Raw genomic sequence first — 288,358 nt, 5'->3', positions numbered from 1 at the left:
CCATGTATGTACCAGATTTATGCACAGTAAGAATGCACACTATTTCAGCCACACCCGTTGCTAACAGGTGTATAAAATTGAGCACACAGCCATGAAATCTCCATAGACACACATTGCCAGAAGAATGGCCTTATTGAAGAGATCAGTGACTTTCAACGTGGCACGGTCATAGGATGCCACCTTTCAAACAAGTCACTTTGTAAAATGTCAGCCCTGCTAGAGCTTTCCCGGTTAACTGTAAGTGCTGTTATTGTGAAGTGGAAACTTTTAGGAGCAACAACGGCTCAGCTGGGAAGTGGTATGTCACACAAGCTTACAGAACGGGACCGCCGAGGGCTGAATCGAGTAGTGAGTAAAAATCGTCTGTCCTCGGTTGCAACACTCACTACCTAGTTCCAAACAGCCTCTGGAAGCAACATCAACACAAAAACTGTTCGTCGGGAGCTTCATGAAATGGGTTTCCATGGCCGAGCAGCCACATACAAGCCTAAGATCACCATGTGCAATGCCAAGCATCGGCTGGAGCGGTGTAAAACTCGCTGCAATTGGACTCGGGAGCAGTGGAAATCCGTTCTCTGGAGTGATGAATCACGCTTCACCATCTGGCAGTCTGACGGACAAATCTGGGTTTGGCGGATGCCAGGAGAATGCTACCTGCCCGAATGCATAGTGCCACCAACTGTAAAGTTTGGTGGAGGAGGAATAATTGTCTGGGGATGTTTTTCATGGTTCGGGCTATGCCCCTTAGTTCCAGTGAAGGGAAATCTTATTGCTACATTCTAGTTGATTCTGTGCTTCCAACTTTGTGGCAACAGTTTGGGGAAGGCACTTTCCTGTTTCAGCATGACAATGCCCCCATACACAAAGCAAGGTCCATACAGAAATGGTTTGTCGAGATCGGTGTGGAAGAACTTGACTGGCCTGCAAAGAGCCCTAACCTCAACCCCATCGAACACCTTTAGTATAAATTTGAACGCAGACTGCGAGCCAGGCCTAATCACCCAACATCAGTGCCCGACCTCACTAATACTCTTTTGGCTGAATGGAAGCAAGTCCCCGCAGGAATGTTCCAGCATCTAGTCGAACGCCTTCCAAGGAGGGTGGAGGCTGTTATAGCAGCAAAGGGGGGACCAACTCCATATTAATGCCCATGATTTTCACATGAAATGTTCGATGAGCAGGTGTCCACACACTTTGGTCATGTAGTGTGTATATCGTGCATTTAGAAAGTATTCAGACCTTCACTTTTTCCAAAATGTTTACATTTCAGGGGGAAAAAACTATTTTATCAATTCTAGGATAAGGCTGTAACGTAACAAAATGTGGAAAAAGTCAAGGTGTCTGAATACTTTACAAATGCACCGTGTATACATTCAGTACCAGTGAAAGTTTGGACACACCTACTCATTCAAGGGTTTTTCTATATTTTTACTATTTTCTACATTGTAGAATAACTATGAAATAACACACATGGAATCATGTAGTAACCAAAAAAGTGTTAAACAAATCAAAATATATTTGAGATTTTTCCAAGTAGCCACCCTTTGCCTTGATGACAGCATTGCACACTCTTGGCATTCTCTCAGCCAGCTTCATGAGGTATTCCTCTGGAATGCATTTCAATTAACAGGTGTGCCTTGTTAAAAGTTTATTTGTGGAATTCCCGCAAAACACCAGTCTCAATGTCAACAGTGAAGAGGCAACTCTGGGATGCTGGCCTTCTAGGCAGAGTTGAAAAGAAAAAGCCATATCTCAGACTGCCCAATAAAAAGAAAAGATTAAGATGGGCAAAAGAACACAGACACTGGACAGAGGAACTCTGCCTGGAAGGCCAGGATCCCTGAGTCGACTCTTCACTGCTGACGTTGAGACTGGTGTTTTGCGGGTACTATTTAAGGAAGCTGCCAGTTGAGGACTTGTGAGGCGTCTGTTTCTCAAACTAGACACTCTAATGTACTTGTCCTCTTGGTCAGTTGTGCACCAGGAACTCCCACTCCTCTTTCAATTCTGGTTAGGGCCAGTTTGCACTGTTCTGTGAAGGGAGTAGTACACAGCGTTGTACAAGATCTTCAGTTTCTTGGCAATCACAAAACCCTTGAATAAATAGTTGTGTCCAAACTTATGACTGGTACTATATATACACACAGTGCATTCGGAAAGTATTCAGACCCCTTGGCTTTTTCCACATTTTGTTACATTACAGCCTGATTCTAAAATGTATTAAATAAAACAATTTCCTAAGCAATCTACACACAATACCCCATAATAACAAAGTGATAACAGGTTTTTAGAAATGTTTGCAAATTTAAAAAATAAAAAACAGATACCTTACATAAATATTCAGACTCTTTGCTATGAGAATAGACATTGAGCTCAGGTGCATCCTGTTTCCATTGATCATCCTTGAGATGTTTCTACATCTTGATTGGAGTCCACCTGTGGTAAATTCAATTGATTGGACATGATTTGAAAAGGCGCACATCTGTCTATATAAGGTCCCACAGTAGACAGTGCAAGTCAGAGCAAAAACATAGCCATGAGGTCAGAGTCCCTCTGTGGAGATGGGAGAACCTTCCAGAAGGACAACCATCTCTGCAGCACTCCACCAATTAGGCCTTTGTTGTAGAGTGGCCAGACGGAAGCCACTTCTCAGTAAAAGGCACAGGACAGCCCACTTGGATTTTGCCAAAAGGCACCTAAAGACTCTCAGATGCTGAGAAACAAGATTCTCTGGTCTGATGAAACCTAGATTGAACTCTTTGGCCTGAATACCAAGCGTCACGTCTGGAGGAAACCTGGTGAAGCATGGTGGTGGCAGCAACATGCTGTGGGGATGTTTTTCAGTGGCAGGGACTGAGACTAGTCAGGATCGAGGCAAATATGAACGGAGCAAAGTGCAGAGAGATCCTTGATGAAAACCTGCTCCAGACCGCAGACTAGGGCGAATGTTCATCTTCCAACAGGACAACGACCCTAAGCACACAGCCATGGCAACGCAGGAGTCTCTAAATGTTCTTGAGTGGCCCATCTAGAGCCCGGACTTGAACCCGATCAAGAGAGATCTGAAAATAGCTGTACAGCAACACTCCCCATCCAACCTGACAGAGCTTGAGAGGATCTGCAGAGAAGAATGAGAGAAACTCCCCAAATACAGGTGTGCCAAGCTTGTAGCATCATACCCAAGAACACTTGAGGCTGTAATCGCGGTCAAAGATGATTCAACAAAGTACAGAGTAAAGCGTCTGAATACTTATGTAAATGTGATATTTTTTTATTTTTAATAAACTAGCAAACTTTTTTTTTTTAAACAGTTTTGCTTTGTCATTATGGGATATTGTGTGTAGATTGATTATATATATTTTTAAAATACATTTTAGAACTGTAACGTTCGTCTTGTGGTGATTGAACGGACCAAGGCGCAGCGGGTGATGAATACATACTGAATTTATTTAACAGACGAAACACTGACAAAACACTAGAACAAACTACAAAACAATAAACGAAGGCAACATACCTGAAACAAACGAACTTACATACAGTCGTATGAAAAAGTTTGGGCACCCCTCTGAGGCTGCATAATAATTTACTCTGTCGTCACAGAAAATGATCACAGTGGCATACCATTCATTTTCTAATAAAAGCTGAGTACTGGGGTATTGTCCAGACAAAGATGTTTAGTGTAGAAATATTGAGTTGTATGAAAATAAATCAGATGTGAAAAATAGGATATGCAAAAATGTGGGCACCCTTGTCATTCTGTTGATTTGAATACCTGTAACTACTTAGCACTGATTAATTTTGAACACACAATTGGTTTGGTGAGCTCATTAAGCCTTGAACTTCATAGACAAGTGCATCCAATCATGAGAAAAGGTATTAAAAGGTGGCCAATTGCAAGTTGTTGTTCTCTTTGACTCTCCTCTGAAGAGTGGCAACATCGGGGCCTCAAAACTCTCAAATGACCTGAAAACAAAGATTGTTCAACATTATGGTTTAGAGGAAGGCTACAAAAAGCTATCGCAGAGATTTAAGCTGTCAGTGTCCACTGTGAGGAACATAGTGAGGAAATGGAAGACCACAGGCACAGTTCTTGTTAAGGCCAGAAGTGGCAGGCCAAGTAAAATATCGGAGAGGCAAAGGCGAAGGATGGTGAGAACGGTCAAAAACAGCCCACAGACCACCTCCAAAGACCTACAACATCATCTTGCTGCAGATGGTGTCACTGTGCATCGTTCAACAATTCAGCGCACTTTGCACAAGGAGAAGCTGTATGGGAGAGTAATGCAGAAGAAGCCTTTTCTGCACACACGCCACAAACGGAGTTGCTTGAGGTATGCAAACGCACATTTGGACAAGCCAGCTTCGTTTTGGAATAAGGTGCTGTGGACTGATGAAACAAAGATTGAGTTATTTGGTCATAACAAGGGACGTTATGCATGGCGGCAAAAGAACACAGCGTTCCAAGAAAAACACTTGCTACCCACAGTAACATTTGGTGGGGGTTCCATCATGCTGTGGGGCTGTGTGGCCAGTGCCGGTACTGGGAATCTTGTTAAAGTTGAGGGTCGCATGGATTCCACTCAATATCAGCAGATTCTTGGGAATAGTGTTTAAGAATCAGTCACAAAGTTGAAGTTACACTGGCGCTGGATGTTTCAACAAGACAACGACCCAAAACACTGCTCAAAATCTACCCGGGCATTTATGCAGAGGAACAAGTACAACGTTCTGGAATGGCCATCCCAGTCCCCAGACCTGAATATCATTGAGAATCTGTGGGATGATTTGAAGCGGGCTGTCCATGCTCGGCAACCATCAAACCTAACTGAACTGGAGATGTTTTGTAAGGAGGAATGTTCCGAAATACCTTCATCCAGAATCCAGACACTCATTAGAGGCTATGGGAAGCATCTAGAGGCTGTTATTTTAGCAAAAGGAGGCTCTAACAAATATTGATGTGATTTTTTCTATTGGGGTGCCCAAATTTATGCACCTGTCTAATTTTGTTTTGATGCATATTGCACATTTTCTGTTAATCCAATAAACCTAATTTCACTACTAAAAATATTACTGTGTCCATCAGTTATTTGATAGATCAAAATGAAATTGCTGATCCAAACACCCAATTATTTATAAATGGAAATCATGGAAATTGTCAGGGTTGCCCAAACTTTTTCATACAACTGTATAGACGAAGAACGCACGAACAGGAACAGACTACCTAAAACGAACGAACAAACGAAACAGTCCCATGTGGTGTTCACAGACACAGGAACAATCACCCACAAACAAACAGTGAGAACAACCTACCTTAATATGGCTCTCAATCAGAGGAAACGACACACACCTGCCTCTAATTGAGAACCATACCAGGCAAACCATTAACCCAACATAGAAAACACATAACATAGACTACCCACCCCAACTCACGCCCTGACCAATTAAACACATACCAGACAACAGAAAACAGGTCAGGAACGTGACAGAACCCCCCCCCCCCTCAAGGTGCGAACTCCGGGCGCACCCCTAAAACTCAAGGGGAGGGTCTGGGTGGGCATCTGTCCGCGGTGGCGGCTCCGGCGGTGGACGAGGACACCACTCCACCACTGTCTTTGTCCCCCTCCTTTGCGTCCCTTGAGTGGCGACCCTCGCCCCCGACCATGGTCCAGGAACCTTCACCAACGGACCTCCTAAATAGAGGAGACAACTCAGGACAGAGAGGTAGCTCAGGACAAAGAGGTAGCTCAGGACCAAGAGGTAGCTCAGGACCAAGAGGTAGCTCAGGACAAAGAGGTAGCTCAGGACAAAGAGGTAGCTCAGGACAAAGAGGTAGCTCAGGACAAAGAGGTAGCTCAGGACAGAGGGACAACTCTGGACTAGTGGCAGCTCCGGACTGAGTGGCAGCTCCGGACTGAGTGGCAGCTCCGGACTGAGTGGCAGCTCCGGACTGAGTGGCAGCTCCGGACTGAGTGGCAGCTCCGGACTGTAGGACAGCTCCGGACTGTAGGGCAGCTCATGACTGTAGGGCAGCTCATGACTGTAGGGCAGCTCATGACTGTAGGGCAGCTCATGACTGTAGGGCAGCTCATGACTGTAGGGCAGCTCATGACTGTAGGGCAGCTCATGACTGTAGGGCAGCTCATGACTGGAAGGCAGCTCATGACTGGAAGGCAGCTCCTGACTGGCTGGCGTCTCTGACAGCTCCTGACTGGCTGGCGGCTCCGGCAGCTCCTGACTGGCTGGCGGCTCCGGCAGCTCCTGACTGGCTGGCGGCTCCGGCAGCTCCTGACTGGCTTGCGGCTCTGGCAGCTCCTGACTGACGGACGGCTCTAGCGGCTCGGGACAGACGGGCGGCTCTAATGGCTCGGGACAGACGGGCGGCTCTAATGGCTTGTGGCAGACGGATGGCTCAGAAGGCGCTGGGCAGACGGATGGCTCAGACGGCGCTGGACAGACGGATGGCTCAGACGGCGCTGGACAGACAGATGGCTCAGACGGTGCTGGGCAGACGAGCAGTGCAGGCGGCGTTGGGCAGACGGCCGACTCTGACCTGCTGAGGCGCACAGTAGGCCTGGTGCGTGGTGCCGGAACTGGTGGTACCGGACTGGAGACACGCACCTCAAGGCTAGTGCGTGGAGCAGGAACAGGGCTCTGGAGACGCACAGGAAGCTTGGTGCGTGGTGCCGGAACTGGATGTACTGGGCTGGAGCCACGCACCATAAGGCGAGTGCGGGGTGCTGGAACTGGAGGTACTGGGCTGGGGCGGGAAGGTGGCGCCGGATATACCGGACCGTGCAGGCGTACTGGCTCCCTGGAGCACTGAGCCTGCCCAACCTTACCTGGTTGAATGCTCCCCGTAGCCCGTCCAGTGCGGGGAAGTGGAATAACCCGCACTGGGCTGTGTTGGCGAACCGGGGACACCATGCGTAAGGCTGGTGCCATGTACACCGGCCCGAGGAGACGTACTGGAGGCCAGATATGTAGAGCCGGCTTCATGGCACTTGGCTCAATGCTCACTCTAGCCCGGCTAGTGCGGGGAGGTGGAATAACCCGCACCGGGCTATGAACACGTACAGGAGACACCATGCGCTCTACTGCGTAACACGGTGTCTGCCCGTACTCTCGCTCTCCACGGTAAGCCCGGGAAGTTGGCGCAGGTCTCCTACCTGACTTCGCCACACTCCCCTTTAGCCCGCCCCCACCCCAAATTTTTTGGGGTGAGCCTCTCGGGCTTCCAGCCGCTCTGCCTTGCTAGCGCCTCATAATGCCGCCTCTCCGCTTTAGATGCCTCCAGCTCCGCTTTGGGGCGGCGACACTCCTCTGGCTCTGCCCAGGGTCATTCTCCGTCCAGAATCTCCTCCCATGTCCATTCCTCCTTGACCCACTGCTGTTGTCGCTGCTGCCCGTTAACCCGCTGCTTGATCCGGGTTTGGTGGGTGATTCTGTAACGCTCTGGGTGTCGGGGGGTGTGAAGTCAGACGCAGGAACAACAGAGCTTCAATACGGTGCTTCCTTTTTAATGCACAACCGGCATACCAATGTCCAATACGGACTTACTGGGTGTCAAAAACAAACGTGCAAACACGGAAGACAAAACCCAGTCCACAATACATACATCCACTCCCGAATCCAAAAGTACAAATGAACACATAAGGAGGGGGGAAGAAAAAGAGTCAGTGGCAGCTAGTAGGCCGGTGACGACGACCGCCGAGCGCCACCCGAACGGGAAGGAGAGCCTGCCTCGGTTGAAGTCATGACAAGAACAAGGCTGTAACCTAGCAAAAAGGCTAGGGGTCTGAATACTTTCCCAAGGCACTGTGTGTATGTATGTATGTATGTAGGGAGGGGAACGGCACCTCAGTACCTTCAGGCTCTGATCAGGCCCTACACCCAAACAAGGGCACTGCGTTCATCCACCTCTGGCCTGCTCGCCTCCCTACCACTGAGGAAGTACAGTTCCCGCTCAGCCCAGTCAAAACTGTTCGCTGCTCTGGCACCCCAATGGTGGAACAAACTCCCTCACGACGCCAGGACAGCGGAGTCAATCACCACCTTCCGGAGACACCTGAAACCCCACCTCTTCAAGGAATACCTAGGATAGGATAAAGCAATCCTTCTGCCCCCCCCCCCCCCTTAAAAGATTTAGATGCACTATTGTAAAGTGGTTGTTCCACTGGATGTCATTAGGTGAATGCACCAATTTGTAAGTCGCTCTGGATAAGAGCGTCTGCTAAATGACTTAAATGTAATGTAAATGTAATGTATGTATGTATGTATACAGTATATATATATATATATATATATATATATATATATATATATCCACTATAGGCACATAGTAAAACAACAACCTACTACATCTGTCACGTTCCTGACCTGTTTTCCTTTGTTATGTATTTGTTTTAGTTGGTCAGGGCGTGAGTTGGGTGGGTTGGTCTAGGTTTGATTTTCTATGTTGGGATTTTGTGTTCGGCCTGGTATGATTCTCAATCAGAGACAGCTGTGAATCGTTGTCCCTGATTGAGAGTCATACTAAGGCAGCCAGGGTTTCACTTGTGGTGGGTGGATTACTCCTGTTCCTGTGTCAGTGTTTGGGCCACACAGGACTGTTTCAGGTTAGTCACGGTTGTTGGTTGTTATATTTTGTAGTGTTTGTTGTTTTCCCATTAAAACATGAATGCTTACCAATCCGCACCTTGGTCCGATCCATGCTCCTCCTCGTCTGAGGAGGAGAACGACTACGACAGCTGTTACAACATCTATTGATAGGTCAGTAACTGACTGTCTTCCACCCCCTTACTAAGCCATCTTCCTCTCCAGAAAGAAGACAAAACGAGAGAACAACATAAGGTCAGTTTTCCAGACACAGATTAAGCCTAGTTCTGTACTAAAAAGCACATATCCTTCTTTGGAATAGTTTTTTTTTTAGCCCATCACTAGGCTCAATCTGACTACAGGAAACCAGCTTCAACAGTATATCTTTTATAGTCTGTCCCTTGCATCAGACGTGTGTTAAACAGTATACAAGCATGGCAGGCATTGCCCAGTGTGACCACACTGAGCAAAGCCTGGGAGAGACATTAGCACCAACTGGCATGAAGGCTGAAGGTCACTGGCCGCCCCTGACATTTTGTCTGGGCACTCATTTCCTAAGTACATATCCAGATGAACGTTTCCCCTTTTACCCACGTAACTGTTAAGGAAGAGGGGGCTTATGTACAGTATTAAGCTGCCGATAAAGAGGCTGTACAGAATTGCAGTTGCTAAATGTTTACTTCATATTTCCGCTTGAGTATTACCTGTATGGTTCAAATACACAAATATAAAACCAAACAAACCTTAAGGCTAATAATATAATATTTTGCTCATGGGCGTGGGTAGGTGTGCCCCTTTCTGTCCAATATGCTTATATCTGGGCAATATTTCAGCCAATTTAGGGAACCCCTTTTGGCTCAAGAGCACTATCAAGAGGCAAAAGTTCATTATGGCCTCTTTAAAGATGTTGGATATTCAGTCCCCTGTTGTGACTACAAATATAAGTGATTGCGTTTCGGTTTTATGAGGAGATAACAGTACGCAAAACCTATTCAACTATTTCAATTGAAGTTGGTCAGATATTTTCAATGTAGAGTGAGATGTTTTCAAAGTAGAGTAATGTCAAGATGAAGCCATGTCTCACGACATCGGTTGAGCAGATCCAGCTATTTGCATCAATCACAAATGAATACAAAATATAAGCAATGTCTGATTTCCTGGTTCTATGTGGCACTTATCTTTAGCATTCAAGTGCATTGGAGGCATATAGCTGGATCTACACAACCAATGTCATGGGATGTGGTTTCATCTTGACATTAGACTACTATAGAGGTTTAAAAATATCTGACAGACTTTGATTTGAATGTGTTATTTCCCTTAAAGGCTACTCACCAACAGTATTTAGTTACATGGGTATAAATGCTATATGACAAAAGTTCTCTGGAATTTCAGCAACCTCAGCATGGTACATTGTATGTAAGTACAAGACATTCAATACGTGTCTAATCCCAACAGAAAGGTGAAACTAGCCTGACAGTCTAATGTGACAATTGGTCTTCCGGTATTCACAGTTTTCCATTTCCAATCTCAACCGCTGTCTTTAAATTTACTCACTCTCCCCTAAATAAGCACTTGGAAGTTGCTGAATTAATTGATTATTTACTTGTTTGACATTGGTGAAAAGAAATTGAAATGTAAATATGTATTATGAAAATCATTGTCATTTGGGGGAATTGTTTTGGCACAAACTACATTTCAGTAACAGCTTTTCAATTTTGAAGATCTTCTTGCTTTTTACCTGTGGCCAATACATCTTGTAACCTGGGCTTAAAATAGCTGGTGTGAAACAACAAATAATTGCATATTGCATGTCATACGTGCTATCTAAGGACAACCAATAGAGGGCGTGCATTTATTACTGTGGGAAAGCCCGCATTGCAACATACAGTATTATTCACAAAGTCAATTATGTAACTCTTATCCCTAAACATGACATTCCATTCCAAATACTTCAGAACAGTTTGAAACATATAAAAGCAGCTGGGTTTACTTTTCCCCATTTTAAAACATTTTATTCAAGTAACATGGTTAAATTGTACATTTAATAAAATGGCTTTAAATAGATAATACAAAGGAAAAAAGTCACAAGAAAAAGAGAACCTCCAATACTGAGCCAAAAGTATATACAGGCAACACTGATTGTAAGCTTACTATTAACGTTTTGCATATGACTCTCCCTACATTAAAAATGTAAACAATGGTATATAGTATGTATATCATTTCGATTTTGCCATTTAAGGAGCAAGCTGTCAAACAATTTAAGTATTGCAGCGATGACATATCATCTCAGATACCACCACTGCAGGTCTCTAGTATTTGTAATAGGAATTACTGCCATAACTGCAGTTTATTCATAAGAAAAAGAGACCCCTAACAAGAAGTATTTAAGAAATATGTTAAGGTCTGGCAGCTGTTACATTCATTTCAGGGACGACGTTTAAAGCAGTTGAACACACACTAAGGTGCTCTACTTCCTTCCAAGTAGTTTAGAACGGGAGACAGTCTACAACATCCTACGCTCTAGCACAGAAAACCTTAACACTTCAAAAGTGCTTATTTCATTCATTTATACATTTTCCAAGTAAGATATTTGTTTCATTAAATTCCGACTTACACAACAGTAAGTGTAGCTATCATTACAACATGAGTACAGACTTAAGGGACAGTTCACTCCAAAATCAGAGTTTGTGTTCAGACTTCCAGACTAATGTTGACTTAAATCCACGTCCCATGCCATCAGTTCCAGTGCCTTCAGAAATGATTCATACCCCCTGACTTATTCCACATTTTGTTGTGCTACAGCCTCAAAATGGATTAAATAGATTTTTTTCTACACAAAGTACCCCTTAATGACAAAGTGAAAACATGTTTTTAGAAATTTTAGCAAATTTATTGAGAATGAAATACAGAAATATCTCATTTAGATATGTATTCACACCCCTGAGTAAATACATGTTAGACTTGCCTTTGGCAGTGATTACAGCTGTGTGTATTTCTGGGTATGTCTGTAAGAGTTTTACACACATGGATGGTACAATATTTGCCCATGATTCCTTTTTAAATTCTTCAAGCTCTGTCAAGGTGGTTGTTGATCATTGCTAGACAGCCATTTTCCAGTCTTGGCAGAGATTTTCAAGCCAATTTAAGTGAACATTCAACGTTGTCTTGGTAAGCAACTCCAGTGTATATTTGGCCTTGTGTTTTAGGTTATTGTCCTGCTGACTTTTTCCACATTTTGTTGTGTTACACCCTGAATTTAGATTTGATTAAATGTAGATTTTTTGTCACTGGCCTACAAACAATATACCATAATGTCAAAATGGAATAGTTTTTTTTTGTATTATATTTTTATATATTTTTTATAAATTATGAAGAAAATTGAAAGCTGAAATGTATTCAGTCAATAAATATTCATCCCATATGTTATGGCAAGCCTAAATAAGTTCAGAGGTAAAAATGTGCTTAATAACAAGCCACTCGGTGTGTTATAATACTGTAGTGTTTAACATCATTTTTTTATTGACTACCTCATCTCTGTACACAACACATACAGATAATTTTAAGGTCCCTCAGTCGAGCAGTGAATTTCAAACGCAGATTCAACCACAAAGACCAAGGAGTTTTTCCAATGTGTCGCAAATTATTGCACCTATTGGTAGACGGGTAATACAAATTAAAAATCAGACATTGAATATCCTTTTGAGCATGGTGAAGTTATTAATTAACCCTTTGGATAGTGTATCAAAAGACCCAGTCACTACAAAGATACAGGCATCATTAGGGTTGCCAACTGTCCCGTATTAGCCGGGATGTCCCTTATATTGGGCTAAATTGGTTTGTTCCATACGGGACATTTAACATACATTTACATTTAAGTCATTTAGCAGACGCTCTTATCCAGAGCGACTTACAAAGTTCATACATTTTCATCATACATATTCATCCTGGTCCCCCCGTGGGGAATGAACCCACAACCCTGGCGTTGCAAGCGCCATGCTCTACCAACTGAGCCACACGGGACCTCCCTTGTCCCGTACATTCATCCAATCACAGTTTAGTGTAAACGCGGCAATTCCTGCAAAGTAATTTCTGTTATTGTTCGGTCGGTTTGGCATATCAAGGAAATATGGATAAACATGCTAAAAAGAAAAGACTGCAGCTACAACAAACATTGTGAAGCCGAAAAAGACGTGGGTTAATGCTGTCAGTGGTGACTCGACGAAAGCTTTCTGTACTTTATGCCGTCGGGAATTGTCAATTGGCCATGAAGGGGAGAATGACCTAACTCAGCATGCACCCACAGAAATGCACAAGGCCACGCTAGCTAAAGGTGCTAGCAATATCGGTGCATTCTTCGTGACGTCTACTGAGGAAACGGACAATTGGAAAACACCTCTCCGTTTACCAGTTATTGAGCAGTGCCAACAATCGCATTCTGAAAGCTAATTTCCCAGCTCACATTGCTCATAATGCCTGCAAGCACGCCTGCGATCAGCTGTCAATGGATAATTGAGACAATTGTTTTACAGATCTACAGCCACTTTTCAGTATCTGCTTCCCGAAGAGAGGAACTGAGCGCATTTTTTTGTTGTTGCCTTTGTTGACGTTGAGTGGCGTGAAATTCTGCGACATGTTTGCACACGATGGCTCTCTTCATCCAGCTGTCGATCGTCTCCAGCAAAGCTGGCCAGCTCTTACATCATACTTCAGGTCCCTTAGGGAGACCTGTCCTGTGGCACTGAATAGTATTTTTGAGTATGAAGAAAAAACAGAAGCTGCTGAGATTTCTGTGCCTTTTACACAACGTGGGTGTGTTTTTGACCAACTCGTAAAAAAGCTGGAGGAAACAACGCTCTCCATCACAGATGTTCACGAGGAAGTCCAAAAGTTCAACATTTAACGATGCTTCAGCTGAACCAGGACAGTTTTTTTCTGATACCAGACCAAGCAGCTGATGGACAAACAATTGTCAGCACAAAGGTCCAAGCAGCAACAGGACTTTGAAGTTCTATGACACCATCATTACATACATTGACAAGTGGTTTGATTTCTCACCAGAAAATGTAATGGTGAAACTGATTGGCCTCTATGAGGAGCTCTCCTTCACTGACCTGGAGCAGGTGGTGGTTGCCCTCAAAATGACAGACAGTCAGTATGGACCAACTCTATGAAGAGTTTTGTGCTAGCCGGGAGGAAATGCAGAAAGCCAGACAGGATACGACAAAATCCACCAGTGAGAAGTAGGTGGCAGTTTTCCAAAACCTAGGGAAAGCCAACTTGATGAACATGTTCAGGATTGTCTCATTTGTCCTCAGTGTGCCAGACTCAAATGCCTTTGTAGATGTCTTCCTTTTCTTCCTCTGAAGAGGTGTAACAAGGATCGGACCAATACGCAGCGTGGTAGGTATCCATATTTTAATATAGAAAAATGAACTATGAACACCAATACAAAACAAAACAATAAACGTGACCAAACCGTAACAGTCCCGTGTGGTACAAACACTGAGGAAACAGTGTTTGTGCCACAGGAAACAATCACCCACAAAATACCCAAAGAACATGGCTGCCTAAATATGGTTCCGAATCAGAGACAACGTTGAACACCTGCCTCTAATTGAGAACCAATCTAGGCAACCATAGACTTACATAAACACCTACAATGAACACAACCCCATGAACTCTACAAAAAAAACCTAGACAATACAAACACCCTAAACGAGACAAAAACACACAAACATCCCCCATGTCACACCCTGACCTAACTAAAATAATAAAGATAACTGAGGCCAGGGCGTGACAGTAGAGAGGATTTTCTGTCTGATGACCATTAAATGGTCAGACTCAAGAAACCGATGTAGCACAGAGCTGATCAAAAATGAACTTCAAATATCTGGGAACTGTGACTTGTCATGTAATGACTTCTCTCTGCCTATGCAAGAGGAGAAAGGACTGCTTGAATCAGTCAAGAGCAGCAAAAAATATGTAGACTTGGTGAGTGACCCATACAGACCGATACAGTTTTAGTAAAGCTATAGGCTAAATGGAGTATACAAATGTTTTGCCTTTCCAATTGATTAAGAATATGAATATACCGTGTATATTCATTCACACAACACCATACCCCCGTGGCATCGTGCACTGGCACACAATCTTTTGTCCCTTATTTGGTAGTGAGAAAGTTGGCAACCCTAGGCATCGTTCCTAACTCAGATAACGGTGAGGAAGGACAACACTCAGGGATTTCACCATAAGGTCAATGGTGACTTTAAAATAGTTAGAGTTTAATGGCTGTGATAGGAGAAAACTGAGGGTGGATCAACAACATTGTAGTTACTCCAAATTACTAACCTAATTGACATAGTGAAGAGAAGGAAGCAGGTACAGAATACAAATATTGCAAAACATGAATCCTGTTTGCAACAAGGCACTGAAGTAATACTGCAAAACATGTAGCAAAGTAATTCACTTTTTGTCCTGAATACAAAGTGTTATGTTCTGGACAAATCCAATACAACACATTACTGTGTACTACTCTCCATATTTTCAAGCATAGTGGTGGCTGCATCATGTTATGGGTATCCTTGTAATCGTTAGGGACCGGGCAGTGTTTCAGGATATAAAAGAAATGGGATGGAGCTAAGCATAGGCAAAATCCTAGAGGAAAACTTGGTTCAATCTGCTTTCCACCAGACACTGGAAGATGAATTCACCTTTCAACAGGACAATAACCTAAAACACAAGGCCAAATCCACTGTGGAGTTGCTTACCAAGAAGACAGTGAATGTTCCTGAGTGGCCGAGTTACAGTTTTGACTTAAATCTACTGGAAATTCTATGGCAATACCTGAAAATGGTTGTTTAGCAATAATCAACAACCAATTTGACAGAGCTTGAAGAATTTTGAAAATTCTTCAAGCCCAGGTGTGGGAAGCACTTAGAGGCTTACCCAGAAAGACACAGCTGTAATCACTGCCAAAGGTGCTTCTACAAATACTGACTCAGGGGTGTGAATACTTATGTAAATGATATATTTCTGTATTTAATATGTATCTAATATTCTAAAAACACGAGTCAGCTTTGATATAAGTTGTGCAAAATGGAATTGGAAGTACAAAATGACACATCACCAGGGTGTTGGTATTCAGACAAATTCTGCAGGTAGGTAGGTGTTTGATACGCAGTCTTGCTCGTGAGAAAATGTGTGATAAGTCTTGTGGCATCTAGCAGTATGTGGAGAGGAGCCGGTAACAGTTTATTTGGATAATCCCATATTGACGGTAAATGGACGTTCAACTAAGCCAGTGGACAGAATTTGTCGAAATTACGTCATTTCAACCAACTTTGCCTGCTGTGAACTATCAACAAATTGTTCAAACAATATCCACTAGCCCTAACCCTTAACCTAAACTTAACCCTATACCTAAACATGACCCTAACTTCAATCCTAAACCTAGCCCTAAACCTAACCCAAACCTCAGCGAATTGTTACATGTCAACAGACTTGAAGTTTAAACTTTTGCTGATAGCTGGAACATATAGACCATCTATAGAGGACTAACTAAATAAAGTGGGACCGAAGAGCAAAGCAATTATACCATTCAATAGTCCCTTGGCCGTAGTAATAAAACAAAGAATGCACAGTCATCAGGCAGGCATAGTAATAGACGAAGGACTTACGCAGGTGCTCAATTGAGCCAACTTTGAATCAGGCGCTAAGTGAATAGTTCTACGACTCGATCGTGCCGGTAAGATTACAAGGCTGGTCCTAGTGTCACGTTCCTGACCTATTTATGTTAGTTTGTTGTGTGTTAGTTGGTCAGGACGTGAGGTTGGGTGGGCATTCTATGTTTTCTGTTTCTGTGTTGGTTTTGGGTTGCCTGGTATGGCTCTTAATTAGAGGCAGGTGTTTGGCGTTCCTCTAATTAAGAGTCATATTTAGGTAGGCGTTGTCACAGTGTTCGTTGTGGGTGATTGTCTTCCGTGTCTGTGTAATTGTTTGCACCATACGGGACTGTTTACGGTTTGTTCGGTTTGTGTAGTCTAATTGTCCTATTCATGCGTTCTTCTTGTTTTATGTAAGTTCGTCGTATAGGTCTGTCTACACCATTTGTTGTTTTTGTTAGTTTAGTCACCTTCGTGTTTTGTTAAATAAATTATGTCGTTAAACTCCACTGCGCCTTGGTTCGATCACTACTCCTCCTTTTCGGTAGAAGAGGAGGAGGACCACCGTTACACCTAGTCAATGGTCTAGTCAATAAAATGTACATTTTGATTAACTCAATAAAACAAACTGCACATGATCTCACTCATATTATGAACTATATCCATACCACTGTAACATAGAATTATATTGGCTCACTAATCAGAGACATTTCAGACAGACATCCAGTAACAGTAAACTGTTGTATCACATAAGGCTCATGTAAACATTACAGATTCAGTTCACAATTATTCCCTTGTAAACCAACCGATACCCACCCCAGTACGTAAAAATATTTTGGAGGTGACACTAACAGCTGAAGAGACAAAATGAACAAACATAATATTTTGTATAATTTGTGTTACATCCCGGTTGAAACTGGTACTTACCATTTCAATTAATTTATACTTACTTTAATTAAGACATTTCTAAGTAACTAAATGGTCAATAACGGACTTTAAAATAAATGATTACCAGTAGACCTGTTAGACACAAAGTGATGGAGCCAGCTCTGAGGGGCCTTGAGACGGGGGTGCCTCTGGCAGTTCCCCTGGAAACTGCTTGAACATGAACTGGAGGATATACAGTGCCTTCAGAAAGTATTCACACCCCTTGACTTTTTCCATATTTTGTTATGTTACAAAGGGGGATTAAAATTGATTTAATTGTCATTTTTTGTCAATGATCTACACAAAATACTCTAATGTCAAAGTGAAAGAAAAATGCTAACATTTGTAAAAAAAAAATATATATATATAAGAAATAAAACTTCTTGGTAAGATAAGTATTCAACCCCCTGAGTCAATGCATGTTAGAATCACCTTTGGCAGTGATTACAGCTGTGAGTCTTTCTGGGTAAGGCTCTAAGAGCTTTGCACACATGAATTGTGCAACATTTTCCCATTATTCTTTTCAAAATTCTTCAGGTTCTGTCAAATTGGTTGTTGATGACTGCTGGAAAACAATTTTCAGATCTTGCCATAGACTTTGAAGCAGATTTAAGTCAAAACTGTAATCCGGCCACATTCAGTGTCTTCTTGGTAAGCAACTCCAGTGTAGATTTGGACTTGTGTTTTAGGTTATTGTCCTGCTGAAACGTGAATTAATCCCCCAGTGCCTGGTGGAAAGCAGACTGAACCAGGTTTTCCTCTAGGATTTGGCTGGTGCTTAGCTCCATTCCGTTCCTTTTTCATCCTGAAAAACTCTCCAGTCCTTAATGATTACAAGGATACCCATAACATGATGAAGCTACCACTATGCTTGAAAATATGGAGTGCTACTCAGTAATGTGTTGTATTGGATTTGCCCTAAACATAACGCTTTGACACAATTTTTTTCAGTATTACTTTTGTGCCTTGTTGCAAAAAGGATGCATATCTTGGAATATTTGTATTCTGTAAAGGCTTTCTTCTCTTCACTCTATCAATTAAGTTAGTATTGTGGAGTAACTACAATGTTGTTGATACATCCTCAGTTTTCTCCTATCACAGCCATTAAACTCTAACTGTTTTAATGTCACCATTGGCCTTATGGTGAAATCCCGGAGTGGTTAGAAAGGACACCTGTATCTTTGTAGTGACTGGGGCTATTGATACACCATCCAAAGTGGAATTAAAATCTTCATCATGCACAAAAGGATATTCAATGTCTGCTTTAAAAAAAAAAAAAAATATTACCCATCTACCAATAGGTGCCCTTCTTTGCAAGGTATTGGGAAAAACTCCCTGGTCTTTGTGGTTGAATCTGTGTTTGAAATTCACTGCTCGACTGAGGGACCTTACAGATAATTGTATGTGTGGGGTACAGAGTCATGGGGTACAGTCATCCAAAAAATCCTGTTAAAAACTATTATTGCACACAGTCCATGCAACATATTTTATGACTTTTGACACATTTTTACTCTTGAACATATTTAAGCTTGCCATAGTGAAAAAGTTGAATACTTATTGACTGAAGACATTTCAGCTTTTCATTTTTAATTCATTTGTAAAAAATAAAAGAATTGAAAAACATAATTCCACTTTGACATACTGGAGTAGGCACAGGTGAATCTGGGTGATTTCCCCCCCAAAATAAGGTGATTTCAAAATGTAAAAATAAGGCATGATCTGAGTATGAAATGTTGCTCACTGCTTTTATGGCAATAAAGGCATTTAGGCATTCCTTCAAAACAATTAATGTGGGTAATGTTCACTGTCAAAAACATGCCCAATTCCTATGGGAAATGTATGGACAGTGATTATCAAACATTTTATATTTTGTGAGATTGTGAATTGTTTGTAGGTATAAAATAGAATACAGAGTTATCTAACTGTCCAGTGGTCAAATATAGATCAATTCTAGAAATGGCCTTACAAAAATAGAAAACGAGACCCCCTATTACGATCAATAAACTTGACTTTAATTATTATACCTAAACCATCAGCTACTTGTAATCACTTCCTAGTAGTGCTATGTGGAAGCGTCAACTATATTGGCGACACTCCCAACACATAAAATTACTCGCCAAATCGGTGAAAAATACAATAGGAAGACCATGGTGAATTCCCTCAAGTGCTTTTTGTTATACAATCGACTCTCGCAGGTTGTCTATTGACTCATGGCTACACGAATAGGGGGTGACCTCTACGGGGAACACCAAGAGGTTTGGCCCAGCAGGCTCCGGCCAGGTAGGTTCCAGCCCTGTGGGCTTCGACCCTGATGGTTGTGTTTGCTCTGGGAGGTCCAATGGCGGATCAGACGTCACAGGGGCTGAGTGTAACACCACCTCACTGGTGACCTCAACGGGGACCACCAAGAGGAGTGGTCTGCCAGGCTCCGGCCTGGTGGTCTGTGTTGGCTTGGGAAGGTCCGATGGCCGATTGGACACCAGAGGGACCGATATGGGTTGTGCTCGCAACCCAGCCAATTCCATCTCTGCGGCAAGGTCCAGGTCGCTCCCATAGAGCACGTTCATCTTTCGCACCAGAAGTCCCTCCGTCTCCGGGGGCTCCTCGTTCACCTCCCGCCTTATCTGCCTCTTGGAGCGGCGCATGAAGGAGGCATGCAGGATTGAGCGCTTGAGCAGGTGCTTGCGGTAAGCCCGCTGGATGATCACGGCTGCTGCCTCCTCCTCCTTGCGCCGCAGCGTGGTGGTGATGGGCTCGTAGGAGTCTGTCGTGGGGTTGTTCATGTTGAACTTGGCCTCGATGCTCACCTTCATGGCCGTCATCTCCACCCCTTCGCCCAGCACCTCCTGGGTGACGGCCAATAGGATGTCCAGGCAGTGAATCTTATCGCCCGTGACCAGGGGCAGGTCCATCGAGATCAGCTTGATCCGGTTGGGCTTGGCGATACGCAGGGGTTCCTGCAGGGTGTCACAAAACTCTGACAGCTTGGCGTATTCGATGAACTGCGTGCCCTCAAGGTCGAACTTCTCCCAGGTCTCGTCGAACATCACAAAGTCATCCTCGCACAGCAGGTCCCCGCTCTCCTCTTGGGCCGTGTTGAAGTTCTCCAGGATGATGGCGATGTACATGTTGACCACCACCAGGAAGGACATGATGATGTAACTGCAGAAGAACATGATACCCATGCCTGGGTTGCCGCAGTTGCCCCGAACGTCCGAGCCCGGGTTCTCAATGTCTGGGTCGCAGTCTGGAGGACCGCTGTTTAGAATTGGCAGCAGAAGACCATCCCAACCCGCAGAGGTGGTGATCTCAAACAGGCAGATAATACTGCTGCCGAACGTCTGGAAATTGAAGATGTCGTCGATGCCCGCCTGTTTTTTGACATAGGCAAAGTTGGACATGCCGAATATGGAGAAGATGAACATGATGAGGAAGAGCAGGAGGCCGATGTTGAACAGGGCAGGGAGTGACATCATCAACGCAAATAACAGCGTCCGAATGCCCTTGGCACCTTTGATGAGACGCAGGACCCTGCCTATCCTAGCCAGCCTGATGACCCTGAACAAGGTGGGTGACACAAAGTACTTCTCTATGATGTCCGACAGCATTATACCTGAGGGGAAATTAGATAAACAATGGTTAATGACCAATCACACCTCTCCATCTACTGTCGAAATAACTAATCTTTAATGCTTTTCAGTGTGTCATTTTTCAATTGGAATTTGGTTTACTTTCTGAATTAACTTGATTTTAAATGGAATTGACCCCAACCCTGTTATAACTTGTCTATGACTTATCCTATGTACAGTATACAATAAGGTATACAGTGTAAAGAATCTTGAGGTACATACCTGCGACGGACAGGATGACCACGACAAAATCAAAAATATTCCATCCGATGGTGAAGAAGTAATGGCGAAGGGCAAACATCTTGAGCAGACACTCGCAGGTGAAAACTACGATGAAGGCCAGGTTGATCTTGTAAAGGACCTTTTCCTTCTCCTCGCTTTGGTCGTCCGTCTCCACCATCATGGTGACCATGTTGAGGCAGATGAGGACCATGATGAAGATGTCAAAGAACTGCTGAGTGATGAAGTCAAACACAGCGCCTTGAATCATGTTCTGTAACGGGCCCGAGGGTCACATGAAAGAGAGAGCGAGGGAGAACACAAACACAAATTTCATTAGGTGTGTTAAAGCCAATGTTGTGTAGAACAGGTTAAGATGGGTCAACGATGATGTCATGGCAAAGTCACTCATTTGAATGTCACTGTGTATGTGGTATACTCAGAGCAGGACTTGCAGACTCTAGCCCCATAGCATAATTGAATTATTACTTGTACATGAAATGTATCACACAATCACTGGTCAAAAGATTGACGTTGAAATTCTATACATAAAAAATGCACTTTCAACACAAAAGATCATTGATCAAATTATGTAATCCCTATAATCAGCCATTTTATTTATTGAAGGTTCTTATGTAGAGTACATTTAATCTTGGATTAGAAAGATGTAATGAATCTTAATACTAGAGAGTAGCATAAGAGTGTGGCTATAACCGAATGCCATTTATGTGTTGCATACCGTAGGCCTTGGGATAGGCTTCACTGGCTTCTTCGAGCCAAGTTTCTTCATGGCTTCATGATATTTCTTCTGCTCCTCTGTCATAAAGATGTCATCACCAAAGTGCAGGATCAAAATCAAATCAACAATTATTCTGGGCATTTACATGTATACATCAAAATGAATTAAAACTGTACATATTCAATCTCGATTTCTGATTTGTAGTCAATCTGCGATTGGTACATACATTTTTGGACTTTTAAAATAGTTATAAATACAGTTTGATTCTTGAAGAGTATCTGTACAGTATACAGTGCATTCAGAAAGTATTCAGACCCCTTGACTTTCTCCAAATTTTGTTACGTTACAGCCTTATTCTAAAATCCTCATCAAATAATACCCCATAATGACAAAGCGAAAACAGTTAGACATTTTAGCACATTTATTAAAAATAAAAAACAGAAATACCTTATTTACATAAGTATTCAGACCCTTTGCAATGATACTTGAAATTGAGCTCAGGTGCATCCTGTTGCCATTGATCATCCTTGATGTTTCTACAACTTGATTGGAGTCCACCTGTGGTAAATACAATTGATTGGACATGATTTGGAAAGGCACACATCTGTCTATATAAGGTCCCACAGTTGACAGTGCAGATCAGAGCAAAAACCAAGCCATGAGGTCGAAGGAATTTTCCGTAGAGCTCCGAGACAGGATTGTGTCGAGGCACAGATCTGGGTAAGGGTACCAAAACATTTCTGCAGCATTTGAAGGTCGCCAAGAACACAGAGGCCCCCATCATTTTTAAATGGAAGAAGTTTGGAACCACCAAGACTCTTCCTAGAGCTGGCTGCCTGGCCAAACTGAGCAATCGGAGGAGAAGGGCGTTGGTCAGGGAGGTGACCAAGAACCCGACTAGTCAGGATAGAGGGAAAGATGAATGGAACAAAGAGATCCTTGATGAAAACCTACTCCAGAGCGCTCAGGACCTCCGACTGGGGAAGGTTCACCTTCCAACCGGACAACGACCCTAAGCACACAGCCAAGACAACGCAGGAGTGGCTTCGGGACAAGTGTCTGAATGTCCATGAGTAGCCCAGCAAGAGCCCGAACCCGATCAAACATCTCTGGAGAGAAAATAGCTGTGCAGCGACGCTCCCCATCCAACCTGACAGAGCTTGAGAAGATCTGCAGAGGAGAATGGGAAAAACTCCCCAAATACAGATGTGTCAAGCTTGTAGCGTCATACCCAAGAAAACTTGAGGCTGCAATCACTGCCAAAGGTGCTTCAATAAAGTAGTGAGTAAAGGGTCTGAATATTTATGTATTTATGTATAACAGTAAATGTTTATTTTTAATACATTTGCAAAAATGTCAAACTTTTTTGCTTTGTCATTGTGGGTTATTGTGTGTAGATTGATGAAGAGAAAAACGATTTAATACATTTTAGAATACGGCTCTAAAGTAACAATGTGGAAAAAGTCAAGGGGAATGCACTGTATCATTTTATGAATGTACACTAATTGAGTGTTAATTCTTTCGTGACTAATAAATTATATTAGTTGAATTGAGTAAATGCATTCCTCGTTTTACGAGTAATTATTTGATTAACTACACGCATACAATTTAGTAGGTCTATTGGTAGTTGTTATTTACACTATACACATAGCATATGCTTGGGTACCACATTGACATCTCTGATGTGCTTGCCTCAATAAATGAATGCTAGAACAAGCTATTTGTATCTAGTCACTTAATAATTGCATAACGGTGCAAGTTAGACATGTTCATTATTGTCCTACTGAGAGGTGATGTAAGGCTCGCTACTTTGACTAGATTCCTCCAGAGACGTACACGGCCTGTTGCATTTATTCACATATAATGAACGTAGTTTACTATTATATTCAACAAAATTTGGATCAAAATTTGGATCAATACACAATGGTTGGATCATTTCCGAACCTTTACAAAATGGCGACTCATCCAGTTGTTGGGGATTTCTATATCCAACTACATATCCATCTATTAATCACTTTATTTACTAGCTTAAAAAAAATAAAAAAGGATGGCGCTTATCTTTTTCTTTTGCTGGTTGAAATTGTCAATAATAACACCAATGAAAAGATTGAGGGTGAAGAAGGAGCCGAAGATGATGAAGATGACAAAGTAGATGTACATGTAGAGGTTGATCTCATACGAGGGCTGCTCCTCCACCTAGGGGACCATAAATAGTTTCGCTCGTCAAACAAAAACCCTCATTACATACAACAATTCGACTACCACCAATGTGTCCGGTAATACTTTAAAATGACCTTCCTGAATAAGCATGAATAATATCTGACTAACTGTGTATAACTATAAACTTTTTAATAAAAGCATTTTGAAACGTTACAATTCACAAGCATCAATCACATTTATGATAATTTATAAAGAATGTATACACATTTTTCAATGGCTTACTCATTAAAGCTATGACTTTGTATTCTGTGGTAATAACTGCTCCCCAAACCAAATGTTTATATTACAGTATCTTATATTTCTATAAGTACCTACTTCTCGAGAGTCCACTGCAGCATACATGATGTCCATCCAGCCTTTAAATGTGGCCTGTAGGGAGACAGGGCACTTTTTTTCAGATACTTTTGAGTACACCAACACCCTCAGAGAAGGAAACAATATTAAATACTTTCGTAGACCAGGGGGTGACCAAGTCTCTTCCTTCAGAGCTACTGGGTATGCAGGCATTTGCTCCAAACCTGTTGTTACACACTTGATTCAGTTAATCGAGTTCCTGGTGAGCAGTTAATTAGTCGAATCAGGTGTGCTAGAGTAGGGTTGGAGCAAAAGCCTGAAGGAGGAAGGGTAGCTCTCCAGGAGGAGGATTGGGCCACAGCTTGAGAGCCAGCGTACGCCACCCATGCATCTCAGAAACCCCGGCCCTCACCACTTGCAGCAGAGAGAGGTAGCCCAAGCCCACGTTGTCGTAGTTGACTTTGACGTTGACCCAGCGGGCTTCCTGGGTGGCGTGCTGCAGGGCAAGGCAGTCGCTCCTGTTGTTGACCTCGGTGATGGGGAACAGCTCCTCCGTGGTGGTGTTGATGCAGCGGTAGAACTTTCCGGCAAACAGGTTGACCCCCATGATGCTGAAGATGAGCCAGAAGATGAGGCACACCAGCAGCACGTTGAAGATGGAGGGGATGGCGCCGATAAGAGCGTTTACCACCACCTTCCTCCCATAGACAGGACACAGTGCAGTCAAAACCATTAAAGACACCTCCGTTACAATAGTCAGCCGTGACCACTGCAGTCACCACCGCCCAATAGTAAGTCATGCTCCCCGCAGTCAAAATAGTCAGTCATGACTGCTAACACCACCTTCGTCACAATAGTCAGTCATGACCACTTACATCACCTCCATCGCAATAGTCATAGCTAACCACAGTCAACTCTGTCACAAGACGTCACTGTCAGAGATGGATGCGTTTAGGATTGTCTGCATTAGCATTTCTGTCGGCGTGTCTGTCGATGTGTGTCTTTCTGTGTCTGCGTGGATATTTAAGTGTGTATGTACTGGTAGGTTTGAAACAGTTACTCACCCTCATTCCCTCAAATCTTGACAGGGCTCGAAGTGGCCTTAGAGCCCTGAGTGTTCGAAGAGACTTGATTGGTCCAAGTTCAGAGTAGCCCATCCAGTTAGCTCCTAAAGTGACTAAGGAAACCTGAGGCAGGATTGTAACGTCATTGTAGTCACCCAACATCTCGTTATATGCTTGTACGAATGAAGAAAACTTTACAAATTGAATGTCTTGTATTTTCTGCCAAGCAGGATAACCCATGTCAATTACTTGCGGAGGTTACAAGGTAACACAAATGTCAACGTCTTCCTTGATTTTCACGTTCATGTATTATTGAGCTCGCCCACAACAGTGATACTAGTTGTAACATTGCTTAACCCACGTTTCATTCTGTGTAAATATCACTCCAAAAACAATTCAACGGAAACTTACATCCACAATTAGGAAGTCCAGCCAACACCAAGCGTTGGTGAAGTAGGTCTTGAAGCCGTACGCCACCCATTTTAAGAGCATCTCAATGATAAAGACATAGGTGAAGACTTTGTCTGCATACTCCAGGATGATTTTGATAGTTCTTCGCCTCTCAATGTAAATATCCTCAAAAGCCTATCAGAAGTGAGCCAAAGAAAATTGATCTCAATATAACTAGTGGCCTTCCCAGAGAACGTTAAAAGCAGAAGAAAAAATGTATATATATGAAGTAACACTTTCTGAATACATTTATTTATCAGGTGAGCTAAGGTCAAAAGTCGAATAGCTCGGTAATGGAGAATCAACTGTAAATGGGTCAACGACCAGGGACTCGCTCACCAGAGCTCCACTGCTTAGGAGGATCATGAAGACTATGAAGGTCTCAAAGTAGTCGTGTTCCACGATGGTGAAACAGGTCCTGCGGAGGTTCCACCACTTCTTGCCTCTGCCCTGAGAGACGTCAAATGTCAGACACGGCCATCGCGCGATACAGCCTGAAGAGAGAGAGAGAGAGAAATGCCAACATGGTGTTTTTGTATGCTTCATTTGGACTGTTTCACTCGCCCCTGAGGTGCTGTCTGTGTAGCATAGCCTACAGTCTAGCCAAGTCCTGACGGAGTTGGACAATCCCGCAAATAAAAGATGTGACGAATCATGGCAATCACTTTACTGACATTATTAAGACGTGACTCCAAACTCTTTGGTCCCACCTTACATGAAATAGAATATAGTAACTCTCTCTGTGAATTCTGATGTGCCAATGTGTGTGATATGGGACAAAGTTTACAGATATTTCCACAAGTAAATTAGACATCAAACACTTGATATTAGCGTTGCATTTTTGTAATTTAGTAACAATACATTGTAAAGACCATGACAATCAGAAAACCCAACCCAGATCTATTTAAGCAGGGGACAGTATTTCCTGTGTACCATCAGTGAAGCAAGCTTCTGGTTCCTCTGGCTCTGGCTCCTCCTCTTCCTCCTCTTCCACAGGCTCTGGTTCAGGTACATAGTCCAGCGTGCTGCAGACCGAGGACTCGTCACCCACTGCACCCAACAACTATGGATGGAGAGGAGAGGAGAGAGACTGAGTGAAAATCTCAGCCACAACTTCAGGATAGGAGAGAGAGGAGAAATCTAACTCATGTGAACTCGGTTGTGAACTCAGATTGAAGAGAACCACCAAGTGAGATTTGTCCTCATTCTTGTACTTGTTTGCTTAAATGTCCAGGTAACACTTTACATGGTAATCTTTCTAAGATTTATGAAGGGTTTATAAGTAGTTTATTAACTGATAATTATTAGTTCATAGATAAAGCAGAGTACAATTATCGTCTTCAGTTTGCCATCATACTGTACCTTTACGTGATCACCATGTCCATTTTCTTCATCTGATGTAAAAGATCCACTGTCATCATCATCGTTCTCAAAGTCCGGCTCCCCCTGGGCAATGGGCACATTGAGGCTCATCTCGCCGTCTGCCTGAAGCCCGTCCACACAGTTGGTCATCCCGTCGGCCATCTTGGAATCCTGGCACGTGTCTAAGTGGTTTAGTGCAAAGGTCTCCTTTTCGGGGTTTCCTTCGATCCCCTCACCCCCTTCCTTGTCCCCGGTGGCTTTTTTGCCCAGTAGCTGCAGGACCATGTGGCGGACAAAGGCTTTCACCCAGTCGATGCCCCAGTTGATCCTGCCGATGGCGATCTGGAGGTTGTTCATCTCACCGTCGTCATCACTGGACAGGTTGTCTCCACTGAATGAGCTGAGCAGCAAGGCCAGGAAGAGGTTCAGCACCTACAGGGAGATAGAGGTGGCAGTTATCTTTGAAGGTTAGAGAGAAGGTGTCTGACAGGGCAGTGTGGGGAATCTGATCTTACTTTACTCCCAGCCTTATGCGTTTGTATGAGGGAGGTGTCCTGGGAGAATTAAAAGACAGCCAAAAGACACATATATTATATTCTGCTCCTTGGCTTAGTGACTTAGTGAAAAATTGAGGAAAACTCAACTTCCGGAGGACCTATCATCCTTCCACTCTCTCCTCTCTACCTTCTCTTCCTCTGTATGCACTGCTAAAGGCACTTTCTATCACTCTAAATTTCAGGCTTCTGCCTCTAACCATAGGAAACTATTTTCTACCTTCTCCTCCCTCAATCTTCCACCCCTCCCTGCTCCCTCTCTGCGGACGACTTTGTCAACCACTTTGAAAAGAAGGTTGACAACATCCACTCATTAAATCCGCCTACTGAGTCCACTGGTCCCACTCACATAGAACTACCCTACGCCTTGACCTCTTTCTCCCCTCTCTCTCCAGATAAAATCCTGCGTCTAGTGAGGTCTGGCCCCCCAACAACCTGCCCGCTCAAGCTCATTCCCTCCTCCCTTCTCAAGACCATCTATGGATACATTCTCCCATTCCTCACATCCCTCATCAACTTATCCCTGACCATTGACTGCTTCCCCTCGGACTTCAAAATTGCCCGAGTCGATCCTCTCCTCAAGAAATCCCTCGACTCCTCTGAGATCAAAAACTACAGACCAGTATCCCTTCTACCTTTTCTTTCCAAAACACTTGAGCGTGCTGTCTCTGACTAACTCTCTCGCTATTTCTCTCAGAACAATCTTGACCATAACCTGTCAGGTTTCAAGACGGGTCACTCAACCGAGACTGCTCTTCTCTGTGTCATGGAGGCTCTCCGCCAGTGTTGTGTTCGAGACCACCTAAAGCGGGACCGAGTCAAGACCAAGACCGGAGGGGGTGAGGACGAGTCAAGACCGAGACCAGGAGGGAGACAAAGGGCCTGAGACCAAGCCAAGGCTGAGACCAGAAAAATGTGAGTCCAATTCAAGACCAAGATTGTAATTTTGTCAAATCATCACCATAATAAGAGTTTGAAATGTCCAGTATTTCTGTGTTCATATTTCCGAACAACATATGGATTCTTTAGACATTAAGAATGGTGAAATGCTGAATGCTGGGGGAAAATAGAGCCACTCTACAAATTATTACTAACCCAAACACAGTGGGGAACATTGAGTGCCTCCTATAATAATACCTCCAATTACATCATACTTTTCAATGATGTTCTGATTTAATCTATTCAGTTTTTGTTGAAAAGGGTTAACACCGAAGAGAAAAAGAGATCCAATCAGGATTTTTCTTTAGTGGTCTCTGGGGAGATAAATGTAGCTAGCTAAGTCAGCCATTGGCTACCAAAAAATGTATGGAAACTTTTGCCTTCTCAAAGGCCAACAGGTCAACAGAGCAGTAGTTTTACAGTTTATCCACGGTCTAGTAGGCTAGGTTTGCAGTGGCTGCAGCAGGTGTTATTGAAGAGGAAGTTGTTGCTAATTTGTTTGCTTCTCCCTTTTCAAGAATAACTTTCAACAACAAGCTGAGTTTCAAATGATCATCATCTGGTGAGTGGAACTGTGTTTTTTATTGCAGGGCGCTTGCTGTTATCCATCTCTTTGAAAATAACTTGTTGCATTTAAACTTTAGGTCAGCGGTTACTTTGTGTGCTAAATGTGAAATGTTTCTGCAATGGGAAGTAGTAGTTGTACATTTCCATTAGGAAATGCTTAGCCTCATGGTTGTGTTTTTGTATTCTTTTGAATAGGCAACTACCATGGTCTTGTAGTGGATGCAAGCTTCAACTGGAAGCCAGTGGAGTGTGAGATGTAGCTGGGTGATATGGTAGAACTTCAGAAGGTTGAAGACCAGGTGGGCTGCATCGTTCTGGATAAGTTGCAGGGGTTTGCTGCCCGCTCAGTCCAGTCCAAGCTCTTCTCTGTCCTGGCACCCCAATGGTGGAACCAGCTTCCCCTTGAAGCTAGAACAACAGAGTCCCTGCCCATCGTATGAAAACATCTGAAACCCTTCCTCTTCAAAGAGCATCTTAAAAGATTGCCTTTCATGTACTAACACTCGCACTTAATAGCTACTTTATTAAGGAAAATGTGCTTACAATGACTGTGATATATGGTTGTCCCACCTAGCTATCTTAAAATGAATGCATTAACTGTAAGTCTCTCTGGATAATAGCATCTGCTAAATGATTAAAATGTTTATGAGAGAGAGAGAGAAAATTAAGAGAAGCAAACCTACGCTATTTTCACGTGCCTCCTAAACAGGAACGTTTGGGACGCACGTGTGTCACCAAGCCTCGTGCTGTAAAATAAAGTGAATCCGTTAAATCAAAAACCTGGGCGTCTCGTATACATAACACATATAAAGTTGATGTCGTTCTGTGGTGACAATATAATGTTGTCTGCGATTCTTTTGGAGGTGGCTATCTTTAGTGTCTAAACCCCGTTAGACCATATCTGGGTTCTTATTTCTCAGATTAAGATGTAGATCATGGTTACATGGTGGACTGGGCAAGGCTGATCTCTCTCATTCCTCTGTAAGGAGCTGTGAATCAGCCAGAGGCCCTGGGAAAGGGCTGAGAGGGGCAGAAACACAAGGCCTAGGGGGTTAGCAGCACAGGGGCCTCAAAGGGCTAGAAATTAAGTGCTATGGTAGGGGTGGATAGGGCTGTGGAGGGAATCACAAAGTGTGTTGAGACATAGGGCTGACAAAGGGCTAACTTGTCGCTAACATAATAACACAACAAAGAAAAAAGGGACTTGGGGGGGGCAAACTGGACTGAGAATGGTAGAAGTAGTCTCTTGGAGCAAATACAGGGCTTGTAGGAGAGACATCGGGGGAGAAACAGGCGGAAGGGGAGCAGACGATAAAGAGCTCAAATCGAGATGATGACCAACCAAAAAAAAGACATTGAAGGCTGCCACTCAGAGCAGCCTATTGTTACTGTGCTCGTAAGTCGCAACTGTCCTCAAAGGAACATCCCCCATATTCCATACAGCGCGTGTTCATGTGATGGGGACATTTGATTACCTTCCCTGTCAATTAGTGATGCATTCTGCAGACGTCTCTCTCTTGGATCTGATCCCCGAGCCCCTCTCGCCGGGCGCCGCTCAGCTGTCCGTGTTTGTTCCGTCCGTGCCAGGGGGCTCACTTAAGCTGGGTCTTAGCAGATACCCAAGGTCAGAACCACTGTTTGCTGCCTCAAGTCATTTGACTTAAATAGATAGAAGCCCCCCCCCCCCCTCCCTCCCTCCCCCAATGAATAAATAGACTGTTAAAATAGAATGACAAAACACCATCATTGTGTAGTAAAACCACAAAATGTAATGCAACTAAACTGAGATCTGGTGTTTGATGGTTGTTTGAATGTAAACTCGATGTGTATTATGATACACTGAATGAAATTCAAAACAGAATGAAATTACTCTGAAACATCCAAAGTGGTTCTCCAATCTAAATAATTGTGTTTTTAAGAGAGGGTTGTGAAAAAAAATTGGGGGGGGTTTTAGTGCATGTACAATGCAGCATCAAAACACAAACAATATGTTTTGGCTGACTGTGTCTCTCATACAAGGCTTATGTAAGTTATAGTAGAGGTAATGTGTAAAGTGGGCCTTCATTACTGGTTTTCATGTGAGAGAAGTGTTCAGAATTATCCCATTCTGAGGTATGGAGGTGGAGAGAGGGCATTAGTGGAAGGTGTGCCCTCTAGCAAACTCTATAAAACAGGCAAGTTTTTGGGCACCTCTGTATTCGGACACATATTTAACCCCTTGTTTTTCTTGGCACCAAACTACCTTCATACTTCCATTCATTTGAATGGGTAACAAATGAACAAAAGCGGAGAACACCATTGTGTTCATGAGTCTCCCCTTTCCATAGTGGTCATAATAGTTTCTCTAGGCCAAACCGTTCGGACGCTACAGATGTTTTTGTGAGAAGACCGTGGTCTCATGGTCTGACGAACACCGCTGTTGCTCGGCAACCTTCCACCGCAGATGCGGAAGGCCGACACGGTGGATTGAGACGCAGCGCAGGCAAAAAAAACTGATATCTCTACCTTAAACTGACGGAGTTTGATGGGGATTTTTTTTTATTATGTTAACTTAGATTCTTAAGGATTTTAACTAAACTTTTTGTAATTTAAGTGCACAAATATTTTTTTTATCATGATTAATCGCATTGTCTGAAAGCGTTACAAATACATTGAAAACATCCAAAATACATCATCTCTACAGATAAAATCTACAATGCAATGTAAAAACAAGTTGACATCGAGTAGGGTGTCTACCAACTCTACCCAGAGGTGTTGAAAACGAACTTGTGATTTACATCTCATTTTCTTATGTTATAAAATACATTTTAACAAGGCAAATGTGATTATTCATGTTCTCAATCGTTCAGTGGGGTCTTTCTCTAACATTATATCCAAAAAGTCCGAATTATATAGAGGCAACCTAATCTACACAAGTATGCTCCCTCTAATTCTCTCTCCTTCTCTCTCTCTGAGGACCTAAGGACTACCTAGCCATATGACTCCTTGCTGTCCACAGTCCACCTGGTTGTCCTGCTGTTCCAGTTTCAACTGTTCTGCCTGCGGCTATGGAACCGTGACCTGTTCACCGGACGTGCAACCTTGTCCCGGACCTGCTGTTTTCGACTCCCTCTCTACCGCACCTGCTGTCTCTAACTCTGAATGATCGGCTATGAAAAGCCAACTGACATTTACTCCTGAGGTGCTGACCTGTTGCACCCTCTACAACCACTGTGATTATTATTATCTGACCCTGCTGGTCATCTTTGAACGTTTGAACATCTTGGCCATGTACTGTTATAATCCCCAACCGGCACAGCCAGAAGAGGACTGGCCACCCCTCAGAGCCTGGTTCCACTCTAGGTTTCTTCCTAGGTTCTGGCCTTTCTCAGGAGTTTTTCCTAGTCACCGTGCTTCTACATTGCATTGCTGTTTGGGGTTTTAGGCTGGGTTTCTGTAGAGCACTTTGTGACATCGGCTGATGTAAAAGGGCTTTATAAATCAATTTGATTGATTATGATCGAGACATGAGTTTTGGACCATTGGTTTTCTTAGAGGATTACATACACAATTAACATATTATTTGACCAATTGGTCAAAAGATTAGCTTTTAATTGGACACCCTACATTGAGGTAAAAAATGTGTTCTTTATGAATTGATCTACTTACTTTAGAAAAAAATCAAGAAGGCAATATTCTTGTAAATTCGTTTTTTGTTTGTTTTGCTTTTTATGCACTGAGATTTTTTAAATATATTTTTTGACCCCTTTTTCGTGGTATTCAATTGGTAGTCTTGTTCCATCGCTGCAACTCCCGTATGGACTCGGGACGCCCGCTTAACCCGGAAGCCAGCCGCACCAATGTGTCGGAGGAAACACCGTACACCTGACGACTGTTTCAGTGTGCATTGCGCCCGGCCCACCACAGGAGTCGCTAGTGCGCGATGGGACAAGAACATCCCTGCCGGCCAAACCCTCCCCTAACCCGGATGACGCTGTGCCAATTGTGCACCACCCCTTGGGTCTCCCGGTCGTGGCCCGGCTGCGACAGAGCCTGGACTTGAACCAAGATCTCTAGTGGCACAGCTAGCACTGTGATGCAGTGCCTTAGACCAGTGCGCAACTCGGGAGGCCTGCGCTTTGAGCATTTTTTGTAATGAAAAATGAAGTTAAATAAATCATTATTAATCTACAGCTCACTTTGAGCAAATTCAGATTTTTTTGACAGCCCTAATAAAAATGATCTGGTATATTGTGATGTTGTGTAATATGATTACGGGATTCGTAGAGGGACACTACTGATAGTGGTTGGCTTAGATGCCTTGGTATTGCATTGAACCACAAGTGGTGGCTAAGACAATCCACTCCACCTATGATGGCGTGCAGGATGGGAGGCACTGTCCCTGTCATTACTCATCTTCCAGAACAAGGACATGCAGATGAGCTGTTAGCAGCTGATCACACAAGCACAATATTTGCGGCGTGAGGCCAAATGCATTTCCTCTCTCTGGTGGTTATTAATAGACTCAAGCGGAAATGGCTATTCTCATCCCGACGAGCTAACAAAAGCACTGGGGACTCGCGCCAACACTAACATGTTTTTTTGTGTGTCTCACACCCCCTCAACCCCCATCCAAGTCCCCTGCTGCTACTGTGTCTTCCAGGCAAACAGCACATAAACCGAGACACTACACTGTTAAAATGAAGTGCATTTTAACACTAAATCTAGTGGCAACTGAGCTGCCACCACCTTAAAGGAGATGAGACCTTAACTTTACTGAAGTATTGAAACACTTGGTTGTGAAGGTATTGGGACAGATTTAAGGTGTACTGAAACATTCATCCTGAGGTGTTCTGAAACATGACAAGGTATGTTGTAACATCACATAATCAAGAGTTGTGCAACACCTTGCCAAAGACTGGAGAACTAACCCAGAAAAGGTTGAAAACACCATTATGGCGTTTCAACTCCTGTCTAGCGCAGAATTAGATCCCTCCTTCTGGAGTTTCCAAATACTGTAAATGGGAGTGCCTCTTATTGTACAGTGGTTCTTTCTTTAAAAGTTGCAGCGTACTGCAGCACAGCATGCTGGGCGCCGCAGAATTCTCTGGCACGTTATTTAAGTGTCAGCCATTGTTGCCAGAATGACGCAATTTACCACAATCTGCCACCATCTACCACAAACGGTCGCGGCATAAGCTCAAAACTTTTAAAGGAAGAACCACTGTATATTCCCTACTCTGATATGGTTTGTTGATTAACTCCTCATTGGTAATTCCAAAAGGTCAAATGTATTTTTACTCGTTACGCGCTTCAGCACTCGGCGGTCCCGTTCTGTGAGCTTGTGTGGCCTACCACTTCACGGCTGAGTCGTTGTTGCTCCTAGACATTTCCACTTCACAATAACAGCAATAACAGTTGACCAGAGCAGCTCTAGGCAGGGCAGAAATTTGACAAACTGACTTGTTGGAAAGGTGGCATCCTATGACGGTGCCACGTTGAAAGTCACAGCTCTTCAGTAAGTCCATTCGACTGGTTGTCTATGGAGATTGCATGGCTGTGTGCTCTATTTCATACACATGTCAGCAACGGGTGTGGCTGAATATAGCCGAATCCACTCATTTGAAGGGGTGTCCACATACTTTTGGCCATGTAGTGTGTCTGTTCTTGGTGTCTCTAGGGTGCCAAAAATAGACTCAACATCAGCTGTGTGCACAATATCTCCTGGATTGACTGAGCATTACAATACTATAATCGTTAGGTCTGCAGAGATTTCGAACAACTGTTACTGAGATTTACAAGTTGACAGTAGTGACAGATGTTCACAGTTGGGGACTGCGTGTGTTGTTGAGAGGCATTATCTAGGATCTCTAGAATGTTCACTATACTTAAAAGATTTATTGTGCCCTCGCATTGAATATCTATTTATACTTCCATACAACCCCTAATTAAAGGGATAGTCTTTACGTAACCAGATAAGACAGTGTCTGTCCTATATTTGAGAGATATAAGTAAGCTCAGAAAAAAAATATATATTACCCGTATACATGTGTAAATTCCCTATTCACTTCCATACATTTTTTCAGCCTGGTACTAGGTTACCTTCAGACGAGTCCTCTGAGGCTTAAGCGTCGTAGAGCAAAACAACTGATATGTACGTATTTGAGAGCATCTCAGCTTTCCATAGTGGGTCATAGTATAGTTTCTTGCCCAAACCGTTTGGACTCTGGACGTTTTCGTGAAAACCAATTTTCGGGACGTTTCCTGGTCTGACAAACACAACTGTAGCTCGGCCACCTTCCACCGCAGATGCGGAAGGCCGACATCGGCGGATACGGTGGGTTGAGACGCTGATATCTCTAGCATAAACAGACTGATTGTGAAGGTGATTTCATTTATTGTGCGAATTAGATCCACACGGGAGTGGGCATCGACTCTATGGTGAAACAGCTACGGCCGTTTGCGATATTACAACAACAAAGAAGTTAATGAAAACAACAAACACTGTTTCTTTTCCCCCTCTGACATTTCACATGCAATAGAAGAGCACAATATGCACCGCTATTTTTTTTTAACCATGTTCCGCGACCCTCCTGAGCTCGGTAACAAAAACAATAAGAATGTTGGAGGGGCGTCCGTGGTGCTATTTCCCACTACCGCGGATCTCAGCTTTAAGGATGATGGGTTAGGTTTAGGGATTAGGGTTACAGTTGGGTGTCTGCTGCACTCACCACCAGGTTTCCGATGACCATGACCATCATGAAGACCACCAGGCACATCCCGGCTCCGGCCACCTCCATACAGTCCCACATGGTCTCGATCCACTCCCCGCACAGGATGCGAAACACGATGAGGAATGAGTGGAAGAAGTCGTGCATGTGCCAACGCGGCAACTCACAGTCGGTGGCAATCTTACACACGCATTCCTTGTAGCTCTTGCCGAAGAGCTGCATGCCCACCACGGCGAAGATGAAGACGATGATGGCCAGCACCAAGGTCAGGTTGCCCAGAGCGCCCACAGAGTTGCCAATAATCTTGATCAGCATGTTGAGCGTGGGCCACGACTTGGCTAGTTTGAAGACACGCAGCTGCCTCCAACACATAGTACATTAACAGACAGACAACACACAAATTGCATTTTTCATGGCTTGATGTGCTCTTGATGCAAGTTCCTTGTTGTACATTGTCCCTGTAAACTAAATGAGTACAATAAAGTTAATCTATGAATACTATTTCACAGACATGAATTGACTGGAAATCAGTGTGTCTTACCAAACGGAAAGACCTGAGAACGGACAGGCCTTGGACATTGGCTAGACCTAACTCCACCAGACTGAACGTGACAATGATACTGTCGAAAATGTTCCAGCCGACCTGGAAGTAGTAGTAGGGATCCATGGCGCAAAGCTTGAAGACCATCTCTGCTGTGAAGATCCCGGTGAAAACCTAGAGGGGGATTCATATATCAGAAATATAAACAAGTTGTCATTTGGATACATCATGTCAAAAACCATAACTCGGATGTTAAGAAATTGTTCTCATCAACATAAGAAAAGACTAAGTAATATCCGATTCAAGCGAACGACATGACACCCATGAAGCTACAGTAGCAATGCAAGTTTGAGCTAGCAATACAGCTAGCTTTACACACCTAACATCTACCTCTAAACTACCCCTTTAAAAGTTGTTACCAGGTTCCCCACGGAGAGCATGTGGTCAAACTCTGGGCTCATGGGGTAGTGCTCCATGGCCATGAAGAGGGTGTTGAGCACGATGCAGATGGTTATGCCTAGGTCCACGAAGGGGTCCATCACAATAAAGAGCAACCACTTCTTCAACCATACCCAGGGCACGCAACAGTCCCACTTCAGGAACGTGTCGGCAAACTTGTACCAGCCGGGCGGACAAGGCTTCTGGGCGTCTTCCAGCTCTATTAGAAAGAGAAGGGAGGTTTAGATGACCAGTTCAATAATAATGTTTTAATAGAAACATAATAACTAACAATTTTTTTTATGGTATTATGGTATTATGGCTGTTATGAAGTAAGAAAAGACAACGAAACAAAGTTATCCAAGACTACTAAGACACCCCTAGAATATTGATCTGGCATTCCAGCAAAATGTCCTGCGCTAAAAAGTGACAGGAGGGTGTGAGTGGATGATTGACAGAATTAGGGATATTTGCCATTAGTTCAAGTTCAACCCTAGTTCAACGTTCTTTGATTTTAAGAACATGCATTGGTGACATTCATGTGTGGTTAAATGTGTACAAATACGGGCAATCTTTCTGTTCTATACTAAAAAACAAAAACAACAAGTAAAGGAAATGCAACGGTGGGTAACACCAGAATTCATGCCCGTGGTGCCAGCACGCCCTGGAAGTTTGAAATAGCTCAAGCTTAGCACCAAGAGGGCATGCAACTGTACATTAACAGGGCTCTCTCCCCCCTCACTCACACACACACACACACAATGTGATTGGCTGCTCTGTGTGTGACAGACTTCAGACAATGCTACTGTAATGAGCGGTGGGTGGGAGGGGTGGGTCAGAAGGCCATGTCTACAACCACATGATAAGCTAGGCAATTACACTTCACATTAGAGCGAAGACTGCATCCACTCCCAACTAAGCCTAGTGTATTTCTAAACTTGCCTGAGGGACTTGACATATCTCCTACTGTGGACGGTTATGTTTGTCTCACAGGCAAGAAACAGACCAATGACATACAGTACATTTCATGGCATATGTATGATAGTAGCTGAAGTAGACATAGACACAAATATTTGTATGCATTATGAATGGATCTACAAGGGACATTTTTTCAGAAAATACACTGAACAAAAATATAAACGCAACACGTAAAGTGTTGATCCCATGTTCCATGAGCTGAAAGAAGATCCCAGAAATTCTCCATACACACAAAACGATTATTTCTCTCAAATTTTGTGCACAAATTTGTTCACATTCCTGTTAGTGAGCATTCGATCCTTTGTCAAGATCATCCATCCACCTGACAGGTGTGGCATATCAAGAAGCTGATTAAACAGCCCCTTGTGCCGGGGACAATAAAAGGCGCAGTTTTGGTGCAGTTTTGTCACAACACAGTGCCACAGATCTCTCAAGTTGAGGGAATGTGCAATTGTCATGATGACTGCAGAATGTTCACCAGAGCTGTTGCTAGAGAATTCCATTTTAATGTGTCAACCATAAGCCACCTCCATCATGGTTTTAGAGAATTTGGCAGGACATCCAACCGGCCTCACAACCGCAGACCACGTGTAACCATGCCAGCACAGGACCTCCACATCTTCACCTGCGGGATCCCCTGTAATGGGGAAAAACTAATTCTGATTGGCTTCCCTCCCAGGCCCATCCATGGCGGCGCCCCTGCCTAGTCATGTGAAATCCATAGATTAGGGCCTAATGAATTTATTTCAATTGACTAATTTCCTTTTATGAACTGTAACTCAGCAAAATCTTTTAAATTGGTACATGTTGCGTTTATATTTTTGTTCAGAATACAGTTATCAATGCAGGGCTGCATTTCACTCTTCCCGAAAAAAAATCCTGAATTAAAATGATATCATTGTCATTGTTGATGATATCACAATGGTAATACTATCATTCAAGAATCATCGTCATCATTATCAGCATTTTCACCATTGTTGTCGTCATAATCATGACCATCACTATGTGTCGCTCTCTTACCCTCCATGACGGTGGTGAGAACACTAACAGCACTCGCCGATCTGTTCTTCAGGCCTGGCTGCTCCAGATGGAACATGCTGTCCTCTTTGAGCTCGTCCTCTGGAACCGACTGGGGGGGTGGGGTTAAGTCTCATCATCACTGGCCACTAAACATCTTACATGCTGTCTACACCGCATGCGGGAGCTTTACAAAATAAATGTACACATACATGTTATTTAATCACTGCACCCGCACTACTAGCGCGCGCTAGCGAGCATCTGCGTAGCTGGGCGCTAAAATAGAACTTGGTTCTATTTGTGACGCTCAACGTGCTGCAAGTCCTGCCTCCCAAATCTCCTCATTGGTTTTTAGGAGCATATACCCATGTGGGTGATTGAAAGATGAACTGAGGTCCACACTCCAGTCGGTTGTAGTAATGCAGGAAGGAGGAGAGATGACGAGAAAGGAATTCGGTTGACCGTTTTATCTGTGGATTAATTGTCGAAGTAGAGGACCTTGTGCATTTCAGGTAAAATAACAACCCAATGTTTATATCCCAGGACAAATTAGCTAGCAACAGCAAGCTAGCTAGCTAACTTCGCCATAATTGTTTAATGCTTTTCGACCTGGCCCCAAATTAATATAATTGGATCAGAGTTTGTTTTGATATTTCAAAATATAATTTGTTTGACCAGACCGCATGGCCACACGTGTACATACGGTCTGGTAAGCATGTTAGGTGTCATTGAACTCTTACGATAGAAGGGTTGTGTATACAAGACAACAAAGACCAATAGCCAAAACAACCTGTGTTTACAAATTCACATCAAAAGAATGAGACAAAACAAAACTGCATTCCCACCACTGTGGACCCATTCTGACCTATGAACGTTGACCTGATAAGATAAACATTAGCAAGGAGAGGTCACACTGACCTCCGACTCAGAGGACACTGGTACGATGGCCAGACGGGGCACGATTCTCCCATTACAGTCCTTGATAACATCATCTCCGAGGCTCTGCTCGTCATCCGCAGAGCCCCCGTATGACCCAGAGTGATGACTAAGCTCTTTCCGACTGGTCAGGGTCGCCTGACTTCCAGCAGCAGCATCAGCTTGCTCCTGTGAATCACCAATGATAAATCGTCAGAGTTAATGGTGTAAAGTAGGCCTGCCACTGGCCTACCGGACAGGCCGTGGTGAAAACATTTGGACACAAAAATGCAGTCAAAAGTTGAATTGAATATGATTTAATTTACCTTGGATAATGCAGCCCATTTGTGTAGGCAAAACAATACATAGTGGCTGTATTTATCCTCAAGCAAAAAACATTTCCTAATTGTTAGGCTATTTGAAGTGTAATTGTTATAAAAACTTTGTAGTAGCTAAATGGTATATAGTTAAAGATAGGAGGCTAGACTGCATGATGAAACAATCCCTAGTAAGCTAGTGTTTTGAGGGTGGACTGTATTTCTATCCAAGCTGGTAGAGTGAGGTGGGCTCATGTCATGCAGGTTAAGGTAGGCTATACAGGACAGTTGTATATTCACAAAAATCTATTGGTAGTTGATTAGGGGTGAACTCCGACCTTGCGGGGTCCATAGAAACCTTGTTACGCCTGTGAGGGCTGCATGATATGGACAGAAATTTGAATTGCTATTCTTTTTATCAAATTGCTACCAAATATTGTGATTTGACTTGTATAAGTAAACTATACATAGAGTGTACAAAACATTCGAAACACCTTCCAAATATTGAGTTGCACCCCCTTTTGCCCTCAGAACAGCCTCAATTTGTTGGGGCATGGCCTCTACAAGGTGTCAAGTGTTCTGCAGGGATGCTGGCCCATGTTGACTCCAATGCTTCCCACAGTTGTCAAGTTGGCTGGATGTCCTTTGGGTGGTGAACCATTCTTGATACACACAGGAAACTGTTGACCATGAAAAACCCAACAGTGTTGCAGTTCGTGACACACTCAAACCGATGCACCTGGCACCTACTACCATACCCTGTTTAAAGGGACATAAATCTGTTGTCTTGCCCATTCACCTTCTGAATGGCACACATACACAATCCATGTCTCAATTGTCTCGAGGCTTAAAAATCCTTATTTAACCTGTCTTCTCCCCTTCATCTACACTGGTTGAAGTGGATTCAATAAGTGACATCAATAAGGGATCCTAGCTTTCAACTGGATTTACCTGCTCAGTCTTTGTCATGGAAAGAGCAGGTGTTCTAAATGCTTTGTATACTCAGTGTAGCTCAGAACATAGAAATATAATGATTTATATTAAAAAGCAAAGTGGAAAGCAGTATTGTTCTTGTTTGGAACAATCTCTTGACTGCATTTGACCTAACAGAAAAGCATGCAAACGTATAGTGAATATAAGTGAATCTAACAGCGAGGAGGAGGAACTGTGCTTCTTAAGTGACGGGGGCGTGACTTGGTGTGTGTGGGAACCAGCCGCAAGAGGAGAGAGGAAGAGAGAGACGTTACACGCTGCTGAGTGGTGTTTCAAAACATTCCGATATGCATATCTCTTGCGATATGAATATTGGGTAAACCGATTTGAATTCAGTCACTTTGACAGCATCCCTTTGATTGGAACGAAAACTTCCATACATACTGTATTTGCCTATTGTAGAAGTGCTCAAGAGACAAAAGTGCTCAAAGTTGACCTATTTTGCATGCCTCACCATACCACGAGACATCCATGTCTTCATCACTGGAAAATGTAAACGGTTGAGATTGATACCATTTAAAAGTTTACAAACAGGTTTGTCAAAATATTGAATTTCTTGAAAAAAAAAAAATTGGGGTACAAATTGTCATTTTACCTTAAACATCATTAAACTCATTTTTTTCATATTCACATATGTTGTAGCTTAGACCCTATTTTACCTAATCTGAAGTTTTTGTGTTGTGCCCGCCATCGTTAGATGCATAACATGCTCTTCAATACAGGGTGGGTGTCATGTTTTGGCTGACTAAAATGGGAATAAAATTTACATTTCAACTTTCAAATTTTACCACAAAGATGGTTGGAGGTCCACGCAGAGAACGTTGACTTCAATGGGAATATCTGTTTAAAATTATACTGTCAATCCTCCATTGGAAACCTATTGAAATTAATGATATAGAAATAATAGAATAGACGTGACTATTTAAGCTGATATTCAACGGCGGGTGGACCGGCGGCCGTCTTTGTGGTAGTAATTAAAGTTCAAATTTAAATTAAATGGTGTACCAGCTAAATTGCAGTGGTCTGATGGGATAGGTCCATTTCTATGAATTCTAGTTCTATGACTAAAACGACACAGTGTTGTGTTTCAACCAATGGTGGGCACAGCACAACACAAAAACCCCAGCGTGAGTTTACAGGTTTTTTGATAATTGACGTTAAAAGGTTCAAATCTGTAATATTTTTTATTAAAACACTTTTATTTTTTTATACAATAGTCTGACAACTCTGTAAGCTTTTAAATGATATCAAACTACTAAAGTAAAAATACTGTAAAGTACTACTTAAGTAGTTTTTGTGGGTATCTGTACTTTACTATTTATATTTTTGACTAGTTTTACTTCACTACATTCCTTAAGAAAATATTGTACTTATTACTCCATACCCCAAAAGTACTCGTTACAGTTTGAATGCTTTGCAGGACAGGAAATTAGTCCAATTCACGCACGTATCAACCGAACATCCCTGGTCATCCCTACTGCCTCTGATCTGGCAGGCTCACTAAACACACATGCTTCATTTGTAAATTATGTCTGAATGTTGGGGTGTCCCCGTGGCTTTCTGTAAATAAATAAAAACAAGAAAATGGTTCCATCTGGTTTGCTTAATATAAGGAATTTGAAATGAAATATACTTTAACTTTTGATACTTAAGTATATTTTAAACCAAATACTTTTAGACTTTTACTCAAGTACTATTGTACTGGGTGACTTTAACTTGAGTCATTTTCTATTAAGGTATCTTTACTTTTACTCAAATATGACAGTTGTGTACTTTTTCCACCACTGGTCTTTTCCCATGCTGAATACATGCATGTCTCATGGTATGGTGGTGTATGCAAAATGGGTCAACTTTGAGCACATCTATCCCCGAAATGTTTTGGCATTCAGGTACAAAAATCCCTTTCTGTCTACTTCTTCCCTTGGTAAACACGTATGGAATGTTTTGTTTAAATCAAAAGGGATTCTGTCAAAAAGTTAATGAATTCAAATTGATTTACCCTATTGCACATGTCAATATTGCGATTTTGATGTGAATTTGATTAAATGTGCAACCCAAGTGTTGTAAAGGATAATACTTTGGGTTTAGTGGGCCCGCATCCCTGACGCAAAGAGAAAGTAAGCCCAAGCTGTCCTATTTGGTTGCAATTCAGTACACCATTAGTCAATTGCCCCGACCTAATGATATGTACATTATTCCATATATACTGAGAGGCTTCAAAAATTGTATTTACATAGTGTTCAGTTTGATGTAATAATTTCTCATGTCTGTTAAAATTAATATTCAACTTTTACTTTGACAGGGAAGTCATACTGAGACGAGGGTCTCTTTTTCAGATGAGCCCTGCATAAATACATAAAACATATATACAATGCACAAAATTACAAAAAATTAAAAAAGACACATTTATCAACATAGAGGTCTCTGATCATTTCTCTGAACTGACCAAGGGGGACCAGAACATCTAATTTCAGAGATCTCTGTGAGTTGTTCCCCATAAAGGGCGCAAAAAAACCTAAAAGGGGACTGAAGGGACCTCCAGTGTTATCTAAGCCTGTGATCGGGTTTGTTAATTTGTAAGTCCACATTTAATTAATAATGATAGACACATAGGACGTTTCTGCATGAGTGCTTTGTAAATAAACAGAAGAGAATTCTGCTCTCTCCTTACATAGAAAGAGGCCCAACACACCTTTTGATACAAAACACAATGGTGAGATCTATAACCATCACCAGTAATAAACCTAAGGGCACAATGAAAAACAACATCTAGTGGTTTAAGTGTAGATGCTGCTGCATGCAAATATATAATATCCCTATAATCTAAAATAGACAAAAGTGACCTGGATGATTTCCTTCCTATTAAAAAAAGTCAGGCATGCTTTCTTTCTGTAAAAGAAACGAGCCTTGAGCTTTAAATTAGTTTTTCATCAAGCCAGATACCAAGATATTTGTAGGAATGAATTCGCTCAATTTGTGTACCGTTCAAACTAGTCATTACAAATTCAATCAATCAAGTTTATTTTATATAGCCCTTCGTACATCAGCTAATATCTCGATGTGCTGTACAGAAACCCAGCCTAAAACCCCAAACAGCTAGTAATGCAGGTGTAGAAGCACGGTGGCTAGGAAAAACTCCCTAGAAAGGCCAAAACCTAGGAAGAAACCTAGAGAGGAACCAGGCTATGAGGGGTGGCCAGTCCTCTTCTGGCTGTGCCGGGTGGAGATTATAACAGAACTATGCCAAGATGATTCATATAAATCTGGGTTATGGGGGATAGAAAAAAGCATGCATTTGTTTTTGCTTGCATTTAGCACTAACTTTAGATCCAATAGTGACCTCTGCAGTTCTAGAAAATCTGATTTCAAATTTGAAAAGGCTTGGCCAACCGATGGAACAATTACAACACTATCATCTGCAAACAAATTTTTAAAAAACTACTTTTTTTACAGCATTACCAATGTTATTTATTTAGATTGTAAATAGTAGTGAGCCGAGTATCAAACCCTGAGGAACCCCTTTATGCAACTCAAGGAACTCAGATTTGACCCAATCTACCTTGATGACCTGAGTTCTGTCATTGAAATAATTAAGAAACCATTTGCTAGGATTATTATCCAACCCTTTCGAGGGCAACTTATTCAACAGAATAGCATTGTCTACGGTATCAAAAGCTTTTGACAAGTCTACAAAACATTGCAGCACAATTCTTTCTATCATCTTTGGCATTTGCAATATAATTTACAACAAGCATGGTAGATGTAGTGGTAGTATGTTTAGGTCTGAATCCGGATTCATTAACCTTAAGAATACCATTTACAAACAGAAAATACGATAGATTTTTCTTGACCAATGATTCTATGATTTTAGCAAGACAAGGGAGCCTGGAAATAGGTTGATAATTATCAAGATCACTACTATCACCACCCTTATGGAGTGGCACCACAAAAGCTGCTTTCCACACTTTTGGAATATTTCCTGATACGAAATGTCAATAAAAAATGCGTGTTACTGAGCCAGCAATGAGGGGCGCTGTATACTAAGCAAAAACGGGTCCAAATTATCAGCCTCTAATGACTTCTTAGTGTCCATAGCTAACAAGGCAGCAATAACTTTTGTGTCTGTGAATTGCCAAAAAGAAAAACCCTGACTACCATTTCCCAAGTCATGTGAGGTTGACTGATCATCCATTGAGGCAACTGGAGGCTGTATGTAGGAAGACAGCCATTTCTTTCAAATAAGAAACAAGCTGAGATAAAATGCTGATTAAAAGCATCACAAATCTGAACTTTTTCAGTAAAGATGCAGGAATCTAAAACTACTTTCTTTCCCAGAATTTAGAAGGATCACTAACAGAGTCTGCCACAGCGCTAAGGAAGTAGTTTGATTTGGCCTGTTTTGCCATGAGGATATGCAGTAGCTGTCACCTGACCTGGGCTTGGATCCTGTATTGCTCCAGAAGCCTCTGAAACTCCTCCTCCATATCCTGCGCCTCTTTCAGAGTGGCCTCGTTCTGCTCATCGTAGGCCATGGCAACCACGGCCAGGATGAGGTTGATGAGGTAGAAGGAACCCAGGAAGATGACCAGCACAAAGAAGATCATGTACGTCTTCCCCGCTGCTCGAAGTGTCTGCATACAAAGAGGCATGCAAAGACAAGTTTCGGAGGATGACACAAAATGGTAAGCCAACATGCAGTTTGTAGTAAGCCTCATGAAATTCCTTTTAGGCACACTCCCTGCAGTCACTTCCGAGGAATGGATGAGCACTCACATTTTTACAGGGAAAAGTCCAACTTAAGTCTTAAATTTGTACCTATAAAACAATTTAGCATTATTTTTTATTTTTTTTTATCTTTATTTTAACAGGGAAAACAGACTGAGACCTGGATCTCTTTTACGGCTGTGCCCTGTGTAAACATGTTGACATGTACAGTTTTAGACATACAGACAAGAACATTTCAAAACATACACAATTCAACAGAAACAATCACAGACAACATCATATTGATCCTCCATAAACATTTTAAAATGGGCAAGGGACACCAGAGTGTCTAACTTAAGTTGGATCTGCAGTTTGTTCCATAAATAAGGTGCAAAGGAACTGAAGGCAGTCCTACCCAACTCTGTGGAGACCGCAGGAGTCTCTAATGTAATCCACATCTGTGATCTGGTTTTAAAATTAGTACATCTTGTGGAAATTAATGATGATATATATGGAGGTAGTTTTAAAAGAAGTGCTTCATAAATAAACAAGAGAGCATGTTGCTCTCGCCTCACAGATAGAGAGACCCAACCCACATGTTGATATAGGATACAGTGATGAGTTCTGTAACTATCACCCGTGATAAACCTGAGTGCACAATGGTAAATAGCATCCAGTGGTTTTAATGTGTTTGCCGATGCATGCATATAGATAATATCACCATAATCTAAAACGGACATAAAAGTAGCCTGCACAATTTTTTTCCTATTTACAGAGGACAGACAAGCCCTGTTTCTGTAAAGGAATCCTATCTTGAATTTGAGCTTTTTTCCCAATTCAGTAACATGTTTTTTAAAAGAAAGCCTATCATCTAACCATACCCCTAAGTATTTATATGCAGAGACCTTATTGATTTGAGTACCATCCAAGCTAGTGATTACAAACGTGTTTCTAACTGAGAGTTTAGACCTAGAAAAAAACATGACATTTGTTTTCTTAGCGTTTAAAACAAGTTTAAGCTGTAAAAGAGACCCCTGTAGTATCCTAAAATCAGACTCCAACTGCATTAAAGCTTGGTCCGCTGTTGGAGCAATAGAGTACATCACTGTGTCATCTGCATATAAATGGAATTTACAATATCTGACATCATCACCAATGTTGTTTATATAAAGTGAGAACAATAGTGGGCCAATTATTGAACCCTGAGGGACCCCTTTAAGTAACTGTAAGGGGTCAGACTTGACCCCATCGACCATGACGGCTTGAGTTCTATCTTTAAGATAGTCATAAAACCATCGGCAGGCATCAGTGCCCAGTCCTATAGATGACAGCTTACTCAAAAGGATAGCATGGTCTACAGTGTCAAAAGCTTTTGACAAATCTACAAACAACGCAGCACAGTGCTTTCTATCGTCTAAGGCATTTGCAATATCATTTACAACAAGCATAGTGGCTATACTATATTATATAATATAAGTACCAACCAGTTGGAACAGGTTCTCCCAGTAGTCCTGCGTCATGAGTCTGAAGAGGGACAAGAAGGCCCAGCCGAAGGAGTCGTAGCTGGTGTAGCCGTAGTTGGGGTTTCTCCCAGCCTTTATGCACGTGAATCCTTCTGGGCACCTCCTGTCAACAGTGGTGGGTAGCGGTGAAGAATCAGCTTGCACACAGCCGGCCACTCTCCCTGACCCCACAAGCCTCAACTTCTAGAATGCTGTCAGAGACAGCGGCATAACTAACACACATGCACACAACTTATGCACACAATAGTTGTATTGTGTGCATAGCTTACATAACATTTGACTACTTTTCCAATAGTGTTCTGTATGCTACAGTGGTGTGCATCCTTCCATCAAAACCCTGATATTGCTTTACTAAATGTAAGAAATACATTCATGACTTATCTTTGTATCATTGTGCCATGTGTGTTATCACAAAGTAACATACCCAGCATCAGAGCTGTTTCCGCAGAGAAGAGCATCCAGACTACCTTCCAAATAGTAGTGATTCTCTATAGCCGAAAGACGGAGCAAATCAAACACAAACTAAAAGTACTGTTCATAACGTCACATCAGCCTGAAGTAGAGGAACAGATGACTTGTCTCAGTGGTTCAAACGCACCTATATTGCTGATGTACTCCTTGAAATCGAAAGGGACAGTGAAATTTGATGTTTCGCCGAAACCCATGGTGCCGTCAAGCGACGAGGTGGAGTTGTAATCGTCGAACACCGTTGAGTTGAGGATGGGCCATCGGACACACTTGTTGCGCAAATTTCCCATGAAGAGTTGCAGGCCGATGAGTGCAAACACGGCCAGGGCGAACACAGTGAGGATCATCACGTCTACCATTTTCTTTACAGACTGGACCAGGGCGCCCACGATGGTTTTTAATCCTGGTCAAATGGATGCATGTCAGTGATACATCTGCAGGCCGAGATAAACCATATAGTGCCCATAGTGCATAGTGGCTCTGATGGCTTACTGGTTTCAGCATGATGCTGTCAACACCAAGGTTATGGGTTTGTTTCCTGAATTGGCCACACATACTATATATTTGACTGTGTAAACTGTAAGTTACTTTGGATACTATTACTATTATTATCTGACATCATAGTGTCAATAGTTCAATAAGTCTGAACGTGTGCATACAAACCAGGTCAATTAATTGAAGACATATCAAGAAAACATTTTGATATTGACATCAGTTTGGCGAGTCTCAACAAGAGCTGCAGATGAAACAACCTGGACTTGGGAAGAGGTAACATAGTAAATACAAATCTGGGACACTAATTAGTATGATATGTTACGTTTCGTATGGTATGTATGAATTTGTGGATATCCATCATCAATTTCGTATTAATATGTTCCGAATTACAATTTGCGTGACATGTTACGAATTGCAATTTGTACAATATGTTACAAATTTGCTAAACGTATGATATATTACGAATTCCAATTTGCTGTGGCTCATGTTAGCTAGGTGGGAAACGGTTAGGAGTTAGGTTAAAGGGTAAGGTCAGGATTAGCTAACGCGCTAAGTAGTTGCAAAGTAGCAAAACATTTGTGTAGTTCAAAGTTACTACTTAGCTAAAATGCTACATTTGGAACGTGATGAGATTCGAACACGCAACCTTTGGGGTTGCTAGACGTTCGTGTTATATGCCTACCCATCCACCTCGACCAACCACCCTACTTTAGTTTTTTCCGTAAGTAACCATCTGTTTTATGTAACCATTCCGAAAGTAACATATCATACTAATTAAGATAGTACATGTAAATCTGGGAAAATGAGACCAGGCTGGATGAAAACATACCAGGAATCACAGTGATTGTTTTAAGGGCTCGGAGTACACGGAACGTCCTAAGGGCTGACACGTTGCCTAGATCAACAAACTCTGTGACGTACCTGTGGAGAGACACACAGTACAAGCAATATATTAACATGATTTAATTGAGGACTGACTGACAGTGGACCTGTCACTGAAGAACGTCTTGTGTGTTAAAAAAACATGACAAAATAGTACACAAAACATCAGACATGGTGTTCGCTGTGGTATATGATATCTTTTATATATAGAGTCTATTTTTATATTGGTCCACATCTTGGGCCAAATGGACGCACTGCTTGAGAGGGTGGCCAAAACCATTTATCCATCTCGCAACCAGACGTGTTGTATATCACAAACTATCTGAGAATTATTTTGTTAGCATTATTATTGGGTATGTTTTAAAATGTTTTACATTTGTTTTTCTAAGATTAAATCATTCATTTATTTAAATGTTTTGGGCAAAAATGCACAGAATGTATTTCTTAAATATAATGTGGCCAGGGGGTCATTGCAAAAATAAGAATTTCTTAAATTTACTTACTTGGATAAATAAAGGCTGGATGTTTATTTATTTATTTATTTATTTTACCGTTATTTTACCAGGTAAGTTGACTGAGAACACGTTCTCATTTGCAGCAACGACCTGGGGAATAGTTACAGGGGAGAGGAGAGGGATGAATGAGCCAATTGTAAACTGGGGATTATTAGGTGACCATGATGGTTTGAGGGCCAGATTGGGAATTTAGCCAGGACACCGGGGTTAACACCCCTACTCTTACGATAAGTGCCATGGGATCTTTTAATGACCTCAGAGAGTCAGGACACCCGTTTAACATCCCACCCGAAAGACGGCACCCTACACAGGGCAGTGTCCCCAATCACTGCCCTGGGGCATTGGGATATTTTTATTAGACCAGAGGAAAGAGTGCCTCCTACTGGCCCTCCAACACCACTTCCAGCAGCATCTGGTCTCCCATCCAGGGACTGACCAGGACCAACCCTGCTTAGCTTCAGAATCAAGCCAGCAGTGGTATGCTGCTGGATGTATAAAATGTGTTATAATACATTACTAACCATTCCAGTTTGCTAACAATTATATCATTTGTGAAAGAGGGTTGTGAGCCAGTCAGGTGTTTAGGTACTCACGCCATGCTGATCACCATGAAATCCAGCCAATTCCATGGATCTCGAAGGAATGTAAAAGGTCCGACAACAAAGCCTCTTGACAACACTTTGCATGAGGCCTCAAAGGTATAAATACCAGTAAAAACATACCTGCAAGGAGAAAACAGTATATTTCCAATGCACTACTCCCTGCACTCTTCTGCAATTCGCTCTCTGTGAGCTCCCATTGTAATTCAGAGATAATTCATTGTTTACATGACTTTAAGACACTGAACCATTAGAAATCGTGGTAAAACAGTGACACGTACAATAGCCCTTTCAGGAATCAATCCTGAAATTCAGCACAGGTTGGTATACTTACTCCACAGTTTTACTCCATGACGGTGGGTCGCTCATCGTCATAAAAAAGCAGTTCGACAGAATGGTAATCATGATGAACATGCTAAATAACTTAATATAGAGTCAAGGCAAACTGGCGGGCACACTGATTGTACTGCAAAAGACAATAGTAACATCAAAGGTCGCTAAACCCTGATGGCGTACAGCTTTATATACAGTACACAACAATATAAGACCATCCTTCTTACAATCACCCCTTCCCTACACAGGGCAGCTAAAGTCCTTACATTAAAAAGGATATGAATGTATGAGAATTTTAATGGCTCCTCTTCTAAGAAGATTGAAGGGGCTTAGAATGTAGCAAGCTGATTCGGCATTGAACCTGAAGATTGTGTTTCCTTTGGTGATGACGATAAAGGTCTGGAAAAACACAACATGAAAAGACATTACCGCACTGCTAAGTGAGAGGACTAAAATAACAACTTGTAAAATAATAAAGATTCAACTCTGAACACAAAGCTTACATGGTGGTAATGCAGTCTTATGCATGACATAAAGGATATTACATGCACTCCGGACAACTTATGGAATCATATTTGTCAAGTCATCCACCCTGTCATATTGCAGTGACATTCCAGCAAGCTAATCCAGGCTAGCAGCCTAGTTCGCTAACCCGTCTTAGCCCCCAATTCATTCTGTTACAGATCAAGGAAAACCACACTGTAGGTTCACTCAGAATGTTAAAGGACAGGCTTGGTTCAGTGGCAATATCCAATGGCAATGTCTCTGAAAGGAAAAGTGTGTGTGGGGTGTGTCTCTTTGAATGCATGCAGTTAACACCTCTGAAACAACATTAACGATTGAGAACCTTGTGAATCTCGTGAACCCGTAGTGTGGTTTTCCTTTTATTGGCAAGTGATAAAAATTGGGGCCTTAGCGTGCAACACATGTATGTTAAGTCAGCTGTCATGACATGTCTAAATATAGTTTCTTCGGGATAAGTCTACTTTGCTTGAGTCATGACTATGTAAAAAAAAAAGGTACTAAAACAAAAAGCAAAGATGTTTATGTATTACAGTCCAGTGAAATTGCTAGGTGAGCTTTAGGTGTCCTGGACTGACCTTCTTTGCTTTGTAGAAGGGGTCTATGTCCTCCAGAGGTGTGTTGAGCATCTCCGTTGGGGCGTCTCCAAAGATCATGGGCAGACCCTTGCCGGCTTCCAGGTCTTTGCTGGGCTCCGACGGCCCATCATCTACGTACCCTTCTACTTCCGCGGCTATTCGCTTTTCCTCCATGAGCCTCTCGATCTCTGCCAGGGATTCCGGGGTGAAGCGGCGGAACGCATCAGCGCCTGTGGGAGGGAGCAGGGGTGCCATCTTCGCATTGCGAAGAGATACCACCACACCAGAATCGCTCTAGTCTAGAGTGAGCTATAGAAAGAGAAAGAGCGAGGGAGAGAGTCATCCACAGAATTAAATAGAACACATCTCTATGGAGTCATAGCCATAGCTGGTTCTCTCTAGAGCGTGTTCTTCAATCATGGTCCTGAGGACCCACAAGGTATGTAGGCTTTTGTTCCTGCCCAGTACTAACAAACCTGATTTTAGCTAATTAAGGGTCTTAAATTAGGTGATTAGTTGAATCAGGTGTGTAATTACTGGGCTGGAACAAAACACTGTGGGTCGCCAGGAGTTGAACACTGCCCTGGAGTGAGCAGAGGAACGGAGGGAGGACTTTTACAAGAAGAAACCATGCAATAAGGGTATTTTTAGAGGAGAGACAGTGAAAAGAGATACTTTCACACAAGGGTCTCTATATAGTGAGCCAGGATAAGAGAGGGAGAGACAAGATTGCAACACTCTGGTGTTTCTAGTCAAACCTGGGTTCATACACTATTTGAAATCATTTAAATAATTTGAGCGTTTGCTTCAGCCAGCCAGGAGTGCCAGGTGGGCGGGGAAGGGGTTGGAACTTTTGGAACTTTTCCACAGGCTCTATTAGTTCCATTCCAACAGGCAAGCTCAATCGAGCACAGTGAAAGTATTTGAAATGATTTCAAGGTGTATTCTGAACCCAGTTCAGTTTCTGGTGCACACTAGATAGATACCCAGTCATTCACACTAGCAAACAGTGGTGTATCGAACATTGGTTGTCTGCATGCCATAAAACGACAAAGGCTACTGAGCTAAATCCTAGGTATTAGCTCAAAAATGTAACACAAATTGTAGTCTCAGGCACAATTCCTCATCACACGATCGTGGTTCACCAACCCTGCTACACTTCACCACCTTTGACCTCCTCCTCTATGGAACAACCCCAGCAGCTGACAGGCATTAAGTGACAAAATCCAGGTCACCCCAACAATGCCACTGACCAGTTATTGAACCTGTGTCTGCATGCCACACCACTGCATTAGCCCACTGAGCTAAAGCCTAGGAATTAGCTCGGGGAGTAAACGGTAGACTTCAGGCAAGGACAGACCATCTCATTAGATTATGCTAGGGTAGACAAACAATGTGAGTATCAGCATGCCAGTCTTCTGTGAGAAAAAAACACTTCCGGCTCCATTACACTTCACCCCCCCTTTGACCTCCTCCTTTTCTCCGTAACAACCAATGCCACTGTTCAGATATTGAACCTGGGTTGTCTATGTGACACATGACTGCATTAGCCTGCAGGGCTTAAACCTATAGGCATAAGCTCAGGGAGTTAATGCAAGACTTTAGATCTTAGGCAAGTTTACTCATAACATGAGCTTGCTTCACTGAACCACTTCCGTTACACTAGTATCGAACACATTACCTTCTCTTTGCTACCTTAAAACATGACATTGATGCCATTGCTATATTTGTGTAGATGTCACACAGTCTGGACATATAGCTTATGCATACTCTCACCGTAGCAATTATTTTCAGTATACCTTTGATTAACAGCACACAACCAGAACATTAGATCTGAAATGTTGCCTAATAGGTAGGCCCATCCACATTTGGGATGAAATCGTTGCTTGGGATACATGGCGCCAAGTCTTTAACCATTGGCGTCGATACTTTTTGCAGTTGAGAAACAAAATACAAAGATTAATTACACACTTACTTGTAAGTATCATGCTTATGTGTGTATATGTGCACGGACATATGTGTGTGAAAGAGTGTATGCAGTGTTTGACTTGGACTGAAATAGGTTCTGGTACTCATTTTGTGTGCTGATACTGTTTATATTTAGGTGCAGGAACCCCACAATACTTTTGAGCTAATATTCTATAAGAGGTGCAGGAACTCAAGCAGTAAAAAAATGTGAGGTGCCGGTACTCAGCTCCGGTGAGCTCCTGCCCACATCAAGCACTGAGCGTATGTGGTATGTTTGTCTGCGACTTGGTAACGATCCCAGGCTTGAATGCCTTGATCTAGATCCAGTCCCCATAAAAATGGTTTACTCATCACATGAGCATGTTTCACTGAACCACCTCTGTTAAACTAGTACCTGTTTAATTCAACACTTTAACTTCTCGTTGGTACCTTAAAACATGACACTGAGGCTATTGCTGTACTTATGTAGATGTCCCACAGTCTGGACATATATTTTATGTATACTCTTACAGTAGCAATTTTTTTCAGTATACCTTTTATTAACAGCACACAATCAGAACATCAGATCTGAAATGTTGCCTAATGGGTAGGCCCATCCACATTTGGGATGAAATCATTGCTTGGGATACATGATGCCATGTCCTTACCATTGGCGTCGATACTTTTTGCAGTTGAGAAACAAAATACAAAGATTAGTTACATACTTACACACTTGTAAGTGTCATGATTGTGTGTATATGTGCAGGGAGGTATGTTTGTATAAGTGTGAGCCCGTGTGGGAAAGAGTATTCTATTTAGGTGCAGGAACTCCACAATACTTTAGAGCTAATATTCTATAAGAGGTGAAGGAACTTAAGCAGTAAAAAAAATGTGAGGTGCTGGTACTCGGCTCCTGCCCAAGTCAAGCACTGATTGTATGTACAGTATGTGGTACACTCTTAGAAACATGGGTTCCAAAAGGGTTCTTTGGCTGTCCCCATAGGATAACCTTTTTTGGTTCCAGGTAGAAGTCTTTTGGGTTCCATGTAGACCCCTCTGTGGTAAGGATTTTACATGGAAACCAGAACAATTCTACCTGGAATCAAAAAGGGTTCTTCAAAGGGTTCTCCTGTGCAGCCAGCCCAAGAACCCTTTTAGGTTCTATATAGCACCTTTTTTTCTAAGAGTGTATGCGTGTCTACGAGTTGGTAATGATCCCAGGCTTCATTGCCTTGATCTAGATCCAGTCTCAATGTAACCCCACCCAATCATATTACTTATTAGCTTAGCAGACGGCCAGTATCCAGGCCAATTGGCATTGCTTACATGCTAGCACAACATTGTGTTCAGCGACCAGTCGAGACGGTTTGCTTTTCTCTGGAGAAGCTAAGAACTAAAGAGCTACTGCACTTCCTGATTTGGCCTTGTTTTCCATCAATGGTTATTAAGAAATGCAAGCGGCCATGGCTGAGAGCAAATGAGAGTTGTCTAGGGGTGTGGTTTGACGTGCTTGTTTCTTTGACATTCAATCACAAAAAAACATGGGCAGTAGTGAGTACAGAAAGGTAAGCTAAGATAGCTTTGCTATGGAGAACGTTTTGAAGTCGAGGACTTCTCCCCTCCTGATTGACTCGCCATCTCAAGAGTCAGCGCTGACCCTGTGATTAGCCAAGCTGACAGCAGCTAGCTAGCATAGATTTGGTGATAGCTGCAGCTGGCCATCCTATCTAGCAGATATTTCTCTGTCAAATCAGTTATGGCAAGACAGCAAGAAGCCAGTGTCTGGCATGTGTTTCATGAGACAATCCTTCTACAACTTCTTATGGCTGCATCCCGCTAACGGGATCGATATGACAACAGCCAGTGAAAGTGCAGGGCGCCAAATTCAAATAACAGAAATCTCATAATTAAAATTCCCCAAACATACATGTGTCTTATATAATTTTAAAGGTAATCTTGTTATTAATCCCACCAAAGTGTCCGATTTCAAAAATGCTTTTCAGCGAAAGCACTACAAACGATTATGTTAGGTCACCACCAAACGACAATAAGCACAGCCATTTTTCCAGCGAAATATAGCAGTCACAAAAAGCAGAAAGAGATAAAATGAATCACTAACCTTTGATGATCTTCATCAGATGACACTCATAGGACTTCATGTTACACAATACATGCATGTTTTGTTTGATAAAGTTCATATTTCTATAAAAAAATCTGAGTTTACATTGGCGCGTTACATTCACTAGTTCCAAAAACATCAAGTGATTTTGCATAGCCACATCGTTTCAACAGAAATTCTCATCATAAATGTAGATGATAATACAAGTTATACACATGGAATTATAGATATACCTCTCCTTAATGCAACAGCTGTGTCAGATTTCAAAAAAGAATTACGAAAAAAGCAAACCATGCAATAATCTGAGACGGCGCTCAGAACAATAGCCAAATTAGCCGCCATGTTGGAGTCAACAGAAACCAGAAAATACATGATAAATGTTTCCTTACCTTTGATGAACTTCATCAGAATGCAGTCCTAGAAATCCCAGGTCCACAATAAATGCTTGATTTGTTCGATAATGTCCGTTATTTATGTCCAATTAGCTACTTTGGTTAGCGCGTTTGGTAAACAATTCCAAAGTCTCAAAGCGCGTCCACTATAACGTGACGAAATGTCCAAAAGTTCCGTAACAGTCGGTAGAAACATGTCAAACAATGTATTGAATCAATCTTAAGAATGTTGTTAACATACATCTTGAATAACGTCCCAACCGGAGAATTACATTGACTTCAGTTGAGAGATGGAATGGAGCTGCCTATCACGTGAACGCGCGTGTTCAATGCGTGGTCACCTCATGGCAGTGATTACTCATTCTAGTCTCCTTCGGCCCCCCTTCACATTAGAGTCATCAGACAAAGTTCTATTGGCTGTTGACATCTAGTGGAAGCCGTATGAAAACTCATCCATATCTCGCTGTAATTTCATTGGGAGCTTGGTTGAAAATCTAGCAGCCTCAGAAAAAATCCAAACAGGAAGTGGAACTTCTCAGGATTTTGCGTGCCATATGAGTTCTGTTATACTCACAGACATAATTCAAACAGTTTTAGAAACTTCAGAGTGTTTTCTATCCAATACTACTAACAATATGCATATATTAGCAACTATGACTGAGGAGCAGGCCGTTTACTCTGGGCACCTCTGTGCACCTTTCATCCAAGCTACTCAATACTGCCCCTGCAGCCATAAGAAGATAACTCCTTGCTACGAAAGTAGCTTGCAACGCAGTTTCAATGTTTCATCACGTCATGTAAATACATGTTACCATGGAAACTATATTAACAGCGTGTTGAAGACCCGGTCTTGAGTCAGCTCAGCTGTCCTACAACACAATATTCTAACTGCCTAGTTTTGTCTTGTCTCTCCTTATGTCCGCTGTTAGATCTTTCCCAGGGGACAAATCCCAGAACTACTAATATCCCTACAACAGGTGTAGGCTACATGTGGATATTGCACAAACATTGCCCAGCTTGAGTGTACTGTACATGCATTTATCAACAAAAATCGATGTGTGTTCATGTTACAAAGACAAAACATGTTATGCTGTAAATATCATATTGATGTGCATATAAAGATAGTATGCCTACACTTACCTAGCAAATAAAAAAAGTTGTGTGTAGAGACTGACATGCACAGCTCTCTGGGTGATGAAGTCCCTTCCATCTATGTAATGTATTACAGGTTATGGATAGGTAAAGTCAGGTGGCAGGAGGGGTGGAGTGCATGATACTCCATCCTGGATATGACAGATTTTGCCTCAACCAATGGGCCTAGCAGTTCAATAACTACAGTACAGGCAGATGTGAGATGCAGGAGGATGGCACTCTCATACTACTTAGTAGGTAACTGACAATTGATCAGGCAGCAGCCTACAGAGTAATATGAGAAGAGTTCAATTGATTAATTTTTGTAGATATTCTAAACAAAGTATTTTGATAATATTCAAGTAACAGTTCCATGTAGAATAAACCTTACTTTACATAATACTGTATAAGCAGTGTTCTGCTAGTACCAATAGATTTGATAATAACAAAAGACAATAAAAAGTAATAGATGTGTCTTGTAAAATTTTAATGCTGAGTTGCAAGGTCTCTCCCAATTCAGACATCAGTATTAACCTTTCAGTCAGAGGACTCCATCTGAAAAGCAACTCTTCTTCCCATCTGTAGAAATCCAAGGAAGAGTTGATGAGTGACAGGGTGAAAGGGTGATATTACTAAACACTTATGATGTACTGTCTTATTAGTAATCACTGTTTGTTTGTCCCTTCTGAAGTGTTTGCCAATGCCTGATTGGCATGGCAGCGTAGATCAGCTCCAGGTCCCTCTCATCACAGATACTGGTCATGCAGAAGCCCGACTTCGGCTCCTATATCCGACCCAGCTCCAATATCACAGAGGGAGGGAGAGAAAGACTGTCACCATACAGTCATGGAAGCCAACAGTAAATACACAGTTGAAATAGCCAATCAGAGATCCTGATTCACAAGAGACATGTGGGCACAGTAGTTCATTGGTACAGTGGAAGGGGGTACCTTTCTTACAACATACAGTACAAGACACACATATACGCAGAGCATTGATTACATTATCAATGGTGGTTAGGTGAATTCCAGGACAGATAGTATTTTGACCATTGACCAGATCAAATGTGACCAACCTGATTCAAGTGTCCTCCATTACTCTCAAGCAGGACTGGTGTATGGCCACTGCCTCAGCCTTCTGTAACAGCTCCTGATGTGGCAGGGGGGTTCCAACAACGTTGCTGAACTACAAATCAACCAGGTTTTGTACATAGCCTGTGGATGAAATCAAATATCATCACTCAATAAACATATAGTGAGAGAATAAAAAGTTCTCGTTTGGAAGTAATTTATTTGCTAATAGAAGGACTGCAACTACAGAACAGATTCAGGCAGGTGAATCTGAGGTGTTACTATGCAACCAGCTGTGTACGATGCTGAATGCTTGCTGAAACGTTTTGTATTCGCTGCCAGAGCCATATTTGTAGTAGACAAGTAACATAATTCATTTATTTCTGCCAAAGAAAATACACACACTTTTACGAGAACAGGCCTGTTGTTTTTGGTTAAGCAGACGAAGCCACCGAATGCTAGATAGTTAGCTACCTAACTTGCAAATCCGGGTTAGTTATCATATCTTAGCTAGATTTTTAGCTAGATTTGAAACATTATTGAAAGTAAGCTGGCTACATCCCATGATTAGCTAGCAAGCTAGTATCCAAGTGCCTGCCCTGTATTGACCCTAAATGTCAATGGGCTACAGTTAGCTGTTGTTAGCAAGGTAGCTAGCTAATGTGAGCTATGCACAATTTTCCTCTGACATGCTAACGTTACATCACATTAGCTTTATGTATTTAGCTAGCTACAGTACCATTCCCCTTTCAGCTGTGGCATCTTAGCTAGCCTGGTTCGCTAGCATTATCAAATAATGTTGAATAACCAAAAGTAGCTCCTAGCTAACTAGTACCAATTATTTAACTTAGCTAACGTACTCACCAACACCAGTGCAGTGGTTTGACGGTTGACAGGCAGCAGAAGTGACCGTGTCGAATGTAATCCACTCCTGGCAATATTGTTGAAATGTATTGGAAGTTTGCACCAACTTTATGGAAGCCCATTTTCACTCATAATTGCCGAGCGAAATGTGCGTTCCAACTATATGCAGCTTTGACAACAAATGTCCACATGGCAGCTGGATTTGACACTATAATATTGTAACGCGGATAAACGCGGATATCGACTCTACACGATAGCGCGCTGGACTTGGGGCTAGAAGGTCGAGGGTTTGAGGCCTGCTCCCTGCCTGTTTCATTACAATGTTGTCAGAAGTGTGATTGGACCTTGCATCCACGACAGTGCTTGCCAGTGAGCGCGTTCCTATAAGACGTGGAGAGGACGCGCTCTTTGAAAGGAGGGAGTAGTGTAACGACCCTGGGTTTATAAGCGCGGATGTCAACTCAGCCACTAGAGCATGCTTTTGGGGCACAGTCGATAGCGCGCTGGACTTCGGGCCTGAAGGTCGAGGGTTCGAGGCTTGCTCCCTGCCTGTTTCATTACAATATGTTATGTTTCTGCAGCATATCGATGCCAGTTGACCTTTAAGCTCCTGATAGGACCAGTTCATTTGTTTCTCATCCCCCTCTTCAAAGGGGGAGACACTCTAGACTCTGAACTCCAAAAACTTATATGATATGTACTTAAACTAATTCAACCAACCGAAAACTATTCAGTCAGGTGTTACTTTTCCCCCATCAATATACAGTATATACACTGAGTATACCAATCATTAGGAACACCTTTCCAATATTGAGTTGCACTTGAATTATTTGGTCTGTTGTGCATGGGTATGAAGGCTCAGTGTTTGTTGTTTCCATTTCATACCTAAATTTGCTAATCTTGTCTGCAAAAAAAGTGTATTAGGACATGTTTGCGATTATCCCACTATGCTGTTTTGGGATACCATATGAACCAATATACACAGGAAGTTTGAAAAAGCTAGCCTTTGCTTTCCTAACAGAAACTTGTAGCACAAACTCCAAAAAGTTCTGGAACACTGTAAAGTCCATGGATAATAAGAGCACCTCCTCCCAGCTGCCCACTGCACTGAGGCTAGGAAACACTGTCACCACCGATAAATCCACGATAATTGAGAATTTCAATAAGCATTTTTCTACGGCTGGCCATGCTTTCCACCTGGCTACCCCTACACAGGTCAACAGCTCTGCACCCCCCCACAGCAACTTTCCCAAGCCTTCCCCATTTCTCCTTCACCCAAATCCAGATAGCTGATGTTCTGAAAGAGCTGCAAAATCTGGACCCTACAAATCAGCTGGGCTAGACAATCTGGAACTTCTCTTTCTAAAAATATCTGCCACAATTCTTGAAACCCCTATTACCGTAATTGCTGGACTATTAAGCGCACCTGAATATAAGCCGCACCCACTGAATTTAAAAAAAAAATGTATTTTGTACATAAATAAGCCGCACGTGTCTATAAGCCGCAGGTGCCTACCGGTACATTGAAACAAATTAACTTTACACAGCCTTTAAACGAAACACGGCTTGTAACAAAAATAAATAGGCTTTAACGAAACACGTCTTGTAACAAAAATAAATAGGCTTTAACGAAACAGGCTTGTAACATTTTTTTTTTTAAATAGCAGTAAACAGTAGCCTACCAAGAAAGTCCTTGGTCACTATCTTCCTCCTGTGCACTGAAACCACTGAAGTCATCTCCTTTGGTGTCGGAGTTGAATAGCCTCAGAATTGCTTCATCCGATGTTGGATGTTTTCATTGTGCTCTCCTCACTTTCATCCGGAGGCAAATTCCCCGCTGAGCTTATGCTGCCCTCTTCAATAGCAGCAGCTCCACGCTGTCAGGACCCACTGGCAGACTTGACCATAAGTCGCTCTTTGCATGCGGCCTTTTTTAGAAAAGGATTTCTCCCCACTTGTCATCCAATCCATTTTCTAGTTCGGGCCATCTGCTTTTCTTTCCTCTGAAAGCTTTTGTTGTCTTTTTGCACTAAGTCAGTTTCTCACGCTGCTGTTTCCAACGTCTTATCATCGACTCATTAAGGCCAAGCTCCCGTGCAGAAGCTCTATTTCTTTTTCAAACAGCCAGATCGATCGCCTTCAAATTGAAAGCTGCATCATATGCATTTCTCCGTGTCTTTGCCATGATGAGGGTGACAAAATGACTACCGTAATCAGAATGATGGAAAGTTTGAGCGCGCTCGATTTACTTCACATTATGTGACGGTGCTCAGTTTTTTGGCGGCATGAATTTGTGAAAGCGGGAAAAATCCATAAATTAGCCGAGTCATTGTATAAAGCGCAAGGTTCATAGCGTGGGAAAAAAGTAGCGGCTTATAGTCCGGAAATTACGGTACTAACCTGTTCAACCTCTTTTTCGTAAAATCTGAGATCCACAAAGATTGGAAAGCTGCAGCGGTCATCCTCCTCTTCAAAGGGGGAGACACTCTAGACCAAGCTGTTACAGACCTATATCTATCCTACCCTGCCTTTCTAAGGTCTTCGAAAGCCAAGTTAACAAACAGATCACTGATCATTTCAAATCCCAACATACCTTCTCCGCTATGCAATCTGGTTTCCGAGCTGGTCATGGGTGCACCTCAGCCACGCTCAAGGTCCTAAACGATATCATATCCGGCATCGATAAAATAAAATATTGTGTAGCCTTCTTCATCGACCTGGCCAAGGCTTTCGACTCTGTCAATCACCAAATTCTTATCGGCAGCCTCAACTGCCTTGGTTTCTCAAATGACTGCATCGCCTGGTTCACCAACTACTTCTCAGATAGAGTTCAGTGTGTCAAATCGGAGGGCATGTTGTCCGGACCTCTGGCAGTCTCTATGGGGGTGCCACAGGGTTCAATTCTCGGGCCAACTCTTTTCTCTGTATACATCAATGATGTCGCTCTTGCTGCTGGTGATTCTCTGATCCACCTCTACGCAGACGACACCATTCTGTATACTTCTGGCCCTTCTTTGGACACTGTGTTAACTAACCTCCAGACGAGCTTCAATGCCATACAACTCTCCTTCTGTTACCTCCAACTTCTCTTAAATGCAAGTAAAACTAAATGCATGCTCTTCAACCAATCGCTGTCTGCACCTGCCCACCCGTCTAGCATCACTACTCTGGACGGTTCTGACTTAGAATATGTGGACAACTACAAATACCTAGGTATCTGGTTAGACTGTAAACTCTCCTTCCAGACTCACATTAAGCATCTCTAATTCAAAATTAAATCTAGAATTGGCTTCCTATTTTACAACAAAGCATCCTTCACTCATGCTGCCAAACATACCCTCGTATAACTGAATATCCTACCGATCCTTGACTTCGGCGATGTCATTTACAAAATAGCCCCCAACACTCTACTCAGCAAATTGGATGCAATCTATCACAGTGCCATCCGTTTTGTCACCAAATCACTATATACTACCCACCACTGTGATCTGTATGCTCTCGTTGGCTGACCCTCGCTTCATATTCGTCGCCTAACCCCTCACTAACTTTAAGCATCAGCTGTCAGAGCAGCTTACAGATCATTGCACCTGTACATTGCCCATCAGTAAATAGCCCACCTAACTACCTCATCCCCATATATTTTTATATTTTTTTGCACCCCAGTATCTCTACTTGCACATTCGTCTTCTGCACATCTATCACTCCAATGTTTAATTGCTAAATTGTAATTATTTCGCCACTATGGCCTATTTATTGCCTTACCTCCCTAATCTTACCTCATTTGCACACACTGTATATAGACTTTTCTATTGTGTTATTGACTGTCTGTTTGTTTATTCCATGTGTAACTCTGTATTGTTGTTTGTGTCGCACTGCTTTGCCTTATCTTGGCCAGGTCACAGTTATAAATGTGAACTTGTTCTCAACTGGCCTACCTGGTTAAATAAAGATTAAATATATATATATATATATTTATGTATATATGCATATATATACAACATACAGTGCATTCGGAAAGTATTCAGACTCCTTGACTTTTTCCACATTTTGTTACGTTATAGCCTTAAAATAAAATTGATTAAATTATTTTTTCAAGTCATCAATCTACACATAATACCCCATAATGACAAAGCAAAAACTGTTTTTTAGAATTTTATGCAAATGTATTAAAAATAAAAAACATACCTTATGTACATAAGTATTCAGACCCTTTGCTATGAGACTCGAAATTGAGCTCAGCTACATCCTGTTTCCACTGATCATCCTTGAGATGTTTCTACAACTTCATTGGAGTCCACCTGTGATAAATTCCATTGATTGGACATGATTTGTAAAAATACACGCCTGTCTATATAAGGTCCCACAGTTGACAGTGCATGTCAGAGCAAACACCAAGCCATAAGGTTGAAGAAATTGCCCATAGAGCTCTGAGACAGGATCTTGTCGAGGCACAGATCTGGGGAACGGTACCAACAAATGTCTGCAGCATTGAAGGTACCCAAGAACACAGTGGCCTACATCATTATTAAAATGGAAGAAGTTTGGAACCACTAAGACTCTTCCTAGAGCTGGCCGCCCTGCCAAACTGAGCAATCGGGGGAATAGGGCCGTGGTCAGGGAGGTGACCAAGAACACGATGATCACTGACAAAGCTCTAAGGTTTCCTCTGTGGAGAAGGGAGAACCTTCCAGAAGGACAACCATCTCTGCAGCATTCCACCAATCAGGCCTTTATGGTAGAGTGGCCAGACAGAAGCCACTCTTCAGTAAAAGGCACATGACAGCCCACTTAGAGTTTGCCAAAAGGCACCCAAAGGACTCTGACCTTGAGAAACAAGATTCTCTGTTCTGATGAAATCGAGATCGAACTCTTTGGCCTGAATGCCATGGGTCACGTCTGGAGGAAACCTGGCACCATCCCTACGGTGATGCATGGTGGTGGCAGCATCATGTTGTGGGGATGTTTTTCAGTGGCAGGGACTGAGAGACTAGTCACGATCGAGAGAAAGATGAACGGAGCAAAGTACAGAGAGATCCTTGATGAAAATCTGTTCCAGAGCGCTCAGGACCACAGACTGTGGCGAAGGTTCACCTTCCAACAGGACAACAACCCAAAGAACACAGCCAAGACAACGCAGCAGTGGCTTCGGGACAAGTCTCTGAATGTCCTTCAGTGGCCAAGCCAGAGCCCGGACTTGAACTCGATCGAACATATCTAGAGAAACCTGAAAATAGTTGTACAGCGACGTTCCCCATCCAACCTGACTGAGCTTGAGTGGATCTGCAGAGAAGAATGGGAGAAACTCCCCAAATACAGGTGTGCCAAGCTTGTAGTGTCATAGCCAAGAAGACTCACGGCTGTAATCGCTGCCAAAGGTGCTTTAACAAAGTACTAAGTAAAGGGTCTGAATACTTATGTAAATGTGATATTTCATTTTTTACATTTTTTTTCTACAATTATATATACACTGCTCAAAAAAATAAAGGGAACACTTAAACAACACAATGTAACTCCAAGTCAATCACACTTCTGTGAAATCAAACTGTCCACTTAGGAAGCAACACTGATTGACAATAAATTTCACATGCTGTTGTGCAAATGGAGTAGACAAAAGGTGGAAATTATAGGCAATTAGCAAGACACCCCCAATAAAGGAGTGGTTCTGCAGGTGGTGACCACAGACCACTTCTCAGTTCCTATGCTTCCTGGCTGATGTTTTGATCACTTTTGAATGCTGGCGGTGCTTTCACTCTAGTGGTAGCATGAGACGGAGTCTACAACCCACACAAGTGGCTCAGGTAGTGCAGCTCATCCAGGATGGCACATCAATGCGAGCTGTGGCAAGAAGGTTTGCTGTGTCTGTCAGCGTAGTGTCCAGAGCATGGAGGCGCTACCATGAGACAGGCCAGTACATCAGGAGACATGGAGGAGGCCGTAGGAGGGCAACAACCCAGCAGCAGGACCGCTACCTCCGCTTATGTGCAAGGAGGATTGGGAGGAGCACTGCCAGAGCCCTGCAAAATGACCTCCAGCAGGCCACAAATGTGCATGTGTCTGCTCAAACGGTCAGAAACAGACTCCAAGAGGGTGGTATGAGGGCCCGCGTCCACAGGTGGGGGTTGTGCTTACAGCCCAACACCGTGCAGGACGTTTGGCATTTGCCAGAGAACACCAAGATTGGCAAATTCGCCACTGGCGCCCTGTGCTCTTCACAGATGAAAGCAGGTTCACACGCACATGTGACAGACGTGACAGAGTCTGGAGACGCCGTGGAGAACGTTCTGCTGCCTGCAACATCCTCCAGCATGACCGGTTTGGCGGTGGGTCAGTCATGGTGTGGGGTGGCATTTCTTTGGGGGGCCGCACAGCCCTCCATGTGCTCGACAGAGGTAGCCTGACTGCCATTAGGTACCGAGATGAGATCCTCAGACCCCTTGTGAGACCATATGCTGGTGGGGTTGGCCCTGGGTTCTTTCTAATGCAAGACAATGCTAGACCTCATGTGGCTGGAGTGTGTCAGCAGTTCCTGCAAGAGGAAGGCATTGATGCTGTGGACCGGCCCGCCCGTTTCCCAGACCTGAATCCAATTGAGCACATCTGGGACAACATGTCTCTCTCCATCCACCAACGCCACGTTGCACCACACTGTCCAGGAGTTGGCGGATGCTTTAGTCCAGGTCTGGGAGGAGATCCCTCAGGAGACCATCCGCCACCTCATCAGGAGCATGCCCAGGCATTGTAGGGAGGTCATACAGGCACGTGGAGGCCACACACACTACTGAGCCTCATTTTGACTTGTTTTAAGGACATTACATCAAAGTTGGATCAGCCTGTAGTGTGGTTTTCCACTTTAATTTTGAGTGTGACTTCAAATCCAGACCTCCATGGGTTGATAAATTTGATTTCCATTGATAATTTTTGTGTGATTTTGTAGTCAGCACATTCAACTATGTAAAGAAAAAAAGTATTTGATAAGAATGTTTCATTCATTCAGATCTAGGATGTGTTATTTTAGTGTTCCCTTTATTTTTTTGAGCAGTGTATATACAGTACCAGTCAAAAGTTTGGACACACCTGCTCATTCAAGGGTTTTTCTTTATTTTTACTATTTTCTACATTGTAGAATAGTGAAGACAAACTATGAAATAACACATAAGAATCATGTAGTAACCCAATAAGTGTCAAACAAATATATTTTTAAATATATTTTATATTTGAGATTCTTCAAAGTTGGCACCCTTTGCCTTAATGACAGCTTTGCACACTCTTGGCATTCTCTCAACCAACTTCAGGAGGTAGTCACCTGGAATGCATTTCAATTCACAGGTGTGCCTTAAGTTAATTTGTGGAATTTCCTTAATGTGTTTGAGCCAATCAGTTATGTTGTGACAAGGCAGGGTTGGTATACAGAAGATAGCCCTATTTGGTAAAAGACCAAGTCCATATGCGACCGACCAGCTAAAACATTTTAATTGTGTTTTTACATTGGATAAATGTAGAGATTCAGAGCTACAAAGTGGTATATCATACACTACAGTTGAGTTGATAGACTTGCAAACTCACTTTTGAGCCCATCTTTTTCTACACTCATTCAGCATCCTTCACACCCTCTTAAGCTTTAAAACTCAGACGAGAGTGCTCTAAAATCAGAGTAGATGATCAAACTGAATTTATGAACGCAATGGTTACTTGCCCCGAAATGGTTACTTGCATAGTGGAGTCTTTTGTTAAGACATGTAGCTAGCTAGCTAGCTAGGTAAACAATTAACCACAATCACAACTCATGACGTTACTACCCTGCCTGAATCTGCAGGTAGCTAACAACCAGGTTCAAAGTTAGCTAGCTAACATTAGGCTATAGCTAGCCAAGCAAATAGCTTTGAGATACAAATAATAAGATCATACATTTAATGTTAGCTAGCGAGCCAGCCAGCCAGCTAGCTAACATTAGCTAGCTAGCTAGGTAAACAATGAACCATAATCACAACTCATGACGTTACTACCCTTCATGAATCTGCAGGTAGCTAACCAACCAGGTTCAAAGTTAGCTTGCTAACATTAGGCTATAGCTAGCCAAGCAAATGGCTCTTTCTGTCAAAATTAGAAACATGTAATATCTGAAAATGTAGCTAGCTAGACTATCTTACCCATATACGGCAGCGTAGCCTAGTGGTTAGAGCGTTGGACTAGTAACCGAAAGGTTGCAAGTTCAAATCCCCGAGCTGACAAGGTACAAATCTGTCGTTCTGCCCCTGAACCCACTGTTCCTAGGCCGTCATTGAAAATAAGAATTTGTTCTTAACTGACTTGCCTAGTTAAATAAAGGTAAAAAAAATATATATATATATATATATATACACCATTCATGATTGGACGCGTCTCCTGTCGGATGCCATTGTTTCCCTTAGCTTGAAGAGGTAATCCGGAGACAGGTGTTTTCTCCATCTCCTTAGCTATCATACTCTAGTTCCACTGATTTCAAATCTCAGTCCTCCAGAAAGTGGAGAACAACACTTATGCAGTTTTAATACACAATACATATTTTTTTTAAAGCCGCGTTAGACAGGATTACCTAGACATAATGACCAGCTCAAATAGACAGAAGCGTGCTATATGGCAGACCAATCCAAACTAATCTCTCGGCATGTCCAGCCCACTCATTGACTCAGCCAATCATGGCTAGCGGGAAGGTTGCCCCCTTTTTCTTTGGCTAAACCAACTAGGCTCGTAATTTAACATTTTTATTCGTATTTACAGATGGCATACAAGTTTGTTATTAAGGCACATGAAAGTTCACTTGTTCATGAAAGCACAAAAAAAGATTACGTTCAAACGGCTCTCCTGTGAAGTAGTGACCCACGACATACGCCTAGTTTCCTGAAACGGGTCACATATTATGGCAAGAACAGCTCAAATAAGCAATAAGAAACGACAGTCCTTCATTACTTTAAGACATAAAGGTCACAGAATACAGAACATTTCAAGAACTTTGAAAGTTTCTTCAAGTGCTGTCGCAAAATTCATCAATCGCTATAATGAAACTGGCTCTCATGAGGACCGCCATAGGAAAGGAAGACCCAGAGATACCTTTGCTGCAGAGGATAAGTTCATTAGAGTTAACTGCACCTCAGATTGCAGCCCAAATAAATGCTTCAGATTTCAAGTAACAGACACATCTCAACATCAACTGTTCAGAGGAGACTACGTTAAATCAGGCCTTCATGGTCGAATTGCTGCAAATAAAGCACTACTAAAGGACATCAATTAGAAGAAGAGACTTGCTTGGGCCAAGAAACACGAGCATTGGACATTAGACCGGTGGAAATCTGTTTTTTTGGTCTGATGAGTCAAGATTTTTGGTTCCAACCGCCGTGTCTTTGTGAGACGCAGAGTAGGTGAACAGATGATCTCCGTATGTGTGATGGTGCTTTGCTGGTGACACTGATTTATTTAGAATTCAAGGCACACTTAACCAGCATGGCTACCACAGCATTCTGCAGCGATGCAGCATCCCATCTGGTTTGCGCTCAGTGGGAATATCATTTTTCCCCCAACAGGTCAATGACCCAAAACACACCTCCAGGCTGTGTATAGGCTATTTGACCAAGGAGAGTGATGGAGTGCTGCATTAGATGACCTTGCCTCCACAATCACCCGACCTCAACCCAATTGAGATAGTTTGGGATGAGTTGGACCGCAAAGTGAAGGAAAAGCAGCCAAAAAGTGCTTAGTATATGTGGGAACACCTGCAAGACTGTTGGAAAAGCATTCCTCATTAAGCTGGTTGAGAGAATGCCAAGAGTGTGCAAAGCTGTCATCAAGGCAAAGGGTGGCAACTTTGAAGAATCTAAACTATAAAATATATTTAGATTTGTTAAAAAAAAATAGGTTACTACATGATTCCATGTGTCATTTCATAGTTTTGATATCTTCACTTTTATTCTACAATGTAGAAAATAGTACAAATAAAGAAAAACCCTTGAATGTGTAGGTGTATCCAAACTTTTGATGTACTGTATATATACAGTATATACATGTATGTATGGATCAGCCTGTTACCGGTGCTTAACAAACTTTTGGGAAATATCATGTTCGACCAAATACAGTTATTTTACAGAAAACAAATTAACAACAGACTCAGCATGCTTATAGGGAAGGGCACTCATTATGACTGAAGCAAATGACTGATGATTAGCTGAAAGAAAATTATAACTAGAAGATTGTGGAAGCTGTTTTGGCTTTATTTACATCCTCTGCCTTATCATGGATTGATAGTTACTTATCTATTAGAACACAGAGGGTTTTCTTTATTGGAAGCCTTTCTAATGCAAATTCAGTTGAGTGTGGAGTACCGCAGGGCAGCCAGCTTGGGCCATTATTGTTTTCTGTTTTTACTAATGACCTTCTACTGATCTTGAATAAAGCCTGTGTGTCTATGTACGCTGGCGATTCAACAGTATACACGTCGGCTACAACAATAAATAACTGACACCCTTAAAATAGAGCTCCAATCAGTTATAGAAGTGGTAACTAGCAATAAGCTGGTGCTAAATATTAAAAAACTAATATCATTGTTTTTGGGACAAATCACTCGCTCAACCCTAAACCTCATCTAGATCTATTATTGAATAATGTGGCGATTGAGCAAGTTGAGGAGACTACATTGTTGGGTGTAACCCTAGATAGGAAGCTGTCATGGCCAAAACATATAGACTCAATGGTTGCTAAAATGGGAAGAGATCTGTCCATGATAAGGCATTGCTCTGCTTCCTTAACATCTAAATCAACCACACAGGTCCTACATGCCCTAGTTTTGTCGCACCTGGTCTACTGCCCAGTTGTGTGGTCAGCTGCGGCAAAGAAGAACATAGGCAAATTGCAGTTTGTCCAGAACAGCACGTATTGCACTTAGATGTACACGGAGGGCGAATGTCAATAACATGCATGTCAATCTCTCCTGGCTCAAAGTTGAGGAGAGATTGACCGCATCGCTATTGGTCATTCTGCGAGGTGTTGAAGGTACCGAACTTTGTTCAAGCAGTTGGCACATAGTTCGGACACTCATCGGTACCACACAGACATGCAACCAAAGGTCTCTTCACAGTCCCCAGGTCCAGAACAGAGGTTGGGAAACTAACAGTATTAAATAGAGCCATGACTACATGGAACATTCTGCCACCCCAGGTAACTCAAGCTAGCAAAAAAAACAGATAAAAGAAAACAGATAAAAGTACATATTGCGGCATGACAGGGACTGTGAAAAGACACACAGAAATGTTTATGTATTTTATATTGTATTATGTAGTGATATGCGGTTGTCTCGCCTGGCTATCTTGTGATGAATGCACTAGTTGTGGGTCGCTATGGATGGGAGCATCTGTTAAATGACTAAATTGTAATATAAATGTAGTGCTATACAAATGCAACATGCAACAATTTCAAACATTTTACTGAGTTACAGTTCCTACAAGGAAATCAATCAATTGAAATTAATTAATTAGGCCCTAATCTATGGAGTTCACATGACTGGGAATACAGATATTTGTCTGTTGGTCACAGATCCCTACAAAAATAGGTAGAGGCGTTGATTTAAAAAAAACTGTTAGTATCTGGTGTGACCACCATTAGCCTCATGCAGCGCGACATATCTCCTTCGCATAGAGTTGATCAGGCTGTTGAATGTGGCCTGTGAAATGTTTTCCCACTCCTCCTCAATGGCTGTGCGAAGATGCTGGGTATTGGCGGGAACTGGAACACGCTACGCTGTCTAACACGTTGATCCAGAGCATCCCAAATACTCTCAATGGGTGAGTATGGTGAGTAAGCAGGCCATGGAAAAACTGGGACATTTTCAACTTCCAGGAATTACAAGTCTGGAGCTTACATACACCTTAGCCAAATACATTTAAACATTTAAACTTTAAACATTTAAACTGTTTTTCACAATTCTTGACATTTAATCCCAGTAAAAATTCCCTGTCTTAGGTCAGTTACAATCACCACTTTATTTTAAGAATGTGAAATGTCAGAATAATAGTAGAGAGAACTATTTATTTCAGCGTTTATTGTGGGTCAGAAGTTTACATGCACTCAATTAGTATTAGGTAGCATTGCCTTTAAATTGTTTAACTTGGGTCAAATGTTTTGGGTAGCCTTCCGCAAGCTTCCCACAATAAGTTGGGTGAATTTTGGCCCATTCCTACAGACAGAGCTGGTGTAACGGAGTCAGGTTTGTAGGCCTCCTTGCACGCACATGCTTTTTCAGTTCTGCCCACAAATTTTCTCTAGGATTGAGGTCAGGGCTTTGTGATGGCCACTCCAATACCTTGACTTTGTTGTCCTTAAGCCATTTTGCTACAACTTTGGAAGTATGCTTGGGGTCATTGTCCATTTGGAAGACTCATTTGCGACCAAGATTTAACTTCCTGACTGATGTCTTGAGATGTTGCTTCAATATATCGACATAAATTTCCTACCTCATTATGCTATCTATTTTGTGAAGTGCACCAGTCCCTCCTGCAGCAAAGCACTCCCACAACATGAGGCTGCCACCCCCGTGCTTCACGGTTGGGATGGTGTTCTTCAGCTTGCAAGCCTCCCCCTTTTCCTCCAAAGATAACGATGGTCATTATGGCCAAACAATTTTATTTTTGTTTCTTCAGACCAGAGGACATTTCAGATGAACATGGTACCTTCAGGCATTTGGAAATTGCTCCCAAGGATGAACCAGACTTGTGGGGGTCTACATTTTTTTCTGAGGTCTTGGCTGATTTCTTTTGATTTTCCTATGATGTCAAGCAAAGAAGCACGGAATTTGAAGGTAGGCCTTGAAATACATCCACAGGTAAACCTCCAATTGACTCAAATTATGTCAATTAGCTTATCAGAAGCTTCTAAAGCCATGATATCATTTTCTGGATTTTTTAAAAGCTGTTTAAAGGCACAGTCAAATTAGTGTAGGTAAACTTCTGACCCACTGGAATTGTGATAAAGTGAATTATAAGTGAAATAATCAGACTGTAAACAATTGTTGTAAAAATGACTTGTGTCAGGCACAAAGTAGATGTCCTAACTGACTTGCCAAAATTATAGTTTGTTTTAAAAAGAAATTTGTGGAGTGGTTGAAAAACTAGTTTTAATGACTCCAACCTATGTGTATGTAAACTTCCGACTTCAACTGAATGTACAAATCCTTGCGACATGGGGCTGTGCATTATCATGCTGAAACATGAGGCAATGGCGGCGGATCAATGGCACGACAATGGGCCTCGGGATCTCATCACAGTATCTCTGTGCATTCAAATTGCCATCGATAAAATGCAATTGTCTTCATTGTCATGTAGCTTATGCCTGCCCATACCATAACCCCAACGCCACCATGGTACACAATGTTCACAATGTTGACATCAGTATAACGCTCGCCCACACATCTGCCATCTGCCCGGTATAGTTGAAACCGGGATTCATCCGTGAATAGCACTCTTCTCCAGCATGCCATTCGAAGGTGAGCATTTGCCCACAGAAGTTGGTTACGACGCTGAACTGCAGTCAGGTCAAGACCTTGGTGAGGACGACAAGCACCCAGGTGAGCTTCCCTGAGACGGTTTCTGTCAGTTTGCATTACATTCTTTGGTTGTGCAAACCCACAGTTTCATCAGCCGTCCAGGTGGCTGGTCACAGACGATCCCGCTGGTAAAGAAGCCGGATGTGGAGGTCCTGGGCTGGCATGGTTACACGTGGTCTACGGTTGTGAGGCCGGTTGGACATACTGCCAAATTCTATACAATTAGGTGGCTTATGGTATAGAAATTAACATTTAATTATTTGTCAACAGCTCTGGTGCACATTCCTGTTCTTGAGACATCTGTAGCGTTGTGTGCGTGACAAAACTGCACATTTTAGAGTTGTAACGATATGCGCTGAGAGTCGGGAAGCAAGTTCAGGGAGTGAGTGTTTTAATAAATAAATGGAACATAATACAAAACAGGAACAACGCACAGACATGAAACTGAAACAATGACGCATGGGGAAGGAACCAAAAGGAGTGACATATTATAGGGCAGGTAATCAAGGAGGTGATGGACTCCAGGTGAGTGTCATAATGCGCGTAACGATGGTGACAGGTGTGCGCCATAACGAGCAGCCTGGTGACCTAGAGGCCGGAGAGGGAGCACATGTGACAAGAGTGGCCTTTTATTGTCTCCAGCACAAGGTGCACCTGCGTAATTATCATGCTGTTTAATCAGCTTATTGATATGCCACACGTGTCAGGTGGATGGACAAATGCTCACTAACAGGAATGTAAACAAATTTCAGAACATTTTTGAGAAATTAGCTTTTTGAGCTTTTGGAACATTTCTGGGATCTTTTATTTCATCTCATGAAACATGGGACCAACACTTTACATGTTGCGTTTATATTTTTGCTCAGTATATATTATGTATTTTATTTGTTGTTTTGATTCTGCCTCAGCAGCAGCTAATTGGGGATCCTAATAAATACTACTTTACAAATGTAAAATGTACAGCATAGTCATTAGTGGAGCCACCTGGAGTAGCTGTTAAGTTTGCTAACAAAGAGTGGTGTGATAGCTAACTGTAAAGTGAATTGTTTTGCCCTTCAGTTAGCCAAGTTAGTTAGCTAGGTAGCTAAAGTTACAGTTCATAGTTAAGGTCAGATGCTATCAATGCTCTTTAAGTGGGATCTTATGATGACCTTAGTCCTATGAAAGCTTTGGGGAACTCACCCATGATCAATTTATTCAATAGCGTGTGTGGTAGTGTTTATTACCTTGTGACATTATCACCTGTGGTGATCCACCCTGGAGTTGGAGTTCCTTTTAATCTCTGTAGACATCTGGGCCTTCTGAGTCTTTTCATCTAACAGCAGGATAAGTTACAGATTTGCTGTAGACAAGTGCACTGTGTGTCACAAGCCAAGCCAGGCAGATACAACAGCAAGCATCTGAGCAGTGAACTGGGGGACCAGAGGCTGCTACGATATCCTGTATACTGACACAGAATATGTGACTGAGTCAATTCAGTGTGTTTTCAGAGGTGAGGCACAGAGCCAGGTTGGTCAGGGGAATTGGTGCCAAGATGCTCACACAGTTACACAAACAGGCATACAGCACACACGCGCACACACACACACTGAGTGTACAAACATTCGGAACAGCTTCAAAATATTGAGTTGCACCCCCTTTCGCCCTCAGAACAGCCTCAATTCTACAGGTGTCGAGAAGGATGCTGGCTCATGTTGACTCCAATGCTTCCCACAGTTGTGTCAAGTTGGCTGGATGTCCTTTGGGTGATGGACCATTCTTGATATACATAGGAAACTGTTGAGTGTGAAAAACACAGTAGCGTTGCAGTTCTTGACACACTCAAACCGGAGCGCCTGCCACCTACTACCATACCCTGTTCAAGGCACTTCAATATTTTGTCTTGCCCATTCACGCTCTGAATGGCATACATACACAATCCATATCTCAATTGTCTCAATGCTTAAAAATCCTTCTTTAACCTGTCTCCTTCCCTTCATCTACAATGATTGTGACATCAATAAGGCATCATAGTTTTCACCTGGATTCACCTGGTCAGTCTATGTCATGGAAGTGAATGCACCAATTTGTAAGTCGCTCTGGATAAGAGCGTCTGCTAAATGACTTAAATGTAAATGTAAATGATGGAAAGAGCAGGTGTTCCTAATGTTTTGTACACTCAGTGTATATACATTGATACACATAAAAACACAATTATAGATAACCATACATTCACACACATACACATTACACACGCAAGCTCACACACAGATACGGTGGCTGCCCAGCTGCCACCGGCAATCACTGCGGAGCATCATGTTACAGCAGCCTGATGACTCTGCTCATTCCTCCCCAGTTTAACCCTCACTCTCTCCCTCACATCCCTCCGATAAACAGGCCAGCATGCCAACTTAACTTACCGGGCTAACTCCCCACTCCGCCACCTTCTATTTTACATGAGGCCCAAATCCACTGGGCTTCCGCCTCTACACACACACCCCCTTCCCTCTACTACACACACACACACACACACACACACACACACACACACACACACACACACACACACACACACACACACACACACACCGGACACCCAAGGCGCTAAATCTCCGTTCACACCACTCAAACATTGCCCCTCCAACCTCCCACCAACCCTAGCCGTCGCCACCCCCCTCCCACTACTATTCCATATTTCAACTTTCCTGCCAAAGATGGCCTTCGGACTGTCATTTTCCCACATCTATTCGGCTTCACTGTGCCATTCTGGTTTCCCATTATGCAGGCATCCTCAATAACCCCTTTGCTCTACTTGCCCCCAGTCACCCTCCACCCCCACCTCTCACCCATTTCAAGACCCGATTCTAGGAGACAAGGGGCCCCTCTCTCCCTCCCTGAGAAGGATGGCTGGCCTTAAAATATACATCCTGGGGACAGATTTGTTCCTCTGGGGCTTATTGGAGACATTTCCTGATCACATTGTCACATTATTCACTGTGGGGTCTGCCCATCAATCAAAGGCCATCCCTTGGAAAATCCAGGTTGATTTAAATGTTTTGAGAGCTAGCCAATCTTGAACTGGATGGCTTGCGTCTTCCCATAGGGAAAAGTTCGATCGGAGATGGTGGTCTCCTGCATTTCAATTAAGTAAATAATAGCTTTGGCGGCATTTGTAGGCTACATTGAGCAACACTGCAGCCAAGGGCATAGGTCTGAAGTTGGCACATTTAAAAAAATAAATGACAGGTGATCAATCAAAAACCCCAAAATGATTGACCCATTCTGGAAAAAGGAATTACAAAATGTAAAAGGATGCTTGCATGAACATTTGATCAAATCCAAAGTATTGGTTACCCTTTGTCATACGTACTATTCTACCTCAGACTTAAACTCGCCCCCAGGCTTTGAGCCTGGAACACCAATGACTCATCTGTCCTCGTGGGAGTTAATTTACTGAGTAAAGTGTTTATGATTATTTGATCTTAGCAAATCACACAACTGCAAGGCATTGCTTAGAATCAGAAACATGTGTGCGAGCAAACATTCCCCTGAGTTTGAGAGGCTACTAGCGCTAGCTAGCTAACCTAATGTAGGAGGCAGCCCTGCCGGCTATACGTTGTCCAAATCTGTGGTCAATGTGTGTTACGCTTATGGGGAAAGCAGCGAGCTATATTTTCTGAAATCTCCATGTTACAACAGATGAATGCATAAACTGAGGTACACAAGACGGGGGGAGGTGTTGTCAGAGATGATTGATAGGAGATTAAGCCAATGGCTATGCACCAAATGTATATTGCCCGCGGGATTTTCTCCTAAACTTTCTATTGGATAAACATAGGCCATTTTGAAGCTTTGGTCCACCAAATGTTGTTGATTCTTCCTGGAAGCAAATCAGTTACAAGGCTAAAAATGTGTCGATAAAATCAAAATGTACATGACTTTCACTGTCAATAAGTCATTCATAAATCAATAAAAAATGATTATATAGTGTACATGTATACATTAGATTGAACTTTGAATTTTGTCACCAATCCATTGGGGCACAAACTCTAAGAGGGAGAGAAGAGATTTTCATGGGCGTCCAAGACATCCTCATACCGTATATGTCACTGCTGTACATATCAATGAAGGACACCCATCCACTCAGACATGACATTCCCGTTGAGGATATGGAGGGGGTAATATAGGCCCTTGGCGTTACACTAGATGTTCATGGAATGCAAGCACCGATATATCTATCCGGAAACTAACTTACAAAGCTCTGGAGTTTTTTGCACAAGGACAGAGGTCCAGATATATGAGCTCATACAGTGCAAAGCCTTGATGACATATATTGAAACGTAAAATCGTCAACAGTTTGGACTGTTGAATCTCAATTTTCCTCAATGTCCCGTGTTAGGCAATTGCAACATTTCGCTGGGTGAAATTTGAGAACAACAGGGGATTGGTATCTATGTTTCCAAGGGGGTTAAGACATGATAAACATACAAGCATAGACAATGCTGTTAGAAAATTAAAACATATTATAATTGCCGTGCTTCTACACCTGCATTGCCTGCTGTTTGGGGTTTTAGGCTGGGTTTCTGTACAGCACTCTGTGACATCAGCTGATGTAAGACGGGCTATATAAATACATTTGATTTGAATTGATTTCCTGCAATATATTGATTACATTTTGAACTCAAACGACAGGCTACTGTCATTGTGGTTTGAAAATGTACAGGATTTGTCAATCAAAGATCTGCAGTCTAGCAAAAAGTCCCAATAAAAAAAAGTCCCAATCATTGAAATATTTGTTTTATGTATAAATTTCAATTATATTACACGCATATCCAACAAACCAGGAACCATTGAGTGATACAGACAATACATACCTAAAAGAACAACACTCACAGTTGCCTACATTTGAATCCCCTACAGCAGGCTTAAAACATTATGCCATGGATGGAATGTGGTAAGTTGTAAAAGAAAAATGTGCAGAGCAAACAAAAGGCTTTTATCCACACGACCCCCGTTGACACTTGCCACGCCCCCTGTTCATCCATTTTCTCATGGGGTCAAATCGTAGAGCTCTCCCTCTCTCCCTGCTATCTTCAACACCCTGTCACCCACCAGTTAACCTTGTATTCCAACTCTGACTGTCAATGACCCCCTATAATGTGGCCCCCACCTGTTCAAATTTCCTCCTGTGTCTCATTGTGGCCACCTCATGTGAGGTCTACCAGTTCACCAGCTCAAGCACCTTACTGTAGCATGTTAAGCTAACTCTGAAAATAATCACACTTGTTCAATGGGGTCATGCGTAAACCACCACATTTAATGGCAAGGTGACTGGTAACATAGACAATATTCAATAGAGCTCTACATATCCCAGTCTTTTGTCCCCACTTGCTTCAAGATGTCCACCATTGTTCCTGTACCCAAGAAGGTAACTAAACAAAATGACTATCGCGCCGTATAACTCACTTCTGTCATCATGAAGTGCTTTGAGAGGCTAGTTAAGGACCATATCACCTCCACCCTACCCGACACCCTAGACCCACTACAATTCGCATATCGCCCCAACAGATCCACGGAAGACGCAATCGCCATTGCACAGCACACTGCTCTATCCCACCTGGACAAGAAAAATACCTAATGTAAGAATACTGTTCAGCGACTACAGCTCAGCCTTCAACGTCATAGTGCCCTCCAAGATCATCACTAAGTTCGGGGCCTGAACCCCTCAATGTGAAACTGGGTCCTGGACTTCCTGAAGGCCTACCCCAAGTGGTGAAGGTAGGCAACAACACCTCCGCCACGCTGATACGCAACACAAGGACCCCATGGGGTGCGTACTCAGCCCCCTCCTGTACACCCTTTTCACCCATGACTGCGTGACCACGCACATCTCCATCTCAATTATCAGGTTTGCAGATGACATAACAGTGGCCTGATTACCAACAATAAGACAACCTACAGCAATGACCATCAACTAGATTCAGCCGCTGAATTTACGAATGTACAACACATTTTGAGTATGACTGGTGTCAGTAAACATCTGCAAAAAAACACAATTAAATTGTTGCCAGCAGCACAGATACAGTCACCAACACTCTAGATAACATGAAAACAGCCTAACCAGCTCTGCTAGGACAAGTAAAATGGTCAGAGTGAGGTGTTCTCTCATTTGTGTCTGGAAGTAGCTAGCAAGCTAGCCTACTTTAGCCAGTTAGCTTGGGTGATTGACTACCATTGTGAGGTCAGAACGCTTGGATCAACCCTACTCCTTGGCCGGAGCAGTGTGTACTCTGAACTCTCTGAGAGTGAAACGCTGTGAATTTACGAAGGCCCAGAGAGCACTCTCTCACTCCAGAGGGAATTTACGAACACACTCATAATTACAAATCATTTGTAGACTGGAAATTGACTGCAAATTGATCACAGAAACATATTTGACTAAAACATAATAAAACCTAAGCAAGTCTTGAAATCTGTTTCAAACCTTGCTTACATTTGTATACAATCACGTCTCTCTATTATGCGTGGGAACAGATTGAACAGATTTCCAAAATTAAAATCAATTGGAGCTAATTTCTTGGTGTTTTTAGTCTTTTATGTTCAACAATGAAAATTCTAAATTCCCACAACAACAAAAAACTATTTTTTTTTGCTCAGAAAACTTGGGAAGCCAGTTGGAGAACCCTGGCCTACAGGGAAGAGGTGAGAGCCCCGGCGTAGTGGTGCTAGGAAAATAACCTCTCCCTCAACGTCAACAAAATTAAGGAGCTGATTGTGAACTACAGGAGACAGCAGAGAGAGTGCGCCTCCATCCACATCGACGGGGCCGCAGTGGAGAGGTTCAAAAGCAACCTGAAATGGTCCATTCACACAGACAGCTTGGTGAAGAAGGTGCAACAGCGCCTCTTCAACCTCAGGAGGCTGAAGAAATGTGGCTTGGCAGATGAACCATTGAGAGCATCCTGTCGGGCTGTATCACTGCCTGGTACGGCAATTGCACCGTCCGCAACTGCAGAGCTCTCCACAGGGTGTGGCGAAGGGATGTTGTGGTGACCGTATTACCGCCACACCGGCAATCACGAGTCATGACCACAGTAAAATTCCACGTGACCATCACAGTAATCTCCTCTTATGCACTTTGGACATGCTTTAGTAGTACCAACTTGCTAACAGCCATCAGGTCCTAATGGCCTGGTAATCAGGACTCTATTGTCCCTCTAATCACTCTGACATCAATGGAAATGCAATCGATAATCACATCACACACTTATCATCAAAACAGTATCATGCTTTTAAAACTCACCTCAATGTAATGATCAAATTGAAGAAAGAAGTTCAACAGTAGGTTGAAACTAAGTGTAAAACATGGTTGTTCTGCATGTTGTTTCAAAGCCCGAAAAAAACGTTATTAAAATTATGATTGTACCGTTATACAATACATAGCTGTCACGCCCTGACCATAGAGAGCTTTTTATTCTCTATCTTGGTTAGGTCGGGGTGTGACTAGGGTGGGTCATCTAGGTGATTATGTTTCTATGTTGGCCAGGTATGGTTCCCAATCAGAGGGAGTCTCTGATTGGGGATCATATTTAGGCAGCCATTTCTCTTTGTGCTTTGTGGGATCTTGACTATGTATAGTTGCCTGTTAGCACTATTGTTAGCTTCACGTTTAGTTTTGAGATTTATTGTTTTTGTTTTGCTGTGAATTTCACCTAGAAATAAAAAGATGTGGAACCCAGATCACGCTGCGCTTTTGTCCAGTTATTCTCACGATCGTGACAGAAGATCCCACCAACAACGGACCAAGCAGCATGCCCAGGAGGAAAGCCAGGAGTGGAGGACATCCTGGACGTGGGAAGAGATTATGGCAGGAGACAGAAGCCTGCCATGGAAGCAGGCGGAGGCAGCGAGGGAACAACAGCAACGACGCCAGGGTTCGCGGCCACGACGCAAGCCCAAAAGACAGCCCAACATTTTTTTGGGGGGGGGCACACGGAGTGGTCGGCGACGCTGAGGGGTCAGTCAGAGACCAAGGAGGAATATTGGGACAGATTGAGCGAGGAGTGGGCGGCGAAAGTTGAGGGGAGTGAACCAGAGCCAACTCCCCGTACTCACCGTGGGGAGCGTGTGACCGGTCAGGCACCATGTTTTGCGGTGATACGCACTGTCTCTCCAGTGTGCATTCACAGCCCGGTGCATTCTGTGCCAGCTCCTCGCACTCGTCGTGCTAAAGTGGGTTTCTGTCCAGGATGGGTTGTGCCGGCTCAGCGCGCCTGGTCTCCAGTGCGCCTCCTCGGTCCAGGATATCCTGCGCCGGCTCTACGCACTGTATCCCCAGTGCGCCTTCACAGTCCAGTACGTCCTGTGCCTCCTCCCCGCACTCGCCCTGAGGTGCGTGTCAACAGCCCGGTGCCACCTGTACCGGCCCCACGCATCAGCCCTCCAGTGCGCCTCCACAGTCCAGTACGTCCTGTGTCTCCTCCCCGCACTCGCACTGAGGTGCGTGTCACCAGCCCGGTGCCACCTGTACCGGTCCCGCGTATCAGGCCCCAAGTGCGCCTCCACAGTCCAGTACGTCCTGTGCCTGCTCCTCGCGCTCGTCCTGAGGTGCGTGTCACCAGCCCGGTACCACCAGTGCCGGCACCACGCACCAAGCTTCCGGCAACAGTTTCCAGTCCAGAGCTTCCGGCGACAGTTCCCAGTCCAGATCCTCCAGCGACGGTCTGCAGTCCAGAGCCTCCAGTGGGGGTTTTCAGTCCAGAGCCTCCAGCAGGGGTTCCCAGTCCGGAGCCTCCAGCGGGGGTTCCCAGTCCGGACCCTCCGGCGACGATCTACGGTTCGGAGTCTCCGGCGATGATCTACGGTCTGGAGTCCCCGGCGACGATCTACGGTCCGGTTCCTCCGGCAACGATCCACGGTCCGGTGCCTCCAGCGACGATCCACGGTCTGGTGCCTCCAGCGACGATCCACGGTCCGGAGCCTCCGGCGACGGTCTGCGGTCCAGAGCCTCCAGCGACGGTCTGCAGTCCAGAGCCTCCAGCGACGGTCTGCAGTCCAGAGCCTCCGGCGACGATCTACGGTCCGGAGCCTCCGGCGACGGTCTGCGGTCCAGAGCCTCCAGCGACGGTCTGCAGTCCAGAGCCTCCGGCGACGATCCCCGCACCAGAGCCGCCATTGAGGATAACGTGTCCACGAGCGGAGTGGGTGTTTTGCCCCACACCAGAGCCGCTCCCGACGGTAGATGCCCACCCGGACCCTCCCCTATTGAGTCAGGTTTTGCGGTCGGAGTCTGCACCTTTGGGGGGGGGGGTACTGTCACGCCCTAACCATAGAGAGCTTTTTATTCTCTATCTTGGTTAGGTCGGGGTGTGACTAGGGTGGGTCATCTAGGTGATTATGTTGGCCAGGTATAGTTCCCAATCAGAGGCAGCTGTTTGTCGTTGTCTCTGATTGGGAATCATATTTAGGCAGCCATTTTCCCTTTGTGCTTTGTGGGATCTTGACTATGTATAGTTGCCTGTTAGCACTATTGTTAGCTTCGCGTTTCGTTTTGAGATTTATTGTTTTTGTTTTGCTGTGAGTTTATTCCTGTCTCGAGCGTGCAGAGGGGCTGTCAACAGTTCAGTGAAATATGTTTCGTTGCGGAAACATGTCACTATTGATGTTCTCGAACCGATTTCATTTGGTTTCCCAAATTAAGCACTGGGTAGCTGCAGGAACAGGGCTGGAGAGCCCATGGCATACAGAGTTTGGGGCGGAATATCACCTGACACGCAGCGAGAGCATGCCCCTCAAACAGTGGTTGATGCGTGAAGTGAAATAAGTGTTCTTATATTTATTTCTCAGCTGCTCATATTAAGCACATGCTCCACTATAAAACCGAAGTAGCTTACCCCGTGTAACCGATGTGAAATGGCTAGCTAGGTAGCAGTAGTGCGCGCTAGCAGCCTTTCAGTCGGTGACATCACTTGCTCTGAGACTTGAAGTAGTGGTTCCCCTTGCTCTGTAAGAGCCGCAGCCTTTGTGGAGTGATGGATAACGACGCTTCGTGGGTGTCAGTTGTTGATGTGTGCAGAGGGTCACTGGTTCGCGCCCGGGGCGAGGGGACGGTCTAAAGTTATACTGTTACACCCGCATTATTAAAAAACAGAAAGCGTGTGGCATCCATTCACTATTCGAGTGCATACGGATTACATGTATTTTTTTTCGCTGACCCTGTTCCTGCTCATTTAATAATGGGACATTCTAAATAATTTAACATATTAGTAAAGACAACATTGATAGGAGAACAATGGCACAGGACTTGGGGTGGCAGGTAGCCTCGTGGTTTGAGTGTTGGGCCAGTAACCAAAAGGTTGCTGGCTCGAACCCCCGAGCTGACAAGGTACAACTCTGTCATTCTGCCCTTGAACAAGGCAGTTAACCCAGTGTTCCCCTGTAGACCGTCATTGTAAAAATAATTTGTTTTTAACTGACTTGCCTAGTTAAATAAAGGTTAAATTAAAAAGAAAAATGTATAAGCATATCTTGTCAGCTAAATGAAACATAGAGCATAGCCAGATAAATGAAGCATAGAGCATAGTCAGATAACATGCATACAACTCATATTTTCTTTTTCTGAAATACATTTTCTTCATATAATTCAGACCTGACTAAAATAAATAATGGATTTATTGTGATGGTGTATATTAAATTGATTTATTATACTTTTTAAAAATGTAGATATTCAAAAGGCGTGCATCAGCGTGGAGGCTTGTATGCGTGGAGGCGCTAAACGTGTAGATGTTCATTAACGGCCATTTACAGTGAGACCGGCAGCCTTTTGCATGACAATAACCGCCTCACAAAATGTTATGACCGCCACAGCCCTAGTGGTGCGGTCAGCCCAACGTATCAATCGGGGCACACTGCCTGCCCTCCAGGACATCTACAGCACCCGGTGTCACAGGAAGGCCAAGAAGATCATCAAGGACCTCAGCCACCCTCGCCACAGCCTGTTTACCCCGTTACCATCTAAAAAGTGGAGACAGTACAGGTGCATCAAAGCTGGGACCGAGAGACTGAGAAACAGCTTCTATCTACAGGCCATCAGACTGTTAAACATTCACTTCTAGCCGGCCTCCGCCCAGCACCCTGCCCTGAACCTTAGTCACTGTTCTAGCCGGCTACCACCCGGTACTCTACCTTGCACCTTAGAGACTGCTGCACTATGTACACAGTCACTGGTCACTTTAATAATGTTTACATACTGTTTTACCCAATTTATATGTATATACTGTATTCTAGTCATGGCTCAACTATATAACTACTGCTATACACGCACCTTTTCTTTTCATATACTGTCCATATCATCTTTGCACACCATCATATGTATATATATTTGTATACATTATATGTATATATTTATATTCCGGTCTATGACATTGCTCGTTCTGATATCTCTTCATTTCTTTGTTTTTTATTTTACTGTATTGTTTTTTGTGTTGTTTTGTGTTACTAGGTATTACTGCACTATTAGAAACAAAAGCATTTCGCGGGACCAGCGATAACATCCGTAAATCTGTGTACGCAACCAATAGACTGTGATTTGATTTGTTGGTTAGGGTCACATCTTGGGTGGCTTTTCTTGGTTTAACTGCTGTGATGATTGCAGTGGCGATTTTAGCCTGTAAATCATGGTGGGGCAACAAAAAAAAAAAAAGTGGGATGCATGCCAGCAAAGCCACTACAACACAACACAATACATTAATTTCACTATAACGATGACAAACGGTGTCCACAAAATGTTAGGGCCTACATAAAGCTGTCCCAACAACAGAGTCCCAACAGCAGTCCAAACACCTTACCACTGCTACACCTGGCTATCAGCGGAGCCTTGTCTGGCAGCGAAACAGTTCATTCAGCCTCATTTACTGCCTTTTAAAACAACACAGATGATTTGGCTGACTTGCTTAAACAAATGTGGTTTCTACTGACAATTGAGATGTACAAACTATGGCATAAGGGGACGACAAACAGATAAGAGGCAATCCGTAATTTCTATTAAGACATTAATGAGCGAGCTAGGACCGACGTAGTCAATATAACTAATTTGTTCAGCACGTTTGAAATGTACAGCGACAGAATTCAGTACATGGGTCGTTCTTACAGTGTACACCAAGTCTGTACACCAAGTCAGAACCATAGGATAAATAAAGGGGGCATATAAGCAGACAATGAAAGCTCTTACAATATTTGATGATTACATTTCTCTAAAACAGGTTATAGGCTACATGTGCACCACCAAGTCAGAACAGTAGGCAAAATTAAGAGGGGAAAATAGACCAAATTATTAGGGTGAGACACATGGGCTACTAACAGTTTACTACACAACATAAACGTAGTATTACTTTCTTAGCTACAGTATACATATCTCCCAGGCATATTACATCATATATGCAGCAGCATTCAAGACATTTTTGGACTCACCTTGTTGTGCTGTGCTCACTTGAACAGGAAGGTGGTGTGACGGTCCTTTGTTGGTAAATTTTGTCATCAAACTTTGTCATCAAAGTCTGTCATTCCCTGGATTTATAGGGCTTTCAAGACAACTGGGAACTCTGAAAAAAACAAGGTTGAATCATGATGACGTCAGTGATCTTCAGGTCATAGCTCTAGAAAGAGGCCAGAGTTCCTGATTTACAATTCCAAGTTGAGTGACCGTTCAAAAATGCATTTCCCCAGTAGGAGCTTGTTTTTTTCCCCTGAGTTCCCAGTTGTCTTGAACTCACTGAAGTCAGATTTCCCAGTTCCGAGTTAACAGTTGTTTTGAGCGCTGCACAAATCATGCTTCATTGACAGCATGGCCAATGTTGAATGTATATCATTTTAAGTTTGGAAAAGAGACCCTTAATCTCAGACTTGGGACCACACAGCCACTCCACTGAATAGCAGGCTAGGGATTGCTTTGCAGTGCTTGCAGTTAGCCATTGATTCCTTCCAAACCACTCATTGTTGAATTTGTGATTTCCAATTTGTTGTGTAATGTTTATCTCCAATGGCCCATGGGCACCGATACGTTTTATCTATAATTTCTCTTCATTATTTCTCTTCATATGACAAGGATTAAAAAGGATTTGCCAGTAGATTGTTGACTTGATTCATGATGATGACTGCTACAGTAGCTAGGATTTTGAAAGTATGATGTAGACATAAGTCAAATCAAAGCTACTGTAGGTATAATGTGATTTGATGTCATTTTATCTGTGGCCAATGACCTTGAGCCTTCTTGGATGGGCAATTCTAATGTAACTCCATGGCAGCACTCAAGGGTCTTGAATTTTTTTGCTCTACCCTAGACTTGGTGGTGACGTAGTGTCCCCATGAGTGACAGAACACTGAGCCAATCATGGTGCAACTACAGAACATTACCAACCCCTACACTCCGTATTTTCAGCTGGCTGCCCCACCACCACAGAAAGCACTGCGCTTTTTTTTTTACATTGTTTGCAAACTGATATGTGAAATGCAATAACATGCAATAACATTTTATAGTTTTAGCTAAAAATGTGGGGCTCAAAACAGGTGGGCCTCAGCCCCACCTGCGCTGAATGACAGATCGCCACTGGATGATTGCTAAAAGTAAGTGGAGCTAATGTATAGTAGGCTGTAATGATCTAGAAACATCAACCATGCATGGTGTGGAGATGGCGTTAGACGTGTGGTATGCTTCTGTCACTACATTCCTAGGAGCTGTGAAGGGCTGTAATAAGCTAGGTGTTGTCGATAAAACAATTCAAACAACTGTGATGGCCATGAGGGAATTTGTGCTGTCGTACACAAACTTGCTGGTTAAAATCCTACTCCAACCCTTGACACTTATTTGATCATTTCTTTCCTAAACCTAACCCAACCAGTAACTAACCCTAACCAATTGGGATAACTTGTCTAAAGTTAATTACATTTCTTACAAACAATGGTGAACAACCTTAGTTCAAGTGTCTTAAATACAGGTAAGGGTACAAGATTACAAATACTTTACAATCAGAGTAGTAGTTTTGTACATAACACAGCAACAACAGAAAGAACACTAAAACAATGCTAAGTCCTTCCTCAAATGTATTTTTCGACAAAATGGAACGGGACATGATCCCTACCAATTAGAACTGACAAACCTACTACTTCACCCCGTTGGTCACCCCCTTGGTTTGTCTTCAAAACATTTACTGAGAATAGAATAGTCCCACATCTAACGGAAAAACTCTGAGCAACTGTAAAGAGGCCAATAAAAAAAACTTCAATTAACCTAAATAGAGAACCTGATAGCCAGTTATGATAGCTCTACACACAAATGCTGAAATGAGACTAAGATATCGGAGACAGTTTCACATTACACTACAACATGAAGATATGACTCATGTAAGATATGATCTACTCATTGGGTCAAACAACATCATGTCTGGAAGGGAGGGGGGGGGGGCTGAGTGATGATTGGGGAAAACTTATGGAAGGAGAAGATGACCAATGACAAAGTTGGTTTGGAAAACACCACATTTTGATTTTTTCTTTCACTTTGACCTCATTTCACCCTTTGCCTACTACGGAAAAATAGGGGAGGTCTTTCCAAGCAATCACATGCCCTCCCTTGGTGAAAGAAACCCAAAACCAACACCTTCTGCGTCCAAGAGCATGTGATACTCGGTGCCGCGACACACACACACACACACACACACACACACACACACACACACACACACACACACACACACACACACACACACACACACACACACACACACACACACACACACACACACACACACACACACACACACACACACACACACACACACACACACACAGAGCAGATCGGTATACAAATGGCTGAGAACACCATTACACACACACACCCACTGCAAAACAGCATTACCTTTTATCTAAACAGCTACAACTTTGATTCTGTCCCAATAGACCCCTTCAGAATGATGCTGCAGAAATTCTTCGACAATCACGTGACAGTAAAGTAGCTTGCACGCCTGACTGATGGCCTACTTTCCAAGAAAATCTTTAATTGACATCAACGGATGATTTAAGCAAAGTGTCTCATTACGAGGCACAAATCCACATTGCATATTGGCCTACATATCCATGTGTATGGTTTAGAGGCAGCCTTTAATGATTGGACAAATGTTATAACAAATGTAATAACCGCTTCAATAACCACAAAACTGCACCTATAACCCTCCAAGCTGCACTTGTAGCCTTGTCCCCGTCCCTAAAGGGGTCCATTGTGGCTGGGGAGCCAGCCAGGTTGCGTAATAGGTGGCGTACTGCTGACAGGTAATAATACGAACGGGCCGGTACCACCTGATCTCCAAGTCTGCCCGACTGTCCAGGGAACAGCAATGCCTGGGGGCATGGAGGGGCTCGGGGCCGTCTCCATCTCCCCACACCTCTGATTTGGGCAACATGGATTAGCGGCAGAGGAATGGTGGGGTACAACTGAGCATCCACAGCATCACAGTATCCTGCCTGCCTTCCATTAAGACACAGGCTAAATATAATATGCCCCCTGGGAAGGAGGGAGGAAGGGAAATTGTCCAAACTGGACTAAAGGACCAGGTGCCTGGCCTGAAGTGTGCTTGTGACGAGTCAGGCTGCCCTCACCTGCCAGGTTACAAAGCAAGGGGATATAGTAACTACACCACAAACAATCCCCCGAAATGTGCTACTATATTTCAACAGTGTAGTAGCGCGTTAAACATATGTAATCACACACTCACACACATCCGTACACATAGACAGGACAAGACAAATGGAGACACAGTAAAGCTGGTTTAGTCAAATAAAACGATGAAATCCAAGCAAAACATCACTACAAAATATGCTCATAGCAATCAAAAAAATGATCTAACTGCATTTGTCAGGTGTCTTCACCTGTAATCATTATCTGACATAGAATGTCTTCAATGCATCGAGAGCAGCTTTACAGTATGAGCAAAAAACTTTGCAGGAGTTTTAGATTGTCCATTCAATGAAAATGTGTATCTTCATGCAGAACATAATTTAGGGCTAGCCTATCCTACTACTTTATTACAATTTAACCATGGCCTATTACAGTAGCTACATTGAAAAGGTTACAATGAGGAGCAGTGCTGTTCTTTTGGTTTGTGTAAAACTGCGACCTGGGTCTTTACATAGTTCTGAATTGTCAGTGCTATCCGGTAACCTTGGGACGTTCCTATTCTAAACCCAACCCTTAACCCCTACCCTAACCTTAACCATAACCTTTACCTATCCCTAACCCTTACCTTAACCATTTTACATGTCAACTTCAATGGGTAGGGACGTCCCAAGGATCCCGGATTGCATGGACCAGCACGCCACAAAACAGAGCAGAGAGCGGTGGAGCTTCTTTTTTTTTTTTTTTTACCTTGCCCAGGAAAATAAATAGATTTTCACAGAACTCAAACTCCACAGAAATTCGCCTTCCTTCAAGCCTTTTACTGAAGACTTAATTCTCTCCTTTTGGAGGCTAGTGCAGGCTCCAAGACAGCTGTTGCTGACACGGTAGTGTCTTGAATGAAACCGGAGAGTTGCTTCAGGTAGGATCATCACGTCAAAACTTTTTGACACTTCGAAGTTCCCACACTCGGTCCAGTCGGTCCTCGGTGCAACTCAGTCGGCTTAACCCGTCAGCATTAATGGAAGACATAGATTTATTTAGCAATGACATGCAGTTTTCTGTGTGACAGGTACTCCTTGAAATATGTCGACCTACTTAGAATGTGGAGAGTCGTGCAAAGTTTCCTAGACCTAGCTGGTTCGTTCTGGTTCTGAACGTAGACTATAGGCTACAGTTTGTGTGCTATGTTTGAATTTCAATGTGTAGGCTGGGCTACACCCATATGTTTTACCTTACATTTTTCGGATTTGTTATTCCTTACATTGCCTTTTTCTTATTAATGACTAGTGCATGTTTTATAAGGTAGGCTATATTTTCCTCGTCGAATAAACGACCCGGATTAGTGGCCTGGAAGAAACAAATTGTATGTAAATGCACAAAACCAGAGTAGATGAAATATTCGTTAGTTACGCGCATGTGCCGACAGGTGGAAATGCAGTGAGTGAATTAGTTTTGTGCCTTCCGATATCCCATCCGTGAGCCCACAATTCGATTGAGTGAGAGGAATCCTATCCTTGTAAAAGCTAAATTTGGCTCTAAGGTGCGTAATATGGTTATACATGGAAAATGATATGTGATTACAAACGTTTAATTTAGTGTCGTCGTCTGCTTCTTGGAACTTGTAGTGCCTCCAACGTGATTTTCCCACGTCCCTGTCCATGGAGGCTATCTTCAGGACATGTTTGCTGTAAAACTCAAGCCTAAAGCACAGTCTTTATAGGCTAACTATCCGTACACAATATATTGGATTATTAGAAACATTACTTGTTTTCTGCCATTCTACTTAATGATTGGACGTCAGAGGTAAAACCGTTTTAAGCCTGCCAACTGTTTTCAACACACGATTATAGCAGGCTATATAGCCTACTCTTTTAAAAAATAGTTTCCAAATGAATATAAAAAGAAGCAAATCGGTTTTGATATGTAATCAATGATATGGTTCTTCTTATTTCACCTTGCAGACCCAGAAGTTCTGAAGAAAACGTATTTTTTCCCACCCGCCCCTTTCCTCTCTCTTCTCTTCGCACTTGCTCATTCCAACCTATGTTGATCTAGATAAAACAGCTGAACAGAAACCTAATCTTGAGCTTGTTCGTTCACTCTGATGATGTTGCCATACTGTCACAGAATGACCAGGCGCTTCTTGGAAGGATGAACTTCCCAGCGGGTTAGGATGGGTAACTTGGCTACTGATTTCAATACTTTTCACAGTGAAGGCTACTACTCTATGCCAAAACAAACATGTATTACCTAAATAAAAAACTATTTAGACATAAGACACAAATTACTGTTAATGCAGAAATTATTTAATTATCAGAGAATAAGTAAGCTAGCATACACATGCAAATGTGTCTACCCCTCAATTCTGATACATACTGTAAGCACTGGCACAACACACAATCCCGCAGCCCCCACAAGGAAGGAATTGGGGTCCCCCAGGAGGTCGTCTCCCCGGATAGCATATGAACATGTCATGAACCATGCATTATTTTCCTCAGAATTATATGAAATTAGCTTTAAAATGTTAAAATATTCTCAGCCTCGTGGCAAAATGCAAGGGCTCAACTTTGGGTTTAGAAGTGGGGGGGACATGCACTCCAAAACACCTACCCAACCGCTCGGAGGCGTCCGCATGGTCCTAAAGCACACCGTCGCCTCTTTTTGTATCACATTCCAATGATAAAACTGGGGGACAAAAATACAATTTCAGAATGTGGGGGAGACATGTCCCCCCCCGTCCCCAGTGAAAGTTGCACCCCTGGCAAAATATGTAGAATAGCAGGAAATTAGCTCAGGGATTCTTGAAAGTCAGGACAATCCTTGTCCGGCAGGGAAACGTTATTTTTATAGTTTAAAAAAAGTATTTTATTGCATTATTTGAGCTTAAAATTTGCATTTAGTGCAATTTTATAAGGAAAATATTTGAGGGGGGGGGGGTTTCAAAATAATACTTTCAATATTATTATGTCGTCTCTATGCCTGGAAATGCCCTTGTCTGGAGCAAAGGATCCCAATTTCATACTCCAAAAAAGTGTTTAAAATTTAAAAAACGGGCAATAATGGAAATTAACTGAAAAAGGATCTTATGTTGTTTCTTGCAATAGCCCCTCTGTGACTTTAAATACTACTTCTCTCAAAACTGTGATTCCTAAAAGATGTGTCCAGAGATTTGGTCAGCTCCGTCAGATTTGTCTAAAATCCTAAATTAATCAGTAATGAGCAAGGTCATCTAAACCATAAGGACCCCTTATTCATGTCCTCACTACATGTAGTGCAACAAGACCAGTCATGGTATGTAAAGTTCTCTACTTTTGATAGATTTAAACAGACAATATTGGAATCACCATGGTCACAACCATAAATTGTCAACTCCATCCACCAGAAAATATGTTATATTTAATTATGTTCTAGAGTCATTAAGCAACTAAGGGAAAAAAAGTGCTACTATTGTATGTATACCACTTCAATGATGAAGAAAAATGTCATGTTTGTCAACTCTGTAAAACATCAACTCTGTCAGATTTGTCAGTAGTTATCTAGTATGTTGTCTTCTATTAAATCAGAAGTTATTTTCCTGGGTGACCTAAATTATGAATGAGAAATGCAATCTTCAGACAATCTAAAAGACGTGTAATGATATCTAAATCTAACCAGCTGGTGACTAAGCCTACACTGCGCAACCCTAAAGATCCTTCAAAGTTAACTCTGATTGATCTTATTTTAATGAATTCACCAGAGATATATGTTTATTTTTATTTAAACTTTATTTAACTAGGTAAGTCAGTTAAGAACAAATTCTTATTTACAATGACAGCCTACACCGGCCAAACCCTAACCAGGACGACGCTGGGCCAATTGTGCACCGCCCTATGGGACTCCCGATCACGGCCAGTTGTGATACAGCCCAGGATCGAAGCAAGGTCTGTAGTGAGGCCTCTAAACCGCTGCGCCACTCGGGAGCGCATTTATTGAACATGATTGTATTTCAGCAATCCCTGAACATGATTTAGCTTTGAGCCTTTTTGCACGTCTTTAATACAATAGTGAATAATCATGCTCCCTTCAAGAAATTCAGGATTACAGGTAGATCGAATGCCTGGTACAATCTGGAATTAACAGAAGTCATTCATGAAAGAGATTATGCTTTGCTAGCAATAGACAACAAGAAGTTGTTAATGATCTTGTCAATGCTTTAGACACTAAAATGAAATGCGCTGCTTTGTTTGTGGAAAAGCTCTGCTTTCGATACTGTTGATCATGCTATTTTATTGAACAAGTTGTTCTTGATAGGCCTGGTGAACTTGATTTTTCTTTCTAATGTTTCATGATTATCTTAGTGACAGAACTCAGGCCATCGTGATTGATGGGGTTAAATCTGAATTTCTGGAAGTACATAAAGGTGTGCCACGGGTCAATTCTGGGTCCTGTTCTCTTCACTATTTATATAAACACCATTGGTCAATCTGTTAAAAATGTTCAACTTCATCTCTATGCTGATGATACTATTATGTATGCTATTGGCCTGATTGTTGATCAAGCTGTGTCAAAACTAGAGTCAGATTTTATACTTATGCAGTAATCTCTTGCTAATTTAACTTGTGCTTAATATGTGCGAAATTAAATAAATGTTAAGAACTTTTAAGAATGTTTCAGATTAACTACATGTTGACTCATTTGACGGTTCTCCAATCGAACATGTTCCCGCATATAAATACTTAGGCATTTGGATTGATATGAATTTGACATTTAAAAAACATATAGATGAGCTGGTTAAGGAGCTAGGATTTAAAGTTAGCTTTTTCTACAGAAACAGATCGCGCCTTTCTCTAAAGAGTAGGAAGCAGATTATTCAGTCAACCTTTTTAACTGTTCTTGATAATTGTGATACTATTTATCAAAGTGCAGCTACTACTACTCGTAAACCTTTGTATGTCATCTACCAAAGTGTCCTTCGCTTTGTTACAGATGACAGTTTTTATAATCACTGCATCTTGTGTCAAAAGTTTGGCTGGATTTCGCTAAAGACTCATAGATTACTCCCTCATAGATTAGGCCCTATTTCATAAACTTCCGTTTTACCTAACTTTGCTGTTGAAGTATAGACACCTGAGTTGCCTAACCTGTTCACAGGATTGATTAACTCTTGAAGTTCCTAGGGTCTCCACCATGGCTGTGGCGGTCACGAAATTTCATCAGCCGGTGATTGTCAAGCATATAACTGTCGGTCTTAGGGTAATTGACCGTTAATTAACATAAACACACTTAGCATCTCCTGGCTTCCACACAGCCATTTTAAAAATCCATGATTTATTTTAGACCGGTCTAAAGAATCATGATATGAAGAAAATGTAGTCTATTTCAGAAGAAAATAATAGCATACTCTGAGTTGTCCTTATGTTAGGTCCCAATGTGGCTACTGTATGCCAAATGGCTGTGGCTACACTAGTTCATTTAGCAGACAAGATTTGCTTATAATTCCGTTACATTATTTTATAGTATGAAGAATACAATTGAACAAAACTGAATAAAATATAAATATTTTCTCCAAACGATTTGAGGGAGTGTGGTACATGCGGCTATTCTGTGTTGAGCGGTTAACAAAGAAATAGGTACTCTTATATGCTTAATTTAGAGTTATTTATGTTACTTTAGTTGTTCTACAAATGTTGGGCTATATGTTTTGATTTTTAATACATTGTAAGGCTGCATGACTCTGAGGATTTGAAAAAAGTCACATGAAAGGCATGAGCTCTGCTTTAATTTTTGCGCTGGCTGTACACCCTCCAATCGTCTCTCATTCACAATTTGACAAGCACTTGATAATGCTGAGAATTTCACAGCGGCATCCCCTTTGTGGCCTTCATGCATCCTTAAATGCCTTTTGCGGCCTGGAGTCCTGTGTTGTGCCCGCCACCCTGAGTGTGCTGCGCAATTCGAAGGGTATCTCACTTACACTGCTCTCCATGACCTGATCGGTATTTGTCACCGGCTACAAGTTAACATGCTGACCAGACCGGACACTTCACCCACGCAAGCATTGCAAAATAAATGTACACATGCAAGTTATTCAATTATTGCACCCACATTGCTTGCGAGCGTCTGCGTGGCCAGGCACTAAAATAGAATTTGGTTTTATTTGTGACGCTCAACGCGCTGTATCCTGCCTCTCAAATCTCCTCATTGGTTTTTAGGAGCATATACCCACGTGGGTGATTGAAAGATGAACTGAGGTCCACACTCCAGTCGGTTGTAGTAACGCACTGTAAAGTTGGTTGCCAACCGACATAGGAAGTCCAAAGAAGAAAAGGGAGGCGGAGGGGTGACGAGAAACGAATTCGGTTAATTGTCGGAGTAGAGGACCTTGTGCATTTGAGGTAAAATAACAACCCAATGTTTATAGTTTATATCCCAGGACAAATTAGCTAGCAACAGCAAGCTAGCTAGCTAAATTGCCATAAATGTTTAATACTTTTCGATCTGTCCCCAAATTAATATAATTGGTTCAGAGTTTGTTTTGATATTTCAACCTGCATGTCCTGATCGTGTCTGGTGTGGGGGTACAAAATCAACATGCGCGCGATGGCTGTTTGGCCATAATGACCATCGTTATGTTTGGAGGAAAAAGGGGGAGGCTTGCAAGCCGAAGAACCCCATCCCAACCGTAAAGCACAGGGGTGGCAGCATCATGTTGTGGGGGTGCTTTGCTGCAGGAGGGACTGGTGCACTTCACAAAATAGATGGCATCATGAGGGAGGAAAATGTTGTTGATATATTGAAGCAACATCTCAAGACATCAGTCAGGAAGTTAAAGCTTGGTTGCAAATGAGTCTTCCAAATGGATAATGCATACTTCCAAAGTTGTGGCAAAATGGCTTAAGGACAACAAAGTCAATGTATTGGAGTGGCCATCACTGACCTCAATCCTATAGAAAATTTGTGGGCAGAACTGAAAAAGCGTGTGCGAGCAAGGAGGCCTACAAACCTGACTCAGTTACACCAGCTCTGTCAGGAGGAATGGGCCAAAATTCACGAAACGTATTGTGGGAAGCTTGTGGAAGGCTACCCGAAACGTTTGAGCCAAGTTAAACAATTTAAATGCAATGCTACCAAATACTAATTGAGTGTATGTAAACTTCTGACCCACTGGGAATGTGATGAAAGAAATAAAAGGGGAAATAAATCAAATATTATTCTGACATTTCACATTCTTAAAATAAAGTGGTGATCGTAACTGACCTAAGACAGGGGATTTTTACTGGGATTAAATGTCAGGAATTGTGAAAAACTGAGTTTAAATGTATTTGGCTAAGGTGTATGTAAACTTCGGACTTCAACTGTATAGGGCAGGTAATCAAGGAAGTGATGGAGTCCAACTGAGTGATGACGCGCAGGTGCATGTAACGATGGTGACAGGTGTGCGCCATAACGAGCAGCCTGGTGACCTAGAGGCTGGAGAGGGAGCACACGTGACATATGCATGTAATGCTTTTATTACGAAGGTGCATTTTTATGGTGAAAATGATCTTCCCCAAACTTAAAAAACTCACACGCTGTTTACATATGCCAATTAGGCTCTACGCCCCTTGTAAAGCTGATTAAAGTGCTTAATTTTAAGAAGTTATTTGGCCACTTTAGTTGTGATTCAAATCTTATTAAAACATATAGGCCTATGTGCTAGGCTACATGAGGTGTGCGACTATGATTCGAACAAGTCTCAAATAGTGTGCAAAGCTGTCATCAAGACAAATCTTAAGTCTTATTACATACAGCCGGGAAGAACTATTGAATATAAGAGCAACGTCAACTTACCAACATTACGACCAGGAATACGACTTTCCCGAAGCGGATCCTCTGTTTGGACACCGCCCAGGACAATGGATCGGATCCCAGTTGGCGACCCAAAGCAACGTCGCCGCAGAAGGGGCAGACGGAGCGGTCTTCTGGTCAGGCTCCGTAGATGGGCACATCGCTCACCGTTCCCGAGTATACTACTCGCCAATGTCTAGTCTCTTGACAACAAGGTAGATGAAATTCGAGCAAGGGTTGCCTTCCAGAGAGACATCAGAGATTGTAACATTCTCTGTTTCACGGAAACATGGCTCACTCGGGATACCTTAGAGTCGGTACAGCCACCCGGTTTCTTCACGCATCGCGCCGACAGAAACAAACATCTCTCTGGTAAGAAGAAGGGCGGGGGTGTATGCCTTATGATTAACGAGTCGTGGTGTGATCATAACAACATACAGGAACTCAAGTCCTTTTGTTCACCTGACCTAGAATTCCTTACAATCAATTGCCGACCGCATTATCTACCAAGATCATTCTCTTTGATTATAATCACAGCCGTGTATATCCCCCCCAAGCAGACGCCTCAACGGCTCTGAAATAACTTTATTGGACTCTATGTAAAATGGAAACCACATATCCTGAGGCTGCATTTATTGTAGCTGGGGATTTTAACAAGGCTAATCTGAAAACAAGGCTCCCTAAATGTTATCAGCATATCGAATGCACTTTTATTGCTTTTCTGACTTTCGTGACCATGCTAATTTGGGGCTAGCTGTTGTAGCATTGATTGATACACTCACAAAAGCTTGGATTTCTTTCTCTGTAAAGCATATTTTAAAAATCTGACACGATAGGTGGATTAACAACAAGCTAAGCTGTGTTTTGGTATATTTCACTTGTGATTGCATGATTATAAATATTTTTAGTCATATTTTTGAATTTGGCGCCCTGTCACGTCCTGACCAGAGTTCTTATGTGTTGTGCTTGTTTTAGTGTTGGTCAGGGCGTGAGCTGGGTGGGAATTCTATGTTGTGTGTCTAGTTTGTCTGTTTCTGTGTTCAGCCTAATATGGTTCTCAATCAGAGGCAGCTGTCAATCGTTGTCCCTGATTGAGAATCATATATAGGTGGCTTGTTTTGTGTTGGGGATTGTGGGTGGTTGTCTTCTGTCTTTGTGTTCTGCACCAGATAGGACTGTTTTCGGTTTTCACATTTATTGTTTTGTTGTTTGTAGTGTTCTCACATTTCTTTATAAAATTATGTTTAACACTAGCCGTGCTGCGTTTTGGTCCTCTCCTTCATCCCAGGAAGAAAGCCGTTACACGCCCTGCAATTCAGCGGTTGTTTAGGAAAATGATCCCGTAATCGGGATCTGTGCGCAGAGAAGTTAAGCTTGAGACCCTGGGTCTCGACCCCATCCTGTGCAACTGGGTCTTGGACTTTCTGACGGGCCACCCCCAGGTGGTGAGGGTAGGAAACAACATCTCCACCCCGCTGATCCTCAACACTGGGGCCCCACAAGAGTGCGTTCTCTGCCCTCTCCTGTACTCCCTGTTCACCCATGACTGCGTGGCCATGCACGCCTCCAACTCAATCATCAAGTTTGCAGACAACACTACAGTGGTAGGCTTGATTACCAACAACGACAAGACGGCATACAGGGAGGAGGTGAGGGCCCTCGGAGTGTGGTGTCAGGAAAATAACTTCACACTCAACGTCAACAAAACAAAGGAGATGATCGTGGGCTTCAGGAAACAGCAGAGGGAGAACCCCCTCATCCGCATCGACGGGACAGTAGTGGAGAAGGTGGAAAGTTTTAAGTTCCTCGGCATACACATCATGGACAAACTGAAATGGTCCACCCACACAGACAGCCTGGTGAAGAAGGCGCAACAGCGCCTCTTCAACCTCAGGAGGCTGAAGAAATTTGGATTGTCACCAAAAACACTCACTAACTTTTACAGATGCACATTCGAGAGCAGCAGGCTGTATCACTGCCTGGTACGGCAACTGCTCCGCCCACAACCGTAAGGCTCTCCAGAGGGTAGTGAGGTCTGCACAACGCATCACCGGGGGCAAACTACCTGCCCTCCAGGGCACCTACACCACCCGATGACACAGGAAGGCCAAAAAGATCATCAAGGACAACAACCACCCGAGCCACTGCCTGTTCACCCCGCTATCATCCAGAAGGCGAGGTCAGTACAGGTGCATCAAAGCGGGGACCGAGAGACTGAAAAACAGCTTCTATCTCAACCCCATCAGACTGTTAAACAGCCATCACTAACATTGAGTGGCTGCTGCCAACATACTGACTCAAATCTCTAGCTACTTTAATAATTAAAAATTGGATGTAATAAATGTATCATTAGTCACTTTAAACAATACCACTTTATATAATGTTTACATACCCTACATTACTCATCTCATATGTATATACTGTACTCTATATCATCTACTGCATCTTGCCTATGCCGTTCGACCATCGCTCATCCATATATTTATATGTACATATTCTTATTCATTCCTTTACACTTGGAAGGTAGTTGTTGTGAAATTGTTAGATTACTCGTTAGATATTACTGCACGGTCGGAACTAGAAGCACAAGCATTTCACTACACTCGCATTAACATCTGCTAACCATGTGTATGTGACCAATAAAATTTGATTTGACATGATTCCATATGTGTTATTTCATAGTTTTGATGTCTTCACTATTATTCTACAATATAGAAAATATTAAAATAAAGAAAAACCCTTGAATGAATTGGTGTGTCCAAAATGTTGACCGGTACTCTATATATATTAGTTTGAGTGTAATGTGTATATTTATGGTGTATATACTGGGCACATTTGTAAAAGAGACCTAGGTCTCTGTCTTCCCTGTTAAAATAAAGGTTAAATAAAAAATAAACTGTCTGTCACGACTTCCGCCGAAGTTGACTCCCCTGCCTGTTCGGGCGGTGCTCGGCGGTCGTCGTCACCGTCCTACTAGCCGCCACCGATCCCTTTTTCGTTTGTCTGTTTGTTTTGTCTTATTAGTTGCACCTGTTTTTTGTTTCGTAATGAGTATCCCTATAATTAGGAGTTTGACCCGCCCTTGTTTTGTGCGGGATTGTTTTTTGTTACGTGTGTGTATGTTTGGGTTTTGGCAAGTGTTCTCTCTGCGCCCTTGATGTTCGGGCTTATTCAGTTTTGAATTAAGAAAAAATATAAGGAATATTTTTTCCAAAGCGGCTCTCTCTCTCTCTGCGTCTGGTTCTTTCGCCAACCTAGTTCCGCGTGACACTGTCAGAGTGTTGAAAGATCTGATGGAATGGTTGTTTTTATTGGGGATTTTCAAATGAATAATTTTCATATTTTACAAATGTTTGTACTAATCTTATTTTTAGAGGCAACAATATGTCTGTTTTAAGTATCTGTTGTCAACTGATGGCTAACCCTCTTATGATCAATTTTTAGGGGGGGGGGGGGGGATCAATATTCTGAAAAATATATTTTAAACACTGCTCTGCAATATATGCTTAAACAATTTAAGTATTTGCTGTGCTAGACCTAAGGGATAATGTTTGCTTTATAAATGTTGCTTTATGTTCTAAATTTAGGAAAACATGCCAAAATGCTAAAGATATTAGCCCTGGAGCTTTTAATAGTGCTATAAAACAAAACAAAAATACTTTTGGAGGTTTGTATTACATATTTGAATAATATAATGTCAATCAAGGCCATTAAACACTTGTTGGACAATAATTGTAAAAAGGAAATGGCTTTTAAAGTGTCTTACATAGTTTACATGAATCCAATTCGTTACATTTTATGGAAAAAAAATACAAATACATGGAGGTTGTTCCTTTACACCACTTGTCAAACTCATTCCACGGATGGCTGATTATCTGCAGGTTTTTGCTCCTCCCTTGTACTTGATTGAGGAATTCATGTCACTGATTAGTAAGGAACTGCCCTCACCTGGTTGCAAAATGTTCTGTCTGCCCTTGCTCAGACCTTGCGGGGGGCCCTGTGAAACTGCGCTACACCACTATGTCGCTCAAGTCAGAATTTAGCCTAAAAGGATGTTGACAATCATATAATTAGGAAAGTAGGACTTGAGATGAAAAAAAAAACAAGTGACCTCCAAATCCACAGCAGCTTGCATCTCTCATCCGATGGTTTACTGTATATAACTGTAGATTGTGCCATCCTCACATCCTCTAGTAAAGACAGAAAATTACGAGTTATGATAAAACTATCCACCTGTTGACTACTTCAAGCACTACACAATATGCAGTCTATGCTTAAGCCACAGTATTATATAAATGGTCATAAATATGTGAAATGCCATTGGTATAGTGTTAAAGAAAATATTTGTGTCAATGTAATAAACATTTAAAAACGGGAAAGGTAGCCTATAACTGCAAAACTCCAGTTTTTTACTTCATGGCTCAATGATCTGACGGACAAGTGTAGGATATAACAACAAAAGTGATAAGCTAGCTAAAATGTCATCAACACAAATGTGGGTGAATTATTTTTGTTTTACCATGTGTGTAGCCTCATACAATAATCACAAAGAAAGACAGAGGTACATTGCATACGGAAAGTATTCAGACCCCTTGACATTTTCCACATTTTCTTACGTTACATTACATTGTTTTTTCCCCTCATCAATCTACACACAATACCACATAATGACAAACCAAAAACAGGTTTTCATTAATGTTAGCAAATGTATAGAAAAAAACTGAAATATCACATTTACATAAGTATTCAAACCCTTGACTCAGTACTTTGTTGAAGCACCTTTGGCAGTGATTACAGCCTCGGGTCTTCTTGGGTATGACACTATTTGGGGAGTTTCTCCCATTATTCTATGCAGATCCACTCAAGCTCTGTCAGGTTGGATAGGGAGCGTTGCAGCACAGCTATTTTCAGGTTTCTCCAGAGATGTTCGATTGGGTTCAAGTCCGGTCTCTGGCTGGCTACTCAAGGACATTCAGAGACTTGTCCCGAAGCCACTCCTGCATTGTCTTGGCTGTGTTCTTAGGGTCGTTGTCCTGTTGGAAGGTGAACCTTCGCCCCAGTCTTAGGTCCTGAGTGCTCTGGAGTGGCTTTTCATCAAGGATCTCTCAGTACTTTGCTCCCGTCATCTTTCCCTCGATCCTGACTAGTCTCCCAGTCCCTGCCGCTGAAAAACATCCCCACACCATAATGCTGCCATCCCCATGCTCCACCGTAGGGATGGTGCCAGGTTTCCTCTAGACGTGACGCTTGTCATTCAGGCCAAATAGTTCAATCTTGGTTTCATTAGACCAGAGAATCTTGTTTCTCATAGTCTGAGAGTCTTTAGGTGTCTTTTGGCAAACTCCAAGCGGGCTGTCATGTGCCTTTTGTTCTGAGGAGTGGCTTCCGTCTGGCCACTCCACCATAAAGACCTGATTGGTGGAGTGCTGCAGAGATGGTTGTCCTTCTGGAATGTTTTCCCAACTCCACAGAGAAACTCTGGAGCTCTGTCAGAGTAACCATCGGGTTCTTGGTCACCTTGCCAGGCGGCCAGCTCTAGAAAGAGTCTTGGTGGTTCCAATCTTCTTCCATTTAAGAATGATGGAGGCCAATGCTGCAAAAAAGGTTGGTACCCTTCCCCAGATCTGTGTCTTAATACAATCCTGTCTTGGAGCTCGATGGACAATTCCTTCGACCTCGTGGATTGGTTTTTGCTCTGAAATGCACTGTCAACTGTGGAACATTATATAGACAGGTGTGCCTTTCCAATTCATGTCCAATCAATTAAATTGACTACAGGTGGAGTCCAATCAAGTTGTAGAATCATCTCAAGGATGATCAATGGAAACAGGATACACCTAAGCTCAATGTTGAGTCTCATAGCAAAGGGTCTGAATACTTATCTAAATAAGGTATTTCTGTTTTTTATTTTTAATAAATGTTCTAAAATTCCTAAAAACCTGTTTTCGCTTTGTCGTTATGGGGTATTGTGTGTAGATTGATGAGTGAAAAATGTATTTAATACATTTTTCACAAGGCTGTAACAACAAAATGTGGAAAAAGTCAAGGAGGTCTGAATACTTTCTGAATGCACTGTATTTGTCCTTATACTTAGGTTATTCAATGATAATAAACCATCTGAGATAGTCATCACCACCCTGAGTCTAGGCTACATAGTCCTGGGTTGCCAGATTGAAGACATTGTTTTCTGTCTGAGAACGACACCCCTTCACCGCCTTTCGAATTTCATTTTGTACCTGAAAAAACAAAACAATAAAGTTATTTATTTTGTAGCCTATTATTTGTTGTGAATGTAATTATGATTAATTAAATACTTCACAGGGTTAACAAAATGGCACATCTTACCTCCCCATTCAAGAAGCAGTACAACAATGCAACTATAAACCCCTGTAATTAAATGAAGCCGAATTAATAGTTGTTCACTATTTTAATATTTTCAGCCCTTTATGAGGAAAATAAAAGTTTTATCAGAAGGAAATAAGTAACAGAGACATTTTATGCCAGTTTTCATTTAAACCTTTCCTATTGAGGTAATTATGAGTTATGAATCTGTTAAATTATTAATAATATTGATATCAGATCAATTGAATATTGAAAACCTGCAAATATAGCCGTTCCAGAGCTGGAATGGAGAACCAATCGGTCTAAAATGCTCTCGTACCTGGAAGGAGCCCAGGACCAGTTCCAGGGAGAGTCGGGCCCCTACACCCACATGTTCAGGTAAGAGGGCGAAGACCACATAGTGCACTCCAAACAGAGGGATGAGAAGAAGGGTGGATCTCGCCAGTCTCCTGCAGGGGGCACCAGAGGAGAGAAAGAGCGATAAACATGAGAAGTGACAGAGAGACAAACATGAGAAGTGAGACAGGAAGGGGGGAGAGATAAAGAGGAACTTCCTGGATCCACATTAATTATGCTACAATACACTGGGGAAGCTTGACCCTTTTGAAATCCTACCCAATTCAGTCACTCTATCAACATTTGGGGGGAACAGGGTGAGTCAAGCCAGTTGGTAAAATGAGCCAGCCCTTTTATTTTGTGCATGCTACCAGTTCAGCGCTCATGAACGGTCAATCAGTCTCACCTGTAGACCTGAAGTCCCTCACTTCCATTCTGGTCAGTGGCCTTGGTCTTCTGAATGATGATCCTACTAATGTTCACAAACACCACGAAGTTGATCTGTGGTTGAGAAAAACAGTGGTTTGATACCAAGTGTCATCCCTCTTATTGACTTCTCAGATAAGTCACAAGATTCATTAATGGACAGAGTGTTTTCTTGGTCTTACAAAGACAGATAAGAGGATGGGAGTTTTGATGATCCACCACAAGGCACTGTCAAGGTTGTCCCAGCATCTGTTTGGCAGAGAAGTTATAATGCTGGAATACTGTTGATTACAGTACTACACGATCACATTCAATATGTCAGTCTTCTCTTTTCTCGCCCTTGTTTGTGCCACTTTATTTGCCCTTTTCAAGTACTTCCATAAAGGAATGTTGATACCAATACTTTCAGAAGTAGTACATCTAATTATGTCTAATGTAGACAACAAAATAACTATTCTAGTTATTCGCTAGCCTCACCCTTCATTGTCAAACTGACTCTTCAGCAGGGTCCAAATTATGATGGTCACTGAGGGAGTGCCTGGAAGAAATGGAATGTACAGTCATATAAACACACACAAATGCACAGACGCTCACAAACACAAATACACACACACACACACCTTACCCCAGCCTATGCCAGTGTACAACCAGAAGAGTTTTCTCTTCTGCGCAAAGGTGAATACCAGCAGAGTTTGCAGGTACAAGCCCTCTACAAGAAGCCAGAAGAAGTTGGCCAAGACACAGTACTGGAAGAAAGTCACCGCTGCTTTACACTTTACCTAATGGATGGGAAACACATTTCAATAACAACTACTTTTCTCACATATACAGTACTTAGACATTTAGATCTAGTAATTGTGACCTTTCAAATCTAAACAGCGAGTGGTCTCAAGCCCCCTGGAATATGAAATGTGTATGATAACCAATCGGCGTGTTTGCTCAAAATCTGAGTGCATTATTACCCCTTAACATGCATTCTGAGTACAGGAAGTTTTGCATAAGCCATCCTACAGCGAGAACATAAAGAGGCTCTCCTAGCTGCACAGCGATCAGGCAATGATTCCCATGGACCTCGCCATGTTCTGGATTGAGTTTTTCATGAGACAAAAAAATGCTATTGACCTGCGAGTCCTACAGATTGCTTTGGTACCTCTAGCACTGTGGATGCCATGGCATTTCTTCAAGCTGTTGTTCTGCTGATTCTGGTGACTACTTTTGCTGTTCTCAGATATTTATGCTTCAGGGTGCGTTGTAGACCAAAAATAAACACGAGTAACTGAAAGTGTAATGGGCATTGATGATGATGATGTTTCAATCGGCTTGAATAGTGCTACTACTAATAGTAGATTGGATTATTGGAAATAATTTTCCAGGTGATCAAATTGCTTTACATTGGTATGATGGGAATTCACCTCATCCCCCACAGATCTGTCCAGCTGTATTTGTTTTCCAATTTGTCATCATTAAAATAAATGTTCCAGTGATCAACCATATTCCTCAAATAGCTTTTTTGTTTATTTGTCATTCAGGGTCTGGTTGCTATAGTTGAATTTAGGGGCCAGTGACGATGCAGGATTAAGTGTGTGTGTTTGTATCTGTTTATAAATAAAAGAGCACTGTACTTTCCATTTACTGTCAGTTGTGTTACATCTGATAATGTAATAACGAAGAACCAATGATAGCCTTATGCGTAACAATAATAATCTCCAAGATGGCGTAGCAGTCGGACGTGTGTTTGTCTTGTCTTGTCCCGTCTTGTCCCGCGTAAATAGTCCTCGTATTTTTTGTATACATTTCGTATATATTTTAATTTCACTTTCCATCTTGGAACTGAATATACATTCCCGCAACCCGCCTCACCCAATGTGGTACGGATCTGCTATTTTTTTATACTTTAGAACCGTAACCCCAATCAGAAGCTAGCCAGATAACTAGCTACTAGCTAGTAGTCTGCGGTCTGCGGTCTTCACCCTTAACTCGGACACCAGCCAGCTTCAGCTCGGGCCAATACCTGCCAGTCTGCAGGCGCGATATCAACCCAGAGAATATAGGACTGCTTTTTCTCTACCACATCACCGGATTCCTGACGCAAGCTCTGGACAATTACACCGGATCATCGTCGCTAGCTAGCTGCAACCAAGTGGCTACTACTGGCTAATACCTCTGTCCCGAAACAAGCACCAGTTAGCCTTGAGCTAGCCTCGAGCTAGGCCCATCTACCGGCTAGCCGAAGAGGCCTACCAGCGAATTCTTGGGCTACAATACCTCTTTTGCCAATTGGACTGGACCCTTTATTGCCGACACGGAGCCCCGCCGATCCATCACGACTGGTCTGCCGACGTAATTGTCCGAGGTGGTTTCAACAGGCTTTTCCATTGCGACGTTTCTGAATACCCATCTGCTAATTATTAGCTGTCTTATCGGCTGCTATCTAAATAAATATACCGGACAATTTTTTTTTTTTATTTATTTATTTTTTTTCCTGGGTCACTATATCTATTTTGCCAATTGGATCGATCCCCTCTACCACACGGAACCCCACTAATCTACCGACGGAAACGAACGAGGTGACAAAAAAAAAAAAAAAAAAAAAAAACAGACCTCCATCCTATGTTATCTTGCTACCGATAGCCAGCTACCCGGCCAGCTGTCTGGATCGCCGTGACCACAACCAACCTCTACTCACTGGACCCTTATGATCACTCGATTAAGCATGCCTCTCCTTAATGTAAATATGCCTTGTCCATTGCTGTTCTGGTTAGTGTTTATTGGCTTATTTCACTGTAGAGCCTCTAGCCCTGCTCACTATATATCCAACCTCTCAGTTCCACCACCCACATATGCGATGACATCACCTGGTTTCAATGATGTTTCTAGAGACTATATCTCTCTCATCATCACCCATTACCTAGGTTTACCTCCACTGTATTCACATCCTACCATACCTTTGTCTGTACATTATTCCTTGAAGCTATTTTATCGCCCCCAGAAACTTCCTTTTACTCTCTGTTCTAGACGTTCTAAACGACCAATTCTCATAGCTTTTAGCCGTACCCTTATCCTACTCCTCCTCTGTTCCTCTGGTGATGTAGAGGTGAATCCAGGCCCTGCAGTACCTAGCTCCACTCCTATTCCCCAGGCGCTCTCTTTTGATGACTTCTGTAACCGTAATAGCCTTGGTTTCATGCATGTTAACATTAGAAGCCTCCTCCCTAAGTTTGTTTTGTTCACTGCTTTAGCACACTCTGCCAACCCAGATGTTTTAGCCGTGTCTGAATCCTGGCTTAGGAAGACCACCAAAAATTCTGACATTTTCATCCCTAACTACAAGATTTTCAGACAAGATAGAACGGCCAAAGGGGGCGGTGTTGCAATCTACTGCAAGGATTGCCTGCAGAGTTATGTTTTACTATCCAGGTCTGTTCCGAAACAATTTGAACTCCTACTTTTAAAAATCCACCTCTCTAAAAACAAGTCTCTCACTGTTGCCGCCTGCTATAGACCACCCTCTGCCCCCAGCTGTGCTCTGGACACCATATGTGAACTGATTGCCCCCAATCTATCTTCAGAGCTTGTGCTGCTAGGCGACCTAAATTGGAACATGCTTAACACCCCAGCCATCCTACAATCTAAGCTTGATGCCCTCAATCTCACACAAATTATCAATGAACCTACCAGGTATCACCCCAATTCCGTAAACACGGGTACCCTCATAGACATCATCCTAACCAACTTGCCCTCCAAATACACCTCTGCTGTTTTCAACCAAGATCTCAGCGATCACTGCCTCATTGCCTGTATCCGTAATGGGTCAGCGATCAAACGACCTCCACTCATCACTGTCAAACGCTCCCTGAAACACTTCAGCGAGCAGGCCTTTCTAATCGACCTGGCCGAGGTATCCTGGAAGGATATTGATCTCATCCCGTCAGTAGAGGATGCCTGGATATTTTTTTTAAATACCTTCCTCACCATCTTGAATAAGCATGCCCCATTCAAGAAATTTAGAACCAGGAACAGATATAGCCCTTGGTTCTCTCCTGACCTGACTGCCCTTAACCAACAGAAAAACATCCCACTGCTAGCTAGCCAGCTTGCCACCGAATAGCAGCATTGTAGAAACGAGTGCATTACAACGGAACGACTTGATCAGTGTAGTGTTAGCTGGCTACACAGTTGTCTTTGCTATCTTTGATTTGTTTGATCTTAGCTAGCTACTTAGCTGGCTACATAGCCGTCTTTGTATCAAAGATAATTGTGTAGTTATCGAGGTTCACTGAGGTTCGCTAGCCAGGTATTCTCGTCCTAACGTAACGTAACGTAACGTAGTCAACCCTGCTAGCTAGCCAGCTAGCCACCGATTAGCAGCACTGTAGAAACGATTACATTACAACGGAACGACTTGATTTGTGTAGTGTTAGCTAGCTACATAGTTTTCTTTGCTATCTTTGTATCTAAGATAATTGTGTAGCTTTGAGTAATTATCGGTTAGCTAGCCAGCTATTTTCGCCTGCCGCGCTGCCGTCCTCCTACCTAGCCAACACTGCTAGCTAACACTGCTAGCTAGCCAACTTCTACCGAATAGCAGCACTGTAGAAACTTACATTACAACGGAACGACTTGATTAGCGTAGTGTTAGCTAGTTGTCTTTGCTGTCCTTGTATCCATGATAATTGTGTAGTTTAGAGAAATTTAGAGAAATTGTCGAGGTCACCTAGCCAGCTTCACTTTCAACAACGCAGCCACTGCTAGCCAGGCTACTTCACCAGCCAGCAGTACTATATCATTTTAGTCAATCAGATCAGATTTTTTGCAACGTAAGCTTAACTTTCTGAACATTCGAGACGTGTAGCCCACTTGTCATTCTAATCTCCTTTGCTTTAGCGTAGCCTCTTCTGTAGCCTGTCAACTATGTGTCTGTCTATCCCTGTTCTCTCCTCTCTGCACAGACCATACAAACGCTTCACACCGCGTGGCCGCGCCCACCCTAACCTGGTGGTCCCAGCCCGCACGACCCACGTGGAGTTCCAGGTCTCCGGTAGCCTCTGGAACTGCCGATCCGCGGCCAACAAGGCAGAGCTCATCTCAGCCTATGCGTCCCTCCAGTCCCTCGACTTCTTGGCACTGACGGAAACATGGCTCACCACAGATAACACTGCTACTCCTACTGCTCTCTCTTCGTCTGCCCACGTGTTCTCGCACACCCCGAGAGCTTCTGGTCAGCGGGGTGGTGGCACCGGGATCCTCATCTCTCCCAAGTGGTCATTCTCTCTTTCTCCCCTTACCCATCTGTCTATCGCCTCCTTTGAATTCCATGCTGTCACAGTTACCAGCCCTTTCAAGCTTAACATACTTATCATTTATCGCCCTCCAGGTTCCCTTGGAGAGTTCATCAATGAGCTTGATGCCTTGATAAGCTCCTTTCCTGAGGACGGCTCACCTCTCACAGTTCTGGGTGACTTTAACCTCCCCATGTCTACCTTTGACTCATTCCTCTCTGCCTCCTTCTTTCCACTCCTCTCCTCTTTTGACCTCACCCTCTCACCTTCCCCCCCTACTCACAAGGCAGGCAATACGCTTGACCTCATCTTTACTAGATGCTGTTCTTCCACTAACCTCATTGCAACTCCCCTCCAAGTCTCCGACCACTACCTTGTATCCTTTTCCCTCTCGCTCTCATCCAACACTTCCCACACTGCCCCTACTCGGATGGCATCGCGCCGTCCCAACCTTCGCTCTCTCTCCCCCGCTACTCTCTCCTCTTCCATCCTATCATCTCTACCCTCTGCCCAAACCTTCTCCAACCTATCTCCTGATTCTGCCTCCTCAACCCTCCTCTCCTCCCTTTCTGCATCCTTTGACTCTCTATGTCCCCTATCCTCCAGGCCGGCTCGGTCCTCCCCTCCCGCTCCGTGGCTCGACGACTCATTGCGAGCTCACAGAACAGGGCTCCGGGCAGCCGAGCGGAAATGGAGGAAAACTCGCCTCCCTGCGGACCTGGCATCCTTTCACTCCCTCCTCTCTACATTTTCCTCTTCTGTCTCTGCTGCTAAAGCCACTTTCTACCACTCTAAATTCCAAGCATCTGCCTCTAACCCTAGGAAGCTCTTTGCCACCTTCTCCTCCCTCCTGAATCCTCCTCCCCCTCCCCCCTCGTCCTCCCTCTCTGCAGACGACTTCGTCAACCATTTTGAAAAGAAGGTCGACGACATCCGATCCTCGTTTGCTAAGTCAAACGACACCGCTGGTTCTGCTCACACTGCCCTACCCTGTGCTTTGACCTCTTTCTCCCCTCTCTCTCCAGATGAAATCTCGCGTCTTGTGACGGCCGGCCGCCCAACAACCTGCCCGCTTGACCCTATCCCCTCCTCTCTTCTCCAGACCATTTCCGGAGACCTTCTCCCTTACCTCACCTCGCTCATCAACTCATCCTTGACCGCTGGCTACGTCCCTTCCGTCTTCAAGAGAGCGAGAGTTGCACCCCTTCTGAAAAAACCTACACTCGATCCCTCCGATGTCAACAACTACAGACCAGTATCCCTTCTTTCTTTTCTCTCCAAAACTCTTGAACGTGCCGTCCTTGGCCAGCTCTCCTGCTATCTCTCTCAGAATGACCTTCTTGATCCAAATCAGTCAGGTTTCAAGACTAGTCATTCAACTGAGACTGCTCTTCTCTGTATCACGGAGGCACTCCGCACTGCTAAAGCTAACTCTCTCTCCTCTGCTCTCATCCTTCTAGACCTATCGGCTGCCTTCGATACTGTGAACCATCAGATCCTCCTCTCCACCCTCTCCGAGTTGGGCATCTCCGGCGCGGCCCACGCTTGGATTGCGTCCTACCTGACAGGTCGCTCCTACCAGGTGGCGTGGCGAGAATCTGTCTCCTCACCACGCGCTCTCACCACTGGTGTCCCCCAGGGCTCTGTTCTAGGCCCTCTCCTATTCTCGCTATACACCAAGTCACTTGGCTCTGTCATAACCTCACATGGTCTCTCCTATCATTGCTATGCAGACGACACACAATTAATCTTCTCCTTTCCCCCTTCTGATGACCAGGTGGCGAATCGCATCTCTGCATGCCTGGCAGACATATCAGTGTGGATGACGGATCACCACCTCAAGCTGAACCTCGGCAAGACGGAGCTGCTCTTCCTCCCGGGGAAGGACTGCCCGTTCCATGATCTCGCCATCACGGTTGACAACTCCATTGTGTCCTCCTCCCAGAGCGCTAAGAACCTTGGCGTGATCCTGGACAACACCCTGTCGTTCTCAACTAACATCAAGGCGGTGGCCCGTTCCTGTAGGTTCATGCTCTACAACATCCGCAGAGTACGACCCTGCCTCACACAGGAAGCGGCGCAGGTCCTAATCCAGGCACTTGTCATCTCCCGTCTGGATTACTGCAACTCGCTGTTGGCTGGGCTCCCTGCCTGTGCCATTAAACCCCTACAACTCATCCAGAACGCCGCAGCCCGTCTGGTGTTCAACCTTCCCAAGTTCTCTCACGTCACCCCGCTCCTCCGCTCTCTCCACTGGCTTCCAGTTGAAGCTCGCATCCGCTACAAGACCATGGTGCTTGCCTACGGAGCTGTGAGGGGAACGGCACCTCAGTACCTTCAGGCTCTGATCAGGCCCTACACCCAAACAAGGGCACTGCGTTCATCCACCTCTGGCCGGCTCGCCTCCCTACCACTGAGGAAGTACAGTTCCCGCTCAGCCCAGTCAAAACTGTTCGCTGCTCTGGCACCCCAATGGTGGAACAAACTCCCTCACGACGCCAGGACAGCGGAGTCAATCACCACCTTCCGGAGACACCTGAAACCCCACCTCTTCAAGGAATACCTAGGATAGGATAAAGCAATCCTTCTGCCCCCCCCCCCCCCCCCTTAAAAGATTTAGATGCACTATTGTAAAGTGGCTGTTCCACTGGATGTCATAAGGTGAATGCACCAATTTGTAAGTCGCTCTGGATAAGAGCGTCTGCTAAATGACTTAAATGTAAATGTTCTGCATTAGCATCAAACAGCCCCCGTGATATGCAACTTTTCAGGGAAGCTAGAAACCAGTATACACAGGCAGTTAGAAAAGCCAAGGCTAGCTTTTTCAAGCAGAAATTTGCTTCCTGCAACACAAACTCAAAAAAGTTCTGGGACACTGTAAAGTCCATGGAGAATAAGAACACCTCCTCCCAGCTTCCAACTGCACTGAAGATAGGAAATACTGTCACCACCGACAAATCCATTATAATTGAGAATTATAATAAGCATTTTTCTACGGCTGGCCATGCTCTCCACCTGGCTACCCCTACCCCGGTCAACAGCACTGCCCTCCCCTCTGCTACTCGCCCAAGCCTTCCCCATTTCTCTTTCTCCCAAATACAGTCAGCTGATGTTCTGAAAGAGCTGCAAAATCTGGACCCTTACAAATCAGCCGGGCTAGATAATCTGGACCCTTTCTTTCTAAAACTATCTGCTGAAATTGTTGCCACCCCTATTACCAGCCTTTTCAACCTCTCTTTTGTGTCGTCTGAGATTCCAAAAGATTGGAAAGCAGCTGCGGTTATCCCCCTCTTCAAAGGGGGAGACACTCTAGACCCAAACTGCTACAGACCAATATCTATCCTACCCTGCCTTTCTAAGGTCTTCGAAAGCCAAGTCAACAAACAGATTACCGACCATCTCGAATCCCACCATACCTTCTCCGCTATGCAATCTGGTTTCAGAGCTGGTCATGGGTGCACCTCAGCCACGCTCAAGGTCATAAACGATATCTTAACCGCTATCGATAGGAAACAGTACTGTGCAGCCATATTCATTGACCTGGCCAAGGCTTTTGACTCTGTCAATCACCACATCCTCATCGGCAGACTCGACAGCCTTGGTTTCTCTAATGATTGCCTCGCCTGGTTCACCAACTACTTCTCTGATCGAGTTCAGTGTGTCAAATCGGAGGGTCTGTTGTCCGGACCTCTGGCAGTCTCTATGGGGGTGCCACAGGGTTCAATTCTTGGACCGACTCTCTTCTCTGTATACATCAATGATGTCGCTCTTGCTGCTGGTGAGTCTCTGATCCACCTCTACGCAGACGACACTATTCTGTATACTTCTGGCCCTTCTCTTGACACTGTGTTAACAACCCTCCAGGCGAGCTTCAATACCATACAACTCTCCTTCCGTGGCCTCCAATTGCTCTTAAATACAAGTAAAACTAAATGCATACTCTTCAACCGATCGCTGCCTGCACCTGCATCACAGTGCCATCCGTTTTGTCACCAAAGCCTCATACACTACCCACCACTGCGACCTGTACGCTCTCGTTGGCTGGCCCTCGCTTCACACTCGTCGCCAAACCCACTGGCTCCAGGTCATCTACAAGACCCTGCTAGGTAAAGTCCCCCCTTATCTCAGCTCGCTGGTCACCATAGCAACGCCCACCCGTAGCACGCGCTCCAGCAGGTATATCTCTCTGGTCACCCCCAAAACCAATTCTTCCTTTGGCCGCCTCTCCTTCCAGTTCTCTGCTGCCAATGACTGGAACGAACTACAAAAATCTCTGAAACTGGAAACACTTATCTCCCTCACTAGCTTTAAGCACCAGCTGTCAGAGCAGCTCATAGATTACTGCACCTGTACATAGCCCATCTATAATTTAGCCCAAACAACTACCTCTTTACCTACTGTATTTATTTATTTTGCTCCTTTGCACCCCATTATTTCTATCTCTACTTTGCACCTTCATTCACTGCAAACCAACCATTCCAGTGTTATTTTTTACTTGCTATATTGTATTTACTTCGCCACCATGGCCTTTTTATATTTTTATTTATTTATATATATATTTTGTTTGCCTTCACCTCCCTTATCTCACCTCACTTGCTCATATTGTATATAGACTTATTTTTCACTGTATTATTGACTGTATGTTTGTTTTACTCCATGTGTAACTATGTGTTGTTGTATGTGTCGAACTGCTTTGCTTTATCTTGGCCAGGTCGCAATTGTAAATGAGAACGTGTTCTCAATTTGCCTACCTGGTTAAATAAAGGTGAAATAAAAAATAAAAAAAATAAAATAAAGATGGCACCGTCAGACATGGCAGCTCTGCATCTAGCTCCTAAGCAACTTTGCAGTATTTTTTTTGTGTGTGTTATTTCTTAATATAAGCCCAGAACGTTTTTGGTGTTATTACATACATTACGTTACATACATACATTACATATATAGTAATAACTTTTGGATATCAGAGCGGCGGTAACTCACCAGCATTACGACCAGGAATACGACTTTCCCAAATTGGATCCTTTGTTCGTACCCCCCAGGCCAATTTAATTTATCCCAGAGGCTGCTCCAAGACACCACCGGCGGAAAAGAGGTATTCGGAGTGGACGTCTATCCCGACTCAGGAGGCCTGCAAACCATCCACCGCTTCCGAGTATATTACTTGCTAATGTTCAGTCTCTGGACAATAAAGTAGACAAGCTCAGGGCGAGGATCTCCTTCCAGAAAGACATCAGGGACTGTTACATACTCTGTTTCACAGAATAATGGCTCTCCGGATATACTGACCCCATCTATACAGCCAGCTGGGTTCTCAGTACATCGCGCAGACAGGAATAAAGAACTCTCCCGGAAGAAGAAAGGCGGTGGTGTATGTTTCATGATTAACTACTCATGTGTGATTATGATAACATACAGAAACTCAAGTCCTTTTGTTCACCCGACTAAGAATACCTCACAATCAAATGCCGACCGTATTACCTCCCAAGATAATTATCTTTGGTTATAGTCACAGGTGTGTATATTCCCCCTCAAGCCTATACCACGACAGCCCTCAAGGAACTACACTGGACTTTGTGCAAATTGGAAACCACATATCCCGAGGCCGCATTTATTGTAGCTTAACAAAGCAAATTTTGAGGAAAACGCTACCGAAGTTCTATCAACACATTGACTGTAGTACTTGCGCTGGAATAAAGCTTGATGACTGCTACTCCCCCTTTCTGGGATGCCTGCAAGGCCTTCCCCCGCCCTCCCTTTGGTAAATCAGATCACGACTCCGATTTGCTCCTCCTTTCCTATAGGCAGAAATCAAGCAGGAAGTACCCGTGCTAAGGTATATTGAATGATGGTCTGACCAATCGGAATCCATGCTTCAATATTGTTTTGATCACTTGGACTGGGATATGTTCCGGGTAGCCTCTGAGAATAAGTTTGACGTATACACAGACACGGTGACTGAGGTCATCAGGAAGTGAAATTCCAACTATGACTATTAAAACCAATCCAAACCAGAAACCGGGGTTAAAAGGCAGCGTTTGTGCAAAACTGAAAGTGCGAACCACAGCACTTAACCATGGCAAGGTGACTGGGAATATGTTTGAATACAAACAGTGTAGTTATTCCCTCCGTGAGGAAGTCAAACAGGCAAAACGTCAGTGGAGTCGCAATTCAACAGCTCAGACACGAGACGTATGTGGCAGGGTCTATAGACAATCACAGATGACAAAGAGAACCAGCCATGTTGCGGACACTGACATCTTGATCCCGGACAAGCTGAACACCTTCTCGCCCGCTTTGAGGATAACACAGTGCCATCGACGCAGCCCGCTTCCAAGGACTGTGGGCTCTCGTTCTCCGTGGCCGACGTAAGACATTTAAGTGTGTTAACCCTCACAAGGCTGCCGGCCCAGACGGCATCCCTGGCCGCATCCTAATAGCATGCGCAGACCAGCTGGCTGGAGTGTTAATGAACATATTCAAACTCTCCCTATCCCAGTCTGCTGTCCCCACTTGCTTCAAGATATCCACCATTGTTCCTGTGCCCAAGAAAGCAAAGGTAACTGAACGAAATAACTATCGCCCCGTAGCTCTCACTTCTGTCATCATGAAGTGCTTTGATCATATCACCTCTACCTTACCTGACACCCTAGACCCATTTCAATGTGCATACCGCTCGAATAGATCCACTGACGATGCAATCGCCATCGCACTGCACACTGCACTATCCCATCTGGACAAGAGGAATACCTTTGTAAGAATGCTGTTCATTGACTATAGCTCAGCTTTCAACACCATAGTACCCTCCAAACTCTTGATTAAGCTCGGGGCCCTGGGTCTGAACGTCGCCCTGTGCAACTGGGCTCTAGACTTCCTGACGGGCCGCCCCCAAGGTAGGAAACAAAACCCCCACTTTGCTGATCCTCAACACAGGGGCCCCACAAGGGTGTGTGCTCAGCCCCCTCCTGTACTCCCTGTTCCCCCATGACTGTGTGGCCACGCACGCCTCCAACTCAATCATCAAGTTTGCGGAAGACACAACAGTTGTAGGCCTGATTACCAACAATGACGAGACAGCCTACAGGGAGGAGGTGAGAGCTCTGGCGGAGTGGTGCCAGGAAAATAAGCTCTCCCTCAACGTCAACAAAACGAAGGAGCTGATCGTGGACTTCAGAAAACAGCAGGGGGAGCATGTCTCTTTCCACATCGACGGGATCGCAGTGGAGAAGATGGAAAGCTTCAAGTTCCTCAGCGTACATATCACTGACAATCTGAAATTGTCCACCCACACAGACAGTGTAGTGAAGAATGTGTAACAGCACCTCTTCAACCTCAGGAGGCTAAATAAATTTGGCTTGGCCCCTAAGTACTCTCAAACTTTTACAGATGCACAATTGAGAGACAGCAACCACAGGGCTCTCCAGAGTGTGGTGCGGTCTGCCCAACGTATCACCGGGGGCACATTGCCTGCCCTTCAGAACACCTACAGCATCTGATGTCACAGGAAGGTGAAGATCATAAAGAACATCAACCACCTGAGCCACGGCCTGTTCACCCCGCTACCATCCAGAAGGCGAGGTCAGTTCAGGTGCATCAAAGCTGGGACCAAGAGACTGAAAAACAGCTTATATCTCAAGGCCATCAGACTGTTAGATAGCCATCACTATCCGGCTACCACCCAGTTACTCAACCCTGCACCTTAGAGGCTGCTGCCCCACATACATAGACATGGAATCACTGGTCACTTTAATAATGGAACACTAGTCACTTTAATAATGTTTACATGCTGCTTTACTAATTTCCTATGTATATACTGTATTCTATTCTACTGTATTTTAGTCAATGCCACTCCGACATTGCTCGTCCTAATATTTATATATTTCTTAATTCAATTCTTTTACTTTTAGATTTGTGTGTATTGTTGTGAATTGTTAGATACTACTGCACTGTTGGAGCTAGGAACACAAGCATTTCGCTACACCCGCAATAACATCTGCTAAATATGTGTATGTAACCAATAACATTTTATTTTATTTGATCAGAGTCACGTCTTTCTCATGCATTTTAAATGTTGTTTTTAGCATAAAGCAGGGCTGCCCAACCCTCTTTCTGGAGATCTACCGTCCTGTGCGTTTTCAGTTCAACCCTAATTTAACACACCTGATTATACTAATTAGCTGCTCAACAAGACCTTGATCTTAACTTGCTGAATCAGATACGCTAAATTAGGGTTGGACTGAAAACCTACAGGACAGTAGATATCCAGGAAGAGGGTTGGGCAGCCCTGGCCTAAAGCATCGCAGAGTTAAGCATTGTTATAGATCGCTTGATATTATCAGGGTCCGTTTTATTTAATTTCAAATTCTTAAGCTAACAAGGGGTTTTGTGTGTCCCGTGTGGCTCAGTTGGTAGAGCATGGTACTTGCAACTCCAGGGTTGTGGGTTGGATTCCCACAGGGGAACAGTATAAAAAATATATAAAAATGAATGCACTCACTACTGACTGTAAGTCACTCTGGATAAGAGCATTTGCTAAATAACTAAAATGCATACTCTTACATACCCCCTCAATTTGAGATCTGACACTGGTCATTGCAGGATTTTTTGATAAAGGAGAATTTCCAACGTGAACTTGGTTCCATATGATACAGTGATAATAATGATACGGCGAAGCCTACTTTCTGTTGTTGATGTCCTTCCTTCCACAATCTACAGAGGCCACAGTGGTTCTACCTACTGTCCTACCGTTGAGACAGTGCAGTGGTCCATGCTCTCGTCTGCAAACAGTACGGCGTCCTTAACAAACACGGCCAGGCCACGGAGGATGAAGGTGGAAAACAGGTTGAGGTGGATGGAGGTCCTGATGCACAGCAGCTTCCTATGGAAGACACCAGCCTCAAATGGGTAAAACTTTACTTGAACTGTACCTACATAAGGACTACATGACACATTTATAACCCATAAAGTCTACCATTCAAATAACGCTTTAACGACGTATAACGGCTTTAAAAAGGGTATATAAGTAGTTTATAGATGGTTAATTATTCATTTATAGATAGTTATTGAATTAGTAATAAAAAGTAACAACCCGGGATATAGTGGAGGGTAAGCGCAGTCCATGCACCTTTTTATTTGTGAATAGCCTTTAGGCACCTATAACGCTAAATCTCCATTCAACCTGCTTTGTAGTCTACAAAGCCTTAACTTGTGTCCAAGAAACCGGCCCATATAATTTATAGTCAAATGAAGTGTTACCAGGAAAGGAGATGAGGAAAGGAAGCTTAGTAAGAAGCAATTGTATAGCGTCACTTTATTTGAACTGTAGTGTTATGACATACAATTTGTTACCCCACAGTGCTATTCTGAGTTCTAGTTCTGAATGATTTATATTTCCTGAAATGTCAAAGCTCACCTGAAGATACAGAAGACCAGAATGGCAATGAAGAGAGATGCCAGCGACACTCCATAGCCCACAGTATAGATGATCTTCACCGTAGCAAAGTAATTTTGCTTGAAGAAATAAACCAAAATGTGTTGTCATACTCACGGAAAAACAGTCAAAGGTCCCAAGTTGACAAAATGTAAATTAAACATGCCTGCATATTTTTGTATTCACTTGCTGTAATGACTACTCATGAGTAAAGTCTAACATTTGTCACAAGTGCTCATAAATGCCAACAATCACAGACTTGTATGTCACTGTATTGTATGCCTTACGCCCAAATGCAACCAACCTTCAGTGAGTAGACAACGGCAGATTTTGTTCTGTAGCTGTATCCAATCTGTTGTGTCTTTATCTACATTTGCACCCGGTGTGATGATCATATATCATTATCATTCAAACTTTGACAAAAAATATGTCAGCTGACATGCACACTTGATAGTAAATAATGATTTTGTGTGTGAAATGATCCTGTTACCTTAAAATGCTACCAAATCTACTCTACCTTATCCCCAGTCTCCTCCTCTTCTTCACTGCTGTCCTCAAAGTAACAGGCTTTGTAATATGGCAAGCTTGGCTTACTCCATCCTTGGGGTGTGCAGTTGCGTGTGATGAGAGCTGTAAAGAAAATATCACAGATTTCAAATATATATTGTTTAATTGGATGAGATGGTGGATGATATTATGAGTCGGGTGATATTGCCCCTAGACACTGATCTAGAGCATTTATTGTACCTGGGGGAGAGTCTGGCTTCAAGAGGATCAGAGGACACGATACAGAGAGGCTCTCCCCATTTAGGGCTGCGGGCCAGCAGCTCACACCATCCCACTCCACCAGACAACCTGTCATTTCCCACACAGTTATAAACAAGCAGTAAACGATGGCAGAAAGAAAAAAAAACAGGTTGAATGCACAAGTTGTTGTTTTTTAAATCACATTATTTTTTATAAATGTATCTTCAAAATAAAGCGAAGGGATGTTAAAGATGCAAAGATGTCCCCCTTAGTTTTTTCTACAAATGAATGCCATTCTCATTGGAGAGAGAGCTAGCTACCTGTAGTGTTCTTAGGAGTTGACAAGGACAGTGCCTTGGTGTTCCTCATCTGGAGTTTGCACTCGCCCTCTTTCTCCAAGAGGTGGAGGACAATGGAGCATTCAGGATGAGTGGTCCTGATCTGAGTGGCAGGAAGACGGGCGGACGTACAGACCGGACGGACAGATACAAGAAGGCAGACAGACAGAAGGACGGATGGACAGACAGAAATACATTGATCCATTTCACCAGCTGTCTGTCCGTCCATCTAATATATACAGTATTTATTACTATTTTCATGTTTATCACACACTATACCGTACATCGGATAATAAACACACACATTCAAACTCTTTTTAGCTAACAGTTTGAACTCTTTCAAGTTAATCGTTAATGCAGCATCATTTATGTATTCTCTAGATCAGGGTTTCATAATGATTGTCCTGGAGACCCTGCTCTAGATAAAAGACATGCAAGCATAAACGTCAAAGTATATAATACTACAGTCATTAGCTTGAGTGCTGTAAATACAAACATTTTGAACCCAAATGCACTTACCACCCTTACACTACAAACAAGGATAAAAAATATGGCGACCAACTTGATGTCCATATTCCTTGTGTTTATATGCCTTGTAAAAATACTCAAAGCAGGTAACGTTTAAATCGGTCTTTATGGTCCCTCTTGCAGTCTCAGCTTCCCGTGCAAAGAAGTGTTTCCTCCTTATCTGGCAGATGGTTAAGAGTTCACGGCCACCTCCCAAATGGTATAGCCTACTTTTCAGGGTTACTTAGTCCATCGTCAACCCGCCATGTCAAACCATATTATTACTTAAAAGCCAATCAAAATCCTCGCAGTGGCTTTAACAGTTCTCAAAATGCTCCAGACATGTCTGTGGTGATCTCCAAACAGACACCAAAGAGTCACGGTGAAGTAGGTAGTGTATGCAAATGCAGTCTCTTTCAGTCCCGTTTCCTTATTTCCCTGCAGAGCCGGCTACCTTTCTTGTTTACCTGTTTGTCCCCATTTTCCCACCCGAGTGAGCGTGATTGGGGCTTTCTGCAGCAGTAAAGTCAAAGGATTTAAGGGATGACTGAACTTACATCTCCGAGATAAGAGGATGACATCATCACCTGGGAGGTATGCAGATTACCTTTGGCGAACACAGGTAAAAAGGCAAGGAAGTGTCTTTCATACAAAAACGTAATGCATGCTGAAAATTAAAAAAAAACAAGAACCCCAAAGTACCTTTGTGAATGACATATGTAAACAGTAATGACTTAGAAGTATTTTTCAGCATAGATGGACCATGGTTCTTAGCTCATCCATTATTCAAATAGGGCTCTTTCCCAGTGGACCTTCTACCATGACAAGCAAAGGACAGTGAGTAAAAAATGTCTGGCGGCCTCCTTATTTAACAAATAACCATGCAATATTCAAGAAATGAGCACCAAGAGAATGTTAAGTGAAAATGAGAGAAGGGGAAAAGGGGTGAAAGATAGACGTCACGGCTGAGGTTCACAATTGCTCTTGTTTCTAACAATTATAGGACTTTTTGTCATGCTAACCATTCGAATAATCCAACCCTCTAAAAAGATTGTACTTCACCAATTTAGGTTTAGGGTGTGCATTTCTGCCCTCTCTATTTGAATGAAAGTAAGACATTACGGGAATCCTTTCTAAACAAATTCCCCCACTAAGGTGGTTGCCCAGCCCAAAATTAGCCATGTATGTCCATGGAACACAGATGGAACATGGTACTGTACATAGATGGAACATATAGTAACGGCATGCAGGGGCTCATACTGTATATGGTTTCTTCCAAAGACATTCCCCAGGTGTGTGTGTGTGTGTGTGTGTTGGGGGTTATATGCTTATTGAGAGTGTGGCATTTGTCCCAACATGTGTGTCTATCAAAGAAACCACCTCACTCCTACACTGCCACACCCTCTCTATTTTTTATTCTTGATTTTGTGTTCTTTGGTCATGCCACCCAACGAGCCAAACCCCAAACAAGAGGATGCTGCTCCAGCTCCTGCGACAGCCCCTGACTCGATTTCTGCTTCAGCTGCAGACCCAGCTCTAGTTGCAGACCCCGCTCCAGTTGCAGACCCAGCTCCAACCCCTGCTCCAAGTCCAGCCCTAGCCTGTGCTGCCGCTACAGCCCCTGTCCCACCTAAAGCCGCAGCCCCTACTAAAGTCCCAGCCTCTACTTAAGGCCCAGCAGCCCCTACTAAAGCACCAGGTCCTACTAAAGCCCCTGCAAAAGCCCCAGCCCCTGCTACAGATCCAGCCCCTGCTCCAGCACCTGCTACTGATCAAGCCCTTGCCCCAGAGCCCGAGCCAACAACAGAGCCTAAAGTTGAGGGTCATTGTACAGGTATGTGCTGTAATTCATTTGCATTTAGACTATTATAAAAATTTAAAAACACTTTTTCTCCCCAATTTCGTGATATCCAATTACGATCTTGTCTACTCGCTGAAACTCCCCAATAGGCTCGGGAGAGGCGAATGTCGAGTCATGCATCCTCCGAAACATGACCCAGCAAACCGCACTTCATAACACCCGCACACTTAACCCGGAAGCCAGCCGCACCAATGTCCCAGAGGAAACACTGTTCAACTGACGACCGAAGTCAGCCTGCAGGAAGTCAGCCGGCCCACCACAAGGAGTCAGCCTCCGAAGTCAGCCGGCCCACCACAAGGAGTCGCTAGAGCGCAATGAGCCAAGTAAAGTCCCCCCTGCCAAACCCTTCCCTAACCCGGACAACGCTGGGCCAATTGTGCGCCGCCCTATGGGACTCCCGGTCACGACCAGTTGTGACACAGCATGGGAACGAACCCGGGTCTGTAGTGACGCCTCAGGCACTGCGATGTAGTGCCTTAGACCGCTGCGCAACTCGGGAGGCCCAGAGTTTTATTTTTATTTTTAAGCACATCTAAATGCACATCCATATTTTTATTCGTCAAGAGATTGTTACCATGTCTCTATCGGCCAGCAGTGACCGGACACTTACTTGGAACCTTACTTTCTTTTCAATGTTTGGTCTTTGCAGCGATTACCAACTGTACCTATATCTCCAAATGACATTTTATTAAATAATTTGGAATCTCATTGGGAAAGAAATATGCCCTATGGAAACTTAACTGGAATATCTACATGGTGAAATGGGAACCAAAACAAAGGTGAATACTAGATGCGAAGGAAAGTTTCAATTTTTTTTAACAAAATACAGTATCTTCATGAAATTCTTTACCAAAATTAACCCACCACTACATCCCTGCTGCATCCCTTTTTACCACTACATCCCTGCTGCATCCCTTTTTACCACTACATCCCTGCTGCATCCCTTTTTACCACTACATCCCTGCTGCATCCCTTTTTACCACTACATCCCTGCTGCATCCCTTTTTACCACTACATCCCTGCTGCATCCCTTTTTACCACTACATCCCTGCGGCATCCCTTTTTACCACTACATCCCTGCTACATCCCTTTTTACCACTACATCCCTGCTGCATCCCTTTTTACCACTACATCCCTGCGGCATCCCTTTTTACCACTACATCCCTGCGGCATCCCTTTTTACCACTACATCCCTGCGGCATCCCTTTTTACCACTACATCCCTGCTGCATCCCTTTTTACCACTACCTCCCTGCGGCATCCCTTTTTACCACTACATCCCTGCGGCATCCCTTTTTACCACTACATCCCTGCGGCATCCCTTTTTACCACTACATCCCTGCTGCATCCCTTTTTACCACTACATCCCTGCTGCATCCCTTTTTACCACTACATCCCTGCTGCATCCCTTTTTACCACTACATCCCTGCTGCATCCCTTTTTACCACTACATCCCTGCTGCATCCCTTTTTACCACTACATCCCTGCGGCATCCCTTTTTACCACTACATCCCTGCTGCATCAACAACATCTGAGTTAACAGGTTCAAAGTCAGAGAACCAATGATTGGACATAAAAACTGCATTACAACAATGATTTAGCAGTGAATACGTTTATGGCAGTAGGCTGAGTATGACATTGGTCATGTAAAGATCACCTTTGCCCAGTGAGTGCCCTGGGCCAGAACCCAACTAATGCAGATGTCATTAAAGTGCTGAGCAAGTCAAAACCAGAAGGTCAATTCTCAATGGCCTGGGCCCATTTTTAAAAAGCATCACAGAATAGGATTGCTTATCCAAGATCAGTTTTACCTTTTAGATCATAATGAATAAGATTGCATTGACATGGGGATCTGATCCAAGATCAGCACTCCCACTCTGAGAAGATGTGTGAATATGGGCCTGGTATCTAACCAGCAAATACAAATAAGCTATTTGGACACCTACTAATGTAGATACCAATTTAAAGTGCCATGCTTGATGACGACTCTATCCAGACTGGTGTATTAAATTCCTATGCCACCTCAAGCACTTTTGAATGTCACAACATCATGAGGGAATCAGGACACTGAGAAACAAGATTCTCTGGCTTGATGAAACCAAGATTGAACTCTTTGGCCTGAATGCCAAGCGTCACGTCTGGAGGAAACCTGGCACCATCCCTATGGTGAAGCATGGTGGTGGCAGCATCATGCTGTGGGGATATTTGTCAGCGGCAGGGACCAGGAGACTAGTCAGGAATGAGGGAAAGATGAACGGAGTAAAGTACAGAGAAAACCTGCTCCGGAGCACTCAGGACCTCCGACTGGGGTACTTTTTGGAGCTCTCCTAGCTGTGCAGTTGAGGAGCTAGAGCAAGCACATTTGTAGTTGTTTCGTTTAGAACACAACCCTGCCTCTCCGCCATCACACAATTACTTTTGTTGTTTACGCAATCGCAAAAAGCTCCAACATAAATCACAATTTGGGTCAGACGGGCATGATTTGAAAGCTTGTTCTATTGAAAACATGACTAGCTAAATGATAAAATACGATCTTACAGTGTTAGGCTTCACAAGGCAATTCAGAGAAACACATGGTAATTTTGGTGCGCATAGAAAGGAGTCATGAGTACAGTCATGGCCAAAAGTTTTGAGAATGACACAAATATACATTTTCACAAAGTCTGCTGCTTCAGTGTCTTTAGATATTTTTGTCAGATGTTACTATGGAATACTGAAGTATAATTACAAGCATTTCATAAGTGCCAAAGGCTTTTATTGACAATGACATGAAGTTGATGCAAAGAGTCAGTATTTGCAGTGTTGACCTTTCTTTTTCAAGACCTCTGCAATCCGCCCTGGCATGCTGTCAATTAACTTCTGGGCAACATCCTGACTGATGGCAGCCCATTCTTGCATAATCAATGCTTGGAGTTTGTTAGAATTTGTTGGTTTTTGTTTGTCCACCCGCCTCTTGAGGATTGACCACAAGTTTTCAATGGGTTTAAGGTCTGGGGAGTTTCCTGGCAGTGGACCCAAAATATCGATGTTTTGTTCCCCGAGCCACTTAGTTATCACTTTTGCCTTATGGCAAGGTGCTCCATCATGCTGGAAAAGGCATTGTTCGTTACCAAACTGTTCCTGGATGGTTGGGAGAAGTTGCTCTCGGAGGATGTGTTGGTACCATTCTTTATTCATGGCTGTGTTCTTAGACAAAATTGTGAGTGAGCCCACTCCCTTGGCTGAGAAGCAACCCCACACATAAATGGTCTCAGGATGCTTTACTGTTGGCATGACACAGGACTGATGGTAGCGCTCACCTTTTACTCTCTGGACAAGCTTTTTTCCGGATGCCCCAAACAATCGGAAAGGGGATTCATCAGAGAAAATGACTTTACCCCAGTCCTCAGCAGTCCAATCCCTGTACATTTTGCAGAACATCAGTCTGTCCCTGATGTTTTTCCTGGAGAGAAGTGGCTTCTTTGCTGCCCTTGTTGACACCAGAATGGCCTGGTGTGCGTTCAGATGCACTCACACCTGCCTGCAAGCTCTGTACTGGTGGTGCCCCTGAATCAACTTTAGGAGACGGTCCTGGCGCTTGCTGGACTTTCTTGGGCGCCCTGAAGTCTTCTTCACAACAATTGAACCGCTCTCCTTGAAGTTCTTGATAATCCGATAAATGGTTTATTTAGGTGCAATCTTACGGGCAGCAATATCCTTGCCTGTGAAGCCCTTTTTGTGCAAAGCAATGATGACGGCACGTGTTTCCTTGCAGGTAACCATGGTTGACAGAGGAAGAACAATGATTCCAAGCACCACCCTCCTTTTGAAGCTTCCAGTCTGTTATTCGAACTCAATCAGCATGACAGAGTGATCTCCAGCCTTGTCCTCGTCAACACTCACACCTGTGTTAACGAGAGAATCACTGACATGATGTCAGCTGGTACATTTGTGGCAGGACTGTAATGCAGTGGAAATGTTTTTGGGGGATTCAGTTCATTTGCATGGCAAAGAGAGACTTTGCAATTAATTGCAATTCATCTGATCACTCTTCATAACATTCTGGAGTATATGCAATTTGCCATAATACAAACTGAGGCAGCAGACTTTGTGAAAATTAATATTTGTGTCATTCTCAAAACTTCTGGCCACGACTGTACATTCATTTGTGTGTGCTGCGGGGAAACAAACGTAGGCTCATTCTGTTCAGAACAACACAGGGTCTGACACCATGTCATCTTGTAACTGTACATCAAACAGTGATCATAAACTTTGACACAGTACATATATATGACATGAGTTTTATGATTTGGAAATGTTAGAACACATTTGGACTCATTTGGTTTTTGGCTTGCTTGTATGACATCAAAGTGATATTTATTAAAATCCTCAATGTCTCATCTTTCAAAATACATCAAGTAATCTTAATTTACAGTATTTCCCTCACTCAAACAACAAAACATGTGCATAAATTGCCCAATTACCAGGAGGGATGGGGGCAACTTTTTGTCGCGTACGGTGCTGAAGTTCAGAACGGCTGTCAGTCAAAACCCATACAGCGCTGTGAAGCGCAGAGCCAGAGCTCATTTATAGCATGATACTGTACAGCCACTATATTCCTATTTAGGGGCTTATTAGTGCCCAAATCTGCTATTTTCAACCCATATACGAGTCAATTATGTATATAAACCCTGGATTGCTGATGCTATGTATTGAGAGGTATTTAGAGGCTTTGAAGCCACCGGTCGACCATTTTGGCACTCCCCATTAGGAGCAATCCTGAATAGGAATGAATGGAATTCTACATTATTACAATTAAATATGTACTATGCAGTTATCGCTCCGCCACTTCCTGGTTGCTAAAATTCGAATCGTTCGCCTAATTTCAGTTGTGACAAAACAATCAAGTATGGTGAAGAGAATCGCTGTGAAATATATTTTCCATAACCAAAAATATTGTATTTTCAACTGTTTGAAGTTGGTGTACAAAACCGAAAGGTCCAAAAACTAAACTTAAAAACGGGAAGCATGGAAATAGCTCACATAAAACATATTTACCGCTGCTTTGATTTTCTTTCAATGTGAATTACAGATCTATGACACACATTTCTATGTGAATTTGGTCGGGTCACCCAAAAAGTTACATATTGCATCTTCAAATGTTTCAAGTTCAAAATGACATGTATTTTCGGTCGGTCACAACTTGCAGACTTGTTTACATGCTGCTGTGCGTTTTGTTGCCAACCTTACTTTGCTACCTGACAACTTTACGGTTTCTCCTTTTTAATTACCGTTTATATTTTTAGTTTTTCCCTCACTCAACTTTTTTTCATTCAACTTTTTCACTCCGGACGCCTTATCTGGAAATAGTTCGTCAGGACCTCCAACAGCCGAAGCTAAGAAGTAACATTAACACGATGCCTTCTAATTGCAGTCGCTGTACTCATAATATACAGGAGAACGATCGCCTTTTGGCGAGGATAGCTGTGCTGCAAGCCCAGCTTCAGACGCAATCGATGAAACAGCGTCTGTGCCACCAGTAAGTACAGATAGTAGTATAAATCCCCTCGCACGGTCCCCGCAGCCGGACAACTTTCTCATGGCTTCTGGAGGGAAATGCTGTAGGAATGCTCAACCGGTGTCGCTCATTCAGCCGACAGAAACTTAACTGCTTCTCACCATTAAGCAGCGAGTCGGAGTCAGAGGCCGAGCCTTCTCTGGTCTCTACTCCTCCCGTTACGGGGTCTGAGACGCCGAAGCCTCCCACCATTAGCTCTGACAAATTGAAAATCCTAGTCATTGGCGACTCCATTACCCACATTATTAGTCTTAAAACAAATCATCCAGCGATCATACACTTTACCAGGGGGCAGGGCTACCGACGTTAAGGCTAATCTGAAGATGGTGCTGGCTAAAGCTAAAACTGGCCAGTGTAGAGAGTATAGAGATATTGTTATCCACGTCGGCACCAACGCTGTTAGGATGAAACAGTCAGAGATCACCAAGCGCAACATAGCTTCAGCGTGTAAATCAGCTAGAAATATGTGTCGTCATCGAGTAATTGTCTCTGGCCCCCTCCCAGTTAGGGGGAGTGATGAGCTCTACAGCAGAGTCTCACAACTCAATCGCTGGTTGAAAACTGTTTTCTGCCCCTCCCAAAAGATAGAATTTGTAGATAATTGGCCCTCTTTCTGGGACTCACCCACAAACAGGACCAAGCCTGGCCTGTTGAGGAGTGACGGACTCCATCCTAGCTGGAGGGGTGCTCTCATCTTATCTACGAACATAGACAGGGCTCTAACTCCCCTAGCTCCACAATGAAATAGGGTGCAGGCCAGGCAGCAGGTTGTTAGCCAGCCTGCCAGCTTAGTGGAGTCTGCCACTAGCACAGTCAGTCAGTGCAGTCAGCTCAGCTATCCCCATTGAGACCGTGTCTGTGCCTCGACCTAGGTTGGGCAAAACTAAACTTGGCGGTGTTCGCCTTAAAATAGGGCTACTTAAAATCTCAAAATAGGGCTACTTAATGTTAGATCCCTCACTTCAAAGGCAGTTATAGTCAATGAACTAATCACTGATCATAATCTGGATGTGATTGGCCTGACTGAAACATGGCTTAAGCCTGATGAATTTACTGTGTTAAATGAGGCCTCACCTCCTGGTTACACTAGTGACCATATTCCCCGCACATCCCGCAAAGGTGGAGGTGTTGCTAACATTTACGATAGCAAATGTCAATTTACAACAACAAAAAAAACTACGTTTTCGTCGTTGAAACTGCTGCTCCAGTTTCAACTGTTCTGCCTGTGGCTATGGATGTCACGTTCTGACCTTTATTTCCTTTGTTTTTGTCTTTATTTAGGATGGTCAGGGTGTGAGTTGGGGGCAGTCTATGTTTGTTTATCTATGTTTTTCTATTTCTGTGTTTGGCCTGATATGGTTCTCAATCAGAGGCAGGTGTTAGTCATTGTCTCTGATTGGGAACCATATTTAGGTAGCCTGTTTTGTGTTGGGTTTTGTGGGTGGTTGTCTTCAGTCTTCGTGTGTCTGCACCAGACAGAACTGTTTCGGTTTTTCACATTTGTTGTTTTTTGTATTTTGAGTGTTCACTTTTATTAAACAAGATGAACAATTACCACGCTGCACCTTGGTCCTCACCTTCCACCGACGGCAGCCGTTACAATGGAACCCTGACCTGTTCACTGTGATTACTATTATTTGACCATGCTGGTCATTTATGAACATTTGAACATCTTTGCCATGTTCTGTTATTATCTCCACCCGGCACAGCCAGAAGAGGACTGGCCACCCCTCATAGCCTGGTTCCTCTCTAGGTTTCTTCCTAGGTTTTGGCCTTTCTAGGGAGTTTTTCCTAGCCACCGTGCTTCTACACATGCATTGCTTGCTGTTTGGGGTTTTAGGCTGGGTTTCTGTACAGTACTTTGATATATCAGCTGATGTAAGAAGGGCTATATAAATAGATTTGATTTTAAAGTATTTTGGGGTTGTAGTCGGGACAGTAACATCAGTCATCTAAAACAACGATACTGTAAGGAAAATTTATTTATATATTTGTTCATGTTTTATTTCAATATTCTGCTCAAATAATATAATTTCAAAGTATGCATTAAGGTGTCTGTAATAAAATAAATGTGGCTTCACCAAAATAAATTACAATGGTGGGGGAGTGCCAAGATGGAGGCACGATGGCTTCAACGCAGCATCCCCATCAGTCTCTAGTGTATATATAAATCATTGATACTTTATTTTCCCTGATAAGTCATTGAGAACAATTGTCGCTTACAATAATAACCTAATTCCATGGGCCATAATATTCCATTCATCTCTAGTTGAAGTTGAACACCAAGCACATCAATGACATAATGCTCAGATTTTTTATTTTACAGTGCTGCCCTGAAACTGGGCATTGTCAGCGCTGGCAATTTTTTGATCTAGCCCAACACTAACAGTAGGATTCAACCAATCAAGGACTTGGATATGTGTTAATTAGTTGAAACCATAGGTTGAAACAGGTGTGTTGGTGCTGGGCTTGAACACAAAAGGGCACCCCTTGAGGATCACAGAAGAATGCATTGAAAACAATTATATACCTGATGCAGTAACACAGAAAATCTTATGTAGGTGAGAAGATGAAGATTTTTTCAGCTTTTGTCAAACATATCATGTCTGGTGATCAGTCAGGTAAGTTGCACAAGGGCCATTGTCATTTAATTGTATTAAATAAACAAAATAGACATTTCAAAAGTAATCAATTGACACGGTCTTGGTTCTTTTTCAGCGATTTGGGTTGTCCGAGACATCTACTGTGGATCGCCACACAAACAGGAGGTCTACAAGAAGAACAGCCATGAGGGGAACCTGTCTATCCTGACCATTCCCTCTCATTCTATGTCATGTCAAAGACACTATTCCCTCAAAAGTGTTTTAAATATCAATGTAAGTATTTACTGTAAACGTTCCTTGAAATGTGTCATTACACGTTTCAAATCCTACTCTCAACTCAGTGCTGCCGCTGTTCATCACTCCGAATGATGAACGTATCCATCATTAGAGAAAATGTGATCTCCTGAAAGTGTTCTCTTTAGCCGCGGAACAGTAAAATTATTATTTTCTCATGGGGAATGCCAAGACAGCTGCGGAAGGAGAGCTCCAGCACTGAATCTGCATCCACTGGGAATGTGAGGAACTCTCACAGGACATCCAAGCTGAATCCCTTTCCACTGCTTTACGCTGGAATGCGTTGCAAAGTACTACAACAGAGAAAGTGTATAGTCAATCTACTTAACACTATAGCTTCATATATATTTGTTGTTGCATTCTATGTTTCTTGGTGAAAAGGCCTAATATAACTGAATATGTCAGTGACAATTTTAGGTCTGCTTAAAAATATATTGTAGACATTATACAACTGCTTGAAAATCTTGTTTTGTAAGCATTCAAATATATCAAAATCAACTTTTTGTCTTAATCAATGACCAAGATGTGGATGTTTCATGGTTGCGTGGGGGGTTAAAAAAAAAGGCTAAATGGGCCAACTTTGAGGACCTTTATCTCCTGAACGGATGGTCATTCAGGTCCAATATGCAAATTTCTACCATGGGCAAACATGCTTCATCCAGAGCCAGTTTTCCATATGTGCACACTATGTATTTATGAACGGTCCACTCAGTTATAGAATTATCCTAACTTCATGCATAGGCTTTTCAACATAAATTTGAGGTATGTGAAACAGACTGTAAAGCATGAATGCTATGCCACCTATTGGTACACTACAATGTGTGAATCTGAATATTCTCCAAGACAAGGACAATTAATTAAGTACACACACATAAACCACTTTATCACCAAACTTGTTGTGATGGTGTCTATAAACACGGTTTAGTCCGAAATAAGGCAAATGGTGTGAAAGATATTTTTTGGGGGCACAAAAATAAGCTAAAGATTGAAAAGTAATCAGCATGTCTACATTAGTAAAACAATATTTTGGTGAAAAGAAGATTTACAAAACAACTTATTAACTAATAATGAACTGACTATAAACTACAAACAAAAAAATATATAAATCAAACACACCTTCCAAGTACCCTATTGTAAAGTGTTAATAGGAATGGGCAATTGCAGGAAGATATAGCTCGTATTATAGCCATATATTGTTGGCATGGGTGTAGTTCCATTTTGATGTCTTGTTGCAAGGGCCCACTCTACTGTTGTCTTGACAGTGTTTCCTGGAGGCAGAGTGCTAGAGTTCTGACCCAGGATTAAGAGAATGGTCTGAGGTTCTTAGGGTTAGTCTGATGAGGACTTACAGAAGCACCTTGGCTGAGACAGTGAAGACCCGGCCAGAACAAATCCAAATCATCTTTAGCTAGAAAACTAGTGGCAGATGTTGTTCTGGGCAGAATTCCAGAGAGAGATAGAAGAGAGAGGTTGGGAGAGAGGGGAAGGGGTTGGGAGATAGGGGAATAGGAGGAGAGAGACAGAGGGAGAGCTGAGAAGGAGAAAAGAGGGAGGGGTGAAAGGGGGAGAGAGAGAGGGAGAAAGTAAGAGTGAGCGAGGCAGAGACAGAGAGAGGGAAAAAGGTTTGGCATATTTCCAGAAAGGATAAGGAGGGTGGGAATGTGGGAGGAGAGAGAGAAGGAAAGATGGGTGTGGGGGAGAGGGAGAGGGGGACATTTTTTGTTGGCAAGCCAAGATATAGTTGGTTCAACATTTATATAGAGTTTCTGACTGTCTGTGAATAGATCCCCTGCTACTTTTTTAAAGTGCTGACTGGTTTGTCAAGTCAGTGTAAAAGTTGACACTGGGTGTGCGGCAATAAATGCCACAGAGAGGGCGATAGAACAGTACCACAAGTGTCTGAGTCCCACTCTGTAAACAGAGTCCCCTCTGTGTGTATCATGTCCTTTCAGTATATTGCCTGTCAAATCATTTAATGCCAAGTGTAATTGGGGTTATTATAGGCCATAGACTATGATTGATAAATATGACTTTATGATACGGAATAATTTGGCTGGTATACATACGACTGTTACTTCAATGATCTGACAAAGACAGAGCCAGGCAGACAGCCACTTCGAGACACCATCACAAATCTGCTGCTCTCTGGCGACTGCCTCCCGTTATGGCATCTTGGTGAACTGCGTCTGACGACTGTGCGCTCTGTGAACAACTGTGCAGCCGTAGAAACAACCACACTGTCTGCACACAGGTAAGGAAACCTAGATAATTATATTATTTACTTGACCCAAATCCACTGTAATTACACCGTGTTTTTTCTTATTGCAATGGAGACTCGATTGCAATGCGTGTCAAATGAAACGTTTAAACAATAGCGTCGTAATTCTCAATCTGAATTGGTCTTGTCATTGATATTTTTCCATGAGGTGGGAGAGGTTGGGCCAGAGTGGCACGTATACTAATTGTGTTCATATTAAAATGTAATATTGTAACAGTGTGGCCTAATGTTGTGCCAAAAATCCAGGTTGCATAGACTTGTAGCCTATGCAAATGTATTGAATACAAATGCGCATTATTGTTATTGGTTTTACAGTGTTCATCATGCAACAATACACTAACATGTTTTTGAATCTGCCATTATTTATCGTTACACGCAATGTAAGACATGTCCTCACGATAGGCTATTCTTAAATCACAATTTCTCAGTGTCATCGGTTGCACGGAAGAACAAGAATGTGTTGTCGCCATATGATTAAAAAACATTTTAACAAGGATAATCCATTAAATATTTATAATGTCATTATTATGAGGATGAAAGTGATTCGACATCATTTGATGCCATTTACACTCTTCAGGACAGCAAATTATTCCTGTAATTTTTCTGGTCTGCTATTTGTATTTACTATTTCTACACCCCGGAACCGTCGGCTCCCTATTTGTAGGTAAACAGTGCGTTTTTTTCTGGATATTTTGCATGTTCCTTACATCCGAGGCCCTACCAAAACATGGCATCGTTGTGAGTCAACAACTACAAGCTTGCCCGGTTATTGTGCCTCAAATATCATGTTTTCTTTTCATCATTAGATATTTGCATAATTAGGGTTTATCAAATTGTAAAATGTTTTTTTCACGAGCGACTGAACAAAAGTGGTGTGAATTTTCCATAGCCTGCACTCAACAGAAAAGCCATATCCATTTCTAGTTGATTAATATTGTACCAATGGTATGCATTTACGCCCTTTCCTCCGTCGGCAGAGCAGTCAACCCTTTGAGAAGACATGGAGCCATTGCAGCAGTGTTGCTGGTCATCTGATTTTACACATATGGGTGATGGGTTTGTTTAGCGCAATAATCCGCTTGTGTTGGTCGAGGGGTCTAATCTATTGAAATGAGGCGTAGACAAAATCCATGAGCGCATTATATTCGCCTTGAGTAGAATCTAGACAATGACAAGCCTATTGTATGCCAGCCTCCCTCTTGGAGGGAAAATACTTGAGGCAATCGATGACACGTGTCATCAATTGCTGTGGGTTTAATCAGCGGCTTGGTATGAAATGGTTAGAACGGATGTCAGTAGTAGCCAAGTCTCCATTTCATTCCACGGACACGCCTTTCCTCCCTTCTCCTGTCTCGGGGAGCTGCGGCGATGCAATGATGGAACAGCCTGATCGGGGAAAACCAACCGTTTGCGCTGGTGCATATTGCCTATATGCAATATGACAATAATGAGAATGAAATGTCAATTTATAAAATCGAGAAAGCATTAGGATGACTTTTATCAAATGGATTGCATTCTGTAAAATAGATTGCATGGTCTGTAAATTGAATGAAAGCCATTGCAACATCGACATGTAAACTCATAGGCTACAGTAGCCTATAGGCACGCTTGCAAAAATATGAAACATAGTGGACGAATTTACATGTTTTTGGTCATGTGTGGAGGTGTTGATACACCCAGCTGCACGTTTCTACAGCAGTATTGATCCACTGGCACTAATGGAATGTAGCCTACTGGCAGTTCTGGTATTTGCGTTTATATTTGCAGTGGAACCTGTGTTCCAATCCTCCACAAAGCTGACAGACAAATCCCTGATAAAGGTAATTGATTTGAACTTGAATACTTTAAGTTAATTACAGCAACCAATTAGAACGATTTTTCAAAACAACTCTCACACCCAAATTGGGAGAGAGGCCAACCCAACAAATTCCTTCCTGTTGAAGCAACCATCCAAAAGTTCTCCAAAGGTTTATAGGCTAAAGCAGAAAATCAGCCAATTCAGGATATGAATTTAAATACAATTCATTAATCAAATAAATTGTCACAGTTTCCGCCAGTCACCCTTTGAATTTGAAATAAAACAATTTTCAGTAGTAATTTTTTTCCAGCTTTGAATTCAAATGGAATTGACTTGAACGCTGCAACCTGGTCTCAGAGCATTTTGTATTATTCTGGACATAAACTAAGACACTCCATTTTGTACGATATGTTACATTTCGTATGGTATGTATTCATTAGTGGATGTCCATCACCCATTTTGTATGATATGTTATGATTTACAATTCAAATGATATGTTAAGAATTAGCAAAAAAAAGTAAGTAGTTTAAAATTAGCTAATTAGATAAAATCCTAAAGTTGTCCGTGATGCGATTCAAACTCGCAACCTTTGGGTATCTAGACGTTTGCGTTATACGTCAACCCATCTACCCCGAAGAACCACCCTACTTTCTTGTTAGCCTTATGTGCCATCTGTCTTATGTAACCATACCAAATGTAACATAGCATACTAATTTTATCATCAAGGATTTACATATATTATGTTATGTCTATTCTATGAGACCAGGTTGGAACCCAAATGGTGTAGGGGTGATCAGGATCAATTCAAGAGTTTCAGGTGGCGACAGACTGTCTAGAATAGCCTATAGTAGGCCTACTAATTAAAAATATTCCTTTCAACTCAGAGAGCATGGGCTGCAAAAATATAGAATTAGAGTTGGATAAATGTAGAAAAGACGGACAGAGACTTGCTAGCTACGTTAGTTAGCTAGCAGGGATTCTCTACAAGGAATGTGCCTCCCGAAAAAAGCTTCTCCCAAGTGGGTGTGACACTTACTCCCGTTGCCTGCTGCACTGCTGCTTGGATTCCACCTGGCGATCTGTTCACTGTCTCCCCCTGTCTGGTATAGGTACCCCCGCTACACTACCCCCTCTCTCCCCAGCTTTCGCTCGTCCCCAGCACACATGCACTGTTGAGGCGAGTGACTCTGAACTTACAATGGCTAGCCCCAAGTTGTTATGTTTTTCGCTTGCGCTTTATGCTATTTGCCTCATGACTCCTGCATGCTTTGTTGACTATGAACTTGCTTGTTGACCCAACAGTGGGACAGTCTATGTTTGCTCCCACGCTCTGGACTCTGACTCTCTATTGGTTACACGGATTCTTGGAGTCCCGTCCTATTCTAACCACCTCTCGCCAGCTTTGTATTCATGCTACCTGATGAAATTGCTGTACAATATGATATTGTTGCCATCTAATGCACATTCAAATGTTATAAGTCAACACTGCAGAGCTCTCCCTGTCCTCTGCCATGCCCTGATTGTATTACTGCTGATTATATCTGGAAATGTGCATGTCCACCCTGGCCCATCTACTGTTTTTTTCTGATTTGTGCTCTGATATCTGCTTCACTGATTTCTGCTCTCGTAAAAACCTGTTTTTTCTCCACGTTAACACGAGAAGCTTATTACCTAAAATGGATCAATTGAAAGTGTGGGTTCACAGCCCCAATCCAGATGTGTTGGTCGTTACTGAGACATGGTTATGAACGAGTGTTTTGAACACTGATATTGACCTTTCTGGTTATAACCTTTTTTGGCAAGACAGATCTTCCAAAGGTGGTGGAGTGGCAATCTTTACCAAGGAACACCTTCAGTGCTCGGTTGTCTCCACCAAGTCTGTCCCCAAACAATTTAATTTGCTGGTTTTACACATTAAACTTTCAAATAACTCAGTTGACTCTTGCTGGGTGTTATCGACCACCATCAGCACCGGCCTGTACCCTAAATGCCCTAAGCTATTTCCTGGCCTCTTACACTAAGTCTGAATTTGTCCTCCTAGGTGACCTAAACTGGGACATGCTTTAACCACCTGACCAAGTCCTAAAGCAATGGGACTCCCTAAATCTTTGTCCGATTATTACCAATCCCACAAGGTATGACTCCAACACCCAGAAAAGGCTACTCTCCTTGATGTTATCCTTACAAATAATCCTGATAGCTATCAGTCTGGTGTTTTCTGTAATGACCTTAGTGATTACTGTTTCATAGCCTGTGTTCGTAATGGCTGCTAGCGACTTGAACGTGCTGCAAAAAACACTAAAACTGGACCGTTTTATGTCCATCTCTTGGAGATAAAACTCAATCATGGACTCTCTTACTGACAGTTGTGGCTGTTTTGCGTGATGTATTGTTGTCTCTCTCTTCTTGCCCTTTGTGCTGTTGTTTGTTCCCAATAATGTTTGTACCATTTTTTGTGCTGCCACCATGTTGTGCTGCTGCCATGTTGTGTTGCAACCATGTTGTTGTCATGTTGTGTTGCTACCATGCTGTGTTTTCATGTGTTGCTGCCATGCTATGTTGTTGTCTTAGGTCTCTCTTTATGTAGTGTTGTGGTGTCTCTCTTCTCGTGATGTGTGTTTTGTCCTTTAATTTTAAATCCCAGCCCCCGTCCCCGCAGGACGCCTTTTGCCTTCTGGTAGGTAGTCATTGTAAGAATTTGTTCTTAACTGACTTGCCTAGTTAAATAACGGTTTCAAAAAAAAAAGCAATCAATGAAGCAGTTTGTTCCTCATCAAATGGATTTATTCCAGCAGATATTCCAGTTAAGGCACTGTCTCGCATTTGGGGGGGGGGGGGGGGGGGGGGGGCACTATTTAAAAGGTACTATTAAAAATGACTTTGTCCTAGACTACTATGTCCTGAGACAATTATAGAATCTAGCATAAGAAATCCAAATTAGGTCTTTCTTGAAAAGGATTGTATTGGATTGTTAAAGGGAGGATTAAAGTCATACTGGGCTTTTAACTGCGTTCTTGTACATGGTTAATTGGCACCATGCTGATGGAAGACGTTGGCTCATTGCACCACTAGTCTTCATTAAAGTGGCAGAAAGGGGGGTGGGTGTGTGTGGCAGATCGTACTGTAGCTGCAGACGCTGTGTACATATTGGAATATGTAGCAGCTGCAGCGTCCGAGGCCATCACAGTTCACGTTCTATCACGACAGTATCAGAATTCCAGATATCCTGAATTCAAGCGCCGAAGGAAAATGGTAAGCTTCAATCAAATTACAGACAAAAAAAACGAGTAACACTTCCTATGACTGTAAATGAATGAATACTAATTATTAGCACCTCTGTTCTGCATTTTATGAATGCCTTATGCATTGTTCATAAGACCTTATATATGTGCCTATAATGCAATGTGTTTATAGGAAGTGTTACCAAATTGTTGGTAAAAAAAAAGAAGACATTTCCCAATCCTGATTTAAACGCAGAGGCAGGATCTTAGCCTTGAGTCATGAAGCCAAAGACATGAAAAAAATATCCCACCACTGTGAGAAGTATGCCCGCAGTTTCTAAGCCCGTGTTTGCGGACGATGACGTGCTGCCATCCTATGCTGAGTGAGCCATACTCATTACGCAGGCTGTGCCGCAAGCTGTTTCACTAGCTTCCAGCAGTATGATGCGAAAAATGAGGCTCACTTTAACGGTTATCCTTAGCCACTTGGTAGGCGTAGGCCTGTTTCAAAGGTAGAGTTCAGTGTTGTTTCTATGGTACTACTTCCTGCCTGAGGATGGAGACTAGGAGTATACAGAGGGAGTCATGGTGAAAGTAGGTCAGAGATACAGAAGCAGTCAAGCATGAGGGCAGCTAGCTAGCTCACGCAGCAATAGTGAGCATGCCTTCAGATACTCTCACTGCATCGGCAAACCTTTTGTTTTTGTATCGCAATCAATTGAACTGTCTGAAAAAATAAATTTCCCGTTTGTATTACAGACTGTATGTGGTTGGATTGTTTTTACAGTTTATTATTGATTCTCTGTCATCTTTGGTGTTGAAGGAAACCTTTTTTCATGATTTTACTGAGTCATTAAAACTGCTGCTTTGATGAACCGAGTCGTTTTGCTTGGCATAAACCCTTCAGGGGTTTTAAGACAAATTTGTGTATTTTCTTTGTAGTAAATCCTTAGTTTGACAAAAAGAACTGCAGCAAAAACTCCCATTTAATTTAATCTCAACCTTGGCCTTGGCATTTAGAGTCTTCCTCAGAAAATAAGTGGTCCTATAGGTCAAGAAGAGCTCTGTTGGTTCACAGTAATAATGTCAGTAATTTCTTTGGGTACGTCTTGGTTCTCCCAGAGCTATGTCAATATCTTTGTTGATCATGCTCTTTCTGTCGCCGTCTATGCTGGGTTTGCTTTAGAACCAGGGCCTATTTGCCAAGATCCCATTTTCACACGCTCCACGTGGGATCGGTTGCAAGTCACAGCCAACCTTTCTGTGCCTTCGTGAAATTCCAACACGGAACGAAGTCCTCGTTTAATTTAGCAGTTGAAATTGAAGCCAGTGAAGATTGAATTCTGTTGCAAGAGACTGGTCCTAAATAACATTTATTTTAGTGCCAACAGCAATTCGTTAGAACTCACTGGGCACACACTGGTTGAATCAACGTTGTTTCCACGCCATTTCAATGAAATTACGTTGAACCAACGTGGAATAGACCTTGAATTGACGTCTGTGCCCAGTGGGAATGTCTGTTGAATTCAGCTCCTTCTACCGCAAAAGACGACCTGATGAAGTGTCTTTGTGTGTTGTTTCTCAAATGTTTTGTTTTTTTGAGAGGGGTGGATTCTCAAAGCAGGATCAGATTAAATTTACACTGTGTTTTCTACATAGGCACAATCCCTGATAAAATAATAACATGGGGAAAATTAGCTGTTGCCAACCTGGGGACTGAAGCATAGAAGCATAGCATAAAATAGATATGCTGGTTATCAGATAAGGGATCTAGTTCTTTTCGACCTTGGGTTTGCCTCTGTTAGTTCTCCTAATCCTCAAAGCTCCCGGACATGGAGCGTCAACTTTCTCTGAGCGATTGTTTTCTTTGGCATGCAGCTCGCTTGTTGTTTGACTTCTGTTTTGTGTAAATCCACAATGGGAGTGTTGTGAGGGAGTTGTGTCAAGTATTGAGAGTAACTGTATAAGTGAATGTTCATGCCCTTGTGGTCGAATATACAGGTAACGGCCAAAATAATGGAAACAATTGAGTAAATGAGGGATACAACGTATATTGAAAGCAGGTGCTTCCACACAAGTATGGCTCCTGAGTTAATTAAGCAATTAGCATCCCATCATATTTAAGGTCATGTATAAAAATGCTGGGCAGGCCATTATTTATGCAACCATGGCTATGCCCCCATAGGATGACAATGCCCCCATCCACAGGGCACGAATGGTCACTGAATGGTTTAATGAGCATGAAAACAATGTAAACCATATGCAATGTCCATCTCAGTCACCAGATGTCAACCCAATTGAACACGTATGGTAGATTCTGGAGCGGCGCCTGAGACAGCAGCGGTGTTCGAATACTCATACTAACGTCACTAACCATAACCATACTATTTGTGACATATTTTGAGGATGTCGTATGCTTATTAGTCATAGTGTGGATATAGTTAGTATGCCAAAAGTTCCCGGATGTCGTACTACATTCGCCAAAATATGAAGTATACAAAAGCAGTGGACACTATTTCCGTGATTTTAGGGCCCATAATGCAATTCTTCAGAAAATGGGCTTCACCACATTTTCAGATTTGAAGAAAATGGCGGAAAATATGCAGCCGAAGTACGACGAGAGCGAATACAAATCATTGCTTTCGCTAATTATGACATATTTTAAGAACATATTTAGCAATGTAATAACGTAATGACTTTTCAAAGAAGTTACGTTACATGTTATGTTGGCTGACAATTTGTTAGCTACTCTAGCCTTACAAACCACATAGCATATCATTACAGCAGTTACTTGTATTTACCGGTTAGTTAGCTAGCTATCTAACGTTAGTTGGCTACTAATACATTGAACTTGCCAGTATATTAACTATATGCTCTCTAACTAACTACATTTATTGACTTGATTATTCACGTCATTCTTAGCTTAGCTAAGTGGTATAGTCGTTGTGCGTTCTCAATGGACATTGTTAATGAAGTCATAAGATGTCTAGCTAGTAATTTGTTATGCTAACAAGCTAGCAACAGCATCAACTTCCAGGAGACATTCGAAGCGCTAGTACACTCACCTGAAAGGATACTGTTTGTTTACAGTATATTAAAATTAATTAATATTATATAGTATGTAGTATATACTCATTAAGTATGCAGTATACAGTATGTTAAAATGGGTATTCGAACATAGCTAGCATTTTCCACCACCATCAACAAAACACCAAATGATGGAATTTCTTGCAGAAGATTGGTGTCGGATTCCTCCAATAGAGTTCCAGACACTTGTAGAATCTATACCAAGGTGCACTGAAGCTGTTCTGTTTTGTGGTGGCACAACGCCCTATTAAGACACTTTCTGTTGGTGGTTACCTGTATGTGGCGATGCAGCAACAAATAATATCATAAATGACAATTTAAACATTATATTTCTTACTTTTTAGTTATACTTTTTATTGCCTCACACCCATCACTTTACTTATACATGTACATATTTCAATACGTATTTCATTAATAATTCAGTTGCACATTGCCACACATACTAACGAGATCACTGTCCAGCAGGGACTTTTGCACCCCAGTTAAGGTTTCCTAATCTGGGGTGCTCTGAGGGCTTCATTCCCAGGTCTGGTGACTTCTCATTTGTGCTATATATGAGGACCAGGATTGTGTTTGTTTAAACAGTCAAGGACAGAATATATGCTGGTGTACCCAGTGAAGGTCAGGTTTTCAGGCCAAGCAGCCCACACCAACCCAGTATCACATATTTGTAATGACTTTCGTCGGTAGAAAGAGAGGAGGACCAAAGCGCGTGGTACGTTTCCATATTTATTGGAATACTTTTTCAATACGAACAAAAAACAATAAACAGACGGAAACCAACGAAGCTACAGTCCTGAACTAGTGAACACATGAACGCACGAACAGGAACAATCACCCACAAACCAATAGTGAAAACAGGCTACCTTAATATGGTTCCCAATCAGAGACAATGCAAAACACCTGCCTCTGATTGAGAACCATATCAGGCCAAATGACAAACCTAAACATAGAAACACATAACATAGACTGCCCACCCCAACTCACGCCCTGACCATACTAACTAAAGACAAAACAAAGGAAAATAAAGGTCAGAACGTGACAATATTATTGTGAAATAGACACAAATTACTTATTGGAAATTAGTGACAGGCACACGAAAAAGTATATTTTTTTAGTGTGCAGTATATGATTTTTTAGACAGTGCATTTCAATCACAGATAAAGACAGTAGGTTACTTAAGACAGAAACAATAGGAGGGAGGTTGGGCAGGGGGAATGGGTGGGCATGTAACGCAAATAACACAAATGTCTAGCAACCCAAAGGTTGTGTGTTCGAATCTCATCACGGACAACTTTAAAATGTTAGCTAATTAACTACTTTGCAACTACTTAGCATGTTAGCTAACCCTTTTCCTAACCTGAACCCTTTAACCTCTACCGAGCACCTACCCCGGGTCCGGGAGCACCCCGCAAACCCCCCCACCCCCACACTGATTAGCATCGCTAGCATAGCGTCACAATTAAATAGTAGCATCTAAATATCATTAAATCACAAGTCCAAGACACCTAATGAAAGATACAGATCCTGTGAATAAAGCCACCATTTCAGATTTTTATAATGTTTTACAGGGAAGACACAATATGTAAATCTATTAGCTAAACACGTTAGCAAAAGACACAATTTTTTTACTCCAACAGTTTTTTCCTGCGTCAGTAGCTATCACTAATTCGACTAAATAAAAATATATATAGCCACTAACCAAGAAACAACTTCATAAGATGACAGTCTGATAACATATTTATGGTATAGCATAGTTTTTTTTTGAAAAATGTGAATTTTTCAGGTATAAATCACAGTTCTACATTGCAGCTGCAATCTGAAATAGTGCCAACGCAGCCAGAACAATTACAGAGACCAACGTCATATAACTAATTACTTGTCTTAAAACATTTCAGAAAAAATACACAGCGTACAGATATTGAAAGCCCAACATCTGGTGAATCCAAACAATATTTCTGATTTATTAAATGTTTTATAGCGAAAACAAAATGTAGCGCTAAATTAGCATAGCCACGCCAGCCAGAACCAGCTGGGCGCCCCCGACCAGTTCACATGCACGACAGATATATGAAATAACATCGTAAATTGGGTCTTACTATTGCTGATCTTTCATCAGAATGTTGATCAAGGTGTCCTTAGTCCTGATGAGTCGTTCAATACATTCATAATGGCAACTTTCCCTCTTCATTTAGCATACGTACTGGTCGACTGGCCAAAGTAAAAAAAGTCACAGAACGGAACACGGCAAAACTCCCGAAAAAATTCAAATAATCTGATTAAACTATATTGAAAAAACATACATTAAGATGATATGGTCACATGTATCAAACAAACTTCGAGACGGAGATAGTTTTCATCCGTAACGGCAGCAAAACAGTAGACAATCGCACCTACAAATCGCGCGATTCAGAGAACCGGAAGTTGTCGGTCACGCCAAAGAAATAGGTCTTATTTCACGTCAGTACAAGATAAACAAAACATTTCTCCTCTGACGTCCTCTTGACACCCAGAGGAAGACGAATGAAGTGTGTTTCGGGTCATAGGTGGCGTGACCATATACAGTGGGGCAAAAAAGTATTTAGTCAGCCACCAATTGTGCAAGTTCTCCCACTTAAAAAGATGAGAGAGGCCTGTAATTTTCATCATAGGTACACTTCAACTATGACAGACAAAATGAGGGGAAAAAATCCAGAAAATCACATTGTAGGATTTTTAATGAATTTATTTGCAAATTATGGTGGAAAAAAAGTATTTGGTCAATAACAAAAGTTTATCTCAATACTTTGTTATATACCCTTTGTTGGCAATGACAGAGGTCAAACGTTTTCTGTAAGTCTTCACAAGGTTTTCACACACTTTTGCTGGTATTTTGGCCCATTCCTCCATGCAGATCTCCTCTAGAGCAGTGATGTTTTGGGGCTGTTGCTGGGCAACACAGACTTTCAACTCCCTCCAAAGATTTTCTATGGGGTTGAGATCTGGAGACTGGCTAGGCCACTCCAGGACCTTGAAATGCTTCTTACGAAGCCACTCCTTCGTTACCCGGGTGGTGTGTTTGGGATCATTGTCATGCTGAAAGACCCAGCCACGTTTCATCTTCAATGCCCTTGCTGATGGAAGGAGGTTTTCACTCAAAATCTCAAGATACATGGCCCCATTCATTCTTTCCTTTACACGGATCAGTCGTCCTGGTCCCTTTGCAGAAAAACAGCCCCAAAGCATGATGTTTCCACCCCCATGCTTCACAGTAGGTATGGTGTTCAACTCAGCATTCTTTGTCCTCCAAACACGACGAGTTGAGTTTTTACCAAAAAGTTCTATTTTGGTTTCATCTGACCATATGACATTCTCCCAATCTTCTTCTGGATCATCCAAATGCTCTCTAGCAAATTTCAGATGGGCCTGGACATGTACTGGCTTAAGCAGGGGGACACGTCTGGCACTGCAGGATTTGAGTCCCCGGCGGCGTAGTGTGTTACTGATGGTAGGCTTTGTTACTTTGGTCCCAGCTCTCTGCAGGTCATTCACTAGGTCCCCCCGTGTGGTTTTGGGATTTTTGCTCACCGTTCTTGTGATCATTTTGACCCCACGGGGTGAGATCTTGCGTGGAGCCCCAGATCGAGGGAGATTATCAGTGGTCTTGTATGTCTTCCATTTCCTAATAATTGCTCCCACAGTTGATTTCTTCAAACCAAGCTGCTTACCTATTGCAGATTCAGTCTTCCCAGCCTGGTGCAGGTCTACAGTTTTGTTTCTGGTGTCCTTTGACAGCTCTTTGGTCTTGGCCATAGTGGAGTTTGGAGTGTGACTGTTTGAGGTTGTGGACAGGTGTCTTTTATACTGATAACAAGTTCAAACAGGTGATATTAATACAGGTAACGAGTGGAGGACAGAGGAGCCTCTTAAAGAAGAAGTTGCAGGTCTGTGAGAGCCAGAAATCCTGCTTGTTTGTAGGTGACCAAATACTTATTTTCCACCATAATTTGCAAATAAATTCATTAAAAATCCTACAATGTGATTTTCTGGATTTTTTTTCTCATTTTGTCTGTCATAGTTGAAGTGTACCTATGATGAAAATTACAGGCCTCTCTCGTCTTTTTAAGTGGGAGAACTTGCACAATTGGTGGCTGACTAAATACTTTTTTGCCCCACTGTATAGGCAGAGCGTTGAAGCGAGCATACACATCTTGCATTCTTCTTCTTGGTCAGGGAAAGTGCTGTCAAATGACTTCTGTTTCACTCAGAGACAAAATTGAAACGGTTTTAGAAACTATAGATTGTTTTCTATCCAATGGTATTAATTATATGCATATAGTAAGAGCAATAATTGAATAAGAGGCAGTTTAATCTGTAGAGGAAATTATGCTAATGCAAAAACAGCACCCCCTGTATTCTCAAGAAGTTAACCTAACTCCCAAACTTAATCCTTTATCTACTTAGCTAGCATTTTAGCTAACTATAACCCCTACACCTTAACCCCCAACCCTAACCTTAACCCGTAGCCTAGCTAACGTGAGCCACCTAGCTAGCCCAGCTAACATTAGACACAATACATTGGAATTTGTGTAATGTAAACAAATGCGTTATGATAAAAACCATCTAATACACATCACGAATTTCGAATAAGTAATTTGTGTCTATTTCACAATAGGCTGTGATAGTGTGTTTGCCCACACACAGTATGTTATATTGGGAAGAAGGGTAGCCCATCTAGGCCTTCGCTCTGGTGAACATGCTCTCACTGCCATTAATCGCTCAAACTAAAGATTTTAAGATTTCAGCAGATAATATCCATGCATGTTGTTTGTTGTGTCCTCGTGCATATTACTCCAGAAATCAATGTATACAAAAGGAACAATTAGAATTCGGGTTTACAGGCAACAGTGGTTTTAAACAATGGGGTCTAATTAAGTGATAATGCCCTCGAAGCCGGTGTTTGGAGGATATATTGGCATGGGTGTTGTCTCGGGCCGGAAAACTGTGCCAATATATCCTTCAAACACCGGCTTCGAGGGCATTATCATCTTTAATACAGTGGGTTACCAACATATTCAAATAATGATTGAAATAGTTTCATTAAAACATTTATTTTGATTAATTTATTCATACCGTTTCATCCTTCCACGAGATAGTCCTGACACAAATCTAGGGTTGCCATCCAAGCCGGCTGGCCACAGACGCAACCCAGTCGTTAAGTATTTTTTGTTCTGTATGGATGCGACGCAATCGTTCTGGCTGGTAATGTTCTTATTTCTTGCTTGCCAGATAGCCAACTACAGCTAACTTACAGTCAGGTCAAACAGTGCAGCCAGAATAACAGCAATGTAGCTGCATTTGCATTCGTTTAAGCTGTTTTCTAGTGAAATGTGTTTGGATACGTTCACAAGAATGAGCTACTGATGTGCAATTCCACCTGGCATAGAAAATGTGCGCTCTTGTCAGGACACTGTTGTTCAGAGGAGCTAGCCAACAACACAGCTAACACAATCACTTCAAACTTTCACGCCTGCTCCTGCTCCCGCTCCCCCTCTCGGCACCAGGCTGCCCATCATTACACACACCTGTCACCATCATTACGCACATCAGCCCTCATTGGACTCACCTGGACTCCTTCATGTTTTGATTGCCTTCCCTATATCTGTCTGTTCCTTTGTTTCATCCCTGTATCAGCATTATTGTTATTTTTTTTCCCCTTGTCCAGACGCTGTCCGTGTTCTGTTTCATGTCCGTTGTCCCATTAAATGTTCACTCTCTGTACTTGCTTCTCGTCTCCCAGCGTCGGTCCTTACACAAACTGAAGCTGGAAAGACTGCATACTAGCTGCATTTAGTTTTTAGTTTTGCCTGTTTTCTATTTTTTTGTATATATCCATAAAAATTATGCTGATTCATGATTTTGAACTGTCTGAGAAGAGCTGCCTGCCTGAGTGTGTCGTCCCACGGGGGGCCAGTACAAAAAAAAAAACAAAAAAAAAAGTATGAATGTATGTACTTGTAAGTCGCTCTGGATAAGAGCGTCTGCTAAATGACTTAAATGTAAAATGTAAATGTAATGTAAATGTCCCGACTCCCGAACCCTACACGTTCATCACCCCTCTTCAAAGGGGGTGAAACTCTAGACCCAAACTAGACCCAATCTATCCTACCCTGTCTTTCTAAGGTCTTCGAAAGCCAAGTTAACAAACAGATTACCGACCATTTCGAATCCCACCATACCTTCCCCGCTATGCAGTCTGGTTTCAGAGCTGGTCATGGGTGCACCTCAGCCACGCTCAAAGTCCTAAACGACATCATAACCGCCATCGATAAGAGACATTACTGTGCAGCCGTATTCATCGACCTAGCCAAGGCTTTCGACTCTGTCAATCACCAAATTCTTATTGGCAGACTCGACAGCCTTAGTTTCTCAAATGATTGCCTCACCTGGTTTACCAACTACTTCTCTGATAGAGTTCAGTGTGTCAAATCGGAGGGCCTGTTGTCCGGACCTCTGGGAGTCGCTATGGGGGTGCCACAGGGTTCAATTCTCGGGCCGACTCTCTTCTCTGTATACATCAATGTTGTCGCTCTTGCTGCTGGTGATTCTCTGATCCACCTCTACGCAGACGACACCATTCTGTATACTTCTGGCCCCTCTTTGGACACTGTGTTAACTAACCTCCAGACGAGCTTCAATGCCATACAACTCTCCTTCCGTGGCCTCCAACTGCTCTTAAAGGCATGTAAAACTGAATGCATGCTATTCAATCGATCACTGCCCGCACCTGCTCGCCTGTCCAGCATCACTACTCTGGACGGCTCTGACTTAGGATACGTGGACAACTACAAATACCTAGGTGTCTGGTTAGACTGTAAACTCTCCCTCCAGACTCCCATTAAGCATCTCCAATCCAAAATTAAATCTAGAATCGGCTTTCTATATCGCAACAAAGCATCCTTCACTCATGCTGCCAAACATACCCTCGTAAAACTGACCATCCTACCGATCCTCGACTTTGGTGATGTCATCTATAAAATAGCCTCCAACACTCTACTCATCCAATTGGATGCAGTCTATCACAGTGCCATCCGTTTTGTCACCAAAGCCCCATACACTACCCAACACTGCGACCTGTACGCTCTCGTTGGTTGGCCCTCGCTTCAAACTCGTCACCAAACCCACTGGCTACAGGTTATCTACAAGTCTCTGCTAGGTAAAGCCCCGCCTTATCTCAGCTCATTGGTCACCATAGCAGCACCCACTCGTAGCACGCGCTCCAGCAGGTATATCTCACTGGTCACCCACAAATCCAATTCCTGCTTTGGTTGTCTTTTCTTCCAGTTCTCTGCTGCCAATGACTGGAAAGATCTGCAAAAATCTCTGAAGCTGGAGACTCATATCTCCCTCACTAGCTTTAAGCACCAGCTGTCAGAGCAGCTCGCAGATCACTGCACCTGTACATAGCCCATCTATAAACAGCTTATCTATCTACCTACCTCATCCCCATACTGTATTTATTTATTTATCTTGCTCCTTTGCATCTCAGTGTCTCTACTTGCACATTCATCTTCTGCACATCTACCATTCCAGTGTTTAATTGCTATATTGTAATTACTTCGACCACCATGGCCTATTTTTTGCCTTAACTCCCTTATCTTACCTCATTTGCACTCACTGTATATAGACTTTTTGTTTTATTTTGTTCTACTGTATTATTGACTGTATGTTTTGTTTATTCCATGTGTAACTCTGTGTTGTTGTATGTGTCGAATTGCTTTGCTTAATCTTGGCCAGGTCGCAGTTGCAAATGAGAACTTGTTCTCAACTAGCCTACCTGGTTAAATAAAGGTGAAATACAATTTTAAAAAACAAAAACAACAGGACCGCTGGGGATCGAACTTCAATATTGAAACAATGAAGGCAAATGCTAGAGAGAGAGACCACCAAGTTTTATACAAATCTCCGCTATTGAGTACCAATTGCTAGTATAAAATAAATGGGAGATAATGTCTAGATGCTTTTTACAGTGGAGATCAAGTTTATATTTTGTCTGACTGACCAGTGGATTGCGCAGTGAGACGGAACAGAGTAAATAGGCATTTCAAGTCATAGCTTTAGCCGGGTGGTAAATTGTGGAATTGACACCAGCTGGAATGAGGTTTTAACCAATCAGTGTCCAGGATTAGACCCACCCGTTGTATAATTATCAATGATCCTCATAATTTTACCCCCAGCTATTTTGTGAATTCACATTCGCAATCGTGTTTAGTAATGACTTGACGCCGGAATTCAGATGTAAAAAAAAAAAAAGAAGCTTTACAAGACAATAAATACGCTTTTATGGTCACTTACGTTTTATATTATGTGGTTCTTACGTGTGTGTGCACGTGCATGTGAGCTAGTGTGTGTGTGCTTGTGGTCAGGGTATCAAAAGGCTATGTGCGTGGTGTGTGAGAGAGAGAGGGAAAGATGAAAAAAGCAGATAGAAATAGAATAAAATGCTGACGTAACCATAGGCTTTGATTTAATCTGAGACAGTATGTAATCCTCATTTTATGAGATTTGAAGCCGTTCACAGCTATCTGATGGAGCGAGCACGTCCTCACACACTGGTCTCTAACTCCTTGATGGTTGATACACGTCTTAATGACATATTTCTAAAGATGTTACAGGAAATCAATAATAAATAAATAAATTGGTTAAAACCTCAAGCTTGACAGTTTGAGTGGCTTTTCACTTCTGTTAGGTCACTGATAAGTATAAGCGCAGTTTCTGTCTGATTGAGTTTAAGTGATTCTTAAGAAACACAGAGGTAGTCTCTGGTTGTTTAGGAAGTGCGAGTTGTCACAGTTAGGACACAACGCACATGGGCACAGGGGACTATTTTTGTCTTGTAACTCTACACCAGGTACCCATGTTAAGAATATAAATAACCAGATTTTCTTAGGCACAGTGTCTGTTTACATTGAGCCGCTGCTGGCTGACTGGCTTATGTCAGGTGGAAGAGACTCTTCAACTTTCAAAGGTTGTTCATTGAATTACTTGGCAAATTCTCAGGACCAGGTACTGGCAAGTTCCTTTGCATCCTTGATTATCTCTATTGGATTCCGATAGTCACCTGTATCTCTCAGAAGAATAGGCTCTCCAATGCAACACAATTTGACTTGATCCACCTTGAGTGAAATTGACATTCTCTGGCGAGCTCAATAGCGGAGGTTCTTAAAAGTGGATAGCGCTAAAACAATGACGTCATATCTGAATTCCGATATTTTGATGTGCCTTTGCCACTGGCGCGTTTCAATTTTTGGGGGTAACATCTATTTGGCACTTTCTTCTGCTCCTCTTTTGTATAGCCTGAACCTGACTTGCTATGGATCAACACCAGGACTATATGAACAACGCCCCTAACACCTACAGCTACAACTCCGGGGACACCATGAGCGCTTCCTTAGCCGGCATGACCATCAACGACCTGCATCACCAGGAGAACGGGGTCCAGCTGGGGCACAGGAGCCCAGGGGATGGCCCCATGAAAGGTCAGCTATTATATCTATCTATCAGCCTGTAAAATAGGCTGCTAAACTAGCACAGAGCGTCAAAGCACACGCTTGCTCAATTAACCTCCAGATAGAAACAGAGGGATGTTTTATTGAGGGTATTGCTACTGCGGGGCCCAAAATAGCCTTAGAGGATGGGTGTGTAAAGGAGCTTGAAGGGTAAAAGAAAAAAGAATGTCTTCATTAAAACTGCACGAGCCAGAAAAGTGTGATCAGGGGTTACTTATTGTAGTCAGGAAGAACACAACAAATGACTTAATTTACACAGCTTATTTTTATAGCTTTATATAAGCAAATGGATTGGATCTGTGTGGGCGGAGTGGGCAGAGGGTAGCTTTGTAGTCAACAAGCATTATGCTAGCCACAAAAACGTGTCCAAGACTGCCAAATCTAGATGAATGTCTTGAATGATGGCCTTTTTTTCTCTCTAAAGTCACATGCCATTTCTTAGTCAAAATTCTATGCAATGAGCGGGCCAAGAGGCTGAGGCTTTCTGATTGTTCTATTTTTTAAATCCCTTTACATAAAGCAAACAAAGCATGCTTGACTGGGCCTTCAGTCCCCAGATTGCAGCTGCACTTTCCTGCTCTCCCACTCTGCAATACAGGGATCTGGGTCAGGGCCTCAGAACGCTCCCTGCCCCTCCGTCCACCACCACTGTTACCAATTCATTCTTGTAAACAATCAAGCTTTCAGGACAGTACATAGATCCTTAACCTTTTGTAAAGGCACATTATTAATCAAATGGGCAGTCAATGGAAGGCTAAGACTAGGGAAGGAATGAGGAAATACAGTACAGTGGGGAAAGCCTTGGCTACAGGGAGGTTTGCCCCATGCCGTTTATGGCATATTGCAGTGCCTTCAGAAAGTAATCTTACAAAGTATGGATTAAATTGTAATTTTTTTGTCAACGATCTACACAAAATACTCTAATGTCAAAGTCGAAGACAAATTGTAATATTGGTTAAAAAATAATAAGAATTAATACACTAATATACTGTATTTTGATTAGATACGTATTCAACCCCCTGAGTCAATACATGTTAGAATCAATTTTGTCAGCGATTACAGCTGTGAGTCTTTCTGGGTAAGTCTCTAAGAGCTTTGCACACCAGTATAGTACAATATTTGCACGTTATTCTTTTAAAAATTCTTCAAGCTCTGTTGGTTGTTGATCATTTGTAGACAGCCATTTTCTCGTTTTGTTATAGATTTTTAAGCCGATTTCAGTCAAAACTGTAACTAGGCTACTCAGGAACATTCAGTGTTGTCTTGGTAAGCAACTCCAGTGTATATTTGGCCTTGAGGTTTAGGTTAATGCCCTGTTTGTTTTGGAATATTTTTTATTCTGTACAGGCTCCCTTTTTTTCATACACAGGCTTCCTTTTTTTAACCAGTCTACCAATAGGTGTCCTTTGTGAGGCATTGGAAAACCTACCTGATCTTTGTGGTTGAATCTGTTTGAAATTCCTTGCTCGACTGAGGGACCTTCCAGATAATTGTACGGTGGCGGTACAGAGAGTCAATCAAAAACCATGTTAAACACTATTATCGCACACAGAGCAAGTCCATGTAACTTATTATGTGACTTGTTAAGCTCATTTTTACTCCTAAACTTATTTATGCATGCCATAACAAAGGGGTTGAATACTTATTGACTCAAAACATTTCAGCTTTTCATTTTTATTTAATTTATAAAAATCTTGAAAAACATAATTCCACTTTGACATTACGGGGCATTGTGTTTAGGCCAGTGACAAAAAAAATCAAAATGTAATCAATTTTAAATTCAGGCTGTAACACAACAAAATGTGGAAAAGATCAATTAGTGTGAATACTTTCTGAAGGCACTTTATCTAGAAAGGAGAGAAGAGCACAGTAGCTGTACTGGCAGACTACAGTCAGGGTCGCCAACCTTTCACAATGGGGTTGCTGTTGTGTTGCAACAAATGCAACAACAATGATGATAACCTTCTCTTTTTATTCCTGCTGTGCCCCCAAATGGCTGCTCTGCCCAAGTAGTACGTAGTCTAGCTCTCCCCAGTTTACAGCCCTCGCTAGTGCACTCGTTCTCCCCCTTCGCCCTTCCCCTTACCACTCGGACGAGCAGGAAGCTACACCGGTCTGAGTCAGGTTCCTACACAGAGCTTAACAGTACTTGCACCGACTGTACGGCACATAGTGAGTACACTCTACTAACTAGTAGTTACGGGAGACCACTGTGATTTGTTCGTAGTCATCTAGTGTAGATACTAAATATCGACTTCCCAACGGAGTCAAGCGTGTTTTGTGTAGTTTAGTGGTAGATGAGAACATGTCATTGGCAATTAGTGATAATTCTTAATGGTTAAAGAGATGGTTTTCACCCATTCAGCAATTTCCATTTTATTTCCAGACTGACTACTGCTAACTTAAATAATTGTCACTTATTTTTTGCGCTGAAATATGTTGTCAATTGATTGTTTGATGATGTAACAAGCTTGTTCATCGTGCGATAAGAGCTGAAGGAACAGGCGCCATTCTCTGAAAGGGGAATTATAGAGCTGGTCAACGGGTGCAACATTAAGCCTGGATTTAGGGACTAAACATTACAATAATACCCAATGGCTGGGTTTAAAATGTTGAAATAAAGGTATTTTGGATTTCATTTCACAGCGTTTGTTGACATTCACTACTTCCATAACCAGTGTTTGATGTGTGGAAAATGTGGATGAGGTTTTTCAGTACTACACACCATAAGCACTTGGGGCAAGGGCCATAGATAGATGACTGCTTGGCTTGGGGCCATCTACTAATGACGTGTCTATGCAGTTGTGTTCATTAGGCACCAAACGGACTGAAACAGCACGGACTACATGCACATGTCCAATATGAAACCGTAATTGAACATTTTCCCTTTCATAACCTTTTCCTACGGTGTGTCCTTCTGAACACGGCCCAGGTTACTAACCTAAAGCTTGCCTTTCTCTCCCAGTGGAGCCTGAGGAAGCCACACTAGAGGACAGAGCGGCTGAACCACAGTCTGAGCTCTCTGAACTGGAGAGCAACACCTGTGATAAGGAGGTGCAACTTAGCGCCTCTGGTGAGGAGGAGGTGCAACCTGGTACGCACCCACCACCACCACTGCACTTTGCATTCAGCTTTAATGCCAATGTTTTTTCTATCCGTTTCAAAAATAAATAATCCTTCACCATGTACAGTACGTGTTTCTATGCAGGATACCATTTTAATATTGCTAAACTATTAATTTGTATCATTTTAATATTGCTAAACTATTCATTTGTTTCAGAGCCATAACCCCCCAAAAAGCTTGTTTTTGGTTTGCAGACTTTATTTTCCTTTACAAATGTATGACAACTTATATGACTAACCCTTGCTTTCTTCTCAGTGTGATTGATTGTGTCTGGATCTGTGTTTTAGTTTTTCGCTTCTGGTCAACTGTCATAAGAAGCAGAATGTTATTTATTATTAATAATCCATGACATGCCCAACCAGGTTTCTGACCTAAAGTGTGCATTTCTCTCCCAGTGGAGCCTGAGGAAGCCAGGCCAAAAGATTGGGTGACTGAACCACAGTCTGAGCTTTCTGAACTGTAGAGTATCTGTGACGAGGAGGTGCACCATTGCACCTCTGGGGGGGAGGTGCAACTTGGTATGCACCCACCAACAGAACCACCACTGTCTTTTGCATTAAACTTTTCTAATGTTGTTATTTTATGTTAATCGCTGCTTCTGCCCCTCTTTTGTAATAATTAATTATATTATATTAATTATATTATAATTATATTATGTACTGTATCAGCTTAATATTGTTTTAACTATTTGTTGGTTTCAGAGCCACAACCTGAAGAGAGTTCGTTTTTTGGTTGGCTTTTGTCGTAACATAATTATATTATGTACTGTATCAGCTTAATATTGTTTTAACTATTTGTTGGTTTCAGAGCCACAACCTGAAGAGAGTTAGTTTTTTGGTTGGCTTTTGTTAATGCTTACTTTAATGTTATTTCTGGGTTAACCTTTTTTTCCCTTTTGTCTTTTATGAATTGAATCACTCTTAATTATCTTAATACTTACTTCTCTCATTAATTTTCCCCAGTGCATTTGGTTTTGTGTGTGTGGTCAAGTTTGTAGCAGACTAATAACAAAGCATAACTTTTCCCCTGGTCCATACACAATACCATTGCTACAGTATCTCAACTAGAATTACTGTCAGAAGTGGGATCAAAACACACGCCTCCATTCTGAAACCAGATAGAAACCGGATATGTTAAACATAGCATTATGGGTATTGTAGTACACTGTTACATGTTACATAGCCCAAGAGAAAAGGGAAACAGCAGGTTGAAAGGACCCTGTGATATGTTAAACAGATCAGGAGCCTCCCAATACGGAGGATGCCACAATAATGGAGAACACAGTTGCTGTCCTGCCAGAAGGAAAGCCAAGTTAGGTGTCATGTTGGACCATGATTTTTCAATGAAAACAGTGTGTCAGGCTCAGCATCTCCCACATTTAGCAATACCTATAACCACCCACACACACAGCTGGATTTAGATATGGATTGTTTAATCAAATTACTTTGTTTTGATGTATGTGAAAAAGGCTGAGGTAAAGATGAGTTGCTGTGGCTTTTGTGCATTAAGCAAAAACTGTATGCATGGTGTAAAGTAATCTAGGCTGTTTTGCTTTCTTTGCAGTGGTGTGGTTCTTTTGGATGTTATGCACTGTAGCATGTAATGTGTTTGACAAGACCTAATAGTTGGATCCTCTTTTTGTTTCTCTGCACTGCCTCGCCGTGTTTGAACAGCAACTGGAGGAACAGCCTCAACAGGTATTTTGGTCGATCACACTGTAGACAAAATTTGCAAACACTTTGGGTATATCTTAGATAAAGTCCAGATCACTATTTTATGATATTAGCCATAGCTGTTACAATACTATTGTTGCCAAAGTACTCAATATAATACAGTAATATAAACTGCTATGATAAATTTTTTAAAGAATATGATGGTTGCTTAAAAGTTCTCAGCATAATTAGACTTATTTTTTTAAAGGCATATTTTGGAATGAAATATGCACCATTCAGTGTGTATGACAGCATATCATCCCAGCACATCTCACAGTTATGTTTACATTTGTCTCATAGTCATCTGTTGTCAATCTTTTCCATTGATCCAATTGTGAAGCATTTTGTCCATCTTTTACGTCATTAATGTTAATGTAAGTTGTTATGTGCATTTCATAAAGCCATTCTATCCATTCCGCACTTTTCATAGCTGCTGGACAGACACAGAGAGCGTCCTGTGACTTCTTCCACGACACCATTATAAACACAAAAACATCATTAAAAAAAAACTTTTCTGTGGTGTTCTCCAAATCGTGCCTATGTAGTTCACTGTCAAATTAATTTCTCTTTTCTTCTCAAATAACATTTTAACGGGGAGACGGAAACGAGTGGAGTAAATTCACAATTAAATCTGCCTTTCAAAAAAACTAGAAGCACCTGGTGTGGGAATCCTCAGTGGATTTGTGTTGACGCCGCCTAATGGATCGGAAGCTGCTGAAGACACAGAGATTGGGGCAGGACTTGGCTTCAAGACCTTGGGAGCTTTCTGTTCTCTGGACTCTGAAGATGCAGACTCAGAGGGGGCACAGGGGGGAGGGGACTTTGGGAAGAAGTTGAGTAACTCTTTATGGACCTCTGGAGACCATACCCAGGGGTCAGAGGGGAGAGGGGCCCTCCCATCCGCCAAGGGGGTCAGTCCAGATTCTCAAAGAGCGGTCAGTCTTGATGCACCTGAGTGCTCCTCTGGGCAGAGCGATCCGCTGGGCACCTCTTTAGTCCGCAGCACAGCCTTTGAGGACCTCACCTCCGTTGAAGAGAATAGATTGTGGGTAGATGAAGACCAGGGTCTAAGGATTTCAAACGAAGCCAGAAAACAAGGACTGACTTTCGATTATGCCGAGTCTCTCCAACAGGCTGCTGCTGCTTCTAATACTGGATCTAAGGAGTTTGTGCTAGGAAGCCCTGATTCCTTTCCGGTTCACAGTCCATCCTCTTCCCACTTTTTTCTGGAAAACTCTGTACCAGTGGACAAAAGCCCCAGACATGATTCAGAACATCTCCAGGAGGTACATGACGCTGTCTCATCAGCTTTAAAGGACACTGCCCATTTTGATGTGGACAACCAGCTGGAGCGACAAATAGAGCCACAGGTCAATGGAAACATGGTGTCTTCTGATAGTGACAAACATTTGACAACAGTACTATCTGACATAGGTGTAATTAACCCTGTTTTAGAATTAGAAAGAGCAAGCTATATGTCCATACCGGATTTCGTTGAGGATCCTAAGACGAGAGATGCTGTACAGTCCACCAAGACCACAAGCGAACTCCAGAAAACTCCTCAAAGTTCTCCCGCAAGAAAGTCATTGGTCCCGGTTGCTATATACAAAGGTCTGTTTGCAGTTCTATTCACCAAATCCCAAACTCAATCTTCTTCAGTTAATTTCATCCTCTTTATTTTACGAAACAGCTACCGTATGCTATGCAGCATTCGCTCCCCTGAAAATGCGCTATGGAACTTCACGTTTGGCTGAGGATAAGCTTGTCGTCCTCCCTCCCTTCCCTTTGTTTTTGTTTCCTCCTGTCCGTCTTGCTCTTTCTGCTGGCCTTGCAGACCCAAAATCCACTACGGTTTACGGTTCTCGCAAATGCTTTTGAGTGTTTCCAGTCAACAAGTCCCGTGTGTTACAGTCACTGTGCATGTTTTTGAGAGTTCCACGTCTTTGTGATTGTCTTTCATTTGGTCTCCACTTCCCTATGCACACATACATACAACGGAACATGTCGATGGCCTCTCGAAGTTTGTTCACTCGCTGAGCTAAAAAAAAAGGGCAATAGATATTTTTGTCTGAAGAGTCCAATATGCTAAATGTCTGTTTCCCCCTTTTCCACCACAGCTCAAGCAAAGATTGAAAACGACAATGCTGATAAGAAGGTAGGCAACTTATCCCATAGCAGTACACATGGACAATGCTACAAACGTCTTCTTAATTTGTCATTGAAAACCTTTTTTGAAATCATATTTCCTTATCAGTATGAACCTTGAACTCATACTGTTCATTTGTGAATCCATGCCTGTTTCATGACATTTCTTCATTTACTTTCAAGGTATTCAAACATTTTTTTTTTACACTCATTGCTTCCAATCATACAAAGACAACCAAAACTGCCACCAAAGCTAGACCCACATCTGCCCTTAAAAGACCCTCCCCAGTCAACAGAACCAGAAATGGGCCCACCTCAGTACCCACTAGAGCCAGCAGTGTAGGGGCCAGGCAGCCCCGTGTAAGTATGGCACAAGCCTGCACACGGCTGAGAGTGGTACAACCCATGCACCCCTGCATACGGCTGATAGTGGTGCAGGCTAGACCTTAACACAGCCTAACAAACAGCATTGTTTTCCTGTGCATCAATTGAAGCCAACACTCACTAACTCCCAGTCTTGCCTTTTTTCGATTGTAACCCCTTATGATTGTAAGGGTGTGTTTGAAGGTTTTCAAAATATACATTAGATGAAATGGGGCCCACACTCTGGATTGCTCAATACTTAATAGGTGCAACTGTATTGCTAATTGCTAAACATACATCCATCATTCATAGTTAAAGGTTGAAGAAAAAACATGTTTTTCCATGATATCATTGTTAGTTACAGTTGAAGTCGGAAGTTTACATACACCTTAGCCAAATACATTTAAACTAAATTTTTCACAATTCCTGACATCTAATCCAAGTAAAAAGTCCCTGTCTTAGGTCAGTTAGGATCACCACTTTATTTTAAGAATGTGAAATGTCAGAATAATAGTAGAGAGAATTATTTCTTTCAGCTTTTATTTCTTTCATCACATTCCCAGTGGGTCAGAAGTTTACATACACTCAATTAGTATTTGGTAACATTGCCTTTAAATTGTTTAACTTGGGTAAAACATTTCGGGTAGCCTTCCACAAGCTTCCCACAATAAGTTGGGTGAATTCTGTCCCATTCCTCCTGACAGAGCTGGTGTAACTGAGTCAAGTTTGTAGGCCTCCTTGCTCGCACACGCTTTTTCAGTTCTGCCCACACATTTTCTATAGCATTGAAGTCAGGGCTTTGTGATGGCCACTCCAATACCTTGACTTCGTTGTCCTTAAGCCATTTTGCCACAACTTTGGAAGTATGCTTAGGGTCATTGTCCATTTGGAAGACCCATTTGCGACCAAGCTTTAACTTCCTGATTGATGTCTTGAGATGTTACTTCAATATATCCACATAATTTTCCTCCCTCATGAAGCCATCTATTTTGGGAAATGCACCAATCTCTCCTGCAGCAAAGCATCCCCACAACATGATGCTGCCACCCCCGGGATTCACGGTTGGGATGGTGTTCTTCGGCTTGCAAGTCTTCCCCCTTTTCCACCAAACATAACGATGGTCATTATAGTCAAACAGTTCTATTTTTGTTTCATCAGACCAGAGGACATTTCTTCCTTGCTTTGTCCCCATGTGCAGTTGCAAACCATAGTCTGGCTTTTTTTATGGTGGTTTTGGAGCAGTTGCTTCTTCCTTGCTGAGCGGCTTTCAGGTTATGTCGATATAGAACTCGTACTGTGGATATAGATACTTTTGTACCTGTTTCCTCCAGCATCTTCACAAGGTCCTTTGCTGATGTTCTGGGATTGATTTGCACTTTTTGCACCAAAGTACGTTCATCTCTAGGAGACAGAACGCGTCTCCTTCCTGAGCGGTATGACGGCTGCGTGGTCCCTTGGTGTTTATACTTGCGTACTATTGTTTGTACAGATGAACGTGGTACCTTCAGGCGTTTGGAAATTGCTCCCAAGGATGAACCAGACTTGTGGAGGCCTACAATTGTTTTTCTGAGGTCTTGGCAGATTGTCAAGCAAAGAGACACTGAGTATTAAGGTAGGCCTTGAAATACATCCACATGCACACCTCCAATTGACTCAAAGTATGTCAATTAGCCTATCAGAAGCTTCTAAAGCCATGACATCATTTTCTGGAATTTTCCAAGCTGTTTAAAGGCACAGTTAACTTAGTGTATGTAAACTTTTGACCCACTTGAATTGTGATACAGTGAATTATAAGTGATATAATCTGTCTGTAAACAATTGTTGGAAAAATATCTTGTGTCATGCACAAAGTCTGTCCTAACCGACTTGCCCAAACTATAGTTTGTTAACAAGAAATTTGTGGAGTGGTTGAAAAACAAGTTTTAATGACTGACTCCAACCTAAGTGTATGTAAACTTCAGACTTCAACTGTAGGTGTGTGTGTGTGTGTGTGTGTGTGTGTGTGGTGCATATGTGTTTGTCCATGTGTTGTGTGTGCCTGTGTCAATGTGTCCACTTCCTGTCCCTGGTCTCAACCTCTCTCTCAGGGGCCTGCAGCTCTCACTGTAGAGTAGATTGGAGAGGGAGTTAACTCCTTTTTAGGGGTTCATCTTTTTTTACAATAGTTCAATCTGATGTATATGCAGGGGTCAAAGTGGATTAGTATTTTACATTTCTTTAATGTCATTTCTTACCGGTACAGGACACCCAAGTGCGCTCATGCATTTTTTTCAATACTACAAAAATTACAGGGTAGCTTACTCTGCTGACACTGTCACGGATTCCCCAGGTACTGTTGCTCATGCCGTGCAACGGTTCCAGAGGTCTACGCTACCGGCTGAACTGTCTCATATATGTGCCCTCTGTTCACCATTGTCTTGTCGGTTATTGTTCCCATGTCGGTTGGTCTGTGAGTACCTATGCTTTGCTTTTTCGGCTTTCGACGCTCCGTGTATTGTGCACTTGTTATTACGGGTCTCATCCCGTGTAGTGTATTGCGGGTCTCGTTCCATGTATTTATTCGAGGTTTTACCTCGTGCTTTTGTTTTGGGTTACATCCCTGTCTTTTTGTATACGTGTTTGTTTTGGGCTTCGTCCCCGTGCCTTTTCATGGCATGTTGTATATTTTGGGTGGAGTATTAAACCCCTCAATTACGAATTCCTGCGCCTGTCTCCAATCATTTATACAACATGACAAAATAACCAACCCTAAATAGAGACAGTGGGAATGGCCCGTCTGACCACGCTGCAACTAGCCCGTCCCATGCCGCCGCAACTTCGGCAGCTGCAACTGTCCCTGACCGACACGCACCGCATTCCTGTGGTTGTCCACGAGGCCGGTGTCGTCCCACTGCTGGTGCAGTGCGTCGGGAGGAGTATGCCCAGAGGAGCGGTGCTGGGTTCCTGCGGTGGAAATCCCTGGACGCTTCGCTGACCAGGGATTTCCACTAGCGGCGCCCTGACCGACCCACACCGCATCCCTGGGGTCGTCCCCGGGGCCAGTGTCGTTCCGCATCTGGTGCAGCGCAGGTTTAACCTCGCTCTTTTGTTTGGGTTACATCCCTGTGTTTTTGTATACATGTTTGTTTTGGCCTTCGTCCCCATGCCTTTTCATGGCATGTTGTACACTGCTCAAAAAAATAAAGGGAACACTTAAACAACACAATGTAACTCCAAGTCAATCACACTTCTGTGAAATCAAACTGTCCACTTAGGAAGCAACACTGATTGACAATAAATTTCACATGCTGTTGTACAAATGGAATAGACAAAAGGTGGAAATTATAGGCAATTAGCAAGACACCCCCCAAAACAGGAGTGATTCTGCAGGTGGTGACCACAGACCACTTCTCAGTTCCTATGCTTCCTGGCTGATGTTTTGGTCACTTTTGAATGCTGGCGGTGCTCTCACTCTAGTGGTAGCATGAGATGGAGTCTACAACCCACACAAGTGGCTCAGGTAGTGCAGTTCATCCACGATGGCACATCAATGCGAACTGTGGCAAAAGGTTTGCTGTGTCTGTCAACGTAGTGTCCAGAGCATGCAGGCGCTACCAGGAGACAGGCCAGTACATCAGGAGACGTGGAGGAGGCCGTAGGAGGGCAACAACCCAGCAGCAGGACCGCTACATCCGCCTTTGTGCAGGAGGTGCACTGCCAGCGCCCTGCAAAATGATCTCCAGCAGGCCACAAATGTGCATGTGTCTGCTCAAACGGTCAGAAACAGACTCCATGAGGGTGGTATGAGGGCCCGACGTCCACAGGTGGGGGTTGTGCTTACAGCCCAACACCGTGCAGGACGTTTGGCATTTGCCAGAGAACACCAAGATTGGCAAATTCGCCACTGGCGCCCTGTGCTCTTCACAGATGAAAGCAGGTTCACACTGAGCACATGAGCACATGTGACAGACGTGACAGAGTCTGGAGACGCCGTGGAGAACGTTCTGCTGCCTGCAACATCCTCCAGCATGACCGGTTTGGCGATGGGTCAGTCATGGTGTGGGGTGGCATTTCTTTGTGGGGCCGCACAGCCCTCCATGTGCTCGCCAGAGGTAGCCTGACTGCCATTAGGTACCGAGATGAGATCCTCAGACCCCTTGTGAGACCATATGCTGACACATGCACATTTGTGGCCTGCTGGAGGTCATTTTGCAGGGCTCTGGCAGTGCACCTCCTTGAACTAAGGCGGAGGTAGCAGTCCTGCTGCTGGGTTGTTGCCCTCCTACGGCCTCCTCCACGTCTCCTGATGTACTGGCCTGTCTCCTGGTAGCGCCTGCATGCTCTGGACACTACGCTGACAGACACAGCAAACCTTTTTGCCACAGTTCGCATTGATGTGCCATCGTGGATGAACTGCACTACCTGAGTCACTTGTGTGGGTTGTAGACTCCGTCTCATGCTACCACTAGAGTGAGAGCACCGCCAGCATTCAAAAGTGACCAAAACATCAGCCAGGAAGCATAGGAACTGAGAAGTGGTCTGTGGTCACCACCTGCAGAATCACTCCTGTTTTGGGGGGTGTCTTGCTAATTGCCTATAATTTCCACCTTTTGTCTATTCCATTTGCACAACAGCATGTGAAATGTATTGTCAATCAGTGTTGCTTCCTAAGTGGACAGTTTGATTTCACAGAAGTGTGATTGACTTGGAGTTACATTGTGTTGTTTAAGCAGTGTATATTTTGGATGGAGTATTAAATTCCCCTATTACGAATTCCTGCGCCTGTCTCCAATCATTTATATAATGTGACAGACACTGACAAACAGATCAATAAAAATGAGGTTGTCTGATCCATATAATCGGCCTACGAAAAGGGGAGACATAAATACAATATGACGTCCATCTAACCTGGAGGAGGAAATGATTGTCCAAAAACAAACAAGTGAACAAGTGAATAAGACCTCTTGATAAACAGTGAATATGTGTCACGCGGAATGACGCTGGAGAGACGAAGCAGGTACGGGGAGTAACATTTAATAAATACAGACATAGAACGAGACAGGAACAGCGTCAGCAAACAGAAACTAATGACAAAAAACAATTAATGCAGCAGCGGGGAACAGAGCTGGGAAACTGACAAATATAGGGGAGGAAATAACAGGTGATAAGTGAGTCCAGGTGAGTCCAATAACGCTGATGCGAGTGACGAGGGAAGGCAGGTGTGCATGATGGATGGCAGGAGTGCGTGATGCAGGGTAATCTGGTGCCCTCAAGCGCCAAGGAAAGGGAAGAGCGGGAGCAGACGTGACAGCACCCCTCCCTCTTGGGACGCTACTCGGCGTCCCACCTGGGCGAACCGGTCGAGACATGGGCGCTGGGCAAGCCGGTTGGGGCGTGAAAAGCCGACGAACCGGCAGGAGCGTGAGAGCCTGACGATCCGGCTGAGGCAAGACTCCTGTCGATCCCGCTGAGGAAGCCCGAAGATCCAGTTGAGCGTGTCGTGGGATGGAAACCTGCCGAGCCAACTGAGGCAACGAAACCTCTTGAGCCAGCCAGGGCGTGAAAGCCCGACGGGCTGGCTGAGGTACCCCCGGTTCCATCGGCGGCGGAATCCACCCCGACATCACGAACTTAAAAAAAACGGTTGGGCGCACAAAAACTGACGATCCGGCTGAGGCCCGACGTGGGATGGGCACCATCCGAGCCAACGAAACCTCTCGAACTAGCTACATTTTACATTTACATTTAAGTCATTTAGCAGACGCTCTTATCCAGAGCGACTTACAAATTGGAAAGTTCATACATATTTATCCTGGTCCCCCCGTGGGAAATGAACCCTGGTCCCCCTGTGGGAATTGAACCCACAACCCTGGCGTTGCAAGCGCCATGCTCTACCAACTGAGCCACACGGGACCGTGTGGGCATGGAAGCCCAACGAGCTGGCTAGGCATCCCCGCGACCCAGAGCCGCTGCCACCATTCCAACCCGGAACGCCAGTACTCCCCGATGCTTTGTATGTTGGCTGCTGCATTCTGTCACGCGGAATGACGCTGGAGGAACGAAGCAGGTACAGGGAGTAAACATTTAATAAACAACTGACATGGATGAGACAGGAACAGCGTCAAGAACCAAATACAAAGACATAAGGCAATCAATGCAGCAGCCAGCATACGAAGCATCGGGGAGTACTGGTGTTCCGGTTGGAATGGTGGCAGCGGCTCTGGGTCGCCACCGATGGAACCGGGAAAGCCTAGCCAGCTCATCGGGCTTTCATGCCCTGGCTGGCTAGAGAGGTTTCCTTGCCCCGGTTGGCTCGGAAGGCGCCCATCCCAAGTCGGGCCTCAGCCAGATCGTCAGTTTTTGTTCGCCCAGATAGTCCAGGAGTTTGTCTTTTGTTTTGTTGGTGACGTCGGGTGGATCCCTCCGCCGGTGGAACCGGGGATGCCTAGCCAGCTCGTCGGGCTTCCATGCCCTAGCTCTTTCGAGAGGTTTCCTTGCCCCGGTTGGCTCGGATGGTGCCCATCCCACGTCGGGCCTCAGCCGGATCGTCAGTTTTTGTGCGCCCAACCGGTCCAGGAGTGTTTTGTTGTTGTTGTTTGTTTAGTTTGTGTCCTTTTGAGTCTTTTCTTTACAGCAATAGACTTTTGCTTTCCAAACAGTTTTTCCGTGATTGTATTTTTAAATATTGCAATATGCCTGGTCTGGATAGGTCTCTCTGCTTGCCACTGACAGTCGCGATGTAACAATCATCTATTTGGTATTTGCAGTGCGCGCTGCCCAGATTGCAGACCCTTCTGACTGCGATTTAAAACAATCCACAGATACATTTTTTTAGAAGCTAATGATCCTCTGTGGCCAAATAATGCTTTCTGACGGAGTAGCCTATTTCAAATTGTTTGTATATTATTTCTGTATAGACGGGAGTAAGCTAACTAGGCTATATAATCTTGGCAATTGAATTCAATTTACTTTAGGGACACGCTGCCTATGCCTTTTAATGTGGCATAAACACAACCAGTCATGATGTTTTCATCTGATTGTCAAACATTCACTTAACAAAGGCGCTCCTGTAGGCTACCTACGCACATTCGTTCACTCACCAAAGTATTTCAGCATCCAAAACTCAAATATGCACTGTGCTCCCGCAATTTGATGAATGAAAATAGACATCTGTTACAAAACACCTACGTGTAGTGTAATGAAATTCTGACATTGTCATTATGCCTACACTTGTAGCCTGAATTGATGCATCCACAGTTGTCCAAGTGCGCCTCGATCTCTGCCATTCATCTCCGCCTTGTCCGCATGCACGTCTCGGCCACTCATCTCCGCCTTGATAAAATGGAAGTGTCATCCTCAAACCACAATGCAATTGGGAGCGTATACCACCCGGTTTCCAGTCAATTCGCTAATTTGTCATGTGGCTGACATGCAGTAATGGTGTAATAGCCATGAGTTTTTTGGGGCACGTTGTATTAATTGTGGTAGGCTCACGTTTTACCGCCGTATCCCCACTATTTATTTTACCGGGTCGCCGTACGTTATTGGAGCTACTAGCCACAGCATCGTCAGACTGAATCGGGATGGGTGTATATGAAGGATCAGAACCCTGAATGGACCTTTGGTCCTGGTTAAAGTTATGACTAGTGATCCGGTCCTGGTTGGATCCAGGGACAGACACATCCTTAAGTTTAAAGCGGTACAGAAGGCCCAGTAGAATGAGGAGAATGATGACGAAACTCAGTCCTACCATTCTCTGATGCACTCTGGACATACTTTAGTAGTACCAACTTGCCAACGGCCATCAGGTCCTAATGGCCTGGTACTCAGGACTCTATTGTCCCTCTAACCACTTTGACATCAATGGAAATGCAATCGAAAATAACATCAAACACATCATCAGAACATCATGCATTTAAAACTCACCTCAACGTGGTGATTAATTTGAAGAAAGAAGTAGTAACAGCAGGTTGATACTGAGTAAAACGCGGTCGTTCTGGATGTTGTTTCGAAGCGTAATAACAAACTGGACAGCTTTCTAAGGTGATGATTAATTCAAAACACTCATATGCATATCAGAGCTTATGCATATGCATAGGGTTATGAGCCCAATCCCGAACTACCCATGGCAGAAAAACATCAAACAGAACTGCTTTAAGATGTCTTTGGTACATAATTAGTCTAGCCCATACTCCAAAATGAAACAAATTTGAGTAATTGACTTTGAGTGTGGACTGTATTATTATTATTATTATTTTTTTGTTCACCTTTATTTAACCAGGTAGGCTAGTTGAGAACAAGTTCTCATTTACAACTGCGACCTGGCCAAGATAAAGCAAAGCAGTGTGACACAGACAACAACACAGAGTTACACATGGATTAAACAATAAACAAGCCAATTGTTACAGCAGATTTCCTCCTCTTCGTCTGAAGAGGAGGTGTAGGGATCGGACCAAAACGCAGAGTGGAAAGTGTCCATGTTTTATTAAGAAATAAACTGAACACTACACGAAACAAAATAACAAAAAGAGAATCTACCCGAAGAACAGTCCCGTGTGGCACGAACACTGACATGAAATACAAACACCCACAAACCACACGTGAAACCCCGGCTGCCTAAGTATGATTCTCAATCAGGGACAACGATTGACAGCTGCCTCTGATTGAGAATCATACCAGGCCGAACACAAAAAACCCAACAATGAAAACACACATAGACAACCCACCCAATCTCACGCCCTGACCATACTAAATAAATACAAACTAAGGGAAAATAAGGTCAGGAACGTGACACCAATAGCACAATAAACAAGTCAATGACACAGTAGAAAAAATAAAGTCTATATACAGTGTGTGCAAAAGGCATGAGGAGGTAGGCAATAAATAGGCCATAGGAGCGAATAATTACAATTTAGCAGATTAACACTGGAGTGATAAATGAGCAGATGATGATGTGCAAGTAGAGATACTGGTGTGCAAAAGAGCAGAACAGTAAATAAAATAAAAACAGTATGGGGATGAGGTAGGTAGATTGGGTGGACTATTTACAGATGGACTATGTACAGCTGCAGCGATCGGTTAGCTGCTCAGATAGCAGATGTTTAAAGTTGGAAAGGGAAATAAAAGTCTCCAACTTCAGCGATTTTTGCAATTCGTTTCAGTCACTGGAAGGAAAGGCGGCCAAATGAGGTGTTGGCTTTGGGGATGATCAGTGAGATATACCTGCTGGAACACGTGCGACGGGTGGGTGCTGTTATCGTGACCAGTGAACTGAGATAAGGCAGAGCTCTACCTAGCATAGACTTATAGATGACATACTGGATGGACTGGTTACCTTATACTACGTTCCAAAATGTCTATCCACTAGTCTCTGAGAAAGTATGTCCCTAGGTGATGCTGTTGGTTAATTGATTGTGCAGAGCGGCTATCAGTTAGCCTACAATTTTAGTGCATTTTTATTTGATTTTGAATAGCCTAGTATATAATATATTTTCATTATTAATTGGTTACATATTACCTTTAGCTATACAGAATATCTCACCACCGTGCGTTTCCATCTCCTCCTCTCTCCTTTATTCCTGTCTCGAGCGTGCAGAGGGGCTGTCAACAGTTTAGTAAAATGTGTTTCATTGCGAAAACATGTTACTATTGATGTTCTCGAACAGATTTCACTTGGTTTCCCAAATTAAGCACTGGGTAGTTGCAGGAACAGGCTTGAAATAAGTGAAATAAGTGTTCTTCTATGTATTTCTCAGCTGCTCATATTAAGCACATGCTCCAATATAAAACCGAAGTAGCCTACCCCGCATCATTAAAATATATGTTTTGATTTCTAAGACATTGTAAGGTTTGTATCATTCACAACTAAAGTTGGCAAATAACTCTAAATCTAGCGTATAGGATCTGTTTCAAATTACACCCGACATAATATGTGCACTCGCTCCAGGAAAAATATCCTTTCTGTATTCTTCTCAATATAAAACAATATAATATAAAATAATGGCACGGGACTTAGATGCATATCTTGTCAGCTCAATGAACATGCCTGCAGCCTATGACATGGTGCATTGCCAGATAACATACAGTAGGCCAACTCATATTCTGTTTTTCTGAAATACATTTTCTTCAAATCATAATGTTTCTTTAGACCTGACTCAAATAAATAATGGATTTATTGTGATTGTATATTCAATTGATTTACTATACTTTTTTAAATGAAGGTGTTACAATGGCGCATCAGCGACTTGTGTGGAGGCCTGGTGATGCTAAATATGTGTATGTTAATTAACTGTCATTTACCGTGAGACCGGCAGTCTTTTGAGTGACAATAACCCGCTGAAAAATTGTTGATACAGTTGTTGGTTACCTAGCTAGCTAATTTTAGCCATATTAGCATTGATATGAAATCAGTGAAAACACCTCAAAACAAGACATGTTATCCAAGAACAAGATGAAACTAGCTGAAACTAGTCACTTACGATTCCCCACATTGCAGTTTCTTGCCATTGTTGGTAGCTATCTTGCCATCCAGAATCACAACAACTCACAGACTTTTGCCCCGTTGAAGCGTGAGCATAGGTTTCGTGACGTTGTCAGCTAACCCATCTATACCTTTTAATACTTCCAGTATGAGTCTCCTCCTCCCTGTATGTCACATTTTAGAGGGACAGTCTGTTGAATATCTGTGGCCAGTTATGATGCAGGGTGACAACAGCCTTGAGTGTGTCCAGAGTAGATTTGTATGCTCACTAAGAGTAGCGGAGCGAACTGTGTTCCATCTTGCCGTGCCAAATCAAATCAAATCAAATTCTGAGTATCTGTTAGCCCACTTTAACGACTTCCTGTGTACTGACACTCTGATCCGTGCCTCAATCAATCACAACACAGCCATTTCTGAGAAACAAGCCCTTGCACAGTTTCACTGTCACACATTCAGTACTATGAATTATGTATACAAATTATGTATACAAGGCTGCAGTGAACAGGAAGTAAGGTAGGAGAGCTGTTTCAGTTTCACACAAACAAAATTAAGTTTGCCAAAGATTTACAGATGCTGTAGCCTAGATGTTGCTTTGGTGTATAGCCAACTCCTATGGGGGGTTGTCACGTGCTACAGATACTGTACATTGTGGATGGTAGTTAGCTGAAGCAAGCTTAGTGTCGCGCTATGAATGTCTGAGGCTATCAAAATACAGTTGGAGTAGCATTAGCTACAGGCTCCCGAGTGCAGCAGCGGTCTAAGGCACTGCATCTCAGTGCTAGAGGCATCGCTACAGACCCTGGTTAGATTCCAGGCTGTGTCACAACCGGACGTGATTAGGAGTCTCATAGGGCGGCGCACAATTGGCCCGGCGTCGTCCGGGTTAGGGTTTGGCCGGGGTAGGCCGTCATTGTAAGTAAGAATTTGTTCTTAACTGATTTGCCTAGTTAAATAAAGGTAAAATTTTAAAAATAGCTACATTGTCAATAGGCAATGCAATCTAGGTAACTAGCTAGAAACAAAAGTATAATTTCATATTCGAAAAATACAATTTTTATTTTAATTTTTTTATTTTACCGTTATTTTACCAGGTAAGTTGACTGAGAACACGTTCTCATTTGCAGCAACGACCTGGGGAATAGTTACAGGGGAGAGGAGGGGGATGAATGAGCCAATTGTAAACTGGGGATTATTAGGTGACCATGATGGTTTGAGGGTCAGATTGGGAATTTAGCCAGGACACCGGGGTTAACACCCCTACTCTTACGATAAGTGCCATGGGATCTTTAATGACCTCAGAGAGTCAGGACACCCGTTTAAAGTCCCATCCGAAAGACGGCACCCTATACAGGACAGTGTCCCCAATCACTGCCCTGGGGCATTGGGATATTTTTTTTTAGACCAGAGGAAAGAGTGCCTCCTACTGGCCCTCCAACACCACTTCCAGCAGCATCTGGTCTCCCATCCAGGGACTGACCAGGACCAACCCTGCTTAGCTTCAGAAGCAAGCCAGCAGTGGTATGCAGGGTGGTACAATATCAAGAGTGCTGATGGATCAGCCAGTCAATCAAGAGCATGTTGGTTGAAAATTTGTCACTAATGTCATTTTCAACCCTTTGTTTATTTTTCTGGGGATGTAAAGACTCTGGGTGGTGCCAGACCTCAGGCCCCCGGAACCAAGATTCCCGCCAAAACCCCAGCTCCAGGTATGTAGCTAGCTAGCCTGCAATGTGCAGCACAAAAAGTATTATTGACAAACCTCTGATTATGCCTAATGTATGCTGTTTATTTTTGTGATACAGCAAGCGGCAAGAACAAAGGTAAATCGAAAAATTTATTCATTTTATTGAACCCATTAGTTCGATCAGGACTAGCCTTCAGTTGTTTCTTTGTACGATATTTCACTGGCCTTGCAATAACTGTACATTTACGGTCTTTAAAAAGGCTCACTGTACCCTTTCAATACTCTCTAAAGACAACACCAGTGGACAGAGCAGCCCTGGTACTCCCAAGTCCCCCTCCAGCAAGATTCTTCCCGGGAAGCCCTTGGCTGTGGCCACAAACCAGGTGAAAAAGGTTGCGGTGGTGCGCACCCCACCCAAGTCCCCTGGCTCTCTCAAGAGCCGCGCCCCTGCACCCCTCACCGCAGCGGCCCCCTTGCCGGACCTGAAGAACGTCAGGTCCAAGATCGGCTCCACGGACAACATCAAGCACCAGCCTGGAGGAGGAAGGGTAAGTTCGGGCTCTATTTGGTGTTACTACATGGCAATGTGCCTCACACAACCTTGATATTCCATTCCTCTCATTCACTGTCTCTTCATCTGCTTTAGTGTTTTACACAGGGATGGAAGCTCTCACTCCGATGACGAACTGTTACGTGGCTAGTCGTTTTTGTTTTGAGAGATTTTTTTATCCGTCTCAGACAGCTCACTTGAATTAGTGTAGAGTCCTCTGCTTTGAATCCCTTGAAGGATAACAGTCTCTTCCCCTACCTCTGCACGTTTCCAGGTACAAATAATTGAAAAGAAGATCGACTTAAGCAATGTGCAGTCTAAGTGTGGCTCCAAAGACAATATCAAACATACACCCGGAGGTGGCAATGTGAGTAACTAAGGGATGAACTCAACACCTGAGTCTTGAGTCTCTCTACAGTTATGATCATCAAAGCAACTTTTTCGAAATTGGAAATGTCCTACCCCATTTTTGCTGACTCTCATGTCATTCCTCATCACAAGCTTATTTATCATAGGTGCACAAACTCTACAATGTACTCCCTTTAAAAGACTAAGTGAGTCAAAATATGTCTGCCCTATGCTTTCATCCCTACAAGAGGTCAGATTCTCCCTTTCTTTTGACATGGTCCTCATCTGCAGCCTCGCTGCATTTAACTACTCAAGGCTAATACTCCTTTTCCTTTACTTCTACTTTCAGGTCCAAATCCTCGAGAAGAAGTTGGACGTAAGCAATGTCCAGGCTCGTTGTGGATCCAAAGCCAACCTGAATCACACTCCTGGAGGAGGCAGGGTGAGTAACTCGTTTTGAGACAAAACCTTATTGACAAACCTGATCATTTCTGTTCCATCACTGCCCCGTCTTAGCGGGCAGCAGCTACTTAGGGGTCTATAAATATTTTATAACTCGTTAAAGGGTGTCATGGAAGCTTCTGTGGATACTTTATATTGACTATTAAAAGTGTTGATGAAGGACAACATTTTTTTAACAATATTATTTGTTGACAAGTACCATTATCTAGCGTGCACAATTTGGCACATAATGTTTTGATGATGTAATTTCCTGTTTGAAAAGACATCATAATAACTAGATTGCATTCAACGGGTCTCTGTTATAACCAGGTACAGTAAAGGTGTCTTTTTCATGATGAGATCAATACCTCATGGGAAAGACATCTTGTTTGGTTGTTATCTGGTCAGATTACAATCAGATAAAGACATATTTTTCTGGTTGCTAAAAATATGTTGAAAAATGTCCTTATACAACGAGTATACAACCTAAAGACGTAATAAAATGTCAATTCAACCAGTTGTGCACACTGGGTAGGTCATTCATGAGAACAGATTTCACTACCTCAGTCTCAGTCTTCCACACCTGCAGCCTTGCTGCTTTGGATTATTCCAACATAATGGTGTCTTTCCTATACCTCTATAACTTTATCTTTCAATGTAAGCCTACTAGAAAGTGTGTGCTCCCCAGGCTTAGAGGGAAGCAAAAGTAATTCCGCTTCCTAAGAATAGTAAAGCCCCCTTTACTGGCTCAAATAGCCGACCAATCAGCCTGTTACCAACCCTTGGTACATTTTTGGCCAGACACAATTGTATTTTACAGTAAACAAATTGACAACAAACGTTCAGCATGCTTATAGTGAAGGACATTTAACATGCACAGCACTTACACAAAACGTATGTGTTATGGCTTTTCTTCCCCTGCTACATTGTGGATAACGAGTTACCTGTCTAACAGAACACAGAGGGTGTTCTTTAAAGGAAGCCTCTCCAACATAATCCAGGTAGAATCAGGAACTCCCCAGGGCAGCTGTCTAGGCCCATTACTTTTTTCAATCTTTACTAATGACATGTCGCTGGCTTTGAGTAAGTGTCACTGGTGCCACTGGTATCTATGTATACAGATGACACAACACTATACATGTCAGCTACTACAGCGACTGAAATGACTGCAACACTTAACAAAGAGTTGCAGTTAGTCCTCAATATTTCTAAAACTAAAAGCATTGTATTTGGGACAAATCATTCCCTAAACCTCAACTAAATCTTGTAATAAATAATGTGGAAATTGAGCAAGTTGAGGTGACTAAACTTGCTCAAGTAACCCTGGATTGTAAACTGTCATGGTCAAAATATATTGTTACAACAGTTGCTAAGATGGGAAGAAGTATATCCATAATAAAGCGCTTCTCTACCTTCTTAACAGCACCATCAACAAGGCAGGTCCTACAGGCCCTAGTTTTGTCGCACCTGGACTACTGTTCCGTCGTGTGGTCAGGTGCCACAAAAAGGGACTTAGGAAAATTGCAATTGGTTCAGAACAGGGCAGCACAGCTGGTCCTTGGATGTACACAGAGAGCTAATATTAATAATATATTGCTTTAACATTTATTTAACTAGGAAGCCTAGGAACAGTGGGTTAACTGCCTTGTTCAGTTGCAGAACAACAGATCTTTACCTTGTCAGCTTGGGTATTTGATCTTGCAACCTTTCGGTTACTCGTCCAATACTCTAACCACTAGGCTACCTGCCGCCAAATATGCATGTCAATCTCTCCTGGCTCAAAGTGGAGGAGAGATTGACTTCATCGCTACTTGTATTAATGAGAGGTATTGACATGTTGAACTAATGGTGCACAGCTCGAACACCCATGCATACCCCATAAGACATGCCACAAGAGGTCTCTTCACAGTCCCCAATTCCAGAACAGACTATGGGAGGCACACATTACTACATAGAGCCATGATTACATGGAACTCTATTCCACATCAAGTAACTGATGCAAGCAGTAAAATTAGATTTAAAAAACAGATAAAAATACACCTTATGGAACAGCGGGGACTGTAAAGCAACACAAACATAGGCACAGACACATGCATATATACACACACAGTAACATACACACTATACACGTACACGTGGATGTTGTACTGTAGATATGTGGAAGTGGTGGAGTAGGGGCCTGAAGGCACACAGTGTTTTGTGAAATCTGTGAATGTAATGTTTTTAAAATTGCATAAACTGCCTTCATTTTGCTGGACCTCTGGAAGAGTAGCTGCTGCCTTGGCATAATAAATGCAAACAAAAATACCTCTGTACTTTTCCAGGTAAATATACTTGATCAGAAGATCAACTTTAGTAATGTCCAGTCTAAGTGCTGCTCCAAAGACAATATCAAACATATACCTGGAGGTGGCAATGTGAGTAACTAAGGGATAAACTCAACACCTGCATCTTGAGTAACTCTACACTTATGATCATCGACGCAAACGTTGGTAAAAAAGTTCCTGAAAAGTTCCTTTCCTTCTCTACTGGTCCCTTGTCATTACCTACAACCAGTCTAATGTATTTTTTTTTATACAAAGTTCTGGTTTCGCCTCCTTTACCATGGTCCTCATACGCAGCCGTGCTGCTTTCTGATTGCTCGAGGATAACATTCTCTTCCCCTACATCTGCACTTTTCCAGGTACAAATACTAGAAATGAAGGTGGACGTAAGCAATGTGCAGTCTCGCTGTGGCTCCAAAGATAATATCAAACATACACCCGGAGGAGGCAATGTGAGTAGGCCTTACTAAAGGGCTGAACCCGCGGCTCCCTGCAGAAATCGCTTTTGCCAAAGCCCTTCCCTTTTCCAATGGGATAATTTGCATCTGCACTAAGGAACTAGTCGAACACCTTTGCACGGAAATCCCTGTCTCGATTGTGTTAATCTGTCCCAATCTGTGTGACTACAACTCTCCCACTACTACAACTGTGAGATATTGATATGTTGCGTTAACAAGTGGTCATAAAGCCTCTATCAACTGTCATGAGCGTGTCATATGCTGTACATAATTATAACAATAGATGTTGGTGAAATGGTCCAACACGTTTATGTTGCATGCAGTGGTACGCAACAGGGTTAGGTGTCTATTCCATTTCAATTCAGCCAATTCTGGCAGCAAACGGAAATGTCAATATTCATCATTAAAGTTTGAATTTCAATTCACTCCCTGAATTTACCCCAACCCTAGCTAGCTAGTTGGTTCGTGAGCTAGCTGACCTAAATTGCTATTTGTGTCAGGACCCTGTTATATCATATGACATCAGCTGCAACTACCAAGGAAATCTTATGTAATGCTCATGACAACCTAAAGTAGGCTTAATGATGTTTCTCCCCACCCCCCGCTAGAGAATATGTGTACCTGTCTGTTTGTCTGTGTTTGCTGATTAAATAATGTCTATAAACTTGACCTTTAAGCAAAATGAGTACCTGGACAGGTACTTAATAAGTGGGACCAAACTGATCAGCTGAGTTTTGTAGTATCCTTTTTTTCCTAAAATGAAATAAATGTTTGCAAATGTCAAGCACACAAGCATCAAATGGGACAGAAGCCACCCTTAATGCCCATTAACAAAAGTGTGTCTGTCCTATGCTTCTGCTTGGAGTTGCCAGCCTATTGTAGTGAACAGCAAATAAGTGACCTCATTCAAGCGAGACAAAGAGCTTTGTGTCGAGAGACACCAGCCGGGCCCTTCACTCCGGGAGCCTGGCTGCATGTGATGAGGTCATCAGATCCAGAGCTTGGATTGTGAAACTTGGCTTTTGAATCTAAAAGCAACTTTAACCCTTCTGGATATTAACTTGACCAAGTCGAATGGCAATGTACTGCATAACGCAATAAATGTCTGCTGCAATTCGAAATAACAACAATGTCTCATTTTGAGATATCGCTACAAAGTTTGCATTCTAAATGAATGACGGCATAGAATGTGAGAATACTTAATAAACTGAAAACACTCTATTTAAAGTATTCATTGAGTTTCAAATGATACAGTTAAATCAGCACGGGGATCTTGACTTTGAGTCAATCGGTATTGTCCAGTAATAGTGTGTGTGTGTTTCTGTGTATCTTGTTAACAGTGTTTTACTCTCCCCAACGACCATCTGACTTACACTAACAGGCCAATGCAGAGGGCAAGGTCCTATGTGGTTGCATGCATCACAAGTCAACATCATCAATACACATTTCTCCTCTACTTGGAGGAAACATTTAATAAAATGATATGTATAGATTTGTCTCTTTTTTTTTATATCCCTGCACAGGTTCAAATAGTCCACAAAAAGATTGACCTGAGCAATGTTAAATCAAAATGTGGTTCTACAGCCAACATCCACCACAAGCCAGGTAAGTCTTAAACTTAAAGGGACATTACACTACAAAATGAAAGTTTGTCATACTTTTTTAGACGTCAAAAGTAGTCCCCCCCCAGTGACGTGTCCAGAACATTTTGAATGGGATGGCCAAGGTGAGGAACAGACCCAGTTCAGGAGGTTCCATAAAATGTTGAACCTTAATTGATGCAAGGTGGATTTTTTTCAACACAGTTATGATGGCTCAACACATTAATGCTTAGGTTTGGTGTCTTCAAAACTTCCATCGGTAGTTTAACTAAACATTTTGTTTGCTCAATGAAAGATCTCTTTTGAAGATCTCTTTTTGATCCTGAAAGGTGAGTGTCATTTAAAGCGGTGCTTGATTTCTGATTTCCCAAGTGCAATACTTTGGGATGGACACCCAATAAGAGAAGACAAAGATACTCTAAGATGGCGGTATATACAGTACCAGTCGAAAGTTTGGGCACACCTACACATTCAAGAGTTTTTCTTTATTTTTACTATTTTCTACATTGTAGAATAATAGTGAATACATCAACACTATGAAATAACACTTATGGAATCATGTAGTAACCAAAAAAGTGTTAAACTAATAAAATATATTTTAGATTCTTAAAAGTAGCCACCCTTTGCCTTAATGACAGCTTTGCACACTCGCCAAGAGTTCTCTCATCCAGCTTCACCTGGAATACTTTTCCAACAGTCTTGATGGAGTTCCCACAAATGCTGTTGACTGCTTTTCCTTCACTCTGTGGTCCATCTCATCCCAAACCATCTCAATTGGGTTGAGGTCAGGTGATTGGGGAGGGCAAGTCATCTGATGCAGCACGCCATCACTCTCCTTCTTGGTCAAATAGCCCTTACACAGCCTGAAGGTGTGTTGGGTCATTGTTCTGTTGAAAAACAAATGACAGTCCCACTAAGCGCAAACCACATGGGATGGTGTATCACTACAGAATGCTGTGGTAGACTTGGAACCAAAAATCTAAAATTTGGACTCATCAGACCAAAGGACAGATTTCCGCCGGTCTAATGTCCATTGCTCGTGTTTCTTGGCCCAAGCAAGTATTTCTTCTTATTGGTGTCCTTTAATAGTGGTTTCTTTGCAGCAATTCAACCATGAAGGCCTGATTCACGCAGTCTCTGAACAGTTGATGTTGAAATGTGTCTATTACTTGAACTCTGTGAAGCATTTATTTGGGCTGCAATCTGAGGTGCAGTTAACTCTAATGAACTTATCCTCTGCAGCAGAGTTAACTCTGGGTCTTCCTTTCCGGTGGCGGTCCTCATAAGAGCCAGTTTCATTATAGCATCATAGTTTTTGCGACTACACTTGAAGAAACTTTCCAAGTTCTTGAAAAGTTCCAGATTGACTGACCTTAATGTCTTAAAGTAATGATGGACTGTTGTTTCTCTTTGCTTATTTGAGCTGTTCTTTCCATAATATGGACTTTGTCTTTTACCAAATAGGGCTATCTTCTATATACCACCGCTACCTTGTCACAACACAACTGATGGGCTCAAACGCATTAAGAAGGAAATTCAACATTCAACAAGGCACACTTGTTAATTGAAATGCATTCCAGGTGACTACCTCATGATGCTAGTTGAGAGAATGCCAAGAGTGTGCAAACTGTCATCAAGGCAAAGGGTGGCTCCTTTGAACAATCTCAAATATATTTTGATTTGTTTCACACTTTTTTGGTTACTACATGTGGTAGACTTGGAACCAAACATCTCAAATGTAACGGCGGTCCTACTCCTCTTCATCCGAAGAGGAGGAGCAGGGATTGAACCAAGGTGCAGCGCGTTGAAATGACATGATGAATTTATTTAACAAGACAAAACGAACTATACTTGAAAATGATACAAAATAACAAAACGAAAGTAGACAGACCTGAACGACGAACTTACATACAACGTGAAGAACGAAATGAACAGGAACAGACTACATGAAATGAACAAACCGTAAACAGTCCCGTATGGTGCAAACATCGACACAGACACAGGAGACAACCACCCACAAACAAACACTGTGAACCGCCTACCTAAATATGACTCTCAATTAGAGGAACGCCAAACACCTGCCTCCAATTGAGAGCCATACCAGGCAACCCTAAACCAACATAGAAACAGACAACATAGAATGCCCACCCAAACTCACGTCCTGACCAACTAACACACAAAACTAAACAGAAAACAGGTCAGGAACATGACATAACCCCCCCCTCAAGATGCGTACTCCGAACGCATCACCAAAAAGTCCAGGGGAGGGTCTGGGTGGGCATCTGACCACGGTGGTGGCTTAGGCTCCGGGCGTGGTTCCCACCCCACCATAATCAATCCCCGCTTCCGTAGCCTCCCCACAATGACCACCCTCCAAATAACCCCACCTAAATTTAGGGGCAACACCAGAATCAAGGACAGCTCTGGGACAAGGTAGCTCAGGACAGAGGGATAGCTTAGGAGAGAGAGGTAGCTCAAGATAAAGAGGTAGCTCAGGATAGAGGGGCAACTCCGGACTGAAGGGCAGCTCCGGACAGAGAGACAGCTCTGGACTGATGGGCAGTTCTGGGTATCTAGCCTTTTCAGGCTGAAGGGCAGCTCATGGCTGACTGACGAATCTCGACGCTCATGGCTGGCTGACGGCTCTCGACGCTCATGGCAGGCTGACGGCTCTCGACGCTCATGGCAGGCTGACGGCTCTCGACGCTCATGGCAGGCTGACGGCTCTGGCTGCTCATGGCGCTCTGACGGCTCTGGCTGCTCATGGCTCGCTGGCGGCTCTGGCAGATCCTGTCTGGTTGGCGGCTCTGGCAGATCCTGTCTGGTTGGCGGCTCTGGCAGATCCTGTCTGGTTGGCGGCTCTAGCAGATCCTGTCTGGTTGGCGGCTCTAGCGGCTCCTGTCTGGCTGACGGCTCTAGCGGCTCCTGTCTGGCTGACGGCTCTGTAGGCTCATGGCAGACGGGCGGCTTTGCAGGCTCATGGCAGACGGGCGGCTTTGCAGGCTCCTGGCAGACGGATGGCTCAGACGGCGCTGGGGAGACGGATGGCTCAGATGGCGCTGGGGAGACGGATGGCTCAGATGGCGCTGGGGAGACGGATGGCTCTGGCCGGATAAGGCGCACTGTAGACCTGGTGCGTGGTGCCGGAACTGGAGGCACCGGGCTAAGGACACGCACCTTCATACTAGTGCGGGGAGCAGGGACAGGGCACACTGAACTCTCAAAGCGTACTCTATACCTGGTGCGTGGTACCGGCACTGGTGGCACCTGGCTGAGGGCACGCACCTCAGGACTAGTACGGGGAGAAGTGACAGTGTGTACAGGACTTAGGAGACGCACAGGTGGCTTAGTGCGTGGGGCCGGAACTGGAGGCACCGAACTGGATACACGCACTATAGGGAGAGTGCGTGGAGGAGGAACAGGGCTCTGGAAATGCACTGGTAGCCTAGTGCATAGTGTAGGCACTGTAGGTACTAGGCTGGGGCGGGGAGGTGGCGCCGGAAATACCGGACCGTGCAGGCGTACTGGCTCTCTTGAGCATTGAGCCTGCCCAACCTTACCTGGTTGAATGCTCCCGGTCGCCCGCCCAGTGCGGGGGAGGTGGAATAACCCGCACCGGGCTGTGTAGGCGAACCGGGGAAACCATGCGTAAGGCAGGTGCCATGTATGCCGGCCCGAGGAGACGCACTGGAGACCAGACGCGTTGAGCCGGCCTCATGACACCTGGCTCAATGCCCAATCTAGCCCTACCAGTGCGGGGAGGTGGAATAACCCGCACCGGACTATGCACACGTACAGGAGACACCGTGCGCTCTACTGCGTAACACGGTGTCTGCCCGTACTCCCGCTCTCCACGGTTAGCCTGGGAAGTGGGCGCAGGTCTCCTACCTGCCCTTGGCCCACAACCCCTTAGCCCCCCCCCAAGAAATTTTTGGGAGTTACTCACGGGCTTTTCGGGCTTCCGTGCAAGACGTGTCCCCTCATAATTCCGGTCTCGAGCTTGATTCTCCGGCTTCCATCCACGTCTCCTAGCTGCCTCCTTAAACCACCGCTCCTGGGCTGTGGCTGCCTCACTCTTCTCACGAGAGCAGCGATATTCTCCAGTTTGCGCCCAGGGTCCTTTTCCCTCTAATATTTCCTCCCAAGTCCATGATTCCTGTGTAGCAGGCCACTGCTCGAATTCACGCCGCTTGGTTCTGGATAGGTGGGTGGTTCTGTAACGGCGGTCCTCCTCCTCTTCATCCGAAGAGGAGGAGCAGGGATTGAACCAAGGTGCAGCGCGTTGAAATGACATGATGAATTTATTTAACAAGACAAAACGAACTATACTTGAAAATGATACAAAATAACAAAACGAAAGTAGACAGACCTGAACGACGAACTTACATACAACGTGAAGAACGAAATGAACAGGAACAGACTGCATGAAATGAACAAACCGTAAACAGTCCCGTATGGTGCAAACATCGACACAGACACAGGAGACAACCACCCACAAACAAACACTGTGAACCGCCTACCTAAATATGACTCTCAATTAGAGGAACGCCAAACACCTGCCTCCAATTGAGAGCCATACCAGGCAACCCTAAACCAACATAGAAACAGACAACATAGAATGCCCACCCAAACTCACGTCCTGACCAACTAACACACAAAACTAAACAGAAAACAGGTCAGGAACATGACATCAAATTTGGACTCATCAGACCAAAGGACAGCCACCCTTTGCCTTTTCATCATTCTGATGTCTTCATTATTATTATACAATGTAAAAAATTAAGTAAAACCCTGGAATGGTGTGTGGTGTGTCCAAACGTTTGACTGGTACTGTACATTGTTGGATTACTTCATTGAGTAAAAATGTATTTAATTTAATAACGGAGTATTTTCTAAAATCCAAAGTTCCATATGCAACTACCAATGGGAGTTCAAAGTTGAACGTTTTGGAAGTACCGCCATATAAAGGGTCGCTGAAAAGTTGCTGACGGTGCTTTTCACTACCACCGCTGTAACGGTGCATATTACGTTACAATTCTGTAGCTCTAGCTAGCTCTTTTCTGTAGCTCTAGCTAGCTCACATCCAGCGGGCGGGGTACCAGGACACAGAGGAACAACAATTGGTTTACAGATAGGTCAATCAAGGTAGCTGTAACTGTCTTTTTAACAATTGTATCATTTTGTCATTTCTGTAATAAGGTGGTGGGAATGTTGAGATCAAATCTGAGAAATTGGATTTCAATGTCCAATCAAAGATCGGCTCCATGGACAACATTGGGCACGTGGCCGGAGGTGGACAGAGGAGGGTAAGACGACAAAATATTATTCTGGAACATCCTTATACAGTGGCCCTTAGGGAAAAGCAGCTATGTCCCCGGATTACACATCTAATATCAGTGATATATTTTTCATATTTTCCCTCTGTCCTGAGGAACTTCTCTACTGCTTGCTCTGAGCTGTTCTTTTATGGCATAGCCCCCGATTGGAATACCTTGCTTGGCAAATGCTCTGTGAAAATCAGTATTGATTAACGCAACCGCAACATGGCAATGAATGGAAATGCATCTTTGTTACAAAGTACCAATACAAAATATTTTCTTTATGAATCATAGATACTAACATAGCACTGTGGGGTCCCATGGCTGAACTGACAGAGATTGCTGTTGTTAGCTTGTTCTTGCATTAGGCTAAATACATACACAGTATGTACTTGTAATACTTCAAAGTACCAATGATTGTATCATGTTTGCCTGTCCGCGTTTGACCTTTAAGACATACATGAGGGTTAGGAATAGTGAGTGGTCTCATTGAAAATTGGCTACGGCTGCATTGGACTCCTGGGTGACTGTGGCTGCCGAACCGCCTGCTCTCCTTACCCTTCTCTCATCCGCTCACCTCCCGTGTGTACTTCGTCGCACTGCTATGTGTTAATACCCACGATCTTTAATCCTGGCTTCCTGGGCCCAATCCGAAATCCCTAGACCCAACACCCTATGCACTTATGTACATCTGAGAGGGTTTCATTGGTACAAGTAATATGGTAGCCTATTAGAGGGCAAGATGCAGCTATTGCTATATTAGTTGCACCTGTCAAATCCTTTCAGATCTCCACAAGTGCGTAGGGTGTAGGAGTCCATTTGGGATTGAGTGCTGCTTTTCTTGTCTAAACTAACTAGGTTCCCCCCTCTGCCACATTAGTAACATTACAGCTATAGAAAGCTTCTTGCCCGGTTCCCATTCCATGATTTATTTTCATCCAACTCTATATTTTGTCACTTACATCACCCGGCACTTGGTTTGTTTGTGAGCATTATTATAATTTATGTTTTTTTTCTTTCTTCCCCATCACATGTTTTTGTTGCTTTTTTTGGTCATCTTCCCCCCTATTGCTGGGTGTCCTCTGTAGAAAGGGAAGGGGAAGGAAGCTGGAGACAGCCATAAAGACAGCCCATCAAACAAGGGCACGTACAGCCCTTCCCCTGCTGTCACCCCCCCCACAGTCACCCCAGCCCCTCCCCTCAGCACCCATCACACCCATCCTGATGAACCCGCTCGTAAAGATTGAGGACTCCAGTAAGTACACCACATCCACCGGTGCCAAGCAGGGAGAGTGCGTGGAATGTTGTGTGTACACTGCAGTATATCTTGGATATTGAACGTTTATAACGCATCCCTGTCAGGGTAAATGGACACCATTTTCAAAATGTAGACACCACATTTCAGGAGCAGGCAGCTCACCTCTAATGCTTCAATTAACCTCTTTACCACCATAGGGTGCCATAATATTATCAGAATATGTCACGGATCCCCCCGGTACTGATGCTCATTCTGTTCACCAGTTCCGGAGGTCTACGTCACTGGCTTTCTAGGCTTCACCGAACGGGATTCATTATCATCAACCCCGGACTGTCTTGTCTGATTACACACACCTGGTTCCCATTTCCCCTGATTAGTATGTTATATATGTTCCCTCTGTCTTTGTTCCCATGTCCGTTGGTGCAGCTGTTATTTGTGCTTTATATAGTGTGTATTACGGGTATCGTCCCGTGTCGGTCAACGAGGTTTACCCTCGCTCTTTTGTTTTGGTACAGCCCAGTGTTTTTGTATACGTGTTTGTTTTGGGTGTATTAAAAAAAAACTATTCGGTATTCCTGCGCCTGTCTCCAAAATCCTTTATACCAGCGTGACAGAATAGTCTGAAAACATATATTTATTACTGAATGTCTTGGATCTTTTTGGTTTGTACCTAAGGAAAGTCATTGATTGCATGCATATTTAGTGCAATAAAGGGCAATTTGGCTACAAAATACATTATTTTGCCCTTGAAAGTTACAGTACGTGGATGAGATCAGCATCATCGAATAAAGGAGTCCGGATGTCCACCCAGAATGCATACCGTTTCCACTGGTATTTACCTAGTATTAATAGGAAACTTTGTCGTAACAATGTGTACGTTCTGTTACTTACTTCAAAGATTTTAACGCAATTGATAATTTATTAGAATACATACCTAATATTTTATCTACCGTAAAATAAAATAAAGTGCAACCATTACCTCAGAGTGTACAGTTATGTCACATTGTTTTGGTCGCTGCTCGACGGGTTAATGTTATTGTTTGCTAACTTGTGATCTGCAACAAAATACAGCAACTGTACATTTGCTAATACTGTCCTATCATTCTGTTTATTGTATTTATATTGTATATAGTGCATGTAGATTATGTGTAAAGTCCTTTTTCTATATTCTGTCTCTTTTGTCTATTACTAGCAGCACCACTTCACTAAGTCAAATTCCGGGTGTGTGAAAATGTACTTGTAAAAGTAATTCTGATACCTTATATACCTTATGATGTACCCTCTCTTCGATCGGCAGATTGAGAGCCACAAGCTGACGTTCCGTGAGACGGCCAAGGCACGCACTGACCACGGGGCCGAGATTATTTCCCTGGAAGATGACCCCCTGTCCCACCAGCTCAGTACCTTGTCCTCCTCCGGCTCCATCAACATGGCTGACTCACCGCAGCTCTCCACACTCGCCGACCAGGTATCTGTCTCGCTGGCCAGCCAAGGCTTGTGATTGGCTTGGTGGCACACGATGGCCGACCGGAAGTCTCCTGACCGACCACACTACTTTGACTGCCCGCGTCAGAGGAGTCTTGACGCCTGTCGCCTTCCTCCTCCTTTTCACGGGACTTTTTTAGCTATACCCATCACTGTTTCTCTTCCATCACCGACTGTTCTTCTTCATGATGCATTATTGTTAGAAAAGAGATCTTTAAAAAAAGAGATTCAAGTAGGTCAAGTTAGATTATTTAATTTCTCTCTTGATCTATTTTTGTTGTCATTATTTGTACCGTTTGTATAAATGGCCCTTTAAGAGTTTAAAGAAAACAAACATCCAAACAAACCCAGAGTCCTACAAGTGTTTCTGGACATTTTATTTGAACTTTCACCTATATTTAATTCACTTTAACTCGTTTTACTCATTTTACTGTCACAATGACCTCGATTCGAAGCCCTTATTGTACAAATGTCCATTTTAATGTGCAAATGATCTGTGATGGCTGTCTCCTGAATGGCTTTTTGATACATGGAAAACAAGAGGTTTGAGAGAAGTGGGCCCCCTTTTACAATGTATTGAACATAAGAAAACACATCATCCAGGTAGTATAAGGCAAAGAAGTTAGGAAAGGTGGGCTCATGTAGCAAAAGCTCTCATTCAGACAGTAAAATGCTTTTAGACCTCCCCAACCTGCTGTCTGCTTTGGGTGCCTCTATACACTGCATACCAAGGTAGTATAGTTCAGAGGTAAAAATTTCCTTCATGGACAAAAGAAGAGGGATACAGAATGTTTAGCGTAGAAACCTTGGTTTGTGTTGGGCACACACTTTCTATTTGTATTCTGTGGATATGACATGTATTTGATATGGAAACATTTATATCGTGCCTGCTACTGTCAGTGTTAATTTATTTTCAATATTATTCTGTTATGGCTCTATTGTAAATGCGTTTCAGCTTTTGTCTTATGCGGTGTGGCAGTTTACATTTAACGTATGTAGGCTACTAGTGACAAAATATTTGTTCATGTTTAAAGAAGACATGAATTAGAGGGGAATACTAAATTACTAAATTAACAGGCTTAGCTATGCCAGGCAAATTGTCTAACGAACTATGGGTTGTGTCATTTAACATAAGACACATAATTTCAGTCAGGGACTGAATTTCTCGCTAATTTGGCTTCAGATCACAGTAATGCAGTAGTTGGTAAACTCACCCATTTTTTATGACCGACGCTTTCTGAACTTTTAATTTCATGGACATGGCTTTGTAAAATGTATAGGATAACTGCCTCATAGTCAGTTGAGCAGCTAAGTACTAGAACCAAAAGTCAATACAAAATAATGAAAAAACAGGCAGTCAAAGGAAAGTCAAAACACAGAAGAAAAATTGCGTAAGTGACATGAAGAAATCGGTTACATTTATCATAATAAACTCTGCAACACATGTAGTCAAATCAACATAAAAACAAGCAGAAAAACATAGCTTGTCCCAAGATATTAAAGGTAGACTCAGCAATATGACATCATCATTCACTGTGGGGCAACTTCCTGCTTACACACAATTCTGCCCGACTACATTGCAGACGCCTGCCAGATCTCACAATGCTTGGATAGGTGTTTAACTATCAGCTAAACACATCATAGGATTTAGCAATCTGGTGCCCGACTGCACAGTTGATGATGTGGCACGCAACCATTGGTTGATGCAATCCAAACGCCTGAGCAGGCAAACACAACCACTATAGTGCGTTCAAGAAAACTGGAAAATCAGAAAAGAACAGACTGGGAAGAATCTTGACGTCAGTGATCTTCAGGTCAGACAAGTCGGAGCTCTAGGATGATGCCCGAGTTTCTGAATTGTAATTCCGAGTTGGATGACCGTCTGTTCAAAACTATTTTTCCCAGTCAGAGCTGTTTTTTTTCCAGAGTTCCCAGTTGTCTTGAGTGCACTGAAGTCGGAGGTCAGAGATTTCCTTGTTCCGAGTTGGCTGGAACGCACCATAAGCAACAACTGACTGCCCTATTGGTTGTTTCAGGTATGTCCACATTGGGAGGAGCCAATTGGCAGTCTTGGCAGATTAGAATTGTGTTGAATAGATTTTTGTAAGCAGGAAGTTGCCCCGCTGTATGTGATGATGTCATATTGCTCACTCTACCTTTAAGTTTTAAAAAATGTGCCCTAAAATGTTTAACCATCTGTCACATGGAGCAAGGTACCTTTCGGATATATTTAGATTTAGGCCTACTAATTGCCTGCGCACGAGCATGCTCGTCACACTTTCCTCAACTTGTGTCACGGGTTATAAAGCTATGGGTCCTTTCCCTGAAACGTATATGACGGAAATTTACAAAACTGTATCATATGCTCAAATGGATAAGTGTTTTATCCTAATGTAAACCCACTGTGGTTCACCAATCACCACTATATTATTCTCGTCATTGATTGCCTTCCTAACTCCGAGCAAACATACCATCTTAAAAGTCCTTGCATGGCATTTCATGTAAGAGTAAGCGGTCTGCCTCTCCTTTTACACTGTGCTTTCATTGTACATCCTGTAATATCTGCTTTGTATATATAAGGATACATGTAGGTATTAGTGCGAGGGAATAGAACCCAAAAGGCAACCCTTTCCTTTATGTGGAGATTAAGGTGCATTGATAACATTATACGATTTTCCAGTGTGTGTGTTTGACTTGTATTGCCAATATATATTTCATTGAGGACTCGGAACTGGCCAGGGCATTTGAGAAAAAGTGTCCTTGCAACACTACAATCTGCATGCTAAACTGTTGGTTACTTTTCATCATAATGGACAACATTTGTTTGAATGTGTTAAATGGGTATGTGCACTGTGTTCTGTGTGGATTACTGGGACTAATATGTTGGAGGGCAGGTACTGATAAGTTCCAGTACTAACAATATCAGTACTCAAGGGAAAAAGTTTGGGGAAAGTATTTTTTATTTTTTTGGTGGTCCTCTCCGCTAAGCCTCTGTTCTGAGGTCAATGGAAAGAGTTTGCAGTAACACATTTCATCGTCACCCTTTTTGTTATTTTTGCCGCTGTACAGTTGTGTGGAAAATGTGATTGTTGATATTGTTATTGTGCATTTTTATCAATAACTGGTGTATGATGATTCTTGTCGCTGTGAATTTAAAAAATAAACTGTTAAACCATGTTTTGTCCTTCGCTCTGAAATCCCTGGTTCACATTATTGACAACGAAAACATGACAAACGTTTGTGGTCAACTATCCCTTTAATTCGCACTGTTGTTTCCAATACATCAGTCAAACTTACATTTCGTGGTTAACTAGCCCTAAACCCTCTGCAGTCTAAGCCCTGTCTAAACGAACCTATGGAATTGTTTAATGAAGGTAATACCAAGGATATTTGAGCTGTTTGATTTTGAATGAAGTACCAAACTGTTCGGACGTTACAGCCGATTTCGGCTCATGGTCTGACAAACACTGCTCTAGCTCTGCAACCTTTCACCGCAGATGCAGAAGTACCACATCGGCGGATGCAAAAAACATCTCTAGCTTAAACTGATGGATTTTGAGCAGGATTTTTTAAACCCTAATTAGATTTCCGCAGGGCCGTGGAAATCAACTCTAAGTTAAGTCTCAATATGTTCTCCAATAGTGAAACATCAGTCAAACTGACACGACTGCCAGGCAACCCTTAGAAGGCGTTGTGTAGGACACACTTCTCTCTGAATTATGAAGGGTTTACTATTGATTGGTGTATACCAGGAAGTGTTCTAAAATAGGTATGTTATGGAAATATTGCATGTGTACTGAGTCCTAGATTAGGCATTGCAGTCTGGATGCTGCATGGGGACATGCTTCAGTAAACTCAGATATCGTGCATGGACAGATGTGTCATTAAAATGTAAGAAATCTTATAGGAATAATAATTCTTACATATTTTCCTGTGAGATGAAAGGTGTTTTATTATGGAAAATTATGGCATTTTGTCCACTATCAAAGTCTCAGGACAGTCAAGTTCAGATATGGTGGAATCCCTCCAAGTGGAAGGCAGACTAGAGGAGACGTTTGGCGCAGACAAAGGAAAAACGGTTCTTGCATGGGAGATCATTCCACCTACCCGCTTTGGTACCGGCACCTCCACCCGTTTGTGACAAATGTTCCATTCCTCAGTCATTATCAGGCTTTTTCGGGTTAGAGTTGACAAAGTCCACCTTGGACCTGTCAGATCAAATCCATGCACCTTCCTTGTGAAGGTCGCTCAGACGATTTCAGTCGGTCCTCTTTGCAGAGTTGCTGATAACTCGTACTCTTCGGAACTGTGCACTGAGGCAGGTTCGTTCCGTGGGTCATGGTATTGGAACTCTGCGTCAGCCCAGGTCAATCGTGTGGAGAAGGGCTTAAAGCAGCGGCTGTTGAAGAATTCCCAACCACTTTGGCAGGGGTTCTGGGGTTAATATGCATCCTGGTCAGGTAAGGGATTTCCTTGCCTGGCATCTAGTAAGACTAAGGGTACAGACTAAATTAATAAGCATTGACATGTTTATTTCTGTCCTAAGGTGGGTAGGAGGATGAAGTATGGTCTTAGGGTCTGCACTGCAGCTCTGGGTCTGTGAGAAGAGCTGGGAGGCAGGCAGTAGGTCCTACCCTTTTATCACCCGTAATGAGGGTGGCAATGGTAGACATGACATCATTGGCAGATGGTTTGTGGACTTTGCACATTCACTAAGCTAAGACAAATTCTGCATCAGTCTTCTTCCCAGGTACATGGTGTACAAAGTCCAATTGAGTTTTACAAAGAAACATTTGCCTCCTTTATTGCCACAAATCATGTTCAGAAAATGTTAATTAATGACAATACTGAACAGCGGAGTTTGAAGCACAGCAGAAATGTCTTTATTATGTCTGATATTTGTTCAGAAAAACTTTTTTTTCCACCTTCCAAAGAAAAGCTTTTCTCATTTACAGTCAACGTGCATTCATGAGCGTTAATGGCTATGGTAATTTCGAGACAAATCCCTTGCAGCTTCTCGATCGTACAGTTGAAGTCAGAAGTTTACATACACCTTAGCCAAATGCATTGAAACTCAGTTTTTCACAATTCCTGACATTAAATCCTAGTAAAAATTCCATCTATAGGATTGAGGTCAGGGCTTTGTGATGGCCACTCCAATACCTTGACTTCGTTGTCCTTAAGCCATTTTGCCACAACTTTGGAAGTATGCTTAAGGTCATTGTCCATTTGGAAGACCCATTTTCAACCAAGCTTTAACTTCCTGACTGATGTCTTGAGATGTTGCTTCAAAATATCCACATAATTTTCCTTTCCTTATGACGCCATCTATTTTGTGAAATGCACCAGTCCCTCCTGCAGAAAAGCACCCCCACAACATGATGCTGCCACCCCCGTGCTCCACAGTTGGGATGGTGGTCTTCAGTTTGCAAGCATCCCCCTTATCCCTCTAAACATAACGATGGTCATTATGGCCAAACAGTTCTATTTTTGTTTCATCAGACCCGAGGACGTTTCTCCAAAAAGTACAATCTTTGTCCCCATGTACAGTTGCAAACCGTAGTCTGGATTTTTTAATGGTGGTTTTGGAACAGCAGCTTCTTCCTAACTGAGTGGCCTTTCAGGTTAGGACTCGTTTTACTGTGGATATAGATACTTTTATACCCATTTCCTCCAGCATCTTCACAAGGTCCTTTGCTGTTGTTCTGGGATTGATATGCACTTTTCGCACCAAAGCATGTTCATCTCTAGGAGACAGAACGCGTCTCCTGAGCGGTATGACAGCTGCGTGGTCCCATGGTGTTAATACTTGCATACAATTTTTTTTCTGAGGTCTTTGCTAATTTCTTTAGATTTTCCCATGATATCAAGCAAAGAGGCACTGAGTTTGAAGTTAGGCCTTGAAATACATCCACAGGTACACCTCCAATTGACTCAAATTATGTCAATTAGCCTATTAGAAGCTTCTAAAGCCATGACATCATTTTCTGGAATTTTTGAAGCTGTTTAAAGGCAGTCAATTTAAGTGTATGTAAACTTCTGACCCACTGGAATTGAGATAGTGAATAAGTGAAATAATCTGTCTGTAAACAATTGTTGGAAAAATGACTTATGTCATGCAGAATGTAGATGTCCTAACCGACTTGCCAAAACTATAGTTTAACAAGGAATTTGTGGAGTGATTGAAAAACGAGTTTTAATGACTCTAACCTAAGTGTACGTAAACTTCCGACTTCAAATGTACGTCATCATTTGATCGGAGTTGACGTCAAGCATTACACAATGTTGTAGTAAACCTGTGCAATGTTTTCCTATGTGTGAGAAAGTGAAAGAACACTGACAATTATCCCAAGTTTAACAAATGTTTTAATGGTACTATTTACAAAAACAATTCTGCTTTTGATTAGGTTAACTGCTGCAACAATTGGACCAGTACATTTACATCTTGCTTAAACTACAAAACAAAGTACAGGGTTTGAAGGACTGTGGCGTAAAAACAGGTGTAAAATTATACAACCATAGATTTTGCATAGCAATTAGTTACGAGGGGAAATGGTGGTGTGGTTATGTCATTGTGGGGTGGCAACACAAAAAAAAACATTATTCTGCAACAGAGTAGTCTCTTTAGATCGGCTCGATCTGGTGGGGGGAGGCAAATATTTTCTCAGCATTAGAAATATTCCCTTAACTGTAAAACCTGAGGTCTGGGTTGCTTCTAGCAAAGAGCTGCTACATATGAAACTAGATAACACACTTTATCTTGTCAAGTTGAACCAGAAACAACTTAATTATCAACATTAACAAACATTGTCCAATAATTCACCAGCATGTAGCCTCATACCAATGTCCGGAAAACAAAATGAAAAAGCTATTAGCTGTGTGATTTTACCATTTGAAATAAATTTGACTATGTTGACATAATACTACACCAATGATAATTTGAGGAAAGGGGAAAGTGAACTAAACCGATGGTAGGGTCATCCCCGATCATCATCCACTTCCTTTCCCTGTGTGGCAAGTTCCTGTTCTATTATGTGCTCTGCTGATTTGATTAGCCTTAGCATGGTTTAGCATGCAGTAGTGCTCCCTGTAAGTTGGACAAGTGCTTAGGACACCCAGGTTCCTCTCTACCGCAGTCACTCCCGCAAACAAGACAGCGAGAGCTCAGAGGGATCAGAGGCGCCGGGTGCTCTGCAGAGATTTTCTAAAGGAATGATTACTGTTCAAAACACAAAAAAAGGAAGAGACTTAATTGAACAGACGGTACAAAAAACAAACAAAAAAAAGTGTCAGGAAAGAAATGACAAACAAAAAGACATGCAACCCAACAAAACTACTTGGCAATGAAAGAAGATGTGCTCCACGATTTCTAATGCCCCCCCACCCCTAGAGGCAAAAAAAGGACACAAAACATCCCAAATGTACCTGTTAATTGGGGAGTATGAGGATTTTTTTTGTCTTCTTGTTTTGTTATTTGTCACACCACTAGAAAATGTACATGGGAAATACAAGCAAACTAGTCAATAGAAAAACACCCTTTGGCCATACTTTGAGGAGTCAGCTACATAGTGCGCTACAAGTGTACACGCCACATATGGAACACCACTAAGCCCCATGTACATCGTTTTAGCCTACAACAGAAATCATTTTTGTAACATCAAGAGTGTAGGGAAAGGCTTCCATCTTCCGTATAATATTCACTAAAAACTGTGAAATAGTATTAGACTGGTGTTTGAATATCAAACAGGAACCCTTTTAAATAGCCTTTTTTCTCAGTTTGAGGTTCTGCTTGTTAATGCCAGAGAGGGGTAGGGATTGAGGAGGACCTCAGCCTGTCAGTCATTCATTGGTGGGCATGGCCCTTCTGTTTGGGGGCGTCGTCATCACAAGGCAAGGGGCTGTCTGTGTCATAGCCTGTCGACGGGCAACACGAGACGCTGCGCATTCGCGACCGCCTCATCTCATCTTCCCCCTCCACCTCGGGCTCCGGAGAGGGGTCCTCCGGCAGGGGGAAGTTTCGATGCTCCCAAGGGGCCACCGTCTGTTCGGGGAAATCATTGGGTCAATTTAAGTACAACAATACCATCAAATCAACTATTCGTTAATCAAGTTAAACTAATGATGCAAATCGACAAAGAAATGGTTACTTCTCATTCTTCACGTTCCAACATTCACCAAATGAGAACTCAGAATGTACAGAAACGTCCTAGTCTTCTAGAGTCAATATAACTGCTATAACTTGTGACTGCTTTCACATGTTTGAATGTCATCATCCCAACATAAAAACTACTGGGCACAGTGACTCGAAGACCAGTCGCTGTTATTCTTCATGTGTGCATGTGTCTGTTGTTACGTTCATCCTCACCCTCTCCTCGAAGGTGAAGTCGGGTGTGGAGCAGCGCGTGTCCTCACTGGACAGTAGGCGGTGGGAGTCGCGTGAGCACGGCGTGTGGGGGTTGGAGGTGGCGTCCGGACTTATGGGCGACGCCACGTGGCTGTAGTCGTGCAGCAGGGGGCAGTGTCCAGGGTCAGGGGACGCCGGCTGGGGAGTGGGCGGGTTGGTGCTGCACAGCAGCGGTGTGGTCCTGCCATCCATGGACTTGTACGACCTGAGGGACAACGATTGTGGTATGAGTGGACCGTAGAACACAGGAAATGTGCCACAAATGGAGACCAAACTTAACTTCCCTGTTACTACCTACCACTTCTTTAGAGAGCCCTGTCCTTATCATTTATCAAGTAATCATAACTTTTAGTGGAAAACAATCTTTATTTACATTATTTAAGCCTTTGGATGTATAAGTAAATGGATGTGTACAAAACATTAGGAACACTTTCCTAATATTAAGTTGCACCCCAGTTTGGCCTCAGAACAGCCTCAATTTGTCGGGGCATGGACAATACACGGTGTCAAAAGCGTTCCACAGGGATGCCGGCCAATGTTGACTCCAATGCTTCTCGCAGTTGTGTCAAGTTGGCTGGATGTCCTTTGGGTGGTGGACCATTCTTGATACACACGGAAAACTGTTGAGCTTGAAAAATCCAGCAGCGGTGCATTTCTACCCACTCTAACCGTGTCGCAACTGTATCAAGGCTTAAAAATCTTTTAACCTGTCCCCTCCCCTTCATCTCCACTGATAGAAGTGGATTTAACAGGAGACATCAATATGGGATCATAGCTTTCACCTGGATTTACCTGGTCAGTCTATGTCATGGAAAGAGCAGGTGTTCCTAGTGTTTTGTACACTCAGGGCATATTGACAATGTGCAGAGACCCCACTGAAATATTTCCTACCAAATGTGTTGACATTGATCAAATAGGTCACAGATAAAGGTAAATAGAGCACAGTTATCTAAACTGAGACGTTTGGCAGTGGTGATGAGGTACTGTGCTGTGTATGAGTGTGTGTTGGGTGTACTATAGGCGCCCCCTACTGACCTGCTGCCCCTCCTCTTGGCGGGGGCCAGGGCCATCCAGGTCCAGCGGGAACGCTCCTGATCCTGGCATGGCTGGTGGAGCTGGGAGAAGGCCGCGTCAGAGAGGTCCTCCATCTACAGACACAGAAATGTGTTATTAAGATAGTACTCCTTGATCCATAAATCAATCAACTGTATTTATAAAGCCCTTCTTACATCAGCTGATGTCACCAAGTGCTATACAGAAAACCCAGCCTTAAACCCCAAACAGCAAGCAATGCAGGTGTAGAAGCACGGTGGCTAGGAAAAACTCCCTAGAAAGGCCAGAACCTAGGAAGAAATCTAGAGAGGAACCAGGCTATGAGGGGTGGTCAGTCCTCTTCTGGCTGTGCCGGGTGGAGATTATAACAGAACATGGCCAAGATGTTCATAGATGACCAGCAGGGTCAAATAATAATAATCACAGTGGTTGTAGAGGGTGCAACAGGTCAGCACCTCAGGAGTAAATGTCAGTTGGCTTTTCATAGCCGATCATTCAGAGTATCTCTACCGAGTTAAAAGAACGAAGCAAAGTCAAACATTGGTCATTCAAAATACATGGCAGTTCCCAAAGCAGAGCTTAGGAATGAAGCAACATCTTACCTCTGTGTGGTTCTCCTCTTCTGCCATGGGCTGGGAGAAAATGTCAACTTCCCGCCAGTTAGGGGTGACGATCTCTTTGTATTGTAGTTTCTCTACACGCGTGGTGGCCGCGACCGACATGGGGATCACAATGTTGTTGATGTCAAAGGAGCTCTCGCCTCGCCTCCTTCGGATGGGCTGCTGAGGGGGCGCAGAGTAAAAAAAAATATATATATAACCTTTATTCATACAGCTATTTATGAACAGGTATGGGGCGTATTTAGTGAGGGAAAACGTTCAGAACAGCGTAGATAGAAATGGGAGTAACAGAGCTGATATGATGCCCAATTCTACATGAACAAAAATCACGTAATACAAATTGCATATTTTATCTGAACGTTTAGTAACATTGCACCTTTCTTAACAGAACCCGTGCTGTCACATTCATGATCCACCTAGACCACACAACAGTCAATAAAAGCTGTGATGAGCTTACGGGTGTGTTGGAGAAGCTGAGACTGTTGGGGCCAATGTGGGTGGAGCTCTCCGAGGAAGTGGACAGCTGGCGGGTCAGCGAGGGGCTGTGGAGAGACGAGTGCAGGCTGGCCAAGGACGAGCAGGGGCTGCCCGAGTCCAGGAAGAGCTTTGGGGTGGCTGGAAAAGAAAGGGGAAAAGAGATTAACAACTAGTCATGATTGTTTTGACACACATCTTTTGCATTGTAAATGGATAGCAGATTGTGTGTTCTGAGCAGAAGTGGATCAAATACATATCCTACGTCAAATTACGCTTTCAAGTACTCAAAAGTACACGAGGAGCTCGATTTAGCTTGGGATTTGCACTTTTGGGACTAGTCCATTGATTCCATTGCACCTGGTAAGCTGATCGAAAACGGTTCAATTATTGGTAAGTATTTGACCAAGGTCTGGTTCTTTTGAGTGGTGTGGTTAACTCACAGCCGTGGGTCCTGTCCAGCAAGTGCTCGCGGGGCCTCTTGCGACTGTAGCTCCGGTCATAGGGGCCTGTGGAGGGTGAGGGGAGGCCATGCAGAAGCCGCTCGGCCTTACAGAGGGCCTGGCCCTCCAGCCTGGCGGCGCTCAGCACCCCACCGTTGCCATCCAAGTGGTGGTGTTGTCGCCGCTGCTGCTTCTCAACCCGGCTCTTATAGTGAGACAGTCCTGTGGGGGAAGGGTAGAGACACTGGTCAGGGGATTTTTCATTCTACACAGCTAGGATAGTATGTGTGTGTGTGTCAAGAGACTTCCTGGTAAAAAAAATAAAAAAATACAAATGTGACAACGTGCTAGACTCGCCAATGGCTGACAAGTTGATTCCCAAAGGCTGTGTTTATCTCCTTTGGGTGCGAGTTGGTGTGTATCTTTGTGTCCACAAGGGGTCATGTGTACTCCCTGACTGTGGAAAAAAACCACCTTGCTTTCCAAAGGTTGTGTATATAAGTAGGTGTGTATGACCACACTAGGTGTGTATTGGATTGCTTCATATGCGTGTGTGTGGTCCTGCCCACATATACTCACTGTGTGCCATGAGCGAGTTGGCCAGCTTGATGTGCTTGTCTTTGGAGGAGAGCTTGTGTTTGAGCGAGAGCTTCTTGAGGGGCTTGGTCCTCTCGGGGGCCTTGCCCTGCCAGTGGCTTTTCATCACCTGCTGCAGCCGCAAGCTCATACACACATCTAAGGAGAGAAACATGCACTTCGTGTTATCCACAAGAAGATAAGGTCCGTGCAGATGAGAGAAGGAAAGGGGACAAGGTGGGTGGAGAAATGGAGGGAAGAGGGGTTTAAATAAAACAGGCTGTTTCACACTCTCCATGGTGATGAAGTGTACAGTAGGGAAGTGAAAAGGTGCTTCTGGAATGGCAGTCAACTAGTCTGAACTACTATAAAAAGGTGGTTACGTCACAAACGGCAATATGTTTACATTACTGGAGTCACCTTGTTAGGAGGCATTAAGCAACATTACGAGAGCATTTTAGAGAGAAAGTTACAGTAGCTAACAAATTGTAAATTAGTGAATTGCTTAGCCCCACAGTCAGCCAGGTTAGCTAGAGAGAAATCCACATTTATTTACAGTTTTTAGCTGAAGCTCCCTCACCTTTTCTTTTTTTCCCTGTGTGTTGGCAGGTAAACAAACTAGACTAGCTCAGAAGCACATTGTCAGGGTTGAAGCAAATGAGCCTAAACGTCATGTTAAAAAGTCACAAGTTGAAGTAACCAAAAGCCACCGAGGCCTTTGGAAGGCTTAAAATAAAATAATTTGTAAAAGTTAATTCTAAAAACTCGTATCCAAATGATGTTGACCCTATTTTTTCTTGTATTGTTGAAATTTGCTTGCAACATGATGCTCTTTGGTCGAGAGAGGCCAGTCTGATTTGTTGAAGACCAGTATTATGCAAATGTCCAGCAGCTTTAAATTTTTCCTTTAAATTCTATGGCGGGGAGAAGGAGACAAGCTCAGGTGTGCACACTGCACACAAGCTAGCTAGCAACCCATGCAATCGACACTTGGCGTTAGCAAAAAGGACAAAGCCTATACAACAACTATCTCGCCAGTCGCTATTTCAAATGTAGCTTATAAGAGTTGTCATGTTGGCTGTTTAGAAGCTGTTAGCTAGCTATCGCAGCGAACTTAGTCAACAAGAGAGCAAGTCAAAGCATATCCTCCACACAACAACCATCTCGCCATTCCATTTTATTTCAAATCCTGTGGTCTGTAGCTAAAAGTTGGATGTCAAGATGAAATCTAGTAAGCCCTATTGACTGATATAGGTAGCAGCAGGTAGCTGACTTGCTTAGCTGCTAACAATCACGGCTAGCTAACAAAAATATCAGGAATAGTGACAACGCAATGGACAAAAATGACTCACGTTTATTAAATAATTAGTCTTTTGACTCTTTGGACCAGTATACGTCCACACCACTGTTACGTAACAGGCAAAGCAGGGGCACAGAGATATATGGAGCGTATGGTATCAGTCCGTACTGGGTTGGCTCCTGGCTCACAGAAAAATAGATTCTGGTTCTATGCTCCTGGCTCCTTACCGTCAGGGAGGGAGAGGATGGGGTGGACGCCCGGGTCCAAGTGGGACAAGCGCTCCAGGGAGGGAAGCTCATACTGGGGGTCTTCTCTGGGTGCGCTGGGGCGACCCCCGCATGTCACACAGGAGGAGGGGTTGACCCTGCAGCTGCAAAGGATAGCGCTGGTTCTCGGGACCTGGGAAGGGACAAACCAAAAAGTCACTTGTTTACTAACCCATTTAATCCCATGGGTCACAATAGTTTTAAAACTAATGTGTCATATTATGCAATATTATGATGTCTAGTATCATTTAGAGCAGTGTTTTTCAACTCCAGCCCTCGAGTACTGCCAACAGCACACGTTTGTTGTTGCCCTGGACAAACTCACCAAATTCAACTCATTGAGGGCTTGACTGTGACTAGCAGGAAAATACAGTGGAGGTGACTTAAGGATTCACACACATTTTGACAGATGGAATTCCATGACTTTTCACCTAATTTCCATGACCAACAACTGGCGGTGTATCTATGTATATTTAAAAAGTAAGCGTAATGTGATATTGACACTGGGAGGCTGCTCTCTAATCCCATGCACCATCTCCTGTCATTGTGCAAGGAGCTTACACACCCCCCGCACAAAGTAGAATACCTGTTAAGCAACTGTATAAAACACACGGCCTCAGTCTGGAGATCCACTGGGTGTGCAGGCTTTTGAGTCAGCCAGTTCATCAAGTTCCTGTTGAGCAGCTAATTTAAAACATTTGGTTTGTTAGAGGGGGACTAGAATAAAAGCCTGCACACCCATTAGATCTTCTGGAGGGTGGTTGATCCCACTTGATGTATAACATTGCTACCAAATACATTTTATGCTTTTTGAAATAATTTGCTCATTCAATATATCAAATGGCTATGGTAGGCCACAAATCTTTTTATTCAGCTGAAGCAAGCCCCCAAATTCTCTTCTGAAAGTGCACCTTTTCTAGTTGTCATACTTTGCAGGCTGACTAGCATTATATTGAGTTGCAATGTCCCATAAATTGGATGCCCAAATCAACTGGAAGTAAATACAAAACAAGTCGACAGAGGCATGCGCTGAGAGCGAATTCCCTACAGATTGCGACTCCCGCTACCATCACACAAAAACTGTTTTTTGTTGCTCGAAAGGAGCACAACAAGACTCCACGAAAGAAAAGAAATGATGTAGGAGACACAAGCGGTCAAAGAGGGGACCAGGAACACAGGCCGTGGACACAGAGCTCCAGTAGCACGCGGTAATTAACCTCTCCAGAAATGACCTTACTGGCGCGCAAGTCTCAGTCTTATCTAAGGGCCTCTCTTTTGTACCTGCATTTACAGACAAATCATTCGATACGAAAGTAGATCTCTTTAAATTATTTTGCAAGATTAAACTTAAGCACATGTTTTCAAACCACTTTTGGTCCTTGAAACCCATCTGGTACCCATTTCAAGCCCAAAAGCAAATTCTGTCCTATGGTTAACAACTCCTCAATTAATACCTATTGTAGGTTAGTCGAACAAGAAGTCAAGTCACTATATACGAGAAAAACAAACCACATTCAGAAGAACCTCACTAGAACAGAACAGGCACTTAACGAACGATTCATCTTTGGTTATTAAACCTGCAGACAAGGGGGGTGCTGCGGTCGTTTTAGACTATGAAAAATACAAAGAAGACATTCAGAGACAACTCAGTAATGAATGTTTCTACAGAAAACAGTGTTGATCCCACACAGGTGTTCCAATGGGATATGTGGTCTAATCTGGAGCAAACCCTATTAAATAACCTTCTCAAAACCTGAATATCTTTGCTGCAAATGTACCATACGTCCATGCCTGTAGATTTTGCCGAAATAACACAAGCATAAAAACACAAGGCAATTATCCAGGCAGACCAGTGGTTGCAGGAATAGGCTCAATGATAGAGGCATTGTCAAACTTCGTAGACTCTTATTAAAACTCATGTGCAAGCATTGCCATCATATGTGAAAGACTCTATAGACATCATAAACAAGGTCTCACCAATAACAGGTTTAACAGAAGACTATTTTGGTCACATTAGATGTCGAGAGTCTATATACCAGCATTCCCTATATGGGGGGGCTGGCAGCCCTAGCTCACTATTTGAAAGACAGATACCCACCAACAAACTTTATTCTAGAGCTGGCTGAATATGATTTAACATGTAACTAACTTCAGGTTGATTATGAATACTACATCGATGGGCTCCACATTCACTCTGAGCAATGCTAACCTTTATGTGGGCCTTTTTGAAGAACGTTGTGTTAATAATGAAAACGAAAATCTATTTGAGGAGGAATGGGAACAGAGCTGTCAGACTATGGCATTACTTAATGACATTGACCCCCAATCACAAATTCACTATTGAATGTGACAAAACGTGTTCATTACCTCGATATGTGGATTAAGAAATCAAATGGAACCCTGTTTACAACTCTGTATAGAAAAGACAGAAATACTCTATTACAGGGGGACAGCTTCCACCCCGAGCCATTAAAAAAAAGACTTCCAAAAAGCCCGTTTTTCATACTGCGCCGTATATGCCACTCCACAGAGGACTATCTAGAAAAAGCGGCGGAGATGCGCAATAGGTTTCTAAGAGGCTATTCTCCACAATGTGTGGATGAAGCTCTTAATTTGACATTGGGGAAAACACGAGATGAACTGCTACAAAAAAGACCCACTCGGGGCTAAAGATCACTAATGTTCACAACTGGATATACTTTGAACTCGCGGAAAGTGGGAGATGTGGTTAAGAAACACTGGCATGTTTTATCATCGGACCCAGCTTTGCCTGCTGAATTTAAGAAGCCACCACTTATTGTATATAGAGGTCGCAATTTACGCGATAAATTGGTCAAACCTCTCGTTCCCTCAAACATAGAATCTGTGAACATAAATTATCCAGTAGCAGTACATTTTAATGACCTAAAACATGACATTTCTACCTTTAGATTTTGTGGCATAAAGGAAGTCAGGATATCAGACAGGGGAGGTGATATAAATAATACTCTGCGCAAAAGACAATGTTTTGGGATTTTCACCCTCCAGACATTATTTCCTAAAGGTGATGAAATGCCTATGTATGTTATGTTGTAAATTTGAACATGAATTATGCCCCTATTTCAGATTACACTGACATTTTTCTTGCGCTGTACCCAATGATTTATGAAAACTTGCTTGGTAGGTCGATGTCCTCATTGTGGTTTTACAGACGTGTTTAATACGTTTTATGTACACACTTTATTTGAATATTTATGAAGTGCGTATTTGTTATATTTGGTAGCACTTTGTTTTTCCCTTCGACTCCAACCCCATTCGATGCATTGAATGGATGTGGGCGGGCTTAAGTCTACATAAGGGTGCTAATTAAAAAATTAAAAAAGCTCTGACGAAGGCCCTTGAGGCCGATACGTAAAGCTTATTAAAGGTCAGTGATACTATTAAGATCAGTGGGCGGGTTGTGCAAGTTCCTTTTGAATTTTGAAGCCACAATCTAAAAGGCTACAAATATGTTTTCTTAAAATTACTGTTCGCAATTCACATATTTTTTTGATTCAATTCACTGTGATTGAACCGAATACCAAATAATACAATGGCTAAGTGAATCGTTCGTTACCGTCAAAAATAATTGTTTAAATATATATATATATTTTTTTAATCGGTCAAGTAAGTACATCAAACTCGTATGCAAGAGTCGGTGGAAAGTCTTTCGGGACAAGACATAAAAACATGAATACAGGGTACAAGATGTGATTTGAATTGGGTACTTAAGTCTTTTCTCTATTATATTTTATAGGCTAGGCCTACCCGCTGTTGCAATGTCTGACTGTCTCTCTTTCCAAGAGCTACGGCCCACTCGTCTCGCACACATGCAGGTGATGTGCGCAAGTTAAATTCTGAGCCTGGCTGAAATGCTGATTTTTATTTGATCGATCAAATATAAAAAATAACTTATTACATTAACAGAAATTATGAAGTTTCTTTCCATGACTTTTCCCAAACTTTTTCCAGGCCTGGAAAACACAATTTCAAGTGTTAAATGTAATGTGCACAAGTACATGGAGTCCCGAGTGGCGCAGTGGTCTAAGGACTGCATCGCAGTTGTTAGCTGTGCCACTAGAGATCCAGGTTCGAGTCCAGGCTCTGTCGCAGCCGGCAGCGACCCATGGGGCGACGCACAATTGGCCCAGCGTCATCCGGGTTAGGGGAGGGTTTGGCTGGCAGGGATGTCCTTGTCCCATCGCACTAGTGACTCCTGTGGCGGCCCGGGCGCATGCACGCTGACACGGTCACCAGGTGTACGGTGTTTCCTCAGATCACATGGGTGTGGCTGGCTTCCGGGTTAAGCGGGCATCGTCAAGAAGCAGTACGGCTTGGTAAGGTTGTGTTTCGGAGGACGCATGGCTCTCGACCTTCGCCTCTCCCGAGTCCGTATGGGATTTGCAGCGACGAGACAAGACTAACTACTAATCGGATACCATGAAATTGGGAAGAGAAAAAAGAGGGGGAAAAAGTGCACGTACAATGAAAGTACTTTCTAGTGCTAAACCCAACAAACACTCCACTGTGTTCTGCCTTGTGCTCGGAGTCTGTCAAGTGCCTTCTTGGAAACTCTAAGCAAGCTATCACGTGCCTCTTTCTCAGGAGTGGCCTCCGTCTGGCCACTCTCCCATAAAGCCCAGATCGGTAAAGTGCAGTAGAGACTGTTGGTGCTACCACAAATTATTGACTCGGGTGTGAATACTTACGTAAATGAGATATTCATGCATTTAATTTAATAAATTTGCAAACATTTCTAAACACACTTTCACTTGGTCATTATGGGGTATTGTGGGTAGAAGGGGGAGATTTTTTAAAATACATTTTGAATTCAGGCTGTAACAAAATGTGGAATAAGTCAAGGGGTATGAATACTTTCTGAAGGCACTATAGGTACAGTGCATTCGGAAAGTATTCAGACCCCTTCACTTTTCCCACATTGTTACGTTACAGGCTTATTCTCAAGTGGATTAAATAAAACATGTCCCTCAATCTACACACAATACCCCATAATGACGACGCGAAAACAGACTTAGACATTTTTGCATATTTATAAAGAATTTAAATCAGAAATGTACATAAGTATTCAGACCCTTTGCTATGAGACTTGAAATTAAGCTCAGGTGCATCCTGTTTCCATTGAGATGCTTCTACAACTTCAGAGTACACCTGTAGTAAATTCAATTGATTGGACATGTTACGGAAAGACAAACACCTCAATTCGGAAAGTATTCAGACCCCAATATTTTGTTAGGTCCCAGCGTTATTCTAAAATTGATTCTATTTACCCCCTCAATCTACACACAATACCCCTTAATGCATTTCAGAGAAAAAAACAAGTCACGAGGTCGAAGAAATTGTCCATATAGCTTTGAGACAGGATCTTGTCGAGGCACAGATCTGGGGAAGGGTACCAAACAATTTCTGCAGCATTGAAGGTCCCCAAGAACACAGTGGCCTCCATCATTCTTAAACGGAAGTTTGGAACCACCAAAACTCTTCCTGAAGCTGGCCGAAAGGTCAAACTGAGCAATCGGGGGAGAAGGGCCTCGGTCAGGGAGGTGACCAAGAATCCAATAGTAACTTACTAAGCACCAGAATTCCTCTGTGGAGATGGGAAAACCTTCCAGAAGGACAACCATCTCTGCAGCACTCCACCAATCAGGCTTTTATGGTAGTGGCCAGATGGAAGCCACTCCGTAAAAGGCACATGACAGCCCGCTTGGAATATGCCAAAAGGCACCTAAAGGACTCTCAAGACCTTGAGAAACAAGATTATCTGGTCTGATGAAACCAAGATTGAACTATTTGGCCTGAATGCCAAGTGTCACACCTGGAGAAAACCAGGCACTGCTCATCACCTGGCCAATACCCTCCCCACGGTGAAGCATGGTGGTGGCAGCATCATGCGGTGGGGATGATTTTCAGCGGCAGGGACTGGGACACTAGTCAGGAATGAGGGAAAGATGAATGGAGCAAAGTACAGAGAGATCCTTGATGAAGTCTTGAACACTCTGGAGCAGGTTCTCAGACTAGGGCGAAGGTTCACCTTCCAACAAGACAATGGCCCAAAGCAAGACAACGCAGGAATGGCTTTGGGACAAGTCTCTGAATATCCTTGCGTGGCCCAGTCAGAGCCCGGAGTTGAACCCGATCGAACATCTCTATAGAGACCAGAAAATAGCTGTGCAGCGATGCTCCCAATCCAACCCGATAGCTTCAGAGGATTAACAGAGAAGAATGGGACAAACTCCCAAATACAAGTGCCATGCTTGTAGCGTCATACCCAAGAAGGCTCGACACTGTAATCGCTGCCAAATGTGCTTCAACAAAGTACTGAGTAAAGGGTCTGAATGCTTATTTAAATGTAATATATTTTATTTGCAGTACATTTGCACAAATTTCTATACAATTGTTTTTGCTTTGTCATTATGGGGTATTGTGTGTAGATTTATGAGGGGAAAAAACTATTTCATCCGTTTTAGATTAAGGCGGTTACAAAATGTGTGTGTTGGGGGGGGGGGGGGGGGGGGGGGGGGAAATCAAGGGGTCTGAATACTTTCCGAATGCACTGTGGGTAGATCACTGCTTGTTCCCTTGGTCCATTTTTTTTTAACAATATGGACTACGGGTAAGGATACTAATGACATATCATTTGCATAGCGGCATATCTGGGAAAAATATGGGAACAAATTGGTTTTAATATAACCATTAGTCCTTCCGAAGTGATTACCCTAGGTTTATAGCCCACTCAAACACACAATAGAATCGATAACACAATACAGTCCTATGTAATCCACGAGCACAAGAGGATAAATAACAACACACTCAACACTGGAAAAAGTTATTGTTTTAGTGCTGGGCAGGAGGAACGCATACTATGGGTCTACATGCATCTGCAAGTGCACACGCAGAAACATACCTTGCCATTGAGGTTAGGTACTGTGTTAGGCTGTACAAGTCTCCGTCGTCTGCAGTTAAGTAAGGGGCGCGTGCGGGCGGCCACACAGGTGCTGTCATTGGGGCTGGGTTGGTGTTTGGTGTTACTCTCTGACACCCTGGAAAGGAGAGACAAGACCCGGTGAAGTGAAGACGCAATGGATAGAGCGCTCAAATGGGTAAAAACTGTATAGCTCGAGACTGGTATGCAAGGTTCTCTTTGAATAGGGTAGTCATTGGCACTTGAGACAACAATTTGTTGAAGCAAATTACATTCCTTCTAGGCCTCCACCTCAATACTAATTTACAAAGGCAGGCTGAAACAGACACTAGACAGCAATGTGAATGAATTACGTTTCCAATCCATCATTGTTACCACACACGAGAAAAGAGCCAGTTAGTGGCTTATTTTCATAGGTTCTTCCTCCAAATAGATACACTTGAAGAATCTATGCTTTAGTTAGGTAACGCATTCTGTGTGTGTGTGTGTATACCTGTTGAGGACCCCATTGACCGGCCTGCCATTCTGGCCTCTCCAGGGTCCAGACTCTGTGATGGTGACCTGACAGTCCTGGGGAGTAGGCTCGGTCTTAACTCCTGCCCCGCCCACCACCAACGCACTGGGCGCCACGCCTCCCAACTCCACTGAGCCCTGAGGGGTGGAGTTAAATAACATACAGTATTATTTCATGTCTGTGGCTGATGTATAGGCTACCAACTAAAGCGAGAGACAAACCCACATCCTACACAAGGTGCCTGTGTGATGGTGTAATTTACCTGCTACATTTGTATCATGTGACTTGCAATGGGATATATTTTGTGTGATAAGAGCTGCACTTGATTGTCCCAGACAATTAAGAACGCACCTTAAAAGACAGACTAACGTATACAGGAAGTTTATATAGGTAATGCGTGTACTAGTACTACCACAATAGTGAATAGTGGCACTACTATATTTAGTGCTACATGGCATCTGTGGTATTGCTCATGCTAATCTCTTTACAGGCCACTTTCACATGTACGTGCTGCAGGTCTGGATGGAAACATTCAAATGGCTAATGGGTTAGAGCATGGCCGAAGCAACACCGGGGATGTGGGTTTGACTACTGCATGGGCCACATATACTTGAATATGTCAGTGACAAGGTTGTCACTTCTGCAAGTCGCTTCGGATGAAATGTCCATATTACTCATATATTATTAAACCGTGCACAATTAGCCCAATGTTGAGGCGGTGCTGTACCTTGTTGGCGCGGATCTGTCGGTAGACGTCTGTCTGCTGGCGGATACGGTACTCCAGGTCTGAGATGTGGGCCTGGAGCCAGTTCCAGTGGCTGATGATGGAGGCCCGCTCGATGGTGTAGCGACTCTCCGCCCGCTTCCATCTAAACCGGAAAGTCACACAGACACACAGGGGTGAACAAGTGTTCATCGAACCCACTTGTCTGTTTTACATTGATAAAATAATTTAATTGCTGTGTAATTGGAATCATTTCTTCTTAAATGCCTACACAAATGAATGCAAAAGCCACATACTATTGCCCAAACATTATGCAAATATAGAATTTTTCAACATTGGGGAATTCACAAATCACACAATATTAATGACCATTTACGTCAAATAGCAAAGATTCTACTTCTGTGGCAAAGTATCAATACTGAGGGACGTGTTGTCACAGTTGCTTCTTGTTGAAGAGGCATCAGCAAAAGTTAGTTTGTATAGCTAGCTATCTTATCTCGTTTCTGAATTAATTTGTGGTCGTTTCCTTCTCGCTAACAAAATAAGTGAGATAGGATTTATTTGTGTCCTACCATATATCAATAACATAAAAGTCTGTCACTGGTATGGGCCGGTAAATATCCTACAGCTAGCCAGCTAGACAGTTGTGGCCACAAGCTAATAAAACCAGAGAGAGAGAATTCACTGTTTCATCTGCTGCTGGTTTGATGTTTACTCAAATAAGTCTTTCCACGTGTAATTTATTAAATTTGATTTTTAATTCTATAAAGACTAATTGTGTCAATATGTTGTGATTGTAGAAAAATCCTCAGCCGTTTTCCATACTAAAACGTAAAGCACAACATGTTGCGTACCAGCTTACACCATGTTTAAACTACAGTTGGCACACCGTGTGAGTCAAAAATACAATCATGTGTTCGGGCCATTTCATCAATCTTCGGCAGGTAGCCTAGTGGTTAAGAGTGTTGGGTCAATAACCGCAAGGACACTGGTTCGATTCCCAGAGGTGAAAAATCTGTCAATGTGCCCTTGAGCAAGGCACTTAATCCTAATTGCGCCTATTTAAAAATGTTTAAAAATATATATATTTTAAACTAGGCATGTCAGTTAAGAACAAATTCTTATTTAAAATGATGGCCTACCGGGGAACAGTGGTTTAACTGCCTTGTTCAGGGGCAGATTTTTACCTCGTCAGCTAGAGGATTCGATCCAGCAACCTTGTGGTTACTGGCCCAACGCTCTAACCACTACTAGGTAACCTGCCACCACCATAAGACGCTCTAGATAAGAGCGTCTGCTAAATGACTGAAATGTAAATGTCTTTGTGGCTTTTATATGCAGGGAGCATAAATTCTACACTTTAAAAAATCAAGTTAGAAACCATGTATACAGAGCATTCAGAAAGCATTCAGACCCCTTCACTTTTCCCACATTGTTATGGCCTTATTCTAAAATGAATTAAATTGTTTTTACCCCCTGCAATCTACACACAATAACCCATAATGACAAAACAAAGACAGTTGATCATAAAAAAAACTGAAATATCACATTTACGTCAGTATTCAAACTATTTACTCAGTACTTTGTTGAAGCAGCTTTGGCAGCGATTACAGCCTAGAGTTTTCTTGGGTATGATGCTACAAGCGTCGCACACCTGTATTTGGGGAGTTTCACCCATTCTTCTCTATAGATCCTCTCAAGCTCTGTCACATTGGATGGGGAGTGTTAGTGCACAGCTATTTTCAGGTCTCTCCAGAGATGTTCGATCGGGTTCAAGTCCGGGCTCTGGCTAGGCTACTCAAGGACATTGAGACTTGTCCCAAAGCTACTACTTTGTGTTCTTGGCTGTGTGCTTAGGGTCGTTGTCCTGTTGGGAGATGAACTGTCGCCCCAGTTGGAGGTCCTGAGCGCTCTGGAGCAGGTTTTCATCAAGGATCTCTCTGTACTTTGCTACGTTCATATTTCCCTCGATCCTGACTAGTCTCCCAGTCCCTGCCGCTGAAAAACATCCCCACAGCATGCTGCTGCTGCCACGCTTTACCGTAGGGATGGTGCCAGGTTTCCTCTAGACGTGCCGCTTCGCATTCAAACTTGGTTTCATCAGACCAGAGAAACTTGTTTGCTGGAGTGCTGTAGAGGTAGCTGTCCTTCTGGAAGGTTCTCCCATCTCCACAGAGGAACTCCGGAGCTCTGTCAGTGTGACCATTAGGTTCTTGGTCACCTCCCTGACCGAGGCCCTTCTTCCCCAATTGCTCAGTTTGGCAGGGTGGCCAGCTCTAGGAAGAGTCTTGGTGGTTCCAAACATCTTCCATTTAAGAATGATGGAGGCCACTGTGTTCTTGGGGACGTTCAATGCTGCAGAAATGTGTTGGTACCCTTCCCCAGATCTGTGCCTCGACACTATTTTGTCTCGGAGCTCTACGGACAATTCCTTCGACCTTATATAGACAGGTGTGTGCCTTTCCAAATCATCTACAATCAATTGAATTTACCCCAGCTGGACTCCTATCAAGTTGTAGAAAAATCTCAATGATGATCAATGGAAACATGATGCACCTGAGCTCAATTTCGAGTAGCATGGCAAAAAGTCTGAATACTTATGTAAATAAGATGTTTTTAACTTGTAATTCATTTGCAAGAATTTCTAAAACACTGTTTTTGCTTTGTAGTAATGGGGTATGGGTGTAGATTGATAAAATACATTTTAGAATAAGGCTAAAGTAACAAAATCGAAAGAAAAGAAATCAAGGGGTCTGAATACTTTCCGAATGCACTGTACATCCACTATCTTCTACCTGGACTTTAAAAGGTAGACTGCGATATGAAGATGCTGAAAGTACATATTGGGTCAATTTCCACAACTACTTAGGGCGTTGAAGCACAAGACTCAATTTCGCCACTGTTTTGGTCCCGTGGCTACCACATAAAAAAGTGTGAAGCAAACCCCGAGCTCATGTGACAAACTGTGACTGAAACATTTCACCTATCGCAATATCTTTCCGCTGCTCGTGGCAATGTAATTTCTGAATATTTTTTCTCACAAGCTGGTAAACTATTATTACTATTGGAGTAGTACATTTTTTACGGTGGCGCCGGAGGGGAGGGCTGCATTCTTAACGGCTCTTAACCAACCATGCTATTTTGTTTGTTTTTTCTCGTTGTTCCTAACTTGTTTTGGACATAATGTTGCTGCTACCGAGCTTCAAGTTCCACATCAACAAAGTAACATGGTCCAAGCACACCAAGACAGTCGTGAAGAGGGCACGACAAAACCCATTTCCCCTCAGGAGACAAAAGATTTGGCATGGGTCCTCAGATCCTCAAAAGGTTCTACAGCTGCACCTCGAGAGCATCCTGACGGGTTGCATCACTGCCTGGTATGGCAACTGCTCGGCCTCCGACCGCATGGCACTACAGCGGGTAGTGCGAACGGCCCAGTACATCACCGGTGCCAAGCTTCCTGCCATCCAGGACCTCTATGCCAGACGGTGTCAGAGGAAGGCCATAAAACTTGTCAAAGACTCCAGCCACCTTAGTCATAGACTGCTCTCTCTGCCACCGCACGGCAAGCGGTACCGGAGCGCCAAGTCTAGGTCAAAGAGGCTCCTAAATAGCTTCTACCACCAAGCCATAAGACTCCTGAACAGCTAATCAAATGGCCACCCAGACTATTTGCATTGCCCCCCCCCCCCGGAACGCTGCTGCTACTCTCTTATCTATGCATAGTCACTTTAATAACGCTACCTACATGTACATATTACCGCGATTCCGGTGCCCCCGCATATTGACTCTGCATCGGTACCCCCTGTATATAGCCCTGCTATTGTCATTTACTGACGCTCTTTAAATAGTTGTTCATCTTACTTTTTTGTTGAATTTTCTTAAAACTGCATTGTTGGTTAAGGGCTTGTAAATAAGCATTTCAATGGTCTACTACACCTGCTGTATTCGGCGCAAGTGACAAATAAAATTTGACAGTGATTTTGCTGCTTGTTACTCATCCTTTTGTGTGAGGAAAAGTAAACGTGGACAGTTCTTACAACTTCAAAGTGCTCCTCTGCAAAAATATTTCTTCATGTTCTATATTTTTGGGGAGTGGCAGTGACATCTTAGCAGCGGCCGATGCAATGGGGAAGAGCAGTGGCCGCTGGTACGTTCTTTCCTAAATCCAATAAGAAGGACTAAGCCGTTGCATCCCTGATGTCTCGGTCTTCACCTAAACTGGGTCCTTCTCAGAGCCCCCGGCTCACAATCACAGGTAATAGCAAATAAGAATTGGGATGTGTGCCAGTGAGAGATGCTCCGGAGCGCAGAGAAAGGAAAGTGTAGTCTGGCCCAGGAGTGTGAAGGTGAACGGAAAGGCTCTGGAGCAACGAACCGCCCTTGCCGTCTCTGCCTGGCCGGTTCCGCTCCACTGGGGCTGAGTCACTGGCTTACTGGTGCTCTCCCATGCTGTCCCTAGGAGGGGTGCGTCACTTGAGTGGGTTGAGTCACTGACGTGATCTTCCTGTTCCCCCCCCCTAGGACCATGCCTCAGGACTACCTGGCATGATGACTCCTTGCTGGCCCCAGTCCACCTGGCCGTACTGCTACTCTTGTTTCAACTGTTCTGCCTGCGGCTATGGAACCCTGACCTGTTCACCGGACGTGCTACCTGTCCCCCCAAACCAGCTGTTTTCAACTCTCTAGAGACAGCAGGAGCGGTAGAGATACTCTTAACTTCACTAGGGTAGGGGGCAGCATTCGGAATTTTGGATGAAAAGCGTGCCCAAATTAAACTGCCTGCTACTAAGGCCCAGAAGATAGGATATACATATAATTAGTAGAGTTGGATAGAAAACACTCTAAAGTTTCCAAAACAGTTAAAATAATGTCTACTATTATTTTGAAAGGCTGTTTTTCCATTGCAAGCCTATCCACCATACAAAGACTTAGGACCCAGTTCACGAGCTCCGTGTCTTCCTCTACATGTGGCCAGTCTTTAGGCCTTGTTTCAGGCTTTACTCTGAAAAATTAGGGAGATACAGCACTTTCAACCAGTGGCCAGTGGAAATTTCCATTCATCAGCTATGGGCCCTGATCGGGAACGCGCCTTTCTTGTTTCTCCTTTCCTATTGACAAAGCTTTTGTCCGGTTGAAATATTATTGATTATTTATGACAAAAACAACCAGAGGATTGATTTTAAACATCGTTTGGCATGTTTCTACTAACTTTTATTGTACTTTAAAAAAGAACTGTCTGGAATTAGTGCACGCGCCTTTTATTACTGGATTACTGGACAAAACGCGCAAACAAAAAAGGAGGTATTTGGTCATAAAGAGGGACATTATCGAACAAAACAAACATTTATTGTCTAACATGGAGACCTGGGAGTGCCACCAGATGAAGATCAAAGGTAAGTGATTAATTTTAATGCTATTTCTGACACTCTCCGTGGCTGGAAAATGGCTGTATGGGTTTCTGATAGATGCAGACCTAACATAATCTCAAAGTGTGCTTTCGCCGTAAAGTGTTTTTAAAATCTGACATAGCGGTTGCATTAAGGAGAAGTTTATCTTTATTTCCATGAATAACACTGTATCGTTTATCAATGTTTATGATGAGTATTTTTGTAATTTGATGTGGCTCTCTGCACTTTCACCGGATGTTTGTTTGAGACAATGCATTTCTGGCCATAACGCGCCAATGTAAACTGAGATTTTTGGATATAAATATGAACTTTATCGAACAACACATACATGTATTGTGTAACATGAAGTCCTATGAGTGCCATCTGATGAAGATCAAAGGTTAGTGATTAATTTTATCTCTATTTCTGCCTTTTGTGATTCCTCTCTTTGGCTGGAAAAATTGCTGTATGGTTCTGTGACTAGGTGCTGACCTAACAATCGCATGGTGTGCTTTCGCAGTAAAGCCTTGTTGAAATCGGACACTGTGGTTGGATTTACAACAAGTTTATCATTAAAATGGTGGATAATACTTGTATGCTTGAGGAATTTTAATTATGGGATTTCTGTTTTGAATTTGGCGCCCTGCAATTTCACTGGCTGTTGTCGAGGTGGGACACTACCGTCCCCCTTGTACCAGAGAGGTTAATGATCGGCTATGAAAAGCCAACTGACATTTACTCCTGAGGTGCTGACTTGTTGCACCCTCGACAACTACTGTGATTATTATTATTTGACCATGCTGGTCATTTATGAATATTTGAACATCTTAGCCATGTTCTGTTATAATCTCCGACCGGCACAGCCAGAAGAGGACTGGCCACCCCTCATAGCCTGGTTCTTCTCTAGGTTTCTTCCTAGGTTTTGGCCTTTCTAGGGAGTTTTTCCTAGCCACCGTGCTTCTACACCTGCATTGCTTGCTGTTTGGGGTTTTAGGCTGGGTTTCTGTACAGCACTTTGAGATATCAGCTGATGTAAGAAGGGCTATATAAATATTTGATTTGAGTAAATTTGAGTAGTGCGAATTTGACCGGCAGAAGTGAATTATAATTATTATATTCATCCCAAGTGCACAACGGCCACAAGGCATGGATTTTTGGGGGCTAGTGGTGTAGTGGAGGGAGAACGCAGTTTACACGGGTTACCCACCTTTTGCATAAAAATGTATTGCAAGTATAGGGAGCGTTACTGTATTCACCACAAACTCCTTTCAGTATCTAGATTTACCACCACATCCCTGATTATCACCATCAAAGGGGGAAATGTCTTTTGGATAAAGGACAAAGTGACCTACTGTGGTATAGGATTATAGATCAGGAATGTGATCAATTCAATTCAGTCAATACAGGAAGTAAACTTAAATTCCAACTCCAACTGTCCTAATTGAAAAGCAGTGAGGAAAACAGGAATTTAATTTTCACTAATCTCTCTTCAGGATCCATGGTGGCTTATTAAATGCAATGCAAGTTCTCTAGGGGTATTGCAGATAGAAATGTAAGGCATAGAAGCCAAGGAGATTCCCCATCCCAGGCGAAAGAGAGATCTAGATGCATATTATTTTCGTAACACAACGCCCTCCTGAACAAGCTCTTAACTAATCAATGAACCGGTATCTCATTTACATCTCTGGGGCTGCGTCCCAAATTGGCATCCTAACAGCAGCAGCATCATATTGCACATTCGATTGCACCAATCAGTCAGGGACTGTGGCGTGCCTCGCAGATAGGCAAGTGTTGAATTGATCTGCCGTGGGGGACCAGGCTGGTCTATACACGTGTTGTAGGATACGCCAGCTCAGGTGGTGATCCATTTCTTCCCTGTCAATTAAGATTTTTTTTTGTGTGAATCTCAATGTATTTGCATGATTCCTCCGAGGTTCCTCCCCTCTGATTTTCTCCTCCAATCCATTTTGAGTAGGGAGGCAAGGAGGGGCACAAGAAATCAAGATAATACAATGGAGATTCACCCACTGTATTCTGTATTAGTCACTCCCACAACGCTGTAGTAGGCCAATCTAGCTGGCAAAAAAAGCAAGCCATGTGGTAGAAAGGTCACAGATAAGGGGAAGCAGGATGCAGAAAACTACAGGGACAATTAATTAAATAAGCCTAATTTATTAAAAGACTGGTGGCCAGGCCTGGGTCACATTTAGTAGGCAAGCATTGTGGAAGGTTGCAGATTAACATGTGATGACTAGAGCTGATGTGATACATTTTTCTAACATGTCAGAGGCATGTGTCCTATAATATATTATAACAAGAAACAATGTTATGGCCTGCTGAACGCAGCCCTGGGGCATGGCATGTCCATTATTCAGCAAACGAAAGAAAACAGACTAAAACGGGGCAACTAAAATTAACAGGGAGGGACTACATTTCAGTTGCAAAGCATTTTATAACGTTTATGCTGTATGCCCTATTGAACACGACCCAGATAGTCTCTTTCAACCAAATATCACCACCCTGCATAGAAAGCTGCTGACTTGAGGATCAGTGACCTCAGTTATCAGAGTGAAGGTCTAAAGGAGGAGGGACTGATAACTGAGCAGGGAAAATCCTCCTTCCCAATAAACAAGGAGCTCCAACTTGCCATCTCCCATCCAGCTTCACACGCCATCCTCCCCCACTTCACACCCCACCAGCAGCACTCTCTACCAGCCTGTTTTTGTCTGTCAGCACATTCCCCAATGTGGCGCTTTCCTGGACACAGACACAGCACATATGTTATACACGGTAACCAGCACCACAGCATAATACTAACCTTGTCTTACAACACCAAACACCCTGCAATAGTCGTGCTAAAGGCTTCCAAAAACCAGCAGGCTAGCCAACAGCATAAGGCTTTATGTTCAGGGCCAGGCAATGTCCAGCATCACAAGCACACCTTCCTGGGGAAGGATGCAGACTTGAAATGTAGATGTCAGTGCTACTAGGGCTGCAACGGTCATTCAAGGCCTTCAGGTTGGGCTATCTCAATCACTGACTGGTTGTCACCTATGTGCCCAACTTGACAGGCTAGAACACAGAGCAAAATCAGTTTTAATCTCAAATTGACAAAAATAGGCCATATATATGATTATTTGGGCACGTGCATTACAGAAGGGCCCCAGAATACGACCAATTTAGCTACATTTAGTTGACTGATGTAGCTGGCAAGGTACCCTCCGTTTAACTTTTTCAGGATAGGGGGCAGCATTTTCACTTTGGATGAATAGCGTGCCCAGAGTGAACTGCCTCTTACTCTGTCCCAGATGCTAACATATGCATATTATTATTACTATTGGATATAAAACACTCTGAAGTTTCTAAAACTGTTTGAATGATGTCTGAGTATAACAGAACTCATATGGCAGGCAAAAACCTGAGAAAAAATCCAAACAGGAAGTGAAAATTCTGAGGCTGGTCGATTTTCAACTCATCGCCTATTCAAATCCCAGTAAGATATGGATCTGTTTGCAATTCAATTCCTACGCCTTCCACTAAATGTCAACAGTCTGTAGAACGTTGAATGAAGCTTCTACTGTGATGTTGAGCCGGATGGGAGCTGTTTGAGTCAGTGGTCTGGCAGAGTGCCAGGTCCTGGTCACGCGCATTCCACATGATATCGACTTGCGTTCCATTACTTCTATAGACATAAAGGAATTCTCCGGTTGGAACGTTATTGAATATTTATGATAACATCATAAAGATTCATTCTCTACTTAGTTTGACAGGTTTATTCGACCTGTAATATAACTTTTTGAAGTTTTCGTCCGACGTTCGCCTGGATCTGCGTGAGCGTTTGAATATGTGTACTAAACGTGCTAACGAAAGTAGCTACTTGGACATAAATAATGGACATTATTGAACAAAACAACAATTTATTGTGGAACTGGGATTCCTGGGAGTGCATTATGATGAAGATCAAAGGTAAGGGAATATTTATGATGTAATTTCGTATTTCTGTTGACTCCAACATGGCGGGGAAATGTTATTTTTATCTGAGCGCCGTCTCAGATTATTGTATGGTGTGCTTTTTCCGTAAAGTTTTTTTGAAATCTGACACAGCGGTTGCATTAAGAACAAGTGTATGTTTAATTCTATGCAAAACATGCATCTTTCATCATTGTTTATGATGAGTATTTCTGTTATTTGATGTGGCTCTCTGCAATTTCTCAGGATATTTTGGAGGCAATTCTGAACATGGCGCCAATGTAAACTGAGATTTTTTTATATAAATATGGACATTATCGAACAAAACATACATGTATTGTGTAACATGATGTCCTATGAGTGTCATCTGATGAGGATCAAAGGTTAGTGATTCATTTTATCTCTATTTTTGCTTTTTGTGACTCCCAACTTTGGCTGGGAAAATGGCTGTTTTTTGGACTTGGTGATGATCTAACATAATCATATGTTGTGTTTTCGCTGTAAAACATTTTTTAAATCGGACACGATGGGTAGATTAACAAGATGTTTATCTTTCATTTGCTGTATCGGACTTGTTAATGTGTTAAAGTTACATATATCTAAAAAATATTTTGGAATTTCCCACGCTGCCTCTTCAGCGGAATGTTGTCAGGGGTTCCGCTAGCGGAACGTGTGTCCTAGAAAGGTTAACTTCACAGGGCAAAAAACTAAAAACTAGTGTTCATTCCCAGTGCTGAGCTAGTAGTGTAATGTTAGCTAATGTTTCAACCCCTCGAATGAGGTGAATTAGCTAGCTAGTAGCTAACACAGCCAGTTCAGCTCTAGCCTGTAGCTATCAGTCAGATATTAATAATAGCCACCTCATATTGCCATCTAACAGCCGTTGTTTGAATGTAAATGTTTTGTAGCCTTTTTGTCCTGTTTCAACAGATGTAAATTAATTTAGCTAGCGTTCACCAGTTGATGTACCGTTAGAAAGCTGGCCAAAACTAAGCACAATTTTTTGCCTCATTCACACTAGATCTGAATCAAACGAAACTAGCAGCCAAACGATTTTAGATCGACAATACCTTTTTTTGTGCAATGTGAGTTATTAATGTCAGTATAGCACTGTACTGTAATTGATTTGTCAATCTCACTAGCTTATTCCCTATTTTTCACACTGACACGGTATAAACAGCTCTACAGGCTTCACGGTCATGGTGCAGCATCAGTACACAACACTATGATCATCATGTCGTAGCAGGATCAGATTGTGACAGGTGTCCCAGCAGGGTCAGACTTCCAGGGAAGACCAGTCTACGGAACTCAGGTGAATTTTGCAGTAAATTCACAATATCAGTGAATGATACAAAGCTCCATCTTGAGTTGATGGGTAGACCTACAGTAGCTACAGGACAGCAGTTTAAGCTTAAAGTTAGTTTAGGATCTGAGCTTAAATGGTTATTTCAATTATTGATTGATTCTATTCTTGGATAATATAACATATAAAGATACATCAAGGTAATTCTTTGTCATGCCTCATCTTTGGAGGATCAGAGGGTGACGGGTCACAGCAGGGTCAGGCAGCCAGGGAAGACCAGGCTGTGATGGAGCTGAGGTGAATTTTTGCAGACGCAACACTTAATTTTCTCTGTGCAGCAAACACTGGAGAAGCCAGATGCTTCAAAGATTGACACTATTTCACGGCAATCTGACAAACCTCCAAACTGTAACAAGGGTTGATAGAGGCTTTTCCCAATGACACAATGCATGTAAAACAAAAACGCGAGGAAGACCTGGTAGAAGCTATTGATGATGAATGGATACTGATATGTTTGCATGCCAAGTTCATATAATCTCAGACATAAATTACTGCAGTTTAAGAACATCCATAGAACACACTATATGCCAGCGTAACTGAATAACATGCAGAGGAATTACATTTCTGAGTGCTGGAGGGGTAAAACACAAAAGGATACATATATGGTCTTGAATTCAGGCAGAGTATTTTCTTATATCTGAGCATGTCTACAGATTATCACTTCTCCCTTTTTTTGTTTGCTTGTTGATACTGGGAGACTCAAACAAAACAGTGTAACCAAGCATCCAAGAAATGCATTGCCATTAATTGGAAGGTTGGTTTATCCTCCCACAATGGATGGCAGAAATGTCAGGTTACGCATCAATAGATTTGATTTAATACAAGATTAAGGTTATACTGGGAAACTTTCACGAGGTCTGGATGCCTTTTATGGAATACAGTAAGACAAAAGGAGTCTACTGAAATATTCCCACGTCAGGGGAGATACCCATTGAGGAAATCCCTAGCTGCTGGGCTGCTCAGTCCTAGCCTTGGGGGTCTACCGTCCTGTGGTTTGTCACTCTGGCCTTGGCAGTACACACCCAAACCAATTATGAATGTTTCACTAAGATCCTAAAGCCGAGTGGGGTGTGTTGACTTGGGGCACTTCAGGGTGGTGGATCCCTAGGCACAGGACGATGCAGCTATAATGTGTGCAAGTAAAATAAATATCTCTACAGGCCTATGAGATTAATAGGGTGTGCGGTTTCTGTGTGTTATGCAGCTGTATGCGTTTCTGTTTGTATTTTTTTTCTTCTGTTTTTAAACCTTTCCCTTGGGAATAAAAAAAGGGGGGGGGGGGGGGTGTTTTGGGAGAGAGGAATTGACTAGACTGGTGGGGCTCGGGCTGGCTGACAGAAATTTGATAGAGGATGTCTTAATTGAGACAATCAAAAGTCTGTGAACAAATTTTTTTTTTAAAGAGCTGTTAGGCTATTGGTTAAAGGTGCAACAATTTTGATTATTGAATTACCTTCGATCTAGTTGTCTTCTCAATCACTTAAACATATTTAACAATGACCTCTTTACCTAGCTTGATGACTGGGGGCTTTTGTTGTTCTGAGTAGAGACGACTAGAAGGGCCATGAGTCACATGGGATTGATACTGGAGACTTATCAAACAAAACGGTGTAACCAAGAATCTAAGAAATGCATTGGAAAAAAATACAGGAAATTAGCTTTAGACACACATGTTCTCCCCAACTTCAATGGAGATTTGCTCTCATGACTCGAGAGAGCCGGTGAGCTGCGCCACAGAGTTGGGTGGGGAGGGGCGAGAGAGGTTCAGGGGCCGGTGTGTATGACAGTCTGTGTGGCACGGAGGGAGAGCGAAAGTAGCCAAACCAACTCTTGTTGCTGCCATAGGTCGTCCATCATTCCATCTGGTTGTGCCCGTCTTGACTGCATCAAATTGTTGTAAAGCTAACTAGCTACAGTATGTTAGTCAGCTAAGTTAGCCTGCTAGCTAGGTAAACTAGCGAGGGTAATTGAGGCGTCATTCTACAACAACTTCATTCATACGAAACAGCAGCCTACCTGTTTGGTTGATCATTGTAGCCTACTCCTTATTTAGCCAACTTTATTCCATTTAGCATTGATTAGAAATGGTGCCTCACTAATTTTAACGGCCTTTTAAAGCATTATAGTACAGTTAAATAGTTAACACAGACACACACGGACGCAGCGGTCTAAGGCACTGCATCTCAGTGCAACAGTCCCTGGTTCGAACCAGGCTGTTTCACATCCAGCTATGATTGGGTGTCCCATAGGGCGGCGCACAATTGGCCCAGCGTGGTCTGGGCCGTCATTGTAAATAAGAATTTGTTCTTAACTTCTTATGGCTGCAGGGGAAGTATTGAGTAGCTTGGATGAAAGGTGCACAGAGGTGCCTATAGTAAACTGCCTGCTCCTCAGTCCCAGTTGCTAATTAATGCATATTCTTATTTGTATTGGATAGAAAACACTCTGACGTTTCTAAAACTGTTTGAATGATGTCTGTGAGTATAACAGAACTCATATGGCAGGCAAAAACTTGAATCCAAACAGGAAGTGGGAATTCTGAGGTTGGTTGATTTTCAACCAAGACACTATTGAATACACAGTGGGATATGGATGTGTTCGCACTTCCTACGGCTTCCACTAGATGTCAACAGTCTGTAGAACCTTGTCTGATGCCTCTACTGTGAGGTGGGGCCGAAGGAGACAGGAATTAGTCAGGTCTATCATGACCTGACCATGCTCTGACCTTGAGCGTTCACATGAGAAGGAGCTCTGTTCCATCGCACATCTGAAGTCAATGTAATTCTCCGGTTGGAACGTTACTGAAGATTTATGTTAAAAACATTCTAAAGATTGATTCAATACATCGTTTGACATGTTTCTACTGACTGTTACGAAACTTATTGACATTTCGTCTGCTTTTAGTGAACGCGCTTCCTGACTTTGGATTTGTTTACCAAACACGCTAACAAAAATAGCTATTTGGACATAAATGGACATTACCGAACAAAACAAACATTTCTTGTGTTAGTGGGAGTCCCGGGAGTGCATTCCGACGAAGATCAGCAAAGGAAAGTGAAGATTTATAATGCTTTTTATGAGTTTTGTTGACTGCACAATTTGGCGGGTAACTGTATGGCTTCCTTGTGGCTGAACGCTGTTCTCAGATTATTGAATATTGTGCTTTTGCTGTAAAGCTTTTGAAATCTGACACAGCGGTTGCATTAATTACAAGTGTATCTTTATTGTATGTAAAACATGTATCTTTCAAAGTTTATGATGAGTATTTATGTTATTTGACGTGGCTCTCTGCAATTTCTCCGGATATTTTGGAGGCATTTCTGAACATGGTGCCAATGTAAACTGAGGTTATTGGATATAAATATGAACTTTATCAAACAAAACATATATGTATTGTGTAACATGAAGTCCTATGAGTGTCATCTGATGAAGATCATCAAAGGTTAGTTATTAATTTTCTCTCTATTTCTGCTTTTTGTGACTCCTGTCTTTGGCTGGAAAAATGACCGTCTGATTTTGCTGTGACCTAACAATCGTTTCTGGTTCTTTCGCTGTAAAGCCTATTTCAAAATCGGACACTTTGGTTAATCTTGGTTAACAAGATTACCTTTAAAATGGTATAAGATACATGTATGTTTGAGGAATTTTAATTATGAGATTTCTGTTTGAATTTGGCGCCCTGCACTTTCACTGGCTGTTGTCAAGTCGATCCCATTAACGGGATCTCAGCAATAAGAAGTTAACACTGTCAATGTTTCGCTCTGTGGGAATTGTTATCAAATCAATGTAATATTAGCCACTTTCAATGTAATATACCAAAACAAACTATCAAATACTTAGTATGCAAAACTAACTGCAATAAATGTTATTTTAGGCAGAGCACATTGGAGTAGGATTCTTTTGCAATGACAGGCACGACTCAGGCCCATATTCTACACAGACCGGTGCGCAATAACCAATCAGAGCTGCAGTAGGCCATATATGGATCTGTGACATTCACTTTGAACTGGACTGTTTAGGCTACAGTATGAGCGGTCGCGAGTAGATGCGCTTGTTTTCAGATCAAATTGAGAGCTGCATGTAGTCGCATGCACATTTGTTCATATTCTTTGCTATTTAGAGTTATTAGCCCAGTTATAGCTAATTTATAGTCAACAAATGGGGAGGACTGGTTGCTTCCAACAAGATCACGAAATGTTTGCATTCCTAGCCATCTTTGAAAAGCTCATCGGGTAAAGAGCATTTTTTTTTATGTCTTAAAGGGGAAGTGTTGTATTTTGAGATGGTCTTGAATAAGCTAAGTAGCCAATAGGCTGTGCATTGCATAATTTGTCGGATTTTCTGTAATAAAAGGTATGGGAATAATGAATTTTATTTTGTCAAGTGGTTTCTTGCGTTTCGGTTACTACTTTTCTGAAGGACAAGCCCTGCATGTTTTTTTCTCAGTCTTGTGGAACGTAGGCATTGAATACCACACATTGGCTGCTACTAGTAGGCTGAATGATACAACAGCTATTTCCATGTTGAAATGTTATGGATAGGGATGCACGATATATTGGTGAACATATCGGAATCAGCTGATATTAGCTAAAAATGCCAACATCGGTGTTGCCTGATGTCTAGTTTAACGCGATGTTAAAACTCAATGTCAAAGCAACCGTGCAAAATGATGCGCTACACATGCACCACAGCATTCCTAACCTAGCCCATCGAGCAGTCAACAAGTCGAGCAGTCATTTGAAAAATTAAGAACATTTCAGCGAGATAACGCAAAGGCGAGATCCATTAACCTGTTTGGGCTGCAGGGGCAGTATTGAGTAGCCTGGATAAAAGGTGCCCATTTCAAACGGCCTCGTACTCAATTCTTGCTCGTACAATATGCATATTATTATTACTATTGGATAGAAAACACTAGTTTCTAAAAAACGTTTGAATTATATCTGTGTAAAACAGAACTCCTTTTGCAGCAAACTTCCTGACAGGATGTGGAAAATCTGAAATCGATGCTCTTTTCTAGGGCCTGCCTATAAATGTCCTTGATATATATCAGTATACATGCACTTCATACATCTTCCACTAGATGTTGACAGGCAGTGAGAGAAGAAATTGAGTGTATAACTTGATCTGGGGTCGAATAAAAGCTCTTTGTACGAAGCGTCACCAGTTTCCTGTTTTCTGGAGCGCGCGAGAAGGGACCTGGTATTGCCTTCTGTACAGCTGTCGTTATAGACGACTAATATCTCCGGCTTTGATTTTATTTGATACATGTGACAATATCATCGTAAAGTATGTTTTTTCAATATAGTTTTATTAGATTATTGAAATTTTTTCGGGACGTTAGGCGTGTTGCTTTGTCTGCGTATGTTCAGGAAGAAGAGCTTCGCGCCACTTTGCTAGCTTTCCGTGCTAATTGACTGGAGAAGAGGACATTCTAAATCCAAACAACGATTGTTCTTGACAAAGGACCCCTTGTCCAACATTCTGATGGAAGATCACCAAAAGTAGGACCCATTTTGTGATGCTATTTCATATATCTGTCGAACTGTGTACTAGTAGTTTTGCGCCCAGGTTTTGGCCACTCTCTCGCTATAACATAAGCCTTATGTTGTAATGAAGATATTTTTAGAATTCTAACACTGCGATTGCATTAAGAACTAGTGTATCTATCATTTCCTATACAACATGTATTTTTTGTAATGTTTATGAATAGCTATTTGGTCAGAATAGGTGAGAGTCTAATAGAAATATCCGCACATTCTGGGAAAAAGAAGCTACGTTAGCATAATGGATAACCACTGATTTCAGCTCTAAATATGCACATTTTCAAACAAAACATAAGTGTATGTATAACCTGATGTTATAGGACTGTCATCTGAGGAAGGTTTATGAAGGTTAGTGAAAATTAATATATTTTGCTGGTTTATTCGCTATCGCTAACGTGCCTATTGCTATCGCTAACGTGCCTTGATGAATGAATGCGGTTGTGTGGTAGGCTATTGTAGTAAGCTAATATAATGCTATAGTGTTTTTGCTGTAAAACACTTAAAAATTCTGAAATATTGGCTGGATTCACAAGATGCTTGTCTTTAAATTGCTGTACACGATGCATTTTTCAGAAATGTTTTATGATGAGTATTTAGGTATTCTACGTTGGTCTCTATAATTACTCTGGCTGCGTCGGTGCGATTTTTGACGGTAGCTGTGATGGTAGCTGCAATGTAAAACTGATTTATACCTCAAATATGCACATTTTTCGAACAAAACATAGATTTATTGAATAACATGTTATAAGACTGTCATCTAATGAAGTTGTTTCTTGGTTAGTTTGGTTGGTTCTTGGTTAGTTAGGTTGGCTTTGTGCATGCTACCTGTGCTGTGAAAAATGTCTGTCCTTTGTATTTGGTGGTGAGCTAACATAAATATACGTGCTATTTTCGCTGTAAAACATTTTAAAAATCGGACATGTTGGCTGGATTCACAAGATGTGTACCTTTCATTTGCTGTATTGGACTTGTTAATGTGTGAAAGTTAAATATTTCTAAAAAATATATTTTAAATTTCGCGCTCTGCCTTTTCAGCGGAATGTGGGAGGAGTTCCGCTGGCGGAACGCTGGAGCGGTAAAGGTTAATAGAAAATGACTCAAGTCACCCAGTCAAATACTACTTGAGTAAAAGCCTAAAAGTATTTGATTTTAAATATACTTAAGTTTCAAAAGTAAATTTATAAATAATTTCAAAATCCTTATATTAGGCAAAAGTGACAGCACCATTTTCTTATTTTTATTTTATTTTACGGATAGTCAGGGACACACTCCAACATAATTTACAAATGAAACATTTTTGTTTCGTGAATCCGCCTGGTCAGAGCCAGTAAGGATGACCAGGGATGTTCTCTTGATAAGTGCGTGAATTGGACCATTTTCCTGGTCTGCTAAGCATTCAAAACGTAATGAGTATTTTGGGTGTCAGGGAAAATGTATGGAATATATATATATTTTTTTTTATTCTTTAGGAATGTTGTGAAGTAAAATAAAAAAATAGTAAAGTACAGATACCCCAAAACACTACTTAAGTAGAGTACTTAAGTACTTTACTCCACTGATTAAACACACTGTGCTAGCTGAACCCAAAACCAATTTAAAACAAATATTTCCCCACATTGTTATATGATAGGATTATTACACCTACATATTAACATCAAAATATAGTGTGCAATAAGCGCAGCACTAATTCATTAATTAATAACATGAGTACTTAAATGACCAAAGTTAATTATTTATTCAGTCAGCCATAGGCTGCAGATGGAATAGGGAGCTTATGATTGTGTAATTATTTAAAGTGCATTCGGAAAGTATTCTGGCCACTTTACTTTTTCCATATTTTATTACGTTCGGCCGTATTCTAAAATTTAGCAAATTGTAAATTGAGGGGGGGAAGACACACAATACCCCACAATAACAAAGCAAAAAAAAATTGTTAAACATTTTTTATAAATACGTTCGCAAATTTATAAATCAATAAAAACTGAAATATCTGTCGCATTATAAACAACGTGTGAGTTCCGTTCCAAATTCTCCCTTCATTTTGTTATACAGTGTTGGGATGGCGACTTGGGAGAAATATGTGCGAGATGGAATCTATCTACTGTCCCGCTTGCCTATCATCTTGCTGAAACCGTCTTTGCTTACGGTGTAAATAGGAAGCATGTCTAAAGCTATAAAGTAGGGGATGGTTCTTCTTCAAACAATTGAATAAATGTGAGGGAAGCAGCAGAAAAGGACCCCCCAATTCTGGTTTATTGATCCCATCACTCGCCATCTACAGAGTTTCTGGCTGCTTCTCACAAAATCATAGTTTCAAATATGGCAATTAGGATTAGAATTTTGATGACAATGTGCATAAAGGCTGGAGTTGTTTTAACAAAATAGCCTAATCTAAAAAAAAAAATTCAGCTCAGGTTTACTCACGAGGCAATGGCATACACAGCAGCGTAGGCATAGCCTTAGGGCTGACCCCAATTAGTTGATTGTTTGGTCATTAGGGTGTTGGTCGACCGAGATTGTTTTGGTCAAGCAGTAACAAATATACACACATTTGCACCCATCTCAGTGAACTAATTCATTGCGGAGGCTTAGACTAAAATATAATTTATGCTCGATCCGAAAATGTGGTCAGAGGCTCTATATGGAGGGTCTGAAGCAATTGCGGAACCTCCAGAGACCAAATCCAGCTCCGTACTGCATAGCCATGCACCTCCCAAATGTTTTACTACGGAAGGCTCTGTATAGCTCCACATTGACATGATTGGTTGATGGTAGGTGGGGGCAGTACATCCTGTAGAAAACATAAACTTTCTTCCTTGACAACAGTTCTGCAGTCCACCGTGAAGCACAAGAAGTATGAATGCCCCGACTTCCACTCAGGCCATATCACCGTAAATGCTGCATGGCCAATGCAAACATCGGATTGACCATGCGCCCAGACGGACAATGGACCGCTCTCTCCAGAATGTACTCCTGCCAATTTGTGAACATTCATTGTTTCATAACTTCATTGGGTGAATTGTTTGTGTTTGATTGTTACTGTATATCAATTCCCCATTACATATATCCCCAGTATTACATTTAACGTTAATTCATAATCTACAATGTTTGTTACTTTGGCCACTTCCCTAATGCATTCAATATTATTAGTCCAGTCTTCCCATTCTCACTGTCGGAGTGAACACATTGTTTGCTGAGTGCACAACCTACGCTACACTTGTGAGAAACAAGTTTTGGTTTATTTCATTCTATTTACGAGTTTTGTCAATCTAGTCATTGTCTTTTGTTTGGAGCGCTCCTGTTAATGTTAAGTAAGGACGTGCACACATAGAAGTAGGCCTATAGGCTACCCGGCCTGCGAGCAAATGTAGGCATATAAAAAAGGTTCCCATTTGGGGTTTCTGATAGTATTTCTGATTGGCTTAACACACCACCACTAATGACCTGTGGAGCTTCTCAAAGTAATGTTTTCACCTCAAAATTAACTCTGTTTTTATATCCATTGAGAATTACAATAGCTCCTCAATGTATTTGAAAAATCTGTCTAGCGCTCTCCCTTTCGATAACCACTCAGCATTAAAGGGAAAAACGTCATGCTCTGATACAATAAAAACGTCATAAAAAGTGCATCAACGCTGGGACCAAGAGACTGACACACAGCTTCTATCCCAAGGTCATCAGACTGTTAAAGCCATCACTGTCACCTTAGAGGCTGCTGCCCTATATACATAGACTTGAAAATCACTGGCCACTTTAATAATTGGAACACTAGTCACTTTAATAATTAGGGATGCGCGATATATCGGTGAATATATCGGAATCGGACGATATTAGCTTTGGCCGATGTCTAGTTTAACGCCACTTAAAAATCGATGTCAAAGCTTCCGTACATACCTATACAACGTAGGTACATGGCGTAATGACGCCATGTAAAATGTTGCGCTATACGTGCAACACAGCATTCATAACCTAGCCCACACAATGTCTGCTGTGTGGATCGAGCAGTCAACAAGTCAAGCATCATTTGAAAAAGAAAATTTCAGCGAGACAACTCAAAGACGAAATCCATTAAAGCCAAGATAATGGTATTCATTGCCCTTGACAATCAAACGTTCTCTGTCGTGGGTGACGTTGGCTTTCGCCAACTGGTCGAGCACTGGTACACACTACCAAGTGCCCTATTTTTCAGATGTTGCCCTACCGGCGTTACACAGTAATAGCGTCACTGCTATTAGCTTCACGACATACATATTATAGAACGCCGTTTGGGTCTTTGCGTGTCTAAAAAGATACAGCAGCACTGTCAAAGCTGTAAAAAAAAAAAAGTCTGCAAACAAGCAATGACCAGTAGAAACTGCAGTCATTTTCATTATTCTTAGCAATGATTTAGGAATCCTTGTAAATATTAGCAAGGTTGCCACTTCTCCGCCGATTGTAATTGAACTTCAGTTCATGAAAATAAATAGCTAGCCAGCTACTTAACGTTATAAGCAGCCAGCTAGCTTCATTTGGCTAGTGATGCTCGACCGGACTGGGTTGTGAAGCTAGCCACAATAAGGATTAGGCACAATTGTGGGATTTGCGGTTTGCCTTCAAAATAAAAGTATGTTATTGACAGTGAAGCAAATGAATACAAATAGAATTATGCCATACTTTTATTTTGAAGGCTAACTACAAAGTCCACTATTGTGACTAATCTTTACTGTGGCTATCTTCACATAGATGGGTCCGACCTCCATTAATCAAATTAGAACTGTCTTATAAATTAGGTTTATTTTAGACGACACCTAGCTATATAGTTAGCTAGCTAACTAACTATAGCTGCTGAAACAGATGCCGCTTTGCTATATTTTTGGGGAAGAACATTATTTGCATCCATGAGCTAGCTAAATACGAGTGAGTATAATCAATGTATAATAACTACGTAAAAAATGTTTGAACGCATTAAATTATGTGACGTGCAGTCATATTCAGGTCCTGATTGGTCAACAAGCTTATTTGACACGTCAAATACTGTTACACTTTTTGGGACACGCAAAGACCCAAACGGCGTTCCATATAAATCATGGTTGAGAATGAAACGACTGAACAAATGAACAACGAAACAGCTCAGCAAGTAAGTGAAAGAAATAGGTTTTGATGAATTTTTTGCTGGTAATGGGGCATAAATAAATGCAAATAAAATAACTTTTTGGTCAGTGTGGTGTGTGTGTAACCTTTATTTAACTAGGCAAGTCAGTTAAGAACAAATTCTTATTTACAATGACAGCTCGGACGACGCTGGGCCAATTGTGGGCCCCCAACATTTTAAATATTGGTGTCGTTTTTCTTTGGCAAGGAAAATATCAGATATCGGTGCATCTGTCACGTTCCTGACCTATTTCTGTTAGTTTGTTGTATGTGTTAGTTGGTCAGGACGTGAGTTTGGGTGGGCATTCTATGTTTTCTGTTTCTATGTTGGTTTATGGGTTGCCTGGTATGGCTCTTAATTAGAGGCAGGTGTTTGGCGTTCCTCTAATTAAGAGTCATATTTAGGTAGGTTGTTTCACAGTGTTCGTTGTGGGTGGTTGTCTCCTGTGTCAGTGTTTGTCGCACCATACGGGACTGTTCGGTTTGTTTTGTTATTCGTCATTTTTATGTGTAGGCTATTTTCCCTGTTCGTGCGTTCTTCGTGTTTATGTGAGTGCGTCGTCCAGGTCTGTCTACACCGTTTGTTGTTTTTGTTAGTTTATTAGTCAAGTTCGTGTTTTCTTTAATAAATCATGTCTTCAAACTCCGCTGCATTTTGGTTCAATCCTTGCTCCTCCTCTTCGGATGAAGGGGGGGGGGCTAAGAGGTAGTGGGCCAAGGGCAGGTAGGAGACCTGCGCCCACTTACCAGGCTAACCGTGGAGAGCGGGAGTACGGGCAGACACCGTGTTACGCAGTAGAGCGCACGGTGTCCCCTGTACGTGTGCATAGCCCAGTGCGGGTTATTCCACCTCCCCCTCCCCGCACTGGTAGGGCTAGATTGGGCATTGAGCCAAATGTCATGAAGCCGGCCCTACATATCTGGCCACCAGTACGTCTCCTTGGGCCGGCTTAGATGGCACCAGCCTTACGCATGGTGTCCCCGGTTCGCCTACATAGCCCGTGCGGGTTATTCCACCTCCCCGCACTGGTCGGGCGACGGGGAGCATTCAACCAGGTAAGGTTGGGCAGGCTCGGTGCTCAAGGGAGCCAGTACGCCTGCACGGTCCGGTATTTCCGGCACTACCTCCCCGCCCCAGCCCAGTACCACCAGTGCCTACACCACGCACCAGGCTTCCAGTGCGTTTCCAGAGCCCTGTTCCTCCTCCACGCACTCTCTCTATGGTGCGTGTCTCCAGCCCGGTGCCTCCAGTTCCGGCACCACGCACTAAGCCACCTGTGCGTCTCCAGAGCCCTGTACACACTGTTCCTTCTCCCCGTACTCGTCCTGATGTGCGTGCACTCAGCCCGGTGCCACCAGTGCCGGTACCACGCACCAGAAATATAGCACGCTTTGAGAGTCCAGTGTGCCCCGTCCCTGCTCCCCGCACTAGGCTTGAAGTGCGTGTCCCCAGTCCGGTGCCTCCAGTTCCGGCACCACGCACCAGGCCTACAGTGCGTCTCAGCCGGCCAGAGTCTGCCCAACGGCGCATGAACTGCCTGTCTGCCATGAGCCTGCAAAGCTGCCCGTCTGCCATGAGCCTGCAAAGCTGCCCGTCTGCCATGAGCCTGCAAAGCTGCCCGTCTGCCATGAGCCTGCAAAGCTGCCCGTCTGCCATGAGCCTGCAAAGCTGCCCGTCTGCCATGAGCCTGCAAAGCTGCCCGTCTGCCATGAGCCTGCAAAGCTGCCCGTCTGCCATGAGCCTGCAAAGCTGCCCGTCTGCCATGAGCCTGCAAAGCTGCCCGTCTGCCATGAGCCTGCAAAGCTGCCCGTCTGCCATGAGCCTGCAAAGCTGCCCGTCTGCCATGAGCCTGCAGAGCCTTCCGCCAGACAGTAGCAGCCTGAGCCTTCCGCCAGACAGTAGCAGCCTGAGCCGTCCGTCTCCGCAGCGCCGTCTGAGCCGTCCGTCTCCGCAGCGCCGTCTGAGCCGTCCGTCTCCGCAGCGCCGTCTGAGCCGTCCGTCTCCGCAGCGCCGCCCGTCTCCGCAGCGCCGCCCGTCTCCGCAGCGCCGTCCGTCTCCGCAGCGCCGTCCGTCTCCGCAGCGCCGTCTGAGCCGTCCGTCTCCGCAGCGCCGTCTGAGCCGTCCGTCTCCGCAGCGCCGTCTGAGCCGTCCGTCTCCGCAGCGCCGTCTGAGCCGTCCGTCTCCGCAGCGCCGTCTGAGCCGTCCGTCTCCGCAGCGCCGTCTGAGCCGTCCGTCTCCGCAGCGCCGTCTGAGCCGTCCGTCTCCGCAGCGCCGTCTGAGCCGTCCGTCTCCGCAGCGCCGTCTGAGCCGTCCGTCTCCGCAGCGCCGTCTGAGCCGTCCGTCTCCGCAGCGCCGTCTGAGCCGTCCGTCTCCGCAGCGCCGTCTGAGCCGTCCGTCTCCCCAGCGCCGTCTGAGCCGTCCGTCTCCCCAGCGCCGTCTGAGCCGTCCGTCTCCCCAGCGCCGTCTGAGCCGTCCGTCTCCCCAGCGCCGTCCGAGCCGTCTGAGCCGTCCGTCTCCCCAGCGCCGTCCGTCTCCCCAGCGCCGTCCGTCTCCCCAGCGCCGTCCGTCTCCCCAGCGCCGTCCGTCTCCCCAGCGCCGTCCGTCTCCCCAGCGCCGTCCGTCTCCCCAGCGCCGTCAGAGCCGTCCGTCTCCCCAGCGCCGTCAGAGCCGCCCGTCTGTCCCGAGCCGTCAGAGCCGATAGTCAGACAGGATCCGCCAGAGCCGCCAGTCGTCAGACAGGATCCGCCAGTCGTCAGACAGGATCCGCCAGAGCCGCCAACCAGACAGGATCCGCCAGAGCCGCCAACCAGACAGGATCCGCCAGAGCCGCCAGCCAGGATCCGCCAGAGCCGCCAGCCAGCCAGGATCCGCCAGAGCCGCCAGCCAGCCAGGATCCGCCAGAGCCGCCAGCCAGCCAGGATCCGCCAGAGCCGCCAGTCGTCAGACAGGATCCGCCAGAGCCGCCAGTCGTCAGACAGGATCCGCCAGAGCCGCCAGTCGTCAGACAGGATCCGCCAGAGCCGCCAGTCGTCAGACAGGATCCGCCAGAGCCGCCAACCAGACAGGATCCGCCAGAGCCGCCAACCAGACAGGATCCGCCAGAGCCGCCAACCAGACAGGATCCGCCAGAGCCGCCAGCCAGCCATGAGCGTCCAGAGCCGCCAGCCAGCCATGAGCGTCCAGAGCCGTCAGCCAGCCATGAGCGTCCAGAGCCGTCAGCCAGCCATGAGCGTCCAGAGCCGTCAGCCAGCCATGAGCGTCCAGAGCCGTCAGCCAGCCATGAGCGTCCAGAGCCGTCAGCCAGCCATGAGCGTCCAGAGCCGTCAGCCAGCCATGAGCGTCCAGAGCCGTCAGCCAGCCATGAGCGTCCAGAGCCGTCAGCCAGCCATGAGCGTCCAGAGCCGTCAGCCAGCCATGAGCCAGCCATGAGCGTCCAGAGCCGTCAGCCAGTCATGAGCTGTCCCTCAGCCCAGAGCGGCTATTTATTCAGAACTGCCCCTCTGTCCGGAGCTGCCTTTCAGTCCGGAGCTATCCCTCTGTCCTGAGCTATCCCTCTGTCCTGAGCTATCCCTCTGTCCTGAGCTATCCCTCTGTCCTGAGCTATCCCTCTGTCCTGAGCTATCCCTCTGTCCTGAGCTATCCCTCTGTCCTGAGCTATCCCTCTGTCCTGAGCTATCCCTCTGTCCTGAGCTATCCCTCTGTCCTGAGCTATCCCTCTGTCCTGAGCTATCCCTCTGTCCCGGTGCTGCCCCTGGTGTCGATGTTACCTAAAAGATTTAGTGGATGTAAGATGAGGGTGGTCATTTGTAGGGGGAAATGTAAGCTGGGTTTGACTATGGTGGGGTGGGGACCTCGCCCTGAGCCTGAGCCACCACCGTGGTCAGATGCCCACCCAGACCCTCCCCTAGACTTTGTGCTGGTGCGCCCGGAGTTCGCACCTTATGGGGGGGGTTATGTCACGTTCCTGACCTATTTCTGTTAGTTTGTTGTATGTGTTAGTTGGTCAGGACGTGAGTTTGGGTGGGCATTCTATGTTTTCTGTTTCTATGTTGGTTTATGGGTTGCCTGGTATGGCTCTTAATTAGAGGCAGGTGTTTGGCGTTCCTCTAATTAAGAGTCATATTTAGGTAGGTTGTTTCACAGTGTTCGTTGTGGGTGGTTGTCTCCTGTGTCAGTGTTTGTCACACCATACGGGACTGTTCGGTTTGTTTTGTTATTCGTCATTTTTATGTGTAGGCTATTTTCCCTGTTCGTGCGTTCTTCGTGTTTATGTGAGTGCGTCGTCCAGGTCTGTCTACACCGTTTGTTGTTTTTGTTAGTTTATTAGTCAAGTTCGTGTTTTCGTGTTTTCTTTAATAAATCATGTCTTCAAACTCCGCTGCATTTTGGTTCAATCCCTGCTCCTCCTCTTCGGATGAAGAGACCACCGTTACAGCATCACTATTAATGTTTACATATTTTGCATTACTCATCTCATATGTATACACTGTATTCTTCTGTATTTTAGTCTGTCGCTCTGCAATTGCTCGTCCAAATATTTATATATTCTTAACTCCATTCCTTTACTTTAAATGTGTGTATATTGTTAGATATTACTGCACTGTTGGAGCTAGAAACACAAGCATTTCGCTACACCAGCAAAAACATCTGCCAAATGTACATGTGACCAATAACATTCGATTTGAAAATTGGCCTGGCCAATTACTTCTTATCAGTACTTAACTTGACCGAAATAGGTTCCGGTACTCAGTTTGGGTGCTGGTACTGTTTATATTTAGGTTCAGGAGTTCCACAATACATTTTAGATAATATTCTATAAGAGGAAAAAGAGCTCATGCAGAAGAAAATTTGAGGTGCCGGTAGTCAGATCCAGCCCAAGTCGAGCACTGCTTCTTATCCCCTGCCCAAATAGCCTAAAGCTCTGTCTGTCCTGAGCTCACTGGCACAGGAAAGTCTGAGGGCCCAGAATATTTTATACAATGTTGCAAGTTCGCTGGCACAAGCTTTGGGCCGGACCCAATTTAATACCCTACGTTTCAAGCTTGTTGCACAGGCCATGTATAGCCAAGGTGATTTATAGGCTAATTTTAAAATAGTTGGCAATGGCAATAGAAGTTACATATCTAAAAAGTATCATTTAGATATATACTTTGATTAACTTCTCTAGGATAGGGGGCAGCATTTGGAATTTTGGATGAAACGCGTGCCCAAATTAAACTGCCGGCTACTCATACCCAGAAGCTAAGATATGCATATTATTAGTAGATTTGGATAGAAAACACTCTGAAATCTCTAAAACAGTTTGAATCATGTCTGTGACTATAACAGAACTTATTTGGCAGGCGAAACCCCGAAGACAAACCATTCAGATTTTTTTTGTTGTCACTTATCAATGGGTTTTCATTGGAAATCCAGATTTCTAAGGGACCTTCTTGCAGTTCCTATCGCTTCCACTGGATGTCAAAAGTCTTTAGAAATTGGTTGAGGTTTTTCCTTTGAGAAATGAAGAAGTAACACTGTTCAGAATGAGACTCGAGGGAAGTGCACTCTTTGTTAAGAGGCGAGTTACAGAGGCTCGCTACACTTTGTTTTCCTCTGGTATTGAACACAGATCATCATGTCTTCAATTTTATCGATCATTTACGTTAAAAATACCTAAAGTTGTATTACAAACGTAGTTTGAAATGTTTGGACAAAGCTTACAGGTAACTTTTGTAGTCATGTTGCGCGAGTTGGAACCAGTGTTTTTCTGGATCAAACGCGCCAAATAAATGGACATTTTGGATATATAGATGGAATTAATCGAACAAAAGGACCTTTTGTGATGTTCACGGGACATATTGGAGTGCCAACAGAAGAAGCTCTCCAAAGGCATGAATTATATCTTTATTTCTGCATTTTGTGTTGCGCCTGGAGGGTTGAAATATAATGGTCTGTGTTTGTTTGGGTGCTATCCTCAGATAATAGTATTGTTTGCTTTTGCCGTAAAGCATTTTTTAAATCTGACACATTGGCTGGATTCACAACAAGTGTAGCTTTAATTTGGTATATTCAATGTGTGATTTCATGAAAGTTTAATTTTTATAGTAATTTATTTGAATTTGGCGCTCTGCATTGTCACTGGATGTTGGCCGGTTGGGACGCTAGCGTCCCACATATCCCAGAGAGGTTAACCACATGACAATGATTGAGATAACCATTACTAACCATTACTAACATGCACATCGGTAGAAATGGTAAGATAAATTGGCATTCTACATGAGAAAGGTTGCAGAATAGCCTATTACCGGCAACTTCAGGAAAGTAACGAAAACCAGCAGGAGTGGGAGAATAGTTGGGTCAGGTTTACTTAACTAGATCTTTGGCGCCCGAGGCATTTGTCTTATTTCATCAAACAAGTTCAATGTATATAGGTGATTTTTATTAAGACATATAGGGTGTGTCTATTTGGAAAAATACACATTTAAGCATTTCAACCAATCAATTGGTTGAAAGCTCAAACGACTTTTGGCCAACTAAGATGATTTTTTTAGTCGGGACAGCCCTGCATAGCCTAAAGACCTAGTTTATTTTTTGGTATGTACTCATTCAAGTTCACAGCGCAGACCAAACAGAGGTCCCTGTACCGAACGGTTCCGTAGAAATACATATACCGTTACAGCCCTAGAAACAAATATACTCAAAAGGACAACAGAAATCGCACTTCTGACACCACATGGTAAAAATCAATCACCACGTAATTACCCTTCATAAACTATGCAGGCATGATTGATGCTCAGCAGAGGAACAAGGCAAATGACAAAGGGACGTCAATCACCTCACATTGACTGTTCGTGAGTCATTGGTTTTCAATACACATGAAAAAAAGGCCAAAAAAGGCATGTTACCAGTGGGCTTGAATTGAGCTGTTCACTTGCTGGTTAACTTCTATCTTTAGAGGAAGCGTGAATAAGAGCCTGTGCATGGATCACAGCAGCACTAGGCAGAGGGTGTGGGGTACGAAGAGGCTCAAATTCAGCTGGAGAGCTGCAATCATAAAGAGAAGGGGTTATGTAACTCTGGCTGTGGGTTCATGTTGGGGAGGAACTCGCTGGAGCTAAACAAATCCAGATGTGTCAAACAGGATGGGAAACGGTACACAAGGGGGGATACCAGAAAACTGCACAGTAATGCTGAGCAATAGCATGAGCTGCAAGCCATGGCCTCAGCCAACTTAGTTGGCTTGATTATTAGAAAACTTTGTACACATTTTTTCACTAGATACACATGTATTCTGAGATAAAACAGGAACTGGATTAGGTCTAACTGACTTAAGGTCTTCTAGTTCCCTAGAACGGATAGAATTTAATCTTCAAGAGCAGAACTGCAACCTCAAACCGATTTAGACACATTCTATTAGTGATGGGGGGGATATCGTATTGTATCGTTTTGACAATATCAATATTTGTGTGCTAGTTGGTGGTACCTGCACCAAAACAGCAGTATTTTCCTTCGAAACATGCTCACCATCTTTTTAAATAGGGAGCCAATTTGTTTTCAACACTTTTGTTTTCTCAAGGCTCTCTTGTTCCTCTGCAGCAGACGTATGGTGACCAATGTGCTTGGAACACCGAATTGCAATTAAATCACAGTATCAAATCGTAATACATTTAGAATCACAATACATATTGTATCGGCACCTAAGTATCGTGATATCGTATCGAGATGTCCCAGGCAATTCCCAGCCCTACTTTATATTCACTATTAGGCCTATGTAATGCATGTGATGTAATGAGATTCTTGCCTCAGAAACACTGATTTCTCAATATGGGCAGCCCTCAGCCATGTAGGTTATTAATGCTAAAATACAAATACACAACTAGGGGGACAGGACTGCTAGTATTAATACAGAAAACCACCAAAACTGAACCTCTGTTTCTAATTAATACTGGGACGTATCATAAGCATGGTAAACAGACGTTCACTTGAACTAAGAGGTATGGGAACTTGTCTCTACAATATAGGTAAATGTGTGACAAGATCCACTGGCAACAAAAAGATGTTGTGCCTAATCAGCAGTCCTGGACTGGTTAGTGCTCTTTACCATTTCAAGAACAAGGATTATAGGCCAGGCAAATCCTAAATCTGGAATTTCGAAGCCAGTCACATTGCTGATTTCCACTCTTCCCCTCTAATCATGGACTGATTTAGACCAGGGACACCAGGTGGGTGCAATTAATTATCAGACTTTTTTACCCCCGATATAGACCGAAACACAACCAAAAACCATGGAGCAGATAGGGCTGGGCGGTATACCGTATTGATGCACGGACAGGTTTGGGTTATTACTTTACCTTCTATAACAGTATTTGAATGTTTGGTTTGTTAAATGTGATACGCCGTGTGTAAGATCCATTTTTATAGTTTTACTCCGCTACTCGAGTCTTCTCCCCAACGCCACTTTCCACACAGACCTAGTCCCACCTCATCCCTCAAGGAGCGCATTTGTGGTTCCTCGACCTCGAGACACTTGCGTTCAGTCTGCATGGCCAATGCAACAATGTTGATGACAATTAGGTTTCCACTTTACTTTTTAATATAAATCCACTAGCATTCTATAATTACACAATTCGTTTGTTTCTTAGATTGGCAAATGGATAGTTTATTTTCTTAGGAATTTGTGCCTAAAATGTCCCGAGTCAGAGCAAACGTAACGAGCTATATACAGTCTGATAATACCAGTAATGATATAGACCAAAACCATCATGTTGTTTGTGCAATAGTATCTTCTAAATCAAAGAGGAATACGTGAAGCATGAATATGTTAGCCACATGAAGTAGCAAAAAGAACATTCAATGTCGCCAAAAACTATAGGGTCCCCTAGGAAACATCTCAACACTTTGGTTCCTACACTGTCACAATAACTCCTCCCTGGCATTTTCATTCGCGGTCATGTCAAACACTGTATTCAAAGTGCCCACTATTATATTCTAACTACAGAATTAGAATTATCATTCTATTTCCATGATTGCAACAGTTCACACAAGTGTTTTGCTCTAAATCGCAAGTCAAATTGTAAAAACATAAGGCTTAGATTGTTTGCCCATATAGTGCAGCCCTACATGGCAGTGTGGAAATTCTCTCAAGTGAGTGTAGGAAACGCAGAAATGTATGAAAATGCTGAAAATTATTTTTCGTTGAATTGAACAGTATGAAAATCAGAATGGAGAAAGACCCATTGAAATCACTAAGAATGTATGTGTTGCCACCCTAGGGTCACACACACTACTCAAAGCAAATGTACAACGTTTATTCAAAAAACAAAATAATGTATAAAAAAACATTTGTAATACTATATGATGTTTTGGCCATATCACCCAGCCCTAGGTGCACACAAAAATATGCAGGAAGAGCAACCGTCAAGCAGTGAATCAAATTAATTTGGGTGGGGGTTAGGCTATTGGTCCGTTATGCTGAAGCGAAACCACCACTGAACCCTCACCCTGTAGAAAAGGCTTAGGTTATAGGTTTGGGAGATGTCAACCGTTGTCCTATATTGATTATGTATCCATAAAGCATTGTGATATACAATCGTATTGCCCCCTATTGGCCAACCCACTAAATGTTTTGCAAAAAAAATGTTTAAAAAAAATGCTATAATGCAAAATCCAATCATGAAGAATAATCGTGTTGTGGGCCTGGGCAGAGGCTAAACGCAAGCAAATATTTTCTAATATTCATTCCTGGCGAAGGAGCTTCAGGGTGGAACAGGTTTGTGTGCGTGTGGCGCGCACATGATTGAGCAGTGATAGTCTGATGAGGAACGGGATGTCTTAACGTAGTGAGTTAGGTTATACGTTATCGGCTGGACAGAAGGAGTCTAATCTTCAGAACTGAATAATAATTACTTTATAAAACAGTAAATAAATATTGTTCTCTCAAAGCTGTGATTGCCAATTCCTAGGCTTCCCTAGGCTAGGCCTAATAGGAGGATGTTTGCTCTCATTCCCCTGGCTACCTTACGTTTTTAGGATATTCAAACAAATTTGAGAAGGAACCTTGTTACATGAATTATTTGATCGAGAGAAAGCAATGCATAAAACGATGAAAGCTTAGCCTATAGTAGAGCCCAAAGTCATTGCCTATCAGAGAGAGAGAAAAAGGGAATATAGGCTAAACATTTTTTTTACAGCAAGACAAGATAGTTAAGGAGTGTCGGTTATAAAAAAATAAAAACAATGAATAGGTTCAGGCTATACCCTACGGCCCATGTATCCGACAGAGAAAGTCGCATTTTGTGCTACTTTTTAGTGGAATCCTCCACTCCGCCTGGCCTACACTCCTCTCTTGCGTTCTGTATGTAACATTTATTGAAATAGGCTATAGCAAATAGGAATAGACAAATTACTCGGATTTTCACGTGTGCTGCTCTGCTGTGCGATGCAAAACTGCTCTTCACTGTGCAGCGCCAGTATAGTTCAAATAGGCTAAACCAGTGGTATTCAACTCTTCCCTTACGAGGTCCGGAGCCTGCTGGTTTTCTGCTCTATCCGATAATTGCACCGACCTGGTCTAAATTAGTCCCCGATTAGAGGAGAACAATAAAAAAATGCAGTGGAACTGGCTTCGATGTCCAGAATTGAGTTTGAAGGGGCTAAAGCATTGTCTGGTCACATATTGATGATGTCACCATGCTATCGCACTAAGCTAGTTTACTTCCCATCCCAGGTACAACAAAGCTCTACCCAAACTGCAAACTCTTTAGGATAAAAATCAAATTCATTTGCTATAAATGGGGCTACCAACCAGTTCAAGTAGAACAATTTATAATTTAGTGAAGTCTGCACATCACCCCGTTCCCATCCAGACAAAGAATCAGCCATGTCAATCTTTATGCTTGTGCCAGTAACTCAGGCTTCTCTGTATGGATACGAAAATATTTAGGCCAAAAGTCCAAAAGCAACAGGAAGGGGCTGTAAAATAAGTTCTCTGCTTTGTTAATCATCTACCAAACAAGTCACCAAGTCCATTATTGCCGCTGACCCAACTGGCAGTCTATTTTCACTCTCAAAAACATTAAGCAGAAATGAGGCACTCTGGATTGCGCCTTGCGTGGAATACATTTGAAAGCCCCCGCAGAGAAGAACCCATGAGAAAAAGTGGAAATGTAAAAATGATACCCTTTGCATGAAGTCACATTTCCGCCTTGGTTTTATTTAAATCAAAACATGTATTCTGTATGTGCTCTCTGTTCTCTCTACATATAAACAGTACATTCAGCTCTAGTCTTGGTTGTGGATGGGGATTTAATAGATTCACAGTGTACTCAGTCTCTCCAGTAACTACAGCATCACACCCACACTACAACACCAGCTCGTCCAAGCAACTGGCGTTATCGCCCCCTTCCTGGAGTTTGACCCTTCCATTCAGGTAGATGGGGCATCTCTAATTGCCATTAGCACCTGTTAGCCCAAATAGAAGATGTTGAGTTCATCTGCACAGAGCACAGCCTTCTAGGTGAAAGCTGGGGACCCTTTGTACAGTGTAGATTAAGATCCCATTATCCTGAGTAGAATAGTTAGGGGAACACCATCTCACGTTCCATCTATGTTAGTCCCACTTTGTCCCCTTCTGCCAGGCAACAAACATCAAGAAGATTACATGATTTGGTTGACGAAAAGCTCTTTCAGCCTGTGATGCTGCTTGAGCCAAAGAAAAAGGGCATGGTAAGTCCCTTCTGCTCAATACACTGATGGTCACAAGGTGTAAAAAGAGTTTGTTTTTCAAAAGACCCATCATATGGCCTTTAGCTTGGCACATGAACACTCATCACTTCAGTCTCACCCTTTTCTAAACCTTTATATGGAACGTCACTTGGGGTTCTCCTGTCACAACGGTGAGTCCTGTGGTACTTACATTTTGATGTGCCGCTGCTCAATGTCCACTCTGGTCAGCACCTCCTCCTCCAGGTCAGTGTCCCCTCCCGAGCTGCTCTCCGTCACGTCCGAGTCGAAGTTGCTCTCAGCCACGTGCAGGTTGGCTGTGCCGCTGAGGTAGAGGCGCTCCAACTCTGTGGGGATGGAGCCGCTCTTCAAGAACCTGCCCAGGCTGTCCCTGGCTCCCAAGGAGTGCCGGCCCGGGCGCCATGTGGCGGTGGTGTCCCCCTTACGCGTTGTGGTGGCGGGAGGCAGCATGCTGAGGGATGAGTCCAGAAAGCCCCCCAGCTGCTGCTTAACGTGGCGCTCCACCTGCTTGGCCTGCACCACCTGCAGCCGCTTGCGTAGCCGCCGCATCCGGCCCTCAATCTCACCCTGGCGGCTGCGGTTGAGCAGAGTGCGCTCCTTCACCTGGGCGTCCAGGCTGCAGAGGGTGGAGGAGGGGGACTGGGGTGCCGGAGAGCAGACTGGGGATCCCTGCTGGCTTCTGCCTGCCCTCTCCCAGTCAGTCACGGGCGACATCAGCTGATTTGAGGGTGTGTCCGTCTGATTTGAGGGTGTATCAGGTGCCACAAAGTGAGCTGGTTGCTGCTGGAGGCCGTTTCCTCCTGCGCTGTGAGAAACCACCAGGGAATGCTTTTGCTTGACGGGTCCCTTTAAGATGGCACCCATGAAGGCCTTGGAGTCCGGTGGAGGCGTTAGGGGCTGAGATTCAGCGCTGGCGGAGGGTTTGCTCCTGTTCAATGCCACCACGGAGCCCGCTGCGCCGGACATGGCCAGCTTCTTGGCTAGGCCATTGATGGCCGCTACGGCTTGGCCACCACCGTTGCTGCTCATGAGGCTCTTCAGTTGTCCTCCGGACAGCTCCAAAGTCTGCCGTTTACTCAGCAGGAAGTCTCCCCCGCCGTTGAACAGCGAGCTGGGTAGGATGCCGTGACTCTTCAGCACAGACTGCTTGATGAGGACTCCTTGCAGTTTAATAGACTCCTTGGTGGAGGGGACGGGGGTCACATCGGAGCACAGGTAGGAAGCCACCAGCGGCTGGAGCTTGCCCAAGGTTGAGGCCGAGGACTGCTGATGCTGCTGGGTCGGCTGCTCCTGGTTCCCGCTGCAAAAGTTGTGGGAGTTTTCGGCGGCGGCGGAAACCTTGCATTTGCCGGTGCCGCTGCTGTTGTGGATGAGGATGTTGCTTGTGTTGCCGTTCTCTGTGCTGCCCGGGGAGAGACTGGAGGACTGGGCAGCCAGTTTGAAGCGGATGTGGTGAGCTTCGGCTGGGGCGTCGGTGAGAGCGGGCGCCATCGCAGCCATGCAGTGCAGAGAGACGGACTCCGCGGCCTGCTCCACACCACCCGCTTACTGCCCTGCCAGAGGACAGCCTGAGTGGTCAAGAAGACACAAAGTCAGACACTAGTACCACACAGTAAAGGTGTGAGATAGACAGCAGACACACCCAATCCTGGTCAGTGACCAACAGACCTGCCTCAAGTAACCACAATAGTGAGCAAACACCTCCTTAAAATGCTACGATGATTAACATAATTTACTCTAAGGCAAATTAAAGATTTTGTGCTTCACTTGATAAATCTAACAAATGATATAAGATAAAAACATTAACTTGGAGAAGTTGAGAAAAAAGGGAGTATGTAGTCTGCTTTAAATTGGCATATTAATTTACAAAAAGCATGCAATTGGAACCTCTAATTGCATATTAAATAGCAACCTTCATGTTGATAAGCATAGCATACTGCCTAAGACCTAACAAACCATAGTCAGGGAGGTAAGTATGATGTTGCCTGAAAACAGGATTAAACAAATAATATTAACATTTATCTGTTAAAAAATAAATTATGCCTTTAGTTGGGGCAGTCAACATTAAGAATATCCAGCAGGCTAGACTACTTTGTGATGTAATAAAAAAAAATGAAGGCAAGTAGATTTATGAGCCCATTTCTTTGTGATTGAACTTGCTTGACTAGCCTACATGGTTAACATGTAGGAAATAATGAAAACAATGTGGTCAACAGCAAGAAACTAGCCTAGCGGAACCTCAGGCTAATAAATCCTACAGCCAACTACACCTGTGCTTGTGTGAACAAGTTGGCCTTCGCCGTTTAGGACTACTCCCCAGGCTCCTCCTTGAAGAATTATCTGTGCCCTGTGACCATTGAATTCAAGGATAGTCGGATGATAAGGAGGGAAAGCAAAGCAGCCAATGCAAATTATTCAAACCCTACTAGGTCAGATGCAGCAGGGTTTGGAGGTGTAAGCAGGTGGATTTAGCCCAATAATAGCCCAAAGCACATGTCATTCTGACTTCCTGTGTGAAATTCTCAGACACACAAGTATCCACATTTCCTAAATAATATTTAGGCTACTAGATAAGGATAATGTTCACAAGGTACTGCCTTGCTCGTGGTGCAATTAGTGTGTATGGTTAATGCCAATTTTAAGGGGGACGTTTTATTGGATTGGTAATTAATTCCGGTAAACATGAGAATCTGGTCAAAATTCGATCTAGGGAATCTAGCTACAGACAGAATCCACAATGATAAAATGCGTTCTGCTTCTCCCTGTATCATCTGTCAGGCGATATGAATGGGGGGGCTCAGTATTCCACCGCAGTTTCTAGTCAGCGCGCACAAACGCCATGTTGTATTTCCGAGGGAGATTCAATGCAATTCATCCACATTAAACCGCCTATTCAGCTATGATAAATCCACTAAACTTGTCCCTATCAAAAGACTTGACGTTTAAAAGGTCAACCTGATTATTATTATGATAAAAACGTTAGATTCATACATTGGCTAATGTTTTCGATATATCAAATGTCCCTTTATTTTCCATGACGCCTTGGTAAAGGATTTGTTCGCACAATGCCCCCTACAAATGTTTACATTTATTGTTTTTGTCTTCAAATTCACGTGACCAGTTACTGACTAGAACGGAATGCATTTCAACAAATTATTTAGCTAGCTCGCTCCAAGTCGTGTGTAGTAAATTATTATGTATCTTATTCTAAATGGCAGCGTTAACGTTTGCTAACTGTGCAGTCAAATGTTGGCTAACGTTAAATCAATAAGCACACAACCTTAGCGGCCTAGTTAGCTAACCTTATATTGTAACGTAAACATAACGTTTGAAAAGCAATAGCTGAAACATTTCACAGTGTAGCTCAGTTCATTACGTTATAGTTTAATAAAAAAAATACAATGGCTATTCTAGACATGTACATGATTCTGGCAATGCAATTTGTTCTCTAAAATAAGCCACATGCAAACCACGCTTTGACAATGTGTGATTGCTAAATCATTTTAATAGTTTTTTTAGTCTACTTGAATTAGGTACATTTTTGTCGAATGCTAAACCGGACAAGTTAGTCGGAGTAAAGATTAACCAGTCTTGTTAGCTAGCTAACAAAGAAAAAGGAGGAACCTACCACGTGACGAGGCGTACTATCCGAGTGAATTTCGGCAACAATCCCCCGCAGTTTTTGAAGGAAACGTAAACGGATACCACAAAAAAACACGATTTGAATCGATTAATCAGCCATTCCCCTTTCTAAAAATGCAATCCTTTTTTATTTAAGACCCCGTTTCAAGAGCTACGGATTCGTTCCGGAACCAAGCAATGGGCGAATCAACTAACGTAGCTAGCTACACCTTGCTTGCTTGCTAACTAACGTTAACGCGCTAAAGTTAGCTAGCTAGCGCGCCTCGCTACTAGTAATAGCAAGTAAGTGTAAAAATTGTCCTTTCTGGTCAAAAATACTTCTGTTAATTATTTTACAACAATCCTTTGTCGCAAACTCTGTTCCCCACACCCTAAGGTGTTTGAGAAGGCCAGTTTTTCTGGTGTTTGAGAAGAGCCTATTTTCTCGTTTTAGGGAGAGACGCTCAGAAAATGGCGGCTTGCTCCTCTCCCTCTGATTTGAGTCTGACAAACAGAAGTGGTGGTGGTGTGTGAATTCTGGTAGGCGGGAGACATTTCTCATTCTCGCCGCTAGACTGAAGGGCAGACAAGAGACTACGTGAAATGCCCAAACGTGCCATAGGAGGGAGCTTCTTAAAGCCTTTCTCTGTATGTGCATATCAAAAGTGACCCACAAACAAACCTGGACAAAAGGGTAACTGTAACTGACACTGTATCAAAATTGTACTCGCTAAACACGCAATAACATCTACATGTGACCAATATCATTTGATTGTAATTATTTATTTAATACCTGTAGTGCTCACTGAATGGCATACCACGAGAACAACCTTTACCTAAAGTATTTGTATCATTTGTCATGAGACAAACAATAGAGTTGTGCTAGGCTATTCATACAGCTGATGTACCAATAAACACAATGGACTGTGGAAGGATGTACAGCAAGCAGTAGCTGCTAGAACCAAGTGCACCACAGATGTATACATCCTCCTTACAGATAAGCTAACTGTCTAAAATTGCATTGGAAATGTCTGCTACATTGGCAGAGTGTGATGCAATAGTGGGTGCTTGTTTTGCCCTCTGGAGGGTGAAGATTTAATTTTAAGCCCAATGAAAGGGTTTACCACAGAAGTGTCAAACTCATTCCACGAAGGGCAGTGTCTGCGGGTTTTAGTTTTATTCCTTTCAATTAAAACCTAGACAACGAGGGGAGTTCCTTACTAATTAGTGACCTTGATTGATGAATTAAGTACAAGGGTGGAGCAAAAACCCGCAGACACTCAGCAGCTCTGTGGAATGAGTTTTACAGTTTATAAGACATACAAACTCCACCCACCCAAGTGATGCAAAACTAATCAGTGCAATTGCTTCCGCTTTGGTTACTCAAACGCTACGCTCCCAGTGTAGCAGATATGTTACTCTCCTGGGGTGTGTTCAGTATGACAGAACGGTGTGCAATGTTGAATTCGACAGAAACGGTACTGTACAACCAGTTAAAAAACTTGATAATGGTGACCCAGAGGACAATTACTGTATGGTGTGCTGCACAAGTTTTGCAATTCCAAAATGATCACACCCATATTGATCAGGCCACACCCACCAAACAGGAGCAAACATACCTCAAAGGCTGTTGAAGAACAGTACATACCGTTTTTGGGAAACGTGTCGTTCAGTACAAACCATCACACAACATAGCAAACATTGACACAAACTAAAATGCACACCTGGGGTGTATCCATTACGCCGAACAAAAACACGTTTCTATTGGAAAAATTCAGGTAGGTCCCTCCCAGTTCGCTTGCGTTTGGTTCTTTAAAAACGGTAAATGGTTCCTTTGCAAGACTTAATGAATACACCCCAGGTTTGTCAGTGATTTGGTCCCTGTTCAACTAGACATTTGAACAATGTGCCACTTTACAGCAAAGTATTATTACACAGACTTTTCTAAAATATAGGTCTCCAGGTTGTTTCTTAAATCATCTGTAAGTAACTTCATTGAGGTACAACATTTTAAAAACAGGATGATTTGGACATGAAGCGCGAAAATGCTAATATAGGTACTATTGACTTGCACCGTATTTGTGGCACAAATGCATAAAAGTTAGCATTTGAAAGTGGCCAGGTAAACAAAACCAAAGCATGGATTGTGGTCATATCTTGTCCATAGACTCCTTACAGAATAAGGAAACAAATATGTAATTTAATAATTTCAGTGAACTTTCCCTTTTTAATTGCATGACAAAATAAAAGTTCTGCAAGTGTGCACAAGCAAGCACAATGAAGAGTCTTGCAGGGGACTTATTTTGCTGTGGTGGAGTGATGACATAATTAACCTGCTCTGGCGACCCACATTTAGGAAGAAGTTGTTGTAAAGTCACGTAAGACAAACATCTAAACGATGGACAGCAGAATACAACAGAGCGCTTATTACCAGAATATTTGCTAACATTTTACATTCAGACTCAGCGAAAATAGTCACCACTGTGCAGGTGGTTTTTATAACATACTGTGGTAACAGCAAGCGATGTAACGTCTGCCTATTGCGTTCGGGCCGACCGGTCTGGTATGTTGGGTCTTTACTAAAAATTTCCTGTGAATACTTTGTACGATACTTAGACCTAAACATGGACCAATTAATCACAGGGTATCTGCAGATTCCATGAAGTTGAATTTAAGACTTTGCAAGAACTTTTTAATGCCACTTGGAATGCATTTTAATATCTATTTTGTGCACACCACATACCTGCTAATATTTCCCTACAGAAATGAGCCCATGCTGTCAAAAAGCTGTATTTTTAGGGCTGGCTTTTTCACTATTTTTACCATAATGGCTGCTGTGGCTACTGCTAGCTAACAATAAGACAAAGGTCAGTTTTCCCGGGAAAAATATTAGTATTTCAATCTCCGATGGAGCAGTGTGGATAAAAATGTTGTACAGTGGCATATCCCATCCCTGCATTGAGGTATGTTTTCCGACCCACATCTCACACCGGCTCCACTGTGTCTTACTGTAATTATTAATGCGTTCTGACCCCAGTGCAGCTCAGTGTAAACAAGCATAAAGGTAGAGTCGGCAAATTCTGGCAAACATAATGGGCTAATCATTAGTTAGATCACAAACTAGGTGTCCAGAATTTTGGCCTTGAACCGATACCAATACCAACTAATGATACTCAATACTATAACAATACCATTGTGAAAAAATGCCTTAAAGTCAGATATACAGCACTGTTACTGTTTAAAACACGTGGTCAACTCTCCATCTGGATAGCTAGGCCACTGGATGTGCAGGCTTTTGATCAAGCACTGCTCAAACACACCAGTCAGCTTAACAAAGTCCTGTTGAGCAATTTATTGGTAGAATCTGGTGTTAGTGGGGCTGGAACGAAAGTCTACACACTCAGTAGCTCTCTTGGAGGTATTATGCTATAACAGACTACAACCAAAAAGTCTAAGAGAATAATTCCCTTATTCAGTGAATCGAGTATCAAATTACTATACTTTCAAGCAAGGTAGCTAAGCGGGAGGGCTGGAGACCAACTTTTTCCAGTGCCAAGTAAGTCATGAAATAAATTAATGCCTTCAGAAAGTATTCCCACCCCTTGACTTATTCCACATTTTGTTGTTAGTCTGAATTTAAAATTTATTAAATTGTGATTGTCACTGGGCTCACACAATATCCCATAATGTAAAAGTGGAATTATGTTTTTAGAAATGTTTACAAATTAATTTAATTAAAAGCTGAAATGTCTTGAGTTAATAAGTATTCAACCCCTTTGTTATGGCAAGCCGAAATAAGTTAAGTAGTAAAAATGTGCTTAACAAGTCACGTAAGTTGCAAGGACTCATTCTGTGAGCAATAAGTGTTTTAACATGATTTTTAAATGACTACCTCATCTCTGTACCCAACACATACAATTATCAGTAAGGTCCCTCAGTCGAGCAGTGAATATCAAACACAGAATCAACCACAAAGACCAAGGAGGTTTTCCGATGCCTCACAAAGAAGGGCACCTATTGGTAGATGGGTAAAAATGAAGAAAAAAACAAGACATTGAATATCCCTTTGAGCATGGTGAAGTTATTAATTAAACTTTAGATGGTGTATCAATACACCCAGTCACTACAAAGATACAGGCGTCCTTTCTAGCTTAGTTGCCGGAGAGGAAGGAAACCGCTCAGCGATTTCACCATGAGGCCAATGGTGACTTTAAAACAGTTACTGAGTTTAATGGCTGTGATAGGAGAAAACTGAGGGTGGATCAACAACATTGTAGTTACTCCACAATACTAACCTAAATGACAGAGTGAAAAGAAGGAAGCCTGCACAGAATAAAACATATTCCAAAACATGCATCCGGTTTGCAATAAGGCACTAAAGTTAAAAAAATAAAAAATAAAAATGTCCTGAACACAAAGCATTATGTTTGGGTCAAATCCAACACATCACTGAGTAGCACTTCATATTTTCAAGCATGGAGGTGGCTGCATCATGTTATGGGTATACTTGTCATCGGAAAGGACTAGGGAGCTTTTTAGGATAAAAATAAAACAGAATAGAGCTAGGCACAGGCAAAATCCTAGAGGAAATGCTGGTTCAGTCTGCTTTCCAAAAGACACTGGGAGACAAATTCAACTTTCAGCAGGACAATTATCTAAAACACAAGGCCAAATATAAACTGGAGTTGCTTGCGAACACGACATTGAATGTTCCAGTTGACTTAAATATGCTTCAAAATCTATGGCAAGACTTGAAAATGTCTGTAATCGCTGCCAAAGGTGATTGATTCTAACATGTATTGACTCCGGGGTGTGAATACCTACACTACCGTTCAAAGGTTTGGGGTCACTTAGAAATGTCCTTGTTTTTGAAAGGAAAGCAACATTTTTGGTCCCTTAAAATAACATCAAATTGATAAGAAATACAGTGTAGACATTGTTAATGTTGTAAATTACTATTGTAGCTGGAAACGGCTGATTTTTAATTGAATATCTACATAGGCCCATTATCACCAACCATTACTCCTGTGTTCCAATGGCACGTTGTGTGAGCTAATCCAAGTTTATTTTAAAAGGCTAATTGATCATTAGAAAACCCTTTTGCAATTATGTTAGCACAGCTGAAAACTGTTGTACTGATTAAAGAAGCAAATTAAAAAAAAACTGGCCTTCTATAGACTAGTTGAGTATCTGGAGCAGCATGCATTTGTGGGTTCGATTACAGGCTCAAAATGTCCAGAAACAAATAACTTTCTTCTGAAACTCGTCAGTCTATTCTTGTTCTGATAAATGAAGGCTAAATGCCAAGGAGGAAACCTGGCACCATCCCTACTGTGAAATATGGTGGCGGCAGCATCATGATGTGGGGATGTTTTTCAGCAGCAGGGACTGGGAGACTAGTCAGGATCAAGGGAAAGCTGAACGGAGCAATCCTTGATGAGACTGGGGCGAACGTTCACCTTCCAACAGGACAACGACTAAGAACACAGCCAAGATAACGCAGGAGTGGCTTCGGGACAAGTCTCAATGTCCTTGAGTGGCCCAGCCAGAGCCTGGACTTGAACACGATCTAATATCTCTGGAGAGACATGAAAATAGCTGTGCAGTGACGCTCCCCATCCAACTGGTCAGTGCTTGAGAGGATCTGCAGAGAAGAATGGGAGTACTACAACAAAGTACTGAGTAAAGGGTCTGAATACTTATGTAAATGTGGGATATTGTGTGTAGATTGATGAGGGAAAAAAACAATTGAATCAATTTTAGGATAAGGCTGTAACGTAACAAAATGTGGAAAAAGTCAGAGGTCTGAATACTTTCCGAATGCACTGTAGGTGAGAGATCAATTTTGAGTTCAGGCTGTAACACAACAATGTACCGGTAGCTATTTCATCTATTAGTTCAGGGAATGCATGATGGATATATTTTGATGTGCAACATGTCAAAATAGGATCCAGAATAATCCCATATTTTTGTCTCTTTAGAGATGAATTTGACTGCATATTTTTGTGCATATTGACCTAGGCTATTTACCACATGAGGTGTGAACTCAAAATACATCAGCTATGTTGCTAACTCTAAATATGATATTGTTGCTAGATAGCCATGCAATTGATCAAACAGTACATTTTATGTCCTACAAAAACTGTCCATTGGTAGGCCTATATAGGCTACTTGATGTATATACCACAAGTGACACACTCTGCTCTGTTCCGCTGGCGCATCATCTCAATTACGTCCTATGTTTGTAAATTGGTTATTTCCTCTTGACAGTTGAACTTTTTCCCCACAATTACATTTCAAAATGTTGATCAACTGTCAGTAGCCTATGCTTGTGCTTAACAGAATGCATCTCTCAAAGGGGGGAAAGGGCGTTCGAGTTAGCAGCGAAACAGGGACAGGGCAGATACTTTCATTGCCGGAAGCAGGTTAATGCACATTAGTGATGACCAAATAATGGTTTTAGAACCCCAAAAAATCTGTATTTTTTTATCCCAGCAAGGGAGTGTTGTCTTCAAATTGTATAGGCCACCTTGCTATTTCCTCTTTCCCCTCTGGCAATGGCTCGACCTGCACATGAACTGCGCACATGTGGATAGCACTCTGACATCTTGAAAGTGCACCTCGTATTATTTCATGTTTAAATAAAAACATTTTTGCAGTGGTGGAAACAATTAAGCAGCAGTCAAAAATATAACGGAAATAGTCATCTCCATCACATTTTTTAAGACCTTTGATAAATTAAAGACGACTTAACCTGTTGGGGATGGGGGCGCTGTTTAGACTATTTATGCTAATGTGGCTAATTTTTTAAACGGCTTCCCACAAAATCCTTGATCGTACAATATGCATATTATTATTATTATTGGATAGAAAACAGTCTATAGTTTCTATAGGAGTTGAAATTTTGTCTCTAAGTGGAACAGAGCCCATTCTACAGCAATTTCCCTGACATGGAGTCAGATTTGAGAAATGTTGGCCACTTTTCTGAAGTCAGTTAAAAGGGCACTGTCGTTGCTATGACTATACGGACACTTCTTACGTCTTCCCCTGGATGCCTTTACGTGATGACGATTCCAACGGGGTCGATTGCTCGTTCACAGGCCCTACAAATGAAAAAAACCTTTAGCTAGCAAGTCTTTTCTTGCTGCGTAACGCGCGTGGAAGACACCGACCCTCTCCTGTTCCAAGCGTTAGTTTAGCCTGTTATATTTCTCCGGTCATCTTTTCACTCGTTATAGGAGTTACAAACATCATAAAGTAGTTAATTTAAAGCGTTTTATAGCAATTTATATCCGTTTAGTGCGATTTTGGGACATTTATTTTTGCAACGATGTGAAAAGTTGGGCACGCTTTTCAGTTCATCCCGAACGTAGTTGACATTTCCACATGGCAAGAGGACAGCTTTCCACCAAAAGACGATTTCTCCCAAGAAAGGATCCTTTGCCCAAGATACTGATGGAAGAACAGCTCAAGGTAGGACATTTTTATTATGATAAATCGTGTTTCTGTCGAAACATTTTAGTGGCTTAGGACGCCATGTTTTTTGACGTAGCTTCGCTTGGCGCAAACTGTATTGAAAAGTAAGGATAAATTAAAAAATGTAATAACGCAATTGTATTAAGAATTAAATTGTCTATCAATCCCTGTCCACCCTATATTTTTTAGTCACGTTTATGAGTATTTATGTATAAGAGTAGATCACTGTCTAAGTGGCGCAAGGACAAATTCTGACCAGCTGAGTTACATTTCACATTGTCTAACCATGATTTTGGTGGCTAAATATAAACATTTTCGATCAAACTGTATATGCATGTTGTAATGTGATGTTACAGGAGTGTCATCGGAAGAATTCTGAGAAGGTTAGTGAAAAAATTAATATCTTTTGGCGATGTTGACTTTTATCGCTCACTTTGGCTAGAATCAATGCTGGGCTGCTAATTGCTATGTGCTAAGCTAATATAACGATTTATTGTGTTTTCGCTGTAAGACACTTAGAAAATCTGAAATATTGTCTGTATTCACAGGATCTGTGTCTTTCGATTCGTGTATGCTGTGTATTTTTACGAAATGTTTGATGATTAGTAGTTAGGTAAACACGTTGCTCATTGTAATTATTCTAGTCCATTTGTGATGGTGGGTGCAATTGTAAACTATGCCATCTACCTGAAATATGCACTTTTTTCTAACAAAACCTATCCCATACCATAAATATGTTATCAGACTGTCATCTAATGAGTTTTTTTGTTGGTTAGGGGCTATAAATATCTTAGTTTAGCCGAATTGGTGATGGCTACTGGTGTTGGTGGACAAATAAAAGATGGTGGATTATGCTAATGTGTTTTTAGGTAATAGATGTACATCTTTACATATTGTGTCTTCCCTGTAAAACATTTTAAAAATCGGAAATGTTGACTGGATTCACAAGATCTGTGTCTTTCATTAGCTGTATTGGACTTTAATGTGTGAAAGTTAAATATTTTAAAAATATATTTTTTTTGAATTTCGCGGCACTGGTTTTTCAGTGGGGGGGGGGGGGGGGGTGTGCCGCTAGCGCCACGCTGATCCTAGACAGGTTAAGGCCTTTAAATTAGATAAATTAACTTAAGGACCACGGACACCCTAAATCACATTCACCAGACATGTTCTGCCCAATGCTCGGGAATCATCTCCCTCCAAACACCTCCCCCAGTCTGGTGTACTTCTGATTCTGAGTCACACCTTGCAGTCCTGTGATTTGCTAGGATCCAATCATTACTTTATATTTGTTTACTCATACACAGGCCAGATTTGAGTCATTATTTCAGGCTTATTTGCCCTATGCAGTTGCTGCTGATCTTGTATTGCAGGGCTCCCTTGCAAAATAGACCATGGTCTCAATGGGCCTTCCTGCTTGAATAAAAGGTTAAATAGCCTTAGGACGAGGTAAGGGACCGGACCGACCCCCTGACAAACCAGCAAGTTGAAATGGAATTTTATTCAACATTCTGACTCGCAGTAGGGCAATTAATTTGAATGCATGTTTTATGGCGATATTCCAAAATGCCTGTATCGCAAGAATATAGCTTTTCACACAAAAAAAATCTAATTTATGAGCATTTGTCTGCTTGTTCTCATGTCTTTTTGGTCTTGTCTCCTTTGTTCCTTCTGTGCTGTGTGCACCTTCCCATTCACTAAAATCCCACCAAGCCCCTCCCCCTGCCACTCACAACAAAGATGAGAGATTCCTTCTTCCTCTCTGACAAGCAGTTTCAACTAGCTATTTGAGGTTTGGTCCAACAGAATCAGTCCTATTGACACCGAAAGACATTGAGACATTATTTTACTGTAACCTTTCTAAAGATACATTTTTTATGTCTCAACTCCTCAAATTGCACGCAGAGCAGACTACTAAAACAGGAGTATCCTTGAACATTGATTCTGGAAAATGAATGCTCAATTAGTCACACAATTTACCACATACCCCCTAGCAACATTTTAGCCAAAGACTGTTATACGAGCTGTCTAGTCTGTTTAATAAATGTGCAATATGCATAAAACAATTAAGGTATTAGCAACTCATTCTCATTCTGAGAAATAAGGTAGGCCAATTGACTTCAACATCTGAACAAAGTAAACTGGCTAGCATGCTGTTCAACCAGTTGAAGACATACAGAAGGATGTGTTCATACCAATTCAACTTTTCTCTTGTTAGATAGCAAATAGATCCAAGATGCTAAACTTGAAATAGCAATTAGCTGGCTACTCACTAGCACGTGGGCTTGTGCTTGAGAGATTGTTTATGAGATCTGTACACAACTTCTATAATGCCTGCTACAAGAAGTTAGTCATTATTAATGAATGTGCATTGTGCATGTCATGGTTAAATTTTAAACAAAAAAGGGCATTTCCATAAAGACTTGAAAGCCAGATCAGTGATTATTAGGTATAATTTCACAAGCACTGAACACATTAGATTATTGCTGACTGTTTAAAATGCAGTGTATTTGACCTTTACACTGTACAACCAAGCTCATTTAGAGATCGTGAATCGCTTATAAGTTTGAAAAAATATCAGGACATAATTTAAGCCATATTGCCCAGCCCTACCCCGCAGTGTTCTTTTCTGAGGCTGCTGTACATCACTGTGCATAGCATTTCTTGTGTGTATTATCGTGTTAGTACATTTTGACCTGTTGAATTAGTTATACATACCTCAAGAAGATTAATGACGTTGTAGTACAATGTAGTTAGGCCTACACTTTTTATTTTTCCATCTCTTACCTGTAATGTATGGTCCATTTGTGAAAAACAGTAGCCTGGATCCAAATCTCCAAAACTCATTGCAAGAAGATACTACCTAACAAAAAATGTGGGTTAATACAAATAAATAGAAAAATAAAGGCACCATTGGTTGTGTCCAGCTTTATGCTTCAACACCAATTGAATGGCATAGCCAAATGGCACATCTACAAAACATGACCTGGGATTTGCACTTATCTCAACAGAAGACCACCTTCGACATCTGATAAACGTATTATTTTGGAGTGTAATGTCCCTTTAAGACAGGTAGCGCTAGTGCTAAGCTAGCTGTGCTAGCTACGTTTGATAACGTTACCTAGCTAACGTTAGCTACTAAGTAGCAAAGCTACTGTACAAGTTAAACATGAACATCAACTAACGCATGCAACAGTGCATTTCAGCACAATGATGGGCATGATATCACATAAATAAATACTTCCCCAGTTGGTCTGAAATCATATCATGTCTGTCATTTAAATATTTTGATACTCTCTCCCTCAGACCGCTCACAAAAGCTAGCTAGCTGACTAAGTGCAGCTAACTAGTAGTGACCAATATAATGCTGTTTTATGGGCTGTTGGACTGCAAAAATAGAAAATACCGATATCAAAAATAAGTCTGTCGTTGGACATGCACTAAACGTTTTTCTTTTTGCCATTAAATTAGTTTTCTGAACAAAAACAATAATATGCACGCTCACCTGTTCGCGCAGTAACTAACCGATCCTTGAGGTGACAACACCCACCCACAAGCTTAGCGATTGGCCAGTGCTGTGAATCTGCATTTTTTTTTATTGGATTACGTAGCTGTCGTTCTTTGTTAAAAGCCTTAAAGCGGAAATAGTGAAGGGTCAGTTGTATCCCATTTCCCATGGTGGTCTAGAATTCTTACTCAAATGCAACTTTGATATGGGTAAAATCCCTATTAAGCTTGCACACTTTCATAAACAAGTACTTCTAACTTGGAACCTCATGTACAAACACATTTTTTCCCAACATAGGTATACAATCTGGAATAATAAAGACATAAAATACAAAAACAAGTCTTTATTTTTCCAGAACTGGTTTGACAACAACATTATTTGGGTTAAACAATTATTGAATAATGATGGACAACTATATGATTATCCAGCATTTATGAGAACACACATTGTTACATTCACTCCTGAGGAGTATCAAATTGTTGTTAGAGCTGTCCCTAAAGGTGCTATTCTTCTTTTAGGAGAATATAACACTACTCCAAGTGCAACTATTGAGGAATTTGTAGCCTCAATACAATTAGAAGGAATTGACATTTTAAACTATAAATGTAATAACATGTATATAAGGAAACTATGTCAATATGTTACTATTCCCTCTGCTAAAATTTACTGGAATGCAGCCCTTGGACAAGTGAACTGGAACAAAGTTTTGTTTGTTGTCTGGTAAATATTGTATATCTAATAAGGTGAAAGAAGTATCATACAAACTCATTCATAGAATCCACCCTGTAAAGACATTTATTATACACAGATTTAAAATAGCTATTGATAACAAATGTGTATTTTGTGGTTGTGACCCAGAATCTCTTGACTATTTATTTTGGGACTGCTCTTATGTCAGAAGATTTTGGAGTGAGTTAAAAGATTTTCTTTAAAAGAAACGACTAATTTGAGAGACTCTGATGTTATGTTTTATTTTGATCCAAATGATTTGGACCCTGATTTAACTTTCATTGTTACTTTGTTCATCTTTCATGGAAGATTCTGTATCCATAAAATGAGGTGGGCAGAGAACAAACCCTTCTTCACATTATTTAAGATATCATTTCAAAATAATATTTAAATGCTCAGTAAATGTAAAAACAAAAAAGCAATACGCACCATAAAAGTATTTAACAAATTGAAAATGATTCTTGATATGTAAAACAAATTAAAAATAAACGTATCCCATGTCCTTGGGACGTCTATACCCGTACCTTAACCCACATACCCTTACCATAACCATTTGAAATGTCAACGTCAACAGTTATTTTGAAATACAAACTAATGGATACATAGTCTGCGCATACTTTCCATAAATCAGTCAGGCCAATTTGAGGCAAAAGCCGGTTTGAGGCAGTGTTGATTAAATTCCACCACAGTTTCCTTGGAAGAAACTTCTTGCTGCAAACCAAATAATCAGATCAAATGAAATTTTATTGGTTCATATTTCATATTTAGCAGATATTATTCGGGGTGTAGCGAAATGCTTGTGCTCCGAGCTCCAACAGTGCAGTAATATAAAAAAAATACACAACTATACACACAAATATAAAAGTAAAATAACGGAATTAAGAAATATATAAATATTAGGATAAGCAATGTCGGAGTATAGAGTATAAATATTTACAGTATATATGTGACGGGATGTAAAGTCATTATGGAGAGTAAAGTATGTGAATAGAATATGTAGTATATCTCTAGGATATAATAGTATTGTAATGACCCGGCTGGGTCATAAAGGGAAAAGAGACGGACTCTAGGTGTGCAGGTCAGAACACAGGTTTATTCATAAACTGGGCTATTGTTCCGGCCACAACCCACGCCGCTAAATGCCGAACGTACACAATGTTACCCTGTCGGGTCAAGAGTCACTCTCATAGGAACAGATCAAGGCACGAACAAAAGAGAGAGAACAATGAGACAGTAATCCCTATTTATGCATTTCCAAATCCCGCGGTATTACCCATCATACCCCCCCAACCTTTCCATCTGTCCTGACATATTCAACCCCTGCTAGTAGCCATGAGAACCATAACACACCCACAAACACAGAACACAATACCGGGTCGTTACATAGCCCCCCCCTTTCTAAACCCTAGCCCCTAGGGTTACACAACAAAATCCTTAAAACGACCCGGAGGTCGCATCAGTCTCTTGGGCCTCCCCGTGACTCTCAGCGGTGGCCCCCCAGAACGCTCCTCTGCCCCAATGTCATTTCCAGCGCCCTCCGAAGAAGCAGCCCCCTCCCCAGGCTCAGGTTGTGCTAGAGTCTCCTCGTTAGACTGTTCCCGTGGGCTCACATCAGAGCCCTCACTCCCATTCCCTACCGTTTTCCTCCCTCTGTAGGGTGCCAATCGATCCCGGTGGACCACCACCTTCCTGCTCCGTGGGGGAACCTCCACCCGGTACGTCACCTCCCCCACTCTCTCTATCACCAGACACGGCCCCACCCATGCACTGTCCAGCTTTGGGCACCGCCCCTTCTTGCGCGTGGGGTTGTGAAGCCACACACATTCTCCCGCTCCAAAGTGCCTCCCCCTAGCGCGCGAGTCGTAGTGGCGCTTTTGGCGCACCCCTGCGTTTTCGAGTTGCTCTCTTGCGAAGGTGTGAGCCGCTTCTAACCGGTTCTGCAGACGACACACATAGTTCGGGCCAGGCAAAACCCCGTCGTCATTATCAGGAGGGTGGCCAAACGTCAGTTCGGCTGGGGTGCGCAACTCACGACCTAACATTAGTAGTGCTGGGGAGCACGCAGTCGATTCTTGAACAGCCGACCTACACGCCATAAGAATAAACGGTAAGTGGGTGTCCCAATCTCTCTGGTGTTTTGAGGTAACGATGGCCAGCTGCTGTGCTAATGTTCTGTTAAATCTTTCCACCAGCCCATCGCTCTGCGGGTGAAGCGGAGTAGTGCGCGTCTTCTCCGCGCCTAACCGTCTACACAACTCTGAGAACACCCGTGACTCGAAGTTTCTTCCCTGGTCGCTGTGAATAGACTGTGGCACCCCAAACCGACTGATTATTCCCCCCACCAACGCATCAGCTATTGTCCCCGCCTCCTGGTCTGGGAGAGCGTAAGCCTCCGGCCACTTGGTGAAGTAGTCCATGGCGGTTAGAATCCACCTGTTACCGCTGTCTGTGGTTGGAAACGGCCCTACTATGTCTACCCCCAGTCTCTCCATGGGCTCCCCTACTGGGAATTGTTGTAGGAGGGCGTGTGACTGACCTGGAGGTCCTTTTTTAGCAGCACACTCGTCGCACTGCCTACAAAAGTCCTCAACATCCCTCCTGTGCCTTGCCCAATAGAAGCCTTTACGCATGCGCTTTAACGTTTTGGAGACCCCAAAATGCCCTGCGCCTACTCCCCCATGAAGCTGCTGTAACACGCTCCCCTGCAGCCTTTTGGGCACCACTACCTGCCACGTAATTTCTCCAGTCGCTGGCTTTTTCCACCCCCTCTGGAGCACTCCCTCAGCCACTCTAAGGACTGTGAATTTAGCCCACAGTCCTTTGGTGACTGGTGATAGAGGGGCTACTTCCCCCCACGGCGGTCGTCTTCTCTCTTCCACCCACCGCAGCACAGGACGCAGCTCCGCGTCCTCCTCCTGGCGACGCCTCCACTCCCCAACGTCCACAGCCTCAAGCTCCCGGCACTCTGACACACTCAGCTGACTCACCGTGGCGGTGACTCCCTCCTCCCTGCACAGTTCTCTCTCTCGCTCCACCCGTTTGGCGCAGTACCCACAGCCATCCTCAGCACACGGGCGGCGGGACAAGGCGTCTGCATTGCTGTGGCGAAGGCCGGCTCTGTGCTCCACCTGGAAGTCGTAGGGTTGTAGCTCCTCCAGCCAGCGGGCAATCTGACCCTCTGGCTCCTTGAAGGAGAGAAGCCACTGCAGGGCGGAGTGATCCGTCCGGACCACAAACGGCAGGCCCCCCAGGTAGTACTTGAAATGGCGTACTGCTGCCACGACAGCCAAAAGCTCTCTCCTTGTCACGCAGTAGCGTTTTTCAGCCTTATCAAAAGTCCTGCTGTAATAAGCTACTACGTGTTCCCCATCAGGACCCCGCTGAGCCAGCACAGCCCCCAACCCCTCATTGCTTGCGTCGGTGTCCAGGATGAACGGACGGTTCGGGTCTGGTGAGGCCAGGACAGGGGCCTCCATCAGGGCCCGTTTGAGGGCCTCAAACGCCCGCTGGTGCTCTTCGGTCCACTGAAAAACAGTGTCCTCCTTGAGTAGCTGGTTCAAAGGAGCCGCTACCCCCGCAAACCCCTTCACAAACCTACGATAGTAGGATGCCAGTCCCAGGAAGCTCTTAACCTCTTTTTTTCCCCCTGGAACTGGCCACCCCCTCACAGCCTCTACTTTGTCTGGCATCGTGCTGATGCCCTCACCACCCAGCTGATGCCCCAGGAACGCCACCTCCCTTTGCATGAAATGGCACTTTCCCGGATGTAATTTTAGCCCCGCCCCCGAGATTCTCTCCAACACTCGCCTAATTGCCCCCAGTGCCCCCTCAAACGATGTGCCGTGCACCAATATGTCGTCTAGGTACACAACACACTCGTCTCTCGGAACCCCCGCCAGCACTCTGTCCATGAGCCTCTCAAAGGTGGCAGGAGCATTACAGAGCCCGAAGCACAGCACCTTGAACTGCCAATGGCCCCTATCTGTGGAGAAGGCCGTTTTTTCACGTGCCCCTGGCGAGAGGGGCACCTGCCAGTAGCCACTGCGCAGATCAAGGGAGGAGAACCACGAGGACCCTCTCACGTGGTCTAGCGACTCATCAATCCTCGGTAGGGGATAAGAGTCTTTAGTGGTGACAGAATTTAGGCCCCTGTAGTCAACACAAAACCTAAGTTTACCCCCTTTCTTAGGCACCATGACGACCGGCGCGGACCATGGGCTATCTGATGGCTCAATGAAATCAGCCCGCAACATGTCAACAATAGCTGTGTCTGCTGCTTCCCTCCTGGCAAGGGGAATACGACGGGGCCGAATTTTAATGGGTCGGGCGTCCCCAGTGTCTATTTCGTGCTGAACTAGGTGCGTTTGTCCTACCTCATCTTCCCCCCAAGCGAAGCTATCTTTAAAGTCCAACAGCAGCTGCTTTAACTGTCTCTGTTGTCCCTCATCCAGACCCTGACAGTTCTTCAGCCACACAGCCTCGACGGCGTCGATAGCTTCCTCCTTCCCCCCGTCGGGCTGATGGGTTGAAGGGGCCAGTGTGTTTTGGGCTACTGGGCTGCCTGTGCTTGCACCATGATGGGGAGTGAAGGCCGTCGCCGCCGGAGACAGCTGCTGGGATGGCACAACGACCAAGGGAGCAGCCGGGATGACCGGTGGAGTTTCTGCAAGCTTGGAGGAAGACGGAGGAACAGCCCTGCCCCCTGCTGGCCCTCCCGAAGGCGACATTCCCACTGTGGGCCCCCCCGACAGCCTCAAAGTACCTGACGCTAAGTCCAACTGAGCCCCACAGTTTTTCAAAAAGTCCATTCCCAGTATACAGGGGTCCTGCACCGCTGCTACCCACACCGGACACCCCACAGTTCTCCCCCCCACAGTCACAGATAGCTGACACTTCCCTAACATGGGGGCTAGCTCCCCCGTGACAGTCCGTAGCTGGACATGGGTCGGCTCCACCCGCACCCCAACAGGTAGTATGTCTGGTCTCACCAGGGTTACTGTAGAGCCCGTGTCGACCAGGGCCAAACATTCCACCCCCTCTACCTTGACGACGACATTGCAGAAGTCCCCAACGGTGGTACGTCCCACCACAACTACCGGACTAGGAAACACGGCGGCAGCTACACCCTGGGGGAGCAGGACCCACCCTCTTGTCTGCGCTGCTGGGTACCTCCTTTGCTTACAGTGGGTTCGGGGGCGGGGGGGTGGGCCCGCGCTGCCCCCTGCGCGAGAACCCGTTGTCGTTTCCCTGGTGACGGGGGAATCTGCCACACTCCCGCTGAATGTGGCCAGGTTGGCCACAACCCCAGCAGACAATAGGAGTTGAGCTGACACTGCGACGTTGCCTGGAGCCCCTCTCCATGACAAGCGAAGCAGTCTTGACCAGCCCGCCCAACTCGTCAACCCACTCTGGCTTTGTGACCCCTGGCACCCCAGCCACCGCTGCTCTCACCTCTGGTTGACTGGTGACTTCCACTCTCACTCCCTCACCCCAGATCAGCTCCCTCTTCCTGGCTATCTCCACTGCAGCCTGCAGAGATGGTGGGTCCGCCATCTGAACATGCTTACCCAGTTCGGTGGAAGAGAGCGCTCTAATAAAACTGTCCCGTGCCAGCTCGTCTTGCACCCCAATCGGCATAGTTGCATAAGCCCGCCTGGTCAGGCTCAGAATACCACTTGCCAACGCCTTTAATGATTCCCCCTGAAGTCTCTTTTTGTTACACAGTTCAATACGCAGCATGTTGGGCTGCGCGTCGCTGCCGAAACGGCCCCCCAATGCCTCCACTAGCGCACCGTAGTCGCCCCTATCGCCCGGGGCTAGCGTTAGCAGGCATTCCGACGCCTCCTCCGCCAGGCTCAGGGCAAGCTGTAACGCTTTCGTCTCGTCAGACCACCTCCCGGCTCTAGCCAACAACTCGAATTGAGTGAAAAAAACTTCCCATTTACCTTGTCCATTGAACTTTGGTAGTTTAGCCGCTACCGTGGCTAATGGCAATAGGTCGCCGCCATTTCTGTTTACCTTAGCAGGCCCAGCCATTTCCGCACCCGGTGACGTCGATATCCCCGTCGCCGTGACGTCAGCTCTCGAGCGATGCGAAGGAAAACCCGCCAGTTCTGCCATCTTGCTGACTGACAATTTAACTCCCGCCATGTGGCTCTCCAGCTTCCCTACGGCAGTCGCCGCCTGACCCTCCCGACCGGGTACCCCCGAGCCCACAACGGACACTTTGTCCGACTCTTCCTTAATTTTCCGCCTCGCCCCAAGCGACATGACCGTAGATGCGAGTCACGCTAAAGCCAACCCGGCCTATACTGAACAGCTAACTCGCCTAGTCACGATCCCGTAGTTCGAAAGCACTTCTGACACCAATGTAATGACCCGGCTGGGTCATAAAGGGAAAAGAGACGGACTCTAGGTGTGCAGGTCAGAACACAGGTTTATTCATAAACTGGGCTATTGTTCCGGCCACAACCCACGCCGCTAAATGCCGAACGTACACAATGTTACCCTGTCGGGTCAAGAGTCACTCTCATAGGAACAGATCAAGGCACGAACAAAAGAGAGAGAACAATGAGACAGTAATCCCTATTTATGCATTTCCAAATCCCGCGGTATTACCCATCATACCCCCCCAACCTTTCCATCTGTCCTGACATATTCAACCCCTGCTAGTAGCCATGAGAACCATAACACACCCACAAACACAGAACACAATACCGGGTCGTTACAGTATATAGTATTGTAATGAAATAGGCAGGGAGCAGGTCTCAAAACCTCCAGCGCACTATCGACTATGCCCCAAAAGTATGCTCAAACGGCAGCGTCGATATGGGTCGTTTGTACATAACTCCCTTCCATTCATTTCAATGGAAGGACAGCGGAGAGGGCGGGGGACCTTGGGGTGGTGCGGTTGCGTCCGAGGCTGTGAAAAATCTAAAATTTCCCCAACTTTATGCAAAACACCAGTGGCGACTAATCATATCGAGTGGTTCCCATGACGAATTTGACGCTATGCGACCCAAGCCTGGAGACTTTCTTCAGCAAAGATGGCTGACAAAAATACTAGGATGGAAGCAAATGTAAGTGATTATAACGTCATAACGAATCATGCAAAACAAATCTACAATTGACAGGAATATGTTAGTTAATGTAGAGACAAACGATTATGCAATTTTTTTGTCATTAAGTTAATTTACGAAAATCGCGATTTAATAACAAGCTAGCTGACTAGCTAACATTAGCCAGTTAGCTGGCTATCTTTATGGGTGTTGTGACATGAGTATGGAATTGTAATTCTGGTTGTTTAATATTTTAGGGACTCCTGAAACAACCAGCAAACCAGTCTTGTGAAACAGTGGATGTAAAGAATCTAGCTAGCTAAAGCATTTACTGCTAATTTTATGTACAATTGTGTAAGCTTGCCTTTCTGTTATTTGCCTTGCAATGCAGATGAAATAACGTAAGTTAGCTAGTTAACTATTTTCTTGCTTATTGTGCAGTGGAGGATAAAAATACATGTACGCCTATGGATATGTAGCTAGCTATGCAGCCGACCTGTGTATGCACACTAAAACGTTTTGTATACATATTAGTTCAGAAACTAGCTATGAACCTCAGCTATCATAGCCAGTTGTATCAACTTCAAAACAGTCTGAATGACAATGAAGTCTATAGATTGAGTAGAATATAAATAACTTTGTGCCAAGGATGCAAGTCGTATATACATGTAGTTATTACCATGCTTGAGATCCCCACATTGTACCCTGTAACGTTACATTTTAATATATTCACTGATCATGTGCTCTACATTGGCAAATAAAGATGCAGTTCAGGTATGAATGTCTTTCAGATTATTTTTCAGTCATATCCAATACCAGGAGTATCAAATTAGTCTTTGATGCTGTTTCTGCATGTATGTATTACATTTATAGTGTTTACCAATCTTGGTCCTGGGACATCAATGGTTACGCTAGCTATGCAATAGACTAGAAACATGATTTAACTACACTACACTTCCTATGCATCATGTAAATATTGTAAAACCGGTTAATCTCAATATCTAATTTCCTAGGTGTACTATTTCATCAAATGAGAGACTTAATTTCAACCAGAAGAGAATGTGAAACACTTTATTGAAATAAGTTAAGTGTTATAAATACATGCATTATAAATATTAATTGTAATATTATAAATACAAGTTCAATCTTTACTTCAATGCACATCTGTTGTGCATTATAAAAACAGGAAGAAAGAGGTGTAAAATACAGAAAGGGAAAGAGGTAAGGACATAGGAGCAGGGAAGGCAGCATGTGATTAATAAATCACAGTGCTACCCTAATATTCTCTCAGTTCATCACAATTACACAAGTGTCTCTAGTGGTGTCTCCTAACCAGCCTTGGGCTCCCAGTCGGCCCAAATATTATCTTAAGAGTGGGTGAGGTGGCGTTGACGGGACTGGGGGTTGGCATCCTCTCTAACATCAAAACATACCTGCAGACGAGAGCATTTTTAAGCCTTTAAAAAATATATATTCTAAAACTGTCAGTCATCAATCATCAGGAGGTTACATGCAAAACTGACCTTGGATCATTAACTCTGGGACTACTGCATCTCTATTTCAATGTAAAGCATCCCTTTAATAATACATCCTGTTGACCTGACCAAGTGACCTCTCACCTCTGTTCATGCTGTGCCCTCTATGTAGTCAGTTCAGATGCGGGAGGGGTTCACCGACACAGCTGATATAATCTAGAGGATTTAGGGAGAAGGGGAAAGAGGGATGAAGTGAAGGAGAGAGACTGTTATTGAGAAAATAAGGTAGTTAAAGAGTGGTCAATAGGAATATATGTGTGTGGCCTCACCTGGTGTCCACACTAAGTGGCTGCAGAGTAGCCCAGTACTCTATACTGAAAAACATGAACGGACACACAAGGATAAACAATATAGCGTAGTTATAGAAATAATGAAGTGTCTTACTATTCTCCATGGTTGGCTCTCTTGCCTATTCTTTTAAGGTGGAAGGAGCCACAGTTATACACCTGAGCCTGGACAACACAATTCATCAATCAGATTGATACATGAGTGTGTAGGTGTGGGTTATAGGGTGTCTAATTGTTCTACATTTTTTCAATATGGGTGACTTAAAATAGCCTGTTTTTGTTTTTGTACATGCATCACACCCTTACCTTAACAGCACCCTCACCTGAGAAGTAGAAATCAAAGGGAGAGAAAATGGGAATTGAATAACTGCAGCTGACATAGCTAAGAAAATGGAAGAATACTCTTATTGCAATGTGGATGGCTCTTAAAAGAGCCTTTGGTTGTGCATAGTGTAGTCTATGGTGTTGCCAGGGAACAGCACCCTCTTCGAAGAAGTAGGAGGTGAAGATCTCCTGCACACGGATTGCCTCTCTTGCTGTGTTGATGACCACATCCTTGAAACACCCTGCAGAGCAGCAGACTTCTCCTCACAGCGGCAGGCTGCAGATCCCCTCCTGGTCCTCGTGTCTATCCTTATGAAATTATGAAGGACGTAGGTAGCCTTCACATGCCTGAATTCCTCCAAGAGGCAGTCCCAGATGGCCTTGGTCACCCAACCTTGCAGTGCCCTACACGGAAACTGTAGGTAATCATTTTGAAAGAATCTCCAGTTACAAGGTATCTGATGGAATATGGAAGATAATGTCATTATTAGACTTTTACATCACCAGGTAATTGTCGATTACTAAAGTATAATATCCCTTGTGCACACATGTCCTCTCCCCTGTAACTATTCCCCAGGTCATTGCTGTAAATGAGAATGTGTTCTCAGTCAACTTACCTGGTAAAATAATGCATAAATACAAATGTAAATGTGCATGTGTAGCATGTGACAATAACATGATCATATCAAGGATAGCATCACAAATGAATACATAAATACCACTTGAAGATTGATGATGAGTTGATCATTTGAATCAGCTGTGCAGTGCTAAGGCAAAAACAAAAATGTGCACCACTTTGAGTCCCCAGGACCAGGCCTGAGAACCACTGCTCTTCATTGGGACCTCTTCAACTGTAGACATCTCTTTATCTGAGTACAGAAAACCTCACAAGAAACAGACTTCATTATACTAAAATTACACTGAAAATTATGTTACTATTATCTCTGTCCTCACTTCTAGGGACTGGAACTACACAAGTACCTGCCCTATCCAGAATAGCCTACTTTCTCAGTTTGACAGTTGGGGCTGCTATCCTTTCAACCTCCTCCATGGTTGTTAGCTAGCTACCTACAAATGCATTTTGAGTTTGTTTTTTACAGTGATAAATAGATCAAGATAGCTAATATGAAGTTATGTAACTGGTGATATTTCATTCACTTAGCTATATATACAGTATGTAAAGTTGGTTAGATAGCTCGCTGCCCAACTAGCTAGCTCATTTTGCAGCTCATGCTAGTTAGCTAATAATACATCTTTTTTTTTTACATTTTCGAAATGAATTTACTTACTTGAATAGGTTCTCCCAGCCATGTGGACAATTGGAAACAGGGCAGCAAACTTTGTCACCAAAGCGTTTTAGATCATATTACTATTGAACTATTTACCCATTTACATTTTTTTATTTAACTAGGCAAGTCAGTTAAGAACAAATTCTTATTTACAATGACGGCCTCGGAACAGTGCCTTGTTCAGGGGCAGAATGACAGATGTTTACTTTGTCAGCTCGGGGATTCCATCTAGCAACTTCTTGGTTACTGGGCCAACACTCGAACCACAAAGGTACATGCCACCCCACTAATAACCAGACCTTCATACAAACTTGCTATGCTGAATTCTTGATGCACAATCGAACGTGCTGCTATATGCTGCCAGCACGCCCACAAGCGTGTCACAATGGCAGCCTAAGCGGCACGCGGCAATTTACCACTTGCTAGTGTACATGCCCGTTTAGGAACGCGCTCACTGGCCAAGCACATGTACGTACGTGGATGCAAGGTCCGATCCCACTTCTGACACCAATGTAATGAAACAGGCAGGGAGCAGGTCTCGAACCCTCAACCTTCTAGCCCGAAGTCCAGCACGCTATCGACTGTGCCCCAAAAGCATGCTCAAGCAGCAGAGTCGATTATATGTTCCATTATTGAAGTGACCAGTGTTCCATGTTTATGCCTTCGGAAAGTATTCAGACCCCTTGACTTTTTCCACATTTTGTTTGGTGAGGGGGGAAAACAATTTAACCTATCTACACACAATACCCTATAATGACAAAGCAAAAACAGAAATGACATTTACATAAGTATCAGACTCTTTACTCAGTACTTTGTTCAAGCACCTTTGGCAGCAATTACAGCCTTGAGTCTTCTTGGGTGTGATGCTACAAGCTTGGCACACCTGTATTTGGGGAGTTTCTCCCATTCTCCTCTGCAGATACTCTCAAGCTCTGTCAGGTTGGATGGGGAGCGTTGCTGCACAGCTATTTTCAATATTGGTTTCATCAGACCAGAGAATCTTGTTTCTCATGGTCTGAGAGTCTTTAGGTGCCTTTTGGCAAAATCCAAGTGGGCTGTCATGGGCCTTTTACTGAGGAGTGGCTTTTGTCTGGTCACTACCATAAAGGCCTGATTGGTGGAGTGCTGCAGAGATCGTTGTCCTTCCGGAAGGTTCTCTCATCTCCACAGAGAAACTCTAGAGCTTTGTCAGAGTGACCATCGGGTTCTTGGTCAACTCCCTGACCAAGGCCCTTCTCCCCCGATTGCTCAGTTTGGCCAGGAGGCCAGCTCTAGGAAGAGTCTTGGAGGTTCCAAACTTCTTCTATTTAAGAATGATGGAGGCCACTGTGTTCTTGGGGAACTTCAATGCTGCAGAAATTATTTGGTACCCTTCCCCAGATCTGTGCCTTGACACAATCCTGTCTCGGAACTCTACGGACAATTCCTTCAACCTCATGGATTGGTTTATGCTCTGACATGCACTGTCAACTGTGGGACCTTATATAGACAGGTGTGTGCCTTTCCAAATCATGTCCAATAAATATAATTTACCACAGTTGGACTCCATTCAAGTTGTAGAAAGGATGATCAATGGAAACAGGATGCACCTGAGCTCAATTTCGAGTCACATAGCAAAGGGTCTGAATACTTACATATGTAAATAAGGTATTTTGGGGTTTAATAAATGTGCAAACATTTCTAAAAACCTGTTTTCACTTTGTCATTATGGGGTATTGTGTGTAGATTGCTAAGGATTTGTATGTATTTAATCAATTTTAGAATAAGGCTGTAACGTAACAAATTGTGGAAAAAGTTGAGGGGTCTGAATACTTTCCGAAGGCACCTTACATAGGGCAGCAGCCTCTATGGTGCAGGGTTGAGTAATCGGGTGGTAGCTGGCTAGTTACAGTGACTAAGTTCAGGGCAGGGTACTGGGTGGAGGCCGGCTAGTGATGGCTATTTAAAAATCTGATAGCCTTGAGATAGAAGCTGTTTTTTCCAGTCTCTCGGTCCCAGCTTTGGTGCACCTTTACTGACCTTGCCTTCTGGATGATAACGGGGTGGACAGTCCGTGGCTCGGGTGGCCGAGGTCTGTGCATGCATTGCCATGTTATAATAATGCCATGTCAGCTGGCAACAACTGACTTCAAATAGTAATCATTTGACACGTAAAATATTACTGATTTCACAAGTCCACTGACTTATGTGCGATAGCAGCAGTCCCTTAATCAATCTTAATTTGACTGTACTCTAAAAATGCACTTTTCCAAAAACTTTTGAAACACAAATCCTAGATGGAGCTATATTACTATGCAACAATTTAACCAGTCCACAAATTCAGTATGGTCCATATAGAGATTCCCAGGGCTGCTTCACACCTGTACCATGTCAGATATAGATTTGAAATGTATTCAATTTTGGGTGCATTCGTAAATTATCTCCAATGTGTCAGAGTGCGCTCTGCGCCGTTCGTAAATTCAGAGCGTTGTCAGATTGTCTATTAGTAAATTCAGAGCGTTTCACTCTCGGAGCGTTCAGAGCTCTGGCGGGGGAGTAGGGTTGATCCGGACGTTCTGACCTCACAACTGCAGCCAAGCGCCCAAGCTAATTGACTAAAGTTGGCTAGCTTGCTAACTACTTCCAGACACAAATGAGAGAACACCTCACTCTGACCATTTTACTCGCTGTCGCAGAAGTGTTTATGTATTCTAGAGCGTTAGTGACTGTAACTGTGCGCTTCTACCAACAATTTAATTACGTTTTTTGCCAACCTTTACTGACACCTGTTATATTCAACGTGTGATGTGCATTAATAAATTAATCAGGTATTCTGCGCTCTGGCACACTCAAACGAGAGTGCTCTGAAATCAGAGTAGATAGCCAAAATGAACACACCCTTTGAGTTTGGGTCCCAATATTATACTTTATATAAATCACAGGAGACTAATATGACAAAACCGTGTGACATATAAACATCGGATTTTCGGCGTTTAAAAAACATTTATTAATTATGGAAGTATGAAAACTACAAATAACATTGCACTCATAAGTCCAAAAGGCCATTTAACTGCAGGAAAGGGCTATGATCAATGCATTTACTGTAAGCCACTCAGGATAAGAGCATCTGCTAAATTACTAAAATGTCAAATGTTGGCAAAGAAATTCACATACAAATCTCATATTACTGTATTGATTTAGATTTTTTTTATATATATATTTTTTTTTATTTTATCGTTATTTTACCAGGTAAGTTGACTGAGAACACGTTGTCATTTGCAGCAACGACCTGGGGAAAAGTTACAGGGGAGAGGAGGGGGATGAATGAGCCAATTGTAAACTGGGGATTATTAGGTGACCATGATGGTTTGAGGGCCAGATTGGGAATTTAGCCAGGACACCGGGGTTAACACCCCTACTCTTACGATAAGTGCCATGGGATCTTTAATGACCTCAGAGAGTCATATATATGTATTTTGATGTCACAAATGTAGGTTGTCATTTGTACAGTTCTTTATTAAATAATGTAGTTATTTGTTACAGTTGACTGCATAAAACCGAGCATTACTACTTATTTCTCTGAGGGTGAATATAGAGTTTTGAGAGAAAAAAACATGATTATCTGTCTCTCTGAAATGAAACCATGAAGTGATAGATTTCAAACAAATACATGTCTGTCATTGAATTTACCAACATTTCTGAATATGGATATATATATAGCGTTTTGGAATGAAACGCTTCAAATAGCCACTGAAATTGTAAGAATTCAACACTTTGAATAATTAGTTATTTCATTTTTTGCCATTTTGAAAATTAAGTTAGTGCCTTCTAATTTATACTGAACACAAATATAAACGCAACATGCAACAATTTGAATGATTTTACAACGAGTTACAGTTCATATAAGAAAATCAGTCAATTATAGTACTTATTATAGTATTTATTAGGTCCTAATCTATGGATTTCACATGACTGTGCAGAGGCGCAGCCATGGGTGGGCCTGGGGAGGAATAGGCCCACCCACTGGGGAGCCAGGCCCAGCCAATCAGATTGAGTTTTTCCGCACAAAAGGGCTTTATCACAGAGAGAAATACTCCCCAGTTCCATTAGCTGTCCGGGGTGGCTGGTCTCAGATGATCCCACAGGTGAAGAAGCCAGATGCAGAGGTCCTGAGCTGGTGTGTTACATGTGGTCTGCGGTTGTGAGGCCGGTTGGAGGTACTGCCAAATTCTCTATGATGACGTTGGAGAGAAATTAACATAAAATTATCTGGCAACAGCTCTGGTAGACATTCCTGCAGTCAGCATGCCAATTGCAAGTTTTGTGTTGTGTGACAAATCTGTACATTTTAGAGTGGCCTTTTATTGTCCCCAGCACAAGGTTCCCCTGTGTAATGATCATGCTGTTTAACCAGCTTCTTGATATACCACACCAGTCAAGTGGATGGATTATCTTGGCAAAGGAGAAATGCTCACTAACAGGAATGTAAACAAATTTGTGCACCAAATTTGAGAGAAATAAGCTTTTTGTGTGTATGGAATATTTCTGGGATCTTTTATTTCAGCTCATGAAATGTGGGACCAATACTTTACATGTTGCGTTTATATTTTTGTTCAGTATATTTTGTTTGGTTAGGAATTGAACTCCAGTAACTTCTTGTTTGTTGTTCAGTATGTACTGTATAACATAGTGAAAAATGTCTGTTCCTTGTACGCACGCATAATATTTTCTGTTGGTCACGTAATTTTACTATTTGGAACAAATGTAACTGTTTGTCAAATAAAAATGTATTTGTCACATCCCACTGGGCACAGACATCAATTCAACGTCTATTCCACATTGGTTCAACGTAATTTCAGTATGTGCCCAGTGGTATGCTTCGTAATCAACAGGTGTAGAATAACAGTGAAATGCTTACTTATGGGTAATTTTCGAACAATGCAGAGTTTAAGACAAATACAAAAATATAAATAAATAGTGACACGAGGAATAAATACACAGTGAATAGCGAATAACAATAATGAGTGAAAATAACATGGCTATATACAGAGAGTCCAGTTTGTGTGCATAGAGTCAGCGCAGGAGACTTAGTGCAAAAAAAGTGTGTGTGTGGTAGGGTGTAAGTGTGTATGAGTGGGTGGGTAAAGTGTGTAAACAGAGTCAGTGCAAGAGAGTTAGTGCAAAGAAGAGTCAATGCAGGTAGTCCGAGTAGACATTTTATTAGCTATTTAGCTGTTTTGTTTAGCAGTCTTATGGCTTGGAGGGGTAGATACTGTTCAGGGTGCTGTTGGCTCTAGACTTAGTGCATTGGTACCACTTGCTGTGTGGTAGCAGAGAGAATAGCCTATGGCTTGGGTGGCCGGAGTCTTTCACAATTTTTTGGGACCTTCCTCTGACACCGCCTGGTATTGAGGTCCTGGATGGCAGGTTAACCGGTTAAATGAGGGCCGGTTAGTTGGCAGCAAAATTGAACAAAACTTGCAAGGGTCAGTTAGTTGTAACGAAATGTGCATCCCTAAAACACATAATTTTTTGCACCAATGCCCTACGTTTTGGTCAATAGTTTAAACCAATATCACTGTGCCCAACAGTGGAGCCATACACTCTAAATAGAAAAGGTTCCTGGAGTATCCTTTAGGGGTTCTTCAAATTGAAACTGTGGGGGAACCCCTATAAGTTCCATCGAACAACCTTTTGAAGAACCTTTTGTGGTTCATTTTTGAACTACCCCCCCTCCCCTGTTATTATTTATAATACGCATAACAATAACACAATATTTTCGTTCTCAGTGTTTATTATGATTTTAGTGGCAAAGCAGAATAAAAAATCCAAATATGAGGTAAACTCCCAGCAGAATCCCAAATCCAATGGGTATACTGTAACTTCTGGTGTGTTGATGTTCAAACTTCTTATGGCTGGGGGCAGTATTGAGAAGCTTGGATGAATAAGATGCCAAGAGTAAACTGCCTGCTACTCAGTCCCAGAAGCTAAGATATGCATATTATTAGTAGATTTGGATAAAAAAAACGCTCTGAAGTTTCTAAAACTGTTTGAATGATGTCTGGGTATAACAGAACTCATTAGCAGGCAAACCCTGAGAAAAAATCCAACCAGGAAGTGGAAAATCTGAGGTTTGTAAGTTTGCCTATCCAATATACAGTATCTATGGGGCCATATTGCACTTCCTAAGGCTTCCACTAGATGTCAACAGTCTTTAGAACCTTGTTTGATGCTTCTACTGTGAAGGATGAGGAAATAAGAGCTGATTGAGTCAGGGCTCTGGCAGAGTGCCACGAGCTCACTCAGGCGCGCCCCCGTGAGAGAGTTAGCTGCGTTCCATCGAATTTCTACAGACAAAGGAATTCTCCGGTTGAAACATTATTGAAGATTTATGTTAAAAACATCCTAAAGATTGATTCTATACATCGTTTGACATGTTTCTACGAACTGTAATGGAATTTTTGGACTTTTCATCTGGCCTGCGCGTCATCAATTTGGATTTTGGAATTAAACGCGCAAACAAAAAGGTGGTATTTGGACATAAATTATGGACGTTATTGAACAAAACAAACATTTATTGTGGAACTGGGATAACTGTGAGTGCATTCTGATGAAGATCATCAAAGTGAATATTTATAATGCTATTTCTGACTTCTGTTGACTCCACAACATGGCGGGTATCTGTATGGCTTGTTTTGGTCTCTGAGCGCTGTACTCAGATGATTGCATGGTGTGCTTTTTCCGTAAAGCTTTTTTGAAATCTGACACAGCGGTTGCATTAAGGAGAAGTTTATCTAAAGTTTCATGTATAATACTTGTATCTTTTATCAATGTTTTTAGATATTTTAGATAGAGAATTTCTGTAAATTGATGTGGCTCTCTGCAAAATCACCGGATGTTTTGGAGACAAAACATTACTGAACATAACGCGCCAATGTAAACAGATTTTTGGATATAAATATGAACTTTATCGAACAAAACATACATGTATTGTGTAAAATGAAGTCCTATGAGTGTCATCTGATGAAGATCATCAAAGGTTAGTGATTAATTTTATCTCCATTTCTGCTTTTTGTGACTCCTCTCTTTGGCTGGAAAAATGGCTGTGTTTTTCTGTGACTAGGTACTGACCTAACCTGTTGAGGACAGAGGGCGCTGTTTTCACTTTGGGAGAAAATCGTGCCCAATTTAAACGGCCTCGTACTCAATTCTTGCTCTTACAATATGCATATTATTATTACTATTGGATAGAAAACACTCTCTAGTTTCTAAAACCGTTTGAATTATATCTGTGAGTAAAACAGAACTCCTTTTGCAGCAAACTTCCTGACAGGAAGTGAAAATCTGAAATTGATGCTCTGTTCTAGGGCCTGCCTATAAAGGTCCTTGATATTTATTAGAATAGATGCACTTCATACGTCTTCCACTAGATGTCGACAGGCAGTGAGAGAAGAAATGGAGTGTGTAACTTGATCTGGTGTCGAATAAAAGCTTTCGGCATGACGTGTCACCAGTTTTCTGGAGAGCGCGTGAAGGGACCTGGATTTGCCTTCTGATAAGCTGTCGTTATGGACGACTAATATCTCCGGCTTTGATTTTATTTGATACATGTGACAATATTATCGTAAAGTATGTTTTTTCAATATAGTTTTATTAGATTATTTACATTTTTTCGGGACGTTAGGCGTGTTGCGTTGTGTGCCTTTGTTCAGGAAGGAGAGCTTAGCGCTACTTTGCTAGCTTTCAGTGCTAATTGACTGGAGAAGAGGACATTCTAAATCCAAACAACGATTGTTCCCAACAAAGGACCCCTTGTACAACATTCTGATGAAAGATCGTCAAAAGTAGGACCCATTTTATGATGCTATTTCATATATCTGTCGAACATGTTGTACTAGTCGTTTGCGCCCAGAGTTTGGGCACGCTCTCGCCATAACGTAAACTGCATATCGTAATGAAGTTATTTTTAGAATTCTAACACGGCGATTGCATTAAGAACTAGTGTATCTATCATTTCCTATACAACATGTATTTTTTAGTAACAATTATGTATAGTTATTTGGTCAGAATAGTTTGAGTGTCATAAAAATATACGCACATTCTGGGAAAAAGATGCTACGTTAGCACAATGTATAACCACTGATTTCAGCTCTAAATATGCACATTTCCGAACAAAACATAAGTGTATGTATAACCTGATGTTATAGGACTGTCATCTGTTGAAGGTTTATGAAGGTTAGTGAAAATTTATATATTTTGCTGGTTTATTCCCTATCGCTAACGTGCCTATTGCTATCGCTAACGTGCCTTAAGGAATGAATGCGGTAGTGTGGTAGGCTATTGTAGTAAGCTAATATAATGCTATATTGTGTTTTCGCTGTAAAACACTTAAAAAATCGGAAATATTGGCTGGATTCACAAGATGTTTGTCTTTAATTTGCTGTACACCATCGATTTTTCAGAAATGTTTTATGATGAGTATTTAGGTATTTGACGTTGGTGTCTGTAATTACTCTGTCTGCTTCGGTCCTATTTGTGACGGTAGCTGTGATGGTAGCTGCAATGTAAAACTGATTTATACCTCAAATATGCAAATTTTTCGAACAAAACATAGATTTATTGTATAACATGTTATAAGACTGTCATCTGATGAAGTTGTTTCTTGATTAGTTTGGTTGGTTCTTGGTTAGTTAGGTTGGCTTTGTGCATGCTACCTGTGCTGTGAAAAATGTCTGTCCTTTTTTGTATTTGGTGGTGAGCTAACATAAATATATGTGGTGTTTTCGCTGTGAAACATTTTAAAAATCTGACATGTTGACTGGATTCACAAGATGTGTATCTTTCATTTGCTGTATTGGACTTGTTAATGTGTGAAAGTTAAATATTTCAAAAAAATATCTTTAGAATTTCGCGCTCTACCTTTTCAGTGGAATGTGGGAGGAGTTTCGCTAGCGGAACGCCAGAGCCAGACAGGCTAACATAATCAGATGGTGTGCTTTCGTCGTAAAGCCTTTTAAAATCAGACACTGTGGTGGGATTTACAACAACTTTATCTTTAAAATGGTGTATAATACTTGTATGTTTGAGGAATTTTAATTATGAGATTTATTTTGTTTGAATTTGGCGCTCTGCACTTTCACTGGCTGTTAAGTCGATCCCGTTAACCTCTACCGAGCACCTACCCCGGGTCCGGTAGCACCCCCCACCCCCCCCACATTAATTAGCATCGCTAGCATAGCGTCACAATTAAATAGTAGCATCTAAATATCATTAAATCACAAGTCCAAGACACCTAATGAAAGATACAGATCCTGTGAATAAAGCCACCATTTCAGATTTTTATAATGTTTTACAGGGAAGACACAATATGTAAATCTATTAGCTAAACACGTTAGCAAAAGACACAATTTTTTTACTCCAACAGTTTTTTCCTGCGTCAGTAGCTATCACTAATTCGACTAAATAAAAATATATATAGCCACTAACCAAGAAACAACTTCATAAGATGACAGTCTGATAACATATTTATGGTATAGCATAGTTTTTTTTTGAAAAATGTGCATTTTTCAGGTATAAATCACAGTTCTACATTGCAGCTGCAATCTGAAATAGTGCCGACGCAGCCAGAACAATTACAGAGACCAACATCATATAACTAATTACTTGTCTTAAAACATTTCAGAAAAAATACACAGCGTACAGATATTGAAAGCTCAACATCTGGTGAATCCAAACAATATTTCTGATTTATTAAATGTTTTATAGCGAAAACAAAATGTAGCGCTAAATTAGCATAGCCACGCCAGCCAGAACCAGCTGGGCGCCCCCGACCAGTTCACATGCACGACAGATATATGAAATAACATCGTAAATTGGGTCTTACTATTGCTGATCTTTCATCAGAATGTTGATCAAGGTGTCCTTAGTCCTGATGAGTCGTTCAATCCATTCATAATGGCAACTTTCCCTCTTCATTTAGCATAGGTACTGGTCGACTGGCACGGTTCTGTCCAAAGTAAAAAAACTCACAGAACGGAACACGGCAAAACTCCCGAAAAAATTCAAATAATCTGATTAAACTATATTGAAAAAACATACATTAAGATGATATGGTCACATGTATCAAACAAACTTCGAGACGGAGGTAGTTTTCATCCGTAACGGCAGCAAAACTGTAGACAATCGCACCTCAAAATCGCGCGATTCAGAGAACCGGAAGTTGTCGGTCACGCCAAAGAAATAGGTCTTATTTCACGTCAGTACAAGATAAACAAAAAATTTCTCCTCTGACGTCCTCTTGACACCCAGAGGAAGACGAATGAAGTGTGTTTCGGGTCATAGGTGGCGTGACCATATATAGGCAGAGCGTTGAAGCGAGCATACACATCTTGCATTCTTCTTCTTGGTCAGGGAAAGTGCTGTCAAATGACTTCTGTTTCACTCAGAGACAAAATTGAAACGGTTTTAGAAACTATAGATTGTTTTCTATCCAATGGTATTAATTATATGCATATAGTAAGAGCAATAATTGAATAAGAGGCAGTTTAATCTGTAGAGGAAATTATGCTAATGCGAAAACAGCACCCCCTGTATTCTCAAGAAGTTAACGGGATCTCAGCCATAAGAAATTAATGTGTTGATGTTCTCCGTAACCATAGCCAGAATGAATTTGCAGTGCATGGTGATCGAACAGGTTTCCTGTTATATTCATCAGAGGTGTAGGGAGGGTGAAGTCTGTGAATCCCCAAAATAGTAATTATACAGATGATTAACAAGACATGCACACAACAGTATTCATACCTTGTTTTTTCTGTTGAATGTGAATGAAAAAAACTGCTTTGATAATGGTTTTCATCCACATACCTTGTCCATAATGTAGAGGACTATGGGATATTCGTTGATGAGGTAAGGAAGGATGGTAAATCTGATCTGCATAACATAACAATACCAATTGATATACCTTTGCCTGCGCCTGCTTGTCCTTTCAAATCCAAAAGTTTCAGTTGGGCAGTTAGGGTCCTGCAAGAACCCCCACCAACTAAGGAGGTTCTTTGAAGAGCCCCACCTCCTATGGCAGTGGTACTCATTGCGAGGCCCGCGAGCCCTTCATTTGCGGCTCGCGGTGATTTTCCTATTTTCCATTCATAATACATAACATTGATACAATTTCAATTCAATGTGTTTAATGCAGGCCTGAATCACTTCATTGAATATATGTTGTTCTCTGGATGGCAGTATAGCACAGCTGTTGAACAGAAAGGGCGAAATAGAACGTTTGCCGAAAATAGAACGCAACTGCTCAGCTACAGCGATCTACACATATCAGTTTGCTACTAGCTAATTTTGCAGTCTGGTCGACATAGGCCGATTTATTGTAAAAAAGAAACATAAATCTATTGACAATGAAAATGAGGGGGAAGAGCTGGAGAACAACGTGACAGTTATGAACAAACAACCACCAGAGAACCAGGAAAAGCAGGAAGATGGCGGCGGGGAAATGCAGCACATTTGCACACATGCACATTTGTGGCCTGCTGGAGGTCATTTTGCAGGGCTCTGGCAGTGCACCTCCTTGCACAAAGGCGGAGGTAGCGGTCCTGCTGCTGGGTTGTTGCCCTCCTACGGCCTCCTCCACGTCTCCTGATGTACTGGCCTGTCTCCTGGTAGCGCCTCCATGCTCTGGACACTACGCTGACAGACACAGCAAACCTTTTTGCCACAGCTCGCATTGATGTGCCATCCTGGATGAACTGCACTACCTGAGCCACTTGTGTGGGTTGTAGACTCCGTCTCATGCTACCACTAGAGTGAGAGCACCGCCAGCATTCAAAAGTGACCAAAACATCAGCCAGGAAGCATAGGAACTGAGAAGTGGTCTGTGGTCACCACCTGCAGAATCACTCCTTTTTGGGGGGTGTCTTGCTAATTGCCTATAATTTCCACCTTTTGTCTATTCCATTTGCACAACAGCATGTGAAATTTATTGTCAATCAGTGTTGCTTCCTAAGTGGACAGTTTGATTTCACAGAAGTGTGATTGACTTGGAGTTACATTGTGTTGTTTAAGTCTTCCCTTTATTTTTTTGAGCAGTGTATATACATTGCAATTCTTTTCGATTGAGCAGTCATTCATATGCAAAGTATTCACATTCCCATGAGCATAGTTTTCCAACTGTATGTATGATGGGTCCCCTCTCTGTCTTTCCCGCTCTTTCTCCACCCCCCTTTCATTGTGTATCAAGCCCTCATATTGGGTTAGTCCACTAGGGACTTTTTATTGCATTATGTTAGTAATCAATGTATAATCTATCCTGTTTGGGTGTTTATGTAATTCTGTGTGATTATTTAGTTACTTAGTAAATAAATAATTAAGCCAATTTGTGTATCGCTGACCCATCATTTAGACTAGGGTTCGTGCAGATATCCAAGAATTGTGCGACGTTCAGAATGAGACTGATCAGGTAATGATTAGTAATTGACTGTGATTGATGTAAGAGATATTCATCTTTAGAGTTTAAGTTGGGAGATAGTAACTCGTTAAATAACTTTTCCCGTGGTGCCCCAAGATTGCTAATGAGTTAATTGCTACATGATTAATTTAATCACATAATTAAGCATAGTTAATTGATTTGATAAAATAACAGTCATCACATTAATGATAGTCACGTCATGACAATGTGATGTAGCCTATTTGATGTGTGTATATATCTGTAATGTGCTGAACATCAAATCAATTGCATGTTCTCTATTGCTCTGAATTTGCTCTCAGTTGATAATATTGGAAGAAAAAGTACAACAAATTAAAGATCTGTGCAGCCCTCTGAATGATTGTCTCAACCCAAAGTGTCCCCTTACAAAAAATTGTGAGTAACACTGTCCAATGGGGTTTTTGGAGCCATTTTCAGTGCAAAGAACCATAAGGTTCTTCAAAGAACTTTGAGGATCTTAGAAGAACCCTTGTTGCACCACACATTTTTAGAGTGTAGAACCCAGGTAATTTGTGCTCTCACACTGTAAACCCCAATGTGCTGTCATTACTCAAAACTTTGGCGGAAACCCGTTGCATTTAATATATCATTAGTCATTACTCAAACTGATGGAGTCCCTGTGATTTGAGTTGTATCAGCTTAGCGCCCCCACTAAGCCACACCTCCAATATCATTTCTCAGTACGCCTTGCATTTTCAAGTGAATTGTAGAATTGCCACCAGATGAGAACGATTGCCCCCTCACATTGAGGATGTCCAGTTGAAGGATAACCACGGTACAGCAGGTATTGTTTCCAGAAAACAGGATCCCCTATTATAGTGAATGGTGAAATAGGGATCTATGGTCAATATTTGCAGATGTAAAATATTTTTCTGAACAAAATCATGTCACCAATAATTATATTTCACCAGATGTACGTCATTGAACCGATTACTTTAAAATCACACAGGCAAAGTTATAAGGATCATTTAATTGCTAATGGCAGCCTGCAGTACCTTGGTCAGCCTTCAACTTGAGATACTCCATGAGAGGAGGCAGCACTGAGCTAGCCTGCAACATCACTTCCACCATGTAGAAAGATGGCGACCTGCTGAAATAACACTTCCTGATCCTCAAATGCGCCACTGAGCATTCTCATAGTAAACAATGGGGTGACGTCATCGATGGCTTCGACCATATTTCTTAGAGAAAGATACATGGTTGTTGAATTAGTTAATTTTCAGTCCTTCACCAAGTGAATTCCTAGGCAAATATTATCATTATAATTAAACTCTTTATGACAATACATTACATGTCTCATGAGGCCTTATTTCGAGGCCTAGCTTTACCCTAATAAAGTGGTCTGAAAATAATTGTTTACAGGCCAGATCAGGCCTGCAAGAAGGGTTGCAAAATTCCAGTAACTTTCCCAAAATTCCCAGATAAAAACTAAAATCCTGGTTGGAGGATTTCCAGGAATCTTCCAAACAGGGGGAACCTGGGAAATTTACCAGAATTTTGCAACCCTACCTTCAAGTCACATTATGCTGGCTTGCAAAGTGATGTGTAATGAGTTAGGATATACAACAGTATACATTTTTATTCACCCGCAACCTACATTCATAATGACTGCATGTAACGATCGTCTGTGGTGGAAGAATGATCGGACCAAAGCACAGCGTGGTAAGTGTTCATGTCTTTTTAATAAGCAACACGGAACACTGGAACAAAACAATAAACGAAGAATAACGAACGAAACAGTACCGTGTGGCGAACAAACACTAACACGGCAACAAACACCCACAAACCAAAAGTGAAACCCAGGCTACCTAAGTATGATTCTCAATCAGGGACAACGATTGACAGCTGCCTCTGATTGAGAATCATACCAGGCCTAACACAAAACCCCAACATAGAAAAACACACACAGACTGCCCACCCCAACTCACGCCCTGACCATACAAAATAAAGACAAAACAAAGGAAATAAAGGTCAGAAAGTGACACTGCAAGGGTTAGAAACAGTGTGAGGAGACTACCTAAGCCATTTAAACTGGAGTAACCATTTCAGTAACGGGTGCAAAAAATAACACAATTATTGGATTAGTTTAGAAAAATGTATGTTATTTATCTTTGTGTAGCATAAGATTAATCAATCACTCTGTCACGCCTGCTCCCGCTCCCCCTCTCTGGTGCTCGAGGGCGCCAGGAGGCCCACCATTACGCACACCTGTCACCATCGTTACACGCATCAGCACTTCATTTGACTCACCTGGACTCCATCACTTATTGATTGCCTCCCTTGTATCTGTCTATTCCTCAAATTCATCCCCGTGTCAGCATTCATGTCGTTTTGTTTCTCCTGTCCAGACGCTGTCCTTGTTTTGTTTCATGTCGGTTATTTATTAAATATTCACTCCCTGTACTTGCTTCTCGTCTCCCAGCATCTGTTCTCACACACTTAATGTACATGCAGTCTTGGAGAGGCAGAGAGAGAGAGACACAGCCGCATGTGAGCTCTCACATTTTTCAACATGTTTTTTTACAAATCGATAGATTTAGAGTGAGATAAACTTTGATTTTTTTTGCCAGGGACATATGCAGGATGCTACCCTCCACAGCATGGCCTTCGCTCCAGATCAAAACTCCAAACCTACAACCTAATTTTGGCCAAAATTAACCGGATATATTCCTGCTACCAATTTTTCCTGTTTCCAAGCTATACGGAGGGTGCTCTAGCAAACAAACAGAGACCCGAGGAAACGATCCAACCTGGAACTGAGTGAGTAGTGTTTGGTCTGATGCTATTTTGAAAGCCAAGAAGAAAAAGTAAAATGATTTTTTTTTTAAATAAAGTACATTACAATGATATATTTACTTTATGGGGACTGAATGCTGAGTTAAGGCTGCCAGGCTTGCTAGGACAGACCAGATACAACTTCAATTAGTACTGAGGTGTGAAGAGAAAGGTGTTGAGGCCTTTGGGCCCAAAAAGTGGCAGGAGTCTTTGAAGCCCCCCCTTGCTGTTCAAAGACCACCCACTGGCATTTTCTACAAGAAATCTGACTCCAGAAATAAAAGCTTCTCTCAAGCGGGTGTGACACCTACTCCCGTTGCCTGCTGCACTGCTGCTTGGATTCCACCTGGTGATCTGTCCACCGCCTGCCCTGGCCTGTCTTCCCTGTCTGGTATAGGTACCCCCACCAAACTCCCCCCTCTCTCCAGAGCTTTCGCTCGCCTCCAGCACACACGCACTGTTGGGGAGAGTTACTATGAGGCTGGCCCCAAGTTATGTTATTTCATTTTTTCTTGTCATTTTGCTATTTGCCTCATGGCTCCTGCATGCTTTTTTTGACTACGAACTTTCTTTACCCAACCGTGGGACAGACTGTTTGTTCCCCTACTCGAGACTCTGACTCTATTGGTTACAAGGACTCTTGGCCTCCCGTCCTATTCTAACCACCCCTCGCCGGCTTTGTATTTGTATTTTTTATTTTTTATTTTTTTTTACCTTTATTTAACTAGGCAAGTCAGTTAAGAACAAATTCTTATTTTCAATGACGGCCTAGGAACAGTGGGTTAACTGCCTGTTCAGGGGCAGAACGACAGATTTGTACCTTGTCAGCTCGGGGATTTGAACTTGCAACCTTCCGGTTACTAGTCCAACGCTCTAACCACTAGGCTACGCTGCCGCCCCAGTATTCATGTTACCTGATGAAATTGCTGTAGAATATGATTTTGTTGCCATATGATGCACATTCAGATGTCATAAATCAGCACTGCAGAGTATTCCCTGTCCTATGCCGTGCCTTGATTGTATTACTGTTGATGATATCTGAAAATATGCATGTACACCCTGGCCCATCTACTGTTGCTAGTCCTAATTCGGACTTCTGCTCTGATATCTGCTTCATTGATTTCTGCTCTCGTAAAAGACTGGGTTTTCTGCACGTTAACACGAGAAGCTTATTACCTAAAATGGATCAATTGAAAGTGTGGGTTCACAGCTCCAATCCAGATGTGTTGGTCATTACTGAGACGTGGTTAAGAAAGAGTGTTTTGAACACTGAAACCTTTCTTGTTATAACCGTTTTTGGCAAGACAGATCTTTCAAAGGTGGTGGAGTGGCAATCTTTACCAAGGATCACCTTCAGTGCTCAGTTGTCTACACCAAGTCTGTCACCAAACAATTTGTTTTGCTGGTTTTAAGCATTAAACTTTCAAATAGCTCTTCGTTAACTGTTGCTGGGTGCTATCGTCCTCCATCAGCACCGGCCTGTACCCTACCTGCCCTAAGCGCTATCCTGGCCCCTTACACTAAGTCTGAATATGTCCTGCTAGGTGACCTAAACTGAGACATGCTTAAACCACCTGACCAAGTCCTAAAGCAATGGGACTCCCTAAATCTTTCTCAGATTAATACCAGTCCCACAGCGTATGACTCCAAAACACCCAGAAAAGGCTACTCTCCTTGATGTTATCCTCACAAATAATCCCGATAGGTACCAGTCTGGTGTTTTCTGTAATGACCTTAGTGATTACTGTTTTACAGCCTGTGTTCGTAATGGCTGCTCAGTGAAACGACCTGTCCTGATTTATCATAGACGCTTGCTAAAAAACTTTAATGAGCAAGCCTTCCTTCATGAACTGGCCTCTGTAAAATGAGATTGAACCCCTCTATCGAAGATGCTTGGACCTTCTTTTTTTATATTTTCAGTGGTATTGTTAATCTAAAAAAAAATTGAATTAAGAACAGGTTCAGCCCCTGGTTCGAACGTGATCTTGGAGAGTTTCTCCATCTCAAGAATTGCATTTGGTGACAGGCTCGGCACACGCATACTCAGGCTGACTGGCTCTTGTTCAGGCAAATGAGAAATAAGTGCACTCAGGCTATCCAGAAGGCCAAAGTTAGTTACTTTAAGGAGCAGTTCTCTCTCTGTGGGTCTAACCCCAAGAAGTTCTGGAAAATGGTTAAAGACCTGAAGAATAAACCCTCCTCCTCAAAGCTGCCCATGTCTCTTAACATTGATGATGTGGTTGTTACTGACAGGAAGCACATGGCTGAGCTCTTTAATCACCAATTCATTAAGTCAGGATTCATATTGGACTCAGCCATGCCTCCTTGCCCGTCCAACATTTCCTCATCTCCCACCACTTCTAATGCAACTATCCCAGATGCTTCTCATTTTTCTCCTGCCCCACTACAAAGTTTCTCCCTGCAGGCAGTCACTGAGTCCAAGGTGCTAAAGGAGCTCATGAAACTTGACCCCAAAAAAACATCTGGGTCAGATGGTTTAGACCCTTCCTTCAAGGTTGCTGCCCCTATCATCGCCAAGCCTATCTCTGACTTTTTGAACCTGTCTCTCCTTTCTGGGGAGGTTCCCATTGCTTGGAAGGCAGCCACGGTTTGTCCTTTATTTAAAGGAGGAGATCAAGCTGATCCTAACTGTTACAGGCCTATTTCTATTTTGCCCTGTTTATCAAAAGTGTTGCAAAAACTTGTCAATAATCAAGTGACTGGCTTTCTTGATGTCTATAGTATTCTATCTGGTATACAATCTGGTTTCCTCTCAGGTTATGGATGTGTCACTGCAACCTTAAAGGTCCTCAATGATGTCACCATTGCCCTTGATTCTAAGAAATGTTGTGCTGCTATTTTTATTGACTTGGCCAAAGCTTTGATACGGTAGACCATTCTATTCTTGTGGCCCGGCTAAGGAGTATTGGTGTTTCTGATGGGTCTTTGGCCTGGTTTGCTAACTACCTCAGAGTGCATGCAGTGTATAAAGTCAGAACATCTGCTGTCTCAGCCACTGCCTGTCACCAAGGGAGTACCCCAAGGCTCAATGCTAGGCCCCAAGCTCTTCTCAATTTACATCAACAACATAGCTCAGGCAGTAGGAAGCTCTCTCATCAATCAATCAAATGTATTTATAAAGCCCTTTTTACATCAGCCGTTGTCAAAGTGCTGTACAGAAACCCAGCCTAAAACCCAAAACAGCAAGCAATGCAGATGTAGAATCCATTTATATGCAGATGATAGTCTTATACTCAGCTGGCCCCTCCCCGGACTTTGTGTTAAATTCTCTACAACAAAGCTTTCTTAGTGTCCAACAAGCTTTCTCTACCCTTAACCTTGTTCTAAACACCTTCAAAACAAAGGTCATGTGGTTTGGTAAGAAGAATGCCCCTCTCCCCACAGGTGTGATTACTACCTCTGAGGGTTTAGAGCTTGAGGTAGTCACAAGTACTTGGGAGTATGTGTAACGGATGTGAAATGGCTAGCTAGTTAGCGGGTACGCGCTAGTAGCATTTCAATCAGTTACGTCACTTGCTCTGAGACTTAAGTAGGGTTTCCCCTTGCTCTGCAAGGGCCGCGGCTTTTGTGGAGCGATGGGTAACGACCGTGCTTCGTGGGCAACCGTTGTTGATGTGTGCAGAGGGTCCCTGGTTCGCGCCCGGGTCGGGGCGAGGGGACGGTTTAAAGTTTTATACTGTGACATTGGTGCCGTGACCCGGATCACTGGTTGCTGCGGAAAAGGAGGAGGTTGAAAGGGGGGTGAGTGTAACGGATGTGAAATTGCTAGCTAGTTAGCGGGTACGCGCTAGTAGCATTTCAATCAGTTACGTCACTTGCTCTGAGACTTAAGTAGGGTTTCCCCTTGCTCTGCAAGGGCCGCGGCTTTTGTGGAGCGATGGGTAACGACCGTGCTTCGTGGGCAACCGTTGTTGATGTGTGCAGAGGGTCCCTGGTTCGCGCCCGGGTCGGGGCGAGGGGACGGTTTAAAGTTATACTGTTACATATGGCTAGACGGTACACTGTCCTTCTCTCAGCGCATATCAAAGCTGCAGGCTAATGGTAAATCTAGACGTGGTCTCCTCTATCGTAATCGCTCCTCTTTCAACCCAGCTGCCAAACTAACCCTGATTCAGATGACCATCCTACCCATGCTAGATTACAGAGACATAATTTATAGATCGGCATGTAAGGGTGCTCTCGAGCGGCTAGATGTTCTTTACCATTCGGCCATCAGATTTGCCACCAACGCTCCTTATAGGACACATCACTGCAATCTATACTCAGTTAATCACTGCAATCTATACTCAGTTTAATCCCAGTAAACTGGTCATCTCTGTATACCCGGCGCAAGACCCACTGGTTGATGCTTATTTATAAAACCCTCTTAGGCCTCACTCCCCCCATCTGAGATATCTATTGTAGCCCTCGTCCTCCACATACAACACCCGTTCTGCCAGTCACATTATGTTAAATGTCCCCAAAGCACACACATCCCTGGGTCGATCCTCTTTTCAGTTCGCTGCAGCTAGCGACTGGAACGAGCTGCAACAAACACTCAAACTGGACAGTTTTAATTCAATCTCTTGAACTCTCTTCATTCAAAGACTCAATCATGGACACTCTTACGGACAGTTGTGGCTGCTCTGCGTGATGTATTGTTGTCTCTACCTTCTTGCCCTTTGTGCTGTTGTCTGTGCCCAATAATGTTTGTACAATGTTTTGTGCAGCTACCGTGTTGTTATGTTGTGTTGCTACCATGGTGTGTTGTCATGTGTTGCTGCCTTGCTATGTTGTCTTAGGTCTCTCTTTATGTAGTGTTGTCTCTTGTCAGGATGTGTGTGTTGTCCTATATTTATATTTGATTTACATTTTTAATCCCAGCCTTTTGCCTTTTGGTAGGCCGTTATTGTAAATAAGAATTTGTTCTTAACTGACTTGTCTAGTTAAATAAAAAATAAATAAACATGCAAAAACACTGCTATTAAAAACAACTACCCAAAAAATATACCTGCAGTACAGCATAGAGTAAAAAGTTAATTTATCATAATAAAAAAAAAAAAATTGAGTTGTGACTTCTCATTTAGTTGAGTTAGTACCACATTAACATTTGTAAGGGATAAATGCCGACGTTCTGTTCATTACCTTGGAAATAATGGACGACGCAATCCACCGAGTCCCTTTGCAGAGTTAGTGAAACTGACAGCGTTTTAGCAACATGAAATCTTATTAAAATCTGTTCATATACAGTACCAGTCAAAAGTTTGGGCACACCTACTCATTCAAGGGTTTTTCTTTTGGTTACTACATGATTCCATATGTGTTATTTCATAGTTTGTCTTCACTATTATTCTACGATGTAGAAAATAGTAAAAATTAAGAAAAACACTGGAATTAGTAGGTGTCCATACTTTTGACTGGTACTGTACACCCCCAGGAGGAATATCTCACCGTATTTAAAAATATATATATTCTGACAAGCATGCACTTAGATAGTCATTTTCATAAATTCATAGAATGTTTGGTAATGACGTATAGTAAGGCATGTGACAATTCTATAGCAATATAGAGTGGGAGAACTAACGTGTATTTGGACAATTAATAGACACTGCAGTAAATAAAACCTAATAAAAACATCTATCTTGTCCAGGACCGGAGTTTACACAGACCGGTGCACCATGGTCAATCAGTGCTACAGTAGGCCTATATGCAAATCATTTTCCACACGGGCCTGCCATCATTCCCTGAGCTGAACTGTCTGTTTACAGGCAGTAGAAACAGTGCGACTTTAGATCATTGATTCGTCAAAAGCCACAAAATACACATGAATGGATTTCTGCAAGTATGTAAATACCACAGGAGTCCTTTTACATATGGGAACTTCAGTCCTATTGATCAAACAACCCTGAAAATTGAGGCTCTCTCTCCCTCAGTTGCCTACGCACATCAGAACAACAAGATCGACAACAACTTATGCTAGCCAGAGCGAGATAAGCTAAAATCGAACGAGGGAACATTAGATAAACCCTCTCAAAAATGTATTGTAGATGAGTAGCCAGCCTAGGCTACTGCTCAAATGTTGCTGTAATAGGCATACATGTTTCTCATTTGCATGGTGTTTTGTTGCAGGTTTAGTGTTTTGGTTATTCATTGTCAAGCTTTAACATCTGAAGCCAGACTGCAACATTTTAATAGCCTAGCTAGGACTGTGGCATGTGTCTGTACACTTTCCCTCTGCTGTGCGCTATAAACGGGACACACAAAAGCAGCACAATTGAAGTTGAATTCACTGATGAAAGCATATCAAGCTGTAATTTCATGAAGTAAATGACTCAACTGTTGACTCTATTTATACTCAGTTGTGTGTCCTATTCGGTCCCGCGGGCTTTGTTTGTCACGTGCGCTAGCCTATTAGCCGAGTTCTGACTGACTTGTGATCATTACACCTGCTAGTTTGATTGTATTGACATTCACAGCCTTTGTTACAGTTCACCATTCTGGTTCAAAATATTGAGTCATTGAAACTGAAACAGTGCATCCCGAATGGGTGGAGGCAGCAAACAATATACCAAGCCAGATGTGATTTATACTGAACAAAAATATTAACGCAACATGTAAGGTGTTGGTCCCATGTTTCATGAACTGAAATAAAAGATCCCATTTAATGTTCCATACACACAAAAAGCTTATTTCTCTCAAAAAACAAATTTGGTTACATCCCTGTTTGTGAGCATTTGTCATTTGCCAAGATAATCCAACCACCTGATAGGTGTGGCACATCAATAAGCTGATTAAACAGCATGATCATTACACAGGTGCACCTTGTGCTGGGGACAATAAAAGCCTACTCTACACATATTCCACAAATGTCTCACGTTTTGAGGGAAAGTGCAATTGGCATGCTGATTGCAGGAATATGCACCATCATTTTTCTACCCTAAGCCGCCTCTAACGTCGTTTTAGAGAATTTGGCAGTATGTCCAACCGGCCTCAAAACCGCAGAACGCGTATAACCACGCCAGGGACCTCCCCATCCGGCTTCTTCATCTGATGAAACTGTGGGTTTGCGCAACTGAAGAATTTCTGCACAAACTGTCAGAAACCATCTCAGGGAAGCTCATCTGCATGCTTGTTGTCCTCACCAGGGTCTTGACCTGACTGCAGTTGGGTGTCGTAAGTGACTTCAGTGGGCAAATGCTCACATTCGATGGCCACTGGCATGCTGGAGAAGTGTGCTCTTCACAGATGAATTCCGGTTTCAACTTCCGGCGCCGTCCAAGATGGCCGCCTCGCTTCGCGTTCCTTGGAAAATATGCAGTATTTTGTAATCTTAGGTAATCTTAGGTTTCATTACATACAGTCGGGAGGAACTACTGAATATAAGAGCAACGTCAACTCACCATCGTTCCAACCAGGAATATGACTTTCCCGAAACGGATCCAGTGTTTTGCCTTCCACCCAATACAATGGATCTGATCCCACCCGGCGACCCTATGCGACGCCGTAAAAGGGGCAAATGTAGGAGTCTCCTGGTCAGGCTTCGGAGACGGGCATATTGCGCTCCACTCCCTAGCATACTACTCACCAATGTCCAGTCTCTTGACAATAAGGTTGATGAAATCCGAGTAAGGGTAACATTCCAGAGAGACATCAGAGATTGTAATGTTCTCTGCTTCACGGAAACATGGCTAACTCAAGAGACGCTAACGGAGTCGGTGCAGCCAGCTGGTTTCTTCAGGCATCGCGCCGACAGAAACATACATCTTTCTGGTAAGAAGAGGGGCGGGGGTGTATGCCTTATGATTAACGAGACGTGGTGTGATCATAACAACATACAGGAACTCAAGTCATTCTGTTCACCTGATCTAGAACTCCTCACAATCAAATGTCGACCGCATTATCTACCAAGGGAATTCTCTTCGATTATAATCACAGCCGCATATATTCCCCCCCAAGCAGACACATCGATGGCCCTGAACGAACTTTATCTGACTCTTTGTAAACTGGAAACCACACACCCTGAGGCTGCATTCATCGTAGCTGGGGATTTTAACAAGGCTAATCTGAAAACAAAACTCCCTAAATTCTATCAGCATATCGATTGTGCTACCAGGGCTGGTAAAACCTTGGATCATTGTTATACTAACTTCCGCGACACATATAAGGCCCTCCCCCGCCCTCCTTTCGGAAAAGCTGACCACGACTCCATTTTGTTGCTTCCAGCCTACAAACAGAAACTAAAACAACAAGCTCCCTCGCTCAGGTCTGTTCAACGCTGGTCCGACCAATCTGATTCCACGCTTCAAGACTGCTTCGATCACGCGGATTGGAATATGTTCCGCATTGCATCCAACAACAACATTGACGAATATGCTGATTCGGTGAGCGAGTTCATTAGAAAGTGCATTGACAATGTCGTACCCACAGCAACGATTAAAACATTCCCAAACCAGAAACCGTGAATTGACGGCAGCATTCGCGAGAAACTGAAAGCGCGAACCGCTGCTTTTAACCAGGGCAAGGTGACCGGAAACATGACCGAATACAAACAGTGTAGCTATTCTCTCCGCAAGGCAATCAAACAAGTTAAGTCCCAGTACAGAGACAAAATAGAGTCGCAATTCAACAGCTCAGACACAAGAGGTATGTGGCAGGGTTTACAGTCAATCACGGATTACAAAAAGAAAACCAGCCCCGTCGCGGACCAGGATGTCTTGCTCCCAGACAGGCTTAATAACTTTTTGCTCGCTTTGAGGACAATACAGTGCCACTGACAAGGCCCGCTACCAAAACCTGCGGGCTCTCCTTCACTGCAGCCGAGGTGAGTAAAACATTTAAACGTGTTAACCCTCGCAAGGCTGCAGGCCCAGACGGCATTCCCAGCCGCGTCCTCAGAGCATGCCCAGACCAGCTGGCTGGTGTGTTTACGGACATATTCAATCAATCCTTATCCCAGTCTGCTGTTCCCACATGCTTCAAGAGGGCCACCATTGTTCCTGTTCCCAAGAAAGCTAAGGTAACTGAGCTAAACGACTACCGCCCCGTAGCACTCACTTCCGTCATCATGAAGTGCTTTGAGAGACTAGTCAAGGACCATATCACCTCCACCCTACCGGACACCCTAGACCCACTCCAATTTGCTTACCGACCCAATAGGTCCACAGACGACGCAATCGCAACCACACTGCACACTGCCCTAACCCATCTGGACAAGAGGAATACCTATGTGAGAATGCTGTTCATCGACTACAGCTCAGCATTTAACACCATAGTACCCTCCAAACTCGTCATCAAGCTCGAGACCCTGGGTCTCGACCCCGCCCTGTGCAACTGGGTCCTGGACTTCCTGACGGGCCGCCCCCAGGTGGTGATGGTAGGTAACAACATCTCCACCCCGCTGATCCTCAACACTGGGGCCCCACAAGGGTGCGTACTGAGCCCTCTCCTGTACTCCCTGTTCACCCACGACTGCGTGGCCATGCACGCCTCCAACTCAATCATCAAGTTTGCGGATGACACTACAGTGGTAAGCTTGATTACCAACAACGACGAGACGGCCTACAGGGAGGAGGTGAGGGCCCTCGGAGTGTGGTGTCAGGAAAATAACCTCACACGCAACGTCAACAAAACAAAGGAGAT

At 43.0% G+C, this 288,358-nt stretch overlaps 4 protein-coding genes and 2 long non-coding RNA genes across 10 annotated transcripts; 2 read left to right on the top strand and 4 right to left on the bottom strand.

The window, feature by feature from the left end:
• Positions 1 to 18,153: 18,153 nt before the first annotated feature.
• scn4aa (sodium channel, voltage-gated, type IV, alpha, a) lies at positions 18,154 to 52,036 on the bottom strand. The gene is made up of 25 exons (XM_055922324.1): positions 51,749 to 52,036; positions 50,929 to 51,047; positions 50,650 to 50,739; positions 50,310 to 50,438; positions 49,149 to 49,240; positions 47,955 to 48,227; positions 47,781 to 47,844; positions 47,318 to 47,459; positions 45,563 to 45,760; positions 39,823 to 40,008; positions 38,908 to 39,016; positions 36,891 to 37,129; positions 36,472 to 36,645; positions 35,931 to 36,287; positions 27,161 to 27,592; positions 26,732 to 26,861; positions 26,138 to 26,292; positions 25,760 to 25,933; positions 25,349 to 25,471; positions 24,697 to 24,978; positions 24,306 to 24,359; positions 23,829 to 23,966; positions 21,771 to 21,872; positions 21,035 to 21,305; positions 18,154 to 20,796 (listed from the first exon to the last, which is right to left on the bottom strand). Exons 1-25 carry the CDS (start codon positions 52,001 to 52,003, stop codon positions 19,358 to 19,360), a joined length of 5,727 nt encoding a protein of 1,908 aa, XP_055778299.1. The 5' UTR covers positions 52,004 to 52,036; the 3' UTR covers positions 18,154 to 19,357.
• Positions 52,037 to 57,826: 5,790 nt separating this feature from the next.
• LOC129853702 (uncharacterized) lies at positions 57,827 to 59,938 on the bottom strand. The gene is made up of 3 exons (XR_008759170.1): positions 59,272 to 59,938; positions 58,413 to 58,551; positions 57,827 to 58,136 (listed from the first exon to the last, which is right to left on the bottom strand). It is a non-coding gene; the product is annotated as an uncharacterized LOC129853702 (long non-coding RNA).
• Positions 59,939 to 102,352: 42,414 nt separating this feature from the next.
• On the bottom strand, positions 102,353 to 120,267 carry ghrhr2 (growth hormone releasing hormone receptor 2). The gene is made up of 13 exons (XM_055925865.1): positions 120,244 to 120,267; positions 119,162 to 119,282; positions 118,842 to 118,949; positions 118,612 to 118,724; positions 118,077 to 118,174; positions 117,410 to 117,542; positions 104,014 to 104,167; positions 103,866 to 103,926; positions 103,571 to 103,637; positions 103,369 to 103,463; positions 102,946 to 103,075; positions 102,630 to 102,671; positions 102,353 to 102,520 (listed from the first exon to the last, which is right to left on the bottom strand). The coding sequence occupies exons 1-13, from the start codon at positions 120,265 to 120,267 to the stop codon at positions 102,428 to 102,430; spliced, it is 1,239 nt and encodes a 412-aa protein (XP_055781840.1). The 3' UTR covers positions 102,353 to 102,427.
• Positions 120,268 to 131,983: 11,716 nt separating this feature from the next.
• mapta (microtubule-associated protein tau a) lies at positions 131,984 to 186,379 on the top strand. Of its 3 annotated transcripts, XM_055922295.1 has the most exons (13): positions 131,984 to 132,251; positions 149,720 to 149,902; positions 152,898 to 153,026; positions 154,730 to 154,753; positions 156,886 to 156,923; positions 169,378 to 169,441; positions 169,538 to 169,555; positions 169,711 to 169,967; positions 170,667 to 170,759; positions 173,442 to 173,534; positions 175,064 to 175,145; positions 180,341 to 180,447; positions 183,015 to 186,379. In XM_055922295.1, the coding sequence occupies exons 2-13, from the start codon at positions 149,737 to 149,739 to the stop codon at positions 183,216 to 183,218; spliced, it is 1,275 nt and encodes a 424-aa protein (XP_055778270.1). In that variant the 5' UTR covers positions 131,984 to 132,251; positions 149,720 to 149,736; the 3' UTR covers positions 183,219 to 186,379. The 3 variants fall into 3 exon arrangements, with proteins under 3 accessions (XP_055778270.1, XP_055778280.1, XP_055778287.1); XM_055922305.1 differs by lacking the exon at positions 152,898 to 153,026 and having other exon boundaries at positions 132,086 to 132,251; XM_055922312.1 differs by lacking the exons at positions 152,898 to 153,026; positions 173,442 to 173,534 and having other exon boundaries at positions 132,109 to 132,251.
• A 3,166-nt stretch (positions 186,380 to 189,545) lies between these two features.
• On the bottom strand, positions 189,546 to 252,299 carry kansl1a (KAT8 regulatory NSL complex subunit 1a). 3 transcript variants are annotated; one of them, XM_055922276.1, is made up of 14 exons: positions 252,254 to 252,299; positions 251,536 to 251,611; positions 237,827 to 239,222; positions 204,538 to 204,679; positions 203,790 to 203,947; positions 203,279 to 203,414; positions 196,300 to 196,471; positions 194,776 to 194,931; positions 194,197 to 194,418; positions 193,737 to 193,894; positions 193,262 to 193,441; positions 192,642 to 192,754; positions 191,568 to 191,811; positions 189,546 to 191,243 (listed from the first exon to the last, which is right to left on the bottom strand). In XM_055922276.1, the coding sequence occupies exons 3-14, from the start codon at positions 239,152 to 239,154 to the stop codon at positions 191,046 to 191,048; spliced, it is 3,207 nt and encodes a 1,068-aa protein (XP_055778251.1). In that variant the 5' UTR covers positions 239,155 to 239,222; positions 251,536 to 251,611; positions 252,254 to 252,299; the 3' UTR covers positions 189,546 to 191,045. The 3 variants fall into 3 exon arrangements, with proteins under 3 accessions (XP_055778251.1, XP_055778257.1, XP_055778242.1); XM_055922282.1 differs by having other exon boundaries at positions 251,536 to 251,607; positions 252,254 to 252,273; XM_055922267.1 differs by lacking the exons at positions 251,536 to 251,611; positions 252,254 to 252,299 and adding an exon at positions 241,283 to 248,024.
• A 7,534-nt stretch (positions 252,300 to 259,833) lies between these two features.
• LOC129853658 (uncharacterized) lies at positions 259,834 to 260,820 on the top strand. Its single transcript, XR_008759163.1, has 2 exons — positions 259,834 to 260,064; positions 260,301 to 260,820. It is a non-coding gene; the product is annotated as an uncharacterized LOC129853658 (long non-coding RNA).
• The last annotated feature ends 27,538 nt before the right edge of the window (positions 260,821 to 288,358 follow it).

The sequence above is a fragment of the Salvelinus fontinalis genome, chromosome 1, assembly GCF_029448725.1.
Source record: "Salvelinus fontinalis isolate EN_2023a chromosome 1, ASM2944872v1, whole genome shotgun sequence".
NCBI classification, from domain to species: domain Eukaryota; kingdom Metazoa; phylum Chordata; class Actinopteri; order Salmoniformes; family Salmonidae; genus Salvelinus; species Salvelinus fontinalis.
Note: the sequence above shows the minus strand (reverse complement) of the source record. Positions and strands in the feature narration are given on the sequence as shown.

Excerpts from the sequence above, each read along its gene's own strand:
- scn4aa (XM_055922324.1), bottom strand. The coding sequence starts at position 52,003 with ATGGCACCCCTGCTCCCTCCCACAGGCGCTGATGCGTTCCGCCGCTTC. Across the intron at positions 49,241-50,309 it reads TTCATGGTGATCAGCATGGC|GTACGTCACAGAGTTTGTTG; the intron begins GTGAGTACCTAA and ends GTCTCTCCACAG. Across the intron at positions 23,967-24,305 it reads CTGCAGTGGACTCTCGAGAA|GTGGAGGAGCAGCCCTCGTA; the intron begins GTAGGTACTTAT and ends ATGGTCCCCTAG.
- ghrhr2 (XM_055925865.1), bottom strand. The coding sequence starts at position 120,267 with ATGTCATCCTCTTATCTCGGAGAT. Across the intron at positions 119,283-120,243 it reads CATCCTCTTATCTCGGAGAT|ATCAGGACCACTCATCCTGA; the intron begins GTAAGTTCAGTC and ends CCTGCCACTCAG. Across the intron at positions 103,076-103,368 it reads GAGGGACTTCAGGTCTACAG|GAGACTGGCGAGATCCACCC; the intron begins GTGAGACTGATT and ends TGCCCCCTGCAG.
- mapta (XM_055922295.1), top strand. The coding sequence starts at position 149,737 with ATGGATCAACACCAGGACTATATGAACAACGCCCCTAACACCTACAGC. Across the intron at positions 149,903-152,897 it reads AGGGGATGGCCCCATGAAAG|TGGAGCCTGAGGAAGCCACA; the intron begins GTCAGCTATTAT and ends TTTCTCTCCCAG. Across the intron at positions 175,146-180,340 it reads CAACATCCACCACAAGCCAG|GTGGTGGGAATGTTGAGATC; the intron begins GTAAGTCTTAAA and ends TTCTGTAATAAG.
- kansl1a (XM_055922276.1), bottom strand. The coding sequence starts at position 239,154 with ATGGCTGCGATGGCGCCCGCTCTCACCGACGCCCCAGCCGAAGCTCAC. Across the intron at positions 196,472-203,278 it reads TACCTAACCTCAATGGCAAG|GTCCCGAGAACCAGCGCTAT; the intron begins GTATGTTTCTGC and ends GTCCCTTCCCAG. Across the intron at positions 193,895-194,196 it reads GCTGGACAGGACCCACGGCT|CCACCCCAAAGCTCTTCCTG; the intron begins GTGAGTTAACCA and ends TTTCTTTTCCAG.